Genomic DNA, 235,587 nt, shown 5'->3' with positions numbered 1-235,587 from the left:
ACCTTTTTCGTATGACTTGACTTGACTCGAGTCATTTTGCAAAAATGACTTGACTTGACGTGACTCGACGCTTCAAAAATGCAGATTGACTCGTGACTCGAAGCAAAATTTACGAGTCAATTTCAAGTCATCAAGTAACCTAATCGATGTCGACGAAATAGCCGTATCTTGTATATGTTTGGATTATTAACCGATCACTCAATGGTTGTGCGTTTTACCGAGCCTCCATTGTTGCATCGCTAATGAATTGATCGTTAACGCAGTGATCGGAGCTTATAGCTTACGTCAAGGGTCGGCAACCTACGTCCCGCGACATAATAATTAGTTATCACAAGAATACGGCCCGCCGTTTCATAATGAGTTTCAATCTGCAGTGCAGCACTGCATGAAAAAATGCGGCATTGCCACGATATAATAGTAGCCAACATCGTAGGCCTATTAGTCAATTGTTACGCCATAAAACGAAGGTAGTTGAAGTAGGAGATGGAGATAGAATAGACTGGATCAGTGCTTATCAATCGGGTTTATCGCGCAACCGAAGGTGTTCCATACTTTTTTAAAGGGTTTAGAACTCTAATGGGGTGTGACAATAAAGGTGTCCTTCCTTTGCTTCAAAAACGCTTGGAACATCTCAGACGCAATGACGGAATCTCAAACTGTTCAAAGATAACTAGCCTCCGTATGTTAGTTAGCCTATCTATAGTTTAATTTTCCAGAAGGCATTGTGTGCCAAGACAACAAACCTGAATAGTGTTTTGACCACAATGATGAAAACTGTTTATATGATTTTTGTCTCATTAACTGAATCAGTTACGCCAGATATTACTACAAGCAGAGAATCAATATGGCGATGTCATGTAGGCCTATATCTGTCATGTTCGCGCATTAAGTCGAGCGGCTATGCTTACACGAGTGTCTGAACTGAGAAATGAAATAGCAATTCTCCTCGAAAACAATATTATCGCCGACTCATAATCTTGTAATCGAAAATCTTGCTTTCCTGGTACATTCAACGTCACATCTGAACAAATTGAACTTGCAACTTCAGGGGGAAAAATACTAAATCCATGAGATGTTGAGGCCCATTCAAAACAAATCTGTGACTCTGGAATGTCAACAGTACAAGGAAAATTATGCTCACTTTCCTATAGGCCTAATACTGGAGGAGAGGAAACCTAGTACCAACACTACATTTGTAACTGTGATACGAAATTTAACTGCTGAATATGCACCCGCTTTTCCCACATTCCTTCTCTACAAAACGAATTCTGACTATTCAGTACTCCGTTTAATGTGGACGACAATAACATTGCCTGAAAATTTCAAATGGGCCTTTCTGAAATGCGATGCAGTTGAATTGAATGACAAATCTCATACAAAGAGCATGACAAAGAGTACGTTCTTGAAATTGGCCTTTATCCCAGCTTGACCAACAATGCAAAAGAAAATGCATCGATTTTTGGAAGCACGTATACGCATGTGAACAATAGTTTTGAACAATGGAATTCACGAAGAGCAAGCTAAGATCACGTATTTCGGACGTCCATTTTGAATAGGGTCTGATTCTTGTTTCATCTGACTTGTTACCAGAAGTTGAAAACCTTTCACAAAGCAAGCTGTGTCAATTGTCACATTTATTCTGTGTTGTTGAAGTGTAAATACATGTGTCTTCTGATTGGTATGATTGAGATTGCAGCAATGTAGGATAATATACCGAAGTGAGCGTAAAATATAGTACTAAGAAAAATTCCGGCCCGCCAAGAAGTTGTACACCCGAAATTTGGCCCGCGACTAGCAAAAGGTTGCCGACCCCTGGCTTACGTTGTCGTAAACTTGCTCACCTCAACCAACCCTCTTGCGTGCTTTAAATCGAGTGAATATCGTCCATACGTTTATAATTGTATATCATGGATATATATGTGGGCAGCAGGGTATTGCTCCATATCATTTTATTGAACTTCCTGATGCTTCATATGCTATCCTATATTTTGGCTGATAATTATAGATTAGGGCGGGCTGATAATTATAGAGCAGGGATGGGCAGAGCTGCTTCACGCGCAAGCCGCATATCAAAAATCGTTGCCGTAAAAGAGTCACAACACAAAAATTATATATACTAATTCGTTCTGTCACCAGGAAATGTAGGGTATCGAATGAAGTTTATTATTGTGAGGTATAAGATGATGCCTCTCCACCTAGGCTGCAAGGTGTTTGAAATCGGCCTTATATGACGTCAAACAGTGCGGAGCTCCGTAATCATAATACTTCGTAAATATGCCTTTTTTGGGTAACTCTTGGCAATTTAGGTTTTTGTGCTTGGTTTCGCAATGACGTTTCAATTGTAGCTTTTGGGTTATTGGGCGAATCTTGACGGAAAAGGCACAGTGCCTTACGCTCATTATCACCGATTGCACATTGCACAAATGCACACGCATTGACGAGACGCGATCAAGGACTCAAAGAGCAGCAAGCGACTTGCGAGTTGCTGTTTTCCCAGTCCTGTTAGACTGAGGCTATACCACTATATACTTACGTAGTTTGACAATTCTACATGTGTATGAGCGATAGAGCGCCTTATTGCGTGTATAGTCAACTCTTTATTCGTTCCTCGATTCAGAATAAACGGGGACTCTATCTGTATTTAAAACAGTTAGCAAAATGCAATGAACTAGAATTATGTATCGTACTTTAAAAATTCAACTTGACTCGACTACTGACTTGACTCGTGACTTGACTTGACTTGACTTGACTTGACTTGACTTGACTCGACTTGACTCGAGTCACCTCCAAAAATCGGGTGACTTGACTTGACTCGAGTCAAAATCTGTAATGACTCGAGATGACTCGTGACTCGAAGGTAGTGACTTGATCCCAAGATTCCCAACACTGGTACATAGTTGATTCACGTGGAAGCAAATAATCAAGCAATCCTTTTGTAGTAGAAGAAGAACAGCTGATATATTAGCGAAACGTTTTCCGTTTTTAAAATTCTGTTTCCACAAAAATTGATGAGTTTTGACTGTATGCTTCCTAATCCTAATACATGATCGCAGAGAAACTATTATTCTTTAATAAATGTTCCCCGACTTTGATATTTTCTGACATTCTAGTGACTCGCCATGGTGCACTTATATTGGTTTTATCGGTTGTATATAGCGTACTGTTCGATTGCATGTTCTCCAAGGTCCGCGGATTCCTGGTCAAGTTAAGACGTTCGCTTAACTCTTATACTCATTAAAGAAAACTAAAAACAACAATGGAGATGTACATGTTCGCTGTTCGACTTGTTGGACGTCTCGCAAAATAACAATAGATAACATCGCGATCATGTAGTGAGAGCAATGAAATCAAGCAATCGGGGATTTACGTGAGTGGTACGTACGCTACAGCTGATTGATTTGATTACCAATTAGCGAAATTATCTTATGCCTATTTTATCTATTCGCGCGATGCGAAACGCACCACTAAATGATTGTATACATAATAATAAAAATAATGTTTTACTGTGAATAAAGAACATCATAATGCTACTCAATGGCGATCGTAGGGAAACAGCTCTCCGGAAATTTATTTAAATGGGGATGGTGTATATCATTCCTAGAGTCAGGTAGTCAGGCTGTCCCAAATAGAAATTGGTGAGCTAATCGCAATAAATATGCCAAATTGCCTAGTATGCTCCCTAACATTGTCTATTTTTAAAATAATGTTCGGATTACCCTGGAGTACTCTTGCTCCGTACAGTGGGTAATGCATTGCGTCATTACAGCAGCCAGTCTCTTCTGTCTCTTTGGGCCGTAGGTGAGCCCAAAGCCCACGATTTAGATTCGTCCCGGTCAGCGTCGAAACCTAAACAGTTAAACACCCATCATCAAAAGCTTCGGATCCGAAAAGGTCGGCAGTGAACAGACCTATTGTAGGCTATAATGGCTATGACTCGAGATAAACATTGCAAAACTGTTTCCTATTTTGAAGTTCTGTTTCACACTTCTCAAATTAGAATTTACGAGATTTCTTTTCCTTCCTAGAAATATTGAGATTCTGAGAAAAGGCACACAAAACAATTTCAGTTACTTCATATTTGCAATAGCGAGTTTGTTAACGTCAATGCATATATGCTATGTCACGGTATTTGAGTAGCATACACACACTTATGTGCCCTGACGTAAAAATTTCGGGAAGTCGCAGAGAAACAAACAACCGGTCGAGTTTATAATCAAACAACTGACATGCATTGAAAATTATTTCTATGTTCTTTGAAGTCCAAACAATTCAAATAAATGTTTTACTGATTACAGGAATCTAGCTATGGTTATGCGGCTCCTTTCCTCACCAGAGTAACGTGATGGGCCTTTGCATATCAACTGCAGGCAGCTGAGATGGATGCCAATCTATTGCGCATAGTCCAATGCCGTATTATATACGAATCGGTATATGTAACGTGGACCATTATTCATGTATCACAAAATTGGGATGCTTCGATCCAGATGATTAAAATAATACTTAAATCAAAGGTGGTCACTGGTCATTAACGAAGTAGGCTACTTCTACATTTACTGAGAACTCAAAGTAGTCTTCTCCTATTGCATTACGTACTCAAGTGATTATGCTTTTCGACTACTTTCACCTCTAATAGTCTTTTAGGTTTAGTTTTGGGGTATGTTTTCATCGCTTTTATGAGTGAAATTGTCTTGACACCCTGTATACCAATGTAACTGAATAAAAGAGACTCTTAGAGGTACACAGAGCTTCAATATACAATGAATAATATATTCATATGAAAAGGAGCCTAGATATTTTAGGCTGACACTCGCCAGGGGTAATCGTCAGCAACTAGTGGCGGATTCAAAAGAACTTTGTATATCAACAGTCGCATCGCTATAATTATAACGTCACATGCATCAAAATAGAATGATCAAGGCAAACAGTTTTATTTTTGTTGAAATGCAGGAAGATCGCCCTGGCGTGTTGCTGGGAGCATTATTTGATCGCATAACTGAATATTTTTGTCACAAATTGCACGTTTTTGTTGCTTGTCACTTTTCGTTAGTTAGGCTACGTAGGCCATATCTAGCAAATTCGAAAATATCCACCTCCGATTTACTGCTAAGAGCATGTGTGCCCTTAACCACTTATACGTTGACTACCTTCATTTGCAATTTATACCTGAAGTAATTTTTGAAATCACTGCTTCTACTTCTACTTCTACGTGAGCAATTCCTTGATTTCTTTGCCCACCACTGAACTAAACGCATTTGTGTCTTGTGTATCGTATTGCTGCACATTGTGTGTCTTGAGCGGATGAAGATATAGCACCGCTGATTTTTGATTCGTCATCATTCAGTCGTACCTAGAAAATATCTCTGTGGTAAACTTAAAAGTCACTGATGAAGCCCCGTCTGATGAAGCCCCGCATTTTAAGACAGGCCAAAACTGCTCAATCAAAAAACTGCGTTCTCGCGTCTCGAAGACATGATCAAGCGAGTCGACACGCGTATTTCGCGTGATTGTTATACAACAACCCCTGCACGCGACAATTGACGTGACAGGAATTTGATCCTTTAGGTTTACATCAGTGGTTCTCAACCTTGCGAAAAAGTAAAACATGTGTTGCGTGGACCGACGGACCTTCAAAATTCACCCGAATTGCAATCACGACTAATGCATGCAAGTTAAAAGTAAATATTGGAAACTTCACTGAATGTTGCCTTACGATATTAGACATGTTATAGGCTACGTGAATTTATTGAGTGTCTGCAAGACGAAGTGCCGTACACTCTTACACTACAAACCACCAACTTGAGCTGTATTGTTCAGTTTATTTTCAAAGAAATGCGAGTTTATACTGTTTGCTAATTCTATTGTTAAATGTCGCTAAATGGCACTGTCGAAATTTTACGAATTTTTTTCAACGTATAATTTATACATTGCCTTCACATATAACAGTATTCCTAGACGAGTTGAATTCTACTTTTAAGCGGTTTCGTACAGCACTTGCAGCATTGTGACGTGTTCTACGACCGCGAACTCTATATTATTATAAAATACAGAAAATACGTTTCAAATTTTGAAATGATCTATATGTTGTATAAAAGTCTTAATCGCCACGGACCGGCGGTTGAGAACCACTGCTGGTTTATGTAGGGTTACCATATTTTGGAAATGTGAAAAGAGGACGAAAAGAGGAATTCTCAAAAAAGAGGACAAAAGGACGTCCTCCGAGGACGCGTTCAAAAAAGTCAAAAAGGAGGACAAATCCTTTTAAAAGATGACGAATGGTATCCCTAAGTTTATGTATTATTGGTATATTTGCAATACAGTTTAATAAAAAACATTATCATTTCAAAACACCACAAGACTGCGATACAATGAAAAGACAGGAAGGTGTCGAAACGACTTGGAGTGGTCTTTGAAATGAGACACCCACCTGGGCCAATGTTAATATAAGAGGCATGCATACTGGGCGGAAAGAAATATGGGATAACTGATAACGACCAATGATGAAAATGAATCGATCAACTCGATAGGAAGGTTGATATGGCAGATCGAGGTCCGGTAATCTTGAGGGCTGACTAGTATTTATTGCATCGACCGTTAGCCGCGTAATGGCTATCTGTCCCAATATCATGTGTCGCTCAATTAATAATCGACTGAGCGGTTAATTAATTGAACTACCTATAAGAGAGACGTAGAAAAGTTCCGTCCCTATTGGCAGTTGCGCCATAGTTTCAGATTTTATCACATTGCATGACGTCAAAGCTCTACGGTGGTGGAGATTACGCATTACGAAAAAGCATAAAAACGAGAGAATTAGGTCAATGAAGCGTTTCGTATTATATCAGAACCTACTTGGCTTGTCGATCCAGTCGAGCTCGGGGCACGAACTTCGTCGGCGTGGATTGATGTCTTCTCAGCACGGTGCCAGTGGTTTCATGTTTATATTCAGAAATGGCTACCTTACCTGGCAGAGTACTGCGGATTGTCGGGGCTTCGCTGTCAGTTTTAATCACTTGTCAGCTCTAACACCATGCTATGGATGTGTTACTAATTCTTTAACAGTGTATATTGGTTTTAAAATATTAAATTGTTAGACCACAAGCAATTTCAAAATGGATACAACTACGGCAATGATTATCGAGGACTACCCCCTGATGCCCCAAGTACGATTGAAAAATGGACTGACGATATGTCGACTTGTCAACGGAATGTGGCAAGTCTCAGGAGCACATGGAGATATTGAACCGAACAAAGCAGGCATGTACCTCTGATATTATAAGTTTTTCCTGGGCCGTTTATGTAAATTGGTTGATTTTATTTTCAGTGAGTGTGATGCAGAAGTATACTGACCTTGGATACACAACATTTGATATGGCAGATATTTATGGACCAGCAGAAGTGATATTTGGAAAATTCTATCGTGGTGTAAGTTGCAATAATTCATATTGGCAGGCTGAGTTCGGACTTAAGTATCAGAGCAACTATTATTTCAGACATGAATGTTTCAATCACGCATCTTATGAATATATAGTTTATGTGCTACTCATATATATTGCTGCATAGGGTAGAAATAGCCCTTTACATTGTAAATCTGACATGTATTATTTTGTATGCTGTAGTTTGATTGAATACATTGATTCAAAAATTACGCATCTTCAAACTCTTGTAGCTATGGCCTCTATAGCTCATAAGTGTCAGTCAATATCGACTTATAGAGCCTATATCCACTCATCGTATCCTTAAGTCAAGCAATCATTTATTTGTTCATTTTCAAAACAATACTATTAAAACTTTGCTAAAATGTATATCTGAGGTTGATCATTCAATTTAGCCCATCAATAAAAATTATTTATAGTGAGATATCGTCCTAATGGTCCCAAGCCCAACGTCATGGTGGAAACACTGGAAAGTGCTACCTTCTTCATTCATTCATGTTGTCAATATTGGTTAAGTTTGTGGATATATTATTTTTGTTGTTTGACAAATTTAAGCGAACCTTCCTATTCCTAGTGAAAAATTACACTTACAAGAGCGCCTTCAACTGCAAAGAGGTGTTTGAACATCTACACTCCTGAAATTAACGTGGTTCGTACCGGTGCTTTTTCAGTTGCTGAATATTATTTGAAATGTAATTGGTATAATGCTATTCAGCATTTGACAAGCTAATGGTAGCCTAGAGTGTCCTTTTTCTTACTCGGTAGCTTGTGGGTTCAATCCCTAGCCGGGTCAGGTCAAAGGCTTGGTTGGTGTCTGCGCTCAGCAATCCGGTATTGCGTGTGGAGAAAAATGGCGGTGCTAACTCAGTGACACTACTACAGTTCCTTCGTGTATGCAGTGTGCAAGCACATTGATGTTGCAGACAAAAAACTGCTTTCTTTCATGGTGTTTCCAATTCTTCTTTAGCATACACTCGGGTTTTTGAAAAGGTGTAAATGTGGTATAAAAATTTGCAGAAAAAATGTTGATCTGATGAAAGCAGTTATTTCGTATAGTAGCCTTCACATTATACAATGGTTGCCCACTCTTGTATTATATTATATTACAATGTTTGCCTTTGCAATTAACTATGTTCTGGTATCCTCAGCAACTTTTCAACTCGTCCTATTTTAGCATTGTTCTCGTCGTAATGCGCCCGTGCAGGCCATGACAAAGATGGTCCCCAGTCCGGGACCGATGACCTGGTCAGTGGTTGAATCTGCCGTCTCAAAGTCCATGTCAAGGATGCAAGTTAAACGACTTGATTGCATACAATTTCACTGGTGGGATTACACTGATAAAAGATATCTTGACGCGTTGCACCACTTGAGAGAGATGCAGCGTAACGGAAGAATCCGTAAGTGTTACATTGTGCCGGTGTCAGTGAGAATTATGAGTTAATAATTCCTAAAGTATACAGCCGCAGAAAGTCACCACTATACACACATTCCTGTCTCAGACATATATGTTTGTCCAGATATCTTCATAATGCCCGATTCAAAATGAGGTGAATGATTGACTAGGTGTCAGATCACAACCTTAATTGTCCCGAAGAATATCACATTACGGAGTTGTCTTCTTGTCTGTTTGTAGAGTGCCAAGTATTATTGTTTTCTCGGGCTGAAGTATTTGAACTGCTACCATGCTCTATGTTTCCTTTACATATTGTATCCTACAAAACTGTGGCTGGAACAGGTTTTATATCTCATATTATTTGTTAATGTTGGAATGGGCATGGTATTTTTCCACTGGTCATTTGATTTTGCCACAAAGTTTTCCACTCACTTGCTGATATCTGATGTATTTTGCTGCTACATGTGGTTAATGCCTGCATAGGTGAAGAAGTAAATAGTCTATAAATGCTACATTGGACGTCACTTGCCTGTTCTCTTTTATTTTTCCCTTCATGCTGAACTTTTCGCATTGGAATTCCCATATGCGCTAATAAATAACACTACTACTTTCCACATGGTATCATGAAGACAGATCATTATTATACGCTGGTTGTCACTATGTGACATAATGTCTTTGTCATCTAAATTGCCATTGAAAATCATTTAGTCATGTTTTTATGACTGTGACAAGCAAGTGCGTTGATCTTGTTTCATATATATAGCTGTGTATCACCTTGGCTGACAGATTGTTATTAAGTCTTGAGTATTTCAATTTTCAATATCAGTCATTGGAAAACAGTATCACTTCACAGTGTTGTGGTTGTTCACTATTGATTAGCCTACTTTCGTGTTGCTGGAATCTGTATTATGAGTTCCAGGCGCTAGCCTCATTATGTAACATTCCTGTGCAGTGGAGTACAAAGTTCACTAATGACGTGCGACAGGATACATCGTCAGGCCTCTGTCACGCCTATTTTAGTAAATGCCTTTTTTTTTCGTAAATGCTTTGTCACGTCTGCGGTCTGTAAGGAATTCACAACCGATACCTCTACTCGAGCAGTTTTCAGTTGTTCAAAAATAGCATCCATCAATTATGTATGTACTTGACAATCTTTCATTTTATAATTTGCATTGGAAATTGATTTGTTGATTCAAGTCTTCGGAATTTGGCATCGCTGCAAATTATTATTTGACAGTGACACCATGTACATATCTTGAACTTCAATTAATACACTTTTCAATATCTGTATGTATTTTATAGCAATTTCGAATTAAACTTTTTCCAGGTGAGTTATCTTTGACAAATTTTGACACGGAAAGACTGGAAGAAATCACAGCGAAAGGCATTGAAATTTCGACGAATCAGGTGACTAACGCATAACTGCGACCTGTTATTGCCAATGTCTCGTGTTCCGTGTCATGCTTAATCATGATGAAGTCATGTTCACATGGAATAATATTCTCTCGGGTAATTTGTACGTGTTCTAACCTCGGTCTCTGCGTTACAACGGGAAAATACCTTTCACATAGCTTATAGATAACTCAATTCCTTAGTTGACTGACCTTCACTTGATTTACTTAGATATGAATTGTTCACTACGGTAACTTGAAACTTTTCGTGAACTGGATCCAGGTCAAAAGCTCTATTTTCCATTGATAAAATATTGCTGCTGGTGTGAAGGAGTACACTCGACTCGAATTAATACAATTTAGACTCGACTCAGATTTGAGATGTGCCCAGTGCCCACCCATACTCTTAATCACATATTTCGACATTGGGCACAGGGGAGTTGGCATGGCTTGGCTGCGATTAATTATGTAGACTCAGTTAGTGTTGTGCTACTGGCTAGTCATTACATACATGAAATATTCAGTTGTCAGCATAATGAACATTATCGATTGTTTTTGCTTATTACATGTATCCCATCTCCCCTTTGATTTCCATTGAAGGTGATTGCTCCCAAATTGTTCCGTTTCGTCAATTATCCTGAAGTGTTTTTCGATAGGTTCAATATTCCATTATCGATCAAAGACCAGCACAAGGAATGACCAAGTTTTGCAGGATGAACGGCATTAAGCTACTTACCTATGGCACTCTGTGTGAGTTATTTTTCACTAGATTTCTATGGTGTTGGATACGAGGTATCTGAATCGGGTTAATGTACGTAGCCATTTTTATGCCAGGATTTCAATATGCACTTTTTAGAGGGGCTCAGTAACCAAGTCAGTTACTTTGCAGTTTTCCTTACTTGCTATTCTGCTATGGTTTTACTTTTATACTCCCTTCACTCCTACTATAGCATTATTTTGGAACCAAATTACTTTTTTCGATGGAAAGAAGCTTAAAGTAGACTTGTATGCAACAAGTTGGATGCTCTCCCATTAATTAGAGAAACAAAATATCAAACTTCAATTTGATTTAGAAATTTGGGACTTTTTTTCTGTAATGTGTTCACATTGCTGCAAGTGCTGTACCAAGACTACCAACTTATTAAAAATGGCTTACAACTTGTTTAAGACCAGTCATATGTGAAAGCTAAGTAGAGTTTTTAGAAGATATGTGTATTAGGGCTCTTCAAAAATGACTTTTTTTCTCAAATCGTACTGGCTACTTGATAAAATTGTTAGGTTACCTAATTTAAGCCTACACGCCAAATTTGGTTCAAATCCAACCAGTAGCCGCATTGCTACAGGAGAAGAAAGTTTCTATTTATTATATAAAAGTAAATAACAAAAAATTTGAAAATTTTCTGTTGACCCCATGAAAGTGTTATGTTGTCTATAGAAACGATGTTCACCAAATTTGGTTCAATTCCAAACAGTGGAAGCGGAATTATCGCCGTCGAAAAATTTGGATTATGAATAAAATAGTATTTACGGTGACCAGTGGTGCCCACCGTAAATACTATTTTATTCAAATCCAAATTTTTCGACGTTCAAGTGTCCACACGAGACAGACGATAACAATAATTTCGAATTCTTCCAGGCGGCGGTCTTCTGACCGACCATTACCTCGGCAAACCTGAGCCGAAAGGTCGCAAGGACCTGTGCACCGCCTCTTTGTGGAAGTACAAGCAGATGATTAATTCATGGGGCGGTTGGAAATTATTTCAAGAACTTTTGGCAACCCTCCGGGAAATCGCCGATGAGCACGGAGTTACCATCGCTAATGTAGCTACAAGGTACGTCACTAACTGACTCTGTGGTAGCTTCAAGGCTAGTTCTTTCAACTAGTGTATTTCATCGTTTTTGCCCAGTGGAAATCATCTCCTTCTTTTTCGTAATGAAATCACACCCGTTCTCCTGTTTGTTTGTACTGGTATTTCTCCATGGAATGTTTACGTTTCGTTAACTGGTTGTGCAACATCTTTGCTGCTTTTTTAAAACAGTTTGGTAGCCACAGGGCTAAGCTCTCGCCGGTTCCATGAATAGTGAATCGTTCCGTGAAAAGTGAACGCCCATGCTATTCGATCGCGTAAAATGCGATCAGTTAATAGACTGCATCGCGTTACTACTAGAAGTCCATGACCTGCATTATTTGTCATAAGACACCGCATGCATTTTAAACCCTACTGCATTCATGGATTCTCAAGTACTATTTGTGAATTAGTCAATTACTAAATTTGATATGAACTGTAAACATACGCCTTGTTACAAAGCAGTGGTTCTCAACATGCCAGAAATGCCAAAAATGTTTTAATCTTGTTTCGATTGCAAAATTAGAGGGGTGGAATGCTTGTTCATTAATTAAAGGTATGGGATACCAAGTCTTGAACTTATTCAGATATTTAGAGCGTGCTTTAGAACACTTTCTGATGTGATATGGCTAGTTTCGACTTGTTGTATGTCACAAGACTACACATGTTTAAGACCAGTAATATGGTAAGCAAAGAAGACTTTCTGAAGAAAATTTGACGAAATTCAACCGTAAAATTTAGCGGCATTTGGCAGTATAATAGAATGAGATAAGTCGCAAACAAACTTCTATCATACCATGATTACATTCTATTTTGATTTTTGACAGCTGACCTTGACCAACCTTCAAAATTGAATTTGGTTTTTACCAGTCTGCAAGCAAGACGATTGAGAACCTATGTTATGAAGCACAATGGTGCATACAAATTTAGTTATTTGACCTTATATAAATTTGATTTATTTCTGCACACAGATGGGTTTTATGCGATTCAGCGGTTGCCTCGGTGATAATCGGCTGTCGTTTCGGCGTCGAAGGCGCCAACCACGCCACAGAAAATTTGCGAAGCGTCTCCACAGGCTGGGCATTGACAGAAGAAAACGTTTCGGCAATAAACAAGATCACTTCGAAATCGAACAATTTGTTAAAATCCATTGGGGATTGCGGCGCTGAGTACAGATGAGCGGATCTTCCGTTGCGTTTGCACGATCATAGAGTTTTTATAAAGTGCGTTGTCAAATGCTAATATTTATTTTTACTGATGAATTGTGTCGTCCGCGGTGCTGTCTGTTGCACTGCCGATATCGCAGTTGTAAGCCGACGGCTCGCTCTGCGTCCGTTATATATTAGTGGAAACGTCCACACATTGCAAACTGCTACCCTATACTGTAATGCGATGCGTATTTCTTATAAACGACTGTTATGTCTTGGAGCACGAGTTCTCCATCCGATATTGGGTTGTGCAAAAGCTAGGCTACTTCCTGACGCCTTTACCTGATCCTGATATTGTGTCTGCAATGTAAACAGATAAGATACAGAGATGGGCGTGCGCCGTATGAAATATTTATTTTTACTGGATCCTGTGGCTGCGTAGGTAATTTTGTGGAATAAACTACCGAGTACTTCGTGATTTTGTGGTGATGTGGGTGTGGCTGACAGGGTTGAATAGTTGTAGTAGAATACCAGAGGCAAGTGTGGGAGGGTCTTAGTTCTCTAGTTTAGATACCCGAGATATGTTTCCACATTCTGTGAATGCTTACAGGAGAGGGACGAACTTATTCACCTTATTCCTTGCATTTCCATTAATCGGACGTAACAGCAGTGACGCGAGGGAGGAGCTCAGATAAAGTTCTGTCACTTCGAGACAAAGCTACAACCGAGACTCGGCCGCATTTTCCAGTGACGTTATGACCGCTTTTGTGCAAAGTAATGTCATGCATGATATACAAGATTTTGAGGGATCAGCCTTTAATGATGGAATGTCGTCAACGCATCATCATTTTATGCTATGGATGCGGTGGAAGAGGTATAAAATCGTACATAAGTCATATCAAACTGTAAAAATCGAGTGGTCTGTAAGAAATGCAACCTGTTTCTTTAACTAGTTTGTATTTGGGCTCCCACAGCGGCGCCATAGGCGTGTTCAGAACGCAGTCACCATCAATCGTGGGATGAAGCAAGAGTCCAATATAGTGTCAATGACAAGACATCGAAAGAGCAGGATTGGGCAGTGTTTCTTCGGGCATTAAACGAATACTCGCATGCCGAGATGGGCGTTAAAGTGATAGAAAGCACGTCGATTCGACATCCTATGTGTTCATTACATCACATTGTGTCTTGTGCATCGCGATAACAACCGCCGATTGTATTGTATTCCACTTCTCTCAATATTATCATATTGGCTTCATCCACCACTTAGAGCACTTCATCAAGTGGTTTTGTATTCATTTTATTCTTTCCTTTCATACAGCTTCAATTTTTATGACATATTTGTCGTCACGGAGGTTGGTCTTACAAGCTAAAAAGAAATCAAAATCAGCTATTTTCGCCTGCACGATCGTGGTGCTTGGTCGATGGAGTCGTGATGGTAGGCCTACTCGCAATTTCGTTCAGCAAATGATTAATATATATCATTGTTTCAGCTAAATGCCAGGAGTAATAAACTGAGTGATGATGAATGTGAATTTCAATTATTCGTTGTCTGAATTTCAAATTAGGACGGGTCGTGGCTTGGAATTTTACGAGATTCGAAGGTGGAGACGCGTGGCAATTTGTGCCACTCTCAGATCCAACTATATTACCAGGATTCATAAATTCTGCCGGCTTAGCAGTAGAGGCGATGATCAGTAACGAAGTAACTCTACTTTCTTGGTGTAGGCTACTCAGGTAGGCACCTGCGCTACAGTACTTACTGAAGTGGTTGTTTTTGGACTACTGTACTTCCATTTGTACTCCAAGTTCGAGGCAAAACTAGTCCTAGAATACTTACTTTTACTTGCATAGAAATATCTACTTCTACATGAGTAGAACATAGTAAGCGTCACTATTTCCTCCCCATGTTATTCCGGAGTGCTGAGCGCCTTGCGAGGATGCCGCAGATACCAAGTTTATGACCAAGTCATTTGATCTAACCTGGTACTGAACCCACGACCTAACAATCAAGTAGCTTTACAATTACGCTATGTTATTTGCTACATAACGATCAAAGGCGGGAAATGTTCTCGGCGATTATGTTCTACGACAAGAAAACTCGACTGTGATTCACATCCAACCCAACCACGGGGGAAACTGTCGAAACCGTACACATCGGCTGCACATCCAAATTAGGCAGAAGCACTCAAACACAGCGCCCCTATTCTCCGTGCCAGAAGTGAAGGGAAAGCTGTTCAAATCGTACTCATAGGCTGCATGCTCGTATTGGGCCGAAGCACTAGAACACACCGACCCTATATTCTCTGTGCTTATCTGACAAAACTCGTGTGTGAAATGACGATTTATTTCAGAAAAAATATCAATCACCTCTACTACCAACGGCGAAGAAACAAAAACGACACCAGGGTACCCCAAAATCTGGACATCAACGGAGCTTAAAGTACTTCCAACCACTATCAGTTCTATAGCTGAATGAGATGCAGCAACACAGATAACTCCAGTACTACACAGCTAGAAACACCCCATACTTTATTGCACACAAGTCACACATTGACTACAAATGAAATGGTTACAGACACAAATCAAAAAAAGGACAATGTTCAGTTTCGCGAACCTGAAATACTGATCAACTACGGTCATGATCAATTGATAATAATTATTTGAAAGGCATGAGCAATTTTCCCAATACTTATCAAGTAACGGGAGTATGTTGGTGCTTATGGTGGCTTCTAAGGGGATGATCTTCTGAATGTGAATTGCAAAATGAAAGCTTCAGACATGGCACCGTTAAAACTATAATCATCGAAAATTATGTACCAAACTAATGTATAAGATATGCAAAAATGCAGCGTACAGACGTGCAATTACACTCGATCCAATTCAGCGATTGAAATGGCATATGCATGCCTACTTTTCGGAATTTGATTGCAATTGCAACAAAAATCATACATACACTCAAACTGTATCGGATCTGCTATCTTCGAGGTATTACTGGCAGACACGGCACTTGCTGTCCCGAGATACAATGCGTCATGGCATGTAGAGCATATCTCAACCTTTGATGACAGCAATCGGCCTGAGTTTGATTGCTTTCTTACTGATACCGGCGGCGTGACACGTGTTGACAACGTCTGTGACATTTTTGTACGATTCCGGAGCCTGTGAAATAATAATGGTGTTCAAAGAACGATGAGAAATTATGCGCACGCATTCAAGACTTTCAGGGCAAAAATTGACCACAAGTGAAACTGATACACACCCAGACGCGGTAAGTAACAAGGTCCGGCGATAGGTCGAATCTGCTGTCAACAATTGCGCAAGTGATTGTGTTTTTTCCTCGCTTTTGAAGTGAAATTTTACGTTTACTTTTTGAAGTGTTTTCATGCATAAAATATACTTTGGGCTTATTTGCATCATTACAAGCGAAATTGTCACAATCACAATTGCATATTCTGCGTTATGCCCCGAGATAACCGAAGACGTCATTTTGGGACGGCAAACTTGATTTTGTGGCTTTCGAGTGATACGAGTACTAATAAACCTTCTGTTTTCTACGTCTACTTCAGCAGAATTCCACAGTACTCCCAAGTCACAAGCAGGTAATCGAAGGTGGCTACTTTGAAATCGAATTTCACTCATGAAGTGATGCAAACTTATCACAAAACATCCTTCTTCTTTTCAAACCCAAGTGTAGAAAGAGAGTAAGAAGTGTAAAAACATAACCACTTGACTTGAGTAAGTAGAGCCAGTAGGCAAAATCTACCATCCTACTCTGAAAAACAGGAAATATTTTGTTACTGACTGGTAAATTACTTTGACTAACCTTGAGTATGGACCATACCACAACAACAAAAAACTCAAGCATACTAACATCAGAGTTACTTTATAAATATGACATATCGAGGAACAAAACTATGTTTTTTCATCACCGTGTGCTTATAATCAGAAAACGTGTATGTATAGAAAGAATCCTGCCAACACAAAGTCCATTGTCAATATCGACCTTGATATTTTGAGATTACAGATGCTACTCCTTGATTGATTAATTTTCTATGCAGCACTATAGAAAGCTTGATCGATACACTGATTAAATTTATAGCAGGACGTAACAGCTACGCAGTGTACTAACGATAGAGTATTTCGACGAAAAAAGGCAGCGAGGGAACTCTGTAACTTTAACACTCACTTCCTCCATCACAAGCTTGGGAGAGGCCACACGAATGGAGATGCCATCATCGGCTAGTTTGTTCAACACTTCCTGGTAACCAATGTTCCTTCTCGACTTGGCGCGCGACAATGCTCTACCCTGAAGCGATGCAAAATGAAATTACAAAATCAATCTTGAAATACAGGCGTCTCGGCTAACGCTCTATACTTGTGCTGTTGGCTGTTTGAAAATCATACATAAAACGCCTGTAGGTAGTTACAGCGAAATGTAGCGAGCTACGATATTTCCGATGTAAACAAACCTAAATTATTTGACAATGCAATTACGATAGCACATGGAGAATAGCTAATGGAATGATCCAAAGTAAGCAATGGTTTGGCAGTCTCAAACTAGATTACGTTCATATTCTATTGCTAAACTCGTTTATTAAATTGACGTTCGTGCTACATTAGAGTATTTGAGCAAGTTAATATCAGGGTGAAGGATTCTGACAGAAACAAGTATTGCCAAGCGATAGAAAATGTTTCCTTTATTAATTCATGTCACGCAAAAGCACACCATATACGGGCAAAACCTACTCGAGTACTCTGAGACAGAACAAGTATTTTGTTACTGACAACCTCTGTCGCCAACTACCCAGTAATTAAAACACAATTGCTCAAACTCACCGCGCCGTGACAAGTCGTCCCAAAAGTTTGCTCCATGCCGCGTTCTGTACCGGTCAAGACGTAACTGCACGTGCCCATAGTACCGCCAATCAACACAGGCTGCCCGGTAAGCTGAAAGCAGACATTTTCCTGATTCAAAAACAAACTTTTTGCAACAAATATCTTGCTACCTGATAATCCACTGGGATGAGAGGGTGGTGAGGAGGAAAAGCACGCGTGGAACCTTTCCTGTGCACGAGAAGCGTCTTCTGCCGTCCGTCGACCATATGCTCCTCGACTTTGGCGATGTTGTGCGACACGTCGTAAATCAGCTGCATGTCCAAATCGTCGGGCGGACATTGGAACACTTTCCCGAAGGCCTGCGATAGATGAGCGATCAAATTAAACCGCGCACTGCCACAAGGAAAATCCAGCACAATAACAACTTCAATCGTATCCCAGGGTTGGAATGACTCGAGTCATGACTTGACTTGAGTCGGACTAAAGTCGAACTTTGTCGTTGACTCGACCAAGTCATATGACTCAAGATATTTTATATTACTTGATTCAATTCTCGTGTATCACGACTGACACTTGAAAAATATGCGCATAAACCCTATTTTATCTGTTTGAATAAACATAAACATGTTGCACTCTAACTCCAAGTGTGATAAGGAGAAAAAAGCAACAAGCCACGGTTTACACTAGTACGACTATTAAATCTTTACGACTTGGCAATTTCGACCGAACAACATATTGGCTGGTTCGTCCATCAACAGACAAGATACAAATTCGGCCGTTATTATATCAACCCAACAAATTTGTCAGAAATACAACTACGGGTCACTCTTACTTGACGCGTCAGGAACGTCATGGAGCTCCGATTAACCCAGGCATAGTTTCCGGCGGCACACATCCCCTTTAAATAGTCCTGGCCTTCTTGGGACGAGATTTTGGCACAAGCAAGCTGCCTGTCGTTGACAATGATGTTATCACGCTTCATTGCCTTCTCCATAGCAAGCAGGGCGTCTGGAATTATTTTTTGAAGTTAATCAATCAAATCTCAATACACAAGACAGGTAAACAGATAAAATCAGTCGTCGAGTTCACAATTACGAATAGCCAGAACTGGAGGGTAACTTCCCTATCATACACAACATATACTAAGAACCTGCAGTGGCCGATGGACCGACTAAAGTCTGTGATACATCGGCAATTGATAACTTCTCAAATCTTTTCTTCACTACTTCTACAACTAGCAGTTTTGAAGCTCACAATATTTATGCTGGGTGGATAGATGTTGACGGAACTACTTGCAATACACCAGCATCGACTATCAAATTTGACCACCTGTGGCATGTGGGCTGAAGCTACTGCTATGGTAGAGTTAGATTAAGGTCAGAGTTGGGTATAGGGTTAGGGCCAGTCGAGCAGCAAGAAAGTTACATGCTCAAATGTCCCGTACTGATGTGCCATGTTTGTTGGACACATTTGAAAACACCAGAGTCCTACTTTGAACACAGAGAGTAGAAAAAGTGAAAATAACTTCAGCAAGCGTCTCCACCAGCAGAGGATGCAATGAATCACAAGTAAAATCAACTATTCCTATTTTCACGAGCATTTTCAGAGGCAAAACCAGCTGAAAAAGTGAAAATAACTTCAGCAAGCGTCTTCACCAGCAGAGGATGCAATGAATCACAAGTAAAATCAACTATTCCTATTTTCACGAGCATTTTCAGAGGCAAAACCAGCTGAAAAAGTGAAAATAACTTCAGCAAGCGTCTTCACCAGCAGAGGATGCAATGAATCACAAGTAAAATCAACTATTCCCATTTTCACGAGCATTTTCAGAGGCAAAACAAGCTGAAAAAGTGAAAGTCTCTTCAGTAAGTGTCTGTACCAGCAATGTAGTTTTGCATCAAAGGTGTGTACCAGAATGAATCTACTACTCCCATTTTCAAGAGCATTTCAAAGGCAAAACCAGACTTGGTTCGAGGAATCTACCTGTGGCGACTTGATGGCCGAGGCCCCTGCTGCCGCTGTGAATCATAACGCAAACTTGCCCCGGAAACTCGATGCCCATCTTCTTGGCGGCATGGTTGTTGAAGATCTCGTCCACGACTTGAATCTCGGCATAATGATTTCCGGCTCCGAGCGTCCCCAGCTGGACAGCGTCAAGGCGATTTAATTTGAAAACAAAGTTGTGACAGAAAAGACAATCGTACCAACCTGGGGGAGGCCTCTCTTTTTGGCGCGTGCCGACACTTTCGACTGGTCGGCTTGGAGCATGCGGCCGTATTCCTCGCAATGTTCTTTATCTTCGGCCCAGGCATAACCTTCGCGAAGTGACCAGTCTACTCCCATTTCCAAAGCTTCTTCCAAGTCTCTAAAGAATTTTACAATTACTACCAGAGTACCAGGGTTGGTCACTGGCTACTTCTAAATCCAAATTGTTGAAATCTGGCCGTATTTTCGGATGGCTGGCCCGGAAAAATACTATAATAGGACTAGGACAGAGCAAAATCGAGGACATGAGTGATTCGATCCCAAATCCAATGGCATTAATTATGAAATCATAATGGCATGGACGGAAAGTTAAAATATGTGACAGCAAATCAAATAATGCCGGTTACACCAGATTGAATATACTTTGGAATATGTTGACCATATCTGGGGTGGTCAAGCAGTCATCGTTTTCCTCAAGCAGAAGTCTAACTAATCACGTAAATTTCCACACAAGTAAAAGAAGAAGAAGCGATTTGCAAGTAAGTAAAAAAGTTATTAATGCTGGATTGAGTTTTACCCAAAAAAACTGAAAACTGTGAAGTAGAAAAACTTACTCTAGTACATTAATGAAGTAGAAGTACTTTGTTAGTGACAACCTCTGATGTGACTCAATGTTCATTGTTCATGCACAGATCATAAAACACTTACTGTAATTTTCCATGTATAATGCGCAAAATTTTACCGATTTTTTGTGCAAAAATAGGGGGCTGCGTATTATACATGGGTACAACAGGCCTTGAAAAAATCTCCCTCGATAAAAAACTTGAAATCACATTATACTTCATGTTTGTTTCCAATCGCGCATCACTTTCAGCCATCGTGCCCAGTAATTCATATTATCGAGTGTAATGCGTTGTCAATTAGCGAAAAGCGTGTTGCCAATTAACGAGGCTCGTCTGCACGATCTCCTGCTGAGTTAGTTTGCCGTTTGTACACGAGCGAAATTAGGTCGTTCATTGCTGCAAGTGCGCGGCAGTCCTTGCTAATTCATCGCGTCAACGACAGGCCTTAACAATCACATACACAACACATGATGTCATGTGCACAAGATATAATCGCTTGCGTAATCAGTCGCATTTCCAACAGGCCTGGTGCGCTCGACATAACCGTGCAATTGTGATAGGCATCGTGCGCAAGATGTCGCGTCGCATCGCCGGCCTCGCAGGCTTTGGCTGCTATCTACTATCGATCAGAGACGATGCCGTTGATTGTATTATGATTAGCGATGGTTACAGGCGCGTAGCCAGGGGGGGGGGTTTCGGGGGTCGAAACCCCCTCCTTTAGAAACGCGAAACCCCCTCCTTTAACGCGAAACCTTGCTCTTTTTAAATGACCGCTCTGACGCTAATACTCGTTTGCAATTCAATAAGTCATATTATCAGTTTGTGCGCGGCGAATTAACGAAAGGCGCGGCCAATTAACGAAAGACGTGTTGCTAATTAGCGAGATTCGTCTGTGCGCATTGCACTGCACAGTGTAACGCGACACGATCTCCCGCTGAGATGATTGGCGAAATTAGGTCATTCATTGTCGCGCGTTCGGCAATCATTACTAGCCTGATTTACCGCGTCTCCAACAAGCCTAATTCCGCTGGCTTGAATAATCACATCTGCAATAGGCCCGCGGCGCACGATATCGTCACTGGCCTTCACAATCACATCTGCATTGGCTTGGTGTGCACGATATCTTCGTAGGCCTACACAATCGCATCTGGAATAGGCCTCGTACTAAAGATATCGCTAGCCTAACTACCGCGTCTTGGGCCTACCATGCTTCGGCTCCTATTTCTCGATGGCTTGGATAAAATGCTATTACGTATATGCTGATTAGCGATTGTGATTAAAGAGTTACATCTCGTAACTGAATGACATCGAATGTCCGCAATCATGTTCGACGCGTACGTACATGCGTAATTGATTTCCACTAGTCTTCAGCTGTAGTCCAGTAGGCTTGAGTTATAAGAGGTAAAGGTTTGAACCACCTGAAATCGGCGTCATTATAGCACATATTCCATAAAAACTCGTACATTTTTACTTGCCTAAATCGTCACCGAGGCTACGTAAGACGCAAGACGCATTGATGAGCGGGCGTATTTAATTGTTGGACGCTTTGACAAGCGCGCGAATTTAATTGTTCAGCGCGTTGATAAGCGCGCGTATTCAAATGTTCGACGCGTGCGCATTTCATTGTTCACGACAGATCAGGGAGTCGCTAATTAACAGCACTTCCGGACTCGTCGAAAAGCTTATCGTACGCCTATAATCGCCAATACGGGGATGTTGTATAATCGTTATTTACGCATCGCATGTACTTAACCCTAATGAGTCAATGCTACGTTACTAAATTCGGAAAAAATCGAAACCCCCCCCTTTTATTTCAAACCCCCCCCCTTATTTTTCGGCTGGCTACGCGCCTGGATGGTTATGTCATGATTGTTCAACAGTGACATTGCAAAACAGGTCGAAATCGTATGCTAAAACACAACTATTTAGTATTAATGTACTGCAAATGCAGGGTGCATACTATACATGGGTACAGGCTTTTTCCCAGATTTTACACGCCATTTTAAGGGTGTGTATTATACATGGGGGCGCACTATATTCGGAAAATTACGGCACGCGGTAAGCCGAAAGACAAAATAACCATACTTTGCATTCATGGGAATAACACCTTTTGAGCCGACTCCGACAGGGATATGATCAAAGAGAGATTGCGCCAGCTGTTCTTTCACCGGTTGCACGTCGGATTCCGACAAATTCGTTCGCAGCAAACGCACCCCGCAATTTATATCGAAGCCTGTCGCGCAAAGTACAAGATAATTAGAACCAATACTTTCTACAATACTTTTTCTTGAAATTATGCGACTGACCGACACCTCCCGGTGACACGATAGCTTCCGGATCGCTCATATCGAAAGCGGCCATGTTGCCGATGGCAAACCCGTACCCGGAATGTACATCTGGTAGTCCCACAGAATACTGAAAACAGTAGTGGCTTCAATGGAAAAACAATCAGCTGCCAATTCAGCACATTTTTCTTCTCAGACAAATAAGCAGAGTGAGGATGGTGACAGCAGATAGTACAAATCCTCCAAAAAGTCGGCATTGGATATCACGAACCATACTCCCATATCCAACACTATATTGCAGGAGAGAATTTTCGTTTCTGACTCACTGTATATCATATTATATTATATAGGCAGATTATGTAAACGAAAGATAAGTAACAGCAAATAACTATAGGTAGAATTCCACAAACCATTTGCGATCAATCCGTGCAATGTTAATTTATTCAGGTTGTACCTAGATGGATACGGACTGCATCGAAATGAAACAAAGCCAATGCAAATTCAAGTACAGATTCCAATACAGGCAAGACTGATACATATGGGCATATGGCATTTGGGTGAGAGTGAACATTGGCATCTGTGCTTAACTGCAAAGTAACTCCATGAATTTTTGACTGCTCGTAACATTTTGGCCATCCATTACCTTTACTATTCCAGGCAACGCAGCAACATTTGCGATCTGTTTCACGCCAGGAAGAAAGCCCCCAATGCCACCCCGGCAGGAGTTTTGCAATTCGTCAAACATCAACTTTTGAAGATGCTCGTTGACATAGAACATGCCCTCCACCTGAAAATATGGAAGAGAAGCATTGTGATTACTGATTACGAAAAATGAATCATTTGACAATTGCTCAAGCTGCAGCTTCTTATTGATGTTGTCGTCAAAGTCAGCACGGGCATCATTAAAAGTTCTAATGAAAATAGAAAGTTTGTCAATGTTACATTGATTCTGACTGTATCTGTTTTCGAGGTTTCATTTATTGCTAACAGCTTACTGCTACCATAAAACCTAGTTAAATGTTGCTTCTGGGCCAGGTTGAGGAGAGACTAACAGAAAAAATGAAGGCTTTCGAGCTGGTGTGTTCAACAGTTATTCAAGAGTAAGGTTGTCAGTAGCTATCAATATATTTCATGATGCAACTTAGTGAATGCTGCTGATTAGACTGATAGGTCTGCGAAATCGGCCGACAGCTTGATGATGATTATACCGAACCTCTATATCTACGAAATAGGGTCTGTACGTCACAAAGCAGCATCTTATACACTATCCACCATCACAAATCTTGATACCTTCATATTGGGGACGAAGCCCTTCTTAATCCTCCAGCAGTTGTCATTGACTTGCTCCAAATACTCACACTCCTCTTGAAATGTCCTTCCCATTTTTTCGTACCATGCACACCAGGTTACCAATTCAAAATATAGTTGACTCCGCCAAAACCTAGGAAAAGCAATCCAAAAAATGGAGACAAGCGAATAATACCCAAAAAGAAGACACAAACCGTAATGCGAAAAAATATGCAATAACAACTTGAGAACTCACGACAAATACACCAGACCAACGGTCTGATGGCAAAAAAGAACAAGACTAATCGACGGAATTTAAAAGAACATGAAACGGAAATTCTGACATTTAGACAGGCCTTTTGTTCAGTTGCGTCTAACGTGGCTTGATGGAGTATGACGGAAAAAATTCATGAAAGTCAATCCCCGCTTACAGAAATCTCTAAATAAAATATCAGGCGACATTAAAGAAGTCTATTATGGCATCCAGATGACCAAGATAGTTCGTTAAAATTGCCATTTTCAATACAACAGGCTGTACCTTGACGCAAACCATTCACCAAGTACTGTTACTACATGTTCCCGTTTTTACCCCACACATCAGTTCAAACTCTACAACCAGACTTGATGACGTAAACCAACTCCCGTCTAACGGGTCCAAGGAACTTATTTTTGCCCGTATGGCAGAAATGGGAAAAAAGTAGAGTGTCTAATTTCGATACGATAAAAAGCCGAACGACCCGGAAAAAGACCGGCAAAATGTCACTGTTGGAAAACGCAACGCGTCAAAAGATCGGCCAGTTTTGTTCATAGATCACTGAAATATCTTGAGGGAAACTGAAGAACATCATCCAGTGCCTTTCGACTTCAGTAGCGCTAAATGCCCGGTTCTGAATGCTCTAAAATTCAACGTTACCCGTATCGTATCAACGTATCACAACGAAAAAGAATTGTACTCACTACAACGACACAAATTTGGCAAAAGTTGCATTCGTCAAAACAGACTGGGCATGAAAGGTTATGAAATGCATAGATTGGAGTACGACATACCATGAACGGTTCGCGGACAAATCAGCATGCAACGTAATAGCACGCGACACTTGTGGCGGTTTTATGTTCAAGTCGGGATGGTTAAAATTAGGCTTCAGTTAGGCAAAGGATTGGGGCTACGGAGCCTACGGTTAACGTTACTTTTGGAGTTGTAAAGTCACATTCTAAAAGTGTCGTATACCATACGTAAAAGTGTCGTTTTTCATCGCGTTGCATGCTCAAATGTCAAAAAATGACAAACCTCGAACAGACATGGATTAACTTTCAAATGCTGACTATGGACATGATGATTGCGGATTTTAGATAACGCTCTGACTGCGTCATCTCCCGTCAGAGTCGCTAACATTAGAATGACTGGACACACGTCGCTTACGCGCTGACCTGGACGGTCTGGCGTGTGTCCGTTCGTACGCGAACGATCCGTTTCGGAATCTAGAGCTCTTTTTCGGAACCAAGTGCGCTTCCGGGGCCGAAGGCCCACAGTCTATTTCCACGTCTTCGGCTATATCCCTGTACGCTTCGCTCTCAGATTCGGAATCAACATAGAGCCCGATCGGTTTTCTAGACCGGGACGATTTGCGCACGGGTTTAGACTCCTTCACATTGTGCTCGCGGTCCGGTTCAACGTCGAAGTAATCCACGAATCGTGCCGGCTTGCTTCTTTTCTCTCGCAAACGATGATTATGCAAATTATCCGATGCGTCCGCGATGCCTACGTCCGACCGACCATTCGATTTCAAAAAAGGTCGCGTCTGGACCGGAACATCGTCCCGATCGTCACTGGAATCGTCTTTGAACCCAGAACTCTTTTTGCGTTTCTTGCGAAGTCGCAAGGACAGACTCGCGTCTCCCTGACCGTCGTCGGACACTGGCAAGCTGCGTTTTCCAGGCGCTGCCACGGCTATTTCGTACTCTCCGTGGCTGGACTCGACAAGATCACCGTCGTCGCGAACACAGTCCGATTCCTCCACAAAATCATTTAAATTAGAAATACTGCGACTGCAGCGTTGGGACCTCAAAACACGCGCGCCCTGCATGGGATAAACGCGTGACACTCGGGTCTCTGAAATCAGATATCGTTCTGTTCGCGATGCATTACGTCTCGACCTCCGCGTGGCGACCGCAGAATTTGCCGCCTGCTTCTTCCTCCAGTCTTCCACGATAACATCAATTTTCGAGTTCATAAGCGGAGCCAGCCTGGCGAGCATCGACCGGCCTTCTCTCGAAGGATTTGAGCTTTTGAATGACGCGAACATATCCTGCACGTCATTCTGCAGACGCTCGGGGTTTTCATACTGGGAATTCAACAGCCGGCCTTCGATCGTCGTCAAGTCGACGGCAGTTGATTCCGTATCGCTCGCGATATCGTCCTCCTCGTCTTTAACCTGCCTGCGCCGGAAAGGACGCGAATCCTGCACTCCCATCACGTCCACCAGTAACTTTTTACATTCTTCCATCCATAAAATAACTTTCCCGGAATCTTCCTCTTCTTCAGCAGTAGTTACGTTTTCGCTCACGTCCTGCGAGTCCGTAGCGTGGTTTTCGTCCGATTCCGATTCGCATTCCGAGTCTGACAAAACTTTCTGATCTTCGCCTGATTCTGAGTTTTCTCCGTGAAAAGAAGAATCTGCGTCGTCAGCCGTTTCGTCAAGAAAATTGGACTGCAAATCGTCGATATTACGGCAGTTTGGGTCTTTCACAAAACAATCGAGTATTTGATGCAGTAATTTCGCTTTTTTGGCAATGTACGAATCGGGCTCGTTGAACGTGACCGCGTTCCCTTCGAGCTGCGCTATCTCCCAGGATATCGCAGACTGCCGGCGGTAATAGTGATTCTTCACTCTCTCTAAAATCACAGACAGATCAGTTGGGAACGCGACATACAATGGGTAAGCCGGATACTGCACGGTATCGACGGGCTGCACAAAATCGTCAAACTGCTGCTGTAAAATAAGATGCTGCACGCCACGGGCGATACGCTTGCATTCGCGTACCATTCTCTTTTTCAAAGCCTCTGAAGGATTATTATCGTCGGAATCGCTATCGTTACGGCTAGCCCAATCTGACGCTTTCATTTTATAACACACAGCATCATACAATTCTTTATCGTCAAGGCGAACGTGACCTTTTGAGTTATCATGAGACCGCGTCACCACACCACGCGGAACCACTTCCATGTCCCACGGAGACAGGTCATCGTAATCAGCCAGGCCGTTGTCGCCGTCCCATAGTATGTGGACTTCTTGAAAGTGGCTTTGCGGATATTTGGGATCGATTGGGTTTTTCGCGACCACTGTCCCATACCACCAAGTGTCGTCTATTATAGACCGGAAATAATCGCCTTCCGACCAAGTCTTGGAGATGCTGGCGTCATACTTATCTTTTAGAATTAGAAAATCGACAACGTTGGGCATGTCATGATAGCAAACGGTGATCGTCGATTTCTTGGACAATTTCAAATTGATTCTATGCAGCTCCACTTCGCACAATGTCGGCGGTCCCACTTTGTACGCGATGCCAGTGACCTGACAAGGCTCGGCGAAACTAATGTCCGGATACTTCGCATAACACAACTCTGTGTTTCCGATCGACCAGACGTGATGTTTGGTCACTTCGTTCACGTACATTTCGTGGCCCTGACGGATGTACATGACTTCGTCATCGATTTGTGGCACGTACGGAAAGATGCACGGGGTAGACCGCCGTATCCAGTCCGGCGGGAGGTAGCACTGGGGAGCGACTTGATTTGGATTTGGGTTTTCGCTTTTGATTTTTACGGCAACGTTTGCTTTTGATGAGGTAGGTTCATTCCCGTTGGATTGCACATCAGTTTCGGTTTTGCACTGCGCGGACGTCGTTGGCTGGTTTATGATCGCGTTTTTGCTTTCAGAGTCGGACAATTCAAGAGTGCTCGACGCGTTTGAAACGATCCGTTGCTTTCTCGGTTTTCTGCGACCGGGCACTTTTAGAGCATTCCCATTACGACTGTCTGGTGTCAAAAAAGGCGATGCCGGAATATTTGCATCATTGTCTTCGCTATCCGCACTACTTGAATCACCGATCTCAGTGTTACGTAACCGATTAGGTACCTTCCTTTGTCGTTGACTACGCCGTAAGCCGTTACTGATAAACTTATTGACACCCTGGTTTTTACTCTTCCTATTTTCTTTACGGTGCTTGTGCTGTTCCCGTCTGCGGCTTGTACGTATTATCTTGGCTTTTTCGCTGTAATCTTCACAGCTGGACGAATCCGCTGAAGTTTCGTCATGTTCGCTAGTAGACACGGCGTCTACCGTGTCGATATCCAAAGGTTCTTCATCAATGCTTTCAGGAACGGATAAACGTCGCGATCTTGGAGCAGTCGATCTTGTGCTGTACCGATGCGCGTGAGAAGGTATGACGCTAATGAGTCTTCTACGCAACTCTCGGCTGCGATCATCGTCTGTATTTTCGTCATCGCAGGACGGTTCTTTGTAACGCGGCCGAACCGTGTGTCTAATCCTCCTCCGCGTCTCCAGTTCTTTTGGAGCGTCTCGCGAAAGCCTGCGATGGGAAACCGGACGTCTTTTCTTCCGTTCTCTCCTGTACCATTGCAACTCAGCGTGACCTTTCTCTTTCCGAACCGCCGTACGGTGCGCTTGCTCTTCGTCCGTGAATTGTGGCGTGATGGTTCGTTGGTTTAAAGCCACTATGTCAGCCATAGAGGCGACCTGACTTCGAGGCGCGTTTGGGTGCATTTGCCGCACGCCAGCAGTGTCACCCTCTCTGCGTAAAGTAACCGATGAGCTAGGCGATGCAAACGGAGCGGGCTCACCTGCAGGCGGCGCCTCATCGCTATCCTCCACTGGTTCTGAATTTATCAATTGTTGAATCCTTTGATCGAGCGCAGACCTGGCGGCAGCATCTGGTGCAGGCTGCGGTTCATCTGGGATATTTTCAACATCGATCACTTCGAAAGCGTCATTTTCTTGCACCACCAAATTGGGCAATAACTGCAAATCATTCGAGCTTTGCCGGCCCGGGACAAGTCTCTGCAATTCGGGCGGATACGGATTGCCGTCCATATCGACGAGAAAAGGAGGCGGCATAAGATGAGGCGCTTGTTGGGTTTGCTCATCTAAAACGTACCCGTGTTGATCGCGAATAAGCGGTCTGTAATCAGTGTGGAAAAATTGTTGTACAGGGCATTTTTGATAGACTTTCCCATCGCCGAAACCGAATATAAGTAAATGCCCGTGTGAGTCTGTACAAGCGAATGAATGACCGTCTCTTGAAAACTTGGCGTCAAACACAGCACCGTGCCCTAGCCCTTCCAACATATTATGGAAATTCATCAACGACATGCCAGATATCACATCCCACAAAAAGACATTGCCGTCGTGGCCCGCGCTTAACAGCACCCGCTTGTCCATCGGATGGGGCTCTAAACAGTACGCCTCGTCGGTGTGGCCTTTCAAGATGCTGACTAACATTCTCGAGTTTGAATTCCAGACCTTGATCGTGAAATTTGTGAGAGACGTCATCACGTTTTCATCGCAGCAATCCCAAGCCACCATAATGACGCAGATTCTGTTGGCGTTTTCTTTACTCTGGGATTTTGATGAGTTGCCAGATTTCGAGGTGGAGGTATTAGGTTTGGTGGCATTCATTACGGGATCTAACGGGGAGTCAAAAGTTCGAGACACGTCAAGAACCAACGATGTCCAGGTGGAAAATTCAAAAGTCCATATTCTGGCAGTACCATCTTTGCAACCGCTCACAAGTCTCAAGCCTTCGTGCGAAAACCAAATGCTATCAACCGTATTCGTATGTTCATCCTGTTCCGCGATAGTCAAAGGACCTATCGCGCTACCGCCGTCATGCTCAAATGGAATATGGTAAATGTGAACGAGATTATCCGACCCCCCAACCGCAATGAAACGCCCACCCGAGCTGCATGACGAACACAACATAGCAACCCCGGGCCTGTTTCTCTCCTGGAATTTGTGCGGCTGTGACTCAAAATTAAATGTTTGCACGTTCCAAACCCAAAACACAACATTACCATCTCGGCCGGTGCTGATGAGGTAACGCGTATTTCCCTGTACCATTGGGCTGAATTCAACGCTGGTTATCATTGCACTATGACTTTGAAGAATGGTAATTGGCTTTCCGTTTTTGGCATCCCAAATACGGATTTCTTTGTCACAACTCGCTGACGCTAGTATTGTGTTTTCGTAGCTGATGTCCATATCGCAGATTTCAGACTGGTGCCCGCGAAATGTGGCAAGAAGACGGCCTTGGCTGGAGGACCATGACTTTATCAAACAATCGTCGGACCCAGTGAATATCCGTGTGCCCGTGCGATCGAACAAAACACAATACACTGACGACAAATGTCCCAATATGCGCTGGTACAATTTCATTTGTTGGTATAAAGTTTGGATAGGCCGGAGCAAATTCTTGAAACGCGAGCCTCCATTTTCACGACCAAAAATTCCGTAAGCCCAATTTGGAGATTTGATAAAATTTTGAGGAGGGACTAACGGCTTTCTGCCTATTGATGCAGAAAAAGATCTCGCATTCCACTGTGTTGTTGAGACAGTCTTTTCATCTCGTAGCATGGAGTACCTCCCTAACGAGCATAATGATGGATGTGAAGGTACTGGCGGTGGCAGTGTCTTGTCTAAAACAGGACCGATTCTTTCACACAGCTTCAATAGATAATCCGGCGGTATATCCCTAAACCTTGATGTGGAATGCGCAAAATCAGGCGGACGAGGACTTCCGGTCCAATCCAAACTCCTGTGCAACAAGCCATTGCGTTCGAGTTCTTTTATAAGAGTTGACCCAGCTTCCTGGCACGGGCCGTTCTTGAGGAATTGCGCAATCAGGAAATATAAATCCAATTTGACATCGGAGGCAGTTGCGGTTCTTGGTGAATCTTTAGACGGCATGTTCTTATCCTTTCTCAGACATTGCAGGTCTATAACGTGAAATTAGTAGCTACAAAACATCTTTGACCTACAAACGCAAACAAATGAAAATTAGGCATCAACCCTGGCTACTAAAATCTCGGTACGTTTTGCCTAAAATAACAGGTGAGCAGCGATGATTCTCCAAGTTGAAGTAATTTAATAAAAAATATTCAAAAAATTGAACAGTGTGAGCACAGGACACAGATTCAATACAGGGCATTATCTATAGCGCTGTCACATGGTGGGAATCAGTCGAGTGCCATTCGACAGCATGATACTTGAAACAGCAAAGAAGTAAGGGTAACATATAGAGAACTAGACTATTTATATAATCCACCAAATGCGTAGGATAGAATTGAAAATTCAACGCTCCAACATCATCAAAGTAACTCAACTTGGTTTTATCCCTCAGTCATGTTCAATCACACTATATTCAATTTGCTTACGCTACCGAAATCCTAAGAAAGATGCCAGGTAATCCAAACCATCTCCATGCAGTCAATTGGGTAATGATACTAATTCGTGTGATACAAAACAGCATATAGCCTACCGTACCAGTAGGCCTACATACAATTTTCTCTAGCATCCGTTTTCCAAATGGACAGCAATTGACACACACATGCAAGTATAGTAACTAAACATACATATAGCAATAACCGTGACCACTGATGCAGACAAATTCCATTTTAGCGTCACCTGTTTATATGACCGCGTAGTTATACAATATATTTTAGGACAGGATATAAATACTATTAAACTTGAGTAGCAAGTTTCTTTGTGACTCAAACTTCTATATTTCTATTTGATTGGCAGCAATGACTTTGCCATGGCTATACTGGTATACCATGACTGTAAAATTAATGTCAGGAATGGCGGTATGTTTAGGGTTACCATATTTTGGCATCGAGGAAGGAGAACACTTCTTCAAAATTTTCGAACTTAAAATACTGGAGTGAAATCCTGAAGAAAAGGTAAATTGACTAAAAATAAACAAAGGTTCGACTCCAAAAAATACAGTTTTTGTTTCACACTTTACGTTGGTTGACTGAAAAAAATGGTCGTCACTTTCGTTTGAACCACAAATTTTTCCTGTTTGGCGTCATTTATACCTTTATGCCCATTTTCACTCGAATCTACCCACTATCTTGGCAAAGAAGGATTAATTCCCAAAAAGGAGCATATTTTCAAAATCTGAACATGGAGGACAAATCCTCCTGGAGGAGGACGTATGGTAACCCAAGTCCCTAGGTATGTTATATATAATATATAAATAACGGAAAGTATTCAATTCAATCCCAGTCTACAAGGTTATGGCAAACTTAAAACTACAAAACATACCCGACTCTAGCCGAGATACACCAACTCAAACCAAGTCTGTAACTGACTTTGTGACTGCGAAATGGTTTTCCAAATGAACTGAACTTAGACAGACACGTTTGAGCTAAGATTAAGTGGGTTAAGACCAAGGTAAAAATATTAAAACCAACAAAAATGCATATGCTGATTTTGCACGCGAATACTTTCGACAAAATTTACTCAACAACATGAAAATTTCCACACCATTTTTGTTCGCAGCTACTATAGCGTCAGTATCAGCTCATATGGTTGCCGGAGAACCCGTCCCTTGGAGAACCCGTCCCTAACAACTCAGCCCTCGGAGAACCCGGCCCTTGGAGAACCCGGCCCTCGGTGAATTCCTCGGGAAATTTAGAAATTAAGTGTATTCACAAGTATTAATATGAATTAATAAAGTAATAATGTTATTATCAACTGATTTGTCGGTCTTGTAAGGAGGTCAGGGCATGCGTGGGATATTAGGGTTGCCGGGGGTGGGATATTAGGGTTGCCGGGGGTGGGATATTAGGGTTGCCGGGGGTGGGATATTAGGGTTGGTGGAGGTGGGATATTAGGGTTGCCGGAGGTGGGATATTAGGGTTGGGGGAGGGGGATATTAGGGTTGGGGGAGGATATTAGGGTTAGGGTATTAGGGTTGCCGGGGGTGGGATATTAGGGTTGCCGGAGGTGGGATATTAGGGTTGCCGGAGGTGGGATATTAGGGTTGGGGGAGGGGGATATTAGGGATGGGGGAGGATATTAGGGTTAGGGTTGCCGGGGGTGGGATATTAGGGTTGGTGGAGGTGGGATATTAGGGTTGCCGGTGAATACAATATTTCCCGAGGGCCGGCTTCACATTTAATTTTTAATACAAAATTGTTCGCGGGCCGCATTCTCCGAGGTCCAGAGTAGTCGAAAAACACCGTGAATACCACAACAAGTAGACCACGCGTGCTTGATATGCAAAATTTCCCGAGGGCCGGGTTCTCCGAGGGCCGAGTTGGTAGGGACGGGTTCTCCAAGGGACGGGTTCTCTGGTAATCGCTCATATAGCTGTGTTTGTGTATACTGTATAGAGTCCAGAGTGGAATTGGTGGCAACGTCACGCAGAACTCTCTGTTTAATTACCCAATTATTTTATGCAGAAAAGCTCTCATCACGCAGGATTTATTTTTAAAAAATGAGCGGAGATCCCATAGGGGTGTAGTTTGATACGAAACGTTATTGATACATGATACGTCTCGCAGTCAGCGTCAATTCTTAAAGGGTAGGTGGATCATGCAAATTACTACTGTACTATATATGCAGCACTTGCTTTGACGTGATCATAACATATTCAGCAGTTCTATTCGCTACACTCATTGCGCCATCGTCCATCAGCAATATCTGGTGTAGCCTGTTCTGTTGTAGGAAATCTATCCTATTCATGAACTCAGTTTTGCTGAGCGTTTACTTCTTTGTAAATCAGAGAGAAAGCGGTTGCCAGATTACGAAATTTTTGAGGCTGACACAATCGGCGTATAAAATTAATAGTGTACCAGCATAGCAATTTACAACGTAGCTGGCATGGTACGTGGTACGCTACGTTGTAAATTGCTATGGTATCAGTGTTCATTTTTCAACAATCATTATTCATTAGTAAACCATATTTCACCCCAGGGTCGCTGATATTTCGATGAGGATATTTATGGTCCATGTCTCCGTATTTTTGTATTCTGCGTAATATGCTAATGAAGCCTTGGAGAATATTGCCTGCAGTCATGGTCGTTTGCTCTATTAGGAAAAAAAAAAACTTTGAACGTAGGAAAGCGTTTGGGCACGATGTTAGACGCATAGCAATTTTACAACGTAGCGTACCACGTAGATTACCAGCAAAATATTGACGTAGCCGCATACTTACGTACGTATGCACATGCTGACATGCATATCACATAGAATGTTCGTCAGAACTTCATTTACATTATGTGTGTCTTGTTCAGATATAAATCTAATCTGACGATTATCTTATATTACCTACTAAAGGGGCGGGCAACATACGGCCCGCGGGCAGGATCCGGCCCCGCGGACAGTTTCCCGTCTTAGTAGATAATGTGGCCTGCCGCCCGGTGTCCGGTCAATACCGAGAATGGACATTACCGAGAATGCAATGCAGGCATGTTATGCATATATACAGGTCGTGTGCATGTACAAGTACATGATGGATTTGCCACATTCGGTGTCAGATATAAATTTCTCGACAACGCCTTCTCAGTAAGTTAGATTCTTGGCATTGGCCGTTTTCGGTAATGTCCATTCTTATGGTACTGGTTCTCTCGGTATTGGTATAGAACCGTAAATGCCGATAATGCAAGTCCTCTCGCTTCTACTTACTTACGCCTAAGCTCCACTCTCGCACGCTGCGCACACACGCAGTAGTAGCTCTACGAACGAGGGGGGCTGGGCGAGACTTACCGGAGGGAGGGGGGGGGGGGGCTATAAGTATCCAACCTTAACTTCGCGTCTATTATTATTATCTATCTTTCACCACGGCAAGGTTTGGCCAGGTGGTGACTACATCAAAACTAAGTAATTGTACCGCATGCAGAGACGTGATGATTATCGGGATACGGGACTTTTCTAACAAATGCAGAGATTTGATGATGATTATTGACACATCTGTACGGAATCATATTCTTGCTTGGTACACGGATTTCCATGTTTATTCGTTATTATCCTTGAAAAAAGCGCATAATATAAATAGGGGGACCCTTCGACCAAGGGGGACCCGGGCGGCCGCCCACCTCGCCCACCCAAAAAGCCACCACTGCACACACGCAAATAATAACATACAGTCACTAATATTTGACGTAGTAAGCAAGTAGTGGGAAATCTCGGCAGACTAGGGCCGAGGGGGTTCTATACCAATACCGAGAAAACCATTACCGAGGATGGACATGGACATGGACAATACCGAGAATGCGTGCGAGAGTGAAGCTTACGCTCAAGTTCGTAGAAGCGAGAAGACTTGCATTATCAGCATTTGCGATGTACTCAACCCTAATGAATTGATATCTTGGTAAATTTGGGATACGGGGCTCGTCGAACGCCTTGAAATCTTAATTAAGGACTGTTGCGTGTGTTGATTGATCAGAGAGAAGCAGACATGGCGGCGCCTGTGTGACAATGGTGTTCTCAAATTCACATTGACTTCGTCATTATCGGCGAGAAATGGCTTTGAAATGACATTGCTCTCGTTGCAATACATTCATTACATGCGATTTATTCCTTGTATATGTGGATAAATGGGCCAATAATGTATCGATTCAGCTATCCGGCCCGCCAAGTACTTAATTTTCCTACATCCGGCCCGCCGACTGGAGAAGTTGCCCGCCCCTGACCTACTACATATTCCACTTGAAGTAGTTTGGAAATGCCTCGTAAATCACTTTTTCCACTTGTACTGGAGTAGATGCTACTACTACTTCCACTTGAGTATCAACGCAGAATACTTTTACTTTGACCAGTGATATATATCATATATACATATATTCGGAAATAAATGCTTACAATGCAATGCTTACCATTATATGCTAAAAGAAGGCAACGTTCTTACACAAAATCTAAATTTGCATACCTTATAAATCTGTACATATGCTCAGAGGTGGTCAGTAACGAAGTACTTCTACTTTTTTGAAGTTCTGAAGTAGTTTTCCACTATTTAGGTAGGCTACCGTTCCAGCTATCTAACCTTTTAACGAACAGCAACATTATTGCCGATCTACTGGACTTCATACGAGAGTCAAAGCGTCGCATTTAGCTATATGTACTCATCTTGTATTTTCATGACATTTCATGCTATCATTTTGATCAAAATATCTAAAATCGCCGTGGTGCAAAAAGCCTTCGATGCGAAAAGCACCACTAAATGTTTTTATACATAATAATAATAATAATAATACTTACTCAACTTCTAATTCGTAATATTTCATGATCTACTTACTTACTTTTCGCTGTTTTCAGTTTGTCAAGTAGAAGTAGTTTAATCCGCCAATCAGAAAGATAGCCTGAGGAATTTCGGATGTTTTCACAGAGTGTCAACACTTAATTTTCCCTAAAGTTGAGTAAAGCCCAGAATTTTCGTCGCGCTTCGTGCACAGTATAACAATGTGATTTCACGAACGTATCGGTGAATATAATTTAGGTAGCGGGTTGCGTGGTTCCGTTCACATCGGATTGTCACCCATGTAAAATATTTCATCACAGTAAATATTGCCCATCATGGCGTTTTACCTACCATTTCGCAATCTCTAGCACTTGTCTGCCATATCGTAATCTAGCAGCCCATGGCGCGTCCTAATCTGGAAAAGTGGACTCGGACATTTTTAGCAGACCGCCAGCACTAGCTGTTTTAACTTTCTGAACAAAAGACAGGAAATATATTTTCGCTTTTTAGAAGCTGTATTTATATTTATATTTCAATTACCTGTATCACACTTTGAGTTCTAATCGGTTCAGTTCTTTTGTCTGGAGAACATACATGTTGAAGTATGAAAGCAAGTGTAGTATTGCCTCTATTTTCCGGAAATAAAGCTACACTATAGGGGAGATGTGGTACCAATGTCACCCATGTGAAATATTTCATCACAGTAAATATGGCCCATCATGGCGTTTTACCTACCATTTCGCAATCTAGCACTTGTCTGCCATATCGTAGTCTAGCAGCCCATGGCGCGTCCTAATCTGGAAAAGTGGACTCGGACATTTTTAGCAGACCAACACTAGCTGTTTTAACTTTCTGAACAAAAGACAGGAAATATATTTTCGCTTTTTAGAATTTGTATTCATATTTATAATTCAATTAACAGTATCACACTTTGAGTTCTAATAGGTTCAGTTCTTTTGTCTGGAGAACATACATGTTGAAGTATGAAAGCAAGTGTAGGTCGAAGTTTTTTGCATGCGAGGAAAGATTATGCCAGCATGCCGTTGTAGACGAAGTCGCGTACTGTAATCATGGAATTATCGCATAGAATTTTTCAAGTATTTTCGGTCCCAGTGTCTCATCGGTATCACATCTCTCCTATGTCATTTTTACGATCAGCTATATATTTTTATTAACGTTTACTAATCGCGCAAAGTGTTAACACAACCGTATTCAACACCGTTTCTCCGTGTTGCTCTTCGACCAAACTACTGGCCTTATAAAATGAAGGAGGGCGCCATATCATATTTTTTAAATCGGGTTGTTCAAGTAAACAGAGGATTAGTGTCGCATTCCCATATCAATGCTATTATTTTCATCCCATGATGCGGACAAACGCTCACGCTGTCAAAAATTTCTACCTCCTGGGATGCATCAATATGAATCAAGCTCTGCACCTTTCGCATAGCTCAATTTGCAGCTTTTGACAGTCCATGTGCGAACGAATTACGAACTACTTACTTACTTGAGTAGATTTAAAGTTAGTCAATGCAACTTATACTTCAATTAGTTTTAGGCTGCTTTTAAAAGGACTATACTTCTACTCGTACTTGAGAATATTTTTGCGTCGCTACTTCTACTTCTACTTGCGTAGCTTTCTTGACTACTTTGACCACCTCTGTATTTAATACGTAATAAAAATCTGATTCGCAAGCGGGTGTAGTGGGAGGCAAAGTGTAGTGGTTGTAGTCGGTAGCAGTGGTGCCACTACTAGGGTTTTTACACTAGATTTGGTGTATTTTGACTTGAACTAGTGTTCTAGTCTATTTTTATCAAAATTCTGCAAATCTAGTGTTCGATCATGAAAAATCGATATTTATGAATATGTTATTATGATAAGCTTTACATAACAATAATGATTACGTCACTATGGTCTATACGATTTTTGCGCCAGGACTTATTTGGGTCAATTATATCTAATTTGGGGGCGCTGAATACGAATCTGACGTTGTTTTTGCTCTAGCTATCACCGTCACGTTGTTGAGATATTATATATCTTGAATATGTCTTCTTTTTCGAGGTAATCAAGTAGATTTGGGCTACTTGCAGTACTTACTGAAGTGGTAATGTTTTGCAACTACTTCAACATCTACCTGAACAGTATTCTGGATGAACTAATTACATTTGCAATTACATTTTTGTTAAGTAGAAAGTAGTTCAGAATAATATTCCACCGCTATCATGAGTTAAATTGTCATAGAAAACGCTTGAAATAGCCTCTGAATCACGGTAACTGAATATATTTTTCATAGATTCTACCCATGGGTGGTGTCATCATAGTCATTTTGTGTTAGCTATAACGATGCATCTTGCGATTTCGTATGTATAGCCACCTCCGACTAACTGCTGAATGTATGCGACCACCCTCCCACCGACCAAAAATACTTAGATATTTACTGACTTCCTCAGACCTTTCATTTCGTATTCCACTTGAAATAGTTTTCAGATGTCTTGGAAATTATTACTTCTACGTGTAATTGGTTGGAAGTGTTTGTTTGTTTGTTTTTGGGGTATTCATGGTGTTTGTCGACTACTATGGTCATTTACACCAGGCCGATATTCTTCTTATTTTCCGTAACTGCCGACTTATAGCACGGCCCACCTCTAGGCTTTTTGTAAGACACCGCTGACGCGGATGAGGTGGCGAGGAGGAGCCTAGGTAAACCTCCAACACTTAGGTATCGGAATTCGGAAGTCGACCTCGGTCGGACTTGAACCCGCACCCATTGGTGTGGTTGGAAGTGTAAGGCGTTAGTTGTGATACTTGAGTAGCAACGCCGATTCCTTCGACCAACTCTAGTGCATAGTAAAATATTGCGGCAAATCAGAAACCACCAAAATGTCAAGCTGTTTGTATTTAGAACTGGTATTTAATCCTGCAAAACACTAGGGAAAAGCTCGAAACCATATAGAAACATCACTAGAAATTAACCAATGCTCATCTCTGGCTCCCTTCCAGCTTGGAACACATGGTATTTGGTGTAGACCACAAAATGCTCCCAGTCGAGACGGATCGACTGTCCTAAAACCGATGCATATTTATTTCGATTGTGAAGTAACACGCACTTCAGGTATCGTGTTGATCTATTATAAGTAAGCAGTCTCCATTCATCTGGTTGTCTATAAAGTACAATACAAAAGAAGCCTTTTATACCATGGCAATAAACCAAAAGAAATAAAGCGTTCGGAAACAGCTTTCCTCGATTCCGATATAATGCGTAACAGAATATGAAAACTGGAGAAAAAGATTTAGCATGATAAATACAGCCGTAGATTATTGATGATAAATTATTTCAAGTTATCATGTTAAGCCCTTTTTGCTTTGGAAAAGCAGGCATCCTGCTTCTTGTAATGTTTCAAAACAAGCTTAAAGGGCCACATATTTGGGTCATGTACCGGAGTGAACAATTCTCTTCTACATAATATACCAACAATACAATGTTTGTTGTTTGCAAACTTTTACGACATACTTGCTTGCCTATAGTGATTTGGCTTATAGATTTTTAATTTAATAAAATTTCCCTGTGTAGCTTTTTTTGATCCTTTGACTGTAGAAAAGCTAGAGAACCACTCATTGATATGTGAGTTTGAGACGCTTCACCAATTTTTATGTCCCTCACTCTGAATGGATCGAATGTAATGGATAATATTTATATTAGAGAGAATATGTTTTAGTTTAGAGCCGAAAAAATTTAAATTTATTGTCGGGAAATAAATAATTATCGATATTGTTTGATGTGAGAAAGATTTCAGAAACGCGATGAATTTGTCATTTGTTGTCTTCTCGTAAATTCATTGGTTTTAATCAATGCATCCCTCTCATATTTTATGATTTACGCTATAGAATTGACCAAAATTTCAAAGCTCTTGGTCGATATAGTGGTCTTTACTTGGCAAATCTATTGCTCTTTCACGAACCTTGAGTGGCAACACTGAGTGGCAGGGTGTAGAGGTAAGCAGCGGGTGTATAGTGGCAGGCACACAGTTCATCAGCTCGTCTACGCCTGCAACACGAGGGTGAATGACGTAAAATCACCTCTATGTTTTCTTTCTCTGAACAATCATCATACTTTCGTAATAATGGTTCGATTAGCACTAGGAACGAATATGTTAGTAAACACCATCATTATATAGCCCCCCGCCCCTTTAGGCGTTCTTAAAGTATGGGTCGCAAAGAGTATACCTTTGGGTCACCACCGCACCAGAGCGATCAGTTAAGATGCCAGCAATATTTGTTGAATTGCTTGCAAAAAAATCATTTGCACGATTTCCTGTGAATAATTTTTAAATATACCCAAGGTCACTGTGTTGGGTATACACTCAGTAACGTGCGGTCCGATGAGGCAGGTGAGGCAGTGCCTCACCTGTCGTCAGGGTGAGTAAGTGAAGATCCTCCGTGAGTCGATGATTATTGATACTTTACATCGATGCTCTTAAATAACTAAATTTGAACATTTTTTCACCCAACTTCATCAATTTGCATAATTATTATTCAAAAATCCAGCTCGAAAGGAGGTGTGAGGCACAGGTGAGGCACGGGCGGGTCGTGCCTCACATGCGACAATGCAATTTATCATAAATAGATCACTAAAATGCTATTGTCACACTGATTCCGAAAATCCAAACATTAACAGTGTCAGAGCACCAGAACCCTCCCAAAATTGCCAAGGAAGGTGACATTCGGCTTTGTTACAGAAAATACCATCGCAGAGAAACAATAGCCAGGCGAGGCACAAACGAATCTGCCTCATACACTACTCGCTAACAATTGGACAATCGCAGCACAGTGAAACGCGCTATCGATTTCGGAATACAACAGTTTTGTAGGAATTATATAGTAGCGACGGCCAATACGTAATGCGGAGCAAATATATTACCTTACTTATGTAGCTGTTATGAATTTTCCATCCATAGCTACGTTAAATTGTGGTATGTGATAACTACTTGCATAGGCTGCATTGCCGTTGTTTGTGGCCTTTATGCTGTGTTCAACTGCAATACCTACGGCAACGTGGCTTGTGAGCGCAAAACAATTTAAATGGGAGGAGGAGAATGTGAAATTACTCTAATCTTGAGAATATAAAGTCTTTGGAATATTTGGGAAAGTAAATAGGCATACGAAAGTGTGACAGATTTTGAAAGAAAGAAAGTGTGTTAGATTTTGGAACGTTTTCGCAACCCACCTGAAATAGCTTCGCGACCCACCGGTTGAGAAGCACTGCTTTATAGTCTATAGGGCAGGGGTCGTGCAACTATGGCCTTTTTGATGAAATGATATGGCTCTTTGACAAATTTCCAATTTTTCATGTTTTTCATAGATTTTGCTGCAACCTTTTTATAAATTTTCGTAACGGCCCGCGTCATTATTCGTCTGTGAGGCGCGAGACAGTGGCGTATCCATGGAGAGTTTGAGGGGATCGAAATTACCCCTTTTCAAATTTCTAAAATTTGGGTCAAATATTTGCCCGCATATAATAATTGCTCATTTATCAGTTCAATATGATCGTTGTTTCTATAATAGGACAAATACGGTACTTTCAAGTTATGTACGGGTCTACATTGGAATCCGTCGAGTTCGATACGAAGTTTGTACAGATGTACGTACACTTGCAAAACGCGTTTTCAAACCATGTATTGCACGATGTGTTGATTGGTGGGAGAGACAATGCAGTTTTCGAATCCACATTATCTTCCTGATCATCCGCGACAAATGAACTTCCCTGGAAGTGATGTTGCCAAGTACAAATTCAAATTACAAGCATAGCCAGGTAGGCCTGTAGCTAATCGTTATGTTACCGCGGAAGAACTCGAGCATTTAGAAATAAAGTTCAATTAACACTATACTCTGTCGTTGAAGTTATTTTGCCGGTTTGGGGAAACCTATTGAACCTTCCGTGACGGTCACTAGGACAATATACATATTTGTTTTTATTGAACAATTTTTGGCGCTTATCGCTGATAAGGTCATTTGCGCCCGATCATGAATATTGTCCTTTGCTTGATCTTTTTGCTTGTGGTACGATTTTTGCGGACGACTTCCAGTCACACTCTCAACCACGTCCTTCACTCTCTCTCTCGCACGCGTCCTCGTCTGTCGCAGCCGATTTTTCGCAAGCTCGACTTTTACTTGCTTCATCTGGGGTTTTTGTGCGACACTGTACAGTGCACATGCAGTGAGATCAGCGATGAGGAGACCAGATAAACCTCCGACACATAGAAGTCGGTTCAAATAACCTCCATTGATGTCGTGACACTGGTGCATACCATATGACATGGAAACCCTCGCGCGCGCTGTAGGCCTACGAAGACGAACTCTGTGGAAACTGCAAAGTTGTAAACAGCGTGGTACTGAAGAATAAACAGTAGATTCACACTTTTACTGTTGTAGACAATTGTTAGTTTTGCTCTAAAAAGCACATTCGATTGGCTGAAGTTTTGAAGAATATATCTCTCAAGGAAATGAAAATATGTTGCTTGCGAAGGGTCCCGACACCTGTACAGCTAAGCTGTAAGTTGTTGCATGCTCAAATGCGCGGAAACCGGCTTCATTAATGCGGGTGCTGGTGTCTAACAACATAAAAAGCCGAATCCTATGTAGATACGTGCCTGCTCCCCCTCCCAAAACGAAATACTCGGAATCAAGTGTAGAATTTTATTAACAAAATTCCCAAAAAAGATCAGCGACTTGCATACGGATAAATCAAAGTCAAGACGAGAAATTACTCCAACACCTCACACCGTGAGAGTTTAAATACGATGCCGTCTCAGCCCGCGATAGTCTTCGAAACGTATCAATTCGGCGCGTCGTTCAATGAAGGTAACCGTCGTACACAGCGATAAAAAACGAACTGGTTTTCAAAGCACAAACCAACGTACACCTTAGGTAACACGCACTAGGTAATTAACTTAAGAAAAACAATCAAGCAATCAAGTCGGTTGGAACCTCTTCGGCTTGCGTATCGCACGACCACTTGACGTTCGCTTTACAACATCAAGGTTATATCACTTCAATAGACACTAGGGCTCTTCAAAAATGACTTTTTTTCTCAAATCGTACTGGCTACTTGATAAAATTGTTAAGTTACCTAATTTAAGCCTACACACAAAATTTGGTAGAATTCCAGTAGTAACCGCTTTGCTACAGGAGAAGAAAGTTACTATTTATTATATAAAAATAAATAATAAAAAATTTGCAAATTTTCTGTTCACCCCATGAAAGTGTTACGCTGTCTATAGAAACGATCCTCGCCAAATTTGGTTCAATTCCAACTAGTGGTAGCGGAGTTATTGCCGCCGAAAATTTTTGATTTGAATAAAATAGTATTTACGGTGAGCACAACTATAATAAATAAACGAAGAATCGGTCACCGTAAATACTATTTTATTCAAATCCAAATTTTTCGACGGCAATAACTCCGCTTCCACTGGTTGGAATTGAACCAAATTTGGTGAGAATCGTTTCTATGGACAGCCTAACACTTTCATGGGGCGAACAGAAAATTTTCAAATTTTTTATTATTTATTTTTATATAATAAATAGTAACTTTCTTCTCCTGAAGCAAAGCGGTTACTGGCTGGAATTCAACCAAATTGTGTGTGTATGCTTAAATTAGGTAACCTAACAATTTTATCAAGTAGCCAGTACGATTTGAGAAAAAAAGTCATTTTTGAAGAGCCCTAATAGACACTTGAAACACAAATATAAACGAACTTCGATATTGTACCCACATGACGTCACACAAATATTCAATTGTGACGTAGCAGTTGGTTTGCATCGTCATATGGCTCTTCGGGAATTAGACTTGAAAATATTGAGGCGAGATAGCGCACTGCGCAGTGGTATAATCCGCGGCTACAACACCAATGGGTTGCGGGTTCGAGTCCGACTTCAGAATTCCTATACATAAGTGTTGGAAGTTTATCTAGGCTCCTCCTCGCTACCTCATCCGCGTAAGCGGTGTCTTACAAAAAGCCTAGAAGTGGGCCGTGCTAAAAGTCGGCAGAAAATGACCATAGTAGCCTATAGTCGACAAACACCATGAATACCACAAAAAATTGAAAATATTGAACCAAAATAAGGTCCCTGACCTCTGGTCTAGGGATATGCAACGAGTGGACGTGGGCCTATGAGACGACGACACATTAATTTGGAGGCCAACCCTTTCTGCGTCGGGACACATGAAGACGTGAAGTTTGAGTTGTCTTTTTAACCGATTGGCACCGGCTGCAGATTTCGAAAAATTTTACTTCAATTTTCAAAATCGAAAAACTGTACCTTAATGGGATTCGAGTACGGTAAACAAGGTAGCGTTCGAATCAGAACTTCAACGCGGATCCGATTGCGCCACTCAAGTCATTTCGAGCTCTGTGTCTGGATACGTATATCGAGAGCAAGCCGAGAAAACGTTGGTTGGAAACAGAAATGCTAAATTGCGGGTCTTATGAACCTTAGTATAGGTATCCGATGACGATAGAGTCCTATGTATTGTATAGACACAGTATTTATCGTTCTAGAGAGCCCTGAGTCGACCCTCCACGTCTAGCAGGCGATAATTTCTAATCAAAACAATACCGACCGTTTTAGTCAACTCGCGGCAGGCCGCCGAGAGAGTGAGTCATGGTGCGCGTATGGTAACTAGGGCTGGGCAAAATCGAGTATCTGAGTGATTCGATTCTGAATCACGTATTATGCTTCGAGTCGAGTCGAGTATTCGAGTATCACTCATTATGACGTCACAACAAAATGTAATATGTCAAAGTTCAAATACGTACCTTTTGTGCCACCACAAAGAATATAATGCCTGTTATCCATCACATTCAGGATACCTTGGTACTGCCGTAACTTTGTACGATATGTTTCGTATACTGCGATACTGCCAATCAAGGTTTCAAGGCTTCAACAGTGGAAAATAGTATCGAAACCATTATTCTCGCTGATAAAATAACTTTCAGTAGCGACGAGCGTATAATTTCAGTACTCGAAAAAATCGTCTTTTGCTACTCGACTCGAATCATTAAAATAATTACTCGATTCAGATTCGAGTACTCGAATCATTGTGCCCAGCCCTAATGGTAACTTCGAAGGCTTATAATTGAAACTGTTGTAGAACCTAAAGCAGTAATTTTAGTATTCCTAGACGTATATTATACAGTCCTTACCACAATGATATACTGCAAATGCTTATCATTACTGCAACGTAAAGTTTATGACGTTATTTGGTAGCACTTCCTTCAAATATATACACACCTCTTGCAAGTAATGCACACCGAGTAATATTGCAGTTATTACCATATATACATCACTAATAACTGTTGTCTGATGTAGATATAAGCCTATGGGCATGTACTCTTCACAAAAACAATCTAAGAATGTCTATTACCAATTGAATTCAGGACATATCACTTTATGTTACGGATATTCGTCCCTGCGTTTGACACTACCGTGGTAGGCTGCAGGAATTCTCTTCGCGATTTTCAGAAGCGACCTTGGGGTGGCTTAGGCAAACTGATGTTGTTTATTTTGGCCTTGAAGGTGGATATTGGCTAGTTCTATTGAAAGAGACAATCCGCGAATGCCTATCATTACTACAACGTAAGATATATATCGTTATACGACAGCTCTTTGTATATCCAGATGCACACTTTTGCGTAGATTTATGCGCTGAGTAATATTGTATTTATTACGAATTATACTTGACTATTAGCCATTATTTAGAAACGTATAAGAAACAACTATTCACAGACACAATCTATGAAGGACGTGAAGGTATATCACTATTAGAACTCGATATATATCCCCTTATGTGACCAGTAATCATCCCTCTGCTTGAAGCTGGTACGGTAGGCTGCGAGAATTTGTTCCCGATTTTCAAATGCAACCTTGAGCGGTGCAGACATAACTAGTATACTATGTTTGTTTTAGCAAGAAAAACAGAAGCTGACAAGCGCTATTCATAGAAACAAACTACAACAGGCTATGATGAATAAAACCAAATATACGACGGTTTACATGACGGGTATATCGGGAACGCGCGTGAGCGCAAAATGATGCGGTCGGCGGATATTTTTGTCACGCGGCCTATCACATAGATTTTGAACACGTTATATGTAACTAATATCAGATATGAAGATATGTGTGGACTTGTATCGACACTAGCTTTTCATAGAAAGAAACAACTATGCTCTAAGACGGCCAGAACGAAACATACAGCAAGTTATGTGAGAGTGGTCAATGACGCGCGCGTTGCCGAAACAGTGTATTTTGCAACATATTTATCTAAGGTCTTTGGTATCCGATTTCGATGTCTTAGATATAATATATATCAAATATTATGGTATCAATTGCACAAACAATATCTATCGGCAGAAATAAACAGCAACGACCTAGTACGATCAGAACGGGATATATAGCGGTTCTATTGCAGTACGCTTCCCTCGTACCGGCAATGGGTAAAAATACCCACGCCGGCGCCAAACGGTTAATGAGACACTTGATGGCCTAAACCGGTAGCATACGTGTCGCACATCTGAACAAAATATTGTTACGTATCTTCATTTCCTTTCTGTGTAAGAATTTCCTGTAGGTTTGTGCGGATGAAATTTTGTTTGCAAAAAAAAGTGTGGATGGTGCTCAAAAAGGTTGTAAAGCTTTCACATGTTACGATGCTGCAAATAGGTTTTGGTTGGTTCACATGCTAATCTCGAACTTCGCTTCACAAGATATGTAAAAGTTTTGATTTTGAGATTTCAAATGAATGGATTCGTATCCCTCCTTCACTGCACACGCCACATTCATTCGGGATATAGTGTACTACACGCTTTGGAGGTTCATTCCGTATCAATTGTTGTAAATATAATAAAATTACAAAACAACGAGAACTTCGCCGTTACCCATTTTCGAAGGCTGCGCGACCCACATTTCGCTCGCAACCCGGAGGGGTTAAGATCAACTGATATACCCGTATCCACCATACTGCCTGAATTTAACAGGTAAATTCTTTCGACAATGTGTCATTTATTATCACGTAACTTTTATGATAAAAATATACAAAGTCACCGAGAAATACTTCAGAAATGAATAATGCTTATAAAAATTTGCTGAATTCAATGAAGTACTAAAAAAATAAGAACGAAAATAAACACTATGACAAGTGTCAAGAGGGTTACGGACAACAAAAATACAATACAATATTGTTGACATTAAAAGATCCAAATATAAATAATACAAGTGATACTTCGTTAGGCCTAAATTATACGAGTGAAAATTGAAAGAAGATGGAGAAATAAGCGGAAACGCTTCGTAATAAATGGCCTACTTTGCATCGTAGAATGAGGCGAGGGAAGACTCACAGACTAACTCTGCGATCAATCCGTTCAAACTAATACGTTGAATGTATTAGTTTCAATTCAAACTGTCGCTGGTGAGAGAAAAAGAAATTCCCGCTGAAGCCACTACGTAACAGACACACTATTGTTTGCTGTGATACACAACAACTCCACGTTGATGATCTACATTGCGCTGATGCAAATCTAGTAAAATGGCACTTGATTACGGACAACGCATACGGACACGCTATAACAGACATTCTGATAAAAAATCGCGACCACACTCATATATCGACCTGCATGAACTTTTTAAATATAAGATTCAGCAAGTGTCATTCCGTGCCGTCTCGTACACACTATGGTATGATATTTGAAGGAGAAATCGTATACAGAGTACAACGTCGTCATCTAATGTCGATGAGGCTCAACTGAGTTTTGATTGATCAGTTTGCGATCAAGAAGCAAGCAATAACTCCTTGGTACTCAGTATTCCAAATAAAACGAACCAGAAACAGTACTCCAAAGAGTAGAAGTACTTCGTTATCGACCGACTCTGCATATACACGCGTTCAGTCTGACAACAAGGCGTTGGATTCCGTCGTGACAACTGCATTTATGCACATAGTACACACGTCATGGCGATGCTGCGAGTCCTTCGCGGCTTTCCACGGCCACGAACAGTTCGTTCGATTCGTCACCTATCGAGGTGCGACTGCTTCGCCACGTATCAGCACGTTTGGCAACCGCAGTTCTTAACCTTGGTGACTTGCTGCTTGATGACCGACCCGTCCTCGCATTGCAGAGCCACGCTCTTCTTTCTCTGACGCAAGGGGGCACAGCACTCCCTCGAAGACGGTTGGGTGAGAGAGTGAATTAGAGCCGTCCTTCCCGGATCGCGCGTTCTGCGCCGGCGCTGACTGGAGCGTCCGCTTCTTCTGGACAGACAGGACGAACCGTCGCATACGACGTTGGTGATTTTCTTGCTGCTCTTGCACACCATCGTTTCGGCGGAGCCCGGCACGGCCGGCGTGGGCCTTGGGACGGTGATCTGTACGTATTGACGGACTCTTGTGCCGCTGCATCTTCTCACACCTGTGACAAGGTTTAAAAGGAATTATGTGAACTTGTTTTTGTTGTGTTCATGGTGTTTTTCGACGACTATGGTCTTTTACACCAGGCCTATGTATATATTCTATATTTTGATTCTGTATCTGCCGACTTGTATAGCACGGTCGACTTCTAGGCTTTTATAAGACACCGCTTACGCGGATCAGATATCGAGGAGGAGCCTAGATAAACCTCCAATATTTCGGCAGAATTCTGGAGTCGACCTCGGTCGGACTCGAACCCGCAACCTATTGGTGTTGCAGTTGTGGATAATATCACTAAGCATGGGCTTCAACATCGCTGCCTAAATTTCCTACCCGTGATGCGGACATTTGCCACTGATCAAAACCTATTTGCGAAGCTAGTTAGCAGCTCAAAGTACCGGATATACCATCACTCACGTTTTTCACAATGTCTTCCTTGGTAGCCGAGCTTACAATTACACGTGTAACCGGTCGACGTGATCGCACATTCCCCATGCTGTCCGCAACTGACTCCCGAGCAATAATCACGAATGTCACAATACTGCCCGCCGTATCCTAGAAAAGAAATGAAATATAAAATGCGATTTTAACAATCTCGCATATTACACATTCTCAACAGATTCTTCAAAGTATATCGATTACGTTAAATTACATGTTATACCTGCATCACATTCGCAGACGTATGTGCTAGCGTCGTCTCCCGTGACAACGCACATTCCATGTTCGCAGAGATGACCGGAGCAAGCGGTAGGTTGCGAGTCTTCAATATCGCAGCCTCGGCCTAAGCGAAACAATATTGACAAGACTAAATAAATCTGTGGTAACGGCGCAGGGCGTCTATTTATGGATAATAATGACCGAGTAGAATTATAATTGAATGAAGTTTTAAAAAGTAGGCGTGATTTTCCGAGGAAATTAAACTTTGTTCAAGTGGAAGAAGAAAATCGAAAGGCCGAAAAGTACATTGGTAAATAGCGTGCTTTGTTTATGTTAGAAGTCCATAACAATTTGCGAATTAGTGACCGCATCTTCGTGACTAAAACGGGAGAACTAATTTGCAAACGGTAGTACACTTGTGCAATTGATATAATTGATGAACGGAAAACCAGTTCTACGAACTATTGAAAATGCAGCATACGCTTACTATGTAACACTTACCGTCGTATCCTTCGTGGCACTTGCAGTAAGTTCCGTGAGTGCCGTTTGTGATGCAGTTTCCGAATTTGCATGTGGCGTCGTTACATACCCACGGCCCCGATAATCTCTGACAGCCCGGTTTGACCCCGGTCTCTTCTTCGAACAGGTTCGAATACGAACCTTGGCTGGCGGTGAAAAAGTCGACTTGCCGTTCGTTGAACAGGACATTACGCACGCATCCTGAAATGCGATATTAGATCATACGTTGTGTACTGAACCAAGGATTACTTAGCATTATTGCTATTCAAGTAGAAGCAATGCCATAAATTGCCGCTCAATTACAAGTGGGCAGTAGAAAGGCTAGGTCTGAAAGATACTCAGGTGTTCAGTTTCAAAAGGTACATTTGGTCACGGGTCGCATACTTTTAACAGTTAAGCGGCAGAGGCTACATTAGATATGGCAAGATGTATCTTCGCGACATACGCTAAACAACTAATGACGCTACAGATATGTGCAATTTTCGAAAATATATTCAGTTACCGTGATAACGGCGCTGCCTAAAATTGCAACTTCCACTAGTAATTGAGTAAAACTTCACAACATTACCTCGTACTTCTACTAGAATAGCACTACCGACTACATGTACAATCTTTGCATTAACGGCGTCAATACTCCTCAAAATAGGAAAAAAGACATCACATACAGCAGCGGTCCATCAACCCTCCACAACAGCCTTCTTGGTGGACTGCTACACATGTGATTATTCTACTGAGGCCGACCAAAAAGAATGGGATATATATATTGTTACTAATTTGCAACCCGCCACTATGCAGTAGCAAAAAGAGCATTCATTTGGATAACAGCATAAGCACACAAAATTTTAAACTCATCAATGCAACTCACCTATAAAGCTAGTAGCGTTTCTGATCTGCCATGCTTTTCTCGCGCCAAGCCACATGTCCCTCGGTAATCCGCCCACGTATACCGGCGATACCATATTGACCGTTTTGGTGCTTTCCGTTTGATAGTCTCGGGAATCGTCGATCCTCATTGTGACGCCGTGCATGCCCATTGTTATTTGAATCTGCAAGAATTGAGACGATGAAATGTCTAGATCGCGTAAATATTCTAGTCGCAAATACAACGCCTGCTGACCTAAAATTTTCAAAGTAGAATATCACACTGAATCAGTACCGGTGGGATTCATGTACCAATATCGCATTCATTCATACCTTGAGCTTACAAATGCAATGCTTTGTAGAAATTGAATGCACTACCAACTAACCGTGTGGAATTCCTCGTCGTTTATAATCTCCTCCGAGTAAATGGCTCGACTTATTCCGTCATAGTTGAATCGAACGTGGCCAGAAAATAATTCGATCACTGCATGCCTGCTACCATCGTCACCCAGCTCGCCGGCGTAAAATATAACTCCGTTTGGCTGTTGAAAGAATAATATAAAGATAACAGAAAAGTAAGTAAGAATCTATCATGCCAGTAGGCCTGAAATTCACTGCTTTTCAAAATTTGCAGTCGGTATATTTGTCAGTATATTTCGGTCCAGTGGCGATCGGGACACATGAAGACCTTATGTGGCCTCAAAACAGTAGTCTGGGACAGTCTTTGAGAATTCGCTGTCAATGAATGGAAATCTGCTGAAGCATGACAGCGACCAATAAAAGACGGCTTACTGCCATAAATATATTGTCTCAATTTCTTAACTTTATTATGACATCGTCACTACATGAACGTTATTGCCTGGTGGCCATGACAATTTCGTCGGGAAAAATCGTGCAAACGATACAAAAAAGTACATTCCACTCGAAGAAATATGAAAGAAGCAATATAATTTTGATAGTTTTTGCAAAAGATAATGTACTTTGTTGCTGACTATCTCTAATATTACTCACTCAAATATTACCTGATGTGTCGAAATCTCCAAGCTAATCCTCAGCTCTTCCATTCCTGTCAGATCTTCATCAAGTTCCGCGTAGCTGCCGTTGTGCGAGATCGTAATCCCTGCGATCTGTAATAATACCGCGAAGTTGCGTGATAATCATCCGTTTGATAGGAAGACCGCGGTGGGAAGGCTTACCGACTGGCACTTGTCACCAGTGAATCCCGACAAGCACTTGCAAACGAAATCCGACGACCCTCGGGGTTGCACGATGCATTGCGCGTCGTTCTGACAATCGTTGTTGATGCACGGGTCATCTTGCAGAATCACGGCAGAGTTCCCGGTGGTGAACTCACAGAATTCGCCGCTGCAACAGAAAAGCGTTGATTAAGATAATGTATTACGCATCAATGCATTTCACGATTGATATGCGCATGTAACATCGTGTTTATTATATGATGGCGTCATGGCGATATGAAAATATGAAACAAATTCTTGTGGTAGTTGACGGCTTTAACAGGTTTTGATCGTTATACTGAGTACAAGCAAAATCTATACGGTACACTAGAGGTGGTCACTATTTTTAACCTACTTTTCGGATGCATATGTCATCAAAAATGGAAAAAATCCACGCTCCACCATAATTATATTACATTTCCGCACCTGCCGACTATATGAAAGATAGTAGGTCATGCCCAGGCAGGATGAAATGTCATTATGGCGGTAGAATAAACTAGGACGCAAGTGCAGCCAATAAAAATCACCAACCCTTATTCCGAAGCGTATCATGAAACCCCATACTGTGTTATTGCAATTTTAAGAATATTGATAGCGATTATTCGTTCACTTACCGATAACCCACCGGACAGTCGCATCTGTATCCCTCGCTGTTTGATCTGTAAAGGATGCAAGCGGCTCCATTTTCACACTTGTGGTTATCGCACGGATCCCAACGTTCGGAACAGTTCGCACCGCGGAATCCAAACTCGCAATCGCACCTGTAGCCAATACATATATATTCGAGTGGCGTTCAGCGATCGTCAATGGTCATGGTTAGGTTTGGACATAAGGAAATACAGAAGAACTGAAATGACACAGCAGTTTTCACTGAGAACTATATTGTCAAGGAGGAGTATACTGTCGATATTTTCCCCAACGTATCATGACATCCACAGTATGAAGCTATACACACCATATCGGAAATAAGCTATACACACCATATCGGAAATAACATTTCGCTAAAGCCGTGATCAACCCACAGCATTGTCACTGTCCAATGAAGTAGATATGGTCGAAAATATAGCAAATTATCTTTTAGTAGTGTAGAACCGGCATTGCTTTCCTTGTGGTAACAATAGGTATATATTCACTTTCGCAGTTTTGATGAGACCTACTTTTTATATGTCAGATTTTTTCAAGTAGAAAGCAGTAGTAGTAATACTAGGCTCGTGTGTAACTTTTGCTATTGAAATGGCAAATCCCTATTACTATATGTGAAACTGTGCCCAAATCCACTTCTTCAATCCACATACTTCAGTACATTTCCGACCTTTCGTTTTCCACTTCTACTTGTCGACAATCGTTACTTCTATTCGTACTTCAGCATCATCGATGATCACCATCTCTGCGTAAAATGTCACTTACGTGTAGGTGATGTCTTCGTTGGGGTTGAGATGCGGGAAGCATTTTCCGTTGTTGAGACAAGGCTGTCTCTGACAAGGGTCGTCGATTTCGATTTGACAGAAGTCGCCCATCCTGGATGACATATGTGGACAATGTCAGTGGGTGGAATCAGAGGAGTTGGGAGAGGTTGAAGAATACTTGAAAGAGTAAGAGACAGAGAGAAAAAGAGAGATATTTTATTGCTTCGCCAACCGGAACATTAATAACAAACATATTGAGTATGTAAGAAACACTCAAAACAAAAACACATACAAGATACTATATTTGTGTGTATAGATAACTGCGTATAGCTGTACAGGTGCCGACAATATATCCTTAAGATCATGTCAAGCCGGAACCATGGAGATTATAAGCAAATATGCACAGTTTTTGCACACTCGCACTATAGCTAGTTTACTAATTTACTACGACCATTCGTAAATCTTTATTCTAAGGTGGGTTGTAGACAGAAGTGTATTAGTGTACTAGGTGTATTTAGTACATTTCCACCATAGCTTAGTGTGTAATTATAGGTGATCAGGTCTTTCTGGTACTAAATTTTCCTTCCACACCCAGTCTAATACGTGAAAACGAGTGTAGTAGGTTATGTTTACTAAAATCTCACCCTTGCGACATAGATCTCCATAAGGATTGGTGTATACGATGCGACTACACCCATCTGCATTGGTTTGAAAGCGAAATTTGGTATCGAAATGTGGTGTGTGCCTGATCTGCACCCTACTATATGGTGGACTTGGCAGCAACGATTTAGCCTAATTGCATTTGCGCTTACCAGCCTGCAGGGCATCGGCAAGTAAAGCTGTTGATTCCGTCAATGCACGTAGCGTTGGCGGGTCGGCATTGATTCTGCGCGCATTCGTCAATGTTAATTTCACAGTCATAGCCGGTGAATCCCGGGGGGCACGTACACCTGGAAATTTCACAAAAAATTCGTTAACGTCTCAACAAGGTAACGCGTGATTCAATTACTCACGTGTAAGATATTTCATTACGGCCGTGGCACGTAGCGCCATTCCTGCACGGACGCAGATTACAAGCATTAACAGGCATTTCACAGTGCTTGCCCTTGAATCCTGTCGTAATAAAGCGGATTACCGTAAGTCGTAAGTATTAAATATTAATATTTCATGTACCACTGAGACAGATGCGTTTTGAATTCCTTAAAAGGAAAAGTAAGTCACATGTTCGTGTGAAAATAGGTTTTTATTTCCTCATAAATATCAGCGATGCCATCAATCAGACTTACCCGTTGGACATATGCACTGATAATACTCCTCAGGATGAAGCCTACACGTGCCATTGTGGAGACAGGGGTCAGAGAGACACGGGTCGCATTTCGAAGCGATGGGTATACTAAGGGGACCTGGTGAATAAACGGAAACTTTGAAAAACTGCAATTTAAGATGTCCGATTTAAAGAAAAACTACTATTACAAAACCACTGCAAACATCGACCATACGCATGCATCGGAATTGAGAATCAACGGACCATGCAAAAGGAACTTTCCATACATGCAACAGCGAAAGTAAAATTCCTATTTGAAGATTACCATAAAACTACACGTTCCCTCCACAGAAACGCGAATTATCAGATTTACAAACCTGGCTCATTACAAAGTACTACATATATCGTATCATAGTATACAATCACAAAAAGACAAGTTCCTATAAAAGACCAATCGATGTCGGCACAGACGCTCAGTAATGGTAGGAATGAGATATTGGGAATCTCAAACACGTATAACAGAAGCATTCAGATCAGTCGCAAATGGATTACACGCCCACGGAACAGCTACATCAAGCTTCAAGCAACATATATGCTAAGGATGTAAGACCACGAGAAGAACGATGCTAAGGAGATCCCAACATGCATCACTTCAAACATTATCTCGAGTCAAGGTCCTACTACATCACCAATTATTATATAGTACAGCGTGGTAAACAAATCGGCCGTATCACTCAGAACACTGCCCTGCTTTTTTTCAATAGAAACACCATGGGGCTGGAATGATTCAATTCTGAGTCTATATGGATCAAGCTTTGAGGCGACTACCACCGATCACGATGGCACAACAGCAATAACGACTAGAGAAGTTGAACATATATGCTTTTAGCAGCCAAAAATGAAAATGTCGGCAGTTTTTTAATGGTAATTTCATTTTTCTGGACCAAACTAATTTGTAACGCTGTGTGACCATTGTGATGGTCAATAAATACCCGACAGAAATGTCGTACCATGAATATACGTACCGGTAGTGATGTGTAACATCTTTTAATGCAGAGTTACGGCTAACGGAGGTCTCGACGCGTCAAGATGGTTGATAAAATATTACTCTTGGTTGTGAAGGCCTATTATTCTCGTTAAAATCTACTCAAATTGAGAGGCAATAGTACTCTTTCGCCTACTAGTGACATGCAGAAATGCCAGTAGAAACAGCCCTGAGGGTAGGGTAAAATATTCGTCTTAAATATGCCGGATTGACTATATATGACTTCGTAGTATACCACAAACAAATAGTTTGTTACATTTATAGATATGGGGCTGGCATGACCTCATATTTTACGAGCTGTAAGATCGACAAAACAATTAAACTCTCCGCATTGTCGATATAGTGCACACCATACAGTTCTGAGGCAAATCGTTTGCAGTCTTAACGACACTTCCATTTCTATCTTGCAGTAGATCTAACGATTCAATTGGACCAACAAGCTTCACGCTGAGTTTCGCATACCAGGTTTAGGGAAAACCGGCGGATTTAAACCAATCTTTCTGATCATTTTATCCAATGCAATTCTCACTCAAACACCTGTCACCATGCAACTATTTCGAAAGACGAGTTCGGTGCGAAAGATCTCACGATCTCAGTGAAACAAACGGACGATGAAACCGCAGCTAACGCAATAAAATTAATAAGGTCCTAGTACCGTGCCCCGAATCAAACAAAATTCATTCCTTCATCGCTTATTAGAACGGAAGCACAAAGCAGGAGGATTATGGGTTATGTCGTTGTTACCTCGCCGTCTGAATTTACGACGTTTTTTGCACTTGCGGTAGGGCAGCTCTGAAATATAGGTGGTTGAAACAGTGAAAAAACCGCCTAAAATTCGCTCCGATTTTGAAATGAAGCGGACTATGCTGAGAACTATTAAATATTGGATGGAAAGCGTCATGGGACATTTTATGCCGCCTTGATCTGTTTAAATTACTTTATCCACATTCAATTCCCTGAGTGACAGTGCATGGATAATGATGTCGTATCAAATCTTATTATGGCGGTAAATCGGATATATTAGGCCCGTTTCCAATGTACGTGGTCACAGAGTTTAGAAGATATCTACAGTCGTAATCGGTGTGATAAAATCATAACTTGACAGCACGAGAGGGTACTTGCAGTTTAGAAAAACCGACAAGGGAAATGTTTACTATAGTGAATTCAACGCTACAAAGTCTTTAGATGATAATTGATTTTATGTAGAGTAACCAGAGATTGTCAGTACTTCTCCTTTACCAGAGTACTCAAGTAGGTTACTCAAGTAGAGAACTTGAGAGGTTATGCTTTTAGACTTCTTCTTCTACTTGAGTAGCAACGCTGACAACTTTGACCGCCTTTGAGAGTAACCGGGAGTGTGTACCATCATTGATTTCTCAGGACATATAAAATGCATGTCCATAATTACAAACTATCAGTTGTCAGCATAGTCCTTCCTTCATTTCAAATACAAGCCACGACTCTTGCACGAAAACCATGAGCGTGAATTCCCTCACCGCGTCCGCGATACCGAATTAAAACCTCCCGCCCGTGCTCATGGTTTTCTAGCAAGCAAAATCCTTTTACTTTGTGCTTTTGGGGGACATCGAAAAAACGTTGAGTATCTCACTAATGGTTTTCGCGCAATGGGAACAAAACCGACCCTGAGATCAGTCGGAGTGTTCTACACTCTACTACAGCGTAACCACAGAGAAGCAACACACAAACGCTGGACAAATCCGTGCAAGAAATTACAGGCATTCGCAAATATAAATGGCCTATTTACATAACAGCTCCTACAACACACTCTCACGTTGGGAGAACGGTGGCAAGCAACATTATTGTGAAATGCAAATTTCTAATACAGTCTATACTCTATAGTATAGTGTTACCAAAAGATATAACAGCGGGGATTTCAAGAATAATATCTTACTGTCGCATCGGAATCGTGACGCGGGAGTCGTCAGAAGGACCATGCCCGCCACAGATTCCGGTCCGGAACACTGCGCCGTCCCTGGTTCTTTGTAGTCGCTGTTGATCCAGTTCCGGAACCAGGCCAAGTTGCAGTCACAGTACCAGGGATTGGATCCAATAGCGCTGTCGCCATGAAATCATAAATCAGTCAAAATGCTTTATAAACTACAACATAGTGCAGTTTCCGGAAATATTCAATAAACCCTGACAGTATAGTAAATATGGAGAGGTAGATAGATTGGTCAGTGGTCACCCATGGTATTCAACACTGATTCTCTCGGCATATCAAAACTGATTGAAGTAGAATTGGGAAGTGAATCATTTATGAACTACAGTCTTGGTGAGTAGTTCGGGGCAATATATTCCCTTTTTCACTCACAAGAATCAAGCGATTTGATTCAAACAAATGTTGAAGAAAAACTGGAAATGGCCTTGCCGAGAATCACTCAAGTAGTGCAAATTGCGAGACCTGACCAGTCAGAAAGTACAGACAGTGCGTTACTATGATCACCATGACAGTTACGTCCCATAAAATCGACTCACATGTGACTCAATGAAGGAAGGTCCTCAAAGGTCCCGCGCTGTACAGTCGATATCTCGTTGCTGTGCAGGCTCCTGTAAAATTAAGTTGACAGTGTACAAAAATGACTCCAGTAACTGCGACAACGCTTGCGACTCACAATATTCTCAAGTTTCTCAGTCCCGCGAACCCGCGAGGAGGCAGACATCTCAAGCGGTTGTACGGCAGCAGGAGTTTTGACAGGCGTGTAAAGTTCGAGAACAAGTTGTCTTGCAATGTCGAGATCGCGTTATTGCTGAGATCTCTGCGCGGGAAAGAAGTTGTAAAGTTGTGTCGATGTTGGCATAACGGACTGCATTACAGTATCTCGAGCTTCCGAAATCGCTTTACAGACGCCGGTATGAGCTTGATCTTGTTGAGATTCAAATACAGTTCGGTGACTGTTGTTGGAATGTCGTCCACCGGGAATGCGGTGAGCCCAGCGTTAACGCAACGGACGATTGTACCTGAAATAAAACCGATAAGGTTCCCAAATCTTACAAAACTTCGGGCGGAACCATAGAAAAGAATACAGCAAGCTCATTCCAGGCAGCAATACATTGATTGCGGTCACACTGTGACCGAAGCGGGTCAGTAAGATGGAAGGTTACTTCTACCCTTTCGGAGAACTCACAGTTTGGCCTATGTGCACTACACAGTATACGTATTCAAGTGATAGTGTTTTGGACTACTCTCATTTCTACTTCAACAGATTTTAGGCAACACTATTGACTGTTAGTAATTTGGATTTCGAAAAGTGCAGAGTGTTTTTGGGATAAATTTGCATCATTTTGTTGATCACAATTGCCATAAGGATCATGTGAAATAGCCCCTGTATCATGGCAACTGAATAAATCTGCCGCCTATGGTCCACAGTTTAGTTTCCGAAGGGCGATATTGAGCTACATACCAATTCATAATATCAAGTACTCCCCCTTACCTTCACCCTCACACACGCATCTCTCCGGACACTTCATTTCCGGCTTGCAAGTCGGCGGCTTCGACGCCGCTTCGGGCGAGCACCTGAAGTCCTGCGGGTTGATGTCGGACACCGGGAACCCGTGCAGCATCGACGGCTCGTGGCAGCGCGGATTGCCCGACTTGAAGGTGCCGGTGCGTAGCCAGGCGGACAACCATAGCAGGTGACAGTCGCACACCAACGGGTTGGAAAGGAGATTTCTGTTATGGAACAATTCGAGATCTCAGCCGGCGACGGGGATGAATTTCAGTCAATTCGAAGACAGTTGGACATACCTGACGGGAGGAGGTTTATCCTCCGTACTTCAGTAAGCATAGAAAAGATTGACAACGATTCAGTGAGAAATAATAGTTGTCAATGCGCGTTTAAAGTAGTCGAAACGCGATCGTTAACGCCATATTTTATTTAAAAATGAACTAATATTTTTTTTAAATAGAGTATTGTGTTGCATTATGGTTGATCATGGGTGACTATGTATATTTTACCGACTAATTTATTGGAATATGGGTCCAAAATGGACTAAATGTCCTCTGCTCTTCAATAAGCACAGAAAAGACTAGCAATCATTCAGTCGGAAAGCGAAGTCGTCGAAATGCAATCGAAAAGGTCATGTTTTCAAAAATGAACGAATTTCATTCATTACGCAATTGGAGTATTTGGTTGCATTTTGGTTAGTCATGAGAGATTATGTATATTGTGCGCACTCATATATTTGATCGTGGTCTAAAACGACATATTTCATGTAAAAATGAGCGACTTTCATTTTTGAAAACTTTTCAGTATTGGGTTGTATTAAGATAATTGAGCGAGGCTCCGTATATTGTACGGAATTGTTACTTGTATACCGACTTATTACGAATGAATATACGTACTTATGTCTCAGCAAGTACACAAATATGGGCAGTCATCTTAAATCGAAATTGTCACTGGGAAGCTTGACATTTTCAGTGCACTCAAATAAAGAACGGATAATATAGTTGTAGAATCGAAATCGCCGTGTTTTCTTTTCAAAATGTGAATTTCTTTACACAAAAAATTGCAGCGTTTGGGTGATTTGATTAGTGTATGATTTGATTAGTGACGCAGATTTCAATGGTGAACGAAAGTGCATTTGAAGTGAGCTCATGTTTTCTTGGACTAAAGACATGTATTTTTCAACTAACATGTAGATTTGAATCACCGATGCTCGAACATTATGTTAGATATGTGGTTTTTGTGTTTAAGCACAGAATGAATAAGATAAGTCATTTGGAACCGGCGCAGTAACAATGTAAACTCCGCAGAATCAATGTATTACAATACTTACAGTAAAGTCATCGAAGACAAGCTATCGAACGCCCCCTCCACTATGCTCGTAATTCTGTTTTCATACAACGAAAGATGAGTGATAGTGGACAGGCCCGCAAATGTCTCATTATTTACGCAACGCAGATGATTATTGCGGATCATCCTGAAATAAACGAATCCAAGTCGTGAGTAATTCGATCCCGCCGTACGCGCAGAAAAGAAAACATACAAAGTACGGAGATTAGTCAGTCCCGAGAACATGGATCCCTTCAAATTTTCAAGTTCATTGTCGTTCATCCACCTGAGAAGACAAACACAGGTCACGTCTCCTGGTCTCGGATTGCGTAAAACAGCGGAATATGCCAGCTACCGTAACGATGGATCAACTGAACTATGAAGACAAGTCCCGATTTATTTGGGATGCAACTGATATCCAGGTGTGAAAGCGAAGTAATATTTGTGATAACCTTCAACTTTGCCAACTGACGAAATGGAGTTTTTAAAAGAAATGAAACCGAGTAAAGTCAAACAACGGTGACTCAAATGAATTTTATGACCAGTATCGAAAAAAATATCTTTCCACACAGTTCCCGCGCGTAAACTTTGAACGCCCGTACGTCGACGGTCGTGAATCACCCAAATTCGAAATGTTTTCGAGGCCCACCTGTCCATTAGTCTATTATATTTGTGGGTGAGGAATAATTTGACATAAATGTTTACTGATGATTTCAACAATTACAAGGGTCACCGGTCACGGTGGTACGCGAACTTAGCCGGAATGCTTAATGGACGGAGAGGTATTTTACGGTTTCGTCCGCGAATTTATTCACGAGAAAATTAGAATAGAGAGATTTTGTCTGCCATGGCGATACCTTCCAAAAGGCCGATATCATTAAACGGTCTAACAACAGTAAAGAAGTTTTAGAGATCAACGTACCAGAACTATTTACTGGATGAATTTGACCGAATTTGAATTTGCGATGTTTGCATAAGTATATAAGCATGCACCGATATTCCCTTGCCGTACTCATTTCCTAAGGTATTTGAATGTTGCCGGCTGTATAGATTTGAATTTCAAGCTCTTATTGGAAGCTGAAATCCCCCATCTTTTCGAGATATGTAAGAATCGGTAATTTACTATGTCCGTCCAAAAAGCAGCCAGCATTAACTTTACCATTCGGTAATCATTCAACGCAGCACCTAGCCACGAAAACAATGACTTATAAAGAAGGCCACGGGGATCAGAGGTAGTTATTTTACTAGTGAAAGAATTCCGAGACGCAACACATATAGTCCTTGTAAGGTCATCAATTAGAACATGTCAATATCATCACCGAAAAACAACACTCACGGCCCATGCCCTGTCAGATCTGAAGCACATGGCGCGTTTGGTTGTAAGAACAAATGAGCTTATACAGTGAGTCAATGTTGATCTAGTCGCTAATGGAATTCAGAGCAGTCGACAAATCCCACATCTTCCGAAGTTTTTGTTTTTAGCAACCACCTGGACGTGATGGCCACTTGAGCAGCGAATTATTGAAAGAATTCACGCAGGTCGGAGGCGTGTACCGTAACCACGACCTGTGTTCGTGAAGAAATGCTTCCAAAATCTGTGCCTAATGTATTTTTCTCAGCTGGTCAATCGCGTATAATGTAGTAAGGCAGTTAAAGATTTTATAATTGATGTAACTCAAGTTATGGCAACCACATTCTCAGATACCGACACGCCGGCGAACTTTAGATGGAGTTTTATTTGTGGTGGGCTATTTGGGGACACGGCTAACTGAGCACTGAGCAGCACCGATTCCACGCTTCGCGTAAGACACCCTGATGGTCGCCCACATCGGCTAGAATGAGTGTTTGATCGGTATTTAGTCTTGTGAAACACGACACCGAATGGATTAAAACCGAGAGACAACGGTATTAGAAACAGATTAAAATACAACATCAAGGTATAACGCCTGCCCAATTTCTATTACAAATTCGTCCTACACTCCGTAAACTCACAATTCCAAAACGCTGTGCGCGCCACTGAAAGCGCCTTCCTCGATGGCCGACAATTTATTGTTGGACAGATCGATCTTCTTCAAATTCGCAAGTTTCTTGAAAATATCAAGCCGGGAAAGGGTCTCAATATCGTTGAAGGCAAGATTTCTGAAATTGAGATGACGATTTGAAAATGAAACTTCCGTCTACCTACAGTAAAGACATGGGAGAAAAATAGGTGTATTCACAGGATTTACTCAATAAGGTGCAAAATTTCACTCCTATTCCAATAGCAGCGTATAACTGAAAACGGGCCAAGTACACCAATCCTTATGGACAGACTGGGACAACTAGAAAATTTTCGGCTTTTTCAAATTAGATTAGAATTAGATTACTGGCATTTGGCTCTAATTTAATGAAATTAGACAACTATAATTATCTAGTTATCCAAGCATATACTTGGACAACTAGAAAATTTTCAGCTTTTCCAAATTAGATTAGAATTAGATTACTGGCATTTTGCTCTAATTTAGTGAAATTAGACAACTATAATTATCTAGTTGTCCAAGTCTGCCTATGGAGTCATATTCCGTGGTGTAGTGGGTTCTGTTCAACGATACCACCTTTTGCGTCTTCTTGGGTTGGTACTGGAAAACACTACCTATACCCTCATGGGTTTATTTCCATAAGGATTGAGGTATTTTACCGCCTTCATTCATTGTAATGGGTGCGAAAGCGCAATGGTGAAGTTTTGAAAATTTGTGAAGCACACGGTATTCGAACATTTTTTAGTTATTTGAATAACTTCTTGGAGGTACAGAGCTTCAATATATACAATTGAATGGTATATTCACGTTGAAATGAACCCGAATATTTTCGGCTGACACTCGTCAGAGGTGATCGTCAGCAACTAGCAGAGAACAATGTTCTTTCCAATTCTCTACTATAATTGCTGACGATTACCCCTGACGAGTGTCAGCCGAAAACATTTGGGTTCATTCCAATGAGAATATACTATTCACGTTTTTGTATTATTAAATACAACTCGTCGAACTTACAGCTCTGTGGTATACGCGGGAATGTTGTCGGGGATGCTTGTTAGCTGTTGATTGGAGCAATCCACAACAGTGCCGTCACATCTGCACTTCGGCGGGCACTCCGATTCGGGGCTACATTCGCCGGCGTACGGCGACGGGAAGTTGTTACCGTCTGAACAGTAACGAATGGTGTGAGCTTGGAGACAATACAGTGACGTAAAGAAATCAGTGCGCATTCCGCAATGAAGAAAGCTTGCATCTCGTGACCTTGCGCTCAATGTGACCATGTTAAGGTGCGAGTGCGTTAGCGACACTGAACATGGTTATACCGAAGCACATGGACACGCCACACATATAATCAGAAATTCAAATGAAATTACAAGCAGAGCTAGGGGTTACTATAAGACATGCCAAAACTATATACCCCAAGTACAAGTAGCGAATCAAAGGTCTGGAAAGTAACTCCAAGCAAGTACTTTTCAAAAATATAATTGGTCGAAGTATCGCATATCTTTGGTAGTAAATCGGACGTGCACTCTTTGCTACATAGGCGTAGAAACATCCAACTACTGGTATACTTTTTGAAACCCGTCAAACGCTTACTGTCACACTTGAATCTTCTCGCTTTGATGCTCCCTAGTTTTCTGTTAGAGAGCTTGCGCGGGGCGGCGCATTTAGCCCCGCTGGTTTCGACCGGATGTTCGTGGAGGAAGTCAGCGATCCATCGCATGTTACAATCGCAAATATACGGGTTTTGAGCCAAGTGTCTGAAGAAAGATGGGGAGTATTTGTAAGAAATTGCAGGGTAAAGCCGCGCATCTATATCATTGGCGATACAATTGCTTTCACGACACTTACAGATGTTGAATTGCTTTCAGACTTTTGAATGTGCCTTTCGCGATCGTCTGCAGCTTGTTATCATACAGCGACCTGGCGATAATGCATTTTATGAAACGTATGTGTGTTACGCGGTATAATGTCGTTACTTACAGCAGTTTGAGAGAAGACAGTCCGTCAAACGCATCGTGTCTCAGACAGGATATCTTGTTTGCATTCAACAGGCTAAAAATCGAGGTTGCTTTATCGCTACTGAAAATCAAAAGCCTATATTCAAGTCGTAAATGCGGACTCACAGAAGTTCGAGTTTGGACAGTCCAGAAAATACATTTCGAGGCAAGCTGGCGATGTTGTTCTCGTACAGAATTCTGCAATGAAACCGAACACGCGTCATAATATTAGGTTGGTATTATTACGCGGATGGGGACCGTATCAAAGTACTGCTACCTTTTCAAAGTACTCAACTAGGTTTCTCTTAAAGTATACAACTAGTATACACGAGTAGCACCGTTTACATCTTTGACCACGTCTGTAATTACATAATAGTATTTGCGATCGATGTTTGATTCCAAAGCTAGTATCATTATGAACTTATACGGCGCTTAGATTATCACGCAGCCTTTGGAATGCCATGTAGGGTTTGTATAGGTTACTGATATGTGTAGCGGCGCAATAATGACGTATTTCTGGTTCCAATTACACTCTGCTTCATTACCGCCGTGGTTTGCAAATAGCAACCATTCTCACGGTCACCAACTGACACTTAGCAATATTTGTTATAGAAACAAACTCCCAAACATCCAACAGATGCTAAACCAAATAGTAACAACGACCATGTAAGGCAAGAAGTCGCGACCAGCGGGGCAAATCCCAACGTGAACAGGCTCGCTCTGCGTTGCTCCATAGGAATCACGACGGTGGGTGGTCCGAGAAATTAAATTACAACTCACAGCGAAATCAGACGCTTCGTTCCCTGGAATGCGTCTTCGGATATTTCGGCGATCATGTTATTGCTCAAGTCTCTGAAAACGAAGGCGAAATGTCGATAACCGTGAAATCCGAGCCGGTGATCGCGTTAGGCATAATCTTGCCCGAGGACCGTAAGTCATACCGAGAAAGCCTACGCCCAAGATTGTCACGCAAGTAGGATCGTGTGACAGCCTGGGTCGGGATGCAGGACACAGGACTGTGAAGAACTGACGACAGCTGTCGTTCACGTAATTCGATAGAAATCAGGCACAAAGTAATGGACAGTGTGTGTTTCAGAAAAGCAAACGGCTCTATCGAAAGCTTATTCACTCGCGCGATTACAGCACCGACTCCCTCGCTAGCGGCAGACATGAGCAATTAGACTAATTAGGACGAAATGTCAGTAATCTAATTCAAATCTAATTAGTGAAATGTTTCTTTTCTCTAATTCTAATTCTGATCTAATTTGTTCAATGCTTCTGTGCTTTAATTTTGATTCTAATCTAATTTTTGGGTTTCCCGAAAATGCTTCAGGAAAACTGTATAGTGCGAAACGCGCCAAGTTTTCTGTAAAGACATTTGCCATTATCGTGCTTATGACAATGAACTATGATTTGTAATTCTAAGTCCAATCTAATTGAAAAAATGTGTAGCTACAATTCTAATTGCAATCTAATTTAGAGAAATCAGTGTAGATATAATTCGAATTCCAGTCTAATTTGAAGAATAAAGAACTGTGTAATTATAATTAAAATTCTAATGTAATTTGGAAAAACTGATCCATTTGTCCAAGACTGGCTGGGTTAACGTAGCCCGATGACTGTCTCCGTATAGAAAACCCGTGATTTCACCGAAAGGAATGCATTGCGCTTTGCGTCAAGTGGCGCTCTTGCAACAAGGAACATCCTCTAGCTTTTCAAATCCTATTAGCTTAATCAATCAAATTATAATTCTCCGACGAGAGGCGTGTTTTGATAGCTTTTCCTCAGTAGTGATGTCTTGATGAGATTTTAATTTCGCTCGAGAGCCCCGGCGAACCGCGCGTCTTGATGATATCATCAGTCAACAAACGGATAATCGCCATTACACATGACGCGATCCCCTTATGAACCCGAGATTTTTAATGGGACCTGTCCCACCTATTATAATCCAATGAGGAATGGATTCGTAACTTGCGACATGCGACTTTTGACTTGATCAAGGTTCACAGTGTGAGGGTCGGATTGAAATCGTGATGTAAGTAGCCGGTGGACTCACGTTTGTTCGGCCTAAACGCGTTCAGATGTTTGAACCCCAACCCCTATAATATCGTATTAACAAAGAAAACTACAGGCTGACCACTTGACCAGCGATGGAATTACGCTCACGACAAAATGCCTTCGTGTAGAAAAAATAAGGATCTGCAGTACGGTTTCCTACTAGCCGTATCGCGTGTGGTCGATTGTTGGTAGGAGCAAATAATTCCGGATCCTTTGTTAGTGCGGCCTGGTCGGGTAATCCAATTTTCCGACGGAAAAATATCGAGAATAACTCTCATAACGGCGGAGATCGCGGAGGCTAACAAAACAAAGCTCGAATCATGACGTAACGACACGAAACGTACGACGAAAAGTATTCTTTTCTTAGCCCAAACAGCCGGCGTATGCCGAATTTTGTGCGATTCGCCGAAGATAGCGAATGGTTTGTCCAAACAAATTACACAGAGCTTTGCTTCTGCCTACGAGATATTCCAAGGTATTTCCTGCAGAGAAAGCGTAATAGAGAAACGCATTTTATCATGATTATCCCCGTTTTCATAGTACCACCTCAATTCGTACAAAGTTATGATTGACAAGGGCAAGATTTCGAACCATATTTGCCTGTCTTACACACCAAGCCCATGAGACTACAAAATAAGCGTTACGTGAAATCATGCTCACATTCTCTGCAATTGCTTGTATCTAGCAAAAGCTCTTGGCGGTATGACCCGGATCTGATTCTGTTCCAAGCGCCTAAAAGCGATCATCGTTTAAGACAGCAACACACGATTGGGGTTATAACAGTTTACGAACAGCTCAGTGACGTCAGACGGTAACGAGGGAGGAAGTGACGTCAGTCCTTGATCGATGCAGTTGACCACGCCGTCCAGACATCGGCACGCGGGCGGACAGTAAGAATCCAAGGAGCACGTGGGTCTCTGGGACGCCCCTGTGAAATATACTCGGATTTGATCATGAATTTGGATTCAACGGACTGAATTTAAATTTTCGAAAACGATTTCAATTTACGATGTTTAGGATTTGGTCACGGAAGTAATTTTTATATTTCATTCAACCAACGAATGAGTTTGAGTTGCATTTGCGTTCACGATTTGGATTCGGAGATAACACGTAATGCATTCGAGATTTGGATTTGAGAATGCGACCAGTCTTAGTGTGACTCCTATAGTCTTCTTAGTTAGACCCATTGCAGCCAGAGAAGCCTTTATATTCGCCATTGAGAATACGTGAATGGAATGCTACACTGGCGTTGCGAGAAGTTCAGAATATGAACTCAACTTGAGCTCATAAATCATTTATAGATAATGAACCCGGAATTTTATTACCCTCAAACATCGATCGTCTCACATTGTCGCGGGTGGGCCCCGACAACGATTACGCCCCGACCCCCTCTTTTATTCCGGCGTCCGATCGATCCCAACCGATACTTATCGGTGCCTTTGAAATCCACCCCGTGTTTATGCGGCGACGGGCGACGCCGCAATTTAGCAAACTCTCCATAATCGCTACCTGCTCGACGCGCCCGATTAACTCAGACACATTGTCTGGCAGCGCATCGGCCGTTATTTTGAGATAACACGAGATCAAGACGGCTTTGCTGTTCAACTTCCGACTCTTGTACATGACATGTTGCGAAATGACAGCGGAACAGCGCATGTCGCGGGTCAATTCGGGAGTTAAGTCCAGTCAGGTAAAGTTCATCGCGCTGCCCAAGGCGTCGCCAAGAGCGTGACCTTGTACATTGTACAGTGGACGCGCTATTCTAAGCTAAAGAGGAGAGATGAGTGGGTTTAATATTTTCAAATCCAAGTTCTGTTCCCGGTTGCAGATCCAAATCCAATTCTAAATTCCAGGGCCAGGCGCAATAATTCGATAAGTCCAATATTCCGAATCTAGCATTATTTGTAGTGATAGACAATTTTTGTCGGGGACTTAAATGATACGTCACTGTCCCCTACGAGTTTAACGAGAATTATAGTTTCGATACCTTTTCCAAGCGTGGAAACATTGACACCGCGATTGATAGTGTCGAAGCGTCCACAACATGCAGTAGAAAGATCCTCACGATACTGGAAATGACATTCCTATGAAGTCATGATCAACTTACTTACAGCATTGTGGTAAAGTACATCGAAAAAAAGAAGAAATTCTTTTTAATGCGATGTAAAATTGGCATTACTTTCTTTGTGGTGGCGTAAAAAGTATATATCCATCCTATGATGATGTCATAATGAGTGATACTCGAACACTCGATTCGGAATGGGATCGCTCAGCCTTGGCCTAGCCCTAGTAATGACTTAACTTTATCTCCACAGACGCACGAAGACCAAATTGACATCTATCGCTCACACACCTTCGCATACAAATTCGCTGGCTTGCAAGTGTTTGATTTCAGTTCCGCGAAGGTGCGACGGCTCGGCGCATTGCGTGTACAGTCCGGCCCCAGGGAGCTCGCGAAGCCAGTTCGCCATCCAGCTGAGATGACAGTTGCAGTTCAGCGGGTTTTGATGAAAACGGCTGAAAAGTTTAGGATTTGAGTATGATAGGAAGAATTTTCCAAGGTCAGCGCCGCCTTACAATGTGCGCAGCCGCGCGAGGTGCGAGAAACTCTGCGGGGAGAAAGTGGTGATTCTGTTGTTATCGAAGGTGAGGAATTCGAGTCGTCTCAGCGAGCGCAGGCTGTTCTCGTGGATGCATGTAATTTCGTTGTGGTTCAATTGCCTGGTAAGGTAAAATAAATTATAATCTTGTTTCTAGAGCAGCGGTTCTCAACCGGGGGTCCGCGAAGCAATTTCAGGGGGTCCGCGAGACCTCTAAACTTTTTAAATGGTTGATAACCTAATTTTTATTTTATTTTTTAATTTGAGAAAGCATGATGCAGTTTCGCACCACAACTGCTAAAACCTAATGACTCATATCATCATAATAATTGTCTGACATGAACTATTGCAGTGTGGATATTCATTTTCATTGCCAATTTTCCATTAACCTGCTGATACAAACACATTGCTGTTTAGTGACGTTATATTTGGGTTTGTGAAAAGTATAAAAATATGGAGATAGTAACGTCAATCATGTAGACTTCGTAATGTCTGCGAAACCTTCTCGATTTGAAGTTGTCAGTCTCATCAAATTAGTGTACAGTCGTTTGAAATAAAAATTTCCGAAGTATTTCCCTAATTTGGCGCATTCTTATTGCGGATGCCCTCTATCGACAAGGCTGGTTTTTTGATGAACAAGGAGTGGTTCGTTGCTATCAAAGCATTACGCTCCAAACCTGAAATTCACATCACCAGCTATATTGTTATGCAGCCTTTTCTTGTTAATGTTCAATTGTTCCTGGTAGAAAATGTTTGCTCGTAAAAATATATGTAAACCCGAACAGAACAAGTCGTTTAATGACAGTCTTTCTCAGGTTGGAAAACTTGTATCCATTATTTGGCGCATAAAATTTGTCCATTTTGACCGATCAAAATGCCGTCGCGGGCCCAATCCGGCCCGCGGTCCGTATGTTGCCCGTCGCTGCGCTAGATGCTAGATGTGATATGTTCATAAAATATATGTTTCTTCATTTTGGCGCCATAAATGTTACGATCACACCAAAAGTATCGTCGGAAGCGTTATGCGTTAATATAGCATTAGCCTCCATCTGTCTTTGTAGAAATGGTTTTCGGCACTACTCGTTCATACCAAAACGAAGACGCGAATTTTCATGACACGACCACGTACTTCAAAAAATACAGCAGCAAAATTAGCTTTGGAAAAATAAAAGTCTTCCAATTTCTACATAAATGTATGATGTTATTTTCAAGAAAAATCATTATTTTGCTGTTTATCACATGCCTACAATTCATGTTTGCACAAATGCACAAGACAGATATGAAGGTTGCGCAACAATAGAGCTAAAATTGAACCAAAACTTGAGGGGGTCCGCGGGAGTCCGTGACGGTCAAAAGGGGTCCGCGAAGCCAAAAAGGTTGAGAACCACTGTTCTAGAGTATTGGTTTCCGAACGTATATTCAGACTTATACCGACAAACGAGAAGATTCATAAACAGAGGAAAACAACCGTACGTGTGTAATGTTAATGCGTATAGGGATATAGGCAAGAAAAGGTCAGATTTTAAGGGAAGGAAATGCCGTTGATTCTGGGCATATCGTGACGGCATAGCGGAAATGTCTTCGACGGTGTAGCTAAGCGGGTATGCGCAGTACGCTAACCCAGCATTGGACTAATAGTATTCGGATTGTCACAGTAACGAAACCTTGATCGGTCGAGCGAAAATGATGTATCGTATACGCGCAAGAAACACATCTCACAAAGCCACATTTCACGATCGAATACTCCACAAAATGTACTCTAACGCACACCTGCCGTACGTAGCATTTTATGAAAATGGTAATCGATCCGCTAATAAAGCACCGTAGTTTGTCCGCAGTATTTTTAGATGAGTCCAAATATTTACATACACCGCGTTTAGGGTCAGGATGTTATTATGATCGGCGTGTCGCCCGGTTCGCTACATCCCAAATACGAAATGACATATCTACCCAATATTGCTTGACACACACATAGCGCACCCAGCTAAAGCCATCCGTCTTGACCCGTGAGGTTCATTTATTTCGCTGTATGTATCGAATTTTTCTATAGCCACTCTTAACCGGAAGGATATTCGCGCGGTTCAATAGCGAACACCTGCGATTAAAACTGCGCTTCTTAAACCAAAACAGGGTATCGGATTCAATAGCGAACACAAGCCAGCTGGTGTTGAACAAAGAATGCAAACCATGTAAACCAAGCTCTCTTCGATAACGGGTACTTCGCATAAGCCCGAATCGAGTTGTGAAAACAAAAGATTTGCCAACGGAGCTGCGAATTCACGACTATTTTGCAAGAGCGATCCAATAAAACACACTCGAAGACTCAAGTTCAACAAACACAGGCGTACATACGGTGGGAAAATCCGCGGGCCGGCGGCAGCTATCACGATTCGAGAGTAGTGGAGTACTGTAATCGGGTGGGTTTAAAAGGTCATTGGAGCTCTGGCGTAAATATCAATCAGTTAAAGAGTGAAGCAATCACAGCCGTAGACATTCCGCAACTATATAAGAACGGTACTAATCAAACGTTTTGAGAGGCGACTGTCGAATCTTATTGTAATTAGTCGATTATCGTCCGCGGCAATCACTGTTATGCCGTAATAAAGCCGGTTTGTTTGTTTAGTGGTACTCATGGTGCTTGTCGATTACTATGGTCATTCACACCAGGCCGATATTCATCAAATTTTTCCCCGTAACTGCTGACTTATAGCACGGCCAACTTCTAGGCTTTTTGTAAGACACCGCTTACGCGGATGAGGTGGCTAGGAGGAGCCTAGATAAACCTACAACACTTAGGTATAGGAATTCTGAAGTCTGCCTCTGTCGGACTCGAACCCGCACCCATTGGTGTTGCAGCCGCGGATTACACAACTGCGCTATCTCGCCACTATTAACGCCGGTGACAGCGCATTTTTGAAAACTTTAATTTAATATACTTTATAGCGTGCGGTTGGTTCACGTTCTCAAACGAACCTTGACAGGTTCTACTCATGTGAACATTTTTGTGAAATAACAGTTTTTGTATGTATTGGTATTCAGTATTGATGGTGTTTCGACTATACCATGATCATTTTACAACAGGCCGATATTTCTTATCTGCGGACTTGTGGCACGGCCCACTTTCATTCTACGCTTTTGTACGACACCCATTTAAACGGACGACGTGGAGAGGAGGTATTCTGGAGTCGACCGATCATAAGTCATTGGTGTTGCATCTGCGGAACGTACCACCATACGCTATCTCTCCACTGTATTTTCCAGTATTCTTAACATTACTGATAAAATTCCTCGGATGATTTTAACAGTATCACGATGACAGCAAAGTAAAATCATCATAAACCTTATGGCGTAATAAATTGTACTGAGCTTTGATAATGCCGCTTGACCTATAACACGCTTTCATCACCGCCACATGCTGGACCTAGCCCAGTGACGGGATTATCTTTATCTATGTCTGATAAGGCGCAAATGATATATTTGATTGGAACTAGCATTTTGACATCACAAGATGTTATAAGTTAGTTTCACGTCCGTGTTCAATGAGGAATTTCGAATTTTCGTGTCTACACGAACCAGAACCTTTCAGGGGCTCGCACCATCTCTAACACTTGACCATTTAATTAGTAGGCGGCTCCAAGAGCTTACTTCGACGTACGCTATTTTGGTTTTCAAAGACTAAAGACTCCCATAGCAAATTTCATATATCCAACGCAAATTACGCATGGCCGACATGCTTCGTCATGACCAATTGGCAAACCCCGAATTTAGTACTGAAGCAGACGAATACAACGGCAACGTTCGAAAGAGAAAATTGAATGACATGTTTTTCGTATACGGAAGCCGGCCATTTATCCGACGTGTTTTTCAAAGAGGTAAGACGATACACTGTGAAGTTCGATATCGCACCGGATTTTCTGGTAATCCATCAAAAATCAAGAAAACAGCATGTTTACCATTGCAATTTAACTGTCTTGATGCTGGGTGAACCCACGACAAGTCTGGCGGCGTTTAGCGGCATTTCAACAATGCATCGGTAATCCAACGCGAATTCCGCGAATGAGATTCAGATCGGGTATTGTAATCAATACCGGGTGCGTGCGTTTAAGCCCCATATCGTACAGCAGTGGCAAACATGACTTCACAACGTTTCCTGCCCTATAGCGTGCCGTGGCAGACCAGTTAGGGCTTAAAAAATTCCAGAAATAGCGTAGAGCGTTCTTTCCTGAAAGAGGATGAGTTTTTCCTGTGTTTCACCACGCAAACAACATTGTCTGAGGATACTATAAGAAAAAGGTACCGAAAACAGACTTACAATGTTCGCAGGCTCTTGGGGCCTCGGAGTGTCTTCCTTTGAATGATGCCAATTTTGTTGTATGAAAGATCTCTGAACAAAATAGTCGATCATGATTACGAAGATCAATAATGTATTGACTTGAAACTAATTTAATAAATGGTTAAATCTTCTACAGCGTTTACGTAGTAATACGATACCTCTTGCTTTTAACACGATTTAGGCTACTATTGGATTGATACACGAATTCATTATCCGCATACAAAAGTAGCAAACGCACCATATTGTGTGTACATATGCGTGGGGAATTGGCAACGTGTAAGCGTGTTCCTGTAATGTTAGCATACGACGAAAATATCCATGGGATTACAACTACAACACTCCTTCGATGGTAGTGATGATTTAGCTTGGGTGAAATTTTCTGCGCGTCGCGGGCTTGTCTTGATTGTTGAATCAGCGCGTGGATACAGATCGTGACGAAAATCACGTTTGTCACAGTTATTCACGAAATATAATATCCACCGAGAGAGCAAATGTATATAATACACTTTCCTATATCGCGTGGTAACATCGACGGGATGGGATACGGCTTATCCCCGATTAAGCCAATATTAAGAAATGTAATCTACCCGATATCGCAGTAACTCGGATATTACGAAAAAATCGGTTACCCTCTTTACGACTAAACATTAAATTGATACCGGTTATCCACTTATGAAGTCGATTGACCGTAACATTGAAAATATTAAGATATCAAATTCCATAGCTAAGTTGCGATTAATTTCCGCATTAAGATGGCGCTCTAATTGCGGGATCGTAATCGGCGACTGACACGGGAGTCAAGAATATAGCGATTCGATTGAATAAAATGAAAGTTGATGATATCAAATCTATGTACGTTGAATACTAATACACCCTTTTCCACATTAATATTTAAAGCGATGATAATTAGAGGGAAATCCCTACGAATATCTGAAATACCGGGTACGGTCTGATAACTTTGCGGTGTATTGGAGATATTCATATATTTGGAATGTGCGGTCAACTTCCATAACTCCACCGCTTTCGCTGTTTATAATTTCGCAAAACACTTCCAAGGGTCATCGCTCTTGATAGTGGCTTCCGAAACGCGGGTTTGGAATGTGTTTGGGGTTGGGGAAATCATGAAAGAGTGTGAAATGGGTGAGAAAACTAGAATGGGTTTAGTATTCCGTTGCCCGGAAGAAAATATTCAGCTAGTATTAACGGTTACCTTTAAAACAACAAAATAGCGTGATAATGAAAAGCAACTTTTATCCGTATAGTCAGCGTCTTTAGGTCTCCACCTGGTGCCTAAAGACGTGTCGGTATTTTTGCAACAGAATGACAAAGTGCTCTCGGGGCTGTAGAATGCAGTCGATTACCCAGTCCTTTTTGATGACGCGTTAATGACGACAATGCGTGGTAAGTCAATCGCACCACGACAATGGGCCCACTCAAAGCCGGCGAAAAATCATTTTAAAACAATGCCGCAATCGTGGGATTTGTTGACGCCGGAATGTGGCCGTGAGAACAACTGGCACGTGAGATTCGGGCATTAATCATTCGGCGGCGCGCTTCGGGTGAGGTACAACAAAAAGCTTTCAGCGCGGTGATGTTTGATAAGAACCGTGGCGTTGCCGGGAATGCAAAAGCGATCGGGATAAAGAAACACAGAGACACGTATGGCCGCTCATTGCGTTTAGGGAGGGCTGTAAACAATGTAAATCGGGTTCATGCATTATCTCAATGTTGCAGTGGGAAGTGTTTACACGACTGACAATTAGAGAGTGGAAGAATGCGCATTGAACAATTCCCCTTAAAATCCAAGGGTTTGTCGCGTCACACTATCTGCAACGTCACATTTCTGTTCGATATTTTTGGGCCGATCCAAATGTGTGTCTTGGCTATACGCCCGTTGACCGTTGGGATATTTGACGACAGTTGTTCCAAGCTGACAGTAAAAGACACCAAGGCATCATTAAAAAACCATATAGCTTCATGTCTACATTGTGATGATGTGGTGGTATCAATGAACAGCAAAGTGTGCATTTGTAGTGGATGAGATCAGAGACGTGCATTTGTGCAACCCTTTAGACCGGTGAAATACTAGATTTCGTCAAAAATATTCATGTCAGTATGCTATTCATATGCTAGTGATTCTATTGTTTTGTCCCTTCTCTTATAGCTCAATTGAGCTCAAACGTAACAGACTCTAAATTTAAGCTAAATTGGAATGTCATTCGGCGTCCACACACCATTTGAATTTGGTAGCTCTTCGCGGACCGCAAGATGCACATTGCACAGTCCCGGATTAGACAGTTGAGCCTATACAATATAGCTTCGTTACAACACGGTATAACGCGAAACTAATGAAACCGATTTGACATGTTCCTTACTTCGGATTTAAGATTGGCGCCAAACCGTGCCTAGTATATCCCTGTAGATACAGCCTCAAGGGCGACTATCGCGATAAAATCTCTTAGCATCATTAGCCATCTCGATTTTTATGCGACACGAATGCGGTAAAGACCGGACGCTTTGAATTGGCCAACTACAAGGAGTGAAGATACGAAAATTACGAGGGAATGCGGAAATAGCCCGATCATGCGCCTAATACCGCCCAAGTGTTGAATAATTTAGGTTTTACAAACAAACTTCACAGATCCAATTGTCGGACGCGACGCGTAATCGTTAAAATTCTCCTATTAGAGATAAGCAAATCTAATTTTATCGATAAACACAGGTGTACATGGTGTACATGATTGACCGTGCAATACATTCTAAATCACTTCATCATTATTTGTTACTCTTCAGCAGGCAACATAGAATAGACTCAGAGGGAGAAACATAATGCGATTTTTCCGTAAAGCAAGTATATGTGGCATATATGCCATAGAGTACGTGAGTCACGACTCCACAGAAGTCCTCAGGCCGAATTACGTCTTCTCAGCTCCGACGATTAGACCACCGGCAAGTTCCTCGTACTTTGTTGAAGTTAAATTCGCGATGGTGGCCTATAGTCAGAGGTTGCTACATCAAATGGCTCATTAATGCTGTGAGCGTGAAAACCCGTTGAGGCGTGACGCAGATTGGGATAAATCGGTGATAACGCCAATTACGTCACCAGGCGCCAGTACGCGGTGATAGCGCAAGCAATTTTCAGACGGTCTGACCGACCACAGTGCCAATTTCGCTATCGCTCTAATTGAGTAATCCGTTGTGGTCAGCCCCATATGCCCGCCCTTAATGGCGAGCTACCAACAAATATCGATGCGAAGTTTTGGACACGAGATTTGTCACTCAGTCCCAAAGATTATGAATTCCCCGAAACGATTGCATACACAAATCCAATACACACACACGATTTATACTACATTTTGAGCTCTCCACGCGGATAGCTGTTACCGGCCATTACTGCGTGCCATCGCTTAACATGAGGTGCACGTAGCAATTTAGACGTGACGGTGATTGTTCGAGGCGAGATAGCGTAGTGGTATGATCCACAGCTGCAACAGCAATAGGTTGCCGGTTCGAGTACGATCGAGGTCGACTGCAGAATCCCATCCCGAGTGTTTGAGGTTTATCCAGGCCTGGTGTCACTGACCAAAGACCATGACCATTGTAGTCGTAAACAGCACCAATGCCACACAGCGACGGTGATTGCAATATGTCATATTTAGAATGCTGGGAATTACCAGAGCGATCGCAATCCGGTTTCGGAGCAGGATTTTAAAATTGCTTCGAAAGGCGGATTTTAGCAATTTTTTTACAGAAATCTTTACATATAGTTGGATTTTTCGGAAGGACCGGATTGTCCGGACTCGGAATTTGACATTTCTATCCGGACTAGGGTGAATTCGGATTCGGAAATTCGCGTGTCCGCATATCTTTAGAGCTAACGCGATACCTCACCAACGATTCGGTGTTAATTGTGTTTGTTTGGAATCACAACTCTTTCAAGACCTATTCGTACCGCACGCAGGCCTTGACGCGCACCTGCCCGTTATTTTCGCCACGGCTCATCTATCAACTGTTTCGCGCGGTTTCAAATCCTGGGCTGCCCCGCGTTTTGCTTTGTCGCTGATTATTATTGCAGCGGCAAATAGCGTGACTGATCCCACAGCGCTGAATAAAGAATGTCGTTCGGACAACCGTGTATTCATCACGTCATACCTCGAATAGTTCTGATCCGTGCGATAAAGCAATCACACGGTCTGATAGTGTGAAGTGGGCTGTCGCAGTGCGGTGGTCGCCAATAAAAACGTTCGTCGGACCGTGGACGATTCTGTTTTGTGGGCGCATGATTTTGCCAACGCTTGTGTTCCATCGAGTGAAATTTTAATAATAACCACGCGAAATATCCGCAGTATCACGGTGGGTGAATGTATTTTCGAATATTCTACCTATTTGTAATGTCATTATACTCATTTTACGTCAGTCGTGCAGACACTTGCCATTTCGAAAGTAATAACCGCCGATTTCACTTGCTAACAGTACCAGACCGGTCGAAAAACTTTTTGAAACTAATTACCCGGGTAAGTTTCAGATCTTTCGTTGTCTACATCCTCTTGGAGCAGTTTTGACGTGTCCTGGAAATTAATGATTCAATTTCTATTCGGGTAGCAGCCCTGGCTATTTGACCATCTTTGCTGGCAACAGCAGGAGAATAATATTTAAAAAAACCTTTGGCTGATAAAATGGTCCTCTGCATCACCAGTAAGATGTTGTCGCAACGTGCAAAATTATGAATAATCGGTAGGCCATGTTCTGGACAGATGTACTGATTCTGCATTTACCTCAAATCTCTACGAATATTGCATACCAAATTCATCCATAAATATCATAATTGAATTAAAAATGAAAGTGAGAATATGTAAAAAAAATATTAAATGAGACTCTCGCGTGGAAAGTGACTTATAATGTGGATATACCGCATGACATTGACCAATGCCCTCCAAAACGGAGGTCATGTTATTGTTTACATAGCAACATCAAGCCAACGTAAAATTTCACATTGCCAGTCATCTGTTAGGGCTAAATAATGAGCTCAGAACCCAAGTCTGTAGTACGCGTTCCGTCATCTCAACGTCAGTGTTGCGACGCGTTCCCAGGGGTCGGAAGACATGCTATGACTGTACGGTGTACGTACAATTCGCTCCAGATAACACCAGTATATGTCACTTTGTAAATTCAAAGGCCAACAGAGGTGAAGCGTTGGATGGCTCATTATGTCATGTGTTAGTTACTCTCGTGTCGAAATCACTGGTGATTGTTTTTCCCGAAGTCATACTCAAGACCCCGTCGCCGTCATTGGCTTAGGGTCAAATTGAATAATGGTGCGAATTTCGTGGGTGCTGTTTTCATACACGACCTGAACAATGCCACGACGATGGTTATCAGATTTCGAAAGGCGGGAATCTTTTCGCGATTTATTTTGGTAACCACGGCGGCCCACGACCATGACAGATTGATTCGCAAATCCTGTTCATTCTCAATCACTTTGGTTGTTGAGATGGAGATAAATATCTACGGTTGCGTACGAGCTTTATCCCTCGTCCTAATCTATGTCTCACCGGTGGTATGTTTACGATTAACTGCCCCGTTGCTGTGAGAATGCAGCCCGTTAAACTAAATAACTTTCTCCGATCGCAAACACAGACCGTGTTGAACATCAGCGACGCCGGAAAAGTGAAAGTAGTTTGTTTTTAGTCGAGAGAATCACGACAAAGCCGACGAGGGGCTCGATAATTAATCATTTTACCGTTTATCATTTCCGATTTACCGTTTATAAAATCAACTCTCGCACTGTTAACATCAAAGGCAGTCACTGATTAAAAGATCGAAGTCTAGGTCGCGAACATGGCAACGAAAATTATGTCACGCCGCGTTTGTTTTGCTTGGCAACTTCAACTGGATTACGGCGCTTTGTATTTGTTTTGAGATTCTATTACGTATGAAAAGATTTTAAGACATAGGTTGCAACTACGACTACCTATCAAGAAATGAATGTAATGTAGACGGGGCCTACGATAACTTATCGTAGGCCCCGTGTAGATGTTTCGAAAATTAAATAATTGATCATAATCTACAAAGAAAGTTGAACCGCCGACGATAAACGGGCATTAGTGCACTAAAGTGAAAAATGCTGATATTATTGTTTACGACAGTCTAACCCACATTACTAATCGAATATAAACCTTGGAGAAACATCATCAAGAATTTAACACATTGGGTCGTAAGAAGTTTAGGTGGCTGACCGGAAAAATTCCTCCAAGATGGCATTCATTCGATGCTTATTGTTTATGTCGGTTCCTGGTTATATGGACTTGGACATGCGACACTTGGACAATGGACACGCTAAAGCTGGGTAGTGAGCATTTAGGCTAAAGTTAGGATACGGCTAGGGTGAAGGTTGGACTTAAGGTTGGGTTTAATTTGGGGGTTGGAGTTGGGGTTAGTTTTGGGGTGGCAAAGTCCCATTATAAAGTGCTATAGCGTCGCATGCCCAATTGTCGAACAACCGTTTGTCTAAAAATCGAACACGTCACTATGATTACAACCGCTAATCTCCAGAAAGTGTATATACGGCCTCCCGACATATTTGTTCGTCATTCAAAAGTCATTACGATACTTCATTGACGGTTTTATCCCGGCCTCAGCGTGACGCAGAATTTTTGGGGATTACAAGGAAAGCAGCCGTGGACTTGTAATATCCTTTGAAGTCCGATCGGCGCTCGCGATTGTTTGATTATCGCAGCAAATCCTAACAAACACTACAACTCTGAGAGTACTCGAGACCACCCGCTCCGAGTATGGATGATAAGCGGCATGTGACGTCGGTAAACTTGAACAATGGCCTTTTTAGACTAAGAATAAAACCTAGAAATCCGATGGCACACACAGAGACGGGTAGACATTCGACTTTTGTGCGTCACGTCACAATCATGGTATATAAAACATACAACTATACACGAGGCGACATATGCAAGGCCGCTCTTCGAAAACAAAGGATCCGTCAAACGCGACAGCAGATCAGATGAGGATTCGACTAAAAATAAACCGCAATAAAACTGAGGCAATGTGAAACTAGAAAGGATGCCATTTGATTGCGTGGTTGACATTCCTTGGCTACAGCGCTGCGCAGTCTCCACACATAACAGACTCGAATCCACGAGTCTACGATCCGACTAGTTATCACGGTTTTACGACTAAACTCTGTGTTGATACAAGATCCTAAGCAAACCGATATTGTGCTATTCATCGTGTGTGGTGGCAGATAACAGTCATCCCGATTTTATTTTTCCGTTTTCTTTTTGTTACATTCTCCTGGGGTTTAACCGGGAGTGTCTGTCTGCCCCTAGCGATAACAAGTAGCCTTCTACTTGACAGATCGCTACCCGTTGGTATATCAATTTCCGATCCTTTAAACCTCCTAATGCCTAGAAAAGCTCGCGAGCCACAGTTTCAGCAACACGGTAACATACCAACGTCACGATCCGAAGTTATCAATTATTGCATTATTGCTACACCTCATTGCTTGGAACCGGTGGTCTAAATCGACCTGGCTTTTTCACGTTCAAAATTCACGCCAAAGCTAAAAATCATCGAAAGTTTTACATCGAATCCATAACCGATTTCGCTAATTTCATATACCCAAGTCCAGGTTTCTAAGTCAGTGTCCAAATTTACCAGGTCTACGTAAAGCAATTGCCTTATTTCTCCAACTCTAATTAAGAATCGGAATTTCTAAATCCCAATATACAAAATTCTCCGCTTGCTGGACGACCACATTCGGCGATATATCAATAACAATCGCTGAGATCATGGTGCGAACATTGCCAGGCATATAGTTATTGAGAAGGAGAATGTAACAACATCGTTAATTTCACTCAAGTATACGCCAATGATAACTAGTTGATATACTACATTACCGTTTGGCGTAGGCCAATAATCAAGGCTGCAGGCTGTCAAAAACTCGTAAAATCGCGCATAGTCAATCAATTATTACTCACGATGGTAATTAGCTAATTATACACTGTTAAGTATACACCAATGGGCTGTGATTTCAATAGTCAATCAACTAGCGCCAGGTGTCAAACCAGCTCAAGTAGCAACATCTATATAGGTATAGTACAGGTCTACACTTGTGTACATGTGGCGGCTCGCGCAGTGTTCGTTGTGTGTCAGCTGGTACGCGAGAAAGCACGGATGCGATCAGGAACAACTCGAAAAATAGCTGATTACGATATTATGTAATTGATTACGCAGTTCCGAAACATTTAATAATTTACGAAGGTTTAAACCTTCTAAAGTAGTGTGAGACGAAGTAACGGCCAATATGGGCCATTGTTATTGCTGTTAACTCGCTGTTCTAAAAAGGAATGGAATGTATTACCGATCTCAACCTAAGTTAAACCCCTCGTAAGCGGCCTAAATAATTACAAGTTGAGACTGGATTAATCGCGTACCAGACAGGGAAAGCGCGAGTATTTGCACACAATAATATCGCCCTTTCTTTTCTCATTAACGGATTGCGAGTTAATTTCTAGTCTCTCAAGTAGGAAAATCAAATAAATTGCCACTTTGGAGATATCACGAACACAATTATGGTCAGTTGCGTCACAGTAGCGTGAAAAATGCCAATCATTCCCAAGAACAGCACTTCAAAAATATCACTTTATATCTGACATTATAACCTGATATTATAACCTGGCAAATTGGTCAGGGAATATTTCCGGGGTTCAATGTGTTTAGGGTAAATATGTTTCATAACCCACATAAGCACAGTTTGACGCGACAAGGATATTATTCAAATTGAAAGCATCTGTAATATTTGTGTTCTGACTACTAAACCGCTTAAAATGGCCGTAGTTCCATTCCACATTTCATTCACTCGATTAGAACGGTTGAATTACTAACGACGCAGGTATGCAACAGATTGAATGCCGGTAACAAAGGTTTATTATATCATAATGACCGTTCTCGGCAAACTATACTTCATTACATATCACCGCGACAATCGAAAGAAATTCAGCACGTGGCGTACATACCAGTCTATTGTAAACTTACGTATTTACTTTCAAACAATCGCCAGGTTTTACATAACGCGGAGACAGCACAGAACTTGTGTGAAAGGGGCGGCGGGTGACACCATTGCGACAAGCCCAATATCATCAGATCACCAGGCAGTAATTTACCCACCACATCTTTAGACCGCTCCACGATTAACCCCTCCTTAAAAAAGCAAACATACATCTCCTGAAACTAGTCTCACGCGCATTTAGATCGTCAGTACAACGGACGGATTTACACTGCACATAATCCCAATCAAGTTCTCGGGTGTGCCACCGCGACATAAATACCCAAACGATTACACACTGACGATTTCGAGTTTGTTGTCGTCTTGAAACACAGTTCGACTTCGTTTGTTTGGGTCTAAAAATTCACGATTACAAGAAACCTGTCAAGTTATCTAACCGCACGTACAGGAGCCGTTCCGCCCAATATCGCGGGTACAATACAATCCGATTTTACAGGAAAATAACATCGACGGTAATTTTAAGTTGCTGGCGCTTGCGTTTGGCACGTGAGACGTAACCAACGATATGTAATAACACACAAGTGCATAACCTTACTTCTTGTGATCGTATTCAGAAAGTAAGTTATTGTATTACTTGAGCGCTGAGCAGTGTAGCGAATGCGTTGCAAGCCAATAGGGTAATTCACGGGTAAGAGTATAATAACAACCTGCGCGTATTCATACAAATTAGAAGTCAAACGAGTGAAAAAGAGTCCTATAATATAGATTTGTTTCAAACACCGAGACACCCATAACAGGTTGGTTGTTGACCTGCATTAAAAGATAGCGAAAGCAACTTTGCCCTGTCAAATGCAATACCAGTGTGCAATACCAGCAGTGTTGCGTCATCTTGAACGGGGTTTACACGGTAATGAAACAAAAATCGATGAAATGCCAGTACTTGCGACTAACGAAAAACCAATCTTACTGACAGTATCACTTCATACATAGTTACCATCATCATCGGACAGTGTCATGTTAGCAAACAGCAAATAAAATAACTAATTACAACTTGCGTTCCGCGGTTCGACACAAGTTACGCGTTCCGGCCGGAGATATAAAGGTTAGTCGGAAATTTATCCGACTGATTACAAGGAAATCGACGGCTCAATTTGCAACCTCTCAGGTGCCGGCGCAAAATTGAACTTGAAAATAGAACACAAATCACGCAGACGTGTCTGATCGCGGGCTAACAACGCTCTATAGAGTGGTCAGATTTGTGAAGCACGCAATTATCGTCAAGTGTTTTTCAAACATCGGTGAAATTCGTCAAATTTTTACCAGTTACCGCGCTGCAAACATTTGTGAACGTTGTCACTCAAGTGTTGAGATACTAGAGACCGTTGACTTATCGCCCGCAATACGTCGGCAGTAAGTTTTTGCGTATAACTAATCCTCCCCAAATTTGCAGGATCAAATCTGAAGGGAGTACGGAATAGATTATTATATTATGAACTTGAAAAATTATAACTTGGAAAATCAGGCCAAAATTGAATTCGCGAATTTCGTAATACCGAATTAGAATCCGAGTTAGGACACAGACCTTCCATCCAATGATCTCGAATATATTTCACTTCCAAAACAAACTTGGATGTTAGACCTTTTTTGGACATTTATCTAGGTTCCTCCTCGCCATCTGATCGAGTCGCGTATGCGGTGTTTTAAAAATACCTAGAAATGGGCCGTGCTACAAGTCGGCAGCTACAGAATCATAATAAAGGCCTGGTGTAAATGGCTATTGTAGTCGAAAACACCATGAATACAACAAACAACAACTTGGATCAGTATTTGGACTCGCAAGTACCCCATCATTACAAAATCTTTACTAGGCATATAATGCGAAATAGTCACATGGGAAAAAGGTTTAGAAGTAAGAGCGAAATATTTGCTTCGCATTTTCAATAATCGACGCAGGGAGCCACGGTGCTCTCAGTTAAAATCACATTTCCCATTATGATATCGTGTACTATTTGAAACGATTTGGATTTACGATAACAATCCATAGACGGCGTAGTATACTGTTGAATTTACAGCCGATTCTAATCGTTATACCGGCAAGAGTCTAACACGCACCAAAACCAACGTGACCAAAGAAACCGCTATATTCGGCATATGGTAGCGTTTACGTGGGTCGAAAGTAAAATTCGATTAGCGCGTGTGTAAATTCGATCACTCGCGCATTGTCAGTAGCGATCGATACTTCGCGATGAGTTTTGGGTTACAATGGCGATATTCGAGGAAGTATCGTAAGCGTACAGCATCATTTTGACATACAGTTACTGCTACTGCTACTATTCGCTCGAAAGCTCACATCGAAACAAAGTACCTCTTGTTTGTTTTCAGGCTTATAATCAAGTACTTTTGGATTAGTGACACTTTCAAGTCAGTCGTCAACCTCATTACAACCAAATCATGATGAATAAAAACCGTCTTGGTCGGCACATATTACATGTTGCGCAATTACCGTCTTGCTTGTGTTGAAAAGTTACTTCGCAAAATATCCGTATCGGTTATCAAAAACCGCTTGGCGTAAAATGAACGCCCACCACAACACCGGATCATAGAATGGCTGATAAAAGATAGGCGTCACACTTCATGAATCACAAATCGTAAATCGCGACAGCCACAACAAACTAAGATTTACTGGCGACATATCAGTCGTATCACGCCCGGAAGGATAGTCCAAGGATACCATACACGCTACCATGCTATGTTGCGGGAATACATAGGTGGTCAAAGTATTCAGCGATGGAACTCAATGAGGACAGCACTGTATCACTGCACTATGCCTTTAGAAGCAATAGACCTTTGAAAATAGAAGTAACACCGTCAATTTTTACGAATTTACACGTAGAAGTAGCGATACAGGGGTGCGGATATTACCAGCAGGTAACCGGAGTTGGAAATGGCTACGTTAGAAATTGCGGTTTGCATTACAGCCAGAGTTTACGACAGCTCCACTCAAAGTGATGCTGACGCAGTTAAACACTACTTCTTATGAAATTCAACGCGTAGAAAGTAATACTTTTGCCTTAACAACAGTTAGTTAGAAGTGGAAGTGGTCTAAAATCGTAATAGATTGAGCAAGCAGTGCAGGAAGACAAAACCTACTCTAACACTTGACCAATGACCTGACCCCTGCTGCGAGCATAGCACATCATTACATCGCGCGCGCGGAATCAGCGATAAGTTTACCCGTACACTGCTTTGCGTCATACTTCCACGGTAAGAAAACGCATTCAAGCAGATATGAAAAGCATATCTTCAAGCATCCCGAGGTCGAAAATCGGCTTCTCGAAAGGTCGCGAAAGCACCTCTTTCCGAGTGCTAAAGTGGTCTACAGCTATCTGAATTACGCGGCGGGCTCCTCAAGGGGACGAGATACGCTTCTTCAAGTGACTCTTTGAACCGTCGATGATACGAGAGGTGTTCGATATGTCCAAATATGCGGGGACGCAATAGGATTATCCCAGCTGTTGGCAATTTTACGATGACGCTTTTTGGTAGGAAAGCGTGGAAGTCAGACCCCGCTTGTCATTTGGAGTATATACCTATCGGTTCGTCATTACGGAAAAATGTGAAAGTTCGCATGTTTCATAACGGAATATTATTGCCATTCCGCGTTCAATTAATTATGGTTAAGACGATGACACGGATGATGTCATAATCGCCGTGTGTTGAGGATAATGGATCGGCGCATAACAGAAAGAAGATTGACGCTACTTGATCGCAACCGAAATCCATACAAAGGAAGGGAGTGGGTTTAAACAAAGTTACCAAATACGGCAACAAAAAATCCTCGCTGTTTCAATGCCGTTCGCGAGACTCTCGCTAGAGAGATGATAGGTGAACCCAGCGAGATGGGATGATTGACGGGTTAAAAATCAACGATCCGCTGATGCATCGAAAATAAGTGGATGACGCATTGAGTGTGCCAACGACGTCTGACGACAAAATTTGGTGTAGGCGAAATCTCAAAGTCGATGGGCGGTTTGATTAATTACGATTTCGCAGTAACAGATCGCACTGTAACGAACGTGTTACCACTACAACGGGGTATTGATGCTTGATCGAGTCATAGAGCTTCCTGGTTATGAATTGGCGCTGCATATTGTCGTAGAGCAGGGGTGGGCAAACTACGGCCCGCGGGCCGCATGCGGCCCGCCACGCCGTTCTGTGCGGCCCGCGAGAGTCTAAAAAAAACTTTTTTAAATTTTGATAAAATGCGTACTAAAAATCGAATTAATGCAGGGACTTGATTAACTTTTTCTTAGTATATTTCACCTTGATAATTATAAGACAGTGGTTTTCAAACTGGTGGGCGCGCCCCCCTTGGGGGCGTGAAAGCATCTGAAGCGGGGCGCGAAGCTGAGCTCAACTGAAATATTTTTTCGCGCTCCGCGCGATTTTCATCCGGTTCATAGTTGTTGCTATGTATTTAGTCTGAATTACATATTGAAAAATCTCTCATCCACAGTCGTAACCTTTCATGCCTTCAAACTACCCGTTAGGTTGGCTAGCATCCTGGGTGCGTTTTGTGATATGACGATAAGGGGGCGCGAAATCTTTCACCATCATAAGGGGGCAGGACGTGTCTTAAAAAGTTTGAGAACCACTGATGCTAGTTAAATGCTTAATATCACAGCTCGATAGCTGCCACGAGATTGACATAATTTGGATCACCAGTGGGATTTCAGATTGGCCACTTCATTTTCATTTTTAATTATTTCAGTGGTGTGCTTATAAAAAACGATTCGGGCGTGTCTTAGGTAGATTCGTTGTCTGTATGCGTAGAATGGGGGTATTTATATTTTATCTACACATAGTAGAAGCGTGTTTGAAGCTAACATGGTTATGATGCTGTCAGCATTGTGTGTCCTGGAACTGATCCAAAAGTGGAATTACTAAATCTATGAACAGATCGCTGCTCACAGATTTATATTTCAATCCTGTTCTAAGAATCGGGCCAACCGACTTTCATCTGCATAGTTTTGACAATGGTTATTGAGGTCCGCCAGCCTATGAAATCTCGCCACTATATGTTTCAGACGCGTGTTAGATATCATCAAAGCAATATTTGGCTTGTTTTAAATAGCACATATATTGTCTCCCTGTCCTCACTATATAATCAAATATCAATATTGCGTTTTGGTTTATAATCCCAATTTTATATAGTGCGGCCCGCGAATGAATTCAGATGTTGAATGCGGCCCGCGAGCTCAAAAGTTTGCCCACCCCTGTCGTAGAGTCTCATAGTCTGAATTGGACTGTGTATTAGTGTTCGTATCGTCCGTGTAGCTATATTGTTTATAACTGATGGAGAGCACGAGACGAAATAAGGACACAAGTCGAAATTAGTGTTAAATATGATAATTAAAGAAAGTGTAGTTTTATAGGACATTCCTCCTCCAAATAATTTTATAAATATGGACAATATGGCAACCTTGCCTAAAGTCTAAGCTTGACAAGGACATCACTTTTGAGGCGGTATTAGAGACTATTGTAGCACGCGAACTTACGACTTAACGCTTATAGAAATTAATGCACGCATGCGCACTTGCACAGGCGAGAAGCATGCATTGGCTACCGCGAAAGTAGGAGTAAATCGTGACTTGAACGCACTCGCTCTCGTGGGATCTTTCTCATAAATAACCAATTGGATCTTCGTGAAACGATTGTTACGGAGGAAAACAACATTTAAAGGCGTGGAGCGATGTATGATCGCAAATATCATTATTGACGAATTTAGACAGTCATTTTTCGACGAATTCGTACGTTGCTGGTCAAAAACTAATTTACACCATACATTAAACGTGCGTGCACAGGTGCACACAAAATCAGTGACAAAACCCATGACAACAAAACGTGAATTATACAGAAGCATGTCGTGGATAAAATGTCTCACACCCCTTGCTATAAGATTCATCATTGCCTGTCATTCGCGGCCTGGGAGAGCGTGAAAGCTCCGTGTTTGCATATGAGCTTAGCCTCACTAGAGATCAAATTAACCTTCCAGCGAACGCAGTAAGGAGATTGGCGCGAATAACGGTAAAACCGCGATTCATCTAATCCAATATAGCGAAACATAAAATGTAATATTCCCAAAGTCGAATACAAATCATCTGTGACAACGGCGAAAACTAAATCTAGTATTTGCCTATTTCTAATCCATCTAAAGACGAAGTATGCGTAGGTAAACACGCGCTTATATTGCATATATACTGTTTGATGTGCAGTAGACGCAATGCATGTGATTGTGTAAAATTGTTTCAAACTAGACTACCATGATTGTATATCGCGGTGAGTTTATAATCGATACGCTTGAAGAGCCTACATCCCCACGAGCTCATAAATAATATAAGGTAAGCAACATGTAATTACGGTGTGTTGACAAAGGACATCATAACTCAGACTCACGCAAAACGATATCGATAGGTAGACGTGTACTTACAGCCTCTGAAGGGTTTTCAACCCGCTGAACAGATTTTCGGGCAGTATGGTCAGTTTGTTTTCGTTCAAACGCCTGAAAATAATATAAATATGAGGTTTGATGCATCCTAATTCGGGACGCATCGAAAAAGCAGTGCAATTACTTCAAATCGCGTATGGCGCGATTACGAAAATTTGGGAATTCCCGTTTGAGATTAGACCCTTGGGTATTTATGTTCTGCACATGTGTTGAAAGGAGGAAATACAGCGCTGTACTCAGAGTATCGCGTGGTCTACTAAGGCAATATATGGTGAACTTATGTCCCTCGCAATAAATTTAATCGCACGCATTATAACGGCTTATCGCCTGACTACGTTTGACAAAAATCAGGCCGCGAGGTCGCTGGCGTATTTAGGCGTTTTCGCTACGCCGATGAGTGACGCGCGTGATTATGTTATCGGCGACATTCCAAATATATATGTTGCTCATCTTGCGGTCCGCGAGTCTGAGGAAGCTGCCGACTGCGACAGAGGAAACCTTGAACCCGTCGTGATATGATTTTTAAAACAAAGTCAATAAAGAGATCGCGAAGCGGATTCAGCAAAAACTCGAATCATGATGCATGCGGCGAACATTCAACCCTCGTTGAACTTCGCGTAACAACGTGATACGCGATTGCGTGTTGATGGCGTATATTTCGGGAAAACCCGCCAGCAGTCAATTGCGGACGCAATGATCTTATGGGACCAGGCTACCCCTCGAATGAAAAAACTTTCAAAAATCAATTTTTTGTGTGATATGTGTTCTATTAAATGTCACATTTCATTTACACACATTTGTTAATGATTGTATAAGCCTAAGTGTGACAAATGTCACAGAATTTGTTTTCTGGAGACGGATAGACTAATTGACGGACCTGCGGGGCTCATGCACTTTCGAACAACAGCGCCTTCCAGGTGCGGGTTCGCTGTACTGCAGTAATTGGCAGAGATCGCATTCAGTTATAATGGTGACGTTAAATTTCCAAATCAGCGTCTTTTGGGCTGGGTCGCGACCTCGGTAATAAGTTATTACCAACAACTTCGTACATCCGTCACGGCGGGGACTGAAAATCCCAACAAATGGTCAGGTCATACGTAAGCGAAATATACCTAATCATGTTAAGGGGTGCAGTCAAACAAGGGCTATGTCATCCCACCCAGATTTTGGGCATGTTAATGTCGCTTTCCTACTGAATATTTTCAGCCACTTCATATTTCCATTGGGGCTACGGCGCCGGGCATGAGTCAACATAATTCCGATTGCCAACCGCCCCTATTTTGCACAGAAACTAAGCAGTTCATTTCGTCTCGTTATCAAGACTGTTTCAAGTCGCGCTAATTGGGAGGGGATACCATGAACACAACGCCGCGATACCCTTTCCGAATCTACAAGTACAACCAATAACAAAGGACCGTTATACAAGTCAGCTCAGTAAGGTTACGATTCATCTTGCCAATATCACTCGGCGACATCAACAGAACGAAAGAAAGTCAAGTGTTCGATGTCACATTACTTCTCATATTACTACATGCGTTGCGACGGCGTAACCAGTGCGACAGCGCCGAAATAAGTTCCCAGACGACAGTTGACGAAAGGGCAATGTCACCAAAAACATGCTGTTGCGACTCTGCCCCGTCTACATACACGGTATAACCGCGACCCGAATAGCCTCCCGAGTCCCTAATAACAATTACAGCGAGTGAAGTATGCCAGATATTTCAATGCGTGTTCACCAAGCGAAAGGTTAGGCATTATCGATACTATTGATTTCGTGAAGTTATGTCAAAGATTCCAAATCGAATTTATAGTTCCATTAATGGCATATGACCCGCGTAAAAGTGCAGTCCGCACAAAATTACCTCTTGTTTTGAAATTCGGGTAGAAGTGGTAAGTAAGGAAATACTTCGACTTTTCCGGAGTAATCGAGTACGTTAAGCTAGATCTAGATCGAATACTTACTTATTTTAGTTGGAAATCGACGTTACCGCTACTTCTACTTGAGTATCAACGATACTTTGTAACAGCATTTGTGTTCGGGTTCGCCGACATTGTGACGTGACTTTTATTCGCTAAGTCACAATGAACCAGTGATGTTGCCGCAATATAGATTTCGTAAGTTCCATCCTGCTGACCGTGGATGCCCTCATTTACCGTCGAAAGCACGGCTGTGCCAGTAATAATAACAAATACCGGTGACCAAGGTGGGGACCCCGGTAACGGTAACACTGCGATTTATTGTGGAGAAACAATAACTCAACGCGACACGACACGAAACAAGTATTCCATTAGAAATTCACTAAATCACAAATCTAAAATACGTAGCCTACATTCAATACGGCCAGGTTAATATAATAACGTAATAACACGGAGATACATATGAATTCTGGTATATTTCAATAATACGTAAACCCATGATCTGAGATTAATCTAAGATTAGTTTCACGGGCGTTAGTTCAGTGTAAACTGTGTATAGTCATTATTCATATTGAATCTGTGGTGTCATCGACACTGGTTATGGCAACAGTGTCGAGGAGCCGCTTTGTGACGAAATAAATATTTCGCCGATTTAGTACAGATTCCAACGCGGTAGTTACCCGTCTTCGCTTTGACAGTGCTGGAACACGGTTATCTCAAATCTCGAGAAGGAACGAATGGTAGTTTTCGGGTATTTACACGGATATGAAATACGATTTATTACCAACCAAGATCAATATCTCGAAACATACATGGTACATTTGTACAACCATAAAGTATTGGCAAGAAAAGATTTCCCACTGGAGTTTGACCATTCGATAGCCCTTTTGCGCGGACGAATCACTAGCCTCAAGGCAGCAGGGTGGGCAATTCCGCAAATGAAAAGTTATTATTACGACATCAACGACAGATACTGTAATTGCATTGCGTGAAATTTGTTTCGGCTCTCCCGGTTTCATTTAGAAAGCGTCTCGTAAAAGGACCACCACAGTGCTGGGCCGACCTAATTTACGCCGTAAAGTCAAATTAAAAATTTCACGCTAGCTCGAGTCGTATCGACGGATCGCTTTGGGAGCGCAAATTAGGCACAATATACCAATCCTGTTCTAAAACCGTTTATCACTCTTACTGCCCAGTGCCTATGTTTCTCAGTTATCACCGTCGCAAAGTAAGAGCTAACACCGTGCATTACAGGTGAGCTCGCATTATTATAGTAAATCCTAGTAAATGCGGTCACCGAAAACATCTTGAGAGCAAAAAGGACATTTCGCGTCCAGTTTAACGGTACGCGCGCGTAACAATCGAGTTGTCTAGAACAATTAAATGACGAAATCCTTGCGAAGAATCGTTTCGTGATTACAGGCGGATGAAAGCTGCCTTTACATCCAAACTCTAAAGGAAAGAATAAAATCTATATTCGTGGGGAGGATGGTTACCGGGCCTGCAGATAAGGCGCAGTTACAAGACATTACGAGGGAGGCGAGACGGTCATATGTAATACGGATGATTCTGGGCAACAATCGTCCTGTCATGATTATTGTCACAAGCATTCTATGTCGGATAACGCACCCTTTGAGGAAAATGGCTGGATGATATGAAGTTTAGTATTGTTACCACATGGAATTCATGGGTTTGATGATAGCAAAGGAGGTCCAATATATTCTAAATGGGTTTAATTTTGTTTTATGAATAAGCAATGTGCAATAAATCAGACCAATGAGTATATTTATAAGTAAACATCATAGCAAAACCTTTTCCATTCAAGCAACGTAACGTAAACTTGAAGCGAAGTGAAACCACACGTAAACGTTTCAACACATCTGACAACCGCGAAATATTGATTGCAACCTCAATAGCCGAGCGCGTTCATTGTCGGTTGCAACTACGTCACAACACCAGATAACGACACGATGAGTTTAGACAACGCTGAGATGGCTATCATCACCGGATTACAATGTGTTTGAGGATGGCCTCCTGTTAAATGTATATTTCTCACATTTTGGCGATTAGGAATTAACACACCCACGCGCACATAAATGACAACATTACCGATGTAAACCAATACACGACTTTATTTTACTCATACGCGAGTGATATTGTGTAAATTTTTACAATGTAAATTGTACAAAGACTGCAGAGAATCGGGCTAGGTCCATATTTTATAATGTTCCGACGCTTAATTCACATGCCGAAATTTTATCGAAATAGTCATCAGATCATCGATGCGAATGTCGGGGGAAATTATGACGTAATAGTCAATGAAACTGCCGTTTGGACACCTGATTACCACGATAACATGGGAAAATGCCACATTTGCCATATCAAACCTTCATTGGTCATCGAGCGTATTGGAAAGAAACAATAGCTAGTATCATAAATGACCATTGCAAAAGTGGCTGAACAGTAAACACCATGCTATTATGGATGCGCTCACAGTCCACGCAGTGAAATCAAGTACAATCAAAATAAATGCGTTTTTTTGACCGCTATATGAACCACGCCTATCGGCCATACCTGGGTGCGTGATGGCTTAAATGCCAATATCACTAGTTAGTACTTTTGCTTGTGCCAGTCGTTCGTGAACGAGGCTGAAGACAGTGTCCTAGACATACACAAAAGTGGTCAATCCCGCGAAGTTTACACGATTGTACAGCGCACGATGAGAGATCAAAGAAAAATCTATTTTGGACATGAGAATAAGCACGCCGTTGGATAGATAACAAATCTCCTAAGACGCGAGGATATCGCAAGAAGGACTGCCCGCTATCCACACTCAATCACCACTCGATTCCAGAAATAGCAATGCCGAGGAAACGATGCGAACCGCACCCTCTTCCTCCCATGCCAACGTCACTTCATAGCGATAATACTGCAGTACCAGCGCATTAATTCATTCATAGCCTTTTTAAAATAATGTATTGACATTGTGAACATGAACGCACACCGCAATTTACTCACAACAATCCCAAATCGTCGTTAAGGCAAGAATTACCGTATTACGTCGGCAAGTTCAAAAGAGTCTAATGTTGAAAACGTGTGTCGTTTCGAATTACGTTAGGAAATTATAACATACCGCGCCAACATTACAATTAGTTATTAGAAGGTTTAGAAAAACCGCTAAAAGGATAACACATGTCCCATTGCGGGCGGCACTCGGAAACGAAACTGCCGATATTAATATCCAAAACGTAAGAAGGTATCAGAATTCAATCCGATAATGTTTTGTTCGTTTTATGTTTCCGGATTTTATATATTATCCACGCTCGCTCAGATCCCCGATGTGTCTTTATCACGAAAATGTCAAAGGTGAGACTTGTACGGTGTCAGCCGTACACTGAACCGATCAAATTGCGTTAAAAAGTTTAGGCTCAACGCCGCACATGCCGGAGACATGCGCAATTCGAGCTATGCCACAAATGCCCCGTAAATCCTTGGATAGTGAGAGAATCATTTAACCCACGCATACTGCGGGGATGATTGTGAACTTGAAGGTTCAACAGTTACGGATAGTAGGCGTGCTTGATCTGATGATAAATCTGACTCATATACTTACAGTACTTCCAGCATTGTGTTTTGACTAAACGAATTCTTTTCGATGCTGCCGATGTCGTTGCCGTAGAGATATCTGAAACGGAAAAAAGTTGGCAGTTTAGGATCGCAAGTTGAAGCTTTTGAACTTATAGTGAGTTTCAATAAGTCCTTTTGTGTTTATGTTGAGGTTTCAAATCAGCGACGGCTAAATGTAATGCAATATGTAATGCAAGATTCATGTCTCGTTCTGCCACGCTTACATAACAAGCGCGACGTATCATACATGATAAAAGCTCATCGGGTTGCATGAAGCTTCAACCCGCGTACCATAGCGCTTAGGCACCTCATTTTATCATTCACGGGTATATGGACGGTGGACGTTCATTCCATAAAATAAGTTTGCGCAGCTGTTGTTCCGCCCACCGCACGACATTAAATAGATTGCGCCATCAATTTTCGGCGGCCATATTTTTGCTCAAATCACGACCGCTTTTTAAAATTTACCCATCAAAGTGACAGGCCCGTGAAAGTATTAGATAACGCAAACACGGCCGAAGGGGATTTCAAAACGTAACTCATATAAGAAAAGCTTTCATAGTGCGACATCGTCGAGAACATAACTACGTAACTGTATTCAAAGTAAAGGTTGTTTCACCGTCTCCAGGCCGGTCGCAAAATGCAATTCTTGCATGGGTGCCTCACTTAATCATTAGTTAAACACTGGGCAGAACTAATGACAACCCAACACAATGATTTACCTGAAATAATAGTTTGTTTTCAAACTCACATCCCGCAGCCAGCAGAACCAATGGCAACAAATTAACTCGGAGCTTGCACGTGACCGTACGTAAATGTGATCGCGCACCATTTCACATGAGACAAATTGCTCATGTGACACTAAGCTACATTAATCTGCATGTTAGAAACGCACTAACTAAATGACGTGTACGTGATGAAGGACTTAGGCGACCAACCGAAACAATAGATATAGTTACAAACGTGAGTCATTTATTCAACTAAGCAACGTAAAAGCATAATAGCACAAACAGCAGTTGGTTCACAATCGCAGGGCGTAGCAGCCTTGAACAAGTGTAACTTATGTAACTATAGGATACTATACTAGAGCTATCGAATTGGAGGTTGAGATATATCTTAAAGTGAAACTGGTATAATGATAAAACGGAGCATCTGGTTAGTTCTTCCCCATATAATGTATGTAGGCATTGATCGGCGCACCAAAGATTAGTCAGTTCTAGCGTCGATCTAGAAGAGTTTGGGTTAGTGCAGAGGTCTCAAACACGCGGCCCGCCAGAGCATTTTGTGCGGCCCGCGACGACATTTTTGATTTTTATTAATTTGACAATATATAAGTGTCACATATTTTTTTTCAGGTTATAAAGTGTAAATTCCCTCTAAAATTGCTCTGAAAACCTAAAACTATTCACCAAACTTCACTATCGCACAGTGGCGGCTCGTGACAATATCGGGTGGTGGGGCAAGGGCTGCAAGCGACTTTTTATCACGATGACGTCACAATGACGTTTTCCAACATAAACAAGTACCTTGATGGTACGGTAACATGAATTTCCCGACAACAGTGATTTTAACGTATGTGACACGAGAGGTCTGCCGGTGAGCTGTTCCTTGAAGTGTGGTAACTGCGTAAACGGCGTACGGAACAAAGATTCAACATGGTTCATGTTCGCACTTCACCTCACTAATTATCTGCAGGAATGGAAATGACTATAACTATATAAGAGATTTGTAAGCCTAACTGGAAAAGTCAACGAGTTCGGACACGTACGCAATTTTTATCTCATAGATGTGGCCTGTCATATTGAATCCAAAACATCATTCTGAAGAACTCGGACATTCGGTCTCGGTACAGCATAGGAGATTTTGGCCTTGAAACTGGAGACTGTAACACGACACATACGGCTTACTGTATATATGTCTGCTGCGAAATCGCCTATGGAAAATATATTACCGAATAAATACGTGGATTAAAGCCGTAAACTTAGTACACTGTTACATCACATCATCGAGAAGTAGCCTCATGACACTTTTCGGTATGATACACTGTCAAAATTAATACGAACAGACCAACACCGAATTTTGCGTAAAATTTACTGAGGAATAGGCTGATCAAGGGATCAGCTGTTAGTCGCCAGCTATCGCGCTTGACAGGGGTGAAATTGACATTGGAGAATATGAAGTAAAAGTAAATATTTGAATGCAAACCGAGAATGTTAGTAAACTGTTTCATGATATCATCATCTCATCACCTATCTCAGTATGGAACACAGTTAACGTTAGCACAGGTACACCGGCTTTTGCGTGAAATCCGCAATGCGTTAGGTAGGCTTAAGTGTCAGATCAGCGCACATCTCTACCATACTCGACATTGATAACAAAATCACTGCCATAATCATTTAGTGTCAACCCTGAGACTTGGCACAGCGTTCGATACTAGAATCAAGTCATACCGTGCAAAAGCTCATGACGGATTTAGGTAAGGAGCATCGTTAAAATCAACAGAGACCAATACCGGCTTTGCGTAAGATCTGTTTGCGATAAATGACGAGTCAGTTCTCACTCGACTTAGGAAAAGAAATTACCACCAACACAGTTCAGTGACAAACTTGAAACTTGGTACAGCGTTCGATACTAACATTAAGACTTACCGTGCCAAATGTCATGACCGATCTCGGTATGGAACATCGTCAAAATCAATGGATACCAATACCGGCTTTTGAATAAAATCTGTTTGCGATACATGACGGATAAGCACACACTCAACTACGGAAACGGAATTACTACCCTAAACTTTAGGTAGAAACCCTGAAACTTGGGGGAGTGTTAACTACCACCATCACGACATGACATACCAAGTTTCAAGAATTATCATGGTGTGAAACACCATCAAAATCGACCTATACCAGCAAAGGTCGACTAAACGCATATGACGGTAACCGAGTTCAGATATAGATACGATTGTTACATCACACCTTACGGGCAACAGACCTATGTTGCCCCGGTTGCTCGGCAATTTTATGAATAGGAGAGAGTAAATCACCGTTTCTTTATTGTGCGTGGCTTTGAGAGAATAGACAGCGAAAGCTTGTTATGAGCGCTACCGGGGCATGCCCCGGCTAGGCATTCGCAAAGCGAAAACACAGAAGAGAAGTCGATTTTCTCAGAGACTTCGCTATATATGGGCATTTACAAGCGAAATAATAAGAAGAATGCGATTTTCGCTGTGATTTCAGTATATATCGATTGCTGTGCATCTATAAATGGTAAAGAATTGTTATTGAACAGAATTTTAGGTGGGGCAATGCTCCAGTTGCCCTATAGGACGAGCCGCCACTGCTATCACATCAATTGCAAACGCTACCATGTGGAAGATTCACTATTTCGCCACATTGAATTTGGACGCGACCTTTCATAGAATTACTGGAACTCGGGCTGACTCGATGGAAAAATGAAAATGACTCGAGTGGACTCGGGGTGACTCGGAACGCCGTGAATTTGTTAGAATTATGGACGCAACAAACTAATCGCGTGTCATGGCAATAAATAAATCAGAAGGTCGCAGTTTGGTATTTCGCTTACTAAGCAAGTAGTTATGGCAACCAGTGGCAATCTATTAGTTACATCTTAGGTCGCTTAGTCGCTGAACCATGTTATTAAGACCACTTCAAGGTACCGAGTAGCCTACGGTAGTGGTACGCTCCAACGATGGCTCGTTCGGCGTTCCGACATTTCTATTACTAGGACGCATTCATTAATATATTGATTCGATATTTATATATTTTTCCGCTCCTATTTACGAAGATATTTGACCATGAGATTAATAGCCTACTTATCAGGAGTATACCCGAATCTTTGATTGGAATTACACTGCCCAACCCAAAAATGTTGTGATATTAGATCAGTCTCTATTATCACTCTGTTAAATTCGAAATATCAAAAGGCGATAACTTCTATGATGACATCACACATTTGTCCGCTCATATTGTGTCTATATTTTATAATTAATATATATCAAGTACAACAAGAATTCTATTCAAATAGTTATAAATGTGATGATATTTTTCCTGCCAGGCCTAAATTGATACAAGAGTAAATCACATTTTGACGATGTGTGTTTATTGTCAGCCTGCTGGATCGGCTCACGTTCAATAGGAAAATTCCAACCCGTCAAATAAGGCCTACTTGGAAAGACATATAATACCCCTATATATGCTGCGGCCCGCGGCGTCGTCAAAACTGGAAAACTGGCCCGCGAGGACATTTGAGTTTGAGACCTCTGGGTTAGTGTATCAAATTGATAATGAACTAATAAAAATATGTACTTACAAAACTCTAAGCTGCTTGAGTTCAGCAAAGTCGTCTCTTGATATATGCGTGATATTGTTACTTTGAAGTTCTCTGGAAACAGAATTAACATGTTACAATAATCTTTTTACTTTCTGGAGTCTGGGGATTGTGCTAAATTGAAAGATTAGAAGAATCGATGAATGAAGGTTTTCTACGTCGCAACAGAGGTAGAAGATATCAAATATTGTGACGAATCAGGATTAAATTAGAAATGTCTACAGAGCGCGATGTACACATGCATAGTTGTCATAATCTCGTGGCTAACCGTTGGCAGTAACAGGTATCACCGAACGCTGATCCGTGTTTGCACAACTAAATCAATCTGTCCGCACAACGCAATTTGAGTGCGCTCGCGATAACTCCGAAATATTTCAGGGATAAGCGTGTTTGGAAAGAGGTTTATGATACCAGATATTGCGCTCGAAAATATTTAAATTGCCGCCTGAAAACTCTCCGAAGATATTCGAAGATTAGCATTTAACCTGAAAACAATCCGATACGCATGATGTGTTTCAGAAACGCCTTTTAGCGAAGCGATGGTTCCTACAAATTGTCTGTGTCGTCGTTACAATGGGTAACAGAAAGTATATTGCCGATGTGCAGAAGTAGTCGATCTACCCCGAGTGTTCATAACTGTACGACCAACGCGTATGTGTAGTGTCTACGCTATGCATCTACAGATTCGACAGGATTACATATCGCCTGTGGAGTATTCATAAACACAACTTATCCACCATTGTCGTTGATTCAATGTTTTGTATGATGTATTGATGCTCAATGATTTCAGTAAGCAGAATTCTAATATCCACTATACCCATCGGCGTCTAATGGACCAAAATATTCGAGACCTTACCCACGGCAACACGTAAATTTCGGGTAGACCGAGAGTCACGTAACCGGTTGTTTAAGGAGTCCCGCACTCACGACTAATGTACTGTAACTGCCAGCCTCAAGTCAGCGGTTGTTTACCAAGCTTTAAATTAAATCAACAGACCTAACAACCTGAGTAATAACCCATTCCCAAATAAATTGGATATTTCGCCCGTACTAGCAGCCAGTGGAAAATACGGAAATAGATCTAATGTAATATTATATGATATAGCGTACTGGTTACAACAGATGATACTATAAAGTTTCGTAAACGCCAAACTTATATATTTACTGAGAAAGGCGCAAATTAAGTGTGTGGAAGCTCAGCATTTTCGACAGATTTACGGGAGTCCGTTGCCGCGGCCGTTTGTTAGGTTGTTTTCATGAAAGCCACTTTTATATTTGATATAAAACGATAATTTACGGCACGATGCAGCCAATGAACCGGCCGCGCTGACAGCGACTGCCATATTTATTACTTTACCCGTGTAGGTCGGCGGGGTGGTAAATCAATGGCAAGACTGGCGCAAACCGCAACAACTCAACACAAATCACAAAACTCTTCCTTAAACCAACATCTTTTGACGCAATAGCCGGGTACAGAGAGATAAACCACGGATTTTGAGTGACAAGGCTATTTCACCGAACCAATTTTGGCATTTAAAAAGCAGTGACATTTACATTATGTCGTCACACAAGATTACTGACATATGCCACCAGGAACCTTTGACACTGCGACTTTACCACTGATCGGTTGAGCGTAGTAGACAGTATGTAGTAGGTACCCTAGGCCCAAGGGTCTGTAAACTTGGTTAATAGTAAATAGATAAGTACAGGTTGCTGGTATCACAATGAGAGAATAGCGAAAAATTCCCGATCTATCTTTTTTCATCACATCTTCAAATTGCATTATGTCAATTGTCACCCACTTCGGACTCTCCACGATGGACTAATCATTTCCACGGCTTACACCACTGCATGTCGGCAAACAAACTCAGATGTCATGTCAGATATGTCGATTGAAAAAATCGAACGATCATACATTACACGCGGGAAAGAAAACACTACCCGAAGGACAAACACGGCGTGTACATCGTAAGTGATGCGCCGTGACATAGTTAGCGAGTTATCAGCGACGATTTAACGCGCAATCATCGCGATATGTTGCAAAAAATCGTTTCCTCAAATTTACTTAATGATTGTTCGTCACTAGAACAGGGCATAGATGGTTTACTTTGTGCATTTTACAGCCGGGAAACAAGGGCTTTATGTAACCACATCACAGAACACTGAACAGTAAACACACTCCAATTCGGACATAAGTTTGCAACTACTTCTCAAGAACACTGGAATTCAACAAAAGATATTGCGTACTTGCAAAATTGCCGATATTAATCCAATAAGTCCCGCTACTTAGAGTCAGGCCGTTCAAATGCCCAGGTCAAAACGAAATGAATAATATGGCAATAACTTTCGTTGAGAAAAACTCAACTCGCCGCTCGCTCAGTTAACGACACGGTAACAAATACTCGGGTCATACGTCAGCGGCCCGCACAATTGAAGCGGTAGATACAAAAGCATAACTCACATTCTTTCTACAGATTCTGGGATTCCTCTTGGTACCGAAGTTAGTCCGCGTCCTACGCACTGCATCGTTTCCTCCATGCAAATGCATCCTGGTGGGCAACAGAGAGCGATGCCCGACGTGGATATTAGTATCAGCAGAGCCTGTACGATCCTCATGGCCGCGTATGGCATCATAAATGTCCGGCGTAGATGTAGATATCAGATTTAAAATCTATCGTCAGTTAAATTCGGGCTCACCGGCCTCCGTTGGCAATATGCAGATAATACTACTGGCCACAATATGAAATGAATCTGTGAAGAGGTCAATATTGAGTAAACGATTTACTGATACTGACACGTTGTTTCAACACCATTCTCGCGTCGTTAGCGCACTATACGTAGTGAATTAACATCGGCCACTGACCTAGCTTGACCTCCACCACAGACAATAGCAACTATGACTTAATAATTGGAATTATATTTAACCTTCTGTAACGTTTAGTATGGATATAGTCGATGAATGAAACAGCCGCCTCGTGAAATGCAATACGCAGACGGTAGATTACAATTTACAATAGATAGATCTTATTAGTAGACACCATTCCTGCTGTATTCGGACCGACCAGGTCTTGCTCTCATCTGCTCGCTGCCAAGGCTGCTGGATACCATTTATAGTTACCGTCTATTCGCCCTCACAACTCCTATATCCCTCAACGACCAACGGCAAATACTCCGGCGATTACACTCGATTGGGCAAATAGATAACCGTGGCCTAAGCATATAGAATAGCGACTATTTCTAATTCTTCAGTTACTAAAATCTTTCGATCCCCTCTCGTTGACCAGAGCGGTGGGACACAATAGCGGCAAGCAGGATTAAATAGTATTTCCCTAACGATTAACCGAGCCTATACATGTGGATCTGCATGGTTCATCTTGGGCCACTCGAACGTATTTCGAATTAAAGTCCACAGAACCGTTCTAGCGCTGTAACATGTTGGCAGACAGTGTAACCAATTATACTTATCATGCTACACTCAAAAAGAAAGTACTTGAACTTATCGCGAACCATACGCAAAGAGAAAGAGGAGCCGACATACTGAAGTCGCAAATCTAGTCCTGACTAACATAAACCCGCATGTCTTTACTATGTATTCATTCTAAAGCACTGAGATAAAGAGCGCCTTGTCGGCTCCATGCTAGACCGTAGCGTCATGTGATCACATTATTTAGTTTGCTTACATTACAGAATTCCCGATGACTCTAATGATACCGAGCGCCTATTGTATTATCCTTAGATGCATAACTCTACCTATTGTCATTAAGTTTTTACAATAAATATTTCCGCCATGTTTCATCCACCATCTAAACAAATCTCCGTGATCCCACTTATTGAGATCTGTTAGCAAACACCATTTCATAAATCCCAAGTACGTGTGACGGTTTCAATGTAAGTTTTCACACCTCAAGGCAATTAATCGCAAACAAACGCGCTATTATAATCATCGCGCCCTCACATTGCATTGGATACGGCAGTAGCCAACATTTATTTTAGCCACCGACTTGACGTGCGACCTTGGAATTTGTCAAGATTGACTTAGCTGATGGGTGCTATCTGATAAAATTACAGCAGCTTCAAAGCATACAAAATGATCCAAACTGCTCCCTGTAACTAGCTATCATCTACTTACAAGATAGGGCGACGATTCTGCAAACATGCAACAGAATCGATCTCGCCGTGAAATAGGCTTTGGCATACCTTAATCAAGATTGTCAAACCGTCTACAGAAAAGTGTACTTCTAAAACAATGATAATTGTTTCAACGTCAGTAAAAGTCTATTAGACTATTGAAAACTTGCGACATCATAATGAATATAGGCTTTGATATTACGGTAGTAATATCAATCGACATTTGGTACCTCCCTGTCATAAAACTTCGGCGATTAGAGCATTATAATCTTGCTGACACACTTGATTTGTAATATAAATTGCACCGAGACGTAGCATCAGTTCCCTTATTTGCAATACCACAATATGCAGTTTGGCTGTTTCTTCCCTGGTACTAGGAATTGACAAGAGTAATTCAACCAACCCGAACCCCTCGTCATCGGATACAGCTTCGCCCACAGCCGGAGGTCGAGAGCACCAACGGCGGCGATAGAAGCATTTGTTTTGCCCTCGAGCCTGTGTTTACTCCCGCTCTCGTCTTGCTATTCAAGTGATCAATTCCTCGGCAGTAGAGTAAAGAGTTTACTCACGTGAACTGGAATCCCGGCAGGCGATTTTCGAATGTCAATCCGCGGGCCTGCGTAATGTTGTTAACTATTTCGGCGCACAGCAAAAATGAGAGCGCCAACTGGCATTGAAAAACGCAATCAATCGGACTTTATTTTGTGCTTGGCCTCGTAATATAGCATCATAAATTGCAATAGAATCAATTGGGTCAAACTTGATAATATATATTCTAGTTTACAGAGCTGGTCGATAAGTCTATAATACCACTATATTGAAAATTCCACCGCAGTATAGCACAATACATTATACATCCAATACGTTGCAGGCCAGGGTAAATTAATGATATCTATTCTCAACATACGATGTTGATAGTCCGTCCATAACAAACGTTGGCTAAAGTGACGTATTGCATAAATGAACTTGCGAGTACTGATGGTGCGAACCCCTGCGAAAGATTCTGGTTCGTATGAACGCTTACCTTTTAGAAAGGTTTTATGTGAAGACGAACGTCACGTAACGTCTTATTTCCAATACCAACCCTACATTTTCGTAAAGTAATATTTAATGCACACGATACCTAGCGATGACTCAGGCCACATTATGCCACAACGCGCAGTACTTGCTGACTTTTTAAGCGTAATGTATCAACTAGAGCAGTGGTTCTCAAACTTCTTTAGATACGCCCCCTTTATGAAAATGAAAAATTTCGCGCTCCCCTTATCGTCATATCACAAATGCAATAGGAATGCTAGCAATACCAAGGGATAGTTTGATGGCATGGAACAGACCTGGGCAAAGTGCAGCCCGCGGAGCAATTGGTATTCAAAACAGAAAACCTACTTTTGGATGTTACTTCGTGGACTAAAACCGTAAGCTTTGTGATCTGAGTAGTAAATTCGTTAACTTTGAAAGATTTCCATATAGTTTAATTCATTCAAGCCTTCTTTATTGCCATTTTCACGTTACTCATTACACGGTTTTTATTTGAAATTGTTCCGTGATATGTTTCCAAATCCAAAACACTGGTAAACACAATTTATGTTGACTTAGATCAGACAATTGGTTTCGACTAACTTTTGGGTGCTGAATTAAAAAATGACTTCCGTTTTTCTCTATCACGTCAAGTTTTTGGGGTAGGCCCCCACACCCTTGTCTCATAACCCACATAAAAGTACTACTTTCAAGATTTTGTGTTTATTGTATAAAACGTTGTAAAAAACACAAGCAGTCAAAATTAAGTCAATAGACTCCAAATAAACATTTGCAATGCTTTACTGGGTTGATTTAAACTGATATTGCTCCTGTATGACAAATGAAGTGCGAGTTTTAGGGTCCAAATTTATGTTAATAACTCATAATTTTGTGGGTTGTCTCGTCTGATATTCGAGCAATAGTCAGCTAACATATGTAAGCTCCAATCTACTCTGGTATCTTACCCCCATCATCTTCAGATATTGGGGTATGCTTTCTTCTTGCCCATCGCTGACTATGCTGAGGTTTTCCGGAAAATTATTTAGATATTTTATCTTTTTTTAATATCTACTGTCCGACGTAAACATATGGCAGTGGTACATGAGTATCAGGGTTACATGTGCATTCTTATTGTCTGGCCACTAAGAGAACACAATCTTTCAAAGCTGACACATATGATCCAATCGTGCTTGTGATATTGCAACAATTCAATGTTTCTGCAATATTCTCAATGTTTCTGTATTATTCACGTAGACTAACTGAGTGTGCAATCGTTACTGCACCTAAGACGTTGCCATTTTGGATAATGTCACACTTTAGGATCCTTTTTGAGCTACCAATAGACATTTGTCATTCACTTTGTTGTAAATCGGGATTCCTATCTCCTCCAGCAACCCATGGCAACAGTAAATCATGCCAATGCCAATATCACGGCAATACACAAATCTACCGAAAGTAGCGCTACGAAAGTGAGATATCTTTTCTCTGTTGCCAAGTAAATCTTTTATCAATTTGCAAGGATGCTAAAAGTTCCGAATATTTCTCTTCGTTCTGAATCATCTTCTATTTCAAATTCTTCATCATTAGGCCTGCCATCGCTAAGATCTTCATCTTGATCCAAATTATAAAGCTTATAGGAGTTTCAAGTTACACTGGGTAAGCTGAATGTGGCATTGGACCTATATCTGATAGTAAATGAAATGTTTATTGTTCTTACTATGTCCTGAAGTCTGCATCAAATATGTGTCTGAAATATCCTCGGATGATTGCATCCTCTAACCAAAAATGGGTGAAAGCATCGGCCTAGCTAAATCGATACCGGTACCCTTTTTCCTAATAACTCAATTGACCCCTCGACTATCTAACTCATTATATGATAAAAGTGTGGATTCCTATATGGCAGAAAAGTAATATGGCTACATTCGTGAAAATTCGCATATTTCGGACATATGTCGTAGAGCAAAAACTTGACGTGCTAGAAGAAAACCAGCGGCATTTTTGGAATCAGCATACTAAAATTAGCCTGAAGTAAGTGCAAAATCAAAGTCAACAAATTTCTCGTTCAAAATTGTTGACAAGTGAATTCGTAAAAAAAATCAGTGCCCGTGATTACTATGAATCACTATCACCCACAAAGGATGAACGTATACATGTCAAAAAAGAAGGTCGAATGCCGAAATTCAAACAAGGTTTGGAGCACTAAATATTTGTTGACTGCAGTCAGGGGTAGACCCGTACTTTTAGTTTGTGCTGAGCAGGTCGCCGTGTTTAAGGAATATAACTTTAGTCGGCCTTATGACAAAAACACGAAGACAGACACTCGGATAAGGATTTAAAGAGAGTATAAAATGTATCATGTTTAACATTATTTCGAATTATGACGGCAAATAAATATTATACTTGTAAATTAACAGTCACTTTCTCATTACCTCATATCAACACATCCACTGAGCAGCATGTACTAACGATGTAATTCACTGCTTTCAATTTACATAGAAAATTAATACGCTTAAGAATATAGCTAGAACTTCTGAACGGGCCCGCCAGCGTATTTTCTGCTTCTCATTTGGCCCGCAGAGAAAATAATTGCCCACCCCTGCCATGTAAGGTAATGACTGCTGATGTGAGAATTCTCAAATATCAAATTCGGACTATACACAGAGCAAAAACTATGAATTGTAGGTAAATCCATATTGTTAAACTCGCAAATTGGAACACCCGTTGAAAAACACAAGCTTATTAGGTGACACAAGGCACACATTGTGTACAATTGTACAATGTAACAACCCCTCGATTTACGGATTTTCCTAACGCTACACTGCAATTAACGAAGACGAAAATTCACGGCTTAGATTTATCGCTATAGTTTCTATATTTTTTGTCTTGTTTGTAAGTGTATATGACACTCATATCTGCAAGTGCAACTATCAATTTTCCTTATTTAACACAGACGATCAATGTTTCGAGTCGACGAAAAAGAGAAACGGAGCGATATATGGCAACTGCAATGTTTTGAATATCTTGGTGTGGCAGGGTTTTTTGACCAGGGGTCCACGGACACCTTGGGGGTACGAAGCACTAAAGTAAGTTGTTCCAGATACAGTGTGCGTACAATTATACGTTATTTAATTACGCATATTATTTTGCAAATTAACATAAAGTGGAATATTATTGGTGAGATTTCCTCCACTTGGAAATTTTCTTCGCGCTTCAAGCGATTTCCTTTCAAATGCGTTCATATTTAAAATTTGGGTATTTCATTCCTTCCGACAAAATGATGTAACGCTTATCATAAAAATACTACATTAGTTGCAGAAATGAGACTAGACCTTTTTCGCAATTATGAGAGAATGGTGCCTTGAGGCAATTAGGGTGCTTTAGTCAAGGGGTGTGAATCCTGCTGAGGCGGGACCATCACACTGCCACATTTCAACACTGGCCGTAACTTTCACCCCATAACACGCCAAGACCTGTGACATTTCGGTGCCCCGGGGCGGCGACATACATTTGGACCCTGAAATCACAGCACATCGGCAAAACCTTCGATATTAATAACTACAGTTGCTGAAATGTCTCATGTCCCTCAAATCCAAATATGAAAACCCTTTGAGGGCAAAAACAGCCTTTGTAAGTGACTTGACAAAGTGCTGTTTCGATCCTGGATAGGGGGTACGAAAAAACATTTCATGTCAGCTCAAGGGGTACGAGCGCTAAAAAGTTTAAGAAACACTGTAGCGTAGGATTATAGGACAGCCAAGGCCTTTTATCAGTCTTCAAAATGCCGCATACTATCTTATCTAATTTCGTCAGCAATAGGTATTTCTGGTAGACGCCGATCTGCTTCGTGTATAACGCGTCAAGAGGTAGAGCAAGAGTATGACAAGTGAAGCAGCCGGGTGCTTTCTGAGTGCATTATACGATGAGAATATGATGCTACAGTCGCACACTGACTCGATACAATACGACGCAGTACCTTATCGACTTCTTAGTTTTGAAATAACGGAGTAAAAGATATAATAATCACTAGTTGTAGAATGGTCGCAATTGGGCTCGCTGACTGGTTTAATGCGATAATACTGGTTTGGCCTATATGCACTACATGCGTGGTAGGAGTGCGGTGCTTTTATCTCATATGCTTCTTGTGCCATGGGGATGGGGATAGTTTGTGAAAAAAAAAGCTCGTTTGCATTTTACATTAGTCCCCCAATTACGATCACATATATTTGGTATGGTATGAAAACTGAGTTTCAAAGATCGCAGTTTGGATACCATACATCGCGTTGCGAACGGTGAAAGAAGATCGTGTACGAGTTTGTGTTGATGTGTTGAAGACTCGTTATTCATAAAACAAGCTTTTACCACAAAATGTATTTGCATAGCTTGCTCAGTTGAGGGAATCAATATTGATGCATCAGTGTATTTCACCATGGGGCGTAAAGCTTAGTGTTTGACAAAAGCCCACGATGTACATACATACAGGCACTAAAATACGACATAAAAATAATGAAATCATCCTCGCATAGGTAGTGAGCATGTTTATGATATCAAACAACACACCTTCTCTTTTCAAGGACCGAGAATCGGCAATGGAACGACTGCCGAGTCAGTTATATTGCGATCAGAATAATATGTGTTAATATCATGATCATTTCGCCACACTTTATGGAATCCCGCTATATGCGCTTGTAGCGTTTGGTGGCGTCAATCTACCTTCTACCACATTTGTTTAATGCCTTCCATGTGCCAGACATATTACTTGTTTAACATAACGTAACAAAAAGATGTGAACAGAACCAGATTAAAACACGTCTACGAGCAATGGAGCATTCTCAGAAGGAGTTGACGAATAAAATCCCTGTGGTACGTGGAGTGCATGACAACACTTGTTCAAGGTGGTGTCAGAAGCACCTAGACGAAATCGAGTGCCAATTTTACATAGGATTAAATGTGGTGTAGTCATGTTGCATGAATTGAACACACAATACCCCACGTATATACGATTTATACATATAAATTTTCGGAAGATATTCGGGGTATAGGCTACTTGACAACAGCAGTGTGAGGTCATATCCGTGAGATACGATTTTCAGTCGCATCGTTTTATATGTCTATAATTAAAAACACCTGAACAACGATACCCGTGTCCACTGTCCACGTCTGTTACTTTGGAAAACATCGCACATTTGACACGTTTTGAGAACGCTTCACCGTTTTGTCGCGGAAGTACGTACGGGGAAACGGCTGAGACTAAATATGTATCTGCTCCATAAACGAGAGAACCTAGAAACAACCTATTGAAGACTTGGAATGAAATCTTATTACATTAATGTAATATGTCACTCACTTACCTACTTTTACGAGTATCTTCTAGATAGGTATTCATTCATTGCTGCGTCACACAATAATACTCATATATACACGGGCGAATTTTGAAAGACATATGAGTCTCGTAAGAATAAGGCTCCGCGACCGATATAAAATGTTGTTTGTGCCCATTGTAAACTATAAATTTCCATTTATATTTGTCCAGGTGCTTCACATCGTTAACCTAGTCGCGAACCAATGAAAGTTTAAAGAAATACTATGCTGACGTTGGTTAGAATTCAGATGTTCGAGTTAATTCGGACTATTTGATTTCGGTTTTATCGGCATCGGCCCAAAAATCCAATATCAGTCGGGCTTTTACGAATGGGTATCGGCAGATTTGTAGCACGGCCTGCTATCGTTATTTGCTTTTGTAAGTCACACTTACGCGGATCCGATGGAGCCTGGGCAAACCTTTACCACCTTGGTAGGAATTCTGGAGTCGGGCTCGTACCCGCACCCCATTGGCTGTGGATTATACCGCTATTCCTTCCATGCCTAGTGAATTCAACGCAGCACTCAGCCCCGCGTCTTCTACTTCATGTTTGTACCACTCGCCCTTAGATAAATATTAGGTCGCTAGACCTTTCACCTTTATTATGTACCATGCAAGTTCGATACTACATAATCTTTCAGCACTTATGATGTGTGACTGACAAGGCTGCTAACATGCAGTCACTTGATCCGAAAATAACAGGTTGACTTACAATACTTAGAGTACTACACCGTCATCACAATAAACTCATAAGTAAAGCACTCCATACTTACGCAAACACTGCGATAAACAAATAGGTTTAACATATAACATGGAAAAAATAAAAAAGTATCATATGATGCGAAATCATATCCCACCTCCCTTCAATCATCACAGTAACACAAGGTTCAGATGATGTCAATTGCTTGTCTATCTTTAACTTATCTATGGTAAAGAATGCTCCTACGTATCAATAATGCATTAGTGCGCCGCTGATATCCAATCATTCGGTCGTTTACAAAAGGCCCTGTCTCGCTGTTGTCTGCGTCGTCCGGTCGCTGGTATTCCAATGCGTTATCTGCTCATCCAGACCTATCTATAGGACGTTAAAACGATACTAGTACACACGTTAATTGAGAAGAAAACAAATGTTGGCAAGAAGACACATCTTCACGTAAAAAATAGGTCAATTTACAGTAATATAGAGGGTCCAGTCGTCCATGTGACTGTCACTGTTCACTAAATTTTTAATATATTCAAGGCATCGTCTTAACAAGCTTATGAGATGATTGAAACTCTAGAACAGTTATGCTTCACATGTGTCATATCATTGCCCAGATAGGAACATTATGGACAGCAATTTAAAATAAAAACAGCTATTTTAAGCTTAGCAATATGAATAAAGAAATTGTGGTGTCATAATTTACAATCAAATGTCCATTTAATTCACAATTATTGATTATAGTCTTCTGTCATCAAGGTGTCAAAGATACGAATAATCGAGGATAAGCTTTATCTCGTATCAGTATAGATTGCAAGCTTGTTGCTGTTTCGTTTTCATAGATGTCATTGCTATTGCAGATAATTTCTTTCTACACGATAATTCACAGTAACATTATAACGGCCACTGAGTAAAAAATCTTTTACGCTTTTCTGGAAATATATATTGTCGTTCGTTCGGCATGTGTTCTCCTGTGAATCCGTTTCATGCGGTTTGGTTTCATTTATTCGTGAGTCAGCACTATATGACTGATAGCAAATGGCACAGTCTTTTACAACCCACCTTTTGAACTGAGTTGCTTTTAAAACAAAAATAAATTAAAAACAAACATGTTTAAAAGAAGGTCCTAATTTAAAACATGTATTTTATTGTTTTTTAAGCCATGACGTCAGGAATATACAATTGTGACGTCATATTGGATTGACATTGACAATTGAAAATATAGGGTAAATATAGCTCATTTGACGAAATATGTTCAGTGTGCACTATAACTGATGAACCGACAATTTTGAGGGTTCCAACGCATCCCATATCGATATACGTCGGCTAAATCGGGTGTTAATTGTCCGTAGGCTCATACAACATGTTTTTTGGAAAGTATTTTCGCAATTAGGGCATAATTTTACAACTTTAAATAAACACAATTGTTTTTAAAGGCCTTTGTTTAAAGCACTGTTTAAAACATGTTTTAATTAAGGTGTTTTAAAACACCGTTTGTTTTGAATGCAACCATATTTCGAACCAAATATCGGAATAACTGCTTCGTAACTTTGTTTCTTCTGGGACTTCATAATAATATTAGCCCCTATAGGCCGATTAGGATAGAACGCAGGGCTGTTAAGCTTTTATTACAAGCGAACCATACATGAATAACGGGTTGAGAATGCGGCAAAGGAATTGTCCGGTATAGTTACGGACACAGAACGAGTTCCAGAAATGATAACAAAAATGGGGGATTTCATTTCGAATCACTAACCCATCTGTAACCCGCATGAAATTCCAGTGTGGACTGCGGACTTGCCTAAAAATTACGTGATGGTGTAAAAAGAAATTCAAGTTATTTAATGAGATTGGTCTAATGTGACACATTAAGTCTTCGGAGCCTAGTTACCCAACGGTTAAGAGAGATGAAGAGGATAGAGGAGGTAGAGTAGGGTTACCATATTTTGGGAATCTGAAAAGAGGACACAGTGTCCTTTCAATAATGTCAAGAAGAGGACGATTCCTCTTAAAAGAGGACTTATGGTAACCCTAAGTTAGAGCAGAAGCAGCACGGAACTTGATACATGGTGAGTTAAAAAAGAGCAACTCTTGTCTTCTATGATATTGGAGTCATGCAGATCTTACTGATGAGTCTCTGGATTTGTGCTTCAGCCTTGTTGGCAAGGTTAATACGTATATAAAGATTCTCGACAGAAAATATACTCAGGGAAACCTTATAAATGGTCAATTCAGCTATCCATATGGTAAATATTTGTGGCGAACAATGAAGTATTGGTCAGTGGTGCGTTCCCAGCGCATCAGTTACATTCATCCCAATGCGGACAGAGAAGTGAGGCTGCCTCTACGTCGGTGTCGACCTTCTTTAGTTGCTTTTACTCAAATACAGGGACGTGAATTGGACACTTCTATGGTATCTCAGTCAAGCTGGATTTGCCTAAGACTGAATTGATCGTGTCTGCGAATCTTCAAAGGGTATTATAAGAACACAGTACATACATCCATTGAGGAAATACGAAGAATATGGACTGTCTTTGCAGAGCCTGAATACACACATTTTGTCTCCAAGAACACATATATTGATCTTCTGCGTCTCTACACACCAAGGGGTTTGTTAGCACAAGTTGTTTGAAGGAGTTTAGCAGTAAAACTTGACTTTCAAAGTAAACGAAATGATTGTGCAGTGCATGTATACTAAATGTATGCCTGCAGATAAGATCTGACGTTGCAATGTAGGCCTACGTACTACGTAGCCTATACAGAAACACAACAGGAAGTTGGTGGTACTATTTTACTGCTATATGTACGTTAGGGTTGTTCAGAATTGATCGACTTTCAAAATGTCGTGGTTTTCAGTCCGATTCCCATGCCTTATACCATAAAAACATATTCTAGGTACTTTTTTTCGTAATTCATCCCTTGCATCCGTGTGCACATTGAGCTGGAAGAATATCGGCTAAAAATAGGGGATTCCCCTAAAATTTGAGTGTCGCTATTCGGACTAGGCTAGTAAAACGTCATATATAAGATGGTTTTATGTAGCTATTGCGGTTGGAGTGCTACATAACCTCACTATAGAAAGTATTGTCAGTTCAGGACACCATTTTTATGTCCCACACTGCCTTAGAACTCCTCAAAACTGCCTAAGACTGATAGTCATTTTGTTGGATCACCTATCCTACACTCCTCAACCCTACCCGAGATTGTTCATCAATTGCCGGGATCACCACGTGCAAGAATACAACTGTAAATGTATCATTCACTCACAGCCACATTATAAACATCACATTGTTCAAAGGAAACGAAACAAAAAGGCAAAGAAACTGATCAACTTGGCAAATACTACTTAAATCAGGTCCGGATGAAATTGTTGCTTTAGAGAAATCGGCATAATCTGTTCCCGTTATCTTCCACGGCTTGTAAGCAGAGGTGGTCAAAGTAGTCAAGAACGCTACTCAAGTAGAAGTAGAAGTAGCGACGAAAAAATCTACTCAAGTAGAAGTAGAAGTACTTCTTTCATAAGCCACCTTAAACTACTTGAAGTAGAAGTAGAATTTACTGACTTTTAATCTACTCAAGTAAGTAAGTAGTTTTGAAAACAGTCCTAATTCGTTCGCATGGACTGTTAAAAGCTGCAAATTGAGCTATGCGGAAGGTGCAGAGATTCGTATTGATGCATCCTGAGAGGTATCAATTTTCGACAGAATAAGCATTCTTTCGCATCATGGGATGCAAATTATAGTATTGATATGGAAATGCGATACTAACCCTTTGTTTACTAGAAGACCCCGTTTTAGAGAATATCATGACATTGCGCCCTCCCCCATATTGTAAGGCCCCAAGTTTAGGCGAGAGCAATACGGAGAAGTTGTATCGGATACGGTTTCAACACTTTGCGCGATTAGTATACGTTAATAACAAATATTGTGGATCATAAAATTTATATTTAGGGTAGCTTTATTTTCGCAAAATAGAGGCATTACTACACTTGCTTTTATGCTTCAACATGTATGTTCTGCAGACAAAAGCACTGAAAGTAATTAGAACTCAAAGTATGATACTCGGAATTGAAAGTGAAATACAAATACCACTTCTAAGAAGCGTAAAATATATTTCATGTTTTTCGTCCATAAAGCTTCAAAGGTGCTCTGCTAAAACAGGTGTAACGTTAAAAAAAATCCGGATTTTCCAGATTAGCAGGACATGTCATGGGCTGCTAGATTACGATATGATAGGTAATTGCTAGATTCCGAATCGGTAGTTTCAAACGTTATGGTGGGCCATATTTACTGTGATGAAATATTTGATATGGGCGACAATGCGGTGTGAGCGGAACCAAGCAATCCGGTACCTAAATTATATTCACTGATACTTTCGTGAAACATATTTGTCACTCCATAGCTACTGTGCGCGAAACGCAACAAAATTTCTGGGCTTTACTTGACTTTTATCAATATGAAAAGTTGGTACTCGGTGAAAACAGCCCCGTAATTCCTCAGGCTATCTTTCGTATTAGGGATTAAACTACTTCTACTTGACAAACTGAAAATAGCGAAAAGTAAGTAAGTAGATCACAAAATATTACGAAGTAGAAGTAGAAGTAGAGAAAATCAGATCTACTTGAGTAAGTACCAGAAGTAGAGGAAAACTACTTGAGTACTTCCAAAAAGTAGAAGTACTTCGTTACTGACCACCTCTGCTTGTAAGAGGCTCGCTCGCTGTTCTTTGTCATCTGTTTTGAAAGCATCAAAGTCGGTATTCAATTTCACCAAACGCTCTGCTGCGCCGTTAACTATTTCAACGCTACTCACAAATTCTTGAGCAGTCACGAAATGCGAATCAGTATGCCATTCCGAAACTGGAAGACTAAACCAATCATGTTCGACATGTATAGCATTGAATAGAAACCATGATTCCGCTTCAATTAAAGCAACCATACTCATTGACTCAGAGACAGAGTCAGAGATTAGACTCAGAGGTATAGCCTACCTCTGCGAAATTGTTCAAGGATTGGCATTTGCAGCAATTTAGCAGCCATCGCTTCCTTCACTTTCTCAGGAATCTTTGGTTTAGCCGAGAACATTGTTGATACCACCGTTTCCTCGGTGAGATGCCAATGATGTTCTTGCATCTTTTTATATGCCACATCAGCAACTGTGAAATCGCACAATGAAAAGTCTGGCATGCCATGAAGGAATTTGAGATCAATATACTGTGCGTCACATGCATTACCAGTTTTCAACCAAGCTGGGACATAAAACAGGGCAACTTTCTAATGAACTCTTCAGAATAGCCCATTTGCTCTCTCCACATGAACATTTTTGACAGTACAGCACTTGACTCATCCATCCAGTGCTATTAGTAGCACCAGGCTTGCGAAAACGATTATCAATATATATTTGGCAGCTACAATCGCCAAGGTGCCTGTTGCACATTCTCTGTAGTCATTTATTATCAAGACTTCTTTCTGCTTTCCATTATATGGCTTCATCAGTGGAATTATTTCTTGCTTAGCTTCATCAGCTTTGATCGCCAACCAGCTACATTAATTAAACTGAAATGCTTTAGAGCTTCTTAATTGATCAATATCTTTCCACTTCTTGGAAGGTATTAAAATCTGTGTTTTCAGGGCCTGTGGTCGCAGATCCGAACACATTTCACTTCCAGACCTCCACGGATGACTAGTTCATAGATATGATGGCGACAAGCAGAAGTAGAAAGTATAAAACTTTCCTGTTTATCAATTCTTCAAGTAACAGAACCGCACCTTTATTTTTTCCGTTGAGGGTGTTGTGTCAAACACAAGAGCTCTGACATTATTTGTTAAATTATAAAGTTCCAGCAGTTCAAATGACAGATCAGCCTGTGCTTTTCCTGTAGCACTCTCCAGAGTTCGATTGCCAAGAAGTTTGCCTTTCTCAAATGCGTTGGAATACGCAGACTATGCCAGCACAGCCAAGGCCTCAAATTTCCCTCCGAAACGACTTCCAGTGAGCTTTGCATCCCAGTGCAATGCAATGTGCCAAGTTGATCTGTTTCTTTGCCTTTTTGTTTCGTTTCCTTTGAACAATGTGATGTTTATAATGTGGCTGTGAGTGAATGATACATTTACAGTTGTATTCTTGCACGTGGTGATCCCGGCAATTGATGAAGAATCTCGGGTAGGGTTGAGGAGTGTAGGATATAGGTGATCCAACAAAATGACTATCAGTCTTAGGCAGTATTGAGGAGTTCTAAGGCAGCGTGGGACATAAAAATGGTGTCCTGAACTGACAATACTTTCTATAGTGAGGTTATGTAGCACTCCAACCGCAATAGCTACATAAAACCAGCTTATATATGACGTTTTACTAGCCTAGTCCGAATAGCGACACTCAAATTTTAGGGGAATCCCGTATTTTTAGCCGATATTCTTCCAGCTCAATGTGCACACGGATGCAAGGGATGAATTACGAAAAAAAGTACCTAGAATATGTTTTTATGGTATAAGGCATGGGAATCGGACTGAAAACCACGACATTTTGAAAGTCGATCAATTCTGAACAACCCTAATGTACGTATACAATTGTCCGATGTATCTCCACGCCTTGTGCACCTAAATCTCATGATAATAGAATATCCACTTGTTATTACAGTTTTACAAGGAGAGTCAGAGCAAATTTGCACTAGCTGAAGGCCTGTCAGGATTAGTGATAACGTCTGTGAGAATCTTATGTAGTGCTTGTCTTGCATGGATCTGCGTAATCAAAATCAACACTTCCATAAATATACATTCGACGGCCATATATATTTAAGAATTGCCCACGAATGCCAGAATGATAGAAGCGCCGAGGTTGATTTATGTGGCGATATGCAACGTTTCAGAGCAGTAAAATAATGTAATGGCACCGTGATGAAGATATTCCGTCACAAATCTAACAAACGCACAAAAGTACCCAAAGTATCTTGCGGTTTACTCGCAATTGCTATATTACAGTTTGATTCGCTATATCGGGTCGTACGACGTGTAATAACTGTGTGCAATACTGCAAAGTCGTGTTCCTACCAATATTTGGTTGATGGATGGCTTAATAAATTGGTAAATTTGAGAATTGCACCACGCAACCCGCAGACGCTTTTATTGATAAATAGAGATGTTGTCTTAAGATGGAGAACATTGTTTCAGCGAGGACGGAAATATAGCGTCTTATAGTATTTCGCTGCAATTGAAAAACTGGGGATATAGAAAGTCGATCATGCTAGAATATGAGTCTAATAATATAATATCTATCAATGCAAGCTTGTAATGACTCGAGTCACGATTTTTGGTGACTCGACTTAACTCGATTCGACTCGAGTCAACTTGTGTATTGAATCGACTTGTACTCGAGCCATTGTGCATGACTCGAGACTAGGACGGCCAAGACAGACATTTCATTGAAACTTCGAAGAATAGTATAGTCACTGCATTACTGGTATTTCGTCTATCAGTCCTTTTACTTGGAAAATACGGCCGGAAACTGTTTGGACTAAAAAAATACGATATTACGAATGCGAGCCATTCTATATCACTCGAGTAGGGTTGGAAAAAGTTGATTGAACCGGATTGAACTCAAAACTGAATAGTGAACACAATGACTTCGACTCGGACTCGCCCCTCTACTCACAGACTTAGAATAGGACTTGACTCGGCGGTGAATTGAAACTGACTCGACTTGACTCGAATCAAAACTAAAAAAGTGACATTGACTTGTGACTTGGTTACAACCCTGTATCAATGTGGAGCTGTGAGATCAGATTTATATGGGACTAACACAGTATCTAAACATGTCAAAGACGGCGACAGATATCCATATGAATCATATTTCGATGAAGTTCCAACTCGCACGCATTATTAAATGCACAACATCCATTGGCAGGCAGTCACGGTACTTTTCAAGGTGTATGCCGTGATTTCCGTGCGGCTAGGAGGCTTTGCTAAAGCAAAATCCTTAGTCCTTACCACATTCGAATACTGCATTTTTGCCGATTTTCTTGAACTGCTATTACGAGCCAAAGACACGCATGCTGTATCGTATGATACATCACGGCCAGTAACAAAAGCAGGGTCCCTTGCTTCCGAAAGTAACGAATTTACTGACTCGGTGTGCAATGACAATCTGTTCAGGATGGTATAATAGAACGTAATTGAATTCCACACTCTTTCTGTTTGCTTCGGCGTCTCCTCGCCTCCTTCAAATTTGTTTTGTGAGCGATCCTTCCGAGTATAATTCCCTGCTCCATGTCGTAATCAATATTTTGGTACGATCTATCCAAGTGGATCGCGAAACAATTAGACCAGTGTTACTGTGGTATAAATCGCATCGCTACCGAAATATCATCAATTTACTGCTGCGCAATCTTTGCTTGTGAGCTTGATATTACATGTCTCCTGAAGATTACATTCCCGGCATTAATTCTATTGGAGTCTGCGTTGTCTGCGAGCCACACGACAGTGACATCGATATCCATTCTTGTTGTCGGTGGATATCATTTCTGCATTTGGTATTGTTTCGGTGACGGTGATGTTTCATAAAATTAGAGAAGATTGAAATTGAACTCCAAGCCTTGTGTTGTGGAGATTTGCCACGCCCCTGCGCAACGTAAATCTTGTAATGACGAGGAACTGTTTGGATTGGATTAATTACACCAGCATAAAGGTCTTCTGACTGATTTATACACATAGTCTCGACGACAGTGGCGATGCTCGGTAATAAAGACGTTCTGTTTCGAATATATTAAAGTTTTTCCTTAATGACCCTGGATCAGTGACTCTCACCCATGGACCGCTGAGACGTAAACGTCCAGAGTTGCAGGTCTACTTCTATAAAATGTATACATTGCACCTTCTTATAGAATGCACAATGTCACTCCGTAGCAGGCCTATAAGTGTTTCTGATCAATCTAGCTTATCTCCGCGATATTTTGACAAAATTAGGACAAGTATCTCATGCCAAGCAGAAGATGCTCATTGCTCAGTGCCCTCCTTGCCAAATAACTAAAATCGATTGTGTAATACCATATTTAATATCGTACTATCTTGAAATTCTCAAAATTTTGATTCATTAGGGCGCTGCTAGTGTTAATGAGTTTTCAAAAGGCACCGTCAACAAAATGACTTTAGGTACTGATAACATATTCGATCCCTCATTATGATGTCAACCCTAAGCAATCTTATAGCCTTACAAAAAATGCATATATGTGGCTCTGCAACTGCATACACTCGCGGAGTATGTAACATGTATCCATATCTGTTTTGGACCAATCCACGTCAACGTACGAAGATGCAATCGTCATCTGGTGGGAAATGCGGCTTTCTTTCAACTGACTACCAGTATCAAGTGGAAAATCGAAACCTATCCGATAGGGTAAAAGACATTGATAGTGGTCAAAACTTGAAAATCTGAAGTGTTTTCCTATCAAATTTGCCGAGCAGATTTCGTGCGGTTCGACTGGAGAATCTGGATTTCAAAGATTTGCGTCAGTAGAATACAAAATCTGTTACGGGGCTGTTGGTGGAAGCCACAAATCCGTCGTGATCGGGAAACAGGTGGCGTGATTGCATTTCTCGGGTTCAAGTGCAACTGAGCTTGGCCTCTCTATAAAACAAACAGACGCGAAGTTCATAAAAATTCGGAGAGGTCTTGGGAATCTAAGCGTTTACTGCGATTAAAGTGGTCATATGTCGTATTTGGTTTGGCCCCCCGTAATTTCATCACGTATGCTGGGAAATCCGATACTCTAAAGTACATATGAATACAGTTAATAATACAATAATACAAGCATGCTATCCGTAGGTCCGTAGATTGAGGTGGCCGAAAGTTTTCAATGTCTGCTCGACAAATTAATACAATGTTACTCTCGTTAAGTGCTAATTGTCACAGTTCGAAACGATTGTAAGAGAGTACAGATACAAAGTAATGATATGTTGCTATGTGGCTAATATGGTAATCTACACAACATCGATCAACCAGTTTTTCCATATACATAGTTTTATAAATTCGCTCCACGGGAAGCGAGTGGCGCTGTTGGTTAAGCGCCAGCGTCATGACACAGATGGCAGTGGTTCGGACTAACTTCTTCTGTGTCGGAGCCGACTTCACTGCAGTTGCAGTAACTTTAAAGCCCAGCAATCACAGTGAGCCGAGCTGCAAGTCGGCAGCAAAAGACCGGATGAATCGAGAGCGAGCGAGTGCCCGAGAGAGTGGAATATTAAAGACAAGAAGAAATACAGTGATCTGTTCAAATAATGTCATGTCGTGGAGCACAAAGCCCGTAACAGGCTAAAAGCACCACTGTTGTGTACAATAATAATAATTTCTGTAATTTCGATTCTTTACCTTCAATCAACTGTACTTCTGCTCTGCAACCCTTGCCAGTTCTTCATCTACCGCAATTCTGTAATCTGACCTCTTCATGTATTGCATAGGATTAACAATTTGACTGTACTACTGAAATATTAAAAAATTACTCCAATCCCGCCATTTTCCTTTGGGGGCAGGTTGCTTCCCGGATTTTGTGTGTATTTACCAATTTTACTGTGAATAAAGAAAATAATTATAATATATTCGCTCTCCTATACAGATGGCTTATATTAATCATAAAACATCTATGTCAAAGCACTATAAAAGTGACAGCAAAGATTAGCGAACAAGATTCGGAATGTCTGGCGGCATATAGGTGAATGTAATTTACATCGAGTTCTTGCTATAGTTAGAAATTCTAGTTCAATTTTAGACAAAAATACTATCAGATTACTGATTTTGGCTATTTTCAAGTGGTCAACCACAACAAAACTAAATATCTTCTGAAGATTTTAAACCGATGTATTCGAGATACATCCATTCTGAAACTACAGTTTTCCCACAGGAGTTAAATATATACCCATTTTAGAGTCCTTCCCGGTTGACGGACACCTGTGCTCATGTGATATGAACTTCACCTTATTGCTAATATTGGAATGTTTATTTAACTATCCACGTTGTCATACCAATAGGGAATTTATATGGGGCAGTTTACGTACCAGAGGTAAAGACCACAATTTGTCACACCTGAGTGGAGTAATCAATCAACATGCAACTTCTCGCCATCAACAGTTCAGTTATGCGTACACTCATTTCCCATGTCGACCGGTATGCCACTGTCATCAATCACTTTCATATTCAAGAATGGGCTGATAGACTACACTGAACAAATGTCGCTGTTGATATATCTTGTGGGCCGTTCAAGTGATGAATTGCGCTTCATTCTGGAATTCTTGGAGCAATGATTAAAGGAGCGACATAGAATCCAATAATAATCGACATAACGCCGTGGGGAAACGGGAATCAGGTTCCGATCCAAATGCCACACTGAAATTCGGAATACCACAGGTTTTGCTTATAGTTATTTCGTACGGTTTATATTTCTTCGTCATCATGTAAGATTGTAAGGCTGGGGTGGGCAATTATTTTTCCCAGTGGGCCAAATGAGAAGCGAATGAAAATACGTTGGCGGGTCGGGCCAAAAGTTTAAACTATTCTACGACTTATTAATTTCTAATACTTTCTAATTTCGTCATTTCTAAATTGTTGCTAAGGGAATGAGTTAGTATTAAGTAATGGGAAAATGAGTGTTAATCAGGGCTGTGGAGCAGACTTGGACAAATAGAAAATTTTCACCTTTTCCAAATTGGATTAGAATTAGAATTAGAGCAGCACAGTTTTTTCCACAGTAGATTAGAATTAGAATTAGAGCTGCACAATTTTTCCAAATTAGATTACAATTAGAATTAGAGCTCCACAGCTTTTTCCAAATTATATTAGAATTAGAATTAGAGCTACTCGGTTCTTTTCCGAATTAGATTAGAATTAGAATTAGAATTACTGAGTTCGCAAAAACTTTGAAGTTGAATGACATTTAGAATAAGAAATATAATTACAGCCAAAATCAAGCTAAGTTACTATCAAATCACTGTGGATTTCCATAAGCATGAGAATGTCTTTACACCACGCCTGGCTCGTTTTGCACTACATCAGGTCACCAACAAGCAGTACACACGCGGCCGGTGATATGATTTGTGATTTTAGAAGAGCGCGAAGTAAAGCATTTGAAATACTGAAATTAATTTGAAAGCGTGCATGGTCATTGGTCAAGCATCGTACGCAGCTCATAGTTCAAAATATAATGAAGTTTATGATCATGATATTTATTGTTGTATTTATACTACCTAATAAAATATTACTTCTTTTGTTGTCACCATGACCATCGCCTATGTTAGTGAGCATGGCGTTGTACTAACGTAAAGTTTTAAAAACGTGGTTGCCCAACTGTGTGGCCTATTTTGTCTCGATATTGCATTCTTGCGCCCACGACCTCCACAAAATTTTATAAATGACCCGCTAGTCGTTTTGAGTTGCCGACCCCTGCACTATAGAATTTTCCTGCATGGCTGAAAACTCATTCCGGTGGAGCTGATGTTCAAGTCATGTATACGAGTTCTCGAGCAGCAGCTTGAGATGAGGACACCGATTTTCTCTTTCCCAGTAACTCAAAACATGACAGTCCATGCTCTCACTCTTTGCTTCGAAATATTTTTCCACTTCTACTTGTAATTGAAACTATATACAATGTCGTTCGCAGATACAAGCTACTATGCCAGTATGGCTATTATTCGTCACAATACCTACCATGTCTGTACGGCATAAGTAATGCGATGGCGGTTTTATACTGGATTTTCCTGTGCAAGAGGGATATTCTTGTTAACTTGCTGTAAAATGGCTCGGACAAAGAGGCATTTTCAGGAAAACAATAAATTAGATTAGAATGAAAATTATATCATAGGAACAATTCACAGATTAGATTAGAATTAGAAGTAGAGCATAAGAGCATTTCACAAATTAGATTAAAACTGGAATAAGAGCATGGAAACATTTCACGAATTAGATTCCCATTAGATTACTGGCATTTCGCTCTAATTTAGTGAAATTAGACAACTAGAATTATCTAGTTGTCCAAGTCTGCTGTGGAGTCGAAGTCGGAGTTTGACTAATTTTCGCTTGATGGAGTCGGAGTCGTGAAAACTGTGGTGGCTGGAGTCGGAGTCGGAGTTAGTGCAAATGACCCCGACTTCGACTCCGACTCCGACTCCAACTTCTTTATCATGTAAACAATTTCTTTTCAAATCTATCTTTTAAATTATAAATAATAACTATAATAGGATTTTTATTTACTATCAATTATTGTTATTAGTAACAGATCAGGGGCAGACAGACCATGCCTCGCCGGCCAAATGTGGCCCGTGCGAAGGTTTTGTGTAGCCTGCGAGGTAATTCTCGAAATTAGATATAACATCAGGTAAAATTGCACGGTCAACCAAAATGTGATTAACCTGATCGCGAAATTTGATGATGACTAAAACATCAGTTTCGACTCATTGGCGTAACCAGGGGCCAGCTACATTCAGCGCAGATCTTCGTATATGACCATAAAGTAGAATATTCCGTAGCAGATTTATTTGACTAGAAATTTTTCGTAGCAATTCGCATGATTTATTGCATTTCTTGCATTCAGTATTGGAAACCCTCCTAGAAATTATAAATACGCGTAATTTACAGAATTAAGACCAACTATACTCATTGGGAGATAACGTGTCGTCTAACACGGGACTACGCTAGTGCGCTCGAAGCGAGATCGTCGACGATGAAACATTTGTGCAAAATGACAGAGCCATGTTCACCGAAACCGTCGATATTGCTATGTCTAAAACGCCAAATAATCCTCTCCTAGCCAAATGAGCCCGTTGCTATACAGAGGCGACCCCCAATATGTGCAAGTAATATATTCATTGATCGAATTCATTCATTACCTTTCAAAAAATTTCGTGCTTCGCGCGACCAGGGCATGACTGCACACTGAGTTTTCATGACATAATTGTTATCAATTTTAAAACGTAGTCATATGAGCCTACCGACAATTACCACCCGATATAGCCGACGTATGCGATATAGGAGGTTGAAACCCTCAAAATAGTCGGTTCAACAGCTGTAGTACATATAGATATTTCGTCAAAGGAGCAATATTTACCCTATATTTTTAATTGTCAATGTCAATCCGCTATGGCGTCACAATTGAATATTCGTGACGTCATGGATTTAAAAAACAAAAAAATAAAAAACATGTTTTAAACAAGGGCCTTGTTTTAAACATGTTTGATTTAAATTGATTTTAGTTTTAAATGCAACCCTAGTGGCCTGAATCGTCGCTAGATATTGTGCCTGTACGTACATTAGTATATCTAGGGTTGGAATTAGCAATATGACGTCACGTGACGTCATAGTTTCACGTTCGCGTTCACTCAGAGCCTTTCAAAAAGGTTCGCGTTCACACAAACCTGAACCTTTCAGGGGCTCACACCATCCCTAGAATGAGGACGTATGTTACACCATAGCCAAATCACGAAAAATATATGGATTAACAAATCATGCGACAACAGAGACTCGCCGACATGCAGAGAGTCTGTATGTAATTACCTGTGGTATTTTACCGCTATAATGAGCTATATTGGAAGTCAAAATGACGAACTACGGGCAATCTGTTTGTGCCCGCAATTCTGTAAGTTTGAGCCTAAATCAAACCGTCATTCTATGCCGACGTTTGCGTTATTTTTGTTCTGTTTTTTGAAGGTGGTGAGTGACTAACATTCTTATTTGGCTTGTTGTAGCTTGAATGATAGAAGAACACAGCAAGGTTGTGTGCCTTTGTGCAACAAATTTTAACGTTCATATATATTCTTTTGAAAGGCGGATATTCATTTTTATATCCGCAGTAGGTAGAGCTTGGATCAAAGTGTTGAGCCAGCTAAAGATAAGCTGTTCTCGACTGAAGGTTTCGGCAACAATTTTTGATCCATCCGTCCTATATCTTCCTATTTGATCTCATGCTGGATTAAAAATTGCGATCATGCCCGGTAGCAGTCAAACATTCCAATTCCGAAATATCATGGGTGCGTTGCACGAACCGGAGGATCTGGAAATTGCATCCAGCACCATATAGGATTCGGGGCGTTCAAATAAAGAGCCAATGACAGAAGTGGGATTACATCTCATGCTGAATTCAATATTGCGATCATGTCCGCTATGCCGCTAGCAGTCAAAAATTCATCAATTCCAAATTATGATTGGTGCGTTGCACGAACCAAAGGATCCAGAACGGTGCATCCCGCCGGCCATCCGACAGTCGACGAGCATATGTACACATTCAAGTCGAAATACCAGCAATTACTACTAAAAAAACACAGTTCATTCTCAAGATTACCGGACCACGACTGACCTATCGATCTCGCTTCCCATGACATGCCGCCCTATTTATTATCCCTTTCTTTTTCTATACTATCTTCTTTACTTTTATTCAGTGTGCATGACTCCTCTTCACATAGCCTAGGCCAAGGTAGGCGTCTGATTCCATAGACTACTCCAAGTCGCTTCGACATCTTCCTGTCTTTTCATTGTATCGCATTTTTGTGGTGTATTGAACTGATAAAAATTGCTAATAAGCTAATGATGATGATGATGCATATCCAACACCATGAGGATTCGTGGCGTTCAAATAAAAAGTCAATGACAGAAGTGGGATTCGAACCCACGCCTCCAGGGAGACTGCGACCTGAACGCAGCGCCTTAGACCACTCGGCCATTCTGCCGGCACGGAGGATCCATACTAATCTATACTCCGAGAAACGTCGAATAGTTTCGAAGCATAATCGTGATAACCGTAATAACTAGGGCGGTTTTTTTTTTGACATGTCAAAATTTGTCAAAATTTTGTCAAAATTGTAGCGTTAGGTCAAAATTTGTCAAAATTGTTCATAAAGTCAAAATTTTTTTGACGTCTTTATTTCGGTTGTATCGTAGATTTTGCACTGTCGGTGAACGTATCATTTGATATTTTACAGCTTGCAGCCCACTTTATAGGCCTACTGTTGTAAACGGCTAATTGTCTGCTCATACTGAATCATCAACGGTCACATAAAACAAATAGGTGGACATGGTATTATGGTCAACGTACCGCAACATCCTAACAGGGGCATAATTCTTATATTGAGAAGCGCATGATGAAAAATTGTAATAGACAACATTGTCAGAATGAAGCAACATGGTATGTCACCAGCAGTGTACACTGTACACGCAACTTGAATGTTGTCAGCCAACAACTGCTGCTGTTGAACGTCCTTGGCAATAATAAGGACATGCACTTTCTACTCAAGAATGTAGGAAAGTATCTCTCGATGTACTACAATTTTTTTAAAAATATTTTCACCATAATACGTATTGCAACCACTGGAATTCTTCATATAGGGCCAGATTTCGTTAAAATATTGTTTTTTATATGTACAAAGTTGCCTGTTTCTATGCCAAAAACGTTTTTTCAGGCCAAACTACTTCGTTGGGACAGCCAGATACAACCGAAAATGTAGATAACTGGTACAATTTTGACATTATTTGGGAAAACACCTAATTTGCATACGTTAGGTCAAAATTTGGTCAAAATTCAGTTCTTTTAGGTCAAAAAAAGTCAAAATTTTGATTTTTTAGGTCAAAATTTTTCCTTTTTTAGGTAAAAAAAAAACGCCCTAGTAATAACACATGTCAACAGCCAATTTCCTTCTGAGACGAATGCAGTTGAACCTAGCTAATTTGGGGGCGCTGGTTACGAATATCAACCAGAGATTTGTTGAGCAATTATCTATGGCCAATGGCCATGCACACTAGTGCGACTAAATTCTGCTCACTACTGTCTAGTACTCCGGCCGTGTCAGCAGTCAGCAACAGTGTGAATCCGGCTCCTACCCGGCTCCTGCCAAAAACATAATATCTGACGGATATTCAGTCCACGGACTATCTAGTATCCATACCCCGCTCTAATGTACACAAACTATATGGCATGGGTTCTCAAACTTTCTTCGACTGCGTACCATTTCGATTTACCTTCCTGATTTACCCCTTGAAAATTATGTTGGGTGGTCCACTCAGAATTATATCGCGGTCATGAATCCTATGTGTCAACGTGCATACGTTCCTATGTTAGGGTTGCCATACGTCCGGAATTTCCCGGACATGTCCGGAATTTCACTGTTCCAACTAGCGTCCGGGAGGAATTTCTAAAATATGCCTAATGTCCGGAATTTTGAAGACTTGACTTGCCTTTATTCTTGAGTTTGCGAATATGTTGCACGTAATCAGCTTCCGACATAGCCCGTGAGTAAGTCCAGGCAAAGGTGCTGACTTCTTGTGATAATCAGCTCGTCAAATTTTGATCTGGGCCACGGAACATTTTCAAATTGGAGATGGAGTCGCGACCATAAAAGGTTGGAAACCACTGGATGTGGGGTTTTTATAAAGCTCCGTGGTGCGCACCGGCATAAGGCTGAGAAACAATCTTATCGGTAGGACATGAACGTGACTTAACGATGTGCAATTACGTTCCCTGTATTTTCGAGCTCATCATCCTCCACCACCTCTACCGATCACTCTGATCATGTGGGCGGAGAATAGTATCTATATATTAATATATGGAACAACCAATATAATTGACAGAATTCATTCAAAAAATTTAACGACCATCAGTGCATATAGAAAGCAGATTCATATTGCAAGCCACCCTCCCCCCATCCCATAAGTTGCATCGATTACCCTATAAAGTGTGGGCTCAAAATTATTGTTTATTTGGACGGGAGGGGCTGAAAACATGTGCTTTCGGTCCCGGTTACACAACACACAACAACATACTCTTGAACCGGATTGGGACCACCTCTGATCTATGAGCAAAGCTTTGCTAGTATGACGTCATAACTCATTTTGAAATCCACTAGTGGGCGCTAAAGAGTGCCCGGAATTTAGGTTGCAGAAATATGGTAACCCTATCCCATGTCCCTTCTGCAAGCGTCATTTGTAATAAAATGCTGTGTTTGATATGATTTGTACCGTGGTGTAAGTCTGAGGTATGCTACGATTTTGTGTACCACGGGTGTATATTCAAACCCGTATATCACGGATGGTACACCGGAGTGAACTGTGAATACATCCTTTTGTGCTAAGAGTGTACGGCTTTACGCAATTGAAAGGCACAACACGGCACACTATGTATTTCAACTTTCAAACATCATTTCACTGCGACGGATGAGTTTGACGCTACTAAACAAGAAAATCCATTCTTGGAAGTGACAAGCATATAGCATAGCAAAGCAAGACAAGGCATAGCAAATCACACAGGTATACACTATTTTTGCTCCAGTCTATGTTTAAGTCCTTACCTAATTTGGAGGCACTGAATCCGAATCTGGCGTTATTTTCTTCTATCACGTCTCATTTCGGAGATAATATCTTTATGGAATAATTCCACTTATTCAGGATTTTGCTATTGGTACTATTTACTTTCAGACTACTTCCACTTCTACGTCAACAGTATTTCGGCCAAACTACTTAATTTTAGAATTAGGATTTTGAAAAGTAAAAAGTAGTCTAGGGATAAGATTGCATCACTATTATGAGTTGAATTATCAACACAACCTCGTCAAATAGCCTCTGTATCACGGTAACTGAACATATTTGCGACAGCTTGAGTCTCTCAGGAACAATCCGTTCGGAATCTCATTCGAAAATCCATTACGTCCAGAATTCGGAAAATCCGAATTTAATAATTTTATCCGAAGAAACCGAATTGTGCAGCTGAACTAAGATACAGTTCGCGAGCATATAGCCTTTACAGATGCTATGGTTAGGGTTAGATGATTTATATTTGCTTGGACCCTTGACAGAACAACAACAATTAGCGAAGTCACGATAATTGGCCGACTGCATAGAAAATGATACATCTCTAAAACAGTGGTTCCAACGAAGATATAAGTTGACATATTTCTATGCTCCCATTGCTTTAGTCGTGATGCTGTGCTGGCCCTTCGTACATAGTGCGTATGCTTTGTGAAATTTAGAAGAGATTTAACTGTAAACACTGACTTTTGAATTTGTATCGTTATTATGAAATCCCCATTTGGGTTACTTGAATGGCCAGTTAGCTTTTGAGTCAGAAGTTTTACAGCAATGCAACCACATATATTTGAATTGTATTCTTTGCTCAACTGGTATATTTTCCTCTCCATGTGGCCTGCATACAATGATTTCGCATTTTGCCACTGTGAATAAATATCTTTGGTTCAATTTTTCAAAAAACAACTTTGAATTGGATGTGCTTGCTATCTCGGAATTTGATGTCAGTGTTACTTACTTGTTCCTATTGGCGATTAGAATAAAAATACAACACTGCTGTCGGATGGTTACAATGTGAACTGTATGAACATTACATGTTCACTATTTGCTGTCTTGATGTCATTTCCCGTTAGTATTAGGGTACTTACCCAAATCTCAACCTTTGTTAGAAATTAAGCATACATTTTTACATATAGTCCGAATTGCTTTGCGCACCAGATGAAATTGTGTGGCGCCGTATGCTCGACACCCCTGATTTAAAACCATCAAATCTGCTGAGTATAGCGAATTGTTGGTCACGCATCCAGGCTCTTCGTGGGTCCTAGTAATGATAGCAGGGTTGTAATAACTCGAGTCATGACTCATCTAGAGTCTGATTCGAGTCACGATTTTCTGATGACTCGACTCAACTCGAGCCATTATCCCAAAATACGGAAATGACTGTACTCGACTCGACTCGAGTCAACCTGTGAATTGACTCGACTTGTACTCGAGTCATTGTGCATGACTCGAGACTCTGACGGCCAAGAACGACATTTCATTGTAATTTCGAAGAATAGTAAAGTAACCACACTATTGGGATTTCATCTATTGGTACTGGTACTTGAGAACGCGATCAAAAAGTGTTGAAAGTGAGGAAAATTAGTATTTAATGAATGCGAACCATTCAATAGTGATATCACCAAAACAGAGTTAAAAAAGTGAGTTTAACAAGACTTTTACTGGAAACTTGGCAGTCAACGCAATGACTTGGACTCGGATTCGACCCTCTGCTCGATGACTTGGACTCAGACTTGACGCGGTGGTGAATTGAAAATTACTCGATTTGACTCGAGTAAAGACTATAAAAGTGAGATTGACTTGTGACTCAAAGCTTTGTGATTTGGTTACAACCCTGAATGATAGAGAGAATCTTATGTTTTTGTAGTGGCCTGAGCGCATTCTACTGGCTTGGCTAACGTTATGTTATAATTTTGATTGTAATAAAGATTTATGCAGCACCAGAAGTTGCCGGTATAGCATTGAAGGCAGTGATAATTTTGATTTAGGCGACTGCATACGACTCTTCCGGTACATGTTCGTGTCTAGTAAAATCCAGAGGAATTTGGCGTTGGGAATAGGGGAATTTGGCGTAGTGAATGTGATGGGGATTCGCAGTCAATTCGAAAACTTCTTGAATCAAATATCGAAATATCGTCACCTTCGTTTGAAACTGCTCAGGAATCATTACGCAAAATATGGGCTATATGCAATATTATGGAAATCATGTATGCAGCGTGGATACAAATTCGCTATAATTACATTTCCTCATACTGTCTGATACCAACTATTAAATTGGCATCGAAGTATAATATATGGGCTGATTATTTTTATACCTAAAATTGAAAAATTCGACTTATGAAAAACACTTGTTAAGTTTTGCAATATTGAATGAAAATTCGAAATTTATTGCAGTAAAACTATAGAGACACTTTGCTACGTTTTGTGATAGTCATTTTATTGAAATTTCGCCGATTCAAAAGAACCACAAGATGCGATATAATGAAAATGATACGAACTATCTGTCCGTTAGGAAAGAATGGAGAAACGATTAACAGTAGCAGTTGTTGGCTGGCAGCACTGAAGTATAAGGCGATATCGGTGGTGGATACACCCGGTTGCTTTATACTTTTTGATATAAGACCAAATGTCCATGCGATATTACACGGTGGAAATGGCTCATCTGCTCATAATATAACAAATAATCGTCGTTTACTATGGGATAGTTTATACTAATTCTACCAGATCAAACTACGAATTTCAAAGACTTACCGCAACCCCAAATAAAAAAAACCGTCACAATTTACTTGTTCAGTTGTCACTATTGCACCGCAAAGACGATTGATTCTGTACTGAGAGGAGAACTTTAGAGATGAGCCACGGAATATTTTCGTAACGGAAAGTAGGACAAACCTTTAAAATGATTTACTGCATTTGACACTTCAGTTGTAACTTCCAACTGAATCCAACGTCAATTGGTAGCGACATCTCGCGGTCAGTTTTCAGACCAAGAAACGCTACTTGACCAGGTGTCCACGTCGGATGCCCGACATATGAGCATGCGACACAATGAAAAACGACAGATCAGCGTGCGACGCATTAGCATGCGTCACTTTCAAATGTGGAATATGATTTCACAACCCGAAAACTTACCCTAACCCCGAAATCAACACTTATATATGTCCTAACTCCAAACCTAACCCTTCCAATCCTCAATCTAAACCAGTGGTTCTCAACCTTTTTTCTTTCCGTTTCCACAAATATAGATGGTGGCGAATGTAATAATAACGTGTAACGCTTCCGACGACTTCCGTGTTTTAGGTAAACAAAATTCGCCTCAGTCATCGTACCATGCGAAATTTGTGACGAATTGTTTCAAAGCGAGATAACTTAATAGGATTTCAACAGCTGCATGTTAAAAGAAAGTAATAAAATAAGTCGTAGTGTTTTGAAAATCCGCGACTTCAATTTATGCAAATTATTGCTGATGATACCTCTTCATAGCCTCCAACACTGTCGATGATTTGCATGCATCTGTGAATAGGGAACTCCCGAAAGTGTCGAGATGGCTGCAAGCAAACAAACTAAGTTTGAATGCAGATAAGACGGAGATGCTCGTATTAAATAATGCCAGTCCTAATTTCACTGTGAACATCAATCATAAACAAATCTCCATATGTGACTCAGCAAAATATCTCGGCGTCACCATTGATTCCAAATTGTCTTGGAAGCAGCATATTGAATGCACAATATCAAAACTAGCTCGGTGTGTGGGAATAATGACCCGTCTCCAATCTTTGGTTTCCAGATCAGTACTACAAACCATCTATTTCTCTCTTTTCCACTCTCATCTGCAATATGGAATCGTAGTATGGGGAAATGCATGCACAACATTTTTGTGCAGAATTTGAACCCTGCAAAACCGTGCGATACGGCTGATCTCATCTGTACCTTTACGTACCAATTTATCGCCTTACTACCGTAAGCATCGAATTTTGCGAGTTGATGAACTATATCGCTTCGAAGTACCAAAAGTTGTTCACAAATATTTTTCTAATAGTCTGCCTCCTGTGTTTGACGACTTTTTCATACCTGCTAAAAATGTCCATTCCCATTACACGAGATCCTCATCTAAGGGAAATATCTACTTACCCCCACCCAATAGCAACCTAACTAAGAGATCTATCGACTACTCGGAACCTATCATCTGGAATGCATTACCACCGCATATCCGTGAATTGCCTTATAATAGATTCAAAAAAGCGCTACTTGATCACCTCTTGTCGTTACACTAACACTGTTGCCCTAACTCGCCCAGACATTGCTTCATTGATCATTTGCTACCATCGTTTAATTTTTCTTCTATTTTCCTTTCTTAACTAAACATTTTTTACAGCCAGACTGTTCAGAGTCAAGTGTACCTGTTTGATGCTGGTGTGATCAGACTAGATGACCTTCACGGTCTTATCGATCATTCCTATCTAATACCGAATACTGTGCACGCATATTTTCTGTACCACCATCACTGCCGTTTGTTATGTATTTTAGTTGGATGAAAATAAAGACTCTCTCTCTCTCACCAGTTCCACTCTGCGGTCACTGCCCCGGATATTTCGATGACTTGTTTACCTCGGAATCAAAAGCGCATAACATATGCACTACGGATGGTGTGAACCTCTGAAAGGTTCAGGTTCGTGTGAACGCAAACCTTTTTGAAAGGTTCTGTGTGAGCGCGAACGTGAACCTCATGACGACACATGACGCCATATTGCTAATTCTAGCCATACATTTCAGTGCAGGGCTGTGGAGTCGGTAAATTTTACCACCGACTCCGACTCCAACAGTATTACCAATTTACTTCGAAAATTATATGCTACACTGTCGGTTGAATGAATATCATACAGCCATTAAACATATTATGTAAACATATGATTAAGGGTGGCCTGCAAAATTGTTTCAATATGGCACAGCTCGAATTATCCACTATGCAATTAACATGAAAGAATGATTTGCTAAATATCCTTCCTTTTTCATATTTTATAAGTTTTTTAACACGGACTCTCTAATATCCTAATATGTATAAATCATTCAAATATGACATACATCCAATCCTGTATAATTAAAATGTAGATAAAAAATGCCAAGTTTAGCTCTTGCACATGTGACACACAACTAATACAAAGATTGAACTTAGGCTACTAATTATCTCATTACACACTATACTGATTTCAAGCACACTCACTCGTACTACTAATAGACATTGGTCATAAATGAAATTTAGTATGTATAGTCAAATACCATATCCTATGTCTTGTCTAGTCTACATTTACTTAGTCAACGATTCAAGGACTATGACTTGCAGTCTTTCTTAATCATTTGTTCGACACAAACAGCTAAGCTACACTACAAATATTGTTAATTTTGTCCAAGGATATCTAGTTTCTAGATATCCCTGATTTTGTCAAGTGGGAAGCATCGTTTGGTTATATTTACATCAATTTTACAATTTTACAAAACCCGCCGATGCATTTGCTCTGTCACAGCATAGATAACTAACCTACGGATAGATACGCAACACCCCCCCCCCCCCGCTTGCTTGCCCAGAGGAAATTACTGCTCAGCAATCTGAACGCAACATAATTGCTAATCCCATAGCTCAGAGGTCTCAAACACGCGGCCCGCGAGAACATTTTGTGCGGCCCGCGACGGCATTTTGGATTTTTAAGTATTCGACAATTTATTCAACTGACACATATCTTTGATCGATTTGAAAACTTAGAGTTCACTCTAAAGCCATTATGCGGTGGAAGATCAGCAATTAGGTCACATTTCTAGTCCATGATGATAAAACACGACCCGTTGACGATTCGTGACTGAAAATTGTGATTTGGACTTGGCCCCAACATTTCGTAAAATTACTCAATTTTGGACTGACTGGATTATAAAATATAAATGACTCGAGTTTAGTTAAACGTTAAAATCACAGAAGGACTTGTGACTGGGAACGCCGTGACTAATTGGTACGACCACTTATGCAACAAGCTATTAAACTGTCATGGGAAATAATAGCCTTATATATCAAAATCACTTACGTTACGTAGCGTATATAGCTGTCTAATCAATTCATCATGGAATCCATTGGCATTCAATTACCCCCCGTTATGTAGTTAGTTATTCATCCTGGGTGATCTTCGGTCTTCGGTCCATATTATTATCGCCGGTGGCGAGTAAGGTAGCGGTACGCTCCACAGCTGTATCACCAATGGATTATTCGGTGATTGGATATTTCTATTCTAGGGGTTTTTAACCAGGGGTCTGTGTACCCCTTCGGGGTACGAAGCACCACATCAGGGGGTGCGAGATGCATTGCGGAATTATAGGCCTATATGCTATCCAGAACTTTATATTATGTTGCAAACCAACCAAATGTGGAATCTTTTCTGGGCTAATTTATTCAACTGATAAATATTCTTCGCACTATTCACGATTCTGCGAGAATAGGCTCTTTGATCCCGTCCCGTCAAATAAAGCCTACTTCGTAACATTTAAGGAAAGGACGTAGTATATTTTTGTCCTTGATGTTTTTGCGGCATACACACCGACTCATGATACACATACACACGATCTGTGCATATGCATACCATGAGTGCATGAATTGAATACCATTGAATACCCCTATTATTGATGGTGCGGCCCGCGGCGTCACCAAAACTAGGAAATTGGCCCGCGAACACATTTGAGTTTGAGACCATGACCCGCGTGCTTAAATTCAATAGAGTTGATCTTATTTGAAAGCTACTGTCGCACTGATTCCGAAAATATACATTAAAACCTAATTAGGGCAATGGAAACTCCTTGAAATACACCTCAAAGTCTGAAATTCGGCATTGTTCTGAACAATCGCAACCACGCAAGGGCCATTGTTATGGTCCTAGTGATGCGTCACTGCCGTCGCTTTGCCAACAATTTCGACGAGGAGTTGCAAGGGAATATATTACGCCTATTACGTCTTAATGGTCTAGCTCAGTGGTTCCCGACCTTTTTCGACTCGTGGACTCCTTCGCTGATATTTGAGCCGAAATTCCCCCCCTAAGAAAAAGTTGCCCGGTTACTAAAAAGGTGCTTTTTAACGCACATCCATTTGTTGACTGAGCAAATATGCCAAAACGTATTCAGATATGCCCTAACTATGTTGAATGCGGACCGCATTACACTTTCGTAAAGTACCGCTGACAACTTTCATATCAATTATTTGACACTAGGTGTATCGTTATCAGTGGTGGCTTTTCTTTTGGTGTGGGCGGTCACTTATGGGCCCTTGGTCGAAGGATCCCTCATCTTTGGTTTAAGTATAGAAATTAAACATGGAACGGCAACGACCGATTTTGCAGCTTCGTTCCGCTTCGCAGAGGCTGGAGAGGAGAGTGGTTTTGCGTAAGCGACTGTAGGATTTCTGGCAATCCAAAAGCTATCTTCCCGAGCCCAGAAATTATTGAATCTGGTCTTGATCGAAAGCTACTGTTGCACCGATTCCGAAAATATAAATTAAAATAATGATCAGGCTCTGATCCACCTAGAATCCGTCCTCAAAGTCGAAATATCGGCATTGTTCGAACAATCGGAGAGTCGCCACGGGTCATTGTTACGGTCATTGTGTTGCGGTTACCCGATTGTTCTGAACAATGCCGATATTTCAGACTTGGAGGACAGATTCTAGGTGGATCAGTGCCTCATCATTATTTAAATTTATATTTTCGGAATCGGTGCAACAGTAGCTTTCGATCAAGACCAGATTCAATAATTTCTGGGCTCGGGAAGATAGCTTTTGGATTGCCAGAAATCCTACACTCGCTTACGCAAAACCACTCTCCTCTCCAGCCTCTGCGAAGCGGAACGAAGCTGCAAAATCGGTCGTTGCCGTTCCATGTTTAATTTCTATAGTTTAAGCATAGTGTCCTATCATAGTGTCCTATGTCGACACAAGCAAATCTCACGGCTCAGTGAAATTATATCACGTCACAATTTCCATTTGGCTACAGGCAATTTGACGGTCATTTTTGACCGGCTTGCCGAGCATTAAATTTGGTAAAACGGGTATCAATCGAAAGCTGACTCTGCACTGATTACGAAAATATAAATTTTATTCCGCTCGTTGTCCTGGAACTCCCACAATCAACCTCGAATTTTTCATTGTTATGGAGATTGGCATTGGGACGCAACAATGCTGAACAATGCTGTCTGGCTCTTTTTCTCCTGAGCGACTCTCTCGTTTCGCCAGACAGCATTGTTGCGTCCCAATGCCAATCTCCATAACAATGAAAAATGGAAAATTGCAAGTATGGTATGGAGAGAGTAAGGCAAGTATGGAGTATGGAGAATACTCGTTCCATACCATACCATACCATGCTCTGATAGAGGCATATCTAGCTATAAGAATCCGCCAAAAGAGACCTTCAAAGAACTTTCGTTTCATACTTGCAGTTCTAACCTAAAAGTCGAAAAATGTTGCGAACCCAGTGTATCTTGTGTTACAACGCTAAATCCGAATTCCCCCCAAGGGGGGGAATTTCCCCCGGTTGGGAACCACTGGTCTAGCTAGAAAAGACTGGACAACGTATTCGGCGTCTGAGTGTTGCTACGTTGGTATTGGGCAGAGTGTAAAACGGGTTTTACCCAATTAAAATAAGCTATGCAGCAGTAGCCAACACCCCAATCGCACGGATTTGGTTTTTATGATAGAATAAATATCTGAAATCGAGATGGACCCCGAGGCTTTTCACATCAGACAACGATATCAATTTCATTGATTGTTTGAATAAGCATCATTCGATTGAGTAGCGTATTTAGCCAGGGTTGTAACCAAGTCACATGGTTCCGAGTCACGAGTCAATCATACTTTTGTGGTTTTGACTCGAGTCGAGTCGAGTCATTTTCAATTCATCACAGACTCGAGTCCGAGTCCAAGTCACCGTTTAAAGGGTCAAGTCCGAGTCATGGTGTTATGACTCGAGTCGAGTCCAAGTCACAGTATTGAAGTCATGTTCAACTCATGTTTTCAATCCTGCTTGGGTAATATCGAATTCCTTGTTTGCGAAACATGCTCATTTTGTCCCTATCAGAGTCTTGGCACGTGTTTATTTAGGCAGATAACGGACAGGTCCTGGCCTCATTTACCGATGCTAAAGATAACTTTACTAATCGTAGAACTTAAAATCGAATATCTCTCTTGTCAGTCTGATACATCACCAATACAAGCATTCTGTTTTTATTATGAACACATCGACGATAGTTCACGAATAGCTGATAGAGAACCAACAAATTCACGTCAAGATACTAGTTGATAGAGAATCAATAGATGCATGTTTATGTAGAGGTATTTACAACAGGCCAGCATGCTGTAAAAGCGTACATGCAACTATGTGCATTGTGCAGTGACAACAGAACAGATACCCTTTGATTATACTAAAGGTTTTCCCAATTGCATTACAGACTACATCGCAGTTACAGCATTGGAGAGATAATTGTACAATGGGGCTGTTCAAAAACATTTTTTCAAATTTTCCGGCTACTTCTTAAAATTGCTAGATTGCCTAAAAAATCAAATTTGGCTCAATTCCAACCAGTAGAAAGCAATGCTAAGAAAGAAAATTTTAGACCAATTACAAATAGAGATTTTCGAATTTTACCGGCTATCTCATGATATTGTTACATTGTGTAAAAATATGATTCATAGCAAATTTGACTCAATTCCAACTAGAAAAAGTGAAGTTATTAGAGTAGAATGTTTTGGATATGAAAAAATAGTCGGCTTACTACTATGTAATTATAGCCTATTATATGAAAGAATTTCTCACTAAAATACTCCATTTATTTTCAAATCCAAAATATTCTCCTCTCATATCATTGATTCCACTTTTTTCAAATTAAGCCAGATTCAGTGTTTCTTTTATGCAACATAACAATTTTATCAAGTAACCACCCAGTAAAATAAAAAAGAAGTTATTTTAGAACAGCCATATTGTACAAACATCACACAACATTAGCCATTCATTATTACTCACGTGCACAATGCACATACCTAACAAAACGTCAAATGGACGAGGGGCATTGTGTGTTTTCACAGACAGCAGATCAAATCAATGAGCTACACCTCAAAAATACTAATGTGGAAAGGAGATCCTCAAATATGTTAAAGCGGCATGGCCGTAGAATGAATCCACATCTACTGAATATACGCTCCACTAGTGCACTCGATGCAGGAATTGACAAGCATTTTTGAACCACACTGAAGAGCATTTAATACTCATTCTTTCTAGTCGCCCAAAAATGCAAAGAATCATCGCCTTCAAATCTACACATGAGCTTATCAGTCTCTTCACCATCTGAGTCATTTCATTGGCTCTAATTGAACTTTGATCCAATTGTTTGCTTGTATAATTGAAAAGTCTTGAGTACTTTAATTGCGGAGGATCTATTACCTCTTCATCACTGGACGATTTTGTACAATGCATTGCTACTATGTATCATTTTCTGTTGTTTCTACGGCGGCATACCTGATATCAGACAAGTGCAACGAAAGCAGTGGTGACAAATAGCGATGTCGGCAGAATTCGTCGGATGCGTAGATCTAGCCATTATGATTCGCAAATTTCTTCATCTTCAAGTCATATAAAATAAGCCGAGTCAATGACTTGGGTCGAGTCATGCGTAATGACTCGAGTACAAGTCGAGTCAATCCAAATATTGACTCGAGTCGAGTCGAGTCATTTTCCCATTTCAAGAAAATGACTCGAGTCAAGTCGAGTCATAAAAAAATCGTGACTCGAGTCGAGTCATTACAACCCTGTATTTAGCTCTTGGTGTTGTGTGATTACGGGTCAAGCTCACAACAGAGTCGCTTAATGTTCACAAACAGAAAGTTGGATATTTCGAGCAAACGTTTGTAACAAACCAGGTAAAATGTTTGAGATTGTCAAGGTGCATGCTCGTTTAGTGTTGATTTTTTATGCTGCCAGCGGCATGCATAGATTGACCCGCAATTGAAATGCACTACATTTCAACCAAAGATGCTATAATAACGTGAAAATTGTAATATATGAAAAAGATTCACAGTCCTGCACCTACCATGGTTCCTTTGTGAACGTGAACCTATAAATTTCCGAGATTTACACACAGAAAGCGAACGCGAAAATCACGTTCACACCATCCCTAATACGCACGTCCTCGACGTCCATCGTCCAACTATCATATATAGTCCAGCGCTTCTCAACCGGTGGGTTGCGAGTTGCGACCCATCCAGTGGGTCGTGAAGCTATTGCAGGTGGGTCGCCAAGACGTTTTAAAGGTTACACTTTCGTATTCAACTATCCAAATATGCCTATCACTTTATATTCTCAAGATTCGAAGAGTAATTTCACATTCTCCTCCAACAAATTAAATTGTTTTGAGCACTGGCGTAGCCAGGGAGGGGCGAAAGGGGCGGTCGCGCGATTTATTGCCCATTCATTTCTTGATTTTAATATCGCTATCACGAAAAAAAAACTCTTCCGCAAATACCCATTGAATTTAGCTGCATTCTCTATTATGAAAATACAACAGTACCAGTAGATACACTATACAGTAGCCCGAGGTCGTTGGGTTGATTGAGTCTATAGGAGTGTCAGTTCAGTATGGGGGTTGAGGACTGATAGCTCCGGCGACTTCCGTTCGGGACACACGAATTTATATAAAGTAGGCTACATGCGACTCCGTAAAGTGCGCTTTCAAAATGATTGACGGCCATAAAACCGACCCATGTATTCCGAAAGCCTTCGAGAAACATTTTCGGGTGCTTAAATGGCTGCATGGCGGCTAATGATCCTGTTCCTGCAATCAGACCCCTCGAACATAAATGCGACTGGCACAGGAAAATAGCACCACCTCACGTTAAAAAGTGCTGATGTGAAATTGAACGAGTCTGATCAAAGGAGTGCTATTATGTGGTCTGATTTGTATCAGCGATTTCAATCTTTAAAGTATAGCGTCAATCTGTACCAGAGGTTACGAACCAACCGCGTACTTCAACGAAGTGATAAGAATGGACACCACTTGCTCATATAGACGAACCAATATTAGGCTATTGATCAAATTAATCCTTCACTTATTAAAAAAAAATTTACGTTCTGCGCAACTATGGCCGAAATTCAGACTGATTGTTCATCACTTAATGTCAGCGATTTGGGCTCGTCCGCGAGACGACCACTTAATACAAGCTTTGTTGGCAACCGGAAACTTCCATCGGGTAGGCCTATATGTCAGTGTTGGGATCAAGTCACTACCTTCGAGTCACGAGTCATTTCGAGTCATTGCACATTTTGACTCGAGTCAAGTCAAGTCAATCGATTTTCAAAGGTGACTCGAGTCAAGTCAAGTCACTCGATTTTGGAGGTGACTCGAGTCAAGTCGAGTCAAGTCAAGTCAAGTCACGAGTCAAGTCACAATTCAAGTCAAGTTGCCTTTTCGAAGCATGAAGCGTGATTACATCATTGCATTTCGCTAGCTGTCTGAATTACAGATTGAGTGGTAATTGATTCTGCACCGATGAACGAATGTAGAGTTAAATATACACGCAATAAGGCGATGTATCGCTGACATATACGTAGAACTGTTAAACTACGTAAGTAATTGCATAGCCTCAGTTTATAGTTGCCAGCCTTAATAGAGATTAGAGAAACGAATTGATAAGATGCAATACGTTACCCATTTATAGGCCTACATATTGCTATGATACACTTCGAGTCTGCGCCAATGGTTGAGGAGTATATAACCTATATTCGATTTCAATTTCAATAAAACCAGAGGTTTGGGTAAGGTAAGAACGGAGGGCTGGAATAGAAATTTTCTATTGACTCACCTTACTACTAGTTTTCGACAACGTAAGCTGTAAGCTTCGATCAATTCGTTTGTGGTCAATTTATTTGTGAGAGAACTATGGAGGCTCAGTAAAGCGCACGATCATTGAATGATTGGTCGCACTCACGGGTTACAACAGTGTTTCGCGAACAATCCGAACACATGCAAGATAGTGATTTTTATCGACACTGGTTAGTTGATGACTTGAAATTGACTCGTGAATTTTGCTCCGAGTCACGAGTCAATCCATGTTTCTGATACGTCGAGTCAAGTCAAGTCAAGTCAAGTCATTTTAGCAAAGTGACTCGAGTCAAGTCAAGTCATACGAAAAAGGTGACTGGAGTCTGACTCGAGTCAAGTCATGACTCGAGTCATCCCAACACTGGTATATGTGTGTGTGCGTCTAAGAATCGCATGTATGAAATTTCCCATGGCAGTATGTACGGTGCTGCGAGATGTTTCCACGGGAGAGCTCCACTAAAAAAATTGTTTTTCTGGCTACGACTTTACGTGTGCGTGATCTCTTGAGTGGTGACAGCTTTCTCCGCAAGTCATGAAGTAACAGCAATAAATGACAACTGTCCTGTCCGGCGTCCACCCTCTAGAACAGCGACGGTCAACCCGGGGCCCGCTAGAAGGTTTTGAGTGGCCCGCGGGTCAATTCTCGAAATTACTAATATTATCAAAAAATAAATTACCAAAACCAAATAACCAAATTTTGTTTAGCTTGACCGCGAAATTTGGGATTTTGACGACTAAATTATCAGTTTCGCCGCATAGGCGTAGCCAGGGGCCATCAGTCACATTTTTCGTAGATCGTCCTATATAATGTACAATATTTCGCGCGGCTAGGTCGGGGATCCACCAAAAGTCTTCATGTCATAATTGTTATTGATTTTGATACGTATTAATATGAGTATTGTTTTCACCGTTACCTATTATCCGGTACTCTCCTATCGGAAGAGTAAAAAAAGCTCATCAACATTCATATATAGTTCAAGATGTATAATTAAGTGCCCCTGAATGTTTGATGACACCACTTCTACCAACACTGCCAGTAAATCTGAAAATGAAAACGTATTTGCAATATGCAAATAACAATAGAATGAACCAATTTCATTCATTAACCAAGAAAAATTTTCGCTCTTCGCGCGAAGGTGTTTTCGTCGGGGTTTTCCACAATCATCATATTATCACATCATGTCTGTGAATGGAATATGTATATAACGATCGCCCCAAATGTTGTGTTAATCATCCAATAAGGGCCCAAGTCCATCGTTTTTTACATATTTTTCTTTATCTTTAAGGTTCATTTACGTCATCGAATTTTTCGCCCCCCCCCAAAAAAATATTTTTTCTTGCTACGCCCTTGGTTTTGCGCCATAAGCGCTACAAGCAGCGTTGCCGTGCTCGCAATTAGTGAGCAAGATTTTCGTCACGATCATATTGATTGGAGCGTGAATCCGACAGTGCTCTATTATGTATGCGTGATATTGAAATTCATTCTTTTCAAAGTCTTTGCGAACGTTGATCGGGAAATGCAGCAATCCAGCCCGATTTGTTGTCATAATCAGCCGACAATTGCCGCTACGCAAGCTCCTCATAACCCCTTTGTGATCGACGTAATGGACGAATTGCTGATTGGATACGTGCTTTCTCGTATGTTGTTGTCCGTGGTATTCATGGTGTTTTTCTACTACAATGGTCATTGGTCATTTATACCAAGCCGATATTCATTATTGTGCTTGCGCATCTGCCGACTTAAAGCACTGATCCACATCCAGACGTTTTTAGAACACCGCTTAAGCCTGTGGTTCTCAACCTTTTTGTCTTCGCGGACCCCTTTCGGACCGTCCTGACCCACCACGGACCCCCACAAAGTTTTAGTTCCGATTTAGCTCAATTATCGTGCAATCGTATTCTGTCTTGTGCAAATGATAACTGTAGGCTTAGTGATAAACAGCAAAAAGATGACTTTCTTAAAAATAAGATCATACCATCCATGTAGAAATTAAGTTGACTTCTATCACTTCAAAGCGAATTCTGTAATTGCATTTCTTGAAATACGTGGTCTTGTCTTGCAAATCCGCGCCTTCGATAGGATATATTAACGAGTGCCGAAAATCAAATTCCACAAATATAGGTGGTGGCGAATGTAATAATAACGCGTAACGCTTCCGACGACACACTTGGGTATGATCGCAACAAATATGGCACCAAAAGTGACGATTTGACACCTTTCGATGTCTTGGTTTTAATAGGGCGGCTACCCACCTCCCTAATAAAATAGCACGCATAATATATAGAAATAGGCCTTCCGGTGTCGGCCATTACCGCGTCACGACATTGAAAGACGTATGAAGTTTTGGCCAACATGCGACTCCACGAAATGTGCTGCCAGAAAGACCTACAACTACAGTGAGAAGACCCTGCTGAAAAGGAGCGTAACCTTCGGTATATATATGCCGAATTTTCCATTGTCTCTATAGGCACCTAATGACTGTCTCCATCAGAGTTGGATAAATTACAATTACAATTACTTTATTGCATGCTTCAATTACATTACAATTACAATTACTCAATGCCAAAAATATCAAATTACAATTACAATTACAATTACTGTTAAATATGCAATTAATTACAATTACAATTATAATTACAATTACTTTTGAACAGATAATTGATTCAGTAAAGAGGTGTTCTTTGACAACTGTATCGACGTAATTAGCGACAATCTCAAGCTATTCATGTTTCATTCCTGATATGTAGAATACCCTTTAACCGTTTGGCGCCGGCGTGGGTATTTTTACCCATTGCCGGTACGAGGGAAGCGTACTGCAATAGAACCGCTATATATCCCGTTCTGATCGTACTAGGTCGTTGCTGTTTATTTCTGCCGATAGATATTGTTTGTGCAATTGATACCATAATATTTGATATATATTATATCTAAGACATCGAAATCGGATACCAAAGACCTTAGATAAATATGTTGCAAAATACACTGTTTCGGCAACGCGCGCGTCATTGACCACTCTCACATAACTTGCTGTATGTTTCGTTCTGGCCGTCTTAGAGCATAGTTGTTTCTTTCTATGAAAAGCTAGTGTCGATACAAGTCCACACATATCTTCATATCTGATATTAGTTACATATAACGTGTTCAAAATCTATGTGATAGGCCGCGTGACAAAAATATCCGCCGACCGCATCATTTTGCGCTCACGCGCGTTCCCGATATACCCGTCATGTAAACCGTCGTATATTTGGTTTTATTCATCATAGCCTGTTGTAGTTTGTTTCTATGAATAGCGCTTGTCAGCTTCTGTTTTTCTTGCTAAAACAAACATAGTATACTAGTTATGTCTGCACCGCTCAAGGTTGCATTTGAAAATCGGGAACAAATTCTCGCAGCCTACCGTACCAGCTTCAAGCAGAGGGATGATTACTGGTCACATAAGGGGATATATATCGAGTTCTAATAGTGATATACCTTCACGTCCTTCATAGATTGTGTCTGTGAATAGTTGTTTCTTATACGTTTCTAAATAATGGCTAATAGTCAAGTATAATTCGTAATAAATACAATATTACTCAGCGCATAAATCTACGCAAAAGTGTGCATCTGGATATACAAAGAGCTGTCGTATAACGATATATATCTTACGTTGTAGTAATGATAGGCATTCGCGGATTGTCTCTTTCAATAGAACTAGCCAATATCCACCTTCAAGGCCAAAATAAACAACATCAGTTTGCCTAAGCCACCCCAAGGTCGCTTCTGAAAATCGCGAAGAGAATTCCTGCAGCCTACCACGGTAGTGTCAAACGCAGGGACGAATATCCGTAACATAAAGTGATATGTCCTGAATTCAATTGGTAATAGACATTCTTAGATGTCTTACACGTGAGTAATATCTTACACGTGAGTAATTGAATCACGCGTTACCTTGTTGAGACGTTAACGAATTTTTTGTGAAATTTCCAGGTGTACGTGCCCCCCGGGATTCACCGGCTATGACTGTGAAATTAACATTGACGAATGCGCGCAGAATCAATGCCGACCCGCCAACGCTACGTGCATTGACGGAATCAACAGCTTTACTTGCCGATGCCCTGCAGGCTGGTAAGCGCAAATGCAATTAGGCTAAATCGTTGCTGCCAAGTCCACCATATAGTAGGGTGCAGATCAGGCACACACCACATTTCGATACCAAATTTCGCTTTCAAACCAATGCAGATGGGTGTAGTCGCATCGTATACACCAATCCTTATGGAGATCTATGTCGCAAGGGTGAGATTTTAGTAAACATAACCTACTACACTCGTTTTCACGTATTAGACTGGGTGTGGAAGGAAAATTTAGTACCAGAAAGACCTGATCACCTATAATTACACACTAAGCTATGGTGGAAATGTACTAAATACACCTAGTACACTAATACACTTCTGTCTACAACCCACCTTAGAATAAAGATTTACGAATGGTCGTAGTAAATTAGTAAACTAGCTATAGTGCGAGTGTGCAAAAACTGTGCATATTTGCTTATAATCTCCATGGTTCCGGCTTGACATGATCTTAAGGATATATTGTCGGCACCTGTACAGCTATACGCAGTTATCTATACACACAAATATAGTATCTTGTATGTGTTTTTGTTTTGAGTGTTTCTTACATACTCAATATGTTTGTTATTAATGTTCCGGTTGGCGAAGCAATAAAATATCTCTCTTTTTCTCTCTGTCTCTTACTCTTTCAAGTATTCTTCAACCTCTCCCAACTCCTCTGATTCCACCCACTGACATTGTCCACATATGTCATCCAGGATGGGCGACTTCTGTCAAATCGAAATCGACGACCCTTGTCAGAGACAGCCTTGTCTCAACAACGGAAAATGCTTCCCGCATCTCAACCCCAACGAAGACATCACCTACACGTAAGTGACATTTTACGCAGAGATGGTGATCATCGATGATGCTGAAGTACGAATAGAAGTAACGATTGTCGACAAGTAGAAGTGGAAAACGAAAGGTCGGAAATGTACTGAAGTATGTGGATTGAAGAAGTGGATTTGGGCACAGTTTCACATATAGTAATAGGGATTTGCCATTTCAATAGCAAAAGTTACACACGAGCCTAGTATTACTACTACTGCTTTCTACTTGAAAAAATCTGACATATAAAAAGTAGGTCTCATCAAAACTGCGAAAGTGAATATATACCTATTGTTACCACAAGGAAAGCAATGCCGGTTCTACACTACTAAAAGATAATTTGCTATATTTTCGACCATATCTACTTCATTGGACAGTGACAATGCTGTGGGTTGATCACGGCTTTAGCGAAATGTTATTTCCGATATGGTGTGTATAGCTTATTTCCGATATGGTGTGTATAGCTTCATACTGTGGATGTCATGATACGTTGGGGAAAATATCGACAGTATACTCCTCCTTGACAATATAGTTCTCAGTGAAAACTGCTGTGTCATTTCAGTTCTTCTGTATTTCCTTATGTCCAAACCTAACCATGACCATTGACGATCGCTGAACGCCACTCGAATATATATGTATTGGCTACAGGTGCGATTGCGAGTTTGGATTCCGCGGTGCGAACTGTTCCGAACGTTGGGATCCGTGCGATAACCACAAGTGTGAAAATGGAGCCGCTTGCATCCTTTACAGATCAAACAGCGAGGGATACAGATGCGACTGTCCGGTGGGTTATCGGTAAGTGAACGAATAATCGCTATCAATATTCTTAAAATTGCAATAACACAGTATGGGGTTTCATGATACGCTTCGGAATAAGGGTTGGTGATTTTTATTGGCTGCACTTGCGTCCTAGTTTATTCTACCGCCATAATGACATTTCATCCTGCCTGGGCATGACCTACTATCTTTCATATAGTCGGCAGGTGCGGAAATGTAATATAATTATGGTGGAGCGTGGATTTTTTCCATTTTTGATGACATATGCATCCGAAAAGTAGGTTAAAAATAGTGACCACCTCTAGTGTACCGTATAGATTTTGCTTGTACTCAGTATAACGATCAAAACCTGTTAAAGCCGTCAACTACCACAAGAATTTGTTTCATATTTTCATATCGCCATGACGCCATCATATAATAAACACGATGTTACATGCGCATATCAATCGTGAAATGCATTGATGCGTAATACATTATCTTAATCAACGCTTTTCTGTTGCAGCGGCGAATTCTGTGAGTTCACCACCGGGAACTCTGCCGTGATTCTGCAAGATGACCCGTGCATCAACAACGATTGTCAGAACGACGCGCAATGCATCGTGCAACCCCGAGGGTCGTCGGATTTCGTTTGCAAGTGCTTGTCGGGATTCACTGGTGACAAGTGCCAGTCGGTAAGCCTTCCCACCGCGGTCTTCCTATCAAACGGATGATTATCACGCAACTTCGCGGTATTATTACAGATCGCAGGGATTACGATCTCGCACAACGGCAGCTACGCGGAACTTGATGAAGATCTGACAGGAATGGAAGAGCTGAGGATTAGCTTGGAGATTTCGACACATCAGGTAATATTTGAGTGAGTAATATTAGAGATAGTCAGCAACAAAGTACATTATCTTTTGCAAAAACTATCAAAATTATATTGCTTCTTTCATATTTCTTCGAGTGGAATGTACTTTTTTGTATCGTTTGCACGATTTTTCCCGACGAAATTGTCATGGCCACCAGGCAATAACGTTCATGTAGTGACGATGTCATAATAAAGTTAAGAAATTGAGACAATATATTTATGGCAGTAAGCCGTCTTTTATTGGTCGCTGTCATGCTTCAGCAGATTTCCATTCATTGACAGCGAATTCTCAAAGACTGTCCCAGACTACTGTTTTGAGGCCACATAAGGTCTTCATGTGTCCCGATCGCCACTGGACCGAAATATACTGACAAATATACCGACTGCAAATTTTGAAAAGCAGTGAATTTCAGGCCTACTGGCATGATAGATTCTTACTTACTTTTCTGTTATCTTTATATTATTCTTTCAACAGCCAAACGGAGTTATATTTTACGCCGGCGAGCTGGGTGACGATGGTAGCAGGCATGCAGTGATCGAATTATTTTCTGGCCACGTTCGATTCAACTATGACGGAATAAGTCGAGCCATTTACTCGGAGGAGATTATAAACGACGAGGAATTCCACACGGTTAGTTGGTAGTGCATTCAATTTCTACAAAGCATTGCATTTGTAAGCTCAAGGTATGAATGAATGCGATATTGGTACATGAATCCCACCGGTACTGATTCAGTGTGATATTCTACTTTGAAAATTTTAGGTCAGCAGGCGTTGTATTTGCGACTAGAATATTTACGCGATCTAGACATTTCATCGTCTCAATTCTTGCAGATTCAAATAACAATGGGCATGCACGGCGTCACAATGAGGATCGACGATTCCCGAGACTATCAAACGGAAAGCACCAAAACGGTCAATATGGTATCGCCGGTATACGTGGGCGGATTACCGAGGGACATGTGGCTTGGCGCGAGAAAAGCATGGCAGATCAGAAACGCTACTAGCTTTATAGGTGAGTTGCATTGATGAGTTTAAAATTTTGTGTGCTTATGCTGTTATCCAAATGAATGCTCTTTTTGCTACTGCATAGTGGCGGGTTGCAAATTAGTAACAATATATATATCCCATTCTTTTTGGTCGGCCTCAGTAGAATAATCACATGTGTAGCAGTCCACCAAGAAGGCTGTTGTGGAGGGTTGATGGACCGCTGCTGTATGTGATGTCTTTTTTCCTATTTTGAGGAGTATTGACGCCGTTAATGCAAAGATTGTACATGTAGTCGGTAGTGCTATTCTAGTAGAAGTACGAGGTAATGTTGTGAAGTTTTACTCAATTACTAGTGGAAGTTGCAATTTTAGGCAGCGCCGTTATCACGGTAACTGAATATATTTTCGAAAATTGCACATATCTGTAGCGTCATTAGTTGTTTAGCGTATGTCGCGAAGATACATCTTGCCATATCTAATGTAGCCTCTGCCGCTTAACTGTTAAAAGTATGCGACCCGTGACCAAATGTACCTTTTGAAACTGAACACCTGAGTATCTTTCAGACCTAGCCTTTCTACTGCCCACTTGTAATTGAGCGGCAATTTATGGCATTGCTTCTACTTGAATAGCAATAATGCTAAGTAATCCTTGGTTCAGTACACAACGTATGATCTAATATCGCATTTCAGGATGCGTGCGTAATGTCCTGTTCAACGAACGGCAAGTCGACTTTTTCACCGCCAGCCAAGGTTCGTATTCGAACCTGTTCGAAGAAGAGACCGGGGTCAAACCGGGCTGTCAGAGATTATCGGGGCCGTGGGTATGTAACGACGCCACATGCAAATTCGGAAACTGCATCACAAACGGCACTCACGGAACTTACTGCAAGTGCCACGAAGGATACGACGGTAAGTGTTACATAGTAAGCGTATGCTGCATTTTCAATAGTTCGTAGAACTGGTTTTCCGTTCATCAATTATATCAATTGCACAAGTGTACTACCGTTTGCAAATTAGTTCTCCCGTTTTAGTCACGAAGATGCGGTCACTAATTCGCAAATTGTTATGGACTTCTAACATAAACAAAGCACGCTATTTACCAATGTACTTTTCGGCCTTTCGATTTTCTTCTTCCACTTGAACAAAGTTTAATTTCCTCGGAAAATCACGCCTACTTTTTAAAACTTCATTCAATTATAATTCTACTCGGTCATTATTATCCATAAATAGACGCCCTGCGCCGTTACCACAGATTTATTTAGTCTTGTCAATATTGTTTCGCTTAGGCCGAGGCTGCGATATTGAAGACTCGCAACCTACCGCTTGCTCCGGTCATCTCTGCGAACATGGAATGTGCGTTGTCACGGGAGACGACGCTAGCACATACGTCTGCGAATGTGATGCAGGTATAACATGTAATTTAACGTAATCGATATACTTTGAAGAATCTGTTGAGAATGTGTAATATGCGAGATTGTTAAAATCGCATTTTATATTTCATTTCTTTTCTAGGATACGGCGGGCAGTATTGTGACATTCGTGATTATTGCTCGGGAGTCAGTTGCGGACAGCATGGGGAATGTGCGATCACGTCGACCGGTTACACGTGTAATTGTAAGCTCGGCTACCAAGGAAGACATTGTGAAAAACGTGAGTGATGGTATATCCGGTACTTTGAGCTGCTAACTAGCTTCGCAAATAGGTTTTGATCAGTGGCAAATGTCCGCATCACGGGTAGGAAATTTAGGCAGCGATGTTGAAGCCCATGCTTAGTGATATTATCCACAACTGCAACACCAATAGGTTGCGGGTTCGAGTCCGACCGAGGTCGACTCCAGAATTCTGCCGAAATATTGGAGGTTTATCTAGGCTCCTCCTCGATATCTGATCCGCGTAAGCGGTGTCTTATAAAAGCCTAGAAGTCGACCGTGCTATACAAGTCGGCAGATACAGAATCAAAATATAGAATATATACATAGGCCTGGTGTAAAAGACCATAGTCGTCGAAAAACACCATGAACACAACAAAAACAAGTTCACATAATTCCTTTTAAACCTTGTCACAGGTGTGAGAAGATGCAGCGGCACAAGAGTCCGTCAATACGTACAGATCACCGTCCCAAGGCCCACGCCGGCCGTGCCGGGCTCCGCCGAAACGATGGTGTGCAAGAGCAGCAAGAAAATCACCAACGTCGTATGCGACGGTTCGTCCTGTCTGTCCAGAAGAAGCGGACGCTCCAGTCAGCGCCGGCGCAGAACGCGCGATCCGGGAAGGACGGCTCTAATTCACTCTCTCACCCAACCGTCTTCGAGGGAGTGCTGTGCCCCCTTGCGTCAGAGAAAGAAGAGCGTGGCTCTGCAATGCGAGGACGGGTCGGTCATCAAGCAGCAAGTCACCAAGGTTAAGAACTGCGGTTGCCAAACGTGCTGATACGTGGCGAAGCAGTCGCACCTCGATAGGTGACGAATCGAACGAACTGTTCGTGGCCGTGGAAAGCCGCGAAGGACTCGCAGCATCGCCATGACGTGTGTACTATGTGCATAAATGCAGTTGTCACGACGGAATCCAACGCCTTGTTGTCAGACTGAACGCGTGTATATGCAGAGTCGGTCGATAACGAAGTACTTCTACTCTTTGGAGTACTGTTTCTGGTTCGTTTTATTTGGAATACTGAGTACCAAGGAGTTATTGCTTGCTTCTTGATCGCAAACTGATCAATCAAAACTCAGTTGAGCCTCATCGACATTAGATGACGACGTTGTACTCTGTATACGATTTCTCCTTCAAATATCATACCATAGTGTGTACGAGACGGCACGGAATGACACTTGCTGAATCTTATATTTAAAAAGTTCATGCAGGTCGATATATGAGTGTGGTCGCGATTTTTTATCAGAATGTCTGTTATAGCGTGTCCGTATGCGTTGTCCGTAATCAAGTGCCATTTTACTAGATTTGCATCAGCGCAATGTAGATCATCAACGTGGAGTTGTTGTGTATCACAGCAAACAATAGTGTGTCTGTTACGTAGTGGCTTCAGCGGGAATTTCTTTTTCTCTCACCAGCGACAGTTTGAATTGAAACTAATACATTCAACGTATTAGTTTGAACGGATTGATCGCAGAGTTAGTCTGTGAGTCTTCCCTCGCCTCATTCTACGATGCAAAGTAGGCCATTTATTACGAAGCGTTTCCGCTTATTTCTCCATCTTCTTTCAATTTTCACTCGTATAATTTAGGCCTAACGAAGTATCACTTGTATTATTTATATTTGGATCTTTTAATGTCAACAATATTATATTGTATTTTTGTTGTCCGTAACCCTCTTGACACTTGTCATAGTGTTTATTTTCGTTCTTATTTTTTTAGTACTTCATTGAATTCAGCAAATTTTTATAAGCATTATTCATTTCTGAAGTATTTCTCGGTGACTTTGTATATTTTTATCATAAAAGTTACGTGATAATAAATGACACATTGTCGAAAGAATTTACCTGTTAAATTCAGGCAGTATGGTGGATACGGGTATATCAGTTGATCTTAACCCCTCCGGGTTGCGAGCGAAATGTGGGTCGCGCAGCCTTCGAAAATGGGTAACGGCGAAGTTCTCGTTGTTTTGTAATTTTATTATATTTACAACAATTGATACGGAATGAACCTCCAAAGCGTGTAGTACACTATATCCCGAATGAATGTGGCGTGTGCAGTGAAGGAGGGATACGAATCCATTCATTTGAAATCTCAAAATCAAAACTTTTACATATCTTGTGAAGCGAAGTTCGAGATTAGCATGTGAACCAACCAAAACCTATTTGCAGCATCGTAACATGTGAAAGCTTTACAACCTTTTTGAGCACCATCCACACTTTTTTTTGCAAACAAAATTTCATCCGCACAAACCTACAGGAAATTCTTACACAAAAAGGAAATGAAGATACGTAACAATATTTTGTTCAGATGTGCGACACGTATGCTACCGGTTTAGGCCATCAAGTGTCTCATTAACCGTTTGGCGCCGGCGTGGGTATTTTTACCCATTGCCGGTACGAGGGAAGCGTACTGCAATAGAACCGCTATATATCCCGTTCTGATCGTACTAGGTCGTTGCTGTTTATTTCTGCCGATAGATATTGTTTGTGCAATTGATACCATAATATTTGATATATATTATATCTAAGACATCGAAATCGGATACCAAAGACCTTAGATAAATATGTTGCAAAATACACTGTTTCGGCAACGCGCGCGTCATTGACCACTCTCACATAACTTGCTGTATGTTTCGTTCTGGCCGTCTTAGAGCATAGTTGTTTCTTTCTATGAAAAGCTAGTGTCGATACAAGTCCACACATATCTTCATATCTGATATTAGTTACATATAACGTGTTCAAAATCTATGTGATAGGCCGCGTGACAAAAATATCCGCCGACCGCATCATTTTGCGCTCACGCGCGTTCCCGATATACCCGTCATGTAAACCGTCGTATATTTGGTTTTATTCATCATAGCCTGTTGTAGTTTGTTTCTATGAATAGCGCTTGTCAGCTTCTGTTTTTCTTGCTAAAACAAACATAGTATACTAGTTATGTCTGCACCGCTCAAGGTTGCATTTGAAAATCGGGAACAAATTCTCGCAGCCTACCGTACCAGCTTCAAGCAGAGGGATGATTACTGGTCACATAAGGGGATATATATCGAGTTCTAATAGTGATATACCTTCACGTCCTTCATAGATTGTGTCTGTGAATAGTTGTTTCTTATACGTTTCTAAATAATGGCTAATAGTCAAGTATAATTCGTAATAAATACAATATTACTCAGCGCATAAATCTACGCAAAAGTGTGCATCTGGATATACAAAGAGCTGTCGTATAACGATATATATCTTACGTTGTAGTAATGATAGGCATTCGCGGATTGTCTCTTTCAATAGAACTAGCCAATATCCACCTTCAAGGCCAAAATAAACAACATCAGTTTGCCTAAGCCACCCCAAGGTCGCTTCTGAAAATCGCGAAGAGAATTCCTGCAGCCTACCACGGTAGTGTCAAACGCAGGGACGAATATCCGTAACATAAAGTGATATGTCCTGAATTCAATTGGTAATAGACATTCTTAGATTGTTTTTGTGAAGAGTACATGCCCATAGGCTTATATCTACATCAGACAACAGTTATTAGTGATGTATATATGGTAATAACTGCAATATTACTCGGTGTGCATTACTTGCAAGAGGTGTGTATATATTTGAAGGAAGTGCTACCAAATAACGTCATAAACTTTACGTTGCAGTAATGATAAGCATTTGCAGTATATCATTGTGGTAAGGACTGTATAATATACGTCTAGGAATACTAAAATTACTGCTTTAGGTTCTACAACAGTTTCAATTATAAGCCTTCGAAGTTACCATTAGGGCTGGGCACAATGATTCGAGTACTCGAATCTGAATCGAGTAATTATTTTAATGATTCGAGTCGAGTAGCAAAAGACGATTTTTTCGAGTACTGAAATTATACGCTCGTCGCTACTGAAAGTTATTTTATCAGCGAGAATAATGGTTTCGATACTATTTTCCACTGTTGAAGCCTTGAAACCTTGATTGGCAGTATCGCAGTATACGAAACATATCGTACAAAGTTACGGCAGTACCAAGGTATCCTGAATGTGATGGATAACAGGCATTATATTCTTTGTGGTGGCACAAAAGGTACGTATTTGAACTTTGACATATTACATTTTGTTGTGACGTCATAATGAGTGATACTCGAATACTCGACTCGACTCGAAGCATAATACGTGATTCAGAATCGAATCACTCAGATACTCGATTTTGCCCAGCCCTAGTTACCATACGCGCACCATGACTCACTCTCTCGGCGGCCTGCCGCGAGTTGACTAAAACGGTCGGTATTGTTTTGATTAGAAATTATCGCCTGCTAGACGTGGAGGGTCGACTCAGGGCTCTCTAGAACGATAAATACTGTGTCTATACAATACATAGGACTCTATCGTCATCGGATACCTATACTAAGGTTCATAAGACCCGCAATTTAGCATTTCTGTTTCCAACCAACGTTTTCTCGGCTTGCTCTCGATATACGTATCCAGACACAGAGCTCGAAATGATTTGAGTGGCGCAATCGGATCCGCGTTGAAGTTCTGATTCGAACGCTACCTTGTTTACCGTACTCGAATCCCATTAAGGTACAGTTTTTCGATTTTGAAAATTGAAGTAAAATTTTTCGAAATCTGCAGCCGGTGCCAATCGGTTAATTGAAAAAACTCCAACGTATTCGAACTATTCCTAATCATGAATACTGAAAACTACAAGCACAGAAAAATGTTTCAAGCGACTGTTAAGAACCAAAGGTTTGTGCGACTAACAGTGAATAGGCTACAGGACAGTCAATGAAATGTAACCAAACGATTAGGCTACTCAGAGCAGATGCAGGATAATGAAATGTAATTGGTAAGGCGTCAGCGATAAGGATGATACCGATAAGGTGCGTAAAATTAAAATAAATACAAAAGGAGAGAACCTCCTGATAACTAAGAATTACAATATTTTGGTTCGCATTTACATTTTCACTTGCTCGGAAACTGTTAGATTGCATTTGATGAACATTAGGGTGCGAAAAGTTTCTGGCCCCTGTAAATTTGGCCAAGATTGGAGGTAAGATTGGGATAACATCTCTACAAATGCGTGATCAAGTTTGATGAAGCCTTGGTTGGAAACTCGGTACTGGTCAGAGATTAAAAAAAGTTTGACCGTGGTCTGGAAATGGTTCAGCACAGTTTTCAGAAGAGTTTGTTTGCTGTTCATCCATTTTTGAAATATTAAGATTTAGTTTAGCCCACTGGTTCTCTAACTTTTTTAGACACGCCCCCCTGTATGACAGTGAATATTTCGTGTCCCCTTATTGTCATAGCACACAATGAAACAAGAAAGTTAGCGATCCTTACATATAGTTTGATGGTATGGAAGGTTATGACTGTTGATGAGAGAATTCGCTCCAATACGAATTTCAGACTATACACCGAGCAATAACCATAAAACGGAGGTTAATCGGGCCAAGCGCGGAAAAGATTTCAGTCGCGTCGCGCCCCGTTGAAATGCTTTCACGCCGCCCAAGGGGGCACGCCTTCAGTTTGAGAACCACTGGTTTAGCCTATATTATAATTCACAAAGTTTTCTGTTGCTACTGAAGTATGGGAAACAGTTTAGCGTGACTGAATTATCTAGTTATAACGCAGCACGCATAGAACACCGATGTAAATAGGCTAATTATTACATGTGGTGACTGTTCACTAGAGCCTTAAAGCCCCTCGTCGTCATCCTGGCTCGTATCGGATTTTCACTGGTGCGACGAATACATGATTGATCAAATGATTATTTTATGTTGTGATTGTCAGGTTTCCATGAAAATGTAATTGAGATTGTAATTGAGCAAAATTTTGATCAAAGTACAATTACAATTACAATTACAATTACACAAAATAGAAATGCTTCAATTACAATTACATGAAAAAATGTAATAATTACATTCAGCTCAAATACAAATTACAATTAATCCAACTCTGGTCTCCATATATTGCTGTCGGCAAAAAATCATACTGTAGTACGCTTATATGCAATTGCCAATATCAATGACCGAATACCATCATGAATTCGGGAAAATATTCACGCTACGCGCGAATTGACAACTGCGTAACGCACTGACAACATGAGAACTGGCGCCCAGGAGCAGTGGTTTAAGCGTTAGTCGCGAAAGAGCGTCTGGTTGAGAAGCACTGTGGTCGACTTGGAAAATCATCGCTCTATCAAATATGCCCGACCTTAAGCAGGGTCGTAACCACGTCAAAAGATTCAGAGTCACAAGTCAATGGTGCTTCTATAGTTTTGACTCGAGTCAAGTCGAGTCATTTTCGCTTCTCTTCCGAGTCAAGTCCGAGTTCAAGTTAAGGAGAAACGGATCGAGTCCGAGTCATAGTGTGAAGATTCGATTCCGAGTCCAAGTCAGAGCTAGAATTCACTGTTCATTATTGAGTTCAAGACGGGCTCAACTCATTTATGTTATACTCTCGGGTGGTATCGAATGTCTCGCATTCATACTCATTTTCGCCCTCTTAACATGCTTATGTTTATTCAAACAGATAAAATATACCGTTTATGCGACTATTTCTCGAGTTTTGATCCTTATACACAAGAATTGAATCAATAGGTAGGCCTAATATATAATGTATCGAGTCGTATGACTTGCCTGGGTCACACGCAATGCCTCGAGTACATGTCAAGTCAATGCACAAATTAACTCAAGTCGAGTCGAGTCATTTTCTATTAATAATAGAACGACTCGAGTCAAAGAAATATCGTGACTCGACTCGAGTCATGACAACTGTGAACTTAAGTTTAAAATAGTATCTCGTCGGCTATTCGACAGTATTCGAGCATGACCACTGACCACTGACCACATTCAAGTCGAAATACAAGTAATTTCTACTGAATGACTTCTGGTCGGACCGCAAGTTTGTAACAGGTCCACTCAATCGATCTCGCCCTCCGTCACATACCACCTCATCTTGTCGCTTGACCCTTCATATTATCTTCGTTTACTTTTCATTCAGTGTGTATCCCTCCTCCTCATATCGCCTAAGCCCAGGTGGGTATCTGATTTCAAATACTACTCCAAGTCGCTTTGACACCTTCATATTTTTCATTGTATCGCAGTCTTGTGTGGTATTGAAATGATAAAGTTTTTAGCAATAAATTGAATTGATTTGAACGGTTTTATCTCTATTTCATTGCCCATATGCCCATGCCCAATACTCAGTCCATTCGACACGTTCGACAAATTCACAAATCGATTGAAATCAGATTAGTCATCGATATGACCACCAGGCTTTATTGAATTGAGAAAATATCACGTCGATCGAATATCTCATAGACTATAGAGATATCGCCCACCCATTCTATAATTTGAAATCATAAACTCTGTCATCGCGTGAGCCATACTAACACTGACCTTATTCGCTTCATTGATTTTTCTCTCAGCTGGTCGTCACGTATTTTCATAACAAAGAACGTAGGACGTAAACAACCCAGTGTCTATATTCGAGTTTCACCGATAAGAGCAAACAGTCTTCAGCAGGTTGCGGCGGCGAGCTTGCTCGCGCTTACAAAGAAAACTTTGTAGATTATCGTCGTCAACCGTATCTATTGTGTGTATAGCTGTTCTTGAAATGGAATCAATCAGGGATATCTAGAAACTCCTGGATATCCCTGGACTGGAATCAATGAGGGAATGTAACATTTCGGTAAAGTTGTATATCGTTATCGTTGCATACCGCGATACCGGTACAATATTATCGTGTATGACTATGAGGACTGTATCATTTGCAAAATTGAAATTAACTGTTGTGTTTTGAGATACTTGATGCGCGGCACATGAAATGAAATTAGCTTTGAGAATGTCATTGCAACAAATGAAATTGCAATTTGCGAATAATGCATTCATTACTCGTTTTTTAAATGTATCTTGAACACTTGAGTTTGCTAACTAGAATTTATTGGCAGGTCATCATATTTAGTGTAAGGTCAATCAAAGTGCCAGAGTACACCTCAAATGCCCACAATGAATACCATAAAAGCCGTTTTCTACATTATGCCAGTATCAATGAAAATAGATCTCTGCTGTTGCTGCGATGTGTCTAACTGGCTATATATGGTTAATGGGTATTTGCAAGGTTGACATCAGCATGTTTAGTCTGATGAAACAATTGTTCAATTCCTTACAGCTTGTCGAAATTCATTGAAATAGAATATTTATTAAAGATGATGGTGTTTTATACTTTTATGCTACATTCAGTCTTCCATTAGCAGGAACTTAAATATCCTAGCCACTCCTTACCATTCATTGTTTGCTCACTCTGACTACGTCAGTTTGTTGACTTCGTGTAAACGGTGACCTAAAATGCACTCAACTAGGTTGCTATATTGACATGTAAATATATCGGACGTCATTGCTCATTCTTGTCAGTAATCACCCAGTTCTGTCAAAATTACAAATTCAATGCAATACATTTCAATATTCGGTACCCTTTCTCGTTTTGACAGGCTCAATTTAGATAATTTAAATATCGTTCAATTCTGCAGTTTAAAGATTTATTATATAATAAATATATAGAGAAATTCACTGAAGCTTTTGTTGTAAATATTTGTCTAACGTGGGCTGTGCCCTATACGCTTAGATTATTGCCGGTGAGGTGATGAGGCATATGAAATGATAACAGCTATGAATTGTGAAATTTTATAGAATTTCCCATCTTTGTGGATTGAAAATGCATGGATAGTTGTCTTATCAAACATTCACGGTTCACGCCAAACTATAATGATTGTTATAGATCAGGGGTGGGCAACATACGGCCCGCGGGCCGGATCCGGCCCGCGAAGGGATTTTGTCCGGCCCGCGGACAGTTTTCCGTCTTTTATGATAATGTGGCCCGCGGCTAGTCTGCCGAGATTCCCCGCTACTTGCTTACTACGTCAAATCTTAGTGACTGTTATTAAATACATGCATGTGCAGTGCATTGTGCAGTGTGCACTGCGCAGCGTGCGATAGTGGAGCTTCCGCTTAAGTTCGTCGAAGCGGGAAGACATGCATTATAGGAATTTACGATGTACTCAACCCTAATATCGTTTGTGGTAATCATGTTGTTTGTCGACTACAATGGTAATTTACACCAGGCCGATATTTCTTATTTTTGATTCCGTAGTCGCCGACATGTGGCACGGCACACTTCTAGGCTTTTGTAAGACACCGCTTATGCCAGGGGTTGCCAACTCAAAATGGGTCGCGATGCACTTTTCAAATGTCGTAGAAGTCTCGGTCCGTGTGAATTCAATATCGAGATAAAATAGGCCACACAGTTGAACAACGACCCTATCTCGTCACCTACTCAGCCCTAATGAATTGATATCTTGGTAAATTTGGGGTACCGGGATTATCGAATGCCTTGAAATCTTAATTAGTGATTGCACCGTGTATTGATTGATCAGAGAGAAGCAGACATGGCGCGCCTGTATGACAATGCTGTTCTCAAATCCAAATTGTCTTCGTCATTATCGGCGAGAAATGGCTTTGAAGTGACTTTGCTGTCGTTAAAATACATTTATTAAATACGATTTACCAGGGTTGTAACCAAGTCACAAGGCTCCGAGTCACAAGTCAATCTCACTTTTATAGTTTTGACTCGAGTCAAGTCGAGTCATTTCAATTCACCACCGAGTCAAGTCCGAGTCCAAGTCAGCGAGCAGAGGGTCGAGTCCGAGTCATGGAATTATGACTCGAGTCCGAGTCCAAGTCACCGTGTTCACAGCTCAATTTCCAGTTAAAATCTTGGTAAACCCACTTTTTATAACTCTGTTTGGTGATATCGAATGGTTCGCATTTAAAATATACCAATTTTCCTCACTCTTAGCAGTTTCTGGTCGCATTTTCAAGTAGCAGTACCAACAGACGAAATCCCAATAGTGTGTTGGCTCTGGAATTACACTGAAATGTCGGTCTTGGCCGTCTTAGACTCGAGTCAATGACTTGGTTCGAGTCATGCGCAATGACTCGAGTCCAAGTCGAGTCAATACACAGATTGACTCGAGTCGAGTCGAGTCATTTCCGTATTTTGAAAAAATGACTCGAGTCAAGTCGAGTCATCAGAAAATCGTGACTCGAGTCGGACTCGAGTCGAGTCATTTCCGTATTTTGAAAAAATGACTCGAGTCAAGTCGAGTCATCAGAAAATCGTGACTCGAGTCGGACTCGAGTCGAGTCATGACTCGAGTCATTACAACCCTGCGATTTACACCTTGTATATGTGGATAAATGGGAGAATAATGTATCGATTGAGCAATCCGGCCCGCCAAGTACTTAATTTTCCCATATCCGGCCCGCCGACTGGAGATGTTGCCCGCCCCTGTTATAGATGATATGAAATCAAATTTCATACATGAATTTTGAGAAAAACACAAGCTCCGTTAGATCGGGTTGTTTAACTGGTTACAGTCACAAGTAATCTTATGTTGTTTAATGTTTATTCACTAGTTGCATTAGTCATCTGTATTTGGTGTTTTATAGAAACAAGCTACAACATAAATCCTTATAACGCCTCGAAAAGTTTTAAAGACTTGTCACGTTGAAGATGGTAAGTCACAGTTTATAACTAACTTACGTGTTGGATAGTCGTACTTAATCTGTTATCTCTCTATATTAGCAGTTGTCTAAACATCTTTGCACACTCCTACCAATTCGTGTTGTTTTTAGAAATGCTGATTACGTAATTATTTATTTTCCCAGAATGCTGTGTCTGTGAACGGTAACCATTCTAATGGATTCGCAGACGTCACACGATCTAACCATGCGGAACAGAAATTGTACAAGAGAGACCCTACGAACAGGTTTGTTTCTACAATGCCGGAACTTAATATAGCAATAAAGCAAATGAAAATAGTCATACCGATGGTGTGATCTTTTTTCTTCAGAATATTTGTCAACAGAAGTTTGAACTTGTCCAAAATTAAAATCTTTGGATTCGATATGGACTACACGTTAGCAGTTTATAAGTCTCCACAGTATGAAGCGTTGGGATTCGATCTCGCAAGAGACAGGTATGCTATTATATTTTTGTATTGTGTAATTTTCTCCTCATTTGGTGATAATATGGCAGACTAGTGGAATGCGGATATCCTGACGAGCTCAAAAATTGCGTTTATGATCCTGACTTTGTTGTTCGCGGTCTCGTGTTGGATACTCATTATGGAAACTTCTTGAAGGTAATTTCTATTTATTTCAATTTAAGCTACGTAATTGCTCTATTTTAATTGAATCCAAAGTTGATATATATTTATTTCCAATAAGTTAACTTAGCCGATTCTCTGCAGGCTATGTGGTACTGTGGTAGAGGAAATTGATTTCTCTAAATGTCTTGTAGTTGAGAAATCTGAAGATGTGTAGTGAGGGCGCTTGTAGGGATGTAGAATATTAGAAATTATATAATTTAATCAAATTCTACTTACAAGCCAGGCCCCTCATTCCCAGAAAATGCATACAGAAGTTGTTTTTCTGATCTGCACTAGACCCGAAATAGAATGAACGTACCATCCCCAAAAATCTGTACCGGTACTTGAACTTGTGTCTGCCGGCCCCTATAAGCCAGTGGTTCTCAACCATGGTACTTGTGTCTTGTGTCATTAGGGGGACACTGGCCTTTTGTATAGCTTCAACTGTGTTTAAATATAATTTTTCATGTTTTTTTGCAATTTTCCACAATTGACTGCGTATTTCGCACTCGTAGCGTTTCTATTTTCGGGCCTTTATTCCAGCAATTCTGTTCCATGTGTTGGAATAACACACAGCAAGACATCACCACCAAGATGGTGGTAGAGCAGGGGTCGCCAACTCAAAACGGGTCGCGGGCCACTTTTCACATTTCGTAGCGGTCGCGGGCCGCATGAATTCAATATCGATATAAACCATGCAACCACGTTTTAAAACTCTACGTCAGTACAACGCCGTGCTACCTAACATAGGCAATGGGCATAGTGACCACAAAAGAAGTAATATTCTATTAAAGGAATACAAATACAACAAAAATTATGATCATCAATTTCATTTTATTTTGAACTCTGAGCTGTGTACGATACATGAAAACGCTTTTCAGCGACTAAGGAATCAATATTAGGGCTGTCGAGATACGTTCCTAGCTGAAAGACCACCTCCACGTAAAGCTCGATCTTGTGGGGAAGCCCTACGCCAGTGTTTCACAAACTTTTTTAGACACGCCCCTCTTTATGATTCTGAAAAATTTCGCTCTCCCCTTATCGTCATATCACAAAATGCAACCAGAATGCTAGCAACCCCAATGGATAGTTTGATGGCGTGGAAAGTTATGACTGTTGATGAGAGAATTCTACAATAAGAATTCCGGAGCACACACATGAATTTCATGTACATTTTCAATTCAGCTCAGCTCCACGCCCCTTTCAGATGATTTCACGCTACTAGAGGTGCACACTAGGGATGGTGTGAACGTGAGGTTCACGTTCGCGTTCTGTGCGTGAACCTCGGAAATTTTGAGGTTCGCGTTCACAACAGAACCTTGGTAGGTTCTGCACTGTGAACCGTTTTCATATATATTACAATTTTTACTTCATTATAACTTACTTGGTTCACATTTATTGCATTTCAACTGCGAACCGCTCTATGCATGGCGCTGGCAGCATAAACGATCAACACCTTGACAATTTCAAAAATTTTACTTACTTTCTAACAAAAGTTTACTCGAAATATCCAGCTTTCCGTTTGTGAATTTTAGTGACTCTCTGCTGTGAACTTGACCGGCAATCACACAATATCAAGTGCGAAATACACTACATGTAGATAGCGAATGATCCTTATTCAATCGATATCGTTTTCTGATGTAAAAATCTAGTATCGTACGGGGTCAATCTTGTCTTCACATGTTTGCTGTATCGTAAAAACCAAATCCGTGCGATTAGGGTGTTGGCTATTGTTGTATAACTTGTTAATGGAGTAATAGCGGTAACAAGTATAGAAACCCGTTTTACACTCTGCGCAATATTCATGTAGCAATACTCAGACGCCGAATACATTTTCGGGTATGGCCTGGACCGTTAAGGCGTAAGCTTACAGTGCCGGGCAAGTCCTCGTCGAAATTGTTGGCGAAGCGACGGAAGATATTGATTTATGGGATTATTATATCATTTGATTGCCTCAGTTGATACATTTAGCGACGTTTAAAACGTCAATATGCACTTCAGTATTGTGCCATTATGGGGCCCGAATCGTCGTTGGGTATCGTGTACATTAATATAGGCTATCACTTCATTGAAATATAGGGTTGGAATTAGCAATATGACGTCGCGTGACGTCATGAGGTTCACGTTCGCGTTCACACAGAACCTTTCAATAAGGTTCGCGTTCACACGAACCTGAACCTTTCAGAGGTTCACACCATCCCTAGTGCACACCGCCATTTTAAGAACCACTGCACTATATGCCGTTCTCTAAGCGTCTCAGTCTTGGCAGTGTTTGGCCATTGCACGTCAAGGCAATATGCCCAGCCCATTCATATCAACTGATTATTCTCCCTCGTTGGAATGCTGTTTCCATCGCCAAAGCCGTTTTAGCTGGTGACGAATAGTGATGTTGGGCACAGGAAAATAGCTTATTTTGAAACAACAACAACAATATGTTGAGACTGTTGTAAACTTCAACATTTCAAAATGGTTTGTTAGCTTTCTTCCGAAATCTCAAATGAAGTCGCGGGCCGCAAAATATGACCTCGTGGGCCGCATGCGGCCCGCGGGCCGCGTGTTGGTGACCCCTGTGGTAGAGTGTGCTAGGTTGAGAATCACTGTTGATACTCTTGCAAATGAATAATCATGTTTCACAGCAGTTCATGAAAGTTGTCATAACCCTGCCATGCTACCAGTGACTCACAATGTTCAATGCTAAGTATTTCAACGCGCCTTGTCATGCGGTGATTTCAATCCCCATGGGTTGTATTTGAAATTAGTGGAAGGAATCAGTTTGCTAAATCATTTTAGAGAACGTATCAGCATCTTTACCTATAATTTTTGGATTGAAGAATAGTGTCTTGTCAGTCTTCTGCTAGTTATAATTTTTTCTACTGCATCAAATGAAAATATTTGCAGATGGGATAGGTTACTGAATGTGATGCATAAGCGGCCATGACCTTTCCAATGAGTTCATGACCTCGTATCAATGCAGGTAGGTGACCGAAGGTACGAATGTTTTCGTTCATGGTTGACTGACTGTATTTACACCATTCCCATTAAGTAGACTCTTGTATGGACCCTGCTGCAGTCACGCCGAGTACTCACTATGTACGGAATGTCCATTTTTGTACACTATCTCACTATTTAGCATCTTGGTTTATGGCTACTGCTTTCACCTGCTTTGTAATCGAAAGCGATATTGTCACCGGATTAAATTGTGACCCGTCAGGTGTGCTATGTTGATATTCAACCTATTTTCTGCTCTGGATTACAGGTCGACTCCTATGGCAATATTTTGGTCTGTGCCCACGGATTCCATTTTTTGAAAGCGTGAGTATTTTATTTAGTTATGGTAATTTTTTCGAAGGAATGAATTGATGTCGCTGTATTTCTGGATATTTCCTTTGTCCATTGGAATTTCAGATATTCTGCTGATTAAATCTATAACGGTGCATTTTCAGTTTTGTATATGGTATGTCATTTTGCAGTACTTTGCTATAATGAACTCGCTATTGGACTTAGTAATTTAGACTTTATACGATGTTTTATGATGCATTACTGCATGTCACTTTTGTGACAAAATGAGACCTGCTCTATCTGGGCCAAACATTAAGTTACGTTACATTTGTTGCATTACAATTGCCTAGATTTAAGACCTACATCATGTCGACTTCATCGTGAAAGTATGCGTCGTAAAAAAAATTTGAATTTGATATCTCGACTTTTCTCCAATCTTCATATACTTCATAACTGGGTATCTCATACATTAAATTCTTTTACGTTCTAAAATACTGCGAACAATGACTTCAGGGTATGCGAGTATTAATGGTGTTTCTTCATGCTACAGTGCCGACGTCATGAATTTGTACCCTAACAAGTTCATCACCATGGACGATACCGAAAGATACTTCATATACAACACATTGTTCAATTTGCCAGAAATCTATCTTTATGCGTGCGTCGTCAATTTTTTCTGCAAAAGCGAAGGATATGTTGTGGTAAGATCTGTGCTCACTGCTCAATAGGCATTGGGTGCATATTTACATTGCAATTGCGGTGATAGCAGTCTGTTGCCTGTTGTTATAAAACCTGTGTATAGACCTGTAACAAGAGGTGGTCAAAGTAATCTTGGATGCTGTTTAATTACAAGTAGAAATAGCAATTTCCAAAACGTGTCATCATCATCATCATCATTGGTTTATTAGCAATTTTATCAGTTCAATACACCACAAAAAATGCGATACAATGAATAGACAGGAAGATGTCGAAGCGACTTGGATTTGTCAATGGAATCGGACACCCACCTTGGCCTAGGCGTAGTAAAGAGGAGGCATGCACACTGAATGAAAGTAAAGAATACAGTATAGAAAAAGGAAGCGACAAGAAATAGGGCGGCATGTCATGGGAAGCGAGATCGATAGGTCAGTCGTGGTCCGGTAATCTTGAGGATGGACTGTATTTATTTAGTAGTAATTGCTTGTATTTCGACTTGAATGTGGACATGCTCGTCGACTGTCGGATGGCCGGCGGGATACTGTTCCACACATCAGGTCCGGCATATTTGATGGAGCGATGATCTTTTCGGTCGATCATATGATATTTGGACGACGTGGACGCGCGTGTGTTGTACTTGTGCGCTTTTGATTCAGAGGTAAAGAAGTCATTGAAATATTCGGGGCAACGACCGCAGTGAAACTGATACATAAACTTGGCGATTTCTAGTTTCCGCATATCTTCTATGTTTAGGACGCCGAATCTCTTCAGCAGCGACTTATTGGATGGGCAGCCAGGCCCCTTTGGGGCCCTAGCTATGATTCGGAGCACTTTATGCTGTAGTTTCTGCAGTGGCTTGAGTGCAGTTTTACTGGCAGCCCCCCAACAGAGGATGCCATAATGTAACTTCGATTGGATTAATGATTTAAAGAGTATCAGGAGAACCCATGCTGGCATGAAGCGCCCAAGGCTGTAGAACAGGCCGCACTTCGGTGATAATTTAGTTTCTAGGGACTGAATATGACTCTTCCAGGACATGTTCGAGTCCAGTAAAACTCCGAGATATTTGGCATTATCTGTGTTGGAAACGGGCTGACCTGCTCCTGTAAGTGATAGCAGCTAATCAGGTGGCTACTAGGCTGCGTCTTCACGACTAATACACAATAGCCATAGCGCTACAAATGGGTGCATTTTTTGTAAATATATTCAGATGATCAAGCGGTATTTTATGACAAATTCACTCATAAAAATACAAACTTATCATGAAGCTTCTTTCTACTTTCAAAATCTAAATTGTGAAAAATGAGTAGTTTTGCCAACTGAACTGTTGCCGAAGAGGCAGTAGTCTAAAACAATAACCAATAGAGTAAGTAGTGCAAGTAGGCAATATCTAGGGGAGAGGAGGCCAAGGTGAGACACTTTTCTGATAATTCAACGCCACTCAAAGAGTACTGCCTTCTGAGGATTAATTTTGGTGCCAATGGAAAGCCAGCGATCTGTACTATTTATGACTATGGCTTGAGTTATATTGAACAGCATACTGATGGATTTCTTGGCCCTCAAAAATCCTTGCTCAAATGTGTCAACTTACCCCCAGGTGAGGGTAAGATGAGACACAAAGCAATTCTTGCTCATTACACCGCCAATTCATCCCAAACGATGAATCAACTAGCATCATCGTGAATAAAATATAATAATCATGAAATAATTCATTTTTAAAAAGAATTTTACATCATAAACAAATTTAAATGACATCGAAAACCAATTATCCACGAGATCCAGCAACAATAAGAGTTTCGTTATTATTTTGTCTTGTAATGTCACAGCTGGTAAATTACAAGATAAATAATACATTTTGTGTTTCTTCAACAGTAAATTTTGAATCTAGCGAGGCCTTCAATAGAAAAACCCTCTGATGCCCATGTCTCAACTTACCCCCATGGTTTTGTCTCATCTTACCCCCACACCTCAATTATAGTACAAACTTGGATAAAAAAATTCTGTCTATTACTTTTCAGAGGTAAGTGCATGTTTACACTGCTAGTATTACACTCAACCGGCTCCAGTAATGTTGTTTTATAATATGAGGTGCTATGATAGGTATGCCCTTACAAACATGAATTCACATGACTGACATAGACTATGAAAATATAGTTTTTGGCATTTTTCTGCCCTACCTCAAATCTGTTTGCCTTGTTAATATGGTAGGACTATCGAATGACATTATGGGAACAACATAGTTGAAGGAATCTGTCCATCAGAAAATTTTTCTAAGAATAAATTGCATGTCTCATCTTGGCCTCCTCTCCCCTACCACATACTCCAAAAAGGTAGAAGTGCTTTTTCCCATACTATTGCTGATAATGATTGCCATGGATTGATGTGAAATCCTATAGCTGAGATTCTGATTGCGCTGCATTCTGTCACAGAAAAAGCAGGGTGTCGAGAAAGCAAACTTGAGAATGACATATTCGAACATTCATGCCGACATACGAAGCGCTGTGGACTACGTTCATCTGAAGGTTCGTAAGCTTGTGTATTGAAATTTCCGAGACAAAATCAAATCTCTACGAAATACTAGTAAGAATATCGTAAAATTGATTTTTGTTAAATCAGGGAAGTTTAAAAGAAAGGACGGTCAGCGATCTGGATCGGTACGTCGTGAAAGAACCCAAACTTCCATTGCTTCTCGACAGAATGCGAAAACACGGCAAGGTCATGTTGATCACCAATAGTGACTACAACTACACAAATGTAAGTGGCGTACTCGGTACACACTGTGTGAAGGATGCTAGTTTTAAGTTGTATGGGCAATGGGTCATGCTCAATGATTTTGGTCATCAGATGTGGCGAGTGATCTGGAATACCGCTGCTTTGGCAGGCTACTCAGGGGATAAGCTCTGCTTGGCTGACTTTACTTTGTGTTCATATTACTGTACTATTTATATTATCCGAATGACTAGCGTGGAAAGTTTCACTTTGAGGTCCTGCATTTTGAAATGGGCATGCATGCCTGAGACATAATAACATTATATGTGATAGTTTTGTTCTTATGCAATGCACCGTTCATGCATACACCGATTCACTGGTAATATTGTACTATTGCGTATATTATGGTGCAGGTTTTAACCTGTGTCTTATGCAGTATTACTGCACCCTCATAAGTTAGTTTCAAACCTGTCCAAGATTGCATGGTAATTGGATTATTTGCATAAACGATATATGTACACAATTGATTAGTATGTACAATTGTATATTGAAGTTCTGTGCCTCAAAGAAGCCATAAATGCAATAGCGATCGAAACCAAGTCTGATAAGGACACATCACTACCTGGTACTTGACGATGGCGTAGACATCAAATATGGTACTAGTCTTTTGATTGGCAATCAAATTTGATTATCTAACAAGATTCAACTTATAAGCCGGAATCAATTCCGTGTATTCTGGCAAAACTTTCATTTTACCCAGTCTAGGAAGATCAATTATTGAGACTGGCACTGTTTTACTCGGTATTGTGCTGTGTATAGCCGTGTGTCAATTTCATTAGATTTCTGACAACCTCATTGTATTAGATATACCGGTAACACAACTCTACATTGTAATGGATAATTCAGAAAGTTGAACTTGAATAACCTTCGCTGCAGACTTGAAAAAAATAGATCACTCCAGCATAAGCACAGTCAGCAGATCTCTCATCATACCCTGTTGTTTTGCAAGTGTGTGTGCAAATTGTGAAATATCTGTTGACATTTGCTACGCTTGTATGCTTGTGTCAATAGCACTTGTCCTGAAAGGGCTTGCTATTGTTGACCTTATTTCAGGCAAATATACTCCAGCTCATCTGGTTGGTGTTCTAATTTACGGTACTAATGATCCTTTGGCCATTTGTTTTTGCAGAAAATCATGACTTACCTCTTTGACTTTCCACACGGTCCTGATGTAAGTATCAAGTTCAGTGCTTAATGTGAAATTTAGCCTATATTGTGATATGCGTTTTGGTGTTAATGTGATTTATCCCTTGGTATCACAATGAACTGAAAGCAATTTTGATCCGTGTAATTGTGATGTGTGTTCTGTATAAGTGCAACTAAATTCTTCGTCTTTTGTTGTGTTGTGCTGATGCTCTGTTGACTAGTGTGTGTAGATTGGCCGCATTAGTTTGTAACTTCTGTGTAAATTGTGGTCTAATCTTGAACAATCTGGTATGCGCTATATTGTTGCCACTGGCAATTCTGGTATTACATCCCATACATTGAATTTGGAACCTTTGATTGATTTACCCTTCTTTAGGCTAATCTAATAAGTGTCTCTGTGTGACATCAGTTTCATAAATCAGCGGCATGATGCAACTTTATATAGATATGATGCAACTGTCTTCAGCTGTTTTTGGCTTTTAACATTCATGTAGATACCGGTTTGGTTAGTGTGTCACATAGCTATCAGCATACATTATCTAAGTGATCTTTGCACTTTGTCTCATGGTAATGAACTCGATTTCCTTTTTGACATACGCTTGGTATGTTTTCAGTGGACCTTTGCGATTGTTTTCCGACCTCATGTCATGTAGAACAGGGCTTCCCAAACTCAAGAGAGCATACCAGTTTCATACAAAGTAGGCGTACTGCTGTGAAATTATTGAAGGCTTAATCTGAAGACTTAGCGCAGACACTGACCGCAGGCCTGTACAACTACTGGATTTTCATCATGTAGGCCTACCACTACAGCTATCAACCTTTCATCCACAACTACCTAGTAACTAATAACTGATTAATACCAATTTCTGAATTACAAATTAGTCTGAATCACAAATTAGCTACTTATGAGATATAGGAGATAAAATCGGCATTTCAAAAGAATGGGGTTAGTTCCACAACTACTATTTTTTGATATGAGCAACTAGAACTAAAAATAGAACTGCTCACTTTTCAAAATCCATAACTAGAACTAGGACTACTCAAAAAATAGCAGTTGATCAGTGATAGGCTAGTAATATAGAATGCAATTATCTTGGCCATGGATCTTATTTCGCTGAAAAGCAAAAAAAAGTTTGGGAAGCCCTCATATAGAGTACTAGAGCATTTAGAGCATTGGCGTTCATTGCGTGGATTTGATGGATAATTCGGGTTGGTTTACTAATCTCCTGTTGCTTTGTTTTTCATTTTGCATGGATCACACGCGTGCTGTGGCCATCATTACACTTCAAAATTAATACGAGCAGAAGGTAATAACAATATCAGATTTTTCGGAAATCTGCATGCGTTCGTGTGTCGTAGCTTATCGATGAGGAAATAGGCTTGCTAAAATATTGAGTGCAAAATTTATTGTCGCGTCACAGGAAATAACTGCCTTGTTGACAAGTCATGTTTGTTCCCGTCATTTAAACCTGTTTCATGATATAATAGAGATTTTGACTGCTCGAGCGTGGCTACAAGAAATGTGCGTCTCAAGATTAAGTCCACACTGCAATGATTCATAAGTGGTAACGAATCCTATAACAGGAATGTATTCGTCATGCTGGTTTCCTGTAGCAATGTCACCATTGCAGTTATTCATTAGCAATTCACTGCATTTTGATTTAGCAGTCATTCAGTTTGCAATTTCACTCCTCCGGCGCAATTACATTGCTTAAAAAGCACATCCAGTCTCTGAAGATTTGAAAATATCATATTTTGTCAACATCAGTAGGGGCTTGTCGCATCTCGACAAATATTCGGGACACTGTATATATTATTATATTAAAATCTCATCCTACGATTCTATATCTATATAGAAGACTATAAGATAACTCGACCCAAATGTCATACGCATCATTGAATCCTTTTTACATTCCTGATTACAGCCGGGTACAGCTCATCGGAACTGGGTGACGTATTTCGACCTGGTTGTATGCGAGGCGAGAAAACCCCGATTTTTCACGGAGGGGTCCGTTCTGAGGCAGGTTGATCAGGTGAGACGACTTTGCATTTTGAAAACTGACAGACTATTCTATTATTCATTGGGGCGGTTCTGGTATTGATTGGAATGCTCTTAGCAAATTGATATATTGAATAAGCAACACCCTTTGTAAACCTCAGCGTGAAATACCTTGGCAGACACACCCGTACGATATCGATTGATGTAACGCCTCGGTCAAATTAGCCATTCTTTTCAGAGTACAGGCAAACTATATCTGGGCCATTTCACTGGATCGCATGAGGAAGGCACGATATACTCCGGTGGTTCTTCGGACGTTGTGTGCGACCTTATGGGGGCGAAGGGAAAGGAAATATTGTATATCGGTGAGTAAATCTGTCGGTAAACAATGGGTACCGGTGACTGTTTAACATCGCTGTGTGCTCTTGAGGTATGATTGGTTACACAATGATCGATAGATTTGTGGTTTTTTAAATTTCCATCTTAGATTACACACTGTTGTTAACACTTCATCATTTGATGGCAATAAAGGCAGTTGTTGCAGCACGTTTCGAAGTGTCGTAGGTGTGTTTAGGCTCTTTCCCTATGTCGCTGTTCTTACGACGTCATTAAAGAAACGCTCAGGGGCAAGTGGAAGTATTTCAAGACACGCTAAAACTACATGGAGTAGACATGTCTGAAATCACTGTATTAATTAGTTTGGAGAAGTGGATTAGGTCAAGATGCAGCAAACTGTTATTTATCAACCGCTCATGACAAGTTCAAAATTGCAAGATGAATTACCAGCTCTAATGCATATGGCTGATAGTTCAATAAATAGTTGCAAGTTATCAAAATATGTTATGTTACCATTATATCACAGGTTGATCACTCCTAAAAGTTGGGTGGAACCATCCAAACTGTAAATTCTACTTGACAAAATGTGAAAAGTAAGAAGTTTGACTGACTCAAAGCTGTCTAAATAGAAGTGGAAGTTATCAAAAAAGAAACCTACTCAAATTCTCCGAAAAAGTTGAAGTACTTTGCGGTTGACCACCTCAGCCGAGATAAAAAATATTTGTTATTGCTGACATTTTGCGCTTCTAGCGACTGTGTGTTGGAAATACATCTGTCCAATACAAAAGTTGATTGTATTTATTGGCTGTATTCAACATAGTTTTTCAAATTCCTCATTTGCTGAAGATTTCCATTGAAGAGTGTCAGCTCGAAACACTTGAGATTTTGTTAAATTTTCATTTTATATATATGTTATTGCAATGTATATGTAAATTCTGATCCCTAAAAAGTCTATTCTAATACAAAACAAAAACTGGCAAGCAATGACTCAATATTATCCCTCTGGTTTTGCTTTAGGCGACCACATATTCGGCGACATACTCAAGTCGAAAAAACGACGCGGCTGGCGCACCTTCCTCGTTATTCCTGAAATGTCGCAAGAGACAAACGTGTGGTTCAAGAAGAAAAAGTGCTACGACCAGTTAACCGAACTGGACGCCCAAATCGTTGAAAAATACAGGTACACAAAACTTTCACTACTTACTGATGACTTAATTAGATGGTACGAGTAGCGTTTGCGTTAATTTTTTACCAGGAATCTCGACAGCGCATCCTCGGAAATTCCCGATATCCAGGTGTTGCAGGAGCGAGTCCGGAAGGTTGTCCACGAGCTGGATATGTCGTTCGGCATGTTTGGAAGTTTGTTCCGAAGCGGTTCTCGACAGACATTTTTCGCGAGTCAGGTACGTTTCCCTTAACTTAAAACTCTACTCAATTACAAGTACAAGTAGTGATTACCAATACATGTCAAAATTAATAGTAGATCTTAAACTGAGTAATTTCAAAGAGTAGGTTCAATTGAGAGATAGAATACTTTACCAGTTAATAGTAGGAGGACGTTCAAGATTGGAAGATGTATCTTCGCAACAGATGTAGCGTAGTGGTATACATAGGCGCCGACTTTTATTTTTGCATGGGGTGGCGGCAGGCTCGTAGCCAGGGGGGTGTCGAAACCCCCTCCTGTTGAAACGCAAAACCTTTTGAAATGATCATTCTGACACTAATATTCAGTTGCAATTCATGAAGTCGTATTATCAGTATTACGCGGGTCCGCGACGAGTTAGCGAGATTCGTCTGTGCACTGCACGCATATCGCATCGCACAATGCAACGCGACGCGATCTCCCGCTGAGATGATCGCGGAATTAGGACATTGATTGCCATGAGCTCGGCATTCGTCGCTGGACTGTGCAAGTGAGCAGTAACACTGTGCGGCAATTCTGGAACCCGAAAGACAGACAAGAATTATGATTAGAAACGCGCGCGGCCAATCAGTAATTATCACTTAGCGCCAACACAATGGATTTGTACTTGCTATTGAGTAGCTCGCATCGCGACAATGGGTTGCTGATTGAAATATCGATTTTGACTGCATTGCTGCATTTCCCGATTTACGTTCACAAAGTATAATTGGATTAATATTATGGTCACCGGAATAAATTCTAACTAGCAGGCACGCACAATAAAACACTGTTAGTGTACAAATTCGCGTTCCGAGAATATTTATCACAAAAATGGTCAACAAAATATTTTAAACGCGACTAGCGGCCCTCCTCGATGCTAATAATGCACTTCAATTTGTAGAAGGTGTACTTATATTTGGTCGTCAAATCGCGATAGGAGATTGTTTCTCAGAGCTCGCTATGAAATCTACATTTCTAACGATGATGTCGAATTTGTACATCTAATAAGTATCGCTAGTTTTGCTGAAATCAGCATCAGTACGCTGTGAGAAATACATAGTAGTGATCAATTCTATCGGACTGTACAATCGGCTGGCAAAGTTGCGCTGATAACGAAATTGCAGACATGCCGCAATCCTGCAATAATTACAATTACAAGGTGCATTAATCATACCTAAATACCCAGATTCGGCAATGGCAACGAGCACAATTTGTTCAGACGCGGGCATAAGTTTTAATCAAAAAGATACATAAACACAAACAATATTACACTCGGAGATTGTTGCTGTTTGGCGAAAGTGTTTTTGCGGACGGTAGCAGGCCTGCATGCACTTGCACACGAGCTAAATCAAACCACCGACGATGCGCATGAGATATCGATGACCCATTTCGCATACAAATGATTCTCGCTCATTTGCAGTACGCAGCATCGATAATACGAATCAGTGAATTGGCATTTCAAAAAAGACGGGATTTCAAGTTATAAATGAGAAACTTCCTGGCTATACGCACCTAGTTTTTATGCCGACAGCGCGCAGGTTAATATCAGCCCGGGGCCCGGGGAATCAGATCGTAAAACGGTGCGCTTTTAATTATCCACGTGTTATTGCAGTACGAACAATATGGGCGCCTGCCGCGACCCTATCAATAGAAATACATAACTCAAAGGTTTGAAATTCGATCCGCGATATGGTTGCGCTCGATAGCGTCCGTCCAGCAATGAAGTTTATTGGAACATAGAAGGTTCCCGTACAAACTGATCGAATAAATTCAGAATTTGCGCCGCCGAGAATCTCGTTTTGCATCAATTTTGACAACGTAATTCAACGCCGTGCACTGCACAAATCAAGCACTGACAAGTGACACCGAGGGAATACGAGAACGAGTGTATAAAGCAGACAAAAATAAGTAGCCTACAGATGATAGCAAACGAGAAAGCGCACATCTAATCAGTAATTCCTCAACTTGCGTACAGCACAATGGGTTCCAAGTCTGACATCGCGACAATCGTTTGCACATTATAACGACGTTTGAGCTGCATTGTTGCATTTCCCGATAAAAGTTGGCAAAGCTTTGTTAGAGTAATGAATATGCGCACTTTGCGCAGGAATGACTTTCAATTCGCAGGCATACACAAACACACTGTCCTATTTCGCGATCCACGCCTCCAATTAAAGAGACTATCACGGAACTAACTCAAGACTTATTTTGTAACGAATCGTCGAATATGGGCGCAAATACAATTTAATTTGAAGAATTGGAACGTGAAATCGACGTCGTAAACGAGGTTGCTTCGATTGTCTGATTACTAATCACGGATTACAATTTATTTGGGCGCTTTAAGCACTAGTTCGTCGTCGCCAACGTACGTTCGTCGTCGTCGCGAGCGTATCGGTTAATGGTAAATAGATGGCATTTAGGCGCTATCATGGAATCGTCAATTGACAGCGCTGATGATTTGAAATTGCCGACGGCGGTCGTTTAATCTCGTTGTATGGGGTGGCCGCCACCCCGTAACTCGGCGCCTATGGTGGTACAGTCCACAGCTGCAACGATGATGGATTGCGAGCTCGAGTCAGACCAAGGTCGACTCCATGATCCCTTCACTAATGTTCGAGGTCTATAGGCTCCTCGAGTTCTGTCCACGTTATCGGTGTCTTACAAAGGCCTAGAAGTGGGCCATGCTACAAGTTGCAAGCTACGGACACATAATAGAGAATATTGACCTGGTGTAAATGACCATTGCAGTCGAGAAACACCTCAGATGCCACAAACAACTAATCTACGAAAACGTAAACTCCTAAAATATGATATTTTTGTTCAGTGGCCTTGATGTGGTCCTATTTCACATTGTTCTTATGACAATTTCTCTTTCAAAAGTGATGCAAACTTATCCCAAAACTGCTCTTTACCTTTCTAAATCCAAAGTGTGAAAAGTGAGAAATTTTACCTAAAAATCTGCTCAAGTAGAAGCGGAAGAAAACCTACTTGATTACTGCGAAAAAGTAGTACTTGCTTACTGACTACCTCTGGGGCCGGATAATACTTCATCATGGTGTTTGCGATAGGCTGCTTGCCATGTTAATTGCTCTCAGTCAGTTTCCCATGTGTAGTTGGTACCTGAAGGATGTGTTCCCAATACTGTTTCTTTCAAAACTTAATCCATCCTCAATCTGAATTGAAATTTGTGTTTCAATGTGATGTAACATTCCTTATTTTGCCTTTTCTCCTCTTTCTGGTATCTCCCTGTATGTTGTTGACTGGGAAGAAGGATGTTGTTTTGACTGGGTTGAAATATAGTCATTCAGTCAAGAGACTCTTCAGTAGTGTAAAACTCGGTCAAAACAACACACTCCTTTATCAACATATACACCACCAGGAGTGATATCCAAATCAAAAAAGGCATAACAAGGATTATGTCACATTGTAATACATAAGGCAAACGAATCACAACTAGGAAAGGATGGGTGTATTAGGATAACCTGTTGCAAGCCGTTGACAACTTTGCGATTTTGTAACAAAATATGATTATTTGTACAAGATATATCTGAGTGACCAAATGAACATAATGGAGTAATTGTAAATTAACTTTCAGACAGATATGTGCTTTGAATCTCAACCCACTTCCCATATTTTAACAAGTCTCGTGCATTTAATGTACTATTGACAAAAACGCGGCCAACGGCTTGTGAGGAAAGTGTTAGCACTGCATTTTTGTAGTACTACAGATTTGAAACTGAGTGAAAACAACAAATATTTCCAAGTCAAGTTGTGGCACATGGATAGCATTTTCACCATCTATCACCATGTTATCAAATATGATTACATGAATGGTACTGTCTAACTAGCATGCTGTTTATTGGTAGCAAAGCACTACTGGGTAGTGGGGTAAAGACCGTGTTTGCTTTTTTCAATCGAGTGCACTGAGTACAAATCGCTTGTGGTCTACCTATAATTGCCATTGGCTCATCGTTGTTGTCCCAATCTATTTTCAAGAGCTACTTACTAAAGTACTTCTCCTACCTGGAGATGCTGTTTTCACTTGAGTACAATCAATGATTCTGCCTATTACATTTCTTTACCCATTTCAGATCACAAGATATGCGGACTTGTACGCGTCGACCTTCATAAACCTACTGCATTATCCATTCTGCTATTTCTTCAGGGCGCCGGCCGTTCTGGTAGGTCGAAGTGTTTTGCTCGCTGATCAAATTCAATATTTTGACACATTTACAAGACCCTACGACAAGAACTAGTCATATTATGTTGGACACATGTTTTGATAACAGTTAGTTAAACTCGAATGAGGTACAAGTCAGTGTTGGGATCAAGTCACTACCTTCGAGTCACGAGTCATCTCGAGTCATTGCAGATTTTGACTCGAGTCAAGTCAAGTCAATCGATTTTCAAAGATGACTCGAGTCAAGTCAAGTCACTAATTTTTTGGAGGTGACTCGAGTCAAGTCGAGTCAAGTCAAGTCAAGTCACGAGTCAAGTCACAATTCAAGTCAAATTGAATTTTCGAAGTATGAGTGATGATTCAAAGTCATTACATTTGCTAGCTGTATGAAAGACAGATTAATTAATCATTTATTTCATTCAAATAACGAATATCTAGCTAAATATACATGCAAAAAGAAGGTGTAACTGTACAGCTACATACTACAGTCAGTTCTTATCAGTCAAAATATAGGACCTAATACAAAGCTTCGAGAAGTTGAAACAAATTGATAAGGTACAATAGCCTAGGCTACCCATATATACACGTCCGTGAGAATATAAACGCACACAATATATTCGTTCGATTTAAATGATACAAGAGGATTGGCAAATGTGAACACTGGGCAATGTAAGCATTGAGCCGTCTGAGAATCAGAGACACATTGCTATTTAGATTAATTTTCTACTTTGCGGTCAATTTATTTGTGATCTAACAATTGAGGAACCTTGTAACATACAATCATTGAATGACTGGTTGTTATCACAAGTGACACCGGCGTATCTCGAACAATCCGAACATACACAAGATGCAGTGATTTAATCGACACCGCTTACTTAATGACTTGAAATTGACTCGAAAATATTGCTCCGAGTCACGAGTCAATGCACATTTTTGAAGCTCCGAGTCAAGTCAAGTCAATTCATTTTTCCAAAGTTACTCGAGTCAAGTCAAGTCATACGAAAAAGTTGACTCGAGTCAAGTCATGACTCGAGTCTCCCAACACTGGTACAAGTACATCGCATTGTGTCTTGTGTATTGTAATGTACATTGTGTGTCTCGAGCAGGTGAAAATAATTGCAGCCGATGATTATGATTATTTTGATTAGACTTGTGATTATGATTACACGTGTCCCGATCGAAAAAAATGCTTGCGAATTGTTGAATTAGAACTCAATTTATTGTGAAATGACAGAATTACCGTATGCACCCCTCATGAGAAGAAAAAAACGGACATTCAAACCTAAGACGTCACTTTCTTGCTGAAAATTAGGCTTTGTTTTGAAATTTGATCGATTCCCAAGCAAAAAAGGTCGAGAACCATTGGTATAGAGCAGTGGTAGGTAACCTATGGCTCTTTTGGGCATAAGATATGGCTCTTTTCGAAATTTTTGATTTTGTGCTTAATTTATCAAAACTGCAGCAACTTGTTATTAAATCTTCAGCACCACCAGTATAATTGTTCTTGTGGTAGTATAAACATGTCTTTGAGAGGTTTATACAGTTGCGGATTAGGGGTTTGGGGCTCGGGCCCCCTTTTCAAAATCCTCAAATTTAAGCTACTGTATCACCAGCGACCAATATAACACCGGATTTCGATATACCCGCCGCGAAATCTTGGATTGCACGATACGTTGATTGATCAAAGAGACTATAGGAGACATGGCGGCCCCTGCATCACAATGCAGTTTTCAAATACACATTTTCTTCCTGATCTACTGCGAGAAATGAACTGTCGTGGGTGGAAGAGACATTCACAATTACAAATTCAAATTACAAACAACGCCATAGCTTTCCACGTTATTGATTGATAACGTAGCTTTGTAGTCGCTGTTAAAATATCGGCATGTGGCGCAACGTTATGATACCGCCGAATTGAGAAATCGAATCGGAATCAGTGCGACAATTACATTCGATTGATATCAGTTATTATAAATTCCAAGATATTTACGACGAATTGCGCTATTACAGGTAAGGTAAGACATGGCCTGGCTGTGCCTCACATATGCCTTACCTCTCCTTTCGCGCTTTATTTTCGAATAATTTGGTAGTAAAAATGTCTAGTAGGCAGGTGCCTCCCCTGACCCCACGTCACTGGCACATCACACATCACAGTGTGTATCTATACTGCTGTATTTGGACCATGTTTGGCTCCACCTACGTACGTCATCATGGGTCCTCGCATTTAAGAGAAGCATCAAGACGAACCTACGATCTCGTATAACTGAAAAAAGTCTCAAATTTTGTATGAACAACAATTATTATCAACCAGACAAAGCCACGATGCAGCACCAAAATATGCATTAACTGTAAAAAGCTTGTAAAAAGTATATTCACACTTTTACTGTTGTCTACGTCTGTTGGAATTTTAAATGTTACTTGTCTTGAGCTTCGCAAAATATGACAGGCCACTCAGTTCAAATCAATTAAAAATATATAGCTGACAAATGATCTATGTAACTCAAGTCTCGCATACTCATTACTCAAATAAGACGATCAGCATGATTAGTACGAGTTTTTACCGAGGAAATAGGTGCAAACGACGAATCCCATGTAGTGATTTCGAACTTGTGCTACCATGACGTCACCATTTTTCCATTGTGACATAATAGTTGATTGGCATGTATGGCTCTTTGGGAGCTAAAATGGAAAATATAGGGTCAATATGGCTCTTCCGACGAAAAAGGTTCCCGACCACTGGTATAGAGGAATAGTGCTCTGCTCTAGTATCTAGTTATATTTTGTTGCTTATTTTTGATCTTCTATCTTGTGATACTGGGATATTATTCGAGATTTGGTATCATCGGATCTGCAAGTCAAATTAATGATGTACCACGGTATCAAACTAGCTACACGCTTGCCGGTATAACCCAAATGTAACAAACACAAACTATTTGTTCTGTTGTAGATGCCCCACGAATCAACGGTAGATCATGAATCTCGTTACTGCGAAGAACTGGAGAGTCCGATGGCTAACAGAGAAAGCAAACACAAGGTAAATCAGTTTATAATACAACCCATTTCAAGCATTATCACTGCATTGTACACAAAATTTACCGCTGAAGAATGGGGCTGCATTACTCTTAAAAATAAAAAGGTGCTTCACAACAATCCGACTCAGTTTATTTACTATAATGCAGTGGTTCCTGGACTGTCAGTATACATTTGGGTTGCGATAACGCTATTTGTAAGTGCCCAGATGTTGAATTGGGAATTAAACGGATAGTCCTATTTGCGTGAAATTTGCGAATTTTCACAAGTCAATATAGTGAAATAGATCAAATTTGGCCAGCTTCACTGACGCTATCGTTGTTTTTATTTCAAAATTTTCAATGCAATCTGTTGAAACGGATGAAATAAGTGTTTGATGTGCAGTGCTTCTGGTTTTTTCAGATAGTCTGAAAGGTACAGGTAATATAGTAAAATTCCAGTCGATGCACAGTGTGCATAATCAATTGCCACCTTGACGCAATGTCAAGCGATTCAAAGCTAGTTACTAATTTACAATTACTGTTGGAATATGTCAGCATCGATACACGCATAATTCTGTAATATCAGTATATCTGGAATATATTAATCACAATTCAATTACCATCTCGAAATAGCTTTAGACAGGAGTAGACTTGATTAGGACACTCATTTCATAAACCAATTCCACTAAGGATAATTTTCGTTGGTGTAACTCGGTTAATTTGCATGTCTATCCGATGCCAGACGCACGAATCACCACTCTACATTTGTTAATTGTCCTATGAGGTATGCCGCAAAATTGTGCCATGACTGAGAGTGAGGTTGTAATTGAAAAAGTATTGTCAAGTTGCATGGGAATATATTATATCTAATTGATGTCAAATTTACGTCATGCAATTTAATTGATTATTTCTGCTATTTTAGGTTAAAGAAGGTAAAGTTACTGCTGGCGATGCGATATTAAATGGCGAGGGTCGACATAGCGATATATCTCAGCCAACCGAAATCACCCATACTCACGATGAAGATGACGAATCAGATGAATCTCTCTAGAAAACGTCCGCGACTGTCACATGCCTCAATTTCTCCCAATTCTTTGTGTGGTACAGCTGAATATTTTTACCGCTGCGTGTATGAAATCTTGTATATTTTGCAAATTTGTAGGTATTCTATACCCTCAGAAATTTATTGTATATAACCGTAATCGCAAGAATTGTAAAGTTATGCACTCTTTCGTTTGTTATTACATTTCCTAAAAGTTATATGTTTAAGTGCAAATTTTTTGTTCGAGGTTTGATATGTACAAGTCGTTCTAACGATAAGTCTTTGGACCAACCCACTGAAAGTTTGTTCTTGGTGTTCTGTGAATTCAGAAAAACCTCCTGTTCGTTATTTACTGTAGTTCCAAGTCCAACGTTAGACTGCCTTATTGTATAGTCATGGTGACCTTGTTTATCAGTAATGTCTTGATTTATGGATACCACTGAAATTCTACATATTCAGCTAGCCGTAACATGACCATACTGTCAAAATCAGATGTCGATGCCATCATATTTCAGTCAGACCTGTTCCAAATACCCTTTGCATATAGTGTATTTTATTGCATTTTGCTCGGATCAAATTTTCTCACTGACGAGGCACACCATATTTCGAGCCACTTCTGACGTAATGGTACGAAACAGTGTCTTCAAGTCCGATTTGTATGATTGAAAAATAGGTTTGAGCAATTACTGTATCACTTATGTCGAGATTGTTTGACTGTATAGTTAGCTGTTTCCAGTTTTTGCAGACCGCGTTCTCCGAAATGCATCCAATTCTGCTGCCAACATTATGCAGGTGACATTCTTTGTTTTTGAAGTAAACGCATACTCCGACCTGATGGTTTGATTTTATTAGCCTTTGAGCTGAAGGTGTTTCCACTGAAATCAACGCTTCGTCGATCAATATTTTAAGATAAAGTACAGGTATACGAGATCTTGAATCCTGTCTTGACAGGGTTTTATAAACGACAAAAATAGTCCCATATTGCGGAGTGGGAAAAACATAGCATAAAAGATTGCATGTTAAAGTACGTCTAACTCTCGCCAGCAATCATGTTGTCAACATGTCAGTGTATGCAGGGAAGAGGTGGTCAAAGTACAAAGCATTCTACCGAAGCACAAGTATTGTCGTAAATTTTTACTGAATTACATGAAAAAGTGATAATTTACAGACATGGCAGTATGAAAACTAAAGTAATTTCAAAAAGTAGATTTGGTCTAGGTTTCTTACACTCCTGGCAGTTGACCAGAGGTGGTTACTTTCTAAATGACGCAATCTTATTCAGGCTGTTGCTGACTTGACGATCTCCCGATCCCTTCGCCACAGCCAGGTTCTACATTACATAATATTTCGCGTTGTATTTATACAATTTTGATGGAACCGGATAAATCATTTTTCGGGACTGACGTAAAATGACTTGACTACATACCATAAAAATAGGTACATTCTTCGAAAATAGGACCTATATTCACACTTTCTTATGGCTATATTTCACACACAAACCTGTTGCAAAACTATTTTCTACTTTACAAAGTACAAAGTGTAAAAACTAATTAGTTCTGTTTAAAAACTGTAGAAGTGAAATTAGGTTAAAATCACAACCACTTGACCAATTATTACAAGTACCGTACGCAAATCTACGTGGGAACCGTAATCCAAAAACGTAGAAATACTTTATCACTGTTCGGTGCATATCAAGTGCTTATAAATCTAAAAAATGTCAGTACGAGCACATGCACAAGCTGCAAGTGAGTCAGTTGCCGAATAACCTGCACACAATCAGTGAAGCCACACGCACTTATAAGGCCTCGAAGGCGGGCTTTTGAGACAATCGCCTATTGCTTCGCATCCTTTCGGTGACCAGTTCATCACAGCATCATCACAAACGTCCAGTACGGGTTCTCCCGGAACTAAATCTTGTTGATGTCTTTCCACCGCGTCACGAATCAATTCCATGGCTGCGTCATATTCGGAATCGTATTTCATCGGGCATTTTTCGCCGGGATCCCGACCTAAATGGAACATTACTGGCCGTGACGTGTAATTCATTTGAGTGTGAGTCGTGATATTGGCAACGTATTCTCCACGACAGAACTCGTATCCGTATTTGTTAAATTCTTCCCACGAGTTAGTCCACGTCCAGTAGTGAGCTTTGTACAGACCCCATCTTACAGCAAACAAAGTGTTTCCACGGTAATGAAACAAGGGCCTTTCTACGCGTTTTCCACCTGCCAAGACCTCTCTCAGACTGATGCCGTCGAGTGTTCGATCGGACGGTAATGGTATGTGCGCAATATCTAACGCCGTCATGTACCAGTCCATTAAACTGCCAAGTTGGTTACTGATTTGTCCGGGTTTCACAAAAGCTGGACCCCATGCGATTGTAGGTTCTCGCACTCCTCCCTCAAAAGTCGTTTGCTTGCCGCAGAGGAATGGCCCATTGCTTCCGTCGCAGCATTTGTTACTCAACATCGCTGCGCCGTTGTCGGACGAAAAGAACACCAGCGTGTTTTCGTCCAATTTCAAATCCTTCAGAAGTTTGATTATCATACCGACACTGTAGTCCAATTCCATTACCGCATCTCCATAGGCTCCTCTTTGGCTTTTACCTCGGAAAGCAGCCGATGAGTATACTGGATCGTGAGTGGAATCGGGCGCCCAATATAGGAAAAAGGGTGTTTCCGAATCATGCATACGTTGAATATACTCCAGCGCCTGATCAGTGAGTAATTTTGTCATATTAGACAAGGCTTTTTTACGATCGATCGAAAACTTTTCATAATATCGACCTTGCATTTCGAGATCTTTGTATACTGGGATATTGGGTGTTGTTTGATCGTCGTACGGTCCGAAATGACAGTTAGGAGCACCGAACCACTCATCGAAACCATGATTCAGGGGAAGATACTGTTCTTGGTGACCTAAATGCCATTTTCCGACGAGCTTTGTGTGATATCCATTTTCCTTTAACAGTTCAGGTAGTAAAATCTCGGAATCTGCAATCCCGCCTACAATATTTTGAGGTGTGTAACCGTTATGCCCGTGATAAGTACTAGTGTAGAACCCGTTCCTTATCGGCAATCGTCCAGTCAGCATCGCAGCACGGGATGGCGAACAAAGCGGGTTAGCGCTGTAAAAATCAGTGAAAAGAGCCCCCTCGCTAGCCATTCTGTCGAGGTATGGAGTTTCTTTTGCGGGATTGCCGAATGCTCCAATGTCACCCCAACCCATGTCATCCATAAGCATGAAGACAAAATTAGGCCTTTTCTGTGCGCATGTAGCCGTGATGTGTAGAAGCAAGACTATGGCATGCATCCGTATGACGAAGCCTACCACGATTTCCATTATCAGTTCTGTATTAGTATCACAATGACATGCCTAATAAATCAAGAAATAACGATCATCAAGTCATTCATGACACAGTAGCACTTTCACTACTAGAATGTGAAGGACGATAGATACATAATTTATACATCACTTTAAACTGCGGACACAAACAAGCAGTCATATCCACATTACTGTAACTACGCGTATATAAGATCAATATACCAACCTACGTTCTTATGTGGTTTTCAACAGTAGATCCATCTTATTTCATACATCAATTGGTTATCAAAATATCCACAACTAAGTAGTGAGGCGCAATTGTACGTGAATTGCAGGACATTCTTGTACGATGCAAGTCATTGTCCAGTGGTGATGATAATTTCAATCACATAGAATTGGCTGCAACTCTATTGGAGAAGTACCTGTCTGCACAGAAGTCATCTGCGAAATCTGAAGACAGCAACGCCTCCCGCCCATACCTTGCTTATTAGTATATCGTATTGCACCTCATTGAATACATGTTATGCAAATGATTAGCACGGTTCACAAATAATGATTCTCTCTTCAGCTATAGTACAGTGCGGTATCTAAACTGCATTTAGCTTTATACCCGCTATGGGATATATGATGCCAATATGCGTCTATCGTTTCAAACATGGACTCAACTGCTGCCCTAATTAATAAATCCAGAAGATACCTTCCAGCAATATAGAAGCTCCTTGAAACAGCTATTTAGATCATACACTACCTTACCTGACGGTGATACAAATCTTTTCAAGAACACGGTGCACTCAAAAACTTTGCCAGGAATATATATATATTTTGCTGTGAAAGCAATAAGTCATCTTATGAATTATGGAAAAACATGAGAAAAGTCAATATTAAGACGACAATAAAATGTAGGAACAACAGTCAACAGATGACATCGAATTTTACGATGACGAGAAAGCAAATTAAAGTATCAACTGACCAACAACTAGCTTCACTGTATGTGTGTCTGATCACACTGCACACCATTGCTATAAATTCACAACCAAGTCTCCAAGACTCTTCAGCAAATGCAAGGAACACATAATACAAATATTGCACTATTAGCAGTCACGATCATGCTGAGAAGCATTAATAGCTGATGAATTTTTTCGCCAAACCTCAATTTAACCTACGTCAGACCGTAAAAACAGCAGCCTAGCTCCATAGAATGCAGACACTTAAATTTGCATTAGATGAGACAAAAAACCATGCATCAGAATATCAGAGTAATATCACAGCACAATCCAATTTCTACCAGCGTAATGAGAATTACAGAACACTACAATGGTGACTTTGGCAGATATAGTACATTCACCATAATTACAACCCAGATCACAATGTGATGCACCTTCATGAGCCTGAGAAAATTGGAAATTTTGGCCATCATAATATTTATTACAGTACTTTCTTCCACAGAAGAGCAGTTGATATGTCTTAGAATTCGCTTAGCAAATATAAATCCAAGTAAATTCTCGAAAAAACTGAGCTCAGAAGTACCTAGTCATAGATGTAATTATTGCTTTGGATCATCAAATCAGCCAACATTTTCAAAATCATCAGTCATATTGCTTCCCGAAGAATTCATGACAAAACTGCTAGCCTCGCTAGAAACCGTATCATCACTGTCAGCTTTGTCGGCTCTCAACGCTTCATGAACCTCAACCAACTCTCCGGTACAGCCAAGCTGCCGTAAATAGCGAGCATATTCGCCATGCACCGAGTCTATCAATTCTTGCGGTTTGTCGTCCGGAAACAAATGCATTTCTTGACAAATCAACGCAAACATGGCAGCACGATCGAAATGACGCATTTGATGCAGCGTATCCAATACATGAACGTACTTCTTCAACGAGATGTACACCAAGATAGCTTTGGATTTGTTATTGACACGGGGTGAGCTTAAATGTTTAGCCCATCTGACCATGATCTCTTCGTATTCCAGATTTTTCAGATGAATTTTCGCCAGCCACACGGCAAGGTCCCAACATCCGTTGGTAGCCAGGTATCGGCACGCGTCCAAATGCTTCCCGAGCATACACAGTATCTCAACGCCCTCGATAAGTTTGTCGTTAGCGATCAGATTAGTGGCTATAAGCTTGACGTTGCTCTGGGCAGATTCTTTGTTGTTATGTAACGTCGCTATCAAGCACGATTTTAAACAGTCTTCGTAATAGCTATTGCTGGTAGGTTCCGTTTCGAGACCTAACTGTATCGCCCGTTCTGCCTCTCCAAAGTAAACAAGATTAGTAACGCACTGCTTTGATTGTTTCGGATTGTTCTTAATCATCAGGTGCCGAAAACATCGTTGCAACTCGTAAAGTCTGAATTTTTCACATGGAGAAAGCATGTCCAAGTACACGTCACTGATGTTGGAATTTGTGACGCAATTCGCTACCATTTCCCAGAATCGCACTTCCGATTCATCCCCGTACAGTTTAGCGACGATACTACATCGATCCAGAGTGTTGCGGCTATCTCGGAGTAGATCCCTGATATCTTCCGATGTAGCATCCATTGCATTTTTAACATTTTCCCACTGCGGTATATCGTTTTTCATTGATTCCTCGTCTAACATCCCGTGCTGAAGCATGGCCTTGAGCGCTAAGCCAGGTTTGGTCTGTAAGAGGTACGGGTTCGAAATGGGCTTCCAGTAGTACAAGTCTGACGTTGGGAGATTTTGAGGCGGCAGCGTCAAGCTAGAGTCCATCACGAGAATCTGTCCGTTTTCGCACGACAAAACCACTTTATCGGACGCGCACCAGTCGAAATCCAAGACCTTTGGTAACTGCTTCGGAGTTCTTATACTACAAGCTACCACGGCATCGTCCGCGTCCCATATTTCAAGACCGTCATCAAACAATACTCCTACTTGAAGATTGCCTTTGCCTGGGCCGAACTGTACTTTCCTAATCCAGCCTCTGTGCGTCGGCACAGATTTCGCAATTTTTGATTTCAAATTCCAGAGGCTCACGATTCCGTCTGTGTCACCCATGAATATGTGATCGTGCTTCCAAGATATACTTGTAACCGTTGAATTGCGTTCAGTAACATGTGGAATTCTGGACCCGCGCTTAAACGACGAGCCTTCCACAATACAATGAAACAACGTGGCGGAAGAGTCGGTTAAGACGATATGTTCTTTAAAGTGAGATTGATCACCGTCTGGGGTGACATCAGATTTTTTGACTGCATGCGCAGGAGCCCATTCAACAGAGTGTATGGCTGGAAAACTTTTTGGGAGCACGCGTAGCAAGCACCGTGTCTTCAGATCCCACAACTCAATCGGTTGATCGTGGAAAATAATCAGCACATACTGTTTCTTGTTTGATATCTTCATCATGTTTATGGGCGACTCGGCGGATTTATCACCACGGAAAGGCATTGATTGCCCGGTCATGATATTGGTCGCGATAATCTCATTATTCACGAGTGTGTTTGTGCTTTGAGAGCTACCCTGTGGGTAGCCGTACGAAATAATGCTTCTTAACCCACTCCATTCGATACCGCGAACTTCACAAGTGTGCGCCCCGTATTCGTACATGAGTTTTCCTGTGCCGAGATCGTAAATTAGGATATTTCCAGACTGCAGTCCGACAGCCAACAGCGGGCGGTAATAAGGCCAATTCTTGTGGGTCAATGCCGGGCACATTCGGATCGCGGTAACTTGGCAGGAAATGGAGTGGAACAGGCCAACCATGGTGTACTTCAAGGCGATCTGATCGCCCCATATTTCATCGTTTAGACCCGGTGTCACAGGCAGAACGTGGCACGAGGGAGATATGATTTCACTGAGGGTACTGCTTTTCGTGGGAGTGCTAGACAAATTCCTCGGTAATGAATATAGTTTCGGAGCGTTGGTGAACTTTTCATCCTTATAAGACGGAATAACTTTCCAAATAAAAATTCTTCCATCGCTCACCAGGACAGCTGCACTGCGCTCTGAAACCGGACACATGGCAACACCGACAGGTCGCACACGATTAGTGATACGAAAAGCCTCACTATGACAAGCAGTGTCAAAGAAAATATCGTACTTTGCAGAAGCCGTCTCATCCTCCGATTTCAGGATATCGTCGCTTATTCGGCACGGTCTTTTCACGCGAAAAGACACAGATCCGTTTTCGTGCATGCAAACGAGAGCTGGTCTTTGGTACGTCGGCAAAACGCGCATGAAAGGGGATGCATTTTGCTCTAACGGAATAGTGGAAACCGCTTCCAAAATGCTGACGTCAATGATCAGAATTTCTGTAGGAAACACGACCGCCAGGTGGTGGCGCATTGACGGTAAAAACACGAGCTGTCTGCAAGATGATGCTGCTGACGCATTACCTTTAATTCCTTCCTCGCCCATCAGAAATTTAATCCCAGACGCTGCGATTTTGGCGAGATTACCGCCAGGCTGTATGCTAGCTCTACGTTGGTCCTTGTCCTCAGTGATGTAGTACTTTTTACCGCTAGACGCCGGTCGTTTTCCAATGCTGAAATCGTTAACAAATAATATGCAGTTCGATCCGAGCGCAGCAAAACGCGTGGGTTCAAAAGGGTCCATCGTGATCGAGTGTATCTCCGGGACATCGTCGTACGATGCATTCCACAATTTCGTACCGGTGTCTGCGTTCCAAAGGCAGAGAAAATTCGGGGCATGAATCGCCACTAGTAGATCATGAGACGCGTCTTGAGATTGTAGCCATTCCAAATCTTGAACTGGTTTGCCACGTTCGACGAATTGAGTACGTTCAGTGCCCTGCGCGACATCCCAAACTATAACCCGTCCACTTGTGTCCACAGACGCAACACGTAAAGAATAAGGTGATGCCAAATCGTGGTGATAGTTTTCGCGAGACCATTTCAGTTTACACACTGGGTGACGATGACGGATCAGTGTTTGAACAATTTGCGTCGTGTTGGGATCAAGTATGACAACGACTTGCCCATTTCCATACGCGATCAGTCCTTGCCATCCCCAATCGATAACGTTTTGTGGGGATAACACCCCAGGCAACAAACGTTGTGGGATAATGGCGGGATTGATTCCTTTCACAGCTTGAGTCATCGCTAAACAAGTTCTACGTTTTCAGATGTATGCTGGTAATTAAGAATCTTAACATTTCTGCAAAATAGACAAACTCTTATTAGGCATAAGATTTGTTGGAAATGATGAATGTATGAATGAGATACCGTAAGATATCTTCTGTCACTCTTCATTCAGTGTGAATGACTCCTATTCATGTTTCATTATTAATATGTGTAGGCCTGCATGGAATCGGTGTCCTGTGCTCACGATTCTCTATTTTTTTTATTGAATTACTTCAACTTAGAGAAGCATCGCTGCACACCTGTTATATTAGGCAAAATGTACCAAGATTCCAGTAGGGTGTGTAGGTGGGTTTGTCATTGAAAATTATTCCAAGTCATTTCGACTCCTTCCTATCTTCTATTATATCAAAATGAGGTGTTTCGAAAGTGAAATCGTTAATAAAGTGAAGTACCGGTAGTGAACTGAGTTACTGAGGTGGTAAGAGTAACCCATATATTCTAGGCACCTTTTTGAATTGTTAAAATGTCAATAAGACAGAACTGAACTGAATATTGTCAACCGTCCAGTCATATATATATGGCAGTAGATTGGTGGACGGTGGTGGTGATGATGAATAGTCACATTACACCAAAAGAATACTAGCAATATCTCTAGATCAGTGGTTCCCAACCTTGGGGGCGTGAAAGCATCTAAAGGGGAGGGGGGTGGGCGCAAAGAAGCGCTCGGTCAACTGAAAATATTTTTCGCGAATTTCATATTTTTCCAATTCTCTCATCAACAGTCACAACCTTCCATGCCATCAAACTATCTGTTGGGGTTGCTAGCACCCCGGTTGGATTATGTGATATGACGATAAGGGGGGGGGGGGCGCGAAATTTTTCACTATCATAAAGGGGGCGTGTCTAAAAAAGGTTGAAAACCAACCACTGCTCTAGATCCACTAGATGAGTATTGCAAATACCGTGCTAAAGTTTGCTTGAAAATTTGGTATCATTTACTATTGGGGGGTAACGACTTTTGTGATAAATTGCTCCTGGCCTAGGGGGCTATAGGCTCCGGTGACTCCGTTATATCGAGCCTTATGCCTTGCATATCTTTGTATTGCATTTCAGTTGATAAATATATTGATTTGAACGGTAGACAAATAAAGAATATCTCTTCTCTCTCCCTCTCTATCAGATGATTCAGATTCAGATATGCTTTAAAGGTAAACTATGTCGTCCAAAACAAGTTTAACTCATTTTGTATAGAGTTTTTTTCTGCTGATTCCAATAATATGCATCCAACCTTTTCTTCGCCTGCAGAACTGCAGGCTGCAATATATCCGAGTTTCTACAAATGACGTTCAATTTCTTCTGCCCGCTAGCCGCCCATTTATTTAATGCGATATTACCATCTGGTGGCATCGAAGAGCTTCGTAGATGCCATTGATCAGCTCCGTCGTTCAGGTAGCTTACAGAGCCCCCGTCGCCACCGTTGTCACTCTGGAAATACTGGCACAGCAAGTAAAGCAATAAACATTGAAGTCGATAACTATTATCGCGCAGTGGGGATTTACGGTCACAGTTTTGGATATTTTGTATTGTCGCTCGTCGGTAATGCATTCCGTCTGAAACTAATGGGTTTTCGAATGTATAGCTCTGCTTTCGCAAGGAAGAACTGGTTGCTGCCAGCATGGATATGTACCATATACATAACATACAAGTTTTTTGGTACGGGCAACACCAATACGTCTTGCCCAAAAGAGAACAATCGTCATGATGTACAAGTTAGGAGGGTCTCCAATGATTTATCCACAAAGTATGATAATGCTGCAGAAGGCGAAGACGTTCCTATTGTATTTGTAGGCGGCATGCCAAGAAGTGGAACTACGCTCATGCGCACTATGTTGGACGCACACCCCGCTGTGCGTTGTGGGCAGGAGACGAGGGTCATACCCAGATTGTTGTTTATGCGAAACAATTGGATAAAATCAGCGAAAGAGAAAAAAAGGCTTGAGGAAGCTGGGGTTTTACCCAATGTGCTGGATAAAGCAGTGAGACAATTTATACTTCAAATTATACTCAATCACGGCGAACCGGCCGAGTATTTGTGCAACAAAGATCCCTTTACCTTGAAAGCTACTGTGTATCTTCACCAACTATTTCCGAAAGCAAAATACCTTTTCATGCTTCGCGATGGCCGCGCCACCGCACATTCCATTATCAGTCGTAAGGTTACGATCGCGGGTTTTGATATCACCAACTATCGCGACGTAATCACGAAATGGAACAGAGCTATGGAGCTGATCGAACAACAATGCGCGACAGTCGGAGGCGAATACTGCATGCGAGTTCATTACGAGGGACTTGTCCTGCAGCCGGTCGCGACAATGAAAAAGATATTGAAATTTCTTGATATTCCGTGGAGCGATAATGTGTTGCATCATGAGCAGCATCTCGGTAACATTAGTTTGTCAATGATGGAAAAATCCACGGATCAAGTACAGAAATCGTTGTATCTGGATGCTTTAACTAACTGGTTCGGACATATCCCTCCCGATGTAGAACTCGACATGCCTAAAATTGCTCCGATGCTGCGTAAGTTTGGGTATGATCCACTCAATCCGAGGCCTTCCTACGGAGAGCCCGACCAATTTATCAAAGCCCAACTTGAAAAGCGAAAATACCAAGTCGGAAACGCTTAGTTTGCTCTACAATCAAAGCTTGAATAAGTTGGAAAGTTGCGGAGACCTAGCTTATTTTTAGCTGCGCTATAATGCAATAATGTTATGTTATCCTTATAGCCGATCAAATTTTGAATGTACTTGGGAAGCTTTCCGAGTCACCGAGATCAACTTAATAAGTTATATTCTTCCCAAACCATCTGCAATTTGTTATTCGATGATGGTAATTTAGTTTAATTACGGGCCATACTATAATGTTTTTCCATTTTTTCTATCTCGTTACCCTCTGCAGCCAAGCGTCCAGCATTTCCCATCTCTGTATTTGACCCTGGCTCTATCCTATTCGGACATGGTGCTCAGTGCATTAACCATGATTGAGAGCATAACATTAAGAAACCCAATCACGTTCCTTGTAGACGTAACTGAATCAAGCCCGCTATGGCGGAAATAACTAAATAGCCTACTAATACCTGCCAAACCACAATGAAATAATGAACATTTTTCGTTATCTTACTTCAGTGTCTGGTAGTTAGCAATGATGTTCCTATCGTATATGCGGTGTAATATTATACTTGATGTTTTTAAATAGTCTCTTTATTGTCCTGCTTTGAAGATAACCAATTACGGCGCCATACGAATTGCATCTGCTTGCCTCGGTAGCTAGAAAGTGTCGTACTCTTTGTTTGTAGTTTATTTTTAGTGGTGTACTTTTGGTGTGAATCTGGCCACAATTATTAGAGTGGTAAGCTGGTAACGTAATATCCGAGGAATTACAGATACCGATATCTATTAACTAGATGACCTTTGCGTATTTAGGCCTACTTCATCAATTACACCCTCCATAGGCTGTCTGCTAGCACACTAAAACCTTTTCTGTGTATTGCATGTTGCTAGGCAAGCCCGGTGTTGTAGCATATTTATCAACTTTTTAATCAATGCCTTCAGGTCAATATCTTATTTGTTCGATAAATCTGAATCATCTAGCAGGGATTTTATGATGTTGGATATTGGCGAGAATGATAGTAGTCATAATTTATTCATTTCACGTTGGTCAATTTTCTGACTCGTTGATATCAAATGGAATTTTTTAGAACGACTTTGACCCTGCTACCTTTTTATAATTGTTGTCGATTTTCTGTAGTGACGTTTCAGTTGCAATGCGTATTACACATCTGTAGAAGTATTATTTACCTAAAATCTCGCAAAATTTCTCTAAATCGAATTATTCAGTAATTTTTGAGCGGTGAGTTGAAAATCATGTCGAAAAAAATTGTCTAGTGTTACCTGTCGACAGATTCGATATGGTCGAGCTTGGTTCTTTGATGGTATTCCTAGATTTAAATCAAAATTATTCATTAGGGCATTTTTCATTTGTTTTCCTTGACAGTCTATTACACCGGAATAATGTTGAGTGGGTTCTGTCAGATGATTTGCTGAATATGTGGCATCTGAGCTTGGCATTATGAACTAAGTTATGTGCAATGTCAAACATCCTATACCATTTTGGATTGACAATGAATGACAACAAACTCTTGTCAAGATCATATATAGTCCTGAAATACAGATTCAATGGTCTATTTTATCAGCTAACTTTTATTGTGGTTTTTGAACTCTGTAGTAACCGATTTACTGTTTCAATTTTCATTTTCTACAATTAATCCACTTCCATGTCTACGTCCGATAGGCATGCATCTGGTGTGTACATTTATTGCAAATTCCCAGAGCCGACATTATTATATCGTTCAAAAATGTTTGATGCACAATTTTGTAACACAATTTCATTTATCAGCACTGCCCTATTTTTGATTTTAAATTTTTTGAAGTACGATCTGGATAATCCATACAATATAATTACTACATGAATTTTCACCGCAATTGCACAATGCTGTGTCGGTGTTTTGTAATGCGATAATGTGTGAGATAGAATCAATTCGGTGTTTTGATAGTAAACAAATGAAAACTAACCTTCCTAAATTGGAGCTTTGAGAGATTGATCCAGATCTGGCACTGTTGGGAGAAATCATATCCCGAATCAAATCCTGTTTCTGAGAAACTTACCGAGTTTTTGCCTAAATGGAATCTGAAATTCTGACTCTGGTCAAAGTCTGAAATGTCAGTAGGCCTGCTGAAAATATTGGAATGCTTCAAAATTTGGCCGCTATTGCAGACGTTATCAATGTCATAACTGTAAGACTTGATTTTGATAACCCTTTCTAATTGCTATTCCACCACCCTATCTAGGGATCAATCAGTGTCAGCTTCAGATTTTATTATGAAGTTCAAGATTTTGCTGACACGGATTAGTCACTATTTGTAAGATTGTATGCTATTCATGTCTAATAACTCGATGCGAAGTTGCTAGGCTAGCTTACTATATAATATAATATCACTTGTGTGATCCTCATTGAGATCCGTAATATTGCCGGTATAGCTCTGTATTCCTATTCAGCTTTCATGCCTGCATTTTCCTGATTGAAACTACCTTAGCGTTTAGAGGTAAACCCATGTAATTTTGGACACAATTGGATAGTGACATTGCTGTTTTATGGCATCTTGCATGAAGCATTTTTGTCAGTTACTATAATTTCAACTTCTCTGCTGCCACCTTTTTCTGTTATGTGCTCTCTTGTTATTGCAAATCATCATGCTTTTTTTTATGAGTATTTCACTTCTATTTTATCTGCAAAAAATATCAGGTATACTGTAATTCCAGTTTTTGCGTCGTGAGCCGTAGGACATTTTCGAAATGCTGGCACTCTGACTGGATGAGAACAATTAACCGTGTCAGGTAAATATTTGATTTCCCTCTGGTTTTGATGAGACAATGTAGTTCTTATTGTTGTAACATTGAACTTTTGATTCTCTTCATAAATGAAATATCTGTTCTACCAATATCTGTCTCCGTAGAAATCTGGGGTATCAACAATCTCTGGTCTATATTAGGCTATACCAACATATGAATGTAATGTTGGCATATAACCATGGTTGATGTATGCCAGTGCTTCCCAAACAGTGGGTCGCGTCCCATCGGTGGGTCGCAAATCTATTTCAGCTGGGTCGTAAAGCGTTTCTAAATGTTCAAATAATTTGGAATACTGACGACCTTACATGTTGCACTCGATCAATACATAGTAGGTGTACCTACAAATTCACCTAGATGTTTTTTTAGTAGGTAAATCCAGCCAGGCAAGCCTAGACTTGATTTGATAATTTGGTGTCTAATATGCAAGCTCCAATTTCGCAATAATAGTAAATTGGATGTAACCTATGTGTTTATTTTCTCAGTAATCTTGTATTCATTCATTAGGTTATATCTCATGATGGGACACATGATAAATCTTGCATTAGGCCTAAAAGTCGGTTTCGACCTGAAAAGGACTGGGAAACACTGATGCGGGCCAATTTCTTGCCAATGCTAATCTGATGCTCTGGAAAAGTTCATGAACCCTTAAGGGAGAGGACCAAGCATCCATGGCATTGCTGATGACACTCTAGAAGGGAAATACATTTTCCATAGGGAGAAACAGAATTGGCATTTGGCATCGACAATTGAGGGATGTGATGTCCGAGACTAAGCTGAAGTCCAAGAGTTAATGCATTGCGAGGAATAGCAGCAGCACACAGTCACCAGATAATTTGATGTGAAATTCTGAGCCTGGTGTGGCAGTGCAAAAAGAAAAACGCCCTTCAACAGTATTGTAGGGTTGCCATACGTCCGGAATTTCCCGGACATGTCCGGAATTTCAGTGAAAAATTTGCGTCCGCGGGGAATTTCTAAAATATGCCTAAATGTCCGGAATTTTGAAGGCTTGAAGTAGGCTCAAAAATTTTTTGTAAATCAGCAGAAACAATAGCATTTTCAAGCAGATTTATGCTATCCGAAATTCTTCTTCGCGCTGCGCGCGACATAATACAAACGTATATTGACATTAGTATGGGCACCAGGCACCACCCTCGCCAAAAAATGCAACAAAAATAAATATATATAGCTAACATTTACTGAAATAAGTCCAATCGTAATCGAAATTATAAGCTGACGGTATATTCCTAGAGTTGGTTAAGGCCGACTGGATGCTTCAGTCACAGACAGTGGTTCCAAATCTTGGGGTCGTTTGCCTTTATCTGGGGATCGCGACGGTGTTGGACGTAATCAGCTTCCTAGGCCGTGAGTAAGTTTGAGCAAGCTGAATTTTTTTAGTAATCAGCTTATTCATATTTTGAGCTGGGCCACGGAACATTTTTAAGTTGGAAATGAGGTCGCGACCATAACAGGTTGGAAATCATCGGATGTGCAACCTGCTGGTGCATTTTATAGTAGCCTAATATAAGGAAGAATCAATATTATTGACAGAATGCATTCATATAATTTAACAGCAAAATGCATATAGTAAGGGTCCATTACCCTATGGTCGGGCGGAAAGGGGCAGAAAAAATGGTGTTTTGGACCTAAAAAAAACACAATCAGATAGCCGAACCAACCTAACAGTATAGCAGGGCTGTCAAACACAATCCCGACAGGCCAGACACGGCCCGCCAGACGATTTCATCCGGCCCGTGGAGAAATCTATTGCAGGTACCCTAGCAAGTAGCAATGACAAAAGCTCACATTACAGATGGCCCAATTCATGACCTATGTTCCACTCCATTCCTGTATAGTGTATACCGTATACAGTCGATTGGCAATGCTTTCCTATTATGACGTCATATTGACATACAATGTCTTTTACCTCATTTTTAAATTTGCTAGTGGGCTCTAAAGAGTGTCCGGAATTTGCTTCACAAAAATATGGTAACCCTACAGTATTGGGATTGGTAGTATGAACCCACTGATGAGTCATTGAATGTCAACTTTTTTACGTTATCAATGCGTTTTCACCACAGGAAATTTTTGCTGACCTCGTCTTCATCCCATTACCTCAGAACTGGCAAATCCTATAAAATTACCCATACTCTCCCAATGGAGTTTTTGTGGTTAGCACTAGCAGCATGAAGGTTTAATAATGAAAGATGATTTTAGCTTTTGAAATCCCGGTATATCTTTGGATACCTACCACCTGACTGTATATTAAATGCTATATTATAGATATATTATATACAGGGGCAATGTTGCCTAGTAGCTATCAGTTTAGATGGAATTACCATATTTTTCATGAGATTGAAATATCGACTGCAATGGTGGTCATTCCTATTCTTGAGTATGATTTCTGAAAGGCGATCTTGGTATGAAAGGCGATCTTGGTATGAAAGGCGATCTTGTTAGTTAGCCTATAACATTCAGATTAAGTATTCATAACCATGCAACCTTGTGTTGTGTCTGCATGAGTTGCCAAGAAAAATTCAATTGACCAAGATTAGCCTATGATGCAATTTGAAAATCAGTATAATGCAGCATTTCCGAACATATCAAATGAATTTAGCCGGCGTCAGTTATAGGATAGTAAAGCAGAGTTGTAATTGCGTTGTATTGTAGACTTGTAATTGTTTACTTTCTCTGACCAGTAGTGAATCAGTAGTCACTGTTACAATATTTCAAGTACTAGGTAATTGTCTTTGTGTTATTATGAATATAGGGAATAATTGTTACCGAGACTAAGGAGGCACTGACCCGACATATCGTTGGCAATTGGTAGGTTGCCAATTGCACTGCACTGCATTGTATCGTATTAGTTGCTTGACCACCAATTGCATTAGTGTGCGCGGTTCAGGATTTTATATTACAAAAATCCTAAATATTTTGCTTATTCAAATGCATCGCGAAATTTTGATTGTATGCAAATTCAACTTCTGAATTGACAGTGTGTAGGCCTAATACTGTCATAATGGTATCAGATGTATTTGTTAATAGCAAAGATGTAAATAAGCAGCTACAGCTACATATATGACTATATAAATATATCTGCAAAAGAAAGACAGGATATTGCCCTTTTCCTTAACAATTTTGTGTTTAAACTTCCACTATTTCCGTTTCACTGTCCAGAATGAAAATACTGTTTATTTTCTTTCAGATTGTTGCAGCATTCATTGAGATGTCCCTGGTCAGTGTAATTGTTCGTAGTGCATTGCAGAAGCCGTCACGGTTCTTGCCCCTTCACTGGATAGCTGCAAACAGAAGTATTCATACCGGCTGCGGTGTTTTAAACAATAGAGATTACTATGAAGTTTTGGGAGTGTCCAAAAACGCCTCTGGTAAAGAAATTAAACAAGCTTACCTGAACTTGGCAAAAAAGTATCACCCGGATGCAAACCCCAACCCAGATGCCGGCAAAAAGTTTCGGGAATTGTCCGAAGCCTATCAAGTTCTGAGCAATGCAGATTCGCGTAAAAACTATGACTTTTTAGGAAGCGCAAGCAATGCCCGATCAAATCCGTTTGCAAACCAGCAAAGTCACTCGACGTACAACCGTGGTAACTACCAGTACCACTATCGAGGACATATGTCTCCGGAGGAAGCGACGAAGGTTTTCGAAAACATTATTAAAGACTTTGAGAAAATCTCGCGCCAGCAAAACTTTGATGGGGCGGCGAGAAACTTTGAATATGCTCAGAAGCATCCGATTAAAAATGCTATCGTCAACAGAATTTTGACCTATATCGTTACTATGATAGTGAAAAGAATTATTGGGATGATCACAGGTGGCGGTAAGGGGAAAGGTAGAAAATTCTGAAGATCCGGGGGCTAGTGCAATGAAACCACTGTGAGCTTTTCGTAATCCTCGGATGCTTCTGTATTATCGGTTCTCTCTGGTTTGCCTGAAGTTGTTAACACTGGGAAGGCCCTTTCCAGCTATTCAATAGGTACACAAAGTGCAGAAGTGGCCTTACATGCAGGTAACATTAGTATAATAAAAATATTGATATTACACTATTGATTGTACAACATTACATAGTGGTTGGATCTAGATTTTTTGTATAGCGTTGTAACCCTGTCGGATTCGTCATCCGATAGATACATTTGAAGTGACTGCATGGATTAGTGGCCTTTTATCTCCCAGCGGACATTATACTTCCAGAGAATTTGTACAGTGCGGTCTTACTCGTTTGGTCCTAGTATTGCACTGTTGATATGATGTGCTCTCAGGTCAGCGATACATTCTTGAACTGGTGTAATTTGGCTGCGGAGCGATAATATCATACTCCGTGACATCGGAAATATTTATTACGCATCCCTTCTCGGTGTCTTGTCTATTTGCACCATCTGCTTCAGTGGTAATCTTTTTAGATTGCTTCCACTTCTACTTTACTATTTGGTTTTGGGTAAAACTACTTCATTTTAACACTCTCTAGTTTTGAAATTAGATGGTAGATAGGAGATTTTGAATGAAGTTGTCGTAACAACTTGGTGAAATAGCTCCTGTATGGCCAGGGGTCACCAACACGCGGCCCGCGGGCCGCATGCGACCCACGAGTTCATATTCTGCGGCCCACGACTTGATTTGAGATTTCGGAAGAAAGCTAAGAAAACACTTTGAAATGTTGAACTTGACGTGCAATGGTACAAACACTGCCAAGACCGAGACGCTTAGAAAACGGCTTAGGGTAGTAGTACTAAAACTGGGGGCTTGAAAGCAGCTGAAGGGGGCGCGAAGCTGCGTTCAACTGAAAATTTTTTCGCGTCATTCGCGATTTACCTAGTATTCATAGTTATAGTTATTGCTTTGTGTGTGTATAATACAGAATTCATATTATAGAATTCTCTCATGAACATTCGTAACCTTCCATGCCATCAAACTATTTGTTGGTATTACTAGCACGATGGATGCATTTTGTGATATGACGATAAGGGGGAGGGAGTGCGCGCGTAATTTTTCAGTATCATAAAGGGGGGCATGTTTAAAAAGGATTTACAAGCACTGGCTTCGGGCTTCCCCACACGATATAGCTTTACGTGGAGTTCGTCTTTCAGCTAGTAACGTATCTCAATGGCCCCCAAAAGCGTTTCCAGGTATCCTGCACAGCTCAGAGTTCAAGATAAAATGACTTTAGTTACAGTGATCCTTTATTGTATTTTCAGTCCTTAAAATATCACTTCTTTTGTTTTCACTATACCCATCACCAATGTTAGGTAGTACCAGGGTTGTAACCAAGTCACAAGGCTCCGAGTCACAAGTCAATCTCACTTTCATATTTTTGACTCGAGTCAAGTCGAGTTATTTTCAATTCCCACCGAGTCAAGTCCGAGTCCAAGTCGGCGAACAGAGGATCGAGTCCGAATGACTCGAGTCCGAGTCCAAGTCATTGTGTTGACTGCTCAATTTCCAGTTAAAGTCTTCCTAAACCCACTTTTTTAACTATGTTTGGTGATATTGAATGGTTCGCATTTATAATATATCAATTTTCCTCACTTTTAGTAGTTTCTGGTCCCATTTTCAAGCACCAGTACCAGAGATGAGCGGATTTGAAATTTCTATGTCCTAATCCAATCCAAATCCGAACCTTCAAATCCAAATCCAAATCCTAATCCATAACTTTTTCATATTCAAGTCCATGTCCAATCCTAATCCGATTCCAACTGGAAATTCAGAAAAAATACTAATTTATGCAACGGAGGGATTCGAAAATTTTCTTTCACAACCAACGATTCACTTGATTCAAGATAACTTAGTAACCATAATTACATTAATAACTGATCTGAATAAAGTTTGTCGCCATTCGCCACACGACATTTTAATCTTCCAGAAAATAGGTAAATCCAATCCAAATCCTAATCCGTTCTGAAAAAAATGTATAATCCAAATCCGACAAAATTTCACAAATCCTGTTTTTTCAAAACCTAATCCTAATCCATGCTCATCTCTGACCAGTACCAATAAACGAAATCCCAATAATGTGTTGGCTTCGACATTACAATGAAATGTCGGTCTTGGTCGTCTGAATCTCGAGTCAATGACTTGCTTCGAGTCATGCGCAATGACTCGAGTCCAAGTCGAGTCAATACACAGATTGACTCGAGTCGAGTCGAGTCATTTCTGTATTTTGAGAAAATGACTCGAGTCGAGTCGAGTCATCCGAAAATCGTGACTCGAGTCGAGTCATGACTCGAGTCATTACAACCCTGGGTAGTACAGTGTGGTACTGACGTAGAGTTTTAAAACGTGGTTGACTACTTGATATCGATATAGAATTCATGCGGCCCGCGGCCGCTACAAAATTTGAAAAGTGGCCCGCGACCCGTTTTGAGTTGGCGACCCCTGTGTATGGCTGTATTACTGTAACTGAACATATTTTCGAAAATCGAAACTATTTATTGTGGAATCATTCATGTTGCGTTAGTCGTGAAGATGCACTTTGCAATTTCACCTCTGATTAACTGCAAAATGCGACCCCTCTACCAAATCTACTTGTTCGTTTACCTTTATTTTCTACATCCACTTGAAGTAGTTATAAAATGTCTTGTAAATTGCTCCTCCTCCTTGTAATTGAGTAGATGTTTACGGTGTTACGGTACTCTTACTTTTGAGTACCAACAATGACAACTTGGACCGCCTCTGATTTGATGTCAATGGTAGAACAAGATAAGTCGCTACCTGAGAAAGTTCGCATGCCAAGTTTTCTGTTTTATATCTCAGATCTCTCATTATTCTGCAAGCATTTTTATTGATTAGACTTATTGCTAAGGGGAGATGCAATTTGTTCACTGATGTGAGAGATATATCACTGATACAGGAAGGAATCTAATTTTATCCATTCTGTTCTTTGCTGTCAACGATAATGGAAGACAGGTGTTCGTCCCCGGACTTCTCGTACCGAACCCGACCACGTTTCTATGCCGGAGCTGTGAAGGGTCTCAGTGTAAGCTAACACCTCTTAATAAATGCTGAGCGCCGTCATGTGTCGAGAAAATATTGTTCTGTTGTTTCTTGAGCATTTTTCATTAGGTATGAATTGTTTTCTTGGTGATAGTGTGTCTCCATCTCGTTAGTAATAAAACATTTCTAACGCTTTGCAGTCGGCCTACTCAAGATTCTGTTAATTTCACTTCTGCACAGCTTAGGCCTACTTGATTGGTCATGTTTTTGACTAGTTTTGTCGAGTAGAAATTATTTTGGTATAGATTTTCATCATCTTGTGAGTAAAATCTGCGGAGCGATATTGACCCTGGTGTCGGCATACAGTTGTGAATAAGTACCAATTCTTGGCACTGTGAGCTGCTCTGCATTAGTTACTAAAGCGTAGAGTTTGAAGTGTTGAGTATTTGAGTAGGCTACTTTTGTACTTGCGCAGTGGACTCTCCCAAGTTGTTTGAATGATTGTAAGTTGGCCAGTTCTTTTTTCTGTTTTTAGATATCCATCCTTCTGTGTGGTGTGGTATGTGTTGGATTGGGAATCGCGGTGGTTGTAGTGCTGGCCGAACTTGACTGCATCCGGGAAATGCAATATTATGATAACATCGACTACAGGTCGAAATATGTGACAGTGCCAGGTACTTGCCGGTACACTTACACTATGAGCAGCCCGGGACTCTGGGCTGGGTTAGAGGTATGGTACATTTGTTGAAAATTGATGATTTGGTAGACTATTTGTTTGCCATTATGATTTAAGTACTCTAGTCCACAAATCGACTATTTGTTGATGAAAATCGTGTTATACAGGAATAATTGACTTTTCTGATTCGAGTACTGAAATTGTGGTGTAGGTGTCTTTGTTTGGAATTAGCTACGGTATGTGACATATTAAGGTTTGTGTTCAAATTAACCGGGAGCTTTACTTTATGAGGTTCACACCGTCCCTATCGAGTAGGCCATAGCTAGTATTGGGAGAGCGAGACTCCAAGACATATTTGTAATTCTTAGCGAGAGCCGAAATCGCAATCTTGCTTGTGAAAAAGTCGGTAGGAGCTCGACTTGGTGTTTTAAAACTGACTGAATCGTGAGCAGATTCAAAGTCACCGCCAAAGTCGCAAATTTTCATCATATGAGAGGTTTTCAGCTCAGAGTATTCACCATTGCTGCTCGAATAGAAGTAGAAGTAACGCCGTGAATTTCTACTCAATTACAAGTAGAATTACCAATTATAAGGACATGTCAAAATTACTCAAAGTAGAAGTAGAAAATGACGTAATCCAGTAAGTAGATTCAAGAAGTAGATTTGGTTGATGGGTCGCATACTTCTAGTAATAAATTGGAGGCGGCCACTATTGAAATTGCAGAATGCATTTTCATGGCTTTGAAAAATGACGAATCACATACAAATTGATGCGGTTTTCGATTTTATCTTCAGTCGCCGTGATGCAGGGTTCTTTTGTCCAGTTGTCATGGAAATTCCCCTCGTGAAAGTGATGCAAGCATATCTCAAAACTACTTTCTAGTTTATAAAATCCGAAGTACTTTTTAACTAGAAGCGGAAGTGGTCTAAAGCAGTGGTTCTCAACCTTTTTCACCTCGCGGACCGGTAAAATTTCAAAAGATATTTGGCGGACCGGTAAACCTTATAAAATTGAAATCAACACCAAATGTAATGTATCCAGCCGATTTTCTGCAAGTATGGTACTAGAGCAGGGGTGGCCAACTTATTTGATATTCACGACCGCATTTCGATTACTTGTACGACCTACGGCTGCATTCAGGACATAGTCGCAATGAACTAACTTGACACCATACCCATTTTAAACTGTGCACGTCCAAGTCCATGTCAAATACTGGTGAACAACGGACTAATCTACTTTTTCATGTCGTCTTACTATAGTCATCGAAATCGCGGTATGTAGTGGTAATGTTATGAATAGCAACTGGGATCGGTTATGGTCTCGCCATGCGCGAAATTTTTTTCAGATTCACGAATGAATTTCGTCATTAAAATTCGTAGTTTCACATATTACTATGAAATATGTTTCTCAACCAAAGTGATCAGATCCATCGGTAGAGTTGATGGAGGGAGTGTTTTCGAAAATATAGAGCAAATGGATGCATCTTTGGGTGGACCAATTGTTAGCATAGTTACTTTAGGCCGTGTTGTTATTTCGTGAGGAGCGCACGACTCCAGATTGTTATTTCTATATGGGGTGCATCGCTTTCCTCCGCTGTTCCCATCTGTACTGTGGAGCTCAGATTGCAACGGGCGCTACGACTAAAATGGAAAAATGAAGTCGCATTGAATCGCGCGTATCGCGATGAAAATTTAAATATTAAATAAAATATCTCAAAAGTTCGGGACACAATTCGTAAATTCAATTTTCATGTTTGCAGCCGCCGACACATGCTAATTTAAAAATTTAAACGTGTCGACGGCCGCGCAAATTTCCTTCTGCGGCCGCAGGTTGGCCACCCCTTTACTAGAGAGTGAAATTGTGAGGATTTTGTTCGTAATTAAATATGTTTATGATGGTATTCATTTGATTTTAGGGTAGTGTCTGCTGAGTGCTGAATCGAGGTAAAATTGACTTGCCCAGATAAACATGGCTAATTTTGAGCCGACGGCCGTGCATGAACAGACCGGGCAAATTGGAATAATATTCTTATCTCTGACAATATCCAGAGATGAAGCGTTTTGGAGTAGGACCAAGCACCTTGTCGAGCTATCTTGCTGATTTTCCACTACTACCAGAAGTAGCCTGTTACGAGTACAATGCCCTGCACGAAAACGCCTGATTACAGCGATACCTGGCCACCCACCAAATTAATGAATCGAGAACTAATGATCGTACGGATCGCGCGGTTTAGTGAGTCAGCTCTTAGATAGCGAGTCGCTCGCGTGTCGTCACGGAGACAGCTTGAACTTTAAGTCAAATCGAACATGTTTCCGGGCCTAATTTACCTCACGAAGTTCTGCATCAGTTTGAAATTTGGCGTTTCAATTATTTTTCCAATGGACAAGCCTTCAACATCTTGCATCTTCAAATTATAAGGTATAAAATCTAAATATACCTCGCGGACGGGCAGAAAAGTCGTCGCGGACCGGCACCGGTCTGCGAACCGGCGGTTGAGAACCACTGGTCTAAAGCACAGAGTAAATAGTGCAAAGTCGGCATAACCTACCTGAGTACCCGGTAAAAGTAGGATTATTTCGTTACTGACCAGATATGTAGGGTTGTTGATCTCTATTATAATTTTGTACCTTCACTGCAAAATATAAGAATAGTGTCTCGCGTTCAACTCTTGGAATGCTCCTGTGTCTTTTATGCAAGGTGCCATCTTACCGACAATTAAATGTGACTAATACTATCACTCATGCCTATTGTATTGTAGCTGGAATATTTTGCTTGATATTTTAATGTAGCAAAGCGCATTCGGTATACAATACTCAAACTGGCACCAACGCAAAAATTTCTATTTCAGTTTATTTCAACTGGTTTACTTGGCATTGTGGCTGGAGTGAAGAAATCCACCAGCTTGGTATGATACTGTGATATCTTGACGTGTTCCTTCTCAAATATCTTTGATATTTCGTGTAGATTATCTGTACGATAGTTCTATCGCTGGTGACAGCTGCTGTTTCTACTGTTGGTTGTGCTCTCGCCATCGCGGGAAATTTCGACTATTACTATGTAAGTATTATTTTTGAAGTTGTCCGGAATCGATGCTGTTCAGTGTTCACGCTACTTATCAATCAATAAAATCGTTGCTTATCAATTAATGAAGTCGTGTTAAGTTTTATGGACATGCAAGTTGGTGTCGTTGCAATGTAGATATATTGATACCTATGAAAGTTATTAAAAATTGAGCCTACTTTACGTTATTGTGGCATGGGAATAGCATGGTCTTCTGTTCATTACATCAAGGTTGCGGTCCATTAAATTTATTAGTTGACCTAACTTATAATTTTTGCTATATGAAGCTTGCATTCATAAATACTGACAAGTATAAAAGTTATGCTATGGCTGATTGATGGATGATGCAGATACCGTAAGGAAATATGTTCAATTGTTCATTGCTTGAAATGACAAATGGTAACAATTGATGATACAAACGTAAAAGAATTAAACGAGGACCAAGCACAGTATCATCGGATATGTTTTAAAGCCGCACACATATCCTGTGGTTGTACTCGTACATGAACCCCTGGTTGAGTACGATTGATGAAACACTTGTTACCGTATTCAATTAACTATGTCACATGGTTATTGAAAATTGCCAACATATCACTGTAGTATTTGACCACGGATATTATATTACTTACACTTACGTCAGCAGAGCGCGCATAATGACTGGTTGCCGAACATTTGAGCATATGACACAATGAAAAACGAGTGTTAGCATACGCCACAATAGCATCGGGACACATGGTTATGGTGATACATCAGCAAGGGGACACATCAGAACGTACACACATGTGCATGGTGGCACATTAGCGCAGGGATGCAGTCCCTTGGTACTGATGATACATCGGCATTGAGACATGTCCGCACGGAGACACATTCACATGTGGTGACTTGAACATGTTGACCTATGAGCATAGTGACAGGTTGGCATGCGACATCTGATCGTTAGATATTTTAGCATGCGTCATTTTGGCATGCGACAATTGAGCATTACAACACTTCCGCATGCGAAATTTGAGCATGTCTATTTCGCCTGGACAATTCGACTAAAATGCTTGAGGACAGAACAAAAGTAAAATTGCGCATAAAAAATCCAGTTAATTCGGACAATTCTCCGCCTGAGTCGGACACAGGCTCGCAATTCCCATCGTTAGGTCATAAACAGTATTTGGTTCGTTCGTTAAAAGTAGTTCTAATTGACGAGGTGTGGTTCACAGTCATAAGATCAATCATTATATGCTTCAGAAATCGCATGCACATCAGTGCTCAATTTTACTCAAAAAATCAGTCATTTGCTTGTAACTTTGTTCTGTACATTTTCAAGACAAAGTTTTAGGGATATGAGATGGAAACATGTTGCTTCTGCAGCTTTTAAGCCTAAAACTAGCTTTCTAGCATAAGCGGTTATCAAGGTATAGCAAATTTAGCCAATTTTGGCTCGTTTCATGAAATTGCACGGCCACCAGAGGTGCAGGAACCTGAAATCATGATCGAAGTACCGTATTTCTTTAGATATTTGAGACCATATATGAACACGTTTTGAAATTCAAATTTTTCTAATTTTCACTCCGTCCTACTGCATATGCGTTGCGACAAAAAAGTAGAGATTTGGATCTAAACTCGCCATTCGGGCAACATTAGCGTCAATCATAGTTATAATGTGTCAAATTGCGTGGAAGTAACGACTTGCTGCGGGCCTATTGTTGAATTCGGATAGGCTCAAGTGTCGAATACTGAGATATCGCATGCTACCCTATGCTCAGCGGTGTCGTCACGAGTTACAGTGGCCATGTGTAAGTGTCATAAGCTCAAGTTCTGCTTGCTATTGTGACGCATGCGTATGTGTCCAAAGTCCTCGGACCCTAATGACTATCTTCATATAGGGTCAGGCCTTTATGTAGCTACCGTAACTACCGTAAACCGGGCTAACTTTGGACTTGAGGGTAACTTTGGACACTAAGCAGTAAAAGATTTAAATGGTTATTGATGGAAAAGGGTTGCCGCTGGATGTCCAATTCATGCAATAGGCCAGACATATACTATTTAGTTTCAGTTTCAGCCACTGCTCTCATCAACTCTTACCAAATAAGCCTCATTTACGAGGTTTCATAAACAATAGAGTTTAAAGGCATACGAAAAACTACATTGTCCAAAATTACCCCACATGCAGGGGTAACTTTGGACACGGATAATTTACAAAAATAAGGTTGATTCTAATCTTTGCTCCATGACCCGTGAAAAACACAAAACTTGCCTCCCCTACACCCTAGCATTTCCAAGATACAAAGCGGAATTGTTGAAAACTGTCCAAAGTTTCCCCGGTTTACGGTACTGAAGTCTTTCACAAATCAAGTCAAATCCCTATAAATGACTGTATTCATGTCTCTGTACTAACGCCACGCGGAGAAGATTTACAATCTTTATGTTTAACGTGTGCTTGCTATATAGACTGTCTCCCACTTCCCTATCCATGGAGCATCATGGATCCTCATTCCTCAATTTATCCATATCCATACATTTCGCAATGATTTAATCCGACATAGACTGTGTATCGGTATGCGGGTGGTTCAATTATTGTTTCTCCCACTGGAGTAATTGCAACAGGTATGGCAGCAAGGGAAAAGACACTGAAAATGTGTTGTTAGTCAAGTTTCGCATGAAAATCAATTGTAACTCCGGGACTTTGACACGGTATGAAATCGTTGCAAATCCAATAGAACCTTGCAAATTGACAAGTGTTTTGTACTTTTTGAGCGTATATGAATCACGCCTCTCATAATTGAAGATTCGAAAAGGCGATATTTTCTACATGCCGGTCGATTTATCGTAAAGGGATATGGCAGCTGACGACCTTCTGAAGAAAGTATACTTCGACAATCGAGCAGTGTTACGATTGTTATGTCTTTCGTATACATGTTACTCGATATTACAAATGCCAAGCCTACGATGGAAAGTAACGTGATGATTGTCCAATATTTCAGGGCCAGTATAACCATTTTCCTATCAGTCTAAACGTTTTGGATTCAACTATCGCACTTTTCTGCGGCGTCGTGTTCATACTTTCGTGGATTGAATTTTCATTCGGCTGCTACGCGCTGTGCTGCTGTAATAATCATCACAGTCGCTCGAATCAGGTAGGTTTTGAACCACAGACACTTACTCTAGTATTGCCCAATTAAAATCACGTCCACAGGTCAGGAGTGATAAAGTATTGATAACCTCGCAGGCTATTCAAGATGAGAGATCAGTAAACCAGACACGTTAAAGTAGCCTATTACCAACTCGATTCGTTGCTGGGCCATAACTGCTGGCTCTTGTGATCCGCTTGGGGTTTTCTAAATCGTGGGAATAGGTTGGATATAAGTCAATATCCCTACTTGATGTGTAGATCACTTCTGCTTACGTTAGCTTAGCGGTTTTGTTAATATACTTCCATGTGACCGCTTTTCTACATAGTAAAAGTAAAAAAGAGGATAGTCCTCGCTCTTCCTGCATATTAACACTGCTTCACTTTTTCTGCTTGAATGTTGTCGGCGGCCCATTTACCCACTCCTAAAAAATATAGTCCACCGATTTCCTTGATGCAGGCCACTTTTAGTAGTAATATAAGCCAGGGGTCTCAATCTCAAATCTGCTCGCGGGCCAGTTTCCTAGTGTTTGTTGGCGGCGCGGGCCGCAGCACCAACAATAGGGGTATTCAATGTAGTTCCAACTAGGACTTATTTGACGGGAGCTCGCAGACTGGCATTCCACTCACGTCATGAAAATGGGATTTACTATTGTAAATTGACGCCTGGAACGAAGCAAATCACACTTCCAAATATTTGAGTAAAATTGTCGTTGTACTTGGCACAGTTAGTCAAAATAGACACCATGCTAGAGTACAGGTGCATCATGATATCGTCCAAGCCAGGGTTGTCAAACTCAACTTTCGTCGCGGGTCGGATATAAACCTTCAGATTGCTCGCGTCAAAGTGATTCCTCAAAATCCGTGCACTGTTTTCTACTGGAATACGTTAGTGCCAAGCCTACATGATACTATATATTATATTATGGATAATAGTGGTTTTGTTATATCATCACCTTTATGCGCAAACAAACAACGGAGTTTGCTAAAATCCGACGATTAGCCGGTTGAATACAGTTATAAACCGCTAAAACAGTGGCTCTGACGAAGATTTATGTTGGAGCGAAGCTCATCTCGTTATAGTCGTAATCTGGCGGTAGCCCAGCGTATGCGTTGTGAGGTATACAAGTGAGTATGTGGACGCGGAATTTGTAATTTGATTTAATAATATCAAATCGTGATTCGGGTTACTCTGGTTGCCGGGGACCTTTTTGAGTCAGAAGTAAACGGCAACAGGGCGGCAACTGATATTGATATTATCTTTTTTCGTATCTATAATCATGGCCTACTACTGCCCGAGAATAACTATCTTTCAGTCTATTTTTCCATGAAAGTGCGAACACAGTATGCATTTTTTTGCGTTGTCGGAATTGGGTGTCAATGTCAGCGAATCGTTCGTAATGGTGACTAAAGTGAAACCGCGATACCGCTGTCGCATAGTTGTAATATGGCCTATACAAACACACTCGAAATTTGCTGTCTTGATGGAATATATATTATGAGTAGTATTTCTTACTAAAAATCTAAAATTTGTATGAAATGTGCTCGATAATACAAACATTTTTCAATCTACTTAGAATTGCTTCGCGGGCCGTATGTTGGACACCCCTGGTCTAAGCTGTCGCGGTATAATTTTACAGCTAGCGGACATTTGATATGCCATAATTATTGGCAGAACATTTTATAATTTAACAAAGATTGATCTGATATCAGAGCATTGGAGCAGTACAGGTTTCGGGCATTCTCATGATAACTAGGCTATTGATCATGTTGTTACCAAAGCCAAATGAAATCGGCGTTAGGTCGGTCATGTTGTGAATCGGGGACGATACGCGTAGGTAGTGTAACCACCTAATGAATCCTGATTGAGGACTTCGCGAAGTAGAAGAACTGTTTCACTGACCGCTTCTTCCGACTCACAACTATGAAGTCAGCAAGTTCTCTACATCGACTGATCGTGGCATGCGAAAGCCGCCCGTTCAGCTGCGAGGTTGTTATTGTTTGTGTAAATCACTTGTCACCGGCTTGACGGCTAATTTCCCCGTCGCCTAGCGGCAGATTTGTTGTATGCGAGCTCTGTTATCGTTTGTCTTTCTCGAACAGGAAGCAACGCAATACCAACATTTGATAACGGACGAAGACCAGCGTTACAGCAATGGTATGTAGCTGCGCCGCGGTTGCTGCAGTTCGTATGCAAACAGACGCTGAAAGTTACTGTGAATTCGTGAAACTATAATCGACGTAATGCCAGTAGCAGCTTTGGGTGCGGTGAATGAATCCGAATCCGACTGTCGTGTTTAAGATTTGTCGTTGATTTTCGTGCGGCGTAATTGATTTTTGATGGTGCGACAGCTCGTAATTGAGCAAGTCTTTTGAGGCGTGCGCGATGGCGAAGCTTTTGAATAATAAATGATATTTAGAAATGCAGCACAGGCTTTCCGTGTTATCCTGGCTTTGCTACAATATGGCGGGATCAAATTCATATCGTATATTGCCCCAACTTGTACGGACACTGGCGATTTTATACATTTTATAGATAACTAACCTACGGATAGATACGCAACACCCGTGGTCAAGCTTGCTTGCTCAGAGGCATTTCCTGTTCAGCCATCTGAAAGCAACACAATTGCCAATGCTGACGACCCGAGCGCTCAAATTAAATAAAGTTGATCTTATTTGAAAGCTGCTGTCGCGCTGATTCTTAAAATATGCATTAAAATTCCATCAAGGCAGTGGAACCACCCCGAAATAGCCTTAAAAGTTTGAAAATCGGCATTGTTCCAAACAATCGCAGCAACTCAGCACAATGACCATAACAATGACCCTTGAGTGGTTGCGATTGTTCGGAACAATGCCGATTTTCTGACTTGGAGGTGCATTTCGACACCGGTGTTACCCTATTAAATGTCCACTTACGTAGAATGCAACAACACCTGTTGCAATATGCCAAAACATAGATCACCGAGAGTTTTAATTGGCGAAAGATGACTCGTTCGATTTTCGAGGCTGCGATCCCATTTGGTATTTCGTTATGTGTGAAAAGCGAGTCGGTTGTTTCGTTCTTTCGATCGTCGATTCGTGAAAGCGAGAGAAATATGTTCTTACATCTACATTCTCACCTTCCACCGGTAGCCGGTAGCTGCTTAAATTCACCCGGCGCTAATTTGTGACTAAGCGCGAACAATCACGAATAAAATGCAACGCCTTGCGGATTGATCGACGACTGCAGGTGTGCCCGCGGACACATGTGCCCTAGGGCTGTTCAAAAATAACTTTTTTTCCCGGATTCCAGGCATTGATTGATTAAATTGTCAGGTTACCCTAAAAAATGCTGCACACCAAATTTGGTTCAATTCCAACAAGTATAAGACTCCACAGATCCAATTAAAAATTTTAGTTTATTAGGCAAAATTAAACACTTATTTGAGTTCTTCGTTGATAATTCTCGGATTATCAAGGATAATCAGAGAATTATCAACGAAAAACTCAAATAACTCCGCTTCTACTAGTTGGAATTGAGTCAAATTCGTTTTGCATCGTCTTTGAAGACAGCTCAACAATTTCATGGGGTTGGCGGAAAAATTTGAATTTTTTAAAATCTTTCCTAATATATTAAAATTTTTAATTGGATCTGCGGAGTCTTATACCAATTGGAATTGAACCAAATTTGGTGTGCAGCGTTTTTTTAGAGTAACCTAACAATTTAATCAGTGAATGGCTGGAATCCAGGAAGAAAAGTTCTTTTTGAACAGCCCTAATGTGCACATTGTGCAGAATGCGACACTTGAAGCTGTTGGGGTTAGGGTTGAATATATAGTTAGGTTACGGCCAGGGTAAGTGTTCATCCGTGGTTCGTGTTGGATACTGGGTGATTTCGTGGTTAGGGTTCGGGTATGGGTAAATTTCGAGGTAAGGTTTAGTTTAGAGCTCTTGAATCACGTGCTCATTTCGCATGTTCAAACTGTCGATTTTTAATGTGCAGTTCTGCACCCGTTTCGCAATCACCCAGTAACTAATTGCACCGTACGTGTGTGTTATCCCAATGCTCAGGGGATGTCATACTTGATCACAGACACGGTAGGTGGTCAAATCGCGCGCGACCATGTACTGATGACTTATTATAACGCTTGGCTCGTATGTTATCCCAATGCTCAGGGGATCTGGCACTTGATTACAGACATAAGCCGATCAAATATGCCAGAGTCCCGTTCCGGAATTGATCATAAACTCGAATCCAGAAATCAATTCGCAATTGATGTCCAACGTAAATGCATATCTGGATACGAAATCCGAATCGCGCGAAATCGAATTGTAATTGAAAACAGAAATGAAATACTGAAATCAGAAAGTCCACGTATGGGTTGGGCGAAATTGAATAACGGAGTGGTTCATTACCAATCGAATTACCACTCATTATGACGGGACATCACGAACGATTTGGAGAATACATTCACCTTTCCTGCCGTCATATAGAAAAGGAATTGGTTGAATTATGTATTTTTTTAGAATATCTACAATAGTTATATTGAATTGCATATCCTGAATTTTAACCTTGGATCAAATGGTTTGGAGGCGCGTTTGAGGTATGAGCAGCAATATCAATACAAAACCTACTGGTGCTTGGGATCTTGATGATAAATATTCGTACGATGGATAATTCCACCAAAAGTTTGGATGACATAGATCTAGCGGCATTACGGGATCCGGCCGGCATATTTGAACTAGTCGAAGTTGTGGGTAATGGAACATAAGGACTGGTGTACAAGGGACACCATGTCAAAACTGGGCAGTTGGTCGCGATCAAACTTATGGATGTTACGGAGGAAGAAGAGGAGGAAATAAAACTGGAAATTAACATGCTGAAAAAGTACTCTCACCACAAAAATATTGCTACCTATTACGGGGCGTTCATCAAGAAGACACCGCCCGGTCAAGACGATAAGCTTATTTTGCGACCATACATATTTCACTTCACTTTGTCACAATGCTCCAAGTCTACCACGACAGACTAGACCAGTGGTTCCCAACGTGGGCGATATCGCCCCCCAGGCAGGGGGCGATTTGGCGGCCTACGGGGGTGATTGATGGGTCGAAAATGGACTAGGGGGGCGATGACGCCTTAAAACGGCTATATTTGAGTGTGAAGTCGGAGAAAAGACCTTTTTATTTTTTTGAGTCAACCCATGGAAATTTAGTTGAAAAAGCATAAAATTCGACAGCGAGCCGAAAAGTTGACTTTTTTATTTTAGTCATCCTGCCGATGATTACAGATTGAATACCGATTTTTCGGTTCACAAAATCTGGGAGGCGATGATCGGCGTTGAGCTTGAAAAGGGGGCGATGAGTCGAAAAAGGTTGGGAACCACTGGACTAGACTCACTAGAGGTTTCGTCCGACGTGCGTAGCTACATGTTTTGCGTGCTCTGATAAAATCAGTCGTGGTTTTGAAGATACCGCTGTGGATTAAAGTATCGAAACTACATCTTCGTTGACAATATAATTCTTATTGACTAGGGGCGTGTGATGTCAGTACTCGAGAACCTTGTCTTTCATTATTCGACTCGAATGCTTACAATTAATGCTCGATTCGGATCCGAGTATACGAATCGGTCTGCCTAGGCTTATCTACGTCCAAACCCAATGCAGTAAAATCTTAAAGTTCAAATCATATCCAGATCCTGCCAATATATTCAGATTCCTTTTCTGTTTGATCAAGATCCGCGGTCATCTGCGCTTGATCAGAGAACAGACACATGTTAACGAATGGTATATTTTGTTTCCAGACGCGGCCGCGACTTCTACACGATATCCTCTTCAAACTCCGGGCGGTCACCCTGATCCACAAAGGAGAGCCACGTAATTCTAGCCTCGTCCGATCCCGATGATGTACAATTGATGATCATCACATACCCAGTACGTAATGTAACATTTGAAATTGGTGATTGGTATTCGTCAGAGGTGCACAGAAATCAGTGATATCCCTGACAGAAATGTGATACTTCTACTCTTTCGGAGTACTTCAGCTGGTATTGCCTGCTTGTTATACCCACTCAAATAGTATTGTACACTTTGGACATTATAAAGTAGAAGCAGTTTTGTGATATGTCTGCACCACTTTTATGAGTGAAATCACAGTGTGAACTAGGCGAAATCGGCCCACATCATGGTCACTGAATATATTTTGGAAAATCGCACCAATTCGTAGTGTGAGTGGTTGTTTGTTTGGGTCGTGAAGATGCATCTGCTGGTGTGGATTTCGGCTACGTGTTTCGCTATCGTTTGGTGCGGCACCTCCGACTTTACTCAGTCCTCAAGATCTTGGTTTTATTATGATGCCGTTTCTTTTGAACTGTGGTAGCCAGATTGCTTATAACTTAAAATAAATTGTCATGACGAAAATAGTATTCGCATAAATAGGTATAGCCTATGTACGTGACTCGGAATCGCCTAATCACTTCTAAGAGTGTCTAATTCTTCCCATGTTGGTAACGTCTGGGTTTGTCTGTCTTATTTGTCTGAAAGGACATATCTGGCAACTCCCACGCTGGATGGTGCGTGGGTGGGCCTTAACGGACGCTGATTTCAGCTTAGTAAACGATTCTTTTCGAGTAGCTTCGCCCCGTTTTATCGATCCGGGATTCAACAGTCCTCAACAAGCTCGTGATTAAAATTAACTTTCATTCATGATGATTAATGATTCTATAGCTCACTCACGTTGTACTTGTCAACGTGTGACATTTTGGGCTGGTTTCAGTCATGTATATTTAATGGTTCTATCCCGGCTAATCACCGCGCCGCTGTTACTGCAATTAAGTTTGCCGGTATGCATTATGTACGAGAAGATTCGTGGTCTTATTCTGTGTCGTTTTGTTTCAGATTATTCAGATTATATTGCTGTTTCATCTTGGTTTAACCCCTTGCAGCGCGCAAGCATGCTCGCAGAATCCTTGATGCCGCTCCATAGCAGATATATATATATATATCCACTTGTTTGTTTTTTAGCAATATCTTCCGTTTATATCTAATCGCCATTCTTTGCATGCTTTTCGATGCCTGACTTCTCTTTGTCATACTATCCTAGTCTTCTATACCTGTACCTGATGTGTTTACTGCTCCATGCGCCCCATTCATATATTACGGCGATTAGTTCTTCACTGAGTTTTCCTTTTATTCCATATTTGATCAATAATAAACTTTTGCTTGAAATGTTTGCGATCGAACTATTATCAGTCTAGCCCAGTGATTCCCAACCGCGGCTCTCAGCTAGCCTTCTTGCGACCCATTGACGTTTGAAAATCCCACAAAAATATTTAAAAATCAATTTATAACAAAAAATAATTCATATTAAAAAATTACCTATGCCTGGCTTGGAGTCTGGAGTTTATAATTAAGGGTGGAGACCGATTCCTCTGCTGTCGAGTAGCGATTCTCTACTCAGCAACGATCTCGCTACTCAACCCACGCCAAAAAGTAGGCTCACACTCAAATGCTCTCGGATTGGCACTCAAATTTAAGTCAGCACACCACCAGACTTGAGTGCAGGTGGTGTTAACACATTTTCCAGCGGTATCTAACCATCAAACCAATGGATCATTTGATGCATACAACAGGCTTATCAGCAACTTTATTGATGAGTTCAGCCGCCGCATTGACGGAAAGAATGCTTTCTTGCCTACGATCGTGTTACCATGCGTCCTCTTTTAAGAGGGTATACTCTCGCTTTTTTGATACTGTCCTCGGAGGACGCCCAAATGTCCTATTTTTTTTAAATTTTGGGTAAATGTAGGGATAAATTTGACTGAGATACAGTAAATTAGCTCTAAAATAACGCTCCGGCGGCGAAAAACCATAATTCGTGGTTCGAGTCGTAAAGTCAACCTTTCTTTTTAGTCAACCGACCACGAAGTGGGAAAATTTACTTTTTTAATCAGTATTTTTCTCCAGTATTGCAAGTCTGAAAATTTGGAAAAAGTGTCCTCTTTTCAGATTTTCAAAATATGGTAACCCGAGCCAAGTGGTTCTTAACCTTGATCTTCCAGCGCCCCCTTTCAAAATTTCCTGTGTCTGGTGCCCCCCCCCATATTTTAAGAACTGTAGTAAAAAAAAAAAACAATGCGTAAGTGGTCGAAGTTCGGTTTCGAATTGGGACTTCACTATTAGACCACTCGACTAATTAACGGTATATTTGTATGTGCTATTTTCAGGATCAAATCAAGTTTGATATAACAACCATCGGGCAAGGCCTACGGGCTCGTAGCATTGGGTTCGAGATCGATGTACAGATCCCGAATTCTCCTCTGCGATTAGTAATATGGGGAAGTTAATTGTATTGGGTTTCGTTTTATTGCTTTGTGTGACTACTAAATCAACTGAGAATGTGGTAGAGATTTGCTCAAATTAAATTTAGTACTGTACCAAGCTCTTCACTTTAACATGAATGGGGGTAACAACACTAAACAGTATCATCCTTGATGATAAGATGAAGAAATATACTGAGGCTTCAATTTTGTGGCTCTCAAATACAAGTATATTTAGTTAATCGTTTTGCACAAAAAGCTTCAAAACATCTTCAATGTACAAAGAGCATCACTCTCAACGGTGGTAGTACAGTGCCTTTTCGATATCGACACACGATGCGCTGTAGGATACAACATCTAGTTCAAAACATGTTGTGGAAAATAACTCGAGCTATCAGTATAAGTATCAGTTTATCAATATTTTCATCATTTCGAAACACCACAAAACTGCGATACAATGAAAAGATAGGAAGGCGTCAAAACGACTTGAAGTGGCTAGCGTGACGGAAGTGTTTTAACGGCGAATTGGCAATCCAAAAGTACATCAAATTCAGTTTACATGAATTAAAATAAACCACTGCATTTATGGAAGTATTGTCGGTGGATATTTCGCGATGAGCGCAACGAAAAACGTTTTGATTTGACAGATTATGTGGAATGTTATTTTGCAGTGAGAACTCAGGGATAGGCCTATATAGAACTATTGTTCTACTATATAATCATAATCAGATATCCATACTACAGCATCTACTGCGAGGCCATTTTTCTTCAGTGCCCCCATACCGCCCCTGAGCCCAGCGCCCCCTCCATTTCGCCCCCTGGGCGTTTCCGCCCCCTTCAAAATCCAAATCGCCCCCTGGGGGGCGCTGGAGACAAGGTTAAGAACCACTGCCCTAGCCTATGATGAAAATGATTTCAAATCCTATTGCAGTTATTGTGACCACTGCCCCTAGTAATTTTCAACTTGAATTGCTGGACATGCTGTCCGTTATCAAGCTAAAGAATTTTTTTACTTGAATTTTGGAGTCCACTTCCAGAGGGAAATAATCCCAACTTCATAACCAATGCCTAGAAAAACGGATTCTCTATTCAAAGCGGATATCTCTAAAAGATACAGCGCCAAGGAAAATAAATGCCTGCTCTCGTAGTTCTCTGTAATGATCTCTCCTCAGAGCGACTTTCACAGCTGTCTCCAATACCTTCGCCATCTCATTAGTCCTGTCAGCTACCGCATCGTATGTATAATGATCAGTTGACGAGTCCTCAAATGTGGTCTGGTCAATATAAAATCTTCTTTTGAGGCACTTGAACAAGAGAACATCAGGAGCAGATGAAGTTACCAGGGTTCCGAAAAGACTGATGCAGACCACGCATCTGCCCTAAAAGAATGCAGGCTCTTTAGTGCCAAGTGTAATTATTAACTTGAAAAACATTCAGTAGAAGACTTTATTCAACTTCACGAAGAAGAAGTCACCAATTATTTCAGGAAACTCGCGTCTTTCAGATGTTTTTATTGGATATCAGGATGCTTAGAAGAGGGAGCAACCTATTTTCATTGCCGCAAAACCTTTTATCAGCACAGTGACTGTCACCAACTACCAGTCTTAACGTTCCATTGCCTTAGTTGAGGAGTTTTCTGGCCATTTCACAAATGGCAAGGAGAAACTGCAATTTACATTTGGAGTTTTTGCTGACCAACGCGAAAACTCGTCCTAACACCCTGAAGCTGACCTTACTTGGCAACGGCAATTGCTATTGGTCATCATGGCACCCCAGCCACTGAGCAGCTAATACCCACACGACGGAATCGAGGCTTGAACGTTGGTCAGAGAGCAGCGATAGAAGTGACTATATGTTCTTAATACTGCAAATGGGTAGAATGTAGGATCCATTGAGCCACCTCTAAACATTAATTAATATCAATAAAATTTCACAAATGGTGTTTTTAGCCAAAAGGAACGTTTTGGCAGGGTCAAACTAACAACTTTCCTAAATTCGTTTTTTAAGGACCACCCTAATGTTGAAGTATAAAAGCAAGTGTAGTAATACCTTCCAAACATGAAGCTACACACTATATGGCATTTTTACGATCTGCCATATCATTAATTACCGTATACTAATCACGTAAAAGTTTTAAAGCCGTATCCGACACAGCTTCTCCGTATTGCTCTTCGACTGAACTAGGGGCCTTATAATATGGGGGAGGGTGCAATGCCATGGTATTCTCTAAAACGGGATGTTCGAGTAAACAAAGGATTAGTATCGCATTTCCATATCAATACTATCATTTACATCCCATGATGTGGAGGAACGCTTATTCTGTCAAAAAGTGACATCTCCTGGAATGCATCAATATGAATCAAGCTCTCTACGTCTCTACACCTTCCGCATAGCTCCATTTGCAGCTTTTGACAGTCCATGCGAACGAATTACGATCGTTTTCACAACTACATACTTACTTGAGTAGATTCAAAGTCAGTCAATTCTACTTCTACTTCAAGTAGGTTTAGGTTGCTTATGTAAGAAGTACTTTTACTCGTACTTGAGTAGATTTTTTTTCGTCGCTACTTCTACTTCTACTACTTGAGTAGCTTTCTTGACTACTATGACCGCCTCTGCTCCTATAGCTGTATAAGTCGAACTAATTCTCCACATTTGTCATGGTTGCAATAGCTGCCCGATGTTATCGCAGATTCTACTGCTATAATCAAGAGTGATATCCCAGCCGCGAATCAGAAGCTATGCCAGATTTGTTTCCAGTAATCGATTGGAGATGCTGAGAGGATTGTCATCTTTTGAGTTTCTGGCACAATCTTAAATCTCAGTGATTGGCAGACAATTCTCAATTATCGGAACAAACGCGATGATCCAAATCATCACCCGTAGAAAAGTGTTTGCTACCAAGTGCTCGCGGGAAGACAAAGGATTTTCGACGAACATTGTTGGAGGACACTCGTCCGAATTGTCATCACAATCTTGCTTTCCGTCCAACCATAGTGTCCTATATGGTGTCGACACAAGCAAATCTCACGCCTCAGGGAAATTGTATCACGTCACAATTTCCATTTGGCTACAGGCAATTTGACAGTCATTTTTGACTGGCTTGCCGAGCATTAAATTTGATAAAACGGGTATCGATCGATAGCTGACTCTGCACTGATTACGAAAATAGAAATTTTATTCCGCTCGTGGCTCTGGAACTCCCACAATCAGCCTCGAATTTTTCAGAGCCTTTGAAAATTTTTTCATCAGATCCAGTTTAGTATATAATGGTAGAAATATAACATTAGATCTTTCGATAAGAGCAGGCTCTGAAACATTTTAAAGCTTTGTGTAAGATACTCTCTCATCGGCCACTTACGTTTGATTCAATGATATCTAATGCCCCATTCACATATAAAACAAGGATACCTTGCAGTTCTAGACAGTTGAACCAGTAGCATATTTATGAGTTCAAAATTAACGGAAGCTGTACACGTTTTAGTACTATATATTCCAAATGCCAGTTGTACCAGCTACGGGGATAGAAGCACATTGATTTGTATTTTGCGACAAAACAGCTTTTAGGCTTGGTGCATAAACAAATATGCACAATTCACAGTTGCCAATGTCTCTATGAGACCTCGAACATCGACACAATAGACTAAAGATGGTTTGGAGGCAAATAAGCGTGTATATTCACTATCACGATGCATATACCAAGTAACTGGAGTATCATTGCCAAGTAGGCTAAATGTTTGGCTTTTAATCTGGAACCTACAATAAGAGCAGATTAATTTGACAAATTCAAATTTATGACAAAGATATTTAGTTCAGCTTGATTCAACTTTATATAGCTTTCAAAGGCCACTCCAAGTCGTTTCAACGCCTTCCTATCTTTTTATTGTATCGCAGTTTGTGATGTTTTGAGAGGAAGGAAATATTAATATATCTAATATCAAAACCTAGGTCTAGAATACTTACTGTTTACTTACTTATAAAATGTTACTTTTACTCTTACTTGAGTAGAAATTGACGTCATTACTTCTACTTCTACTTGAGTACACATGGTAAGCATTTTGACCACCTCTGATGACGTCACAATGGTTATAGCTATGACTCAACAGCAAGGAGTACGTCACAGAACAGGCTGTTTTTAGCACTGAAATGCAAAATTTTAAATCACAGATTGTAAAAAATCTTGACGTGATGAGAAAAAAGCGACTTTATATTCGTTATCAGCGATCGAAAATTGACTTAATAGAAATCGTTTTGGCCAGAAAACGAAAATCATGCCGACCAGTATAATCATATCGGTGTGGCATGAACAAGACTTCAGTCAAATCATTTAACGACCAGATGCATTAAGCCCCCAGAAATTGCATCGATTTCCCTACCGTGGGCCCAAGATCAGTGTTTATTTTGGCGAGAGGGGGCTGAAAAAATGTGACTTCGGTCCTGGTTACAACTTACAACGCACAACCACATAGCCTACACCTGCATCGGATCGTGACCACCTGTGTAGTCGATTGACAAAGCTTTGCTGGTGTGGCGTTATTTTTGTTTGTTTGTTTGTTTTATTGACACATCATTGGCGCTTATCGCTATTATAGTCATTAGCGCCCAGTACATGAATTTCATTAACGTCAGGTGTCTTTTTTTGCTTTTTGCTCCTTCATCGTAATCTGTAGATGCCATCTTTCAAGAGTTCGGCTCTCTCTTTCACTGGGCTTTTGAAGGCGCTGTATTTACAGCGGGATCGGCGATGAGGAGCCCAGATAAACCTCCGACACATAGAAACATGGCAGAGCCGAGACTCGAACCAGCAACCATTGATGTCGAGACCGCAGTCTTTCACCAACTGCGCCACCCGCTTCCCCTGGCGTTATATTGATCGACAGTGTGCTCATACCTCATTTTTAAATCCGCTAGTGGGCGCTAAAAAGCGCCCATAATTTGTTTTACAAAAATATGGTTACCCTAGGATAGAGGGACGTCTCCCTCACCATATAACTGGGTCGAGGGACTGCAACCCATTTCGTCCTTGCTATCGACACATCCTGGTGTCAGGTCACAACTTTTCTTGGCATATACGCTAATTCTGTCCTGAAATGCGAAATGTAGGCGTAAATGTGCTGTACACTGTACAGTAGGGTTGTTCAAAAAAAAACTTTTTTTTCCAAATCTCACGCGCCTAGTGACTAAATCGTCAGGTTGTCCAGGAAAACGATGCACACCAAATTTGACTCAATTCCAACCAGTAAATGCCGTGCAATCTTGAATTGAAATTTTTAATTTATTATTAAAAATTTTAAAAAAAATTCTCAAATTTTTCTGTCAACCCCATGAAATTGTTGAGCTGTCTTCAAAGACGATGCAAAACAAATTTGAGTCAATTCCGACTTGTAGAAGCGGAACTATTTGAGTTTTTCGTTGATAATCCCCGGATCAAGGATAATCCGACAATTATCAACAAAAAACGCCAATAACTCCGCTGGCACTGGCAGCATAAACAATCAACACTTTGACAATTTCAAAAATTTTACTTGCTTTCTGACAAAAGTTTGCTCGAAATATCCAGCTTTCCGTTTGTGAATATTTAGAGACACTCTGCTGTGAGCTTGACCGGCAATCACACAACATCAAGAGCGAAATACTCTATATGTAGATAGCGAATGATACTTATTCAAATGATATCGTTTTCTGATGTAAAAATCTAGCAAGTTTACGTGGTCAATCTTGTCTTCATATGTTTACTGTATCATAAAAACGAAATCCGTGCAATTGGGGTTTTGGCTATTGTTGTATAACTTGTTAGTGGGGTAATAGCGGTAGCAAGTATAGAGACCCGTTTTCCACTCGATCTGCTCCATATCCGTGTAGCAATACTCAGACGCTGAATACCTTTTCCGGTCTGGCCTGGACCGTTAAGCCGTAAGCTTGTATTCTCTGGCAAGTCGCATCCTCGTCGAACTTGTCGGCAAAGCGACGAAGATATTGATTTATGGGATTATTATATCATTTGATTGCCTCAGTTGATACATTTAGCGACGATTAAAACGTCAATATGTACTTCAGCATTGTGCCATTATGTGGCCCGGGTCGTCGCTATGTATCGTGTACATTGATATAGGCTATCACTTCATTCAAATATAGGGCTGGAATTAGCAATATGACGTCACGTGACGTCATGAGGTTCACGTTCGCGTTCACACAGAACCCTCCAAAAAGGTTCGCGTTCACACGGACCTGAACCTTTCAGAGGTTCACACCATCCCTAGTGATACGAGATTTTATTTAGCTGGTATTCTTTCAAATGAGCGCAGGCTTGTCCCTTATCCTGCAACATACAGAATACGCAATAACAGCCAGCTTGTAATTCGTATTGTAACAGCGTTGAATTACATACATTTCCTTTAGCGAGCAACAACATAAATAATGTAAATACGTATAGCGTGTTGGCCTATAATAAACCAAAATGCATGATAATAGTAATGTTACTATACTAATTAGTACATTATAGTATAATAGTTATAGTTATAGTTATATCCAGCATATTGTGCCAGCAAAAATATGTAATCATTTCTTGTACGTATGCCTCCTTTTGGGGCTTTGCATTAGCCAAATTACAAATACCATGCGAGTGCTTCGAAAGAGCATATCACTCGCTATCTTACCATGATGCTGTTTCTCAGTTTGGAAAAGCCACCAGAATATATCACTGGATTTAAAGAGCTGTTTATCGGCAGGAGAACAATTGCCGCGATTGCATAAGCTGTTTTCGAAATGTATATCCCACTTTGCGAAATGAAAGTCATGATACAAATAGGCAACCAACAGCAAAGATCAGTAGCAATGAGGACGCTGATCTTTTTTTGCATAGTAGCCGCACGGTTCGCCCTTCTTGGATTTGCTGGATTCCCCCGAGTAGATTTATAATAGATCATAGCATAAGCGACAACGATGAATATCAAACAGATAAAATTAATGGTTATTACAACGAGGGTGAGCTGATGCAATACAGCAGTGCCATTTAATCTGAATAAGCGTGGTATACACACTCCGTCCGTGCTATAATATCCGAAGTATCCGACAACTTCTGGCGCAGCTTCCGGACACAATAAGCTGGTGCTTTCAACAGCTCCCTTCCACGTTGAAATATCGTACGACGTGTCGCTTTCATTTTTTGGCACCAAAGTGTGCATTCTAGCTGCGAATGTGTGATAATCCTCCCACGAAATTTCGGTGGTGTCGAAATATGGCGACGGTGTAATCAAGACGTACGGCACCAGCGTTTGATTTACGAACGGGATCAGAGGAAATACAGCCAATATCGCGGATAGGAGCCATAAAACGATTAAGAGCAATGAAGCTTTTCTGGGTTTTATATGTCTGCTGTCTAAAGGCCGATATACGCCGTAAACTCGGTAGCATGTCAAAGCAACTAAGCAAAACACGGATGTCTCGCTGGATAGTACTGTAAGAACCCCAATAGCATTGCACTGTAGGCTGACACGCCATGGCTTGTCGTTTTGGCAGTAGTTTCCAGAGGTCGACACAGCTTCGATTCCAATCATGAACAAAGCAATGCCCATGAGGAAATCAGCTACTGCGAGGTTCGTTATTACTGTGCGATTGCATTCACCAATGGGTTTATCGTGTTTTCTCTCGGTTAAGAATACATTTTCGACCCAAACGAAAAAATTGCCCAACGTAGACACGACTGCCATTATCCAAACTACAATTTGAAGGGCAGGTTCGCCAATTAGGTTTTCGCGAGAGGATAAGGGACTCTCTTCAAGCACATCTGGTGGACATTCATCTGAGTTGTCATTGCAGTCCTGCACTCCGTTCATGACATGGTTTGGTAGCACAAACAGCGGAACTCCACCTTCGCAATAGAAATGGGTTCGGGAACTGCAGTTTTTCTCGTCTGCCTCGTCAATAAGGCAGTCAATCTGACCGTCGCATACTTGATCCAAATTGATGCTGACTCGTTCCTGAACGGGAAAAGATTACGGCTATGTTCATCACTTATAACTGGATTGCTGCGTGATATAATGAAGGCTCACGTTCAACCCGCACATATGAATAGGAAGTATAACATGACATGACAGTGCCTATCATTACCTTTCTATCTCCAGTTGCTAGCTCCTCAAATCCCCCTTGACAGGGAAATCTACCTTGACAAGACGTTTCGTCTTCGCCACCTGGGCAATCGGCAATCCCGTTACACAATGTTTCAGGCCATATGAAATCAGTGTAATCGTATCGAAAGTCGGCCCGGTAATTCTGACATCTGTAAATAATATTCTAATTCTAGAAAACTGTTCGCGACTCCTTCGAGCCCTCGTTTATGTTCATACTATATGTTCACATAGTGGTCGCTGGGTGGGGATTGTCCAACGTTACCATCCATATATATACGGACTTGCAGTCCTGTGATAAGCATTTGATCAATTTCTGAAAATATGTTTGAAATGGCCGCTTGGCCGGCTCTAGATGGTTTGATTACAAACTTCGAGAGTGACTCCGAAAGGTAGTCTTTTGGCTGTTTAAAGTTACACTTCAGTTATAACAGAGATCGATTTTATGGAAAAGATATTTACTCACGCTCGTAGCTGAACAGAAGGAAAGCCCCGTGATGGTAATATTTGCAGTGTAATTAGTGGGATATTTTTGCATGCTGCTGGTATGATATCACACTCTGCTTGACATTCATCCTCGAATCTGGCACATTCGAATACGCCGTTACATCTGAAAATAAAGATCGGTGTTCAGTGATCATGCAGTCATACTAATAGCTTACATATTCTGAGCGTAACACATATCAAAACCTAATAATACAATCATATTTTACCTTATAGCACGGTTATTGACTAAATCACTGAAACGGTCGAATAAGCCGATAGATTTGGCCTCTTGCATCAGCGACGGATCTAATTCCCAACATTTAAAATCCATGCCAGAGGTTGAAGGAGGCGTCGTCTGTGCAGCTATTGGGGTGTTAACACAGCCGTATTCATCGGCTCTTGATAAAGGACAATCGATGATACCGTTGCATACTTTGTCTAGTGCAACACATTTTTCATCAAGCCAGCATAAGAACTGTCCATCTTTACATTTTCGACAACCTTCTGAAGACAAATCAGCATAGCAGACAGCGTTGCAGACTTTCGATATTGCATTTCGGTTTGACGTATTCTCGTGATTGCATACGCATTCATCAGTTAAGTCATGACAGTCTATATAGCCATCACATATTTGTTTGGGAGAAATTATGGTGTTATCTGACAAACATCTTGCACAAGTGAAAGCCCCGTTGGCGTCAAAACAGATATCCGATTGGTCTTCACATATTGGGAAGTCGTCATTCAGAGTCCACTGCGGTATTAGACACTGTGTTTTCAGTGACCGGAGCACAGATTTGGTACATTTGAATCCTGGTAAGAATTCCGGGTTGTCTCTCATTCCTGGGCAATCAGAAAAGCCATCGCAAGCGTATGATTGATGAATGCAAATAGAGGCATCTGCCGGACATCTCCACATACGCGGCTCGTCGCAACCTTCCACTTCGTCGCTGCAATCACCGCAGTGGTCCACCCCATCGCATACGTATTTGTATGGTAAGCAACGTCGCTGATTATGACAAGTATATTCAGTTTCGAAGCAAGTGAGCGAGACATTTTCATCGCGTTTGTTTTGGCAATCATGAATTTTGTCACCCACCCAAGATCTGGGGATGCATCTTCCTCTGTCGTAGCATGCAAATTCATGTCGCGTGCATTTTAAGACGTCACCTTCGTCATTCCCGCTAGGACAGTCATTGTAACCATCGCGAACACGGTATCTAGGAATGCACTGTCCAGAGTCGCACTGAAACTCATTTTCTGTGCACTGAGGCAGACACTGAGACTCGTCACTTCTATTCCCGCAGTCGTCAGCCCCATCGCAAACCCATTCTCTTGGTATACATCGTTGACTAGCGTCTTGACATTGGAATTCCTCGTCGGTGCAATGCAGAGGTATAAATTCATCGCTGGCATCATTAACGTCCGTTGTGTTACAGTCGTTCCGGCCGTTTCTTACTTGGTGTCGCATCAGACACAACCCGGATTGTGGACATTTGAATTCTGTAAGGTCATTGAATCACTATACTGCGACATGCATCTCTACCTCCATGACAAATCGTACCGTGTGGTTTGCAAGGCAGCCTTGTGGATCCTTTCTTTCCAATAATGCAACCGTCTTCTGTCCCAACGAAGGATCGCGGAACGCAGCGATCAAAACCGCGACAAGGGAATTCATCATTTGTGCAGATACCACCTTCTATAACAATTACATAAACAGTAATTAAATATATCAGGTACTGGCAGAGATGCCCGGGCTGTCACCAGGGCTGAAACTGCCACCCGATTTAACGTCGCTTCAACATCGATTTAACGACTTTATTTGAACCCAAAAAATACACCGGTCGTATACGGTCCTGTGCCATAATTAGGGCTGGGCAAAATCGAGTACCTGAGTGATTCGATTCTTAATCACGTAGTTTGTTTCGAGTCGAGTATTCGATACTTACTTGTTATGACGTCACAACAAAATGCAATACGTCAAAGTTCAAATATCTACCTTTTGTGCCACCACAAAGAATATAATGCCTGTTATCCATCAGATTTAAAATAACTTGGTACTTTTTTGACCCTACCGATTTCATTGCACTTTGTGACAATATTGTGGGGATAATCATGACTTCGGAAATGTTTTTACAGTAACGGTCGTAGCTTTGTACGACATGTTTCGTATGCTGTGATACGGCCAATCAAGGTTTCAAGGCTCCCACAATGGAACATAGTATCGAATCCATAATTCTCGTTGATAAAACAACTTTCAGTAGAAAGGAGCGTATGATTTCAGTACTCGAAAAAATCGTCTTTTGCTGCTCGACTCGAATCATTAAGATTAAAACTCGATTCAGATTCTAGTAGTCATAATATTGAAGTGTGCATGGTTTTCTAGTGGGCGTTAAAGGGATATTTGTCCGAGTCCAAGTCATTGTACGAAAAGTCTAGTCCAGGGCTGAGCAACCTGCGGTCGTAGAAGAAAACTTGTGCGGCCGTGGACACGTAGGGCTATGCATTGGCGGCCGTCGACATGAAAATTGAAATTACGAATTGACTCCTAAATTTTTGACAGATTTAATTGATCTTGAAATTTTGTTCTCGCTGCGCGCGATTCAATGATGATTCATTTTTTCGATATTAATATAGTAGCGCCGTTTGCAATCTGAGTCCCAGAGTACAGGTGCGAACATCGGAGGAAAATGATGCGCCCCATATAGAAATACCAATTTGTAATCGTATGCTCATCACGAAAGATAATTGTTTCGGGTGCGTTTGGGAGATTCCAATATCTTACCGCTATACCGACAATCCTGATGGGATTTCAAGAAATAACCGCATGCAACCAAGTGACTAATAACAATTAGCACACCCGAATGTGCATCATGATTTATAACTATGATATAACTAGATTATGGACAAGCTTCAAACAATTCTTTGGGGAAGGGATACCACAAAGAAGGGGAAAATAATTTTTTTGTAATAAGCACGCTGTAGGATGTGCTGGACGTAGTATGTCTTGTACCTACTGACGTTGCGATGCCAAAACATTCAATCCAATGATACAATCAATTCATGTGTCTCTTATATTACGTTCAAAGATTTCAAGGCCGGACATTTTCAACCGACTCCAAAGATTAATGTGCTGCGCCAAATCCCCAATCTACTACGACTCGTTGCTGTATAATTCCGTATGAAGTTGATAGTTGACACCAAATTGCAATAACAGGAAAAGTCAATGCTGGCGAAGTACCGTAAATCTACATCAAATACACTTCAGCCCGAGTTTAATACACACCCTCTTGAACGGCATACGACATATGACCCAGCCGGATATTTGGTTACTTCAGCAATAACTCTCAGTTATTATACAATCGAAATTCTTATCGCTGCTATTAGCGGTAGTTTGTCATAGCCGGGGATAAAAGCCCCCGTTTCCCCTCCCATTTACGACTTGTACATTGTGACTCCATGCGCGCCACTACGTCCCGTCGGAGTCGGATGAAAAGGATTATGTGGCCTACGTATAATTCGATAATACAATAATATTTTGGACCGAATAACATAACAAATATACCCAAACTTTCACTAATTCTACAATTTTCCAAATAGCTCTGGGGCTCACCTCGAAATGCTTCTGTGGGGTATGTTCGGGTGGTGTTGCTACAGCCGATCAACACCGTGAACCACCTCGTGAGGTGGATCAAATTTCACCGATCAAATGTCACATATAATTAGGGTTCCATTTAAAACAAAAATCAATTTGAAACAAACATGTTTAAAACAAGGCCCTTGCTTAAAACATGTTTTTTTTAGGACATGACGTCACGAATATTAAATTGTGACGTCATAGTGGATTGACATTGACAATTGAAAATATAGGGTATTGCTCTTTTGACGAAATATTTGTACTATTGTTGTTGAACCGACTATGTTGAGGGTTTCAACCATCCCATATTGTTATACATCGGCTGTAACCGGTGGTAACTGTCCGTAGGTTCATACCACATGTTTTTTGGAAAGTATTTACACGATCACGGCATAATTTTACTACTTAAAAATACATATTATTTTAAAAGGCCTTTGTTGAAAACACTGTTTGAAACAGGTTTTAAGCAAAGTGTTTTAAAACACCGGTTGTTTTAAATGCAACCCTACATATAATGGTCGTCTATGCTACGAAACGCTGATGATCCGTTGCATATGATTTGCAATCAAGCATCGAACGCGATCCATACAACTGGTCCTATATAGGCATTTACGTGCATTGATGTCTGCTTGTATATAAGACTTGAATCCAGTCGTACATAATGTCTCACGATTCATATAACTTGGTCGAGCCATTAGAATTTAGCAATGACCAGGCCTGTTTATTTTTGGATGTTGGGTTTTATTTTTGGAGATTCTCCAAAAATAAGATTTGAAAACATCCAAAAATAAGATTTTTTTGGATGATGTTTTTCAGTGAAATATACAAGTCAGAGCGATGTAAACGATCAGAAAACTCATAAAACACACAAAACAGCACCTATGTGAGGGAAGGGGTCACCGAAACGCTAAAACTACTTCCACTCAATCCACTTCACGTTTCTGCTGACCTTGCCTGCCTGCCTGCCCGCACCTCCGCCTTTGTACTGCTATAAGTTTCACAGTACGACACGTAGAGAAGACGGGAAGGCAGCTGTAAGTAGTTATATAGATCGGTCTGGGTGTGCCTGGGGTTCTTATGGGCCCGCTGGTGACTCGTATTGAAAACTCGTGTTGGTGACTCGTACTTTTAGACCCCCCTCTCGCTCGTGATTCGTAATGGGTTCTTATGGACGCGGCGGTGACTCGTACTTTTGGGTATAGGCTACGGCGGTGACTCGTATTGAAAACTCGTGTTGGTGACTCGTACTTCGGGTATAGGCTACGGCGGTGACTCGTATTGAAAACTCGTGTTGGTGACTCGTACTTCGGGTATAGGCTGCGGCGGTGACTCGTATTGAAAACTCGGGCAATTATGTCTTATGGCGGGGGTGGTGAGCGGCTATTGCGTCTTATGGTGGAGCTGGCATGCGACTATTGTGTCTTATGGGTGCGGTCGTGACTCGTACTTTTGGGTATAGGCTGTGGCGGTGACTCGTATTTAAAACTCGGGGTCATGATTCGTACTTTTGGGTATAGGCTGTGGCGGTGATTCATCTGTCGTGTATTCTTACAAGGTCTCTACTGATTCACCATGTGTTCTTATGGGCGTGGCGGTGAATCGTACTTTCGAGTATAGGCATCTCTCGCGAGGTGTTGAATATGTACGAGTCACCAACAATAACCGCACAAACGGAAACGTGGCTTGTTGTGAGGATTAAGCAGTGCGACCTATATTCCGAATGACCTGCGCGCTGAATTGTTTCACGGCCAACCGCGTGCTACTATCGAATATTACACTAGACCAGTCAGTGCGAAATAGTTTGATCGTAAATTATGATATATGATGTCGTAGTTTAGTCGTGTCAAATGACCGATCGTGTTCTCTTTCCTCGCTATTGATTGCTAGCTGAATAATACTTTCGGCTTATTCGCTGTTTCGCGCCTACAAAATAGTCTGCTGTTCACAGTAGGGCTGGGCAAAATCGAGTACCTGAGTGATTCGATTCTGAATCACGTAAAATGCTTCGAGTCGAGTCGAGTATTCGAGTATCACTCATTATGATGTCACAACAGAATGTACTATGCCAAAGTTAAAATATCTACCTTTTATGCCACCACGCAGAACATAACGTCTGCTACCCGTCTCATTAAATATACTTTGGTAATTTTTCGACCATACCGACTTCATTGCACTTCTTGACAATGTCGTGGAACCATCATGACTTCGGAAATGTGTTATTTCCAGTCACGATCGTAGCTTTGTACTATGTCTATTATGCTACGACACGGCCAATCAGGGTTTCAAGGCTTCCTCAGTGGAAAATATTATCAAAAATAGAATTCTCGTTAGTTAATTAACTTTCAGTTGCGAGGATCGTATAATTTCAGTACTCGAAAAAATCGTCTTTTACTACTCGACTCGAATCATTAAAATTAATACTCGATTCAGAATCGAGTACTCGAATCATTGTGCCCAGCCCTAGTTCACAGTCGCAACTTCATCGCGATAGCACAATTTTCACACCTCAATCGGTAGAACAACACCGCGCTAACCCAGTTGTCGAATCACATAGGTCATACATTTTACGCGAAATGAAATATTGTATTGTGGTATACAAATATGCAAACTATTCTTTCAATTCAACAAGTCTAGTTAACGGATCGATTTTCAATCTGCCGACACAGTTTTTAACACGAGTGAGTTGATATTTCTTCCCGGGTACGAGCGAGGCTTTGTTCCATTGATCCAAAACCACCTCACCAGTATCATCCTTCAATTTAAAACTGTATAATTTCAACCCCTTTCCGGCGCCAGAATTGACCATCTTCTCCTCTCGAGAAACACAAGCAGCGGCGATCGAGACGTATTCATCTTTATTTCCGTATACCGATTCACAGGTCAATAATGGGTATTCTTCAGTCGTATGTCTCGATTTTCCATGTAGAGTTACTGACGAAGCCCGACCAAGTAATACAGCGGGTTTTCCGGTAAATTTATCAATTTGAACCCAACCGGATTTGACCATGAGTTTTTTTCGTTTGGTGAATGCTTTCTCAATGTTCCCGAACAAATCACGATTGAAACACGTGAAAGATATCTCTTCGTTATTGCCATCGATGAATATACCTTTGAGATATCGGCTAACGCCACCTCTTTTGGGTGATGAGACGAATTTGACGCCGACGTGAAAATTTGAAGTTGCTCCGACTTGCATAGTGTTGACGCTGTTCGATGTCATATCGTTTGATAAAGTGGGAGTCATCAGTGTAACTCACTACACAAATCAAGTTGAATCGTATTCGAATGTATTGATTCGACCCAACTCAAATCCTATTAACGCGATCTGTTGAATCGAACGTAACCTGAATATTACTGACGCCAACATTCACCCTCATCGGATCATTCACACATTCCACGCCGCTGTTTTAACGCTTATAGAATCAATACCAACTATCTCTGACCCGATATTATTCAATCATTTTGGTAATTTGCCAACTTTAAATCCATTCGCGGGATGTACTAAAGGTAAATCCAAATAATCCAGAATGAAATATTTGGACGTTGACATTGCGTGAATTGAAATAGGTTTGACAAACATGACTACCAACTTTGATCCAGCCACATTTCAAACTCAAAAGAATTATTCACAACATTAACAATTGTTAAAAATCTAGTTTCACTTACTTGATTATATCATTACAACTCACAAATTTGAATTAATCCATCCTGGTTGTATTCGTATGCTCTATCTTTTTATTCAATTGTAAAGGTTGTTACTATTCTGAAGACAAAGTATTTACTAATCGGCGCATATACGATTTGACTTGGACATATTATATTTTGAGTATACGAGATTTGAATGCCTGAACAATAACTGAGAATTAATTTATCACAAATAAATCCGTATATTACAGCGTAAAAGATATTGGGGTGTCAGCAACTCTGTACGGTCGTAGTTACAACCACATTAACTAATCTACCCAGGCAACTCGTCATGATCATTCCTGAAATCAACACAAACACGACCACTGACTTGAGTTAACCGCGAAACACCATCAAGTTTTAAATCCGCTTGCAGCTGACGGATTATTCGAATGCATCGATGGGGAATATTATTGAACTCGTCGGTATTGTTACTTCAACAAATTACACCGACTGCGAAAGTTAATATCGAATGGTAAGACTTGATCACATATTTGTTGATCACAGACATGACGAAAAAAAAAACATTACCGAGATTTTATAAACTAGTCAGATTACTCTACACATCTATCAATATCAAAATGCGAGTCATCCAATTTTTCTACTAAAGTAACATTGCACTTTCGGATTCGAATTCAGTATAGTCATACAAATTGTATTAAATCCAACATCAAAACAAAAGGAATTTTTTTTTAGTTTATTGAAATCAAATCATTCGTCTTCGACTTGTGCTTTTCTAGATTACCCGCGACAATTCGTTTCGAGTGAGTTGTAACCAAGTCAAGATATCTTTGTGTCCACAGATATGGAAGATGAATATAGCTAACACAATCACGAATCGACGTTTCAGAGTATTTCACGGTGTAATAAACTTGGTAGTGTCACCTATCTAAAAGTACGCACGCGTTCGATTTCCATACCGACTGTTGCGATGTTTAGGATTCACTTACAATAACCACGGGTGAGGATTTAACATCAATGTCGTTACTGTCGGAATTTGCGACAGAGAATTGAAACATATGCACTTTACAGAGTGTGAAAATATCACTTTGAGTATCGAGTACCGTTCGAAGCTAGCGATCAATTCTTAATCATTTCAGTAACTCCCCATTGTGCGTGCTAAATGTAAAATATCGCGAGGTTATACACTCTAAGAATTTGATTATTGTAAAAGTAAATTGTGATATGTTTGTTAGATGCATCCAATTCAACTAGAAGTGTCTAGTATCCAACACTTGTAATATCAAAAAAGTACTTGCTACACTGTTATTTGCTAAACGTGTTTTGCATTGTTGTTCATTTCTAGTATTGATTGAAATTGTTTTTGAACCCTCAAATAATAATTCCCGACATGAAACTAAACCGCCGAAAGTCGTTACCATCACAAAGAAACAATTTGCACGATGTTTACTAAATGTATCCTATAGTTAGGTGTACTGGAATTATTTGTAAAACACACACACACACACACACACACACACACACACACACACACACACACACACACACACACGATCAGAGAAATTGGAAATTTTTCCGTTGTCATTCGCTAAAGTAAATGTCATCACAATACTCTGTCACTAAAAGACGTTACTTGGACGTGCTTGAATTCTAGACATAGTTCTGATTTACCCAACACAAGACCCAAGGACAACCCTAGTTTCTGCCGAACACAGATATCCAAAATATCACACACTTCGC

At 40.9% G+C, this 235,587-nt stretch overlaps 11 protein-coding genes and 1 non-coding gene across 15 annotated transcripts; 5 read left to right on the top strand and 7 right to left on the bottom strand.

Moving 5' to 3' along the window:
* Nucleotides 1-7,036: 7,036 nt before the first annotated feature.
* On the top strand, nt 7,037-13,687 carry LOC145440239 (uncharacterized). The gene is made up of 7 exons (XM_080317814.1): nt 7,037-7,251; nt 7,319-7,419; nt 8,605-8,827; nt 10,151-10,230; nt 10,871-10,964; nt 11,851-12,046; nt 13,033-13,687. Exons 1-7 carry the CDS (start codon nt 7,107-7,109, stop codon nt 13,238-13,240), a joined length of 1,047 nt encoding a protein of 348 aa, XP_080173940.1. The 5' UTR covers nt 7,037-7,106; the 3' UTR covers nt 13,241-13,687.
* A 2,034-nt stretch (nt 13,688-15,721) lies between these two features.
* Nucleotides 15,722-85,420, bottom strand: LOC145440229 (RNA-splicing ligase RTCB). The gene is made up of 12 exons (XM_080317804.1): nt 85,401-85,420; nt 24,449-24,599; nt 23,802-23,945; nt 23,180-23,288; nt 22,959-23,106; nt 20,254-20,410; nt 20,029-20,188; nt 18,878-19,053; nt 18,216-18,404; nt 18,046-18,156; nt 17,396-17,515; nt 15,722-16,368 (listed from the first exon to the last, which is right to left on the bottom strand). The coding sequence occupies exons 1-12, from the start codon at nt 85,403-85,405 to the stop codon at nt 16,261-16,263; spliced, it is 1,578 nt and encodes a 525-aa protein (XP_080173930.1). The 5' UTR covers nt 85,406-85,420; the 3' UTR covers nt 15,722-16,260.
* On the bottom strand, nt 25,679-33,060 carry LOC145440220 (bromodomain and WD repeat-containing protein 3-like). Its single transcript, XM_080317790.1, has one exon. It carries the CDS (start codon nt 31,426-31,428, stop codon nt 25,813-25,815), a length of 5,616 nt encoding a protein of 1,871 aa, XP_080173916.1. The 5' UTR covers nt 31,429-33,060; the 3' UTR covers nt 25,679-25,812.
* On the bottom strand, nt 47,740-104,078 carry LOC145440221 (slit homolog 2 protein-like). 4 transcript variants are annotated; one of them, XM_080317792.1, is made up of 38 exons: nt 104,060-104,078; nt 101,824-102,113; nt 99,345-99,416; nt 95,005-95,076; nt 89,457-89,528; nt 73,927-73,998; nt 69,592-69,735; nt 69,368-69,531; nt 67,807-67,942; nt 67,675-67,746; nt 65,737-65,808; nt 65,083-65,154; nt 64,940-65,011; nt 64,808-64,879; nt 64,553-64,716; nt 63,971-64,121; nt 62,934-63,080; nt 61,156-61,227; nt 60,946-61,089; nt 59,601-59,839; nt 58,983-59,127; nt 58,782-58,925; nt 58,645-58,716; nt 58,061-58,224; nt 56,893-56,940; nt 55,126-55,242; nt 54,853-54,952; nt 54,652-54,789; nt 53,841-53,951; nt 53,048-53,194; nt 52,395-52,563; nt 52,221-52,325; nt 51,585-51,740; nt 51,203-51,383; nt 50,320-50,538; nt 49,823-49,942; nt 49,579-49,716; nt 47,740-49,162 (listed from the first exon to the last, which is right to left on the bottom strand). In XM_080317792.1, the coding sequence occupies exons 2-38, from the start codon at nt 101,994-101,996 to the stop codon at nt 48,798-48,800; spliced, it is 4,821 nt and encodes a 1,606-aa protein (XP_080173918.1). In that variant the 5' UTR covers nt 101,997-102,113; nt 104,060-104,078; the 3' UTR covers nt 47,740-48,797. The 4 variants fall into 4 exon arrangements, with proteins under 4 accessions (XP_080173918.1, XP_080173917.1, XP_080173919.1 ...); XM_080317791.1 differs by lacking the exon at nt 104,060-104,078 and having other exon boundaries at nt 101,824-102,438; XM_080317793.1 differs by lacking the exons at nt 56,893-56,940; nt 104,060-104,078 and having other exon boundaries at nt 101,824-102,436.
* LOC145440245 (uncharacterized) lies at nt 60,290-216,863 on the top strand. The gene is made up of 8 exons (XM_080317821.1): nt 60,290-60,309; nt 202,625-202,847; nt 203,340-203,534; nt 206,330-206,386; nt 206,446-206,538; nt 209,514-209,666; nt 211,763-211,817; nt 215,443-216,863. The coding sequence occupies exons 2-8, from the start codon at nt 202,767-202,769 to the stop codon at nt 215,517-215,519; spliced, it is 711 nt and encodes a 236-aa protein (XP_080173947.1). The 5' UTR covers nt 60,290-60,309; nt 202,625-202,766; the 3' UTR covers nt 215,520-216,863.
* On the bottom strand, nt 126,182-126,263 carry Trnal-cag (transfer RNA leucine (anticodon CAG)). The gene has a single exon. It is a non-coding gene; the product is annotated as a tRNA-Leu (tRNA).
* On the top strand, nt 145,653-152,794 carry LOC145441687 (slit homolog 3 protein-like). Its single transcript, XM_080319612.1, has 12 exons — nt 145,653-145,663; nt 145,745-145,882; nt 146,583-146,693; nt 147,340-147,486; nt 147,971-148,139; nt 148,209-148,313; nt 148,794-148,949; nt 149,151-149,331; nt 149,996-150,214; nt 150,592-150,711; nt 150,818-150,955; nt 151,372-152,794. The coding sequence occupies exons 1-12, from the start codon at nt 145,653-145,655 to the stop codon at nt 151,734-151,736; spliced, it is 1,860 nt and encodes a 619-aa protein (XP_080175738.1). The 3' UTR covers nt 151,737-152,794.
* Nucleotides 161,349-182,836, top strand: LOC145440903 (cytosolic purine 5'-nucleotidase-like). Its single transcript, XM_080318673.1, has 16 exons — nt 161,349-161,507; nt 161,660-161,760; nt 161,845-161,970; nt 162,030-162,135; nt 165,398-165,453; nt 165,971-166,121; nt 168,546-168,638; nt 168,733-168,870; nt 170,015-170,056; nt 171,957-172,064; nt 172,269-172,395; nt 173,384-173,546; nt 173,622-173,769; nt 177,860-177,949; nt 180,896-180,982; nt 181,882-182,836. The coding sequence occupies exons 1-16, from the start codon at nt 161,505-161,507 to the stop codon at nt 182,008-182,010; spliced, it is 1,668 nt and encodes a 555-aa protein (XP_080174799.1). The 5' UTR covers nt 161,349-161,504; the 3' UTR covers nt 182,011-182,836.
* Nucleotides 182,827-185,549, bottom strand: LOC145440904 (N-acetylgalactosamine-6-sulfatase-like). Its single transcript, XM_080318674.1, has one exon. It carries the CDS (start codon nt 185,341-185,343, stop codon nt 183,778-183,780), a length of 1,566 nt encoding a protein of 521 aa, XP_080174800.1. The 5' UTR covers nt 185,344-185,549; the 3' UTR covers nt 182,827-183,777.
* LOC145440902 (WD repeat-containing protein 11-like) lies at nt 186,833-190,636 on the bottom strand. Its single transcript, XM_080318672.1, has one exon. It carries the CDS (start codon nt 190,406-190,408, stop codon nt 186,890-186,892), a length of 3,519 nt encoding a protein of 1,172 aa, XP_080174798.1. The 5' UTR covers nt 190,409-190,636; the 3' UTR covers nt 186,833-186,889.
* On the top strand, nt 191,911-195,754 carry LOC145440235 (protein-tyrosine sulfotransferase 1-like). Its single transcript, XM_080317808.1, has one exon. It carries the CDS (start codon nt 192,012-192,014, stop codon nt 193,077-193,079), a length of 1,068 nt encoding a protein of 355 aa, XP_080173934.1. The 5' UTR covers nt 191,911-192,011; the 3' UTR covers nt 193,080-195,754.
* Nucleotides 216,864-224,302: 7,439 nt separating the features above from the next.
* On the bottom strand, nt 224,303-228,054 carry LOC145441681 (uncharacterized). The gene is made up of 4 exons (XM_080319602.1): nt 226,796-228,054; nt 226,549-226,692; nt 226,008-226,234; nt 224,303-225,946 (listed from the first exon to the last, which is right to left on the bottom strand). Exons 1-4 carry the CDS (start codon nt 228,034-228,036, stop codon nt 224,604-224,606), a joined length of 2,955 nt encoding a protein of 984 aa, XP_080175728.1. The 5' UTR covers nt 228,037-228,054; the 3' UTR covers nt 224,303-224,603.
* Nucleotides 228,055-235,587: the final 7,533 nt, after the last annotated feature.

The sequence above is a fragment of the Botryllus schlosseri genome, chromosome 6 (genome assembly GCF_051294905.1).
Source record: "Botryllus schlosseri isolate E-star chromosome 6, Bs_hap1, whole genome shotgun sequence".
Classification (NCBI taxonomy): Eukaryota; Metazoa; Chordata; class Ascidiacea; order Stolidobranchia; family Styelidae; genus Botryllus; species Botryllus schlosseri.
The sequence above is the reverse complement of the archived record's forward strand: the minus strand, read 5'-3'. Positions and strand labels throughout refer to the sequence as shown.

What these genes read in the sequence shown, in the direction of transcription:
- LOC145440235 (XM_080317808.1), top strand. Translation starts at nt 192,012, where the DNA reads ATGGGTTTTCGAATGTATAGCTCTGCTTTCGCAAGGAAGAACTGGTTG.
- LOC145440239 (XM_080317814.1), top strand. Translation starts at nt 7,107, where the DNA reads ATGGATACAACTACGGCAATGATTATCGAGGACTACCCCCTGATGCCC. An exon ending in GCAGCGTAACGGAAGAATCC is followed by an intron (nt 8,828 to 10,150) that starts GTAAGTGTTACA and finishes AACTTTTTCCAG; the next exon opens with GTGAGTTATCTTTGACAAAT. An exon ending in ACTTACCTATGGCACTCTGT is followed by an intron (nt 10,965 to 11,850) that starts GTGAGTTATTTT and finishes GAATTCTTCCAG; the next exon opens with GCGGCGGTCTTCTGACCGAC.
- LOC145440902 (XM_080318672.1), bottom strand. Translation starts at nt 190,408, where the DNA reads ATGACTCAAGCTGTGAAAGGAATCAATCCCGCCATTATCCCACAACGT.
- LOC145440904 (XM_080318674.1), bottom strand. Translation starts at nt 185,343, where the DNA reads ATGGAAATCGTGGTAGGCTTCGTCATACGGATGCATGCCATAGTCTTG.
- LOC145440903 (XM_080318673.1), top strand. An exon ending in AAGAGAGACCCTACGAACAG is followed by an intron (nt 161,761 to 161,844) that starts GTTTGTTTCTAC and finishes TTTTTTCTTCAG; the next exon opens with AATATTTGTCAACAGAAGTT. An exon ending in AAAGCGAAGGATATGTTGTG is followed by an intron (nt 166,122 to 168,545) that starts GTAAGATCTGTG and finishes ATTCTGTCACAG; the next exon opens with AAAAAGCAGGGTGTCGAGAA.
- LOC145440245 (XM_080317821.1), top strand. Translation starts at nt 202,767, where the DNA reads ATGGAAGACAGGTGTTCGTCCCCGGACTTCTCGTACCGAACCCGACCA. An exon ending in GACTCTGGGCTGGGTTAGAG is followed by an intron (nt 203,535 to 206,329) that starts GTATGGTACATT and finishes TTTCTATTTCAG; the next exon opens with TTTATTTCAACTGGTTTACT. An exon ending in GAAATTTCGACTATTACTAT is followed by an intron (nt 206,539 to 209,513) that starts GTAAGTATTATT and finishes CCAATATTTCAG; the next exon opens with GGCCAGTATAACCATTTTCC.
- LOC145441687 (XM_080319612.1), top strand. An exon ending in CTGGTGACAAGTGCCAGTCG is followed by an intron (nt 148,140 to 148,208) that starts GTAAGCCTTCCC and finishes GTATTATTACAG; the next exon opens with ATCGCAGGGATTACGATCTC. An exon ending in CGTCTGCGAATGTGATGCAG is followed by an intron (nt 150,712 to 150,817) that starts GTATAACATGTA and finishes TTTCTTTTCTAG; the next exon opens with GATACGGCGGGCAGTATTGT.
- LOC145441681 (XM_080319602.1), bottom strand. Translation starts at nt 228,036, where the DNA reads ATGCGACACCAAGTAAGAAACGGCCGGAACGACTGTAACACAACGGAC. An exon ending in GTCAATAACCGTGCTATAAG is followed by an intron (nt 226,693 to 226,795) that starts GTAAAATATGAT and finishes CTTTATTTTCAG; the next exon opens with ATGTAACGGCGTATTCGAAT. An exon ending in TTCATATGTGCGGGTTGAAC is followed by an intron (nt 225,947 to 226,007) that starts GTGAGCCTTCAT and finishes AGCCGTAATCTT; the next exon opens with TTCCCGTTCAGGAACGAGTC.
- LOC145440220 (XM_080317790.1), bottom strand. Translation starts at nt 31,428, where the DNA reads ATGCCGTCTAAAGATTCACCAAGAACCGCAACTGCCTCCGATGTCAAA.
- LOC145440221 (XM_080317792.1), bottom strand. Translation starts at nt 101,996, where the DNA reads ATGATGCCATACGCGGCCATGAGGATCGTACAGGCTCTGCTGATACTA. An exon ending in TCAGTGCATATGTCCAACGG is followed by an intron (nt 54,953 to 55,125) that starts GTAAGTCTGATT and finishes TTATTACGACAG; the next exon opens with GATTCAAGGGCAAGCACTGT. An exon ending in AAACGCTACTAGCTTTATAG is followed by an intron (nt 50,539 to 51,202) that starts GTGAGTTGCATT and finishes ATCGCATTTCAG; the next exon opens with GATGCGTGCGTAATGTCCTG.
- LOC145440229 (XM_080317804.1), bottom strand. An exon ending in CGTTGCCTGGAATAGTAAAG is followed by an intron (nt 23,289 to 23,801) that starts GTAATGGATGGC and finishes TACTGTTTTCAG; the next exon opens with TATTCTGTGGGACTACCAGA. An exon ending in GGACGACTTGTCACGGCGCG is followed by an intron (nt 17,516 to 18,045) that starts GTGAGTTTGAGC and finishes GCATCGCTTCAG; the next exon opens with GGTAGAGCATTGTCGCGCGC.